Genomic DNA, 244,457 nt, shown 5'->3' with positions numbered 1-244,457 from the left:
TCATGTACCATGAATAGAATTTAATATACATTAATACAAATGTAGAATGTTTTTAGAAATTTTAAAACAACATTAAAGATCATAGGCTTCAGTATATAGAAAATTTACCAAAAAATTCAATATTTTCGTAGGGGTTAACACATAGATTTTGAGAAAAATTCAAAAATATGAAAATATTGTTTAATAAATAGTTGCATCATTCACTAACATATGATGAAGGTCAAAAAGGTTTGGAACCTTTGCTGTCTCTGTTTTCTAGAGAATAGTGATTTTATAGTGGTTAATCCACTGCAGCGGCTGATATCTTAGCGAAATCAGCGCTGTTTGAGTTGCAAAACCTTCTTCTGTCTGAGGTCTAGTTTGTTCCGTGTGTTCCAAGACTCTAAATTTAATGAATTTGGTTTGATAAAAAAAAATAGTGGATAATCCACCAATTTAGGGAGTATTATGAAGTTTTACTAAATTAATTGACAAAAAATTAAAACGATGCCCATGTACCATGAAACAGAGTTTAATATACACTAATACAAATCTAGAATGTGTTTATAAATTTTAAAACAACACTAAATATCATAGGCTTCAGTATATAGAACATTTACCGAAAACTCAATATTTTCGTTGGGGGGTTAACACATAGATTTTGAGAAAATTCAAAAATATAAAAATACTATTTTAATGCATAGTTTCATCATTCACTAACATATGATGAATGTCAAAGAGGTTTGGAACCTTTGTTGTCTCCAGTTTTCTGGAGAATAGCGATTTTATAGTGGTTAGTCTACCAATTTAGGGAGTATTATGAAGTTTTATTAAATTAATTGACAAAAAATTAAAAAGATGTCCATGTACCATGAAAGAGAGTTTGGTACACATTAATACAAATGTAAAATGTGTTTAGAAATTTTAAAACTTCACTAAAGATCATAGGCTTCAGTATACATAACATTTACCGAAAATCTCAATATTTTCGTAGGGAACACATAGATTTTGAGAAAAATTCAAAAATATGAAAATATTGTTTTAATGCATAGTTGCATCCTTAACTAACATATGATGAAGGTCAAAGAGGTTTGGAACTTTTTTTGTCTTCGTTTCTCTAGAAAATAACGATTTTATAGTGGTTAGTCCACCAATTTAAGGAGTATTATGAAGTTTTACTAAATCAATTGACAAAAAATTAAAACGATGCCCATGTACCATGAAAGAGAGTTTAATATACATTAATACAAATGTAAAATGTGTTTAGAAATTTTAAAACAACACTAAAGATCATAGGCTTCAGTATATAGAACATTTACCGAAAAACTCAATATTTTTGTATGAGTTAACACATAGATTTTGAAAAATATTCAAAAATATGAAAATACTGTTTCAATGCTTAGTCGCATCCTTCACTACCCTATGATGAATATCAAAAAGGTTTGAAACCTTTGTTGTCTCCGTTTTTCTAGGGAATAGCGATTATATAGTGGTTATTTCACCAATTTAGTGAGTATTATAAAGTTTTATTAAATTAATTGACAAAAAATTAAAACGATGCTCATGTACCATGATAGAGAGTTTAATATATGTTAAAACAAATGTATAATGTGTTTATAAATTTTAAAACAACACTAAAGATCATAGGTTTCAGTATACATAACATTTAGCGAAAAAATCAATATTTTAGTAAGGGTTAACACATAAATTTTAAGAAAAATTCAAAAATATGAAAATACTGTTTTAATGCGTAGTTGCATCGTTCACTAACATATGATGAAGGTCAAAGAGGTTTGAAAGCTTTGTTGACTCCGGTTTTCTAGAGAATAGCGATTTTATAGTGGTTAGTCCACCAATTTATGGAGTATTATGAAGTTTTACTGAATTAATTGACAAAAAAATAAAATGATGCCCATGTACCATGAAAGAGACTTTAATATACATTAATACAAATGTAGAATGTGTTTAGAAGTTTTAAAACAATACTAAAGATCATAGGCTTCAGTATACAGAACATTTATCGAAAAACTCAATATTTTCGTAGGACCCAAAGCCACCAAACGGCCGGTCTCAAACACATAGTTCACATAGCCTCACAAGGCCATAACACACATAAATCAAATACGGCCACACTCGGCCTAGATACATCAAACTTCGAAATAAAACTAAGGGAAATAATCCCAACAATCCTCAAAGCTCAAAGTCGAAGAACCCGGACATGGAGACCCCGAACGAGCTCACAGGCTGGTCCACCTCTCCGTCCGCGACTCCGGCACCTTCATCACCAACACCGGTTCCCGCTTCCGCCGTGTCCTCCGAGACCTCGATGGAATCCCAAAGCTGTCGGACCCTTCCTTCGATCGGAGGAACCAAGGATTCGGCATGGGAACACCCGTTCATAAGATCCGACATCTCAGCAACCTCGGCAGGAAAATAGAAGTCCTCGTTCTGCGACTTGTAGAGGGTAGCAACCGAGCCACGGCACTCGCGAAAATCGCCCACGAATTCTTGAGCATCCTTAGACATGGAGACCCCGAACGAGCTCACAGGCTGGTCCACCTCTCCGTCCGCGACTCCGGCACCTTCATCACCAACACCGGTTCCCGCTTCCGCCGTGTCCTCCGAGACCTCGATGGAATCCCAAAGCTGTCGGACCCTTCCTTCGATCGGAGGAACCAAGGATTCGGCATGGGAACACCCGTTCATAAGACCCGACATCTCAGCGACCTCGGCAGGAAAAGAGAAGTCCTCGTTCTGCGACTTGTAGAGGGTAGCAACCGAGCCACGGCACTCGCGAAAATCGCCCACGAATTCTTGAGCATCCTTAAAGCTCTCGAATTCGGTGGCAAACAAAGCAGCCCTCCACTTCATTTCGGCGACAATCGCTCTCTTTCCTCTCCTCTCCGCACGGACAAGGGCCCGAGAATGGAGCTCAGCCTGTCTCCGGCTCTGTTCTTCGACCTCCTTCCGAAACCAAAAGAGTTCTCTTTCAGCCTCCTCAGCTTTGAAGTGAGAGATACGCGACTCCCGGAAACTTCCGTCGAGTGCCGCATTGAACACCCTCATCCCCTGCACGAACTTAAAATCGGAAAAGGAAACAAAAAAGAAATATAATTTAGATCAAAGTTCAAAGGATAAACCTCGTTGACCGGTTCTACGTCATACGGAACAGATGTAACACTTGCTGCGACCCGAGACGGAACTAAACAGATGTAATAGCCCGGTTAAGGTTCCGGTTTAGTTTTTAATGTTGATTTTGAGGGAATATATAGACGACGTACAAGTTTGGTTGGTTTTAGATTTGATCTACTAATAAGTTAGTGAAATGAGAACTTGTCAACAAAAGACACACATAATTGTCTCTACTAAGTTGCTGAAAGTGAAACAAACAAAAGTTCCGGTTCAGTTTTATATTTTGATTTTGAGAGCAAATGTAAAAATACAATTGTTTGGTTTGGTTTGTTCGATTTGTTGGTTTTAGGTTTGGTCTATTATGTTAGTGAAAAAGAGAAATTGTCAACGAACAAAAAAAAGGATTGGTCAATGGTCTGCAAGGCCGTCAAATATTTCTTGATATGGGTTTTTTTATGGATGGTGGAAATGGGCCTGGAGAAGGTTGAAGGAAGTTGGAGCTAATACTAAAATCGAAAAAAGGGGCTTTCGGACAATTGAACTCCGGACCTCTCGCACCCTAAGCGAGAATCATACCACTAGACCAAATGCCCATTTTTGTTCACTAAATCAATGAAAGTATAAAGAACTTCAAGATTGCTCCAGGATTTATTTGGTGACTTTTGTTATATTCATTGGTTATGGTCAATATTAAGATGATAATCTTTGAATCTATATAATTTATTTTGTAATGTATTTATGCTGGTGCTTGTTGGTAGAGTGGGATCATCATATGGTTCATGATTAGCTAATCCACTTTTTTGTGTGTTTGCGTTTGGAGCAGCCAGTTTTGGCCCTTGTGTGCATAGTTTTATTAATAATGTATGGTCTGTTTAGGGAAGTTGCCAACATCGAGGAGTCGTAGTTTCTTCCTTCAACAACTTTTTTTTTTTGAAAGATTAAAAGATTATTGACTCAAAATCCGTACATCTCCTATGACAAAGCTCAACCCATGTTAAATCATTTTTATTTAGTAGAGCAGAACACTCCTAAAGGAAATCAAACTTATACCATTTAGATTCATATTAGGTGATCCAAGAGTTTTAAACATAATGCTAACGATGTTCAACAGATATATCATCTCATGTTTATTAGTCTCTATATGAAGATTGCATCATTCCAATTAAATATATATTAGATTTTGACATGCGCTTTCAAATCGCGGGTATATTATTATTTTTTTTTTCAGTTGACAAATATTTAGTAAATGTCATATTTTCATATATTTGTGTTTTATTTTATAAAAGATTTAAACTTTTTATCTTTATTTATCGTATTTCATTTTAAATGACTATTTATGTTAAAAAAATTAAATTTTATTTCTTTAATGAATTAAGTTGGTATAACTCTGATAAATTAATTTTATTATGTGGTTAATATTTTAATAAAAAAATTATATACTTTTAATAAAGAATTATATTTTTCAATGAAAAAATTCAATTTTTTTTATGAATGCTTAAATTATATTAAGAAAAGAAAAAAAATAATAATTAAGAATAGTTGAAAAAAAAATATTTGAACTTGGACTCAATGGCTCAAAAGAAAAAAAATGTGAGAATTGGATCTGATTTCTTAATCGGCTCAAATGGTCCAAGAGAGATCTGATGTGGGCTGGATCCGAAAAAAATGACCAAATATAGATGTGTTATTAATATTACTTGATTGTGCTTAATGAAACATGCAATGTTAGTAAAGAAAATAGTAGGTTAAGATAAAAAGGACAATAGGATCATGTAGATACATGTAGATTTGGTCGTATATATAGTTACACATAGCTTAGCAATTAGTTAATAACTTAACCACAATTTCCTCAACAAGATATAAAGTATATTATTGTACCATTGGAGTTTTGAAACACAAACATCAGCCTCCAAGGTTTTTGCGGATACTAGCAACATATCCTTCTTGGTCATTGATATGGTAAAGCCTCTTCAAAACGTCTTGTGGAATCTGAAGTTTTGAATCCAAAGAGACCATAGACACAAACTGTGTCCCAGGATTCTGACTAGTCAGCCCAGAGACAGCTAAAGCCGAGCTCACTGTATCGATGTTATACAGAAAATGTATCAACCCTTTGGGAAATACGAACGTCTCACCCGGATGAAGCTCCTGGGTAAAGACCCGACCCGACGTGTCCCCGAACCCGACCAGAAGCACACCGTCTAGGCAGACCGTCACTTCGGAGGCGCGTGGGTGTACGTGCGGTGGGACGACCCCGGAGGCGCCAAAGTCAAGCCTGCCCATCGTTAGGCCCATTGTGTTGAGACCCGGGAGGTTGGTGGTTGTAGTGAGAGTGACGTTGGTCATAAACGGGTTGGCCCGAGTATCTCCGGGTTTGGACAATGCGGAGGTTGTGAAGTCGGAGACGGTGACTTTTGTTGGATCTTTGCGTAGATTTCCGTTGAGGAAGATGTGTTGGTGTGGTGAATGAGGAGGAGATACGCAGTAGTCTTGTAGCGGGTCTGGGTCGGATCTAACCTGACCCATTAGAAGTATGAACGCTAATAGTAAGTTTAGAAGCATAGGATTAGTTCCTATTGTTGGGTTTTACATTTAGAGATATGAATTTTAGGGGTGAGTAAGTGAGTGTATAAATGATAAATTTGAGAAAATGATGTTTAATAAGATGCAGTTAAGCTATCTTCTTGTTTTTATATATCTTCTGCTTTTTTAAATTGTTTGACATATGATATTTGTTTATTAGTTCTATCTTGTTTATTAGTTTGACACATAGATTTTGAGAAAAATTCAAAAATATGAAAATATTGTTTTAATGCAGAGTTTCATCCTTCAATAACATATGATGAAGGTCAAAGAGGTTTGAAACTTTTTCTGTCTCTATTTCTCTACAAAATAGCGATTTTATAGTGGTTAGTCCACCAATTTATGGAGTATTATGAAGTTTTAGTAAATTAATTGACAAAAAATTAAAACGATGCCCATGTACCATGAAAGAAAGTTTAATATACATTAATACAAATGTAGAATGTGTTAAGAAATTTTAAAACAACACTAAAGATCATAGGCTTCAGTATATAGAACATTTACCGAAAAACTCAATATTTTTGTAGGGGTGTTAACACATAGATTTTTAAAAAAAATTCAAAAATATAAAAATACTATTTTAATGCTTAGTCGCATCTTTCACTACCCTATGATGAATATCAAAGAGGTTTGAAACCTTTGTTGTCTCAGTTTTTCTAGAGAATAGCGATTTTATAGTAGTTAATTCACCAATTTAGGGAGTATTATGAAGTTTTACTAAATTAATTGACAAAAAATTAAAACGATGCCCATGTACCATGAAAGAGAGTTTAATATATGTTAAAAAAATGTATAATGTGTTTAGAAATTTTAAAACAACAATAAAGATCATAGGTTTCAGTATACATAACATTTACCGAAAAATTCAATATTTTAGTATGTGTTAACACATAGATTTTGAGAAAAATTCAAAAATATGAAAATACTGTTTTAAGGTAAAGTTGCATCCTTCACTAACATATGATGAAGGTCAAAGAGGTTTGAAACCTTTGTTGTCTCCGGTTTTCTAGAGAATATCAATTTTATAGGAGTTATGCCACCAATTTAGGGAGTACTATGAAGTTTTACTGAATTAATTGACAAAAAATCAAAACGATGCCCATATACCATGAAATAGACTTTAACATACATTAGTACAAATGTAGAATGTGTTTAGAAGTTATAAAATAACACTAAAAATCATAGGCTTCAGTATACAGAACATTTACCGAAAAACTCAATATTTTCGTAGGTTTTGAGTAAAATTCAAAAATATGAAAATACTGTTTTAATGCATAGTTGCAACCTTCGATAACATATGGTGAAGGTCAAAGAGGTTTGGAACTTTTTATGTCTCTGTTTCTCTAGAAAATTACGATTTTATAGTGGTTATTACACCAATTTATGGAGTATTATGAAATTTTACTAAATTAATTGACAAAAAATTAAAACAATGCTCATGTACCATGAAAGAGAGTTTAATATACATTAATTCAAATGTAGAATGTGTTTATAAATTTTAAAACAACACTAAAGATCATAGGCTTCAGTATATAGAACATTTACCGAAAAATTCAATATTTTGTAGGGGTTAACACATAGATTTTAAGAAAAATTCAAAAAAATGAAAATACTGTTTTAATGCATAGTTGCATCCTTCACTAACATATGATGAAGGTCAAAGAGGAATGAAATTTTTGTTGTCTCCGTTTTTCGACAAAATAGCGATTTTATAATAGTTAATCCACCAATCTAGGGAGTATTATGAAGTTTTACTAAATTAATTGACCAAAAATTAAAACGATGCCCGTATACCATGAAAGAGAATTTAATATAAATTAATACAATGTAGAATGTGTTTTGAAATTTTAAAACAACATTAAAGATCATAGGCTTCACTATATAGAGCGTTAACCTAAAAATTCAACATTTTCGTATGATGAAGGTCAAAGAGGTTTTGAATCTTTGTTGTCTCCTTCTGTATACAGAGCATGCTTCACTAAAATATGATGAAGGTCAAAGAGGTTGTAACTTTTGTTGTCTCTATTTTTTTAGAGAATTATGATTTTATAGTTGTTAGTTCACACATTTAGTGAATATTATGAAGTTTTACTGAATTAATTAACAAAAAATTAAAACGATGGTCATATACCATGAAAGAGACTTTAATATATATTAATACAAATGTAAAATGTGTTTAGAAGTTTTAAAACAACACTAAAGATCATAGGCTTAGTATACAGAACATTTATCGAAAAACTCAATATTTTCGTAGGGGTTAGTTAACACATAGATTTTGAGAAAAATTCAAAAATTTGAAAATACTATTTTAATGCATAGTTGCATCCTTCAATAACATATGGTGAAGGTCAAAGAGGTTTGGAACTTTTTATGTCTCCGTTTCTCTAGAAAATAGCGATTTTATAGTGTTTAGTGCACTAATTTATGGAGTATTATGAAATTTTACTAAATTAATTGACAAAAAATTAAAACGATGCTCATGTACCATGAAATAGAGTTTAATATACATTAACTCAAATGTAGAATGTGTTTATAAATTTTAAAACAACACTAAAGATCATAGGCTTCAGTATATAGAACATTTACCTGAAAACCTCAATATTTTTGTAGGGTCATAGATTTTAAAAAAAAATCAAAAATACGAAAAATACTGTTTTAATGCTTACTCGCATCCTTCACTACCCTATGATGAATATTAAAGAGGTTTGAAACCTTTTTTGCCTCCGTTTTTCTAAAGAATAGCGATTTATTATTGGTTACTTCAACAATTTAGGGAGTATTATGAATTTTACTAAATTAATTGACAAAACATTAAAACGATGCTCATGTACCATGAAAGAGAGTTTAATATATGTTAAATCAAATGTATAATGTGTTTAGAAATTTTAAAGCTACACTAAAGATCATAGGTTTCAGTATACATAACATTTACCGAAAAACTCAATATTTTAGTAGGGGTTAAACACATAGATTTTGAGAAAAATTCAAAAATATGAAAATACTGTTTTAATGCATAGTTGCATCCTTCACTAACATATGATGAAGGTCAAAGAGGTTTGAAACCTTTGTTGCCTCCGGTTTTCTAGAGAATAGCAATTTTATAATGGTTAGTCCACCAATTTAAGAAGTATTATGAAGTTTTACTAACTTAATTGACAAAAAATTAAACCTATGCCCATGTACCATGAAAGAGACTTTAATATACATTAATATAAATGTATAATGTGTTTAAAAGTTTTAAAACAACACTAAAGATCATAGGCTTCAGTATACAGAACATTTACCGAAAAACTCAATATTTTCGTAAGGGTTAACACATAGATTTTGAGAAAAATTTAAAAATATGAAAATACTGTTTTTAATACATAGTTGAATCCTTAAATAACATATGGTGAAGGTCAAAGAGGTTTGGAACTTTTTATGTCTCCGTTTCTCTAGAAAATAGCGATTTTATAGTGGTTAGTGCACCAATTTATGGAGTATTATGAAATTTTACTAAATTAATTGACAAAAAATTAAAACAATGCCCATGTACCACGAAAGAGAGTTTAATATACATTAATAAAAATGTAGAATGTGTTTATAAATTTTAAAACAACACTAAAGATCATAGGCTTCAGTATATAGAACATTTACCGAAAAACTCAATATTTTCGTAGGGGTTAACACATAGATTATGAAAAAAATTCACAAATATGAAAATACTGTTTTAATGCTTACTTGCATCCTTCACTACCCTATGATGAATATCAATGTGGGTTGATACCTTTGTTGTCTCCGTTTTTCTAGAGAATAGCGATTTTATAGTGGTTAGTTCACCAATTTAGGGAGTATTATGAAGTTTTACTAAATTAATTGACAAAAAATTAAAACGATGCCCATGTACCATGAAAGAGAGTTTAATATACATTAATACAAATGTAGAATGTGTTTATAAATTTTAAAACAACACTAAAGATCATATGCTTCAGTATATACAACATTTACCGAAAAACTCAATATTTTTGTAGGCGTTAACACATAGATTTTGAAAAAAATTCAAAAATATGAAAATACGGTTTTAATGCTTACTCGCATCCTTCACTACCCTATGATGAATATCAAAGTGGTTTGATACCTTTGTTGTCTCCGTTTTTCTAGAGAATAACGATTTTATGGTGGTTAGTTCACCAATTTAGGGAGTATTATGAAGTTTTACTAAATTAATTGACAAAAAATTAAAACAATGTCCATGTACCATGAAAGAGAGTTTAATATACATTAATACAAATGTAGAATGTGTTTATAAATTTTAAAACAACACTAAATATCATATGCTTCAGTATATAGAACATTTACCGAAAAACTCAATATTTTTTGTAGGGGTTAACACATAGATTTTGAAAAAAATTCAAAAATATGAAAATACGGTTTTAATGCTTACTCGCATCCTTCGCTACCCTATGATGAATATCAAAGTGGTTTGATACCTTTGTTGTCTCCGTTTTTCTAGAGAATAACGATTTTATAGTGGTTAGTTCACCAATTTATGGAGTATTATGAAGTTTTACTAAATTAATTGACAAAAAATGAAAACGATGCCCATGTACCATGAAAGAGAGTTTAATATATGTTAAAAAAAATGTATAATGTGTTTAGGAATTTTAAAACAACACTAAAGATTATAGGTTTCAGTATACATAACATTTACTGAAAAATTCAATATTTTAGTATGGGTTAACACATAGATTTTGAGAAAAATTCAAAAATATGAAAATACTATTTTAAGGCAAAGTTTCATCCTTCACTAACATATGATGAAGGTCAAAGAGGTTTGAAACCTTTGTTGTCTCCGGTTTTCTAGAGAAAATCGATTTTATAGGGGTTATGCCACCAATTTAGGGAGTATTATGAAGTTTTACTAAATTAATTGACAAAAAATAAAACGATGCCCATGTACCTTGAAAGAGAGTTTAATATACGTTAATACAAATGTAGAATGTGTTTAGAAGTTTTAAAATAACACTAAAAATCATAGGCTTCAGTATACAGAACATTTACCGAAAAACTCAATATTTTCGTAGGTTTTGAGAAAAATTCAAAAATATGAAAATACTGTTTTAATGCATAGTTGCATATAGTGCACCAATTTATGGAGTATTATGAAATTTTACTAAATTAATTGACAAAAAATTAAAACGATGCCCTTGTACCATGAAAGAGAATTTAATATACATTTTAAGAAAAATTTTAAAACAAAACTAAAGATCATAGGCTTTAGTATATAGAACATTAATACAAGACTAAAGACCATAGGATTTAGTATATAGAACATTTACCGAAAAACTCAATATTTTCGTAGGGTTAACACAAAGATTTTGAAAAAAATTCAAAAATATGAAAATATTGTTTTAGTGCATAGTTTCATCCTTCAATAACATATAATGAAGTTCAAATAGGTTTAGAACCTTTGTTGTCTCTGATTTTCTAAAGAATAGCGATTTTGTTGTGGTTAGTTCACCAATTTAAGGAGTATTATGAAGTTTTATTAAATTAATTGACAAAAAAAATAAAACGATGTTCATGTACCATGAAAGAGAGTTTAATATACATTAATACAAATGTATAATGTGTTTAAAATTTTTGAAACAACACTAAAGATCATAGGCTTCAATATATAGAGCATTTACCGAAAAACTCAATATTTTCGTAGGGGTTGTTAACACATAGATTTTGAGAAAAAATCAAAAATATGAAAATACTCTTTTAATGCATAGTTGCATATTTCACTAAGATATTATGAAGGTCAAAGAGGTTTGAAACTTTTGTTGTCTCCGTTTCTCTTGAAAATAACGATTTTATAGTGGTTAGTCGACCAATTTAGGGGTTATTATGAAAGTTTACTAAATTAATTGACAAAAAATGAAAAATATGTCCTTGTACAATGAAAGAGATTTTAATATACATTAATAGTAATGTTGAATGTGTTTAGAAATTTTAAAACAACACTAAAGATCATAGGCTTCAGTATATAGAACATTTACCGAAAAACTCAATATTTTCGTAAGGATTTAACACATAGATTTTTAGAAAAATTAAAAAATATGAAAATTCTGTTTTAATGCATAGTTGCATCATTCACTAACATATGATTAAGATCAAAGAGGCTTGGAACTTTTATTGTCTCCGTATCTCCAGAAAATAGCGATTTTATAGTGGTTAGTCCATTAATTTAGGGAGTATTATGAAGTTTTATTAAATTAATTGTCAAAAAATTAAAACGACGTCCATGTACCACGAAAGATAGTTTAATATACATTAATACAAATGTAAAATGTGTTTAGAAATTTTAAAACAACATTAAAGATCATAGGCTTCAGTATATAGAGCATTTAACGAAAAAATCAATATTTTCGTAGGGGTTAACACTTATATTTTGAGAAAAAATAAAAAAAAATATGAAAATACTGTTTTAATGCATAGTGGCATCCTTCACAAACATATGATGAAGTTCAAATAGGTTTATAATCATTGTTGTCTCCGTTTTTCTAGAGAATATCGATTTTATAGTGGTTAGTTCACCAATTTATGGAGTATTATGAAGTTTTACTAAATTAATTGACAAAAAATGAAAACGTTGCCCATGTACCATGAAAGAGAGTTTAATATACGTTAATGCAAATGTAGAATGTGTTTAGAAATTTTAAAACAACACTAAAGATCATAGGCTTTAGTATACAGAATATTTACCGAAAAACTCAATATTTTCGTAGGGATTAACACATAGATTTTCAGAAAAATTTAAAAATATGAAAAATATTGTTTTAATGCATAGTTGCATCATTCACTAACATATGATGAATGTCAAAGAGGTTTGAAACTTTTGTTGTTTTAGTTTCTTTAGAAAATAGCGATTTTATAGTGGTTAGTCCACCAATTTAGGGGTTATTATGAAGTTTTACTAAATTAATTGACAAAAAATGAAAACTATGTCCATGTACCATGAAAGAGAGTTTAATATATATTAATACAAATGTTTAATGTGTTTAGAAATTTTAAAACAACACTAAAGATCATAGGCTTCAGTATATAGAACATTTACCGAAAAACTCAATATTTTCGTAGGGATTTTTAGAAAAAAATCAAAAATATTAAAATTATGTTTTAATGCATAGTTGCATCTTTCACTAACATATGATGAAGATCAAAGAAGTTTGGAACTTTTTTGTCTCTGTATCTCTAGAAAATAGCGATTTTATAGTGGTTAGTCCACCAATTTAGGGAGTATTATGAAGTTTTATTAAATTAATTGGAAAAAAATTAAAACGACGTCCATGTACCATGAAAGAGCATTTAATATATATTAATACAAATGTAGAATGTGTTTACAAATTTTAAAACAACATTAAAATAGGCTTCAATATATAGAACTTTTACCGAAAAATTCAATATTTTCGTAGGGGTCAAAACACATATATTTTGAGAAAAATTCAAAAAATATGAAAATACTGTTTTAATGCATAGTGGCATCCTTCACTAACATATGATGAAGTTCAAATAGGTTTAGAACCTTTGTTGTCTTCGTTTTTCTAGAGAATAACGATTTTATAGTGGTTAGTTCACCAATTTAGGGAGTACTAGTATATCACCCCGTGCTACGCACGGATCAATATTGACTTGCATTTAAATTATCATTTTTCTTAAAATTTAACGAAATTAGATATTGTTTTAGTCGCATTTTCTATAGCTAAATAATATCACAACTAAAATTAAAAGTGGCTCCTTTAAAACAAAATACTTGAAAATGTTAAAACAACTATTAAGATTTTATTCCAAAAGAAGAGATGCATGTATAGAAGCAGTTTCGTAATATAAAATAATATACATATAAGAACACACAAAATATAGTATAAGTATATTTGACAAGTTTAGTTTTATTTTTACTTTTTTAATTGAATAATCTCTTTTTTTTTTTGAGCAACTATTGATTGATCTCTAAAACTAAATGTTCCTTAGATTTGATCTACTGAAAATTAAAACAATGAAATAAACACATTTGGACCGTTTTTCTAGAATAAACTTGCATTTTTGTATACCAATATGCTCCATTAGAAACAAACGGATTTGTAAACACCTAATTTGCTTCGTCGAAGTTGTTGACATTCTCTTAACATTTAGACCCAAAAAATAAGTTGTTGACACTCCTTCTCCCTGGTAAATGTTAGTTTTTTTGTCATTCCACAAATTTTGAAAACTGCATCATATCATTATGTTAGCCTTGGGATGGGATTTCTTCAAACATGTAACTGCTACGAAAACAAAATAACGAAAACAAAATAGAGATATTTAAGAGTAACTTGAGAGAGAGAGAATTAGCACCAAAAAAAATGAGAGAGAGAGAATCATAGGATACCACTGATTTCCAGATTAGGCACGATTCTGCTCTTGTGTCACGTTTGTTGCAGAGAACGCTCCTTCATTTTCTTTGTAATTTCATTTGCTTGATTGTAGGGCCTAATAATGCTTCGTTCTGGTTTAATTAAGCCGAGCTTGCCTTTTGTACTCTTACCTCTTTGGTTCTGTTTTTGTTGGATGCAGGTGTGTATATTTCGCCTCCTCTGTCTTAGATTTTTAGATTTAGAAAAATGAGACACAAGCCTGAGTTCTTAGATGTTCGATATACAGAGGTTGTAGTGGGAGTAGTAAAGAAAAGAGTGAGATCAAGAGAAACTGAGAATGTGATATAGTTACCAAATGCCAATTTACCTCAAATGGAAACGTTGCATGCCAACATTGGATTTGTGGATTTGAAGAGGAGAGAAAATGGACTTTTCCTGTTTTGAACATGAATCATTATGCTTATAAAGGTATGAGAGAAAAATCATTTCACAAATATAAACGATGGAATAAAGGTAGTTTTCCAGAGAGTGCTGGTGATAGTGGAGTGGTGATTGGTGATCGTGGAGTGAAGGTGTGGGATATTTTGATTTAGTCATTTAGTAGTTACTTATAAAATAAATATATTGCAAATTGACACGTATTTTGGTTAGAACGTGTTTATCTTTTTATTTATTTTTAATTTTGCTTTATTATTTTAAATATAATTTTTCAATTGTAAATGTGTCAAAATCTGATTCGTCAGGTGACTTGCGCTTTAGTATATAAAGGATTATGAAGTTTTACTAAATTAATTTAAAAAAAAATTAAAATGATGTCCATGTACCATGAAATAGAGTTTAATATACGTCAATACAAATGTAGATTGTGTTTAAAATTTTTAAAACAACACTAAAGATCATAGGCTTCAGTATACAGAACATTTACCGAAAAATTCAACATTTTCGTAAGGGTTAGTTAACACACAGATTTTGAGAAAAATTCAAAAATATGAAAATACTGTTTAATGAATAGTTGCATCATTCACTAACATATGATGAAGTCCAAAGAGGTTTAGAAGTTTTGTTGTCTCCGTTTTTCTAGAGAATAGCTATTGTATAGTGGTTAGTTCACCAATTTAGGGAGTATTAAGAAGTTTTATGAAATTATTTGAAAAAAATTGAAACAATGGCCATGTACCATGAATGAGAGTTTAATATACATTAATACAAATGTAGAATGTGTTTAGAAATTTTAAAACAACACTAAAGATCATAGGCTTCAGTATATAGAGCATTTACCGAAAAAACACTATATTTTCGTAGGGGTTTACACGAAGATTTTGAGAATTAATTAAAAATATGAAAATACTGATTTAATGCATAGTTACATCATTCACTAACATACGATGAATGTCAAAGAGTTTTGGAACCTTTGTTGTTTCCATTTTTTCTTCAGAATTGCCATTTTATAGTCGTTAGTCCACAAATTTAGGGGTTATTATGAAGTTTTACTAAATTAATTGACCAAAAATGCAAACGATGCCCATGTACCATGAAATAGAGTTTAATATACATTAATACAAATATATAATGTGTTTAGAAATTTTAAAAGAACACTAAAGATCATAGATTTCAGTATATAGAGCATTTACCGAAAAATTCAATATTTTCGAAAGGGTTAACACATAGATTTCGAAAAAAAATTCAAAAATATGAAAATATTGATTTAATGCTTAGTCGCATCTTTCACTACCATATGATCAATATCGAAGAGGTTTGGAACCTTTGTTGTCTCCGTTTTTCTACAGAATAGCGATTTTATAGTGGTTAGTCAATCAATTTAAGGAGTATTATGAAGTTTTACTAAATTAATTAACAAAAAATTAAAACGAAGTCCATGTACCATGAAAGAGAGATTAATATACATTAATACAAATGTAGAATGTGTTTTGAAATTTCAAAACAACATTAAAGATCATAGGCTTCAGTATATAAAAAATTCAACATTTCCGTAAGATGAAGGTCAAAGAGGTTTGGAACCTTTGTTGTCTCCGTTTTTGTTTTGAGAATTATAATTTTATAGTAGTTAGTTCACCAATTTATGGAGTATTATGAACTTTTACTAAATTAATTGACAAAAAATTAAAACGATGTCCATGTACAATGAAGGAGAGTTTAATATATGTTAATACAAATGTAGAATGTGTTTAGAAATTTTAAGACAACACTAAAGATCATAGGCTTCAGTATACAGAACATTTTCCGAAAAACTCAATATTTTCGTAAGGGTTAACACATAGGTTTTTAGAAAAATTCAAAAATATGAAATTACTGTTTTAATGCATAGTTGCATCCTTAACTAACATATGATGAAGGTCAAAGAGGTTTGGAACGTTTGTTGTCTCCGGTTTTACAGAGAATAGCGATTTTATAGTGGTTAGTCCACCAATTTAGGGAGTATTATGAAGTTTTACTAAATTAATTGACAAAAAATTAAAACATTGCCCATGTAACATGAAAGAGACTTTAATATACATTAATACAAATGTATAATGTGTTTAGAAATTTTAAAACAAGACTAAACATCATAGGCTTCAGTATATAGAATATGTACCGAAAAAACTCAATATTTTCGTAAGGTTAGGTTAATACATAGACTTCGAAAAAAATTCAAAAATATGAAAATATTGTTTTAATGCATAGTTTCATCTTTCAATAACATATGATGAAGTTCAAATAGGTTTAGAACCTTTGTTGTCTCTTATTTTCTAAAGAATAGCGATTTTATAGTGGTTAGTTCACCAATTTAGGGAGTATTATGAAGTTTTATTAAATTAATTGACAAAAAATTAAAACGATGTTCATGTACTATGAAAGATAGTTTAATATACATTACTACAAATGTATAATGTGTTTAGAAATTTTAAAACAACACTAAAGATCATAGGCTTCAGTATATAGAGCATTTACCGAAAAACTCAATATTTTCGTAGGGATAACACAAAGATTTTGAGAAAAATTCAAAAATATGAAAATACTGTTTTAATGCATAGTTGCATCCTTCACTAACAAATGATGAAGGTCAAAGAGGTTTGGAACTTTTGTTGTCTCCGTTTCTCTAGAAAATAGCGATTTTATAGTGGTTAGTTCACCAATTTAGGGGTTTTTATGAAGTTTTACTAAATGAATTGACAAAAAATGAAAACGATGCCCATGTACCATGAAAGAGAGTTTAATATAAATTTATACAAATGTATAATGTGTTTAGAAATTTTAAAACAATACTAAAGATCATAGACTTCAGTATAGAGAGCATTTACCGAAAAAATCAATATTTTCGTAGGGGGTTAACACATAGATTTTGAGAAAAATTCAAAAATATGAAAATACTGTTTTAGTGTTTCACATCCTTCACTACCATATGATGAATATCAAAGAGGTTTGGAACCTTTGTTGTCTTCGTTAATAACAATTTATAGTGGTTAGTCCACCAATTTAGAAAGTATTACGAAGTTTTACTAAATTAATTGACATAAAATTAAAACGATGTCCATGTACCTTGACAGAGAGTTTAATATACATTAATAAAAATGTATAATGTGTTTAGAAATTTTAAAACAACACTAAAGATCATAGGTTTCAGTATATATAGCATTACCGAAAAATTCAATATTTTCGTAGGGGTTAACACTTAGATTTTGAGAAAATTTCAAAAATATGAAAATACTGTTTTAATGCATAGTTGCATCCTTCACTGACAAATGATGAAGGTCAAAGAGGTTTGGAACTTTTGTTGTTTCCGTCTCTCTAGAAAATAGCGATTTTTAGTGGTTAGTTCACCAATTTAGGGGTTATTATGAAGTTTTACTAAATTAATTGACAAAAAATGAAAACGATGCTCATGTACCATGAAAGAGAGTTTAATATAAATTAATACAAATGTATAATGTGTTTAGAAATTTTAAAACAACACTAAAGATTATAGACTTCAGTATAGAGAGCATTTACCGAAAAATTTAATATTTTCGTAGGGGTTAAATACATAGATTTCGAGAAAAAATTAAAAATATGAAAATATTGTTTTAATGCTTAGTTGCATCCTTCACTACCATATGATGAATATCAAAGAGGTTTGGAACCTTTGTTGTCTCCGTTAATAACAATTTATAGTGGTTAGTCCACCAATTTAGGGAGTATTACGAAGTTTTACTAAATTAATTGTCATAAAATTAACACATAGATTTTGAGAAAAAAATCAAAAATGAAAATACTGTTTGAATGCATAGTTGCATCATTCACTCACATATGACAAAGGTCAAAGAGGTTTAAAACTTTTGTTGTTTCCGTTTTTCTGAATTGAAATTTTATACTGGTTAGTCCAAAACTCAAAATCTAAAGAAGCAACCTCTGCAACTCCACAGCAATCAGGGAAACGACACTATTAAGACCAGCAAAGAACATGTAAACTATTTGAAATTACCTCATGGAAGTTTCCCATGGCAAGAATGTAAGATTTTTTTCCAGCAGCGGATATGAGTGCTTGCATATGGTGAATCATGTGAAGGTAACCAGCTGCATTTCAATGCATTAAAACACGGATTAAACTCATCACTCTCGTCATAAATTGGAAACTGAGGTGTCGAGAAACTTACCAACACCAAGAGTCCCCACCAAAATACCCGAGTAATATCTTCAAACACATAACTTTCAATGAGTAGGAATGTAAAGCAATAGAGATGTCTTAAACAAGTGATTGTACCGTCGTTTAAGTATCCTTCTCTGTTGAGTAAATTAAGTGAACTAAGAATCTTCTTCAGCATCATATCTGACTAATATCAGCAAAACATAACATACCGAGAAAACTGTCAGATCAGGCGGTGGCAAAAATGTTGGTAAAACAACAGACACTAGATCAAGAAAATAGCCATATATATACCAACGTCACAGCCATTGAAGGAGGAGCAGCTGAGTTTGTCAGTGGCTCCCATCCATTTTAACATAATTGTAAAACGTTTATGTTTCCATTATCCCTTTTTTATTATTTGAGGAGCATTTTAAACAATTAACCTTATCACCATGTGTGATTAACAAAAATGTCATTTCCTATGTGTCATCATGAGAATCATTCTCACACTCTTTATTAAATAGCCCTCTATTGCCTAGACTAATTACATATAATGTCATTTCTCATTAAATTTAATAATATGAAGAGATTATATTACTATACTATATGAGTTGTGATTGCATTACTAAAAACGTAGACAATACCCGAGATAACCATTGCGTGGAAACATAAGTAAGCTAAATTTCGTTCTTCTATTGGTCAAAGCGAGACGTAACCGATGGTTATGCCAACAACATTATCTCTCTTTGATCAGTGAGAAGAAGCCTTGCATATATAACATGAAACATTTCAAGGTATAGTTACTCACTTCAATGGATTTTAATAATTATCGAACAAAACATATATAGCCACAAAATGAATGGCAAAATATAGTTATCTATATTTTTAGCATAATATTAGTGGATTGAGCGATGTGTATGCTTCATTATTTTACAAATTTTTAGTATAATATTAGTGGATTCTTCGATGTGTATGATGTATTATTTCATAGAAGCTATCATACATAATTTTTTTTAATAAAAATTGTTGGGATTTTGACTATATATATACGATTCATGTTTTATAAGATTCATGTTCTTTACGATTCATAAATAAAACATGACCTTTTTTGGGACTGGAAAATATAAACGATTCAGAATTACGTTCTTGTATAAAACTTCCTTATGTGACATTTATTTTGATTAATATTTTTGGATTATTATGGGATACATGAAATTTATTTTGGGAATTTATTTTAAAAGCATCAATATAAACGTTTTTATATTGTAAAATCAAAATGTTGTCGATAAAAAATCTATTGAATATCTTGCGTGATTGTAAAATACATCCGAAAAGGAATTTCATATTAAATTTTTTCAATCCCTTAAATTTTGCAACAAGACTTTTTGATTTTGAAATTATATTAAATGGTAACAGACATTAAATTTGGTAATTTATATCATTCATCTCTGATTAAGTTTAAAGTCAAATATCATTTTATTATGGACTTCCTTTATTTTCCCTCCTTGCATGTAAGACTTTCTATAATTGTCTGGAAATCTAGGATTATAATGTTATGCGAAATTAATAGGATTATCTGATATTTATAGTCACAAATGATAGGGTTTTGACTATATATACGATTCACATTGTTATAATTTGAATATTCTTTACGATTTATGAATGATACATGACATTTTTTAGGGTCTGGAATGTAAACGATTCATAATTATGTTCTTCTATAATTATTTGGTTTGTGACATTTATTTTGGTTTATTTAGAGACAATTATATATGTGAGTAAAATTTAATTTGAAACTGGAAAATATAAAAAAATTTATATTGTAAAATCAAAGTGTCATATATAAAAAATTTATAAGCAATCTTGAGTGATTGTAAAATACATTCAAAAATTGGTGAAACTGTATTAAAAATTTCTGGGCTATCCCTTAATTTTGATTACAAGACTTTTTGATTACGTAATTAACATAAATTTTGACAGAAATTAAATTTGGAAATTTAATTTTTTCCGATTCAGTTTAAGGAATATGTCATTCTTAATGTAGACTTCCTTAATTTTTTTCCTATGCATATATTACTTTATATACTTGTCTGGAAATCTACTAACAATTAGGGATTTGCAACATTGCTTTATGGCGAAAATTATTTATTTTTTCAAATCTCGTGGGTCAAAACCCAATCAGTTACTATATATATATATACCATATCATCCATATAGCTACAATATCACAAACTACACGTGTCAAAACTAGCAAAAATATATTAAGCATGAATTTCATTTCTGACTTGAAACCAAAAAGTCTTTGTGGAAGATTATGGTGAATGTCATAAAACTTTGGAAGCAGTACTAGGCTGCTACTGGAGAAACCATTGAATGGTTTTCGTAGACGAAAAAATTAGGTTTTCTTATGATGTATATTCTTTAAATCGTAAGCAAATTATGTGTTTATTATCTGATGCTTTCATTTGTTATTATATTGTAGGGAGACAAAATCCATACATCGGTTAGAAAAGACTGGTTTCACAGTTTGATCCTTTAATGAGACAACAATGTTCTAAGATTCTGTTTAATTTTTCCGTGACACCCTCTTGCGATAACATATAAAGTTATCTGAATCATATGTTGTTTCCAAGATTGAACTGATCAATGATTGTAACTACATTTGTCTAGCCAACTTCCGTTGGATCATTCTTGGTCTTTCTCATCCAAAGTTCTATGTTGGTATGTTCATGATATTTGATTATGTGTATATAAACTCATTTTGTCTATGTGTATATAAACTCATCCAAAGTTCTATGTTGGTATGTTCATGATCATTCTTGGATTTATATTTTATTTCAGTATGCAATTGTTGCCTTTTATTGATAACAACTATTTATTTTAAGTTTACTATTATCTTTTTATCATCAATTATCAACTTTATCCTCCATGTGATTGTTAATAAATTTCAAGCAATATATATTAACCATAAACGATAAGGTCGGAATCTAACCTCTCCACGATGAATGTGATACACCTCTTGCGACTTCATGTAAATGGAAACTAAAATAAACGCCAAATAAATAATCTTATAATCAATTCAGTAATTCATATCACTCGGATTTATAAAAGAATATAAATTGAAATCTTACCATGTAACCGCTGCGTCAACGAATTAAACAAACTTCAAGGGATATGTTGACAGGAGTGATAGTCAGTACACACTTCTCCGGTTTTAATTGCAGGAGTCTTTTCCAGCCCTTTCTTTTCACTAAGATATACCACTCGCGACTTCACGAAGTCGACAATGTCAAAATTGGCTAATCAATTCGCTCATAAGAAATACAATACTTCAAATAATTGGGGATTATAAGTGATTATATTGAAAGCTTACTGTGTCCTCGATGCATCTAGAAATCAACAAATATTCAGGAGGTTTGTTGATAGGGCCTTTGCCGACTTACAATCCATCGGTTCAAATTCCCTGAGACTTGAGTCACTCGATTCAGCTTTTAATCTTCTTATATATTGGGATTGAGCTTAGTTAACGAAATATGTTTATTTCTCAGGTGATGAGAAGAGAGATCGGGTGGAGAGGCTTAACTGTAGCCTCTTATCTCGTGTCCCCTAGAATTTTTTTAGTAAAAACACCTTTTTAAATAAAAGATAAATTAAAAGAGACTCGTATGTATTTTGAGTCACAATCAATATTAAGGTTCAATAATGGGTCTCTTTTACAAATTCGAGTCCTAATCACCCCACTAAATTTGTAAACTCATATTATTATTTTTTTTTCCAACGTAATATTATTTACTTCAATTTTTTTTTATTCTTTTATAATTTTTATGTACTCCGGAACCAGTATAATTTTAATAAAATATAACGATACAACTTTGATAATAGGACAATTACTGTTTCTCGACCATAATAAGATTATCGTTATCCAGATACTCCAGTAAACTTTTTTTAACTGAAAAAAATCGAGTAAACTTCCAATCCCAAATTGGTTTTCTTTGCATTAATCATTATATCAAACATTACTTCTGCTAATCTATACCAAGTATTATATGCCACTTTTTGTTTTACCTTTTCAATAACTATAGATTAAAATATATAATCTCTTTTAGACCATTCATTCCGCACAGGGCGCTGATCATCACCTAGTACTAATTGTTTATCTCTTTATGAGACTAATGGTTTGGACTTGTTTATCTCTTTATGAGACTAATGGTTTGGACTGGTTATGCAAATATGCATCATGTAATAATTTACATGTTCTTTGGACAAAAAAAAAGGAACTATATAATAATTATTAACAATAAAATCCTAATCCAGTGGTTGTCAAAACTATTTTGCTAACTTACGGGGTTAAAAGTTAACAAAATCTAAATATTTGGGGCAAAAGTGTAATATATTGAAACTTAAACGAATATAAACGAATTGATAAAAGGAATCCTTACCGATGCATTGATCTGCCATCCATCATTGTGTTTCCCTGTCTGAACCATAAACAAACCCTAGAATCCCAATTTTCGACCAACTGATTCGAGATGTTTCTATCGCCTGGCCACTCTCCACGTCACCTATCTTCTCCGTCACCGTCTTCTTACTCCGACGATGGTCTCCGCATCTCCTCAAAGATCCCACCTCGAAACCCTAGAAAGCGGATGAGAGTCCTCGACGAAGACGCCTACGTCGCAGCCATCGAGAAAATCATCGAGCGCGATTACTTCCCCGATATCTCCAAGCTCAGGGACAGGCTCGATTGGATCCAGGCGGTTAAAACCCGCGACCCGATTCAGATCCGAGACGCACAGTTAAAGATCATCGAGAGGCGTGGTAAGAAAGCTAATCATCACGGTGGGGACACGGTGGGTGATAAAACTCAAACACCTGGATCTACCTTCTTGAGAAGTTTCACTCCTTTAGATGAGTTCGATGGTTCTAAGACTCCTAGAGAAGTACAAGTAGTAGTTGCTGATGATGGAGATGGTGGCGTAGATGTTAGTAATATGTCGTTAGACCAGTTCTTTAGGAGGCATACAAGTGAGGACAACGATAGCTTCTCGAATATCTTGGAGAAGGTGAACAAGAGGAAGAAGGAGAAGTATGGTTATCTTCTTGAAGGTGGTGATGCGAATTTAATTGAGGATGCGAAGAGAGATAGGATTACAGATGGTTACGGTACTTCTTATCAGCCACCGAGTACGTTACAAGGATGGAAGTATACAGCGAAGAATCTTCTCATGTACCATCCAGCTGATCGGGGGGAGTGGCCGCTGACTCAGGAGGAGAGGGCTGTGAGGCTAGCTGGACTGACCAAGGAGATTGTTAAGGCCAATACACGTTTTCAGGGGAAGACGATGGATTGCAGGCCGAGGGAAGATGGTTCTGTTGAGATTCTCTACACTCCTATCGCAGGCTCTTCCCCTGTGCTGCAGGTTAGGGATAGAGACAAGTCCAAGAGGTATGATCTTGACGATCTGAGGAAGACTCCGAATCGTTTCTACGTGGAGTCGGATAAGAAGGCGGGCAACGGGTATAGTTTCGTCAAAACGCCGTCTCCTGCCCCTGGTCTGGACGAGTCGCCGTTTATAACGTGGGGGGAGATCGAAGGGACGCCGATGCGGTTAGATTCAGAGGATACGCCTCTTGATATCGGCGGTAGCGCTGATGGACCGCACTACAACATTCCCTCCGCTCCTGCGAGGGACGTGAGGGCGCATTCTTTGTCGAGGGACGCTTCGAGGAGGCTGAGGGAGAGGTCGAACAGTATGTTCAAGAAGCCTCCGTTGCCGCCGTCTCCTTATCATCGGAGTGGAAGCGCGAGTCCGAATGTGAGGACGCTTTCGCCCGCTGCTCAGAAGTTTTTCAGGCGGGCGATAAGGAAGTCTTCTTCTGCTGTTGATGAGAGCCTTCGTGCGAGTTACCGTGGAGCGAGTCCTGGCGCTGTGACTCCTAAGAGTGTGTCGAGATTTGGGAAAGATAGGATCACCCCGGGTTCAAGGTCGCCTTGATATGATGTTTTAAATGCTTTGGTGCTAATAGAGGCAAACAAAGATACCTCTTCTTGTAATTAATAAGATTTGGGCCAAGAGCTGTTGACTCTTTTCAAATAGAATACTATCTACGTTTGTAATTGTTATTTTGATTTCCACAGCTTCTTTTTTTTCTTGGTAGCTAATTATCTGCTCCGAGACCAATTAACATGTTTAATGTATCAAGCTATGCTGATTGATAGGTTGCTTTGGGTACTAAAGTTATGAAAATTGATGAGAAAGAAGAATGCTTGAAACAAACATGAATCAGAAGCTAGCAATAGAGGAATCATAAAACATTTATATTCATATACAAGAAACATCATAAGAGGTTTTCAAAGACAACAGTGAAAATAATAAACCAAGACAAGTAAAAGCAGACAGAAATCTCACTATATTATATGTTTAACTCGTTCCACAGCAAGTCAGACTTGGACCATAGTGGCAACTGTGTCCACACAGGATTCAGCTCTTTCCTTGTCAGAATCCAACACTTTCTTTGAAGCATTGATGACAATTTGATTATTGACATAATGCTTACGACAAACAGGCATATAGACATCAGCTCCACCGATCAGCTCGGTTCTGGTGTCGCAAGTCTTTCTGAGAGTGAAGAAACCTTTCTGTCCACAAACCTCACACCTCGCAGTTAGCTTCGTCACAGAATCAGCTATTGGTATAATATCAAGAATAGCACCAAATCTCCTTCTGCGTTTTACCAATAAAGGATCACATTCAAAAAAAAATGTTAAAGATTTGAAGTAAATATGTTACCTTAGATAATCACCATCAAGGCCTGCAACAACAACAGTTTTGCCATCAACATCAGCGACTTTGCAGCAAAACTCATAAAGATCTCCGAAGAACTGTGCCTCGTCAATACCAATCACATCAAGCTGCCAAAAACAACTTTTAATGCAGATCCCTCACAATAAGACAACAATTACTCACAAAAAGACAAAAGACTTTACCTTGTCGTAAGCATCTTGTCCGAATCTCTCGGGAAACGACATTAGATCTGGAAGAGCCCAGCAAGGGAATCCGATTCCGTCATGCGTCACCACTGAATCCTTGGCGTATCTCGTATCCTTACTCGATTTCACCATCGCAACACTTCTACATAACCAAATAGAAATCAATTAGATCACTGAACCGTAGAACCCAAATCCGGTTCGGACAGATCTGTTGCAATTGGTTTACCTTCCGACGCTGATCTCTGTCTTGATTCGCCGGAGGAGAGATGTGGATTTCCCGGAAAACATAGGACCCGTGATAACATGAATGGCACCGGATCCGAGATGTCCCTCATCTTTGGAGATGTCACTGAGCAAAACGGAAGCTTTGGGGGTCGCCATGGTAGAGATTTTGTTAGAGAAGATCGTGATTCGTGAGTGAGGAGGAGAAAGGCTTAAACTTGCTTGTGGTTTTGGTAGGGGTGATGAATAGCTTGTCGATGGTATATATAACAGAGACGCAGAGGTTGAAGAATGGAAGAGAATTGTGGGAGAAGATTCGTGAAGGGTAAAGGGTTTTGAAATATTCGACATTTTTTTTGGAGGGAAACATTTTTTTGGAGGGAGTTTTTTTCATAAAAGCTGAAACTCTGAAACACACACATCTTTTAAATATTTAAAATGAAAATGACAAAGACGTTTGAAAAGATCGTATTCAGTTTTATTTAACTGTGGGCTTAAGCCCAAAATGTCCTAGGCCTTTATCGGCCCTAAGGTAAACATGGTATTAGGCTAACTCCATTTTTGCGTAACTACATGATTAGGTTAACTCCATTTTTGGTCGTGGTGATTATATTATATCAATATATATATATATAGAGAGAGAAAATAAAATATACTCTTCTGTTCCTGAAAGTAGGATTTTCTACATTTATTTTTTGTTCCAAAATGATAGATTTTCTAAAATTTTAAGGTATTTTTAATAGTTAATGTTGAAAAGTTGTATACTTTTAAGAAACATTAATTAAAAATATTTGAATTGGTTGAATATTTATTGAAAAATGTATAGTAAAATAAATAATAAATTCAATTATAAAAAGTTAATTGTTTTCTTAATATACGTGAATACTCTAGAAAATACTTCTTTCAGAAACAGAGGGAGTATAATTTTTAAAACAAAATGCATAAACTACTAAAATTTATAAATACCTAACTAACTGATTACTAAGCGGTGGTAGTCTAGTGGCAATCTCTTGGGACTTAGTGTATATCCACATCAGTCCTATGTTCGATTCCCTCTCGTAACTAAATTATCATCACTTGGCCAGTTTGAGTTTGGGCTTTGGCCCAAATGATTTACAGGGTGGATCGTATCGTAACAAATGATCGGTTCAATCCCTGACATTCGTTAAAAAGTATTCTAAACTCGGGTCAGGCAATGTGGTAGCCGGACACTTTGCACCACAGTATCCGGCGACCGAGGTCAACTGATTATTTTATAGGGCTTAAAAGTGTAATATTAAATTATATGGTGGCCAATGGGGATCGAAAACCTTATTACTCCTCTCGTTCTCTCTTCTTGTTATAATTTCTTATGTCTTCTCTAGTTTTTTAATGCTTCTCTCGTTCTCTCTTCTCTTTTTATAATCGGCTGTTCAATCTGCCTGATTGATTAGGCCGAGTTATTTTTATTTACTTCTTAAGGATGGACCGGGCTTTGTATTTATAGGCTTTGTTGATAGATGCAATCCCTCTCGAGCAAGCATCAATTCCATTGACAATGGAGGAAAAATGAACCTCTTTCTGTTTGTTAATTTTTGTGTGCTTTTCCACTAATTTTTTAATCTTTACCATGTATAATGTATCTTTCGCATTTCAATTCTTATTGTTAATTTTTTTTATCATTTATACTGTTCCATATAAATCATATTATCTACGTAAACGTTATTTTGTATCTTTTCGAAGTTTTTTTAATTAATAATTTATATCCGTAAAGATCGAGGTTGTCGAAAATATGTTTTGGTCTGATTGAATAGTTGGTAACGCCTATGTTTAAACCGTATAAGAACTTTTTTAAAAGCGTGATTTATAGATTCTTCATCTACATCGCAACGTGTACAACAGATCACAATCTCACATACTTTAATGTTCTTTATGACCGTTAAATTATCCGATATAATTTACCAAAATTGAATAATAATAAATTTTTTGAAATTGTAATTTCCAATGTAAAATGCAGTAACAAAAAAGGGATAATAATCATAACAATTGTTTTTACAGTAAAACTAAATGAATGTTAAAATTTAATAGCAAGACTATCACAAGCTTTTTTACATAATTAATTATGTGAATAAACACCAATAATTGCAATTTTTACTCAATACATTGTTTTTAGACATAGTGGCAATATTCTAATTAATCTACTTTTTTGTTTAAGATACAAAAAAAAAGTAGTGGAAAGTTGTTTACTATTTATATTTCCAAATATAAATAGTAAACAACTTTATATAAATATAAAGGGAAATATAAATATTCAAATATTTAGGGGGTGTTAAAATCCGGTGTTTTGCCAAACTATTTATATTTCCCTTTCTTTTTCTGGCAACAATAGTAAACAAAAAGTTGCGTGTAATAAAATTGGAAAGGGAAAACAAAACTCCGCAAATTCCTTATTACAAACGCACATAGCTTTGTAATGGTAAAAAAATCTTAACCTTAATATATAAATACAGAGAGACAGACATATCTTCTTCTTCTTGCACCCGAAAAGCCTTTTGTCTTTCTATCTCTACATCTCTCTCCCTTCCTCCTCCTCCCCCTCCTTCTCTCTCTCTCTATCTTAGAACGCGTTCTCAGTACGTTTTTGATTGACGCCATTGAAATTGAGTTAAATCGGTTTGAATCGGATTGAACAGAACCATTATCATTTGTGTTTTTTCGTTTCTGCGGAGAAAAGGGGGCAGGTTCGAGTTATGCCCTCTATTCAAATCGTGCCTATCCTCAGATCTTAGACGAGATTCAGCATCTGGGTTTTCTTAATCTGATTGGTGGGTTTTCGAAAGTTTGATTCTTTTGATCTGAGATTTTGATTCATGTTTTTTGATTCGTTGATCAAACTCCCCGACAGATCTGATGTTCCTAGATTGAATCCGAGTTGCTCTTTTGGTCGTTTCCAGATGTGTTTGATTGATCAGATTCCGAGAATCGATCAAATCTGGAAAAAAGCTTTTATGTTTTTTTTTGAATCTGACATAAGCTTGTGTGTTCGATTTTCTTACAACTTTTTTTTTTCTGTTGTGTCTTTGTGTTGCAGAGGCAAAAATGCAATCCGACAATGGAAAGCTGTTCATCGGAGGGATATCTTGGGACACCAATGAGGAACGTCTCAAGGAGTATTTCAGCACCTTTGGTGAAGTCATCGAAGCTGTGATCTTGAAAGATCGCACCACTGGTCGTGCACGTGGCTTCGGCTTTGTTGTCTTTGCTGATCCAGCTGTTGCTGAGTTTGTTATTACAGAGAAGCATCATATCGATGGAAGATTGGTATGGTTCTCTCATGCTAACACTCTTCTAGGCTTTGATTCTGTACAATGTAACTTGTTTTTGAAGCTTCTTTATGCAATCAAGCCTTGAAATTGATCATATTTATCATGTTTTGTGTTTCTTTCCTTGTTTGATTGTGTTTTTGGGAAGAAGTAAGTTTTAAATTTTTTGTTTTTTTTTTGTAGGTTGAAGCCAAGAAGGCTGTTCCTAGAGATGACCAGAACATGGTAACTAGAAGCAACAGCAGCAGCATCCAAGGATCACCTGGTCCAGGAGCTCGGACAAGGAAGATATTCGTCGGAGGGCTACCTTCCTCCGTCACAGAGAGCGATTTCAAGACCTACTTTGAGCAGTTCGGGACAACAACAGACGTGGTTGTTATGTACGACCACAACACACAAAGGCCTAGAGGTTTCGGATTCATAACTTACGACACCGAGGAGGCCGTTGATAAAGTGCTGCTCAAGACGTTCCATGAGCTCAACGGTAAAATGGTTGAGGTTAAGAGGGCTGTGCCGAAGGAGATGTCTCCAGGTCCAGCTCGTAGCCCTCTTGGTGCTGGCTACAGCTATGGTGTTAATAGGGTTAATAACCTCTTGAATGGATATGCTCAAGGGTTTAATCCGGGTGCGGTTGGTGGCTACGGGCTTAGGATGGATGGCCGGTTTAGTCCGGTTGGTGCTGGGAGAAGCGGGTTTGCGAATTTCGGTTCTGGCTATGGGATGAATATGAACTTTGATCAGGGGTTGCCCACAGGGTTCACTGGAGGTAATGGAAACCTAGACTATGGGCGAGGGATGAGTCCTTACTACATTGGGAACACGAACCGGTTTGGTCCTGGTCCTGCTGTTGGTTGTGAAGGAGGAGGAGGAGGGAACTCGTCCTTCTTCAGTTCGGTTACAAGGAACCTATGGGGAAACAACGGTGGTCTTAGCTATAACAACAACAACAACAACGCTGCAAACTCAAACTCAAACTCCAATACATACATGGGAGGAGGAGGATCAACAAGTGGGAACAACAACACGCTTAGCGGCGGGCCGTTTGGAAACTGGGGTGCTCCTGGAGGTGGAGGTGGAGGAAACAATGCTGTTGGTAACGAGAATGCGAAGTTTGGTTATGGAGGAAACGGTGAATCTGGTTTTGGGTATGCAGCAAGGAGCATAGGGCCTAGCAAGGCAGCACCGTCGTCTTCCTTCTCTTCTGCCTCGGCGGGTTATGATGGAGCAGGACTTGCAGAGTTTTATGGGAATGGTGCAGTGTATAGTGATCCCACTTGGAGATCACCAACTCCTGAGGCAGAAGGGCCTGCTTCTTTTAGCTATGGGATTGGAGGAGGTCCTTCTTCTGATGTGTCAGCTAGAAGTTCATCTCCAGGTTATGTTGGCAGTTACAAGAGACAACCAAACAGAGGTAATTTTGCTTTAACACGTTGATTCTATGCTTAGAGAATGCCATGAGCTAGTTGATAACTAAGGTAATAAAATAGGAATGGTTCTAAATCAACTGTATCTAACTATGTATGCTTAGATTTTGATGATCCTCTTCTATTTTCTGGCTTAACCTTATGCATTGCGCACACCATAGTCTCTGGGAAGTAGAGGAACATGACTGGTCTCATACTGCTCTGAATAGTTTCTCCATTTCTTCGCCTTTGTGATGCAGGAATTGCTACTTAGTACATTCGTTTTTGTTTTACCACGATATATTGTAGGCGAGGCTCCATCAAGGTGAAGGATCTGTTGTGTCTTTTGGCGAATCTTTTAGATTATCTTTCATACAAAGCAAAAGCCCATGAGGACAAAAACTTGATCATATCATCATCAGCTAGAGCTAACCAGAAAAATCCCCTCATGGTTTGGTTTTCTAAATTCATTGGTCCTCCTCTTAGGCTTCTTCTCTGCTTTTTCCCTTTTTTCCTATTTTTGTTTTTTTCTTTCTTTAAATGAGGGACAGTAGAAACTGGTGTCAAGTCTCCGGCGAGGCAGTAATACATAAGAAGAGTTCAAATAAAAACCCAAAAAAGAAAAGAAAACAATGATCCTTCTTCCTTAGTTTTCTTTATTGTCATGTAATGGTTCTTCTTCTTGTTCTTGGGGTTATGTCTTTTAAGGTTTGGTGTTTTGAGGCAGATTGTACTAGAGGTTATATGTTTCTTTTGTTTTTTTTTTTTTTTGATAGTGTGAGATATTGGAAAAGAGGATTTAGCCATTGTAGGGCTTTCGAGAATAAGTCTTTTTATCACTTTGAGATTATTTTCTTCTCATGCTGTTTGTATGTCTTATGCGAACGCAAGCAAAAACTCGTTTTATTATGTTCATGTACTTCTATTTTATAGAAAACTATTTTATATGTTTTATTTATTTCTTTTCTTCTGCTATTTTGGAAATAAATTTTTTCCAGTGAATGACAAAACATTCAAGTTGTATGACATACTCCTTTACCCCTCACACTCAATTTGATTTATAATATGTATGTGAGACAATGATCTTTATATTAAAACTGTAAACCAAGCTATACAATTTGCCTAAACCAAATTCTACATTCTCCAATAGATCACTATGTTTAGTGCTTGAATTAGTTTGGCCAGCGTTAGGACTTTGGCTTGATTTAAAAGTATGATTCGTGAGACTTCTATCTTATTAAAAGAGAATTATAAATATGAACTCACCATAAAAAATACAGCTTATTTACAAGTCAATGCCATTGAAATAATTAATAAATCTACATTTAAATTTTATATATTTTTCTAATTTAATACATAATTTCCTAATTCGAATTCACAACAGATTTATGATAAATCTTAAATTTATTGCACAATAATACTGTATAAACTTTAATATGTAAAGCAAAGGACCTCCTTTCCAAAACAAAGTTCATATAAAATAAATTTCTACATATAATAATGTTAAAGTCAATAAATTAAAATCAAATTAATTTTATAATAATAGAAATACAAAAAATACAATTACTCACTCTGACAAATTACTCGTTTTAACAAGTATAATATAATTTTCTTATTAAAATGCATGATAAGTATTTACATAACAGGTTAGGAAATTAAAAATATAAATATTTAATGTTTTACATAACAGATTATAAATTTAAATATATTTATCATCTACAAAAAAAATATCAAAACATATTAAATACTATTTTTTGCAGATATATTTTAATTTTGTGGAAAAAATCACACACATCAAAAAATAAACTAAAACATATTTTCCTTAACTATTATGCTTTGAAATGTCATATTAAACAAATACATAATATTTGAAATTATAAATATATAATATTATTTATATAAAACAAAAAATGTACTTATTAAATGAAAATAAATATTTGTGCGATTACGCGGGTCAAGCTCTAGTTAATTTTATATATTGCGTATCATTGTTGAATGTAGATAGTACACTTCGTATTTATTGAATGTTTGCTTATGACTTTTAGATGCGCAGAGCAGCTAGCTACTGATGTTCTTAATTAATCGTAATAATAATTTAAGAGAAATTCTTGGGTTCACCCACTAGATGAACCTCTAGATTTACCAATCAATAGTGTTCGAATATCAGATATTTGATATCTTTTAAAAAAGAAAATAAAATTAAATATCAAAATTAGATTACATTTCATCAAACACTTTTTTAAACCCTAGAGTTTATGATTTATCCAAGGGTTCAGGGTTTATGATTGGGTTTAGGGTTTAGTGATTGGGTTTAGGGTTTAGTGTTATTAAGATTTAGTTTTTAATGTATGATTTAGGGTTTAAAATTTTCCAATGGTTTACGGTTTATCCAAGATTTAAGGTTTATAATTTAGGGTATATGATTTAATATTTTGCTAACGGTTTAACAATATATATTTTTTTTTTGTAACTATTTTTATGTATTTTTATTGTTTTATTTTAAAAATATAATCTTATTTGGAAATTCAATTTTGTTTCCTTTTTTGAAAGATATCAAATATCAATTACTCAAATACTATTGGTTGGTGAATCTAGAGGTTTACTATTGGTTGGTGAATCTAGAGGTTCACCCTAGGGGGTGAACCCAAGAATTTCTCATAATTTAAACCTTGAAATGGCTTTCTCTAGATTATGTCTAGTGTCTTTGGTATTATATTCTTGGGTTCACCTCTAGGTTCACCAACCAATAGAATTTCGTTATTTCAAATTCGACATCTTTTAGAACAAGAAACAAAATATTGTCAAGTTATATTATGTTTTTAAAATAAAAAGTAAAAAAAAATAGTAGTTACAGAAAAAAAAAATTTAAAAAATATTTTTAACGTCGTCAGCAAAACACTAATCCCTAAACCCTAAATCGGAAACCCTAAATCATTGGGTAAACTCTAAACCCTTGGATAAATCATAAACTCTAAATCAAAAACACTAAACACTAAAACCCTAAATCCTAAATCCTAAACCCTAAACCCTAAACCCTTGAGTATTTTAGTGCTTAGTGTTTTTGATTTAGAGTTTAGGATTTATCAAACGGTTTAGGGTTTACCCAAGAGTTTAGGTTTAAGGATTTATGGTTTAAGGATTAGGATTTAGGGTTTAGTGTTTTCCTAACGACGTTAAAAATATTTTTTGTAATTACTACTATTTTTTATTTTATTTTTTTATTTTAAAACCATAATATAACTTGACAATATTTTGTTTCCTTTTATAAAAGATATCAAATTTAAAATAACACAATCCTATTGGTTGGTGAACGTAGAGGTTCACCGGATATTTCTTATCATAATCGTAGAAATAGTGTTACCTTCCTTGGCTTTAAACAAAACTGAGATCATAAATAATATTTGTGTTATTTTTAACTATATTACATATTTCATAAATAAAAATGAATGTAATTGGGAAATGTCCAAATTAAATTTATAGAAAATATAATCCAAAAATTTAAAAATTTCAATAATATTATTTATATATTAAAGCACTCTCGCATATTGAGAATGATACAAAATTTTACTAACCAATCATGTGTCACTCCTCTAGAGATATCCACATCATTTATAGGGCTTTTTGCAGAATTGACCTATAACTTAAAGTCAAACACAAAACTAACCTCCATTTTTTTTGAAAATTGGTTTTGCCCTATTCACCCCACAAGTTCATATAATTTACGGAAATGCCATCAATTTTTTTTTTTTCTTTTTTTTTTCGAAAATGACATTTTTACTCTCTCACCCTCATCATCTTCAAGTAATTACAAGATTGCCATTGTCATCAATACCACAACCACCATGAACAACCAATTTGAAACTCTTAATGCTCCTAAAATCGATTTACCCTTCTTCTTTTTCCATTCTTGTGAACTAAACACAACATATCTCTCACTTTCTCTCCACAATGAGCTAAAACAACCCAAGATTTTGATTCTAAATTTTTTATGGTTCATAGAGTCATAGAAGCTAACGATTCTGGGTGGGTTACTTTCGTTTGTGATTCTGTGTGCTTGGAGAAGCCTTATGTATGCTAAGGAACTTATCTCACCAATTTAAGGTATGACATCGAGTTTTTTTCCAGATTTGTTCGTCAGACGACTTACTTGGGAAGTCGTCTGGCTGTAGACAACTTACCTGGAAGTCGTCTGGTCAACGCAGAGGTTATTTTTGCAATTGACTTTGAAATCTGTAACCTGAGATGACTGAAAGTTAAGTCGTCTGTTTTTGTTTGGTTTCAAAAAAATTTCCAAAGAACCTAGACGACTTACATTTCAGTCGTCATAGGTTAGTTTTGCATTTGACTGGATAATTTCAGAAGTTTGACTTCCCCAGACGACTTACATTTCAGTCGTCTGGCGAAAATTAAAATAATAATATTTTTTTAAAAGTAGACGACTTACAGTTAAGTCGTCATAGGTTAGTTTTGCAATTGAAAAAAAAACTTCAAAATTTAATTATACACAGACGACTTATACTTCAGTCGTCCACGAGACGACTTACTTGTAAGTCGTCCAGGATTTTTTTCTGAGATTCTGGTCAAACCTCGTAAATCCTGGACGACTTACATTTCAGTCGTCTCGTGGACGACTGGATTATAAGTCGTCTGTATATAATTAAAACTTGAAGTTTTTTTTTTCAATTGCAAAACTAACCTATGACGACTTAACTGTAAGTCGTCTACTTTTAAAAAAATATTATTATTTTAATTTTCGCCAGACGACTGAAATGTAAGTCGTCTGGGAAAGTCAAACTTCTGAAATTATCCAGTCAAATGCAAAACTAACCTATGACGACTGAAATGTAAGTCGTCTAGCTTTTTTGAAGTTTTTTTTTTAGCCAAACAATAGTAGACGACTTATTTTTCAGTCGTCCGAAATAACAGATTTCAAAGTCAATTGCAAAAATAACCTCTGTGTCGACCAGACGACGTATAGTTTAGTCGTCTGGACAACTTAGATTAAAGTCGTCCGCGTCTTCTCCGCTAGTTTTTAAGTCTTCTACGTTAGTTTTTGAATAACTTGTATTTTTAAGAGTGATAAGTAACTTCAAGATATGTAAAACTCATATTTACAAAATATGTTCTCTCCCTTAGTTTTACTAAATTTGACTAAGTTTTTCAACGCAAACTTATAATAAAATATGATATGCTTTGACTAGTTACTATTGTCTGTTTCCATCTCTTAAGTATTATTGTTATAGACAATAATGATGACTATTGTTATGAGTTGGAAGAAGGGTTAAAATACTTCTTAAAATGTTGTATCAATATAAAGCTAGCAACATTCTTGTTTATTAAGATGAGAAAAAGACCATTGGAGTTTATTATTGCATATGAGAGATCCAAAGATAAGAAAAAGACTACTGAAGTCTATTATTTCATTGATTTGTAAATGTGTAAACACATTGTTAGCACATTTAATACATCTTGGAAAATATTATTACTGATTTTACAAAAAATTCACAACTAAAAGAGTAGACATGCAATTCACAAAACAGACCACAAACAAAACTATTATAGATCATTCCTCTACAAAGACAAGCTTGGATTCCACTTGAGTAGACAAGACCACACGACTTTTAAGAAGTCCAGACGACTTCTAAGAAGTCCAGACGACTTCCAAGAAGTTCAGACGACTTTGTCAGAAGACTTTTAGGAAGTTCAGACGACTTCCAGACGACTTTACAGGAAGTCCAGACGACTTTACAGGAAGTCCAGACGACTTTACAAGAAGTCCAGACGACTTTGTCAGAAGACTTCCAAGAAGTCCAGACGACTTCCAGACGACTTCCAGACGACTAACAGGTAAGTCGTCCCAGAAGTCTTCCAGATCTGAAAAACCTGCATATTAAATCCAGATCTGAAAAACCTGCATATCCAAAAACGTTCAAATGACTTAAAAACAGAAAAAATGAGTGAAAGATTAGATAAATCTACCTTTACAGAACACACAAAAATACATATCTAAAAATAATAGATCTACCTTTAAATTAGTGGAAGATGAGTACCATCTAATTAAAAACTTGCAAAAAAGATAGATTAGTAAGAAAGACATGAGACAAAACTGGAAAATTCATATAAAGTTTGGTGTTTTCAAGTCAAAGAGATTAGAGTGGGTTTGGAGAGTTTTAGTTTGGGAAAAAAGTAAGAACTTTATACAACAAGAAGTTCCCAAATGAAGAAAAATCAGACATAAGAACTTACCAAAACGCTCAGATCTATTATGAAAGGGAGACTTCGTCAGAAGACTTCCATGAAGTTCAGACGACTTCCCTGAAGTCCAGACGACTTCCCTGAAGTCCAGACGACTTCCCTGAAGTCCAGACGACTTCCCTGAAGTCCAGACGACTTCCTGGAAGTCCAGACGACTTCCTGGAAGTCCAGACGACTTCCTGGAAGTCCAGACGACTTCCTGAAAGTCCAGACGACTTAGTCAGAAGACTTCCAAGAAGTCCAGACGACTAACAGGTAAGTCGTCCAAGAAGTCTTCCAGATCTGAAAAACCTGCATATCAAATCCAGATCTGAAAAACCTGCATATCCAAAAACGTTCAAATGACTTAAAAATAGAGAAAATGAGTGGAAGATTAGATAAATCTACATTTATAGAACACACAAAAATACATATCTAACATTAATAGATTTACCTTTAAATTAATGGAAGATGAGTACTGTTTGATTAAAAACCTGTAAAAGAGATAGATTAGTAAGAAATACATGAGACAAAACTGAAAAATTCATATAAAGTTTGGTGTTTTCAAGTCAAAGAGATTAGAGAGAGGTTGGAGAGTTTTAGAATGATGAACATTACATTTTTGTTGCAGCCATTTGAGAGGAGGAGAGAGAATGTGTAAATTTTTCTTTATATAGGGAGACAAAAAATCCAATTAGATTAAATATTTTTTACTCAGACGACTTCCTGGACGACTTACATTTCAGTCGTCTGGTGAAGAAATTAAAACAGACGACTTACATGTAAGTCGTCCAGAAGAGTCTAATATTTTTAGCGGGAAATTAAATATTTTTAGCGGGAAACTAAAATAGAAGACTTTCCAGACGACTTACAAGTAAGTCGTCTGGTTTAAATTATTTAAGCGGGAAAATAATTTTTTTAAAAAATTTTAGGCGGGAATATTTGGACGACATACATGTAAGTCATCTGTTTTAATTTCTTCACCAGACGACTGAAATGTAAGTCGTCCGAGTAAATTATTCAACAGACGACTAAAATATACGTCGTCCGAGTAAATTATTCAACAGACGACTGAAATATAAGTCGTCCACACCCTAAACATAACCCCTAAACTTAATTATATAATTAAAGACTTCATAAAATCAAATCAAACTTGATAAGTGTTTACAATACACATAAATAAACACATATATGTGAAAACTAATTTTTGAAAAAAACATTTTAGTTTTCCAAAATCTAACCCTAACAATACATACAATACTACAACATATGTTTGCCAAATTCCTAAACCAAAGTATTTCATGATTCACTACTTCCACTCATCTATCTTCAAAACAAATCAATTTTATCATATCTTAATTTATATCACTTAAAACTGTTTATAATTACTTGATTTTTATTTTTCACGCATCAAAATATTTTTTTACAAAATTTATAAATTATTTTTAAAATAAACCGGTACCAGACGACTTACACTTCAGTCGTCCAGACGACTTCCAACATCTCAGACGACTCAGACGATTTACTAGGGCTATATTCGTAAAAATGACTTCTGTTTTTTTGTTTGGTCACAAGGGGCTGAGCTGTAATTTCACTAGGCTTTTAGGTTAGTTTTGCATTTGATTCAAGTTTGGGTATAAGTTTGGGGTTAAAATCAAGTTGTGGGTTAGTTTTGCAAAAATCCCTCATTTATATGTCAAAAATTAAAATAAATACAAGAGAGATATTTCAAAACTTTTCCATCGCAGCCTAATCAAAGCGTCTTAATTAACCCAGATTAGACGGATGCTTGGTGGACAAGCGACTCTATAATTCAAGGACCCGGTTTAGCGATCTCAGTGCAAGCAGGTGGAATCATCTGTCCGGTGAGAACAGGCTTCATGTTAGCACATGCCCCCACAGCTGGTCCTTCTGGACCGTTGTGGACCAAGTTGATGTCAGCAAGAGCAACATTAGTGCAAGGTGTGCCTACGCTGCAGATTAATTTCACCGCAATCTTTGTCGCTGATGTGCCTTTAATGTTCTTGAAAGTCACGTCCGATAATTTCACTTTAGATGGTACCTACACATATATTAATAGAAGATATATTTATAAGTTCGATGTATATGATGTGACAAAATTTAATTTGTTTTTTTTGTTATAATATTTGATTCGGTTACATACCCCAGCTTTGCAGTCGGCATACCACTACAAGAAAACAGCGGTATTCTGACGGACATTCCGACGGAAAATGAAATCCTCGGAATATACCAAGGAATTTCCGAGGAAATTCCGAGGAAACACAAAATTGGGATTCCTCGGAATTTCCTCGGAATATACCGACGGAATTCCGAGGAAACCTCAGTCCGTCGGAATATTCCGAGGAAATTCCGAGGAACAATGTGTTCCTCGGAAAAAACCGATGAATTCCGAGGAAATATTATAGCCGTTGGAGAGCCGTTGGGGGATTTTACAAAATTCCGAGGAAATTCCGACGAACTAGCCTTTTCCGTCGGAATTCCGTCGGAATTTCCTCGGTATGTCGGCAGGATTTAATCTATATAAACAAGCACTCCTCTTCCTCTTCATTCACTCCATATCTTCATCCTCCCTCTTACTCTATTTACACACGAATTTGATTCATAAAAAATATGTCTCCTTCAAATTATTTCCGTTCTTGGATCGATCGACCTCATTTGGATCCGAACACGAGATTGCTTACGGAAGAATACCAACGAGGTATAACCGAATTCATGGGGTTAGTTCACCGACAACCGGAAGCAAAAACAGGTAAGTTAAGATGTCCTTGCTCTAATTGTAAAAATAGAAAGGTTATTAAAGAGTGGGATGTTTGGACTCATCTATATTTGAGTGGGTTTACACGAAGTTACAAAATTTGGTATCATCATGGGGAAACTGATTATGAACATGGTAGTACTAGCGAACCTCAGCCAGCGGTTAGATTAGAAGAACCAATTAGAACGGATGTAGATTATGGTGTAGGTACTGAGCAGATGGTAAATGATCATTTTAGAGGGGAAGATTTACCCAATGCAGAAGCTAGGAGATTTTATGATATGTTGGATGCTGGAAAGCAACCATTGTACGAAGGTTGCAGAGATGGTCATTCAGCTTTATCATCTGCTACAAGATTGATGGGCATTAAAACAGATTATAATTTGGCTGAAGACTGTGTGGATGCGATTGCTGATTTTGTAAAAGGTATTCTACCCGAGGATAATGTAGCTCCTGGTTCATACTACGAGGTTCAGAAACTCGTAGCTGGTCTTGGTTTATCGTATCAGGTAATAGATGTATGCAGCGACAACTGCATGATTTATTGGAGGGCGGATGAACAGCGGGTTACATGCAAATTTTGTGGAAAGCCTCGTTATAAAGATACGAGTGGAAGAGTTCCAGTGCCATATAAAAGGATGTGGTATTTACCTTTGACGGAAAGGTTGCAGAGGTTGTATCTGTCTGAACGCACAGCGCAACCAATGAGATGGCATGCGGAGCACTCAACAGATGGTGAGATCAGACATCCTTCAGATGCAAAAGCGTGGAAGCATTTCCAATCAAAGTATCCCGACTTTGCGTATGAGAGAAGAAATGTCTACCTTGGATTATGTACTGATGGTTTTAGTCCGTTTGGCAAGAGTGGAAGACAATATTCTCTATGGCCCGTCATTCTTACACCATACAACCTCCCCCCAAACTTGTGCTTGCGACGAGAGTTTTTGTTTCTCTCGATTCTCGTTCCCGGACCAGAGCATCCTAAGAGATCACTTGATGTGTTTCTTCAGCCACTAATATATGAGTTGCAACAACTATGGGCTCAAGGTGCTGAAACATACGATGTTTCGTGTAAAGAAAACTTTCAAATGCGGGCAGTACTAATGTGGACAATAAGTGATTTTCCAGCATATGGTATGTTGTCTGGATGGACAACGCATGGAAGGCTATCATGTCCATATTGTCAAGATAACACTGATGCTTTCCAACTAAAACACGGAAGGAAAACGTGTTGGTTTGACTGTCACAGGAGATTCCTACCACCTGATCATCCATATCGTAGGAGTAGGAATTTGTTTACGAAGAACAAGAGGGTGTTTGACAGTCCACCTCCGGAAATTTGTGGGAAAGATTTGAAGATACAACTAAGAGATTTTGGTGCAGAAAGGACGCCAGAAGTCGGTGGACATGAGCGTTTTCCGGTAGATGCTGTTGGAGAACTACATAACTGGCACAAAAAAAGTATTTTCTGGGATCTGCCATACTGGGAGGATCATCTGCTAAGGCATAATTTAGATGTCATGCATATTGAGAAGAACTTTTTTGACAATCTCATGAACACGATCCTTAATGTTCAAGGTAAAACAAAGGATAATTTGAAGTCAAGACTGGATTTAGTCGATATATGTGCTCGTTCAGAACTTCATGTTGATGAAAATGGTAGGGCTCCTTTTCCCATATACCGACTTGATGCAGCGGGAAAAGATGCGTTATTTGATTGGATTTCAAACGATGTGGAATTTCCAGACGGTTACGCATCAAATTTGCGTAACTGTATCGACAGAAAGGAAGGAAAGTTTACTGGCTTGAAAAGCCACGATTGCCATGTAATGATGCAGCGCCTCCTTCCGTTCGCCTTCAAGGAACTATTACCACGAAATGTTCATGAAGCAATTGCAGGGATAAGTGGTTTCTTCCGCGATTTATGCACGAGATCAGTGACTCTTGAAGGTATTGAAAATTTGAAGACTAACATAGCCGTGATTCAGTGCAACCTTGAGAAGATATTTCCTCCCTCATTTTTTGATGTTATGGAGCATCTTGTTATTCACCTGGCAAGAGAATTGGAACTTGGTGGTCCTGTGCAGTATAGATGGATGTATCTGTATGAGCGGTATATGTTCCATTTGAAGAAGATGGTGAAAAATTTAAGTAGGGTGGAAGGTTCTATAGTCGCACAGATGATCAATGAAGAAACTTCAAACTTTACCGAGTACTACTTTCCAGCAGAAGTTCAGACCAAAAACAGAAGACCTGCTCGGCATGATGATAGAGGCGAACGGGCAGCATATCATGTTACGGTTCCAGACATTTTCACAGATGTTGGACGACTTAGCGGAAAACCAAAGGACCGTCGACTTACTGAGCAGGAGCGCAGTCATTTGCAAACATATTTGCTCACCAACTGCGAAGACGTTCTTCAATATGAGAGGTAAATAAATGAGCTTACAAATTTTTATTTTAACAAGTTGAAATTTAAATCTTAATTAATTACATTATTGTCATCATATACAGGATTTTCATGGCAGAAAAGCGGTTCGAGTATAGATACGCCACAGAGGACGAACTAGAAGAAATGAAGCAGAGAGAATTTAGTGGATGGATGTTTACTTATGTGAGTGCTTTAAACAAATTAAAATATATTTTATCACATATTTATACTAATTCACATTTATTGATATAATATATATATATGTGCTATTAATAGGTGTCTGCTGGTTTGGCCAGAGGTGAAACATTTGACGATTGGATACGTGAGATGGTCGTTGGACCAAACTTTGTTGTGAAGTCATATCCGAGATTTTGTACTCGAGGATATGCATTCACAACTCAGAAGAGGAGACGTTCGAGTACGACTTATGATGCTGGCGTTTGTTCTGCATCAGGAGATGATGTATACTACGGACACATACATGAGATTTTGGAAATTAAGTATTTGGGCATGGTTGGATTGCGCTGTACTGTTTTCTATTGTGATTGGCACGACAACACCCCAGATCGAGGTGTGAGAACAGATGCATTTGGTGTTACATCAGTAAATTCGAGGCGAAAGCTGCAATATTATGATCCTTTCATTCTTGCTTCTCAGGCCGATCAGGTAATTAAATGTTAATTATTCAGAATGATTCATCATCATGTGTATTAATTTATAATTTTTCTAAATGTTACAGGTTTGTTATATCAAGTACCCCCGGGTAAGGAACAGAGATGATCCATGGGTTACTGTTACAAGACTCAACCCGAGAGGCCGAGTTCAGGGAAGTTCTGAGCTGGAAGACCCACTACAACCAAGCAAAACCGGCAACTTAAGTGCAGCAGAAGATTTAGCTGGAGTTGGCCTTGTAGTCGATTTAACCGACTTTGGAGAGGAAGCCGTCGTTCACGTAGAGGATGAACCAGTGATTGGAGAGTTTCACGAAGATCCAGATTCAGATTCATCTGGTGATGATGACTCGGAAACAGACTACCATTGAACTTATTTATTTTTATTTTTAAAGAAATACCGAGGAAATTCCGAGGAACACTTGATATAACCTCTTTCCTCGGATAATAGTTATTTGGTTTATCTAGCAAGGCAAAGCTGAATACGAATTAAAAACTACTCAGAACACAACCAAATAAAACGAAGAAACCATGTAAAAGAAATACGAACTCATAATTAAGAAACCCAAAAAAAAACTCAGTTCAAAATTAACAGAAAATAAGACCATAAAACGTTAGAATAGAAAAGAAAATAAAATAGCCGGTGATAGCTCCTACTCCTCGTCTCCTGCTCCAGATGTTCCTGCATCGTTGGGTCTCTTGGACCTCTTTCTTACCCTGTGTGTACCACTCGAACCCGAACCAGAGGTGGATGGAGAGTTGTCCCGATGAACTACATCATCCTTTTGGCAACGACACGGCCTGATACGTAAAATGGTAGCCCAGATCTTGTGTAGCATGTCGTTGTTTGTCTTTATGCTCTGATCTCTCCAATGTTGTTGCTGGTGCGAAGTGGCGTTCGGTGGAAGCTCTTGCAGCTTGTACTGGCTGGAGTCTGATGGGAGTAGCTGATGGGGTTGTGAATCATCTGGAATGGCTTGTGCAGCCTCATCTTCTCCTTCTTCATCAACCACGCCCTTGCCTTTGGTCTGATATTTTGGCGTGAAGAAGGATGGCTTGTCTACTAGTGCGGTAGCAGGGGGTAGGAACTCAACTGCAGCCTCTGAAAGTAGAGAAGTGAGACCGATCTGAGGTAGGTGGCAGTAGAGTGTTTTCTTCGCTCGGTCCTGGAATACGTAGACGTAAGGACCATCCCGATGGATCCTCGAGTGGGGACCAGCTATGAACTCCTTACTTACTAGAGAAATGACATCCAGGTAGTTCCAAGCAATGTTGTTCGATCTGTCCAGTGCTACCTCCTGGTTCTTGCAGTCTACACCCACATGTCTAAGGATCCGAGTAATCACTGCACCAAATCCACATGCATTGCTCTTTTTTTTGGTTACTTTCCCCTTGTATCCTGCTAAGTTTGCGGCCAGCACCGCTCCCATGTTGAAGGCAGTAGCAGGTGGGAATGTAGAGTTTCCAAATGCCGGTAGCAAATGCCTCACACCTTGGTACAGGAGGCACAACTCCCATTGCGTGACTGATGCGGCTGTGGTTGTCCCGTATAGCAATGAGCCAATGAGGCGTGTGGCATATCTCAGTACTGGGCTCCGGATAAGTGACTCCTTTGCCTGAGAAGATCAATAAACCCCTGTGCCAATCGTTTCCCAGAAGTTCAACAACTCTGAAGTCCAATAAAGACCAGATGTCCTCTCCCCTGCACTCAATCCAAATAGTCTGCAGAGGTCCATCTTTGTAATCGATCGATTTGTTTTTCTTCAAAAATGCATCGATCGATGCGTTTTTAAAAAAACATACAAGATTTTCCGAGGACATTCCGAGGAACAATTGAGATTCTCGATCGATCGATGGGATTCTCTCATCGATCGATCACAATCTTACGGCCCGGTCCATCTTTGTAATCGATCGATTTGTTTTTGTTCAAAAACGCATCGATCGATGCGTTTATTTAAAAAAAATTACGTTTTGAAACCCCAAACACTAGTTCCTCGGAATTTCCTCGGAATATTCCGAGGATATTCCGAGGAAGAAGAGGGTTTCCTCGGAGTTCCCTCGGAATAATCCGAGGAAATTCCGAGGAAATAGGGTTTTTAAACTGAAAACAACGTTTTGCCGTTTGAATAACACCTATATAACCCTTATTAAGTGTCTTACGTTCATTATGAAGACAAAAATTTGTTCCTTACCGTATAATTAACACTTTTCCGATTGTATGAACGAAATCTCGCAACATAAGACAAACACTTATACCTTTTAATGAACGGTAAAGGGAATACTTTCAATTAGTTTTGAAATTTTTTATTTCATGGTTTATGCTCATCTATACAAAGAATCCTCAATGGTATGCATTACAATTGTATAAGAAATGAAATACGGCAAAAAAAATTGATGTTTTGAAACCCCAAACACTAGTTCCTCGGTATTTCCTCGGAATATTCCGAGGAAATTCCGACGGATATTTTACTATCCGTCGGAATTTCCTCGGAATATTTTCATTTTACCGGGCAAATATTTCGCGAAAATTGAAATTAGAATTCCGACGGAATTCCGACGGATAATATCCGTCGGACCCTAGGTTTTATAACCACGAGCCACTTCTTCTTCCCCATTTCTTTATTTTTCCTCTGCGCGACTCCTCTCTTTTTTCTCCGTCGATTTCCCCCTGAAATCCGACGATATCTCCGGCGATCTCCCCCTTTTCTTACACAAATCATGTAAGGACCCTATCCACTCTCTTAGGTTCTATTTGTTAGGTTTTTGTGTAGTTTTGATAGATTTTTGTTAAGGTGATTGGTTAGGATTGTGAATTCTTTGTATAATAGGTTTAGAATTGTGATTTGGTTGAATGATTTGTTTTGTTGAATTGATTTAGAATTTTTGTATAATTTTTTTTTCTATTTATAAAATCGATTTTTGTATATAAAATCGATTTTTGTATTTTAAAAAATGATTTTTCTATATAAATTCGATTTTTTGGACTTTACAAAAAAAAATTTCTATATAAATTCAATTTTTTGGATTTTACAAAACATTTTAAATATCTATAAAACTTTTTTTGTGATTAAAAACTATTATTTGGGATTTAAAAATATTTTTAATATATATATATTATTAAAACTATTTTTTTGTAATTATTAAACTATTTTTATTTATTCCAACTATTTTTTGTTTATTAGAACTATTTTTATATATTTATTAAAAATTTTAAATATATATAAATCTTTTTTTGTGATTAAATTATTTGGGAATTTTTTTTTTAAAAAAAATTAATTTATATATTTATGTATTTATTAAATATATTTTTTAAATTTACAGGTCTCATGATGATCCGACCCGGCCTCGACAGCGTCGTGGTCGTGGTGGTACGGGGAGCCAGTCTCGGGATTCCAGCCATTTTCAAGATTCCCCTTCGCCCCACAGCTCCAACCATACATCTCCCTCTGCTGCACCCGCTCCTGCTCCTCTCGCTCCCGCTGCTGCATCCGCTCCTGTTCATCCGGGTCCTCCGGGAGTGATGCGTGTTGCGGAGTTGGTTCAACAGCCCGGTCGTGACCATCTTCCGTATCTCACTCCGTATCCACATGGACGGGGTCAAACATGGTAATTAAACATTTTTTTTTCTTTAAATTTGGATTCATTATTAACCGTTTGTTCTTTTACTAAGGTTCAACCGATCCGGGAACGGGATCAGCGCATGGATCAACCGTATGATGTACTCGGCTCTCGACAGTGGACATCCGACTTTCACTCACTTCCCAACCGACAAGCAGGTTCTGTGGTTTCGTCAGTTTGCGGTAAGTATTCTAATTTTTTACTTATATTTTTAATCTTTAATATAAATTTTCTACTAATTGTGTTTTTTTCAGCAAGAGTTCAACTGGAATTCCGATGAGACGCTCTTTATCTATCACCACTTCGTCCATAAAGTAATGGACAACTATGGGAAGCAGATCCACGAGTGGAAGAAGAAGTGGGAAATAAATAAGGTTCGATTTAATTTATTAAACCATTTTTTTAATTTATTAAACTATTTTTTAATTTATTAAATTTTTCTTTTTTTTTATTAAAAGGTCCCAAAGTCGATGAACGACACGGTCTGGAAGGAGTTGTGTGCGCATTGGGATAAGGAAGAGACGAAAGAAACTTCTTCCACCAACTCCACCAACCGCAAGAGCGACCGTAAAGGGAAGGGCATCTACAAGCATAACTTGGGTGCTCAATCTATTGCCACTCTCGGAGATCGCATGGTAAGTTCAACCGTTTTTTCTTCAATTATTTGAGTTTCAGAATTTAAATTTATTGTGCATTTCTTCTAATTTCTAATGTTTCTTTAATTTATGCTTTTTTTCAAGGCGGAAGAAAATGATGGCGAGCCGGTTGATGATCTCGCCCTAATGAGGAGGGCGTATACCAACAAGAAGACCGACCAGATTGATGACGGTCTTGTGAGGGACGTGGTCGACCTGGTCCAAACTCAGGTGGTAGACGAAGTGTCTCAGCTTCAAACCGAGGATGACGCTTCGACGGCTTCGACCAACTTGTCCCGGTTTCGAATCAACGAAATCGTTGAATCCGTAAGTTCTTTGTTTTTAAAAGTTCAATTCATTTATTTTTTGGTTTAAATTTCTAAATTTGGCTTTTTTCTATTCAGTCGGTTCCAAAGAAGAAGGGACGTTTGGTCGGTTTGGGTCGTCGCACCCGGTCGGTTCCCCCTTCTTCTGCACCACCGCCCTTCGTTGATCCAGAAGTACTTACGGCCCAGTTGAAGGACAAAGATGATCGTATATCTTTGTTTGAGACCCAGATGGCGGCTCAACAGGCGGGCTATGAGGCACAGAGGAGGCTGAACCAGCAAATGATGGAGATGATGCAGAGGATGTACCCGAACGAGGTGTTCCCGGACGTGCCAGACCCGTAGTTTTTTTTTTTCCACAAACTCGGAATGTTTTATTTTTATTTGTGAAACTTTGAATATTAATTAATATGATTTCAATTTTACTTTTAATTTCATATTTTCGAATTTAAATTTCAGAAATTTTATCTTTTTAAAAAAATTAATATTTTTTACATTCCGAAGAAATTAATTATATTTTTCACTTGATCGATCGATGCGTTTTTGTTCAAAAACGCATCGATCGATGCGTTTTTGTTCAAAAACGCATCGATCGATGCGTTTTTTAAAAAACGTTCGGGCTATACCGAGGGACAGGTTCCTCTGTTTATTCTGAGGAACTTTTCCCTCGGTATATTCCGAGGGACATATCCCTCGGAAAATTCCGAGGGAGCCGTCCCTCGGAAAATTCCGAGGAACTGGTCCCTCGGTATATACCGAGGGAAAAGTTCCTCGGAATAAACCGAGGAAAATGTCCGTCGGTATACTCCTATCGATCGATGTATATATGTCCAAAAACGCATCGATCGATGAACTTCCGAGGAATTATACCGACGAAGTTCTCCCTCGGTATATTCCGAGGGCATTTCCGACAAACTAGTGATCCTCGGAATTTCCTCGGAAATTTATTTCCTCGGAATTCCGACGGAAAATTCCGAGGGATTTCCGAGGAAAAAATAAATTCCGAGGAATTATTTCCGACGACGTGTTTCGTCGGTATGTCGTCGGAATAACGATATTCCGACGAAATTCCGACAATTTTTTCCCTCAGAATCCTTGATGTTTTCTTGTAGTGTACGGACAGTACTCTTGGTCGATGAGAACAGGAGTGCTAACATTGTCCATTGTGATATCCTCAAAAATAATGTTGGAGGCGATACCGGGGGGAGATCCAGGCCATGTCTTGATGCGAACACCATTACTGGTGTTCTTGATGAGGCATTTCCTCACGGTGACTCCTCTGACTGGTTGCTCATTAGGGTACCTTCCAAGACTTCCTACAGCAATGCCGTGTCCTGGTCCACATTCCACATTCTCAACAATGAGATTTTCAGTACCATCTCCTATGGAAACGCAGTCATCTCCGGTTTTAACCTTTGCCCCTATTAAGTTCACGCCAATGGACCTTCCGATGTGGATACCATCGGTGTTGAGACTCTCCGGAGGTGCATCAATACCAATATTCTCAAGAGTTACGTTCTTGCAGTTGAGAACGTTCATGTGGAAAAGTTTGCTGTTCGTTGATGTTATGCCGATAATTTTCGAGTTTGTTAGACCCGTGAATCGTATGTTCTGTTACCAAAAAGCATATATACTCATTTAAATATAGTTTATTATCATTAAAATTATAGCTAACGTAAGTGAATGTTCTTACAATGGGGAGAGAGTTGCACTTTCCAGTTTTGGCGCAGTCATTGGCCTTCCAGGCGAGTGAGCCTTGACCGTCGAAAATGGCTCCGTTTCCGTTCAAAGTGAAATCAGCAAGATTAGTAAAATCAACCCATCCAGAGTTAGGCTTAACGGCAGCGACCGTAGCTGGAGCTTTCATATTGCCACTCATTTCGAAAGTGACGGGACCCTTGCATGGACCTAAGAACTCACCAAATAGTCACCCTTTGGCACTGTAATCGTGCTCGGTCCTGGTGCTTCACATGCTGTTTTCCACACAGCCGTAAATGCCTATATATAAAAACCATACGTAACTTAATAAAATAAATGAGAATAAAAACGTATAATATATGTAATATCAGATTTGGTACGTACCGCAGTGTCATCGGTTGTTCCGTCTCCTTTGGCTCCTGCTGCTTTAACGTCAAGTGATCCTGCGGCTCCTGCGGCTCCTGCTGGTGCAGCTGCAAGGCCTCCTGCGGCTGCTGCTGGTGCTGTAGCTCCAACCGGTGCAGCTGCATTGCCTCCTCCGGGAACCGTAGCGCCAAGCGGTGCAGCTGCGCCGCTTCCTTTGGGTCCTGGATCAAGGGGTGCCCCGGTTGCTATTGTGTTGGAAATAACCACTACTAATACAAGAAGTACCGTCTTTGCTCTGCGCAAACCCACCATTTTTATTCTCTTTGATTTTGTCTTATTTATACTAGCTTTTTTTTTTTTTTTTTTTTGTTTTTATTGTTTTTGGTTCTGATGATGAGACGAAAGTCCGTTTTATAGCAGCGCAGAAGGAAATTGAAAACCACAAACTCCTTCTAACTAGCTAAAAATAGAATGATATAGAATTAGCAAATCATGCGCGATATCCTTCTGACTTGGTGCGTTTTCTATAAATGGGGTGTTATTTATGTCAATATAACTTCCATTTTTTTCATATAGCTAAAAATATACGTAAACATGTTCTCTTTTTTTAACATGTAGTTAAGTATATATTTATTTACACATAAATATTTGAGAAATTCTCTTATATAGTCATTTTAGTTTAATTTCACAAAAAAAAGTTTTACTGGAGGGTATGCATTTATACCCTTAAGGTTAACTAATATAAGACTTATGGTTTAGATCAAGGGGTTGGGTTTTGGGAATGAATTAAATTTTAAAAATAAAAAATAAATATTAAAAAGTTTCAAAATAAAAAAAGCTATTTTGAATATTTTTTTAGAACTATTTTTATGACAAACACTTAAAATGGCTATTTGAAAAAATTGTCATAAATATTTACATATATATTTTATTTAAATATACTTTCATCATAATTTTAAAACTTGTGTCTCATCTTAGAGTGAACAATATTCCAGTTTACGACTTGGTTTTTGTTCGGTTTTAGGGACGACAAAAGTTGAAATTTGGTTTACTTTGATGCAAGTTATTTTGGTTTAGTTTGGCTTTTGTCTAAGTTATGTTCAAGTTTAGTTAAAATATGCTCAAAACATAAATAAATATTTACTGAGATAATATTATATTATATTATGTATGATATGTTCACATTTGGTTTCAATACTTGTTATTAAAAATATACTTTCGATTAAATGTGATTCTATGTAAGCACAATGTAGGGACCAAGTAGAATCTAATAGAATTCTGATCTTAGTTATTTGAGTTAATTTACAATGGTATGCCACTCATTAATGTAAGTTTTTTTTAATTTTTTATTTAAATAGCCTAGAATAGATACACTCCTATAATTATGGGAGTGCATCTTTTATTCTTCAATCAATTGTTTAATTCTTGAAAATAGTTGTAGGCAAAAATCCATATATGTTAATGTAACCGATTGTGCACATAAATATATTTCATACGATTTCCAAAATATGCAATTTTTGCATTAAAAAAGTTAGATCCAAAAATATTTAAACAAGTAAATAAAAACTATATTTTAGGTTCAATAAATATGTCATAGCTTGGATACGATTTGGGCTCAACACATGGATTCTCCTTTTCGTATTAAACGTTTTAGTATATGGATTTTGAGTTCCATTTAAATTTTCAAAAAATTAGGAATTATTTTCATAAAATTAACATTTGTAGATATCAAGTGTCTCGACCACTGGGAGACTAACAAATCTTTAAATGTTTGTTGTAAAAAAAATAACATTTGTAGATATTGGTCATTCAAAACATATAAAACAACTATTAAATAATGTTATAAAACACATTATACAAAATTTAATTATAAATTTATGTTATAAAATTAAATATTTAAAAATAGACAATCAAGCGCGGGTCAAAATTTAATCTATACTATTAAAGCAGAATCTTTAATAGGATTATGCCTTTGAGTTTGTTACATAATTACCACTCCTATATTTATTAGTTATGTTATTAATTAATTAATTGTTATCTAAATCTAAAAACGTATTATAACATTTAGAAATAAACGTATTATAGCATTTAGAAAGAAGCTGTTTCCATATATATTCTAATCTCCCTTATATTAAACTAATTAATACTTCCTATAAACGAACCCATGAAAATGATATGCTTTACATGTTTCTTCTTCTCTTAAAAAAATTAACCATTCCACAAATGTGTGAATTAATCGTGGCATATAATAAACTAGGATAAGATCCGCGTTTTGCGCATGGGTGAGATTAAAATTACAATATTAAAATGATATAAATATATATGCTAAATTTTAAATAAATCATGAATACTAAAATTGATTTTATTTTACATGCATTATAAATCACGAAAACTAACTGTGTAAGTTGAAAGTAACATGTCCATATATATTTAACAAAAAAAAAAAGAAACATGTCCATATTTACAGAAATTGTATAAAATCCTTGCTCTAGATATGGTTAATTTAACAATTATAAAAGTATGGAAAAATTTAATAATTTGTTTAAGAAATAAAAATTTGAAGTCCATATTCATTTTTGTTTTGTTTTTTCGCAGGGTTTATATAATATCCCATTTGTTCATATTTAGCCTTGAAGCCAGGCTTTTCTGTTTCTTTCGCGGGGTAAATTACCTACACCCCAAACAACAGTTGCATAAATTGGTTAAGGTTTAAAGGCTTCTACATCCAGGTATGGGGTTCAAATTCCAGACTATACAATTTTTTGCAGATTGCGCATTATAGGAGGTCCAGGTTTCAATTCACGGAGAAAGCGATTTATTAAACAATTATGCAGACTATGGAAGAAACGCTTATAAGGGATCTTCAACATGGTGCAAGTAAAATCCGGCCAGACATAGGTCTTCGTAGGACAACTCAGGTGATGCAGTTAGGCGTAGATCCTCATAAGGCATGTAGTATTGTCGGTTGTCGAATATTCTATGTAATCTTTCTCATAATTGTAATATCATAATAAATCAGCGTTTAAAAAAAAAAAATTGAGTTCCAGAAATTATGTAAAACTTGAGCAATAGCACCATAAGGTACCACTTAATATGAACATACCTGTAAGCAGTGTAAAAATACATGACTTTTAGCACATGACATTATTTGTAAATACAAACTAATTATTAAAACCAGGTTAACTTACCCAATCCCCTTATTAAAGAGAGATGAATTTTGTGTGTCCTCAAACCATAAACTGGCTAACCAATTCTTTCTTCATGGTATCATGGATCATGTCTCTTTATCCCATTTAAATATAAAACAATATTAAAATGCTTACAAAATAACATATTAGAATACTTTGATAACAAAATTGAGTTAAAGAACAACTTACTTTGGAATCTACCAAAATCATTTCTAGGGTCTCTCCCACAGGACCCGAGTATTGCTTCCATGTTCGAATCACTTTCACTCTTATTTTCCACATTGATTTGTAAGGTTCCAAATCGTTGACAAAATCAAAACCAGCCATTTAAATCATAACAATGTTTGAAAACGTATATATGTTTGGGAGGTGTGAAAAGAAGGGATCATAAAGGTTAGAAGGAACAAAGCATTTGTTTATATAGAAGAACCAAACAGAAGACCCCATTAGTGCAATAGGTGTAATAAGAAAATATAATATATGTAATTAACTATATATTACCATGGTCACATAAATACGCTGAAAGTTCAGCTACTCTTATGCACATATATAAAATAATTGATTTGGCATGATTTACTCAATTAACGATTTAAAACATTACTATGTTAGCGGTTACAGTAGATAATAAATATACCTTTTCCAAAATGGTATAGGAATCAATCCCATCTCTACAATGTGAAGCTGATAATCTCGCCATGAATTCCCACATTAAATTGATAATTTTGTTGATTGTGTAATTGCATATTTTAGAATCTCAGAAACTTGATTTACTCTGACAGTTGACATAAATATAGATGGGTTTATTATCATTTAAATGTATGTGTCTTTACTGCTTAAGACAAACTTAAACAAAGCTAAATCTTTATGGGATGATATCGTATGTTTCCTTTTTTGGTGGGTTGATTGACCCATACGAGATGGAAATTTTTAGGCCTGGGCATTCGGGGTCCCAATCGGATTTCGGTTTTATCCATTCGGGTTTTAGTTTTTCGGGTTTATCAAAATCAGTCTCATTCGGATTATATGAAAGTTCGGTTCGGGATCGGTTCGGGTTCTATCGGGTTCGGGTCGGGGTTAGTAAATCTTCAAAGAACCGGTACAACCCAATATACTTTCGGGTTTGGGTCCCAATCGGTTTTTCGGTTTAAAAATACATAATTTTTACCTATTTTATAACCAAAATATGAGTAGAATCGGTTCTTCAGTTTTAAAATACCTGATTTGTACTTATTTTGTAACCAAAACTTAAGTAAAATCGATTCAAAAATAAGGAACATCAACCGTGATCATTCAAAATCAAACGAAAAGTAAACATATTTACTGATAAAAAAAACCAAATAAATAAAAGCATAAAACGAAAACGAAGTTCTCATGAAATGAGAAACATTGTTTAACGAAAACAAAATCTAAATCTAAATATTTCAAGATTCAACGGCTATCTTCAACCATCATACTTCATGTAATAGAACCAGCAACCTTCATGTAATAGATAAGTATTTTAGATGTTCAATATTTTTTAGTGTATTTTGGATACATATTAAGAATTGAGATCATGTTTGGTACAAGATCTTTTCGAGGTTTTGAATATTTCGGGTTCTATCGGATATCCATTTAGATTCGGGTTCGGTTCGGATAATACCCATAACCCGAAATACCACAAAACAAGATCCATTCGGTATTTACGTCGGGTTCGGATCGGTTCAGATTCATTTTTATCGGATCGGATTCAGTTCGGGTTTTCGGGTTTTCTGTTTATTTGCCCAGCCCTAGAAATTTTCGTGGTGATCAAATGCGATGCCTAAAATATTGCACAGTCATTATGACTATTTAAAATATGATTATAAATAAATTATTCATTTAAATTTATGTATTGTCTTGACATACATTTATTCGCGAGTTTAAATTATAACTAGGTGTCTTCCTGCACCATGTGCAATAAGAAATTTTTTAAATCTAACTCATATTTAAAAATAAATTTTTTTAAATATTATAGATTTTATTATTTTCTTACTAATATTTAATATAGATTTCATATATATTAAATCAATTTGTATAAAACTAACAAAAATGATATAAAATTATATAATTATGAAAAATTTAGCCTAAACAATATTTATAAAGTTTGTAGATATATAAAAAACTAATGATCTTACGATTAGATATTTAAATTTCTTAAAAAATTATAGAAATTTTTGAAAGCTTTAGTAATACAAATTGTATAATTATACAAAAATAATAATATTTCAAAATTTGAAATATTATATATGAATATATTTATTTTATAGATGATGTATGAGCTATTACCATATTTTAAAAAAGTTTATCAAAAAGAAATATTAATATTAAATGTAATATATAAATTATTACCATATTCTAATAAGTTTGCCAAAAATATAAATCAACATTAAATTAAATTATCCATGTCATATTTTTCCGGAATCCATGTCATCAATTTCAATAGTCATGTCATATTTGTTTTGTGAAATTGATTGTATAGAGTACATGTGGCAAAAATCACTTCGCAAATATAATCTAGTGGATATCACCTTCAGTTTTCAGTTGCTTGCATTCTAAGCATGAAAATGTTGCATGTTATATGAAACTTAAGAAGTTGACCCACATAAAGTAATTTATGCAAGACAATACATGACCGTAATTCATATTCATAGTTTCTTGACCTTAGATCATGTCCATATGATCATAATTCATAACAATGCATGTTGTGAAATCATCTGCTATTTTGCCTTCTCTTACGAAACTATGCTTGTGCAGGAATGGAAATGCTAAGCAACTATTAAAGTTCAACACAGTGATCACTTTATATGTGCTATTCATTGATATAAGTTAACAGAGTAGTGATCCCAGTGGTAGCTGAAAATCACATCTGAAAAACTCACGTATTATAGGAGGTTTATATTGTGTCATTGCATTTTCCGCATAAGAACATATCAATGGCATTCTTAATAATTACTCTAGAAAAAAATGGGTATAAGTAAAATGAAGCTAAGGAGAGCTCTCTGGTCGACATGTCATCAAAATAGTATGTTTGTAAATATAGTACATATTAAATGTTATTTTTTTATTTTGATTCATCTTTAATAATAAAAGGATTATTCTGATGTTTTCTACTATTACACTTTATGATCATTCAACTACTAATAATATCACGTTTCATGTACATATATGTCAGACCATTATTTTTTACATAACACTATATAGATATAATCATTTTAAAATTTTATATGGAACTTTTTAAAAAGTTTCTGTACAGATACTACTCATATGAAGACGATTATTAAACTCTAAATTCTTTACTCTAATATTAAACATTAACCTTGAAAATCACTTCTCCCTAAACCCAATATGATGTACAAATAATCATCTAATTTAATACTTTAATAGTATAAAATATCTCTCAATTTTGGTATATTTTTAAAACAGCATATAGGAGTATGGTTAATATTTTAAATTTAATGTTAACTATTATCCTAACATTTAGGAATAACCAAATCATCGCCCTAACAATATTTTTGGTTTTCTTAAATGATACTCCCTCTGTTTCAAAAAGATACATATTCTAGAAAAAAAATTATTTCTAAATACATTTTTTGTATTTACAATGCCCTTTTTATCAACTAATATTGACTAATTGTAAGTTTCAAGAAAATTAATTACATTTTCTAAATTTTTATTGGTTTAAAATTATAAGAAATAGATAATCACAGAAAAATTTGCATTTAATATTGATATTTAATATGTTTTATTAATCTGTGTGAAAAAACTAAAACATGTATCATATTGAAACAGATGGAGTATAATAGAGCCAAAGCCTGTATTTTTAATATTTAAGTCCTAGAAAACTCAATACTTTGTTAGGAGTATATAGTAAAAATTTAAACACTTTTCTTAAAAAAACATTTAAACACGCTAACCCCAAACCAACTTAGCTAAAATCCTATATTAGTACATAGAATCATCCCATTTAAAAAATAAGATAATAGAGCTATATAAAACGTCAACTGTATATATATATATAAATATATATATATAGTTTACGCACGTTAAAGTTTTATACACATAGAAGCAGTACACTTTCATATTTAAAGCACTTCAGGTTTGTTTATTATCTAATGGGTTGGACTGAAGGTATTTTTCAGGTTATGCCCAAATCAAAGCTCATTAATTTTCCTATATGTTTTGTTGCAAACGTATTATAAAACCCGTATAATACACTATATTAGTTTTTTTTTGTTTAAAATACACTATATTTAGTTCTTTGTTTTTAATTACAAGTAAACAGAATTTAGGCTACACATTTTTAGTTTTTTAGTTTCATCGAATATTAAATTATGTAATGAGGAATATGCTTTGTATTGTATTTGTAAACATAATTTTTTGATATATATATTTAAGAATTTAATAAAATCAATACAACTAGAACATATAAACTCCTAAAAATTAATTTTGGAGTAGAAATATTTTGCGAAGATAAAAAAATCAATACTATTGTATATATTGGACATCAATAATTAACATAACTTCATCTCTACGAAAAAATATTATAAGGAAATAAATCTCGCACTTTGAAAGTGCGGATCAAAATCTGATAAATCAGAATGTTTGAATAATTAATGAAATAAGAATAATAATATGAATATTTATATGATCCAACATCAAATATTAGATATCCCTAATTATTTAATATAAAATGGCCTCTAAAACACTACCTTGATCTTCTTTAGATCAAGGCCGGCCTGGCGCCACAAAGAAACGGTCAACGTTACTTAGACCACCACCATCGGGGGACTCTTAACCCAGTTTCAAAACAAAAGCCCAATAAAAATAAATAAAAAGGATAAAAATGAGAGAACCGGTGTTTAATTTGGGTCTTTTGGAGTCGGTAAGGACCCTTACGTGTCACTTGATGAATGGAACTCCCATTTATGTCTCTCTCTCTCTCTCTTTCGTCGGGGCAAGAAAGCCGAAATCACTTCTTGTCTCTTCCTCCCCAAATCTCGATCACTCCTTCTCTGTCGATTTTGATCTCCATCTTCGCTGGTGTCAGGATTGTTATTACAAAGGCGATCCAATCTCGATCACTCCATCTTCTCTGTCTGGATTCAAAGCCGATTATGTTTTGTTTCACCGAAGAACCTCAAAAGAAGAAGGAAAGATAGAGAAAGATAGAGAAAGAGAAGAATTCAAAGATGAATTCAAAGACGATTTCTCGTTGGACCCTGTAAGTGAAGAAAGCTCTCACCTTTTATCTTCGAATGGATCTATGAAAGGAATGTTCTTTATTAGTGTTTAGACTTGTTTTGTTGTTGCATGCATCATCGAGCTCGTTGGGTCTTGCTTAGTTCTTGAGTTTGTGTATGGTTTTGTTCTTTACCAATTGGGTATAGAATGGATTTATCAAAGATTTGTTCATTATCAGTGTTTATTAATTTGATTAGTTTGATTGGTTATAATCTCACTTTTAAATCTTTTGCTCTCTGATAGGTTTTAAACACAGTAGCAAGCACTTCTCTGCTTTGTGGTTCTATGAAGCAACATGGTTTCACTCAACTATACATTCGGGTTAGGTCCTCTCAAGCTGCTCAACAAAGGTTCGTGTGAGTTTTACTCTTACAAGCTTGAATTTAGTTAGTGTATGTTATGGTAGTGGACATTTAGTTTAGCTAAGACCCGTTTCTTAGTCTTGGTTCCATTTTTTGGAAGCAGGCTCTCGTCTAAGGCCATGTAGAGTGAAATGGGAAGACAATAACCACATCACAGACAATAACCAAACAGGAAGACAACAAGGAGGAGGTAATTTGTTTCTTCTAGACTCTGTATGCTAATGTTCGGTTTAGTTTGTTTGAGTTTGACTGCAATGTCTTGTGTGTGCTAGTCGTATGATAAGTAATTATTTGGCTTAACTTAACTTAGTTTGTCGGTTTAGTTTGTTTGAGTTTCAATGCAATGCAAGATTTTAGTTGTTGAAGTAACTTAATGCTTTGTTTGAGTTTCAATGCAATGCAAGTACACTTATCTTTTAATGCTTTGTTAGATAGGTTGGAAATTAAATGGACTTTCGTCTGATGGTATTTGTTAGTTGTGTTGATGTTATTAACATTTGGTGGTTGTGGAATTAAAGGGACTTTAGTATCGTTGATGTGATTAACATTTGGTGGTTGTGCCATTAAAATCTGTCTAACTTAAACTTGCCTTTAAAATCTGTCTAACTTGTTTAAACAAGTTAATTCTTTCTCCTTCGCTATTTCATTCTCCTTTTCTATTTCCTGCAAATCCATAAACAATTTTATGGATTCATATTCTCATTCTTCTAGCTTTATAGACCTCTTAAACAATCAACAACAAAACACTCAACCTAGTATACAACTCTCTGCCTCGAATATCTCTGTCTTTGGTACACAATGGACTGAAGATGCACACTTGGAAGCTCACACTGTGGAAGACCGCAAAGAGATACGGAAGTGGACACCAACAGAGGACGTTGTGCTTATCAGTGCTTGGTTGAACACTTCAAAGGATCCGGTTGTTGGTAATGAGCAAAAAGCAATTGCTTTTTGGAAACGAATTGCGTCTTATGTTGCAGCAAGTCCAAAGCTTGCTGGTTTGCAAAAGAGAGAGGCAAGTCACTGCAAACAAAGGTGGGGAAAAATTAATGAGGGCATATCTAAGTTTGTAGGTTGTTATGATGCTGCAACAAAAGAGAAATCAAGTGGCCAGAATGAGACTGATGTGATGAAAATGGCTCATGAGATTTTCTTCAATGATTACAAGGTGAAGTTCACACTTGAGCATGCATGGTTGGAGCTTCACCATGATCAGAAATGGTGTGGAGCTTCAACTACTAAAGATAAAGTGCAGTCAAGAAGAAGGAAGCTAGATGACCAATCTGCTCAGTCATCAACCTATGTGCCAGGAGAGGAAGATCAATCCGCAAAGCCTGTTGGTGTTAAAGCAGCAAAGGCGGAAGCTAAAATTTCTGTGAGCAAGCCGATTTTGGAAGAGGAAAGAAGGGAGTTTCAGAGCATGTGGGAGATTAGGCAGAAGGACTTTCCTTTGAAGGAGAAGCTGAACAAGCAGAAATTGCTTGACAGCCTAATTGCCAAGACTGAGCCACTTAGTGAACTAGAACTTGCTTTGAAAAATAAGCTAATTTCAGTGTTAGTTTATGGATGTTTAATGCTTATGCTTTGTGTTTCTCTTAATGCTTTTGGTCAGTGTCTGATGTTTAATGCTTATGCTTTGTGTTTCTCGAGTCTGTAAGATTATGGTCTTTCTTAATTAATGCAAAAATATTAGAGTTAATCCGCTCAGTTTTAATGTGGTTAAATGTTTATTTACATGTCTGATTGTGTAGTTTTGGTACCAATGCAGACAAAACCCGAGATCACTGTCTTGTTAGAGTTGTGTCTGCTTGTGTTCCACCATAATTTCTTCATTCATGATCACTGTCTTGTTTATTTACATGTCTGATTGTTGTTGTATTGGTGTATCTCGTGTTGTCTTGGTCGTCTGATGTATCTTTTGCTCTCTTTGTTTTTATTGCAGGTGGAAGCGTGTTGTCTTGGTCTGTGGTGGTCTGATGTATTGTGACAAAAGAAGATAATATGTTCCTTGTGACAGAAGAAGACAATATGTTGTACCAAAAAACTTGTTGTATTGTGTATCTCGTGACAATATGTTGTATTGTGTATCTCGTGACAACTTGCTGTATTGTGTCTCATGTTTTCTTTATAAGTTGTACCAAACCTTAATGTTTTCTTTATAAAAACAACAATACGAGAGAGAGCAAAAGCAAATGCAAAGCTATTGTTACTTCTTTTTATTTTTCTCCAAAGCTATAAGATTTTGTTTCTTCACATTTTTCTTCTCATTTCTTTCTTAGCATTTTCTAAATGGCAGCTTCTTCTTCAAATAATTTTGAAGAAATGGATGATAATTTCGACCAAATTTTCGATCAACAATTCGAAAATCCTCTCATTCATCATGGTAATCATCAAGAAGCGGCTAAGTAAAAAAAACGAGCCTATATTGAAAGGCAACGTGAACAAGGGCAACATACCCTTCTCAAATATTCCGACTCCGTTTTCGAATGAACAAATCCTTGTTCATGCGTATTGTTGATCAACTCTCCGCTGAAATCTCATACTTTCAACAAAGAAGAGATACTACTGGAAGGTTCAGTCACTCTCTGTTACAAAAGGCAACGGTAGCAATTCATATGATGGCATATGGTTGCCCAACTGATGCGGTTGATGAGTACCTCCGACTTGGTGAGACCACCACGCTTTTATGCTTGGAACATTTTGTTGAAGGAATCATAAATTTATTTGGATATGAGTATCTAAGAAGACCACACCAGAAGATCTTCAACGACTATTCGATATTGGAGAGATACGCGGATTTCTGGGGATGATAAGAAGCATTGATTGTATGCATTGGGAGTGAAAGAATTGTCCGACCGCATGGAAAGGTCAATATACACGTGGATCAGGAAAGCCAACAATTGTTTTAGAGGTTGTAGTTTCACATGATCTCTGGATATTGCATGCGTTTTTTGGACCTCCAAATACATTAAACGATATCAATATTCTTGATCGATCACTAGTTTTTTATGATATATTACAAAGTCGAGCTCCAAAAGTGAATTACATTGTCAACGGATACGAGTACCATTTGGCTTACTATCTCACATATGATATTTATCCAAAATGGGCTACTTTTGTCCAATCTATTCCACTTCCACAAGGTCTGAAAGCATCCTTATTTGCTACATATCAAGAAGGTGTACGTAAAGATGTCGAGCGTGCTTTTGGGGTCTTGCAAACTCGATTTGCCATGGTAAAAAATCCAGCTCTTTTGTGGGATAAAATAAAAATTGGAAAGATAATGAGAGCATGTATCATTCTGCATAATATGATAGTAGAAGACGAACGAGATGGGTACACTCAGTTTCATGTATCAATTTTCGCACAACTGGAATCAAACCAAAGTTCACAAGTATATTTCACGTATTCTACATATATGCCTTCAAATCTCGGCAATATGATGAGCATTCGGAATCGAGTTTGTGATAAAACAATACATCAACAATTGAAAGATGATTTGATTGAGAATATATGGCAAAAATTTGGAACAAATCAAGATTTCAACTAATCAGCTTTTTCTCGTTTACGATTTGTATTTGTATTTTTAATATGCTCTTATGTCATTTTTATTAAAAAAATTTATGTATGTTTTTCTTTAATGTTATGATATCCAATCATTCAACTTAAAAAAAATCATTTAATGTTATGATATCCAATTATTCAACTTAAAAAAAAAATCCTTTAATGTTATGATATTCAATCATTCAACTTAAAAAAAAAAATTCTTTAATGTTATGATATCCAATCATTCAACTTAAAAAAAAAAAAATCTTTAATGTTATCATAACCAATCATTCAACTTTAAAAAAAAAAAATTTAAGAACTTCAATGAGGTTTTGTTTTCTCATTGGACAATGAAAAACTTATCAAATCACAAAATTAACTACAATTTATTTATTAGAACTCAAAAAGTTCTCTAACCAATGGAGATGGTCTTAGAACACTAAATGATCTTCGAAGATTCTTTGACTCTCAAGTGCAAAATGGGTTCGAACAGAGGTTAAAAGATATATATATAGCAAGGCATATTTATGAAACTTTCTTGTCAGCATTAGGAGGGGCCGGTTAGCAGGGGTGTCAAAATGATCTATAACTTATGATCTGGCTCAGCTCAGCTCGTTTTTTCATGAGCACGATCTCTATATTTTAAGCTCATTTAATAAATTAGTTTAATGATCAAGCTTAAATTAGATCACGAATTATATGAACGATCTTTAATGAACATGAGCTGACTCATGAGTTTGTTCATTTTTTATTTACAATAATATATAATATATTTTATATATTATATTTGGATAATTTCTATTTTTTTATGTAAAATAGAGATAATTTCTATATTTATTATATTTATCTTCTAAAATTAAAATGTCAAACCAAATCTTCTTAAAAGATAATATCTATATTAATCATAGTTATCTTCTAAAATTAAAATGTAAAACATACATATAAGACATTGAAGATGAATTGGCTCAAAACTCTCACGAAGAATAGGGTGCACTAAGATACATTAAGATATTCAATAGGGTCCCTTTAAGCTTGGAGTTAACCAATATTAGATCACGAGTTATATGAACGATCTTTAATGAACATGGGCTGACTCATGAGTTTGTTCATTTTTTATTTACAATAATATATAATATATTTTATATATTATATTTGGATAATTTCTATTTTTTTATGTAAAATAGAGATAATTTCTATATTTATTATATTTATCTTCTAAAATTAAAATGTCAAACCAAATCTTCTTAAAAGATAATATCTATATTAATCATAGTTATCTTCTAAAATTAAAATGTAAAGCATACATATAAGACATTGAAGATGAATTGGCTCAAAACTCTCACGAAGAATATGGTGCACTAAGATACATTAAGATATTCAATAGGGTCCCTTTAAGCTTGGAGTTAACCAACATTGAAGATATAAGAACTAAGATATTCTTTTTTGGCTCAAAACTCCCATGTTTCGAATCATACATTAAGTACTACTCAATATTAGTCACTCTTTAGCTGGTAAACTCCAAGCTTAAAGGGACTATTACCTATTTATATTCTGTAAAAAAACTTAGATATTATTTAATATTCCATCTAATGGAATCATCTCCACCAGAGCGGATGGATGCATGGTGGACAAGCGACTTTACTTTTTATCCGGTTTACATTCTTCGGTGCAAGCCGCTGGAATCATTTTCCCGGTGACAGTAGGCTTGACGTTAGAACATGCCGAGACAGCTGCTCCCTCTTTACCAGTGCTGACCAAGTTTATGTCAGCCAAAGCAACATTCTTGCAAGGACAGCCTGGGCTGCAGTTTAATTGCACAGCAATCTTTGTTGATGATGTGCCCCTAATGTTCTTGAAGCTCAGGTTCTCCAACTGCACCTTTGATGGCTGCACATATATTTAATTAAATAGAGATTTTAAAATGCTTGGTCAAATATTCACTATAAATGCGTTTTGAATATACCAAAGATTTTGATTCAGTTACATACCCCTGATTTGCATTTGCCATGAGGGCAGTACACTTGGTCGACGAGAATGGGCAAGCTAACATTATCCATGGTGATATCTTCAAAGAGAGCGCCGGAGACGAGACCAGGGGGAGATCCAGGCCATGTTTTGATACGAACACCATTATCGGTATGCTTGACGATGCATTTACGAATGGTGATTCCTTTCACTGGTTCCTCATTTGGGTACTTTCCAAGACTTCCGATGGAAAGACCGTGTCCTGGTCCACATTCTACGCCCTCCACAAGTAAATTTTCAGTACCGCCTCCAATGGAAATGCAGTCATCTCCGGTTTTGATCTTTGACCCTCTTATGGTGACACCTACGGACTTTCCGACGTGGATACCATCGGTGTTGAGACTCTCAGGAGGTGCGTCAATATGAACATCTTGAAGAGTTACGTTGGTGCATTGATGGATGTTCATGTGGAATAGCTTGCTGTTTGTTGATGTTATGCCGCTAATTCTCGAGTTATCGAGTTGCGTAAGTCGGATGTTCTGTTACCAAACCACACACACATGCATACTTGGTAAATGAATATTAAAAAGTAAGTCAAAATCTAGTGATTAATTTAAACCTAGTTGAAAATGCTTACGATGGGGAGATTGTTGCATTTGCCGGTCTGTTTGCAGTCATTGACCTTCCAAGCCACTGAGCCTTGACCGTCAAAAATGGCTCCGTTTCCAATCAAATTGAAATCCTTGAGTTTTCTGAAATTAACCCATCCACTATGTGGTTTTCGGGTGGTGACAGCAGATGGAGCCTTAAGATTGCCATGCATTTCGAAAGTGATAGGACTTTTGCTTGGACCTTCGAGTAGTAATTCTTCCACCAAGTAGTCACCCTTTGGCACTGTAATCGTTGTTGGTGTTGTTGCTTCAATAGCTTTTTTCCATACTGCCATAAATGCCTATAATACCATATCGAACTGCACCACATTATTCTTACGTAAAAGCCATAATAGAGGGAAGAAAAACTTATATAATGTAAAAAGATTTGGTATACGTACCGCAGTGTCATCGGTTTTGCCGTCTCCTTTAGCTCCAGATGCTTTAACATCAATTGATGGACCGCTTGGGCCTTTGAGTCCCAACTTATCACCAATAGGTGCAACAGCTCCTTTGATTTTACCTGATGCAGCAGAGGCAGCAGAAGCGGCAGATGCAGCTGAGGCAGCAGATGCATTGGATGCAGCTGATGCAACAGATGCAGCAGCTCCTTTGACTTTTTTGGCTACTTTAGAACCAACTGATTCTTCTTTATCTTCTTTCTTATCATCTTTTTTATCACCTTTCTCACCTTTAGCATCTTTTTTATCACCTTTGTCGTCTTCATGTAAGTTTCTTTGGACTCCAACATCTTGTTCTTTGAGATCCTTGGCAGCGTTTGCTATTGAGATGGCCATAACCACTAGTAGTACAAAAAACAACGCCTTAAGTCGCAAGCCCACCATCTTTTATTGTAGTTAATTTACCTTATTGATACTTGTAATTTTTTTTTAGCTTCTTTTTATGTTTATCCTCTTTTTGTGTTTTGTTTTTGTTTTCTGATTTGTTCTGGTGAGTCGAGAGCTCGGTTTATAGAGGAGCACAAGGAGTCTGAAAACCACAAACTAAACATAGTATCGAGTAACATGTTGAGATGAGAGAGTTATGCACGATCCTATTGACTTGGTGCGTTTTCTATTTATGGAGTTATATATATACAAATGAAGGATTTGCGGACGATGATGAAGACTAGTTAATAGGCTTAGACTATACGACAATTAAGTAAATGGGACCAAACGTGAAGAATAGTTGATGGGCTTCGTGAACGATGGAATAGTACCGTTTTATTTCAGACTATACTAGAAAACCCCCTAAAAGACAAACGTGGAGAGCGGCGTTAGTGTCTATTACACTCAAAGGGGAAGAAGGATCGTCTCTTTCGTTCATTCCACAAAACTTCTTGAAGTCTTGTTATGTATGGTGTGGTAGCCAAAACCCACCTTCTCGGCTTTCTTTACATGTTAGATAGCATTGGTAGGATTGATTCTAGTTTTTGACCATACCTAGTTATATCATTCAACACCTGAGCTAAGAGCTGGGAACCCTAAGACACTAAGGAATGAAATCATTAGAGAGAGACTAGGGTTTCATTATTTTTGAGGTACGTTGAATCTGATATGTATTTGAAAGTGATTCAAGATTCCCAGTGATGAAAGTTTTAGTAATCTGGAACGGTGAGAAAATAGGGCTCCCTCTTTGGAAATTTTCCCATGGAGGTTTTAGAGGAACCATTGTTGTAGATTCTTGGCAACTTCTGAAGGTTTCTGTACCGCCTGTTGAAATAAAAGTTGGTTCTTTTTACTGTCTATTGTGATCCTGAGACATTGAAGTCGTCGAATTCATTTTTCTATTTATTATTTGTTATAGGTACTTTTATTACTGTTATTAACTTATTATTACGGTTGCTATATTCTGATCAGGTTGTGAGACGATCACAGGTGAGATTTTTTTTAAAAAAACATCACATACAGTGGCTATTACGCGTCTTACCATTAACCAACACGCTGTGGAAACAAGCGCAGTAAAAAATACAAGCGACAACCGATGATCTAGAAAGCCGTATGCTCACGAATCACGATGCCATCAACATGACAACATATGGCGGGACTGATATTTATTGGAGCGTGGGAAGCAGTTGGTTTAGCTGGTAATAATCCGGTTCAATGTTATACATCTCTTTTCGCTTGCATATAACCTGTAAATTATTGGTCGCATACTCGCAGACAGAACATAAACTTTGTTGTTTTCATTACTAATCCGGTTCGTTAATAAAGATAATTGTTTTGTTTGAAATAATTCGGTTCAGTGTGTAACTCCCTATATATTGTTCCTCACCTGCTATGCTAAGCTTCAGTACTGTGAACATAAATTTACTTCAAAGTTTCGATAGTCGTCTACTTTTACAATAAATACTCCCTCCGTTTCGATTTAATTGTCGTTGTATGAAAAAAAATTCGTTTCAACATAAATGTTTTTTTAGAGTTTCAATGCAAAATTTATTAATAAAATTGTCTATTTTATTTTTTTATTAGTTGAAAAATAGTTAGGTGTATATGTTTTCTTAATCCGTGTGCATAAAGTTAAAACGATAATTAAAATGAAACGGAATGAATAATAAACAAGGCCACTTGCGTAATTGTTGATGGTGAATTCGATTCTCGTAAAAACAGTACTTACAAAAGTTTGTATCGTAAGAATAAGCATTTTGCCTTGATTGCTTAAATCTATATTAGAAACATACGTAAAGTGTTAAGTTCAAAAAAAAAAACATACGTAAAGTGTTTGGTAAAAATAAAATTCAAAGTGGTGGGAAACTTTTTAGCCTTCTGAACTTTGAAGATCACCCACAGCACAACTGCCCCCACCCACCATTGCTTTTCTACTTTTACATTTCTCTATTTATTAAACAAAAAATCTTAAATATCATAATCAACACGTCCAAAATTAATACTCCCTCCGTATTTTAATATAAGTCGTTTTAGAATTGTGGACATAGATTAAGAAAATCATTAATTTTTTATATTTTCTAAACAAAAACATCATTAGTTATTTACCTAACCACAAATCAACCAATAATAAAATAGAAAGTATATTATCAGTGTTAATAAATTTTACATAGAAAACCGAAAACGTCATATAATTTGGAACATAAAAATTTCTCTAAAACGACTAATATTAAAAAACGGAGGGAGTGTTATTCTTGAAGGTATCTTAAAATTTTAAACTCGGCGGTGTTTTACTTTATAGTGAAACAGAGGGTAAATTATGTAAAATCACATTTTCAAAGTTTTAATTCTAAACCATCAACCATGCATATCTTTTTTAACATTACCATGCATATGCTTTGTCCACCTTCTTCGATAGTCCAGCCCTCCTCACAAAAGAGGCTTTCTCAAATCACGCTAATCATATAATTCCACTAACAAAATGTGTATATAAATATAGATAGAATAGTGATCCTCGATCCAAACCATGTAGAAATATTCCCTAAGGCCATCATTATCGGAGGTGCTTAACCGTATCTTAAGTTATTTAAAAAAAAAAAAAAAAAAAAAAAAAAAACCTAATAATGTAAGAGACGTCGCCTAATTAAAGCGCAACAAGAGACGTCCTTTACGGAACACACGTAGCGACGTCTCCATCTCTCTCTCATCTTCTGAAACTTCTCCGTGAAAACTTCCACCGCCGGAATCGCCGCCGTCTCAGTCGCTTCACCACGTCCTCATCAATCGTCGCCATAAGAAAGGAGTACGCCAATCAGTGGAACCAGCACGGTCTCGGTGGAGATAACGTGAAGGGTGTTGACTCTTTTTTTTACTCTCTTTGATCTTTTTTTTTTTGCAGAAGCCTGATGGCGCCTTTGCTCAATCCCGTCGTGGGTTCCATGTGGACTTAGGAACTCGCGAGAAAGATGTAGGGATTGAATCGGATCGATTCCAACAGATTTGGATTTTCGTTTGAATTTTAATTTAGGTTGGGGTCAATTGAGGAGATTCAAGTCGCATAAGAAAGGAGTAGGCCAATTGAAAAGGGTTTAGTTTAGTTTTTGTGATTTTCTTTGGTCTGATCCTGATCAGAAGAGTGAAGGATGGTCTGATAGCGATAGAGGTATCTCTTGCACGTTTGGTGCATTATTGAGCGTGGACCAATTTCTTGTCTGCTCTTTTGAGATTCTGAAACCTGCCCCATCTTCAAGCTGTATTGCTCTCAAAAAGGTTTGTTTCTCACTACACCAAGAAGCGTTTCTTCTGATAATACAATTTGCTTAGCTTTGTTCTGTTCTCAACATAACTTAACAGCAATCCTCTGGGGAAATATCTCTACTAGTTGTGTTTAGTTTTTGTGATTTTGCTTCACTTTGATGTCTGACTGAATCTCTTCTTTGTTGTGATTCATCTGTGTTCTTGTAGGGATCTTTTAAGGGAGGAAGACCAGTGGTTATATGAATGATATTCAAGAGTTTGAGCCTGTGGTAAAGCCGCGAAGTTGTGGCTGGTGGTGATGGAATCAAACTATCCTCATCGCAACTGTGTATGTGCCTACTGCTAGAGGACCTTTCCTTGAGGATCTCTCTCGCTCTGTGGTGCCTCCAAAGAAGCCAAGCATAGCTGAGGAGCCTGCAACATCTCTGTCTCCGTTCTCTACGGCTCGTGCATCTCACAACACATATAACTCTTCTTCTCTTACCATTCTTCTCATGCTCAAAAAATAATCAAAAACTTTTTATACATTTTTATCACAAATTCATACATTTTGATCACAAATTCATACATTTTGATCACAAATTATACAATACTCAAAAACAATGTTTAATTTTTTTTTTAAGAACCCCTAAATAAGATACTTCCATTAAAACACAAAAATGTTGATGTTTCTTAGCTAGGTCTCTTAAATAAAATTTAATATTTAAAAATCATTAAGAGACCCAAAGTGAGTTATCGGGTTAACGATGCTCTAAGGTCTGAAAATAAAATGGAATTAAACTCTATTCATCTTATTTATATAAAACTACCTACACGTCTTTATAATATTGATGTCTTTGCATTTTTCGTGATGATGAATTAATACATTTCGCAAATGATGGCGAATTTAATTAGATCTATCAAGTTTAGTAGTTTACTATGTGAATTGTTTTTCTTTTCAATTAGAAAGGTCATCGGGGAATGACTATCGTTGTATAAACATACAACATTTTAGATTTATTAAATAGTAGAGGTTAATTATTATGTGCTGAAAGCTTTTTTTTTTTCAAGAAAAAATATTATGTGATACCACATTTTTGACCATAGTAATACTATATATGTAAGTTATATCTACAACATCTGAAAACGAAGAAAAAAATGTTGTCACGAAACAGACTTGCCGACAATCACGTATACTAAAGATCGTCGACTAGTGTGGAAAGCTGGCGATCTCCACAAATGTCAAATGACCATTTGTCTGGCTCAACACCAGTACCCATGCTTGATGTGTTTGTTTTGTTGTTCAACTATAATATTTAATACTCGGAAACAACCCTTTATAAAGCCCTTTAACTTCCATTATGAAGGATCACTATTCACTAACAAGGTGCATGCTTGGACAAACAGTCAACGTCTTACCAAAGCTTCTTTTCGGGATCTATCTTTTTGTGGAAACTCCTTCACTTGGACAAACAGTCAAGGTGATGGTATCATCTCTAAAAAATTGGACCGTGTATTGGTGAATGACATGTGGCTGTTTACCTTCTCTAATGCTCTTGCGGTCTTCGGCGAGCCAGGTATATCAGACCATAGTCCATGTTGCGTATTCTTGGATGCAGCAAACCAAAAGCATAAACGGCTCTTCAAATTTCAAGCGTTCCTCAATGACAATCCAGAATTTCCGCTCATTGTAAAGGAATGTTGGGAGTCTCTGCAATTCGACGGTACCTACATGTTTCGTGTCTCCAAAAAGCTTAAGCAACTAAAGAGTATCATTCGCTCCTTTAGTCGACAGAACTACTCTGGTATTAAGTTGCGTGTAGCTGAATCTTTTGCAGAGCTACTTGCTTGCCAGCAACAGTTGTTATCAACTCCATCTCCATCACTGGCTCTTAATGAGAGGGAAGCTCATCGAAACTGGTTCCTCCTTGCAAAGGCTGAGGAATCCTTTCTGTTCTAGCGGTCACGGGTCAACAGACTTCGTGATGGCGATTGTAACTCAGCCTACTATCATCGTTCTCTTCGGACAAGACAATCACTAAACCAGATCCTTTTTCTGCTTGTTGAGAACGATGCTATTATTGACTCTCGCGAGGGTTTACAGGAGCATGTAGTTCAGTTTTACTCTAATCTGCTAGGGGGACCTGTTACCAATTCCTATCTCCCTCAGGATGAGGTTGCGTCCCTGATCCCATTCAGATGTTCTCCTGATACTGTTGATAAGCTGTCTCCTCCCTTCTCGCATGATGATATCCGCAAGGTTTTCTTCTCTCTGCCGAAGAGCAATGCTCCTGGACCAGATGGTTATCTTTCTGAATTTTTTATTGCAAATTGGGATACTGTTGGAAAGGATATGATAGCTGCTGTCTCAGAATTTTTTTCGTCAGGTGTTATTTTACAACAGTGGAACGCTACAATCCTTTCTCTTATTCCCAAGAAAATTAATGCCTCTGGGATCTCAGAATTTAGACCCATCTCTTGCCGTAATACGGTCTACAAGGTGATCTCCAAGCTGCTGGCGAACAGACTCAAAGAAACCCTTCCTGACATTATCTGCAATACTCAATCCGCTTTCATTCCAGGAAGACTCTCGGTAGAGAATGTTCTAATGGCTACAGAAGTAGTCCAGGGATATAATTGGAAAAATATCTCCAAGAGATGCATGCTGAAGGTGGATCTTAAAAAGGCCTTTGATTCTCTAAACTGGAACTTCATTATTATGGTGCTTCGGACACTAAATTTTCCGGGCCACTTTGTCAAGCTTATCGAGCAATGTATCACCACTACCAAGTTTTCGGTAGCCGTAAACGGTGAATTATGTGGCTTCTTCAATGGTACGAAAGGGTTGAGGCAGGGTGACCCTCTATCACCTTACCTTTTTGTCCTTGCTATGGAGGTGCTTTCTCAACTACTGAATACTGAGTTCAACTCAGGGCGTATTGGTCATCAGACGGCTGCGTTGAATCCACAGGTCACTCATCTGGCCTTTGCAGATGATATTATGATATTTTTTTATGGAGAAAAGGAGTCATTAGCTAATATTGCCTCTACTCTTGACACTTTCTCTGAATGGTCCGGCTTAACGATGAATAGAGACAAGACCGAGCTCTTTGTGGCGGGATTGAATCAAAGACCGAGCTCTTTGTGGCGGGATTGAATCATGTGGAAACTGTAGACATCCTTAGTCTAGGTTTCTCCCTTGGATCATTGCCCGTTAGGTATTTGGGACTGCCTCTTATGCATAGGAAGCTCCAAATTTGCGACTATCGGCCTCTGCTTGATCAACTAAGAAGGCGTTTCTCATCATGGACATCTCGATGTCTTTCTTTGCTGGGAGAAGGGAGTTAATAATATCAGTAATATTTGGGACTCTCAATTTCTGGTTTTCTTCTTTCTTATTGCCTAAAGGTTGTATTGCCTCTATATCATCATTGTGCTCAAGATTCTTGTGGAATGGCAATATAACAAGTAAAGCAGCAGCAAAGGTCTCTTGGATTTCGGTTTGTCTTCCCAAAGAGGAGGGTGGTCTCGGCATCAGGGAGCTTTCTCAGTGGAACAAAACACTTAATTTGAAACTGATATGGCTTCTCTTCTCTGAATCTGAGTCTTTGTGGGCTGTATGGTCGAAATCAAACAGGTTAAAGAGGACAAGTCTATGGAGTCAAGATATTAACAAGCAATCTTCTGGTATATGGACCACCATTCTCAGCTTAAGGGATGATGCAGAACCTTTTATTAGGTGTCAGCTTGGTAATGGTGAAAAAGCCAGCTTCTGGTACGATCATTGGTGTGAAAAGGGTCCTCTCATCAAATTTTTTGGTCCTTCGGGACCTACACAGCTTAGCATCTCCATTGATTCCACTGTTGCTTCGGCTTGCTCTAAAACAGGGTGGAGAATCAAACATGCCCGCTCCACCCAAGCAGAGGATTTCCAAATCTTCTTGTGCTCGATTCCATTGCCCTCTCTCTCACCTACAACAGATTCTTACTACTGGCAGGTTGCTGATGTGAGCACAAACTCTTTCTCTGCAAAGCTAACATGGGAAGCGCTTCGTCCTCGTGGGCAGACTCAAGTTTGGTCAGACGTTATCTGGTTTAAAGGTTCAACGCCAAGCCATACATTCATGATGTGGGTCGCTCAGCTAGACAGATTACCAACTCGATCTCGTCTGGTGTCATGGGGACTTCAAATTGCTGATTGTTGCTGCATCTGCAACACTTTCCTGGGAAACGCGAGATCATCTCTTCCTTAGATGCTCTTACAGTGAACATATTTGGTCTGTTGTTACAACTCGGCTTGGGTACAGGCAGACACTCTTTCACACTTGGACAGCCTTCATCTCTTGGTTAGACATAAAGGACAACATATGCTCCTCCACTCTTTGCAAACTCGTCTCTCATGCCACCATTTACAAAATATGGCAGGAGAGAAACAATCGCCTTCACAACAACTCCACCACTCCGCCTCTAGTCCTCTTCAAGTCCATTGACAAACTGATACGAGACTTCATACTTGCGAGACAAAAACGCAAGAACTTTAAGAAACCGATGCAAGCTTGGCTCAGATATGACTAAGCTTCTATCACTTTGCTTCTATTAGCTATTATAGTTCTCTTAGGCCTCTCTCTGTTTTTATTTTTTTTGTCTTAGATTGGTATCAGGTTTAAAACTTTTTGTAAAAGCAAAACTCTTTGATAATGATATTCACATACTTATATAAAAAAAAAAAAAAAAAAACACGGTGCATGCATGTTGATTAATTAAATAATTTGGGAAAGGGGATGTACATATCAATGATATCATGCATATATGCCATGTGTAACATAGATGATTACCTGACCAAACTCACAACTTATCTAAACAAACTAGCATATGATTCTGAAAAGGAAATTGTCTATTGCATTTGCTTGCATGATTTCAGAATAGATATAGCAAGACTGTTAGAAATACGTGTGAAAATCTGTTAGGTTAAGATCAATGTCCTCATAAATGCTGAGATAAGGATTTTACAACCATAAAATAGTGACAATCGCTATGATATGGCCTATCCTAATCACATTATTTGAAACGACACCAATTGAATCAAATAGCTTTTGCTGCATGATTACATCATTTGTCCCAAATCAAACCGAATGAAACCGGATAATATCAAATTGGTTAAGATTAACTCGGACCGAATAATTCAACATTAATTAACCCTGACCGGGAGAGATAAATGTCTTTTTAATTTTTAAAACAAAACATAAAGAGAGATTTGTCTTATCGTGGCTCGAGGCTTTGTCTCCTCTGCGCGTGAAATTCTCGTTAGTGACCCTCACGATCTCTCTCTCTCTCTCTCTCTCCTATAACTCGGATCACCACATGACTCTATCTCCTTCTCATTTCCGTTAAACGCAGAACCAAACTCCCCTAAAGGTTCGGTCTTTTCTCCTTCTCTCTCCGAATAGATCCCAAAAAAAAAACACATTTCGGAAACAAACTTCTCAAGGCCCTTGAGGGGGAAGGAGGGGGAGAGACGAGTTTGATCTGATTTGATTGATGTCTGGAGCTGTATCTGGTTCCAGGGACATGGGTTTCGTCGACAACAACAACAAGAAAGATGGAGACGACGGAAACACTTCCAAAACGGCGTCGTCTCACCAACACGAGGGCACCGACGACGAGGGTGCTGGATCCTTGGGGAGGCAAATGAGCGAAGCCTCTCTTAGCGCTGCTGAGGAGGAAGAAGAAGATGATTCCAAATTACAATTGGGTCCTCAGTACACTATCAAGGAACATCTCGAGAAGGATAAGGTTTTTCTTCCCTCTCTTATTTTAATATAATAATATTAATAAAATTTTGAAGAATTCTCTGAGGGAGGTGTTGATCTGTTTTAGATGAATCTGATGTTTTAGGATGATGAGAGTCTGAGGAAGTGGAAAGAACAGCTTCTTGGAAGTGTTGATGTTACCAACATTGGAGGTAATGATATTGTTAGATCATAGTGTTTGTTTGATGTCTCTGTGATTCATGTTTGGATCAGACTAGATCTGGTTGGTTCAAATATGAACACGTTCTTGGATTATGCATTGCTTGATTATACATTTTATAAAGTGATTTTTATATATATACTAGTATACATCATGTTTAGATTCCACAAATGTTTCTTCTTCTTTTTTTTTTTTTTTGGAATTTTTATAGAATTTTGTCTCTTTTTTTAATATAATATATGTGCAGAGACTCTTGACCCTGAAGTGAAGATCATTAGCCTGGCGATCTTATCCCCTGGAAGACCAGATATTGTTCTAATGGTTCCGGAGAATGGGAACCCAAAGGGGATGTGGTTTACTTTGAAAGAAGGGAGCAAGTACTGTTTGAAGTTCACGTTTCAGGTTAAAAACAACATTGTCTCTGGTCTTAGGTACACCAATACCGTTTGGAAGACCGGTGTTAAAGGTAATAAACAACACATGAGTTTGTCTTAGATTCTTTTGATAGACAATGAATGTGACCAATTCCTTTTCTTATATGGATTCAGTGGACAGAGGAAAGGAAATGCTTGGAACCTTTAGTCCTCAGTCGGAGCCATACAACCACGTGATGCCTGAAGAGACCACTCCTTCTGGCATGTTTGCTCGAGGATCTTATTCTGCTAGAACTAAGGTCTGTGACATTCGTTCAGAATCTAACTCTGTAATAACATTCTTTGGTCTTTGTTCTTACTTTTGCTAAAAATCTTGTCACAGTTTCTTGATGATGATAACAAGTGCTACTTGGAGATCAACTACAGCTTCGACATCCGTAAAGAATGGCCTGCTGTTTAAGACTCAAGAACAAGACTCCTGAGATGAAGTGTTCGTCAGTAGAAGTTGTGTTTGTTTTTTCACTCCCTATCTCTTTTTTCTCGTCGTTGGACATATTATCGTGAATCGTTTTTTTTTTTTTCGGTCATTATTGTAGAACAAGAGCGACATTTATTTCCTCTTTGGTCTTGATTTTAAGAAAGACGATGTTTGTTCTCCAAGTCTATTTCTCCTTCAGCCTCTTAACATGTGTTTGATGGATATGATTGATTGTGTCAGATTGTAAGATGTATAATAATGATTAATTTGTCTCGGTCAAAAAGCTGAAGAGATGAAAGTTAAAGAAAAGACAAAAAGGTATTTGCTTGATAGAGAATGTGCATCGTCTTTAGTCATCATATGGCTTTGAAGAGAAGGAATATTGATTTGAAGCTCCTTTATCTTTTCTTTTTGCATCAATTGAACCGCAATACTTTTATCATGTACAGTTTTTGACCATTTTTCTAGTCGTTTCCGAAGCTGTGTTCCAGTAGAAATGGTGGTCTGAATTTTTTAAAATTGTCTTTAGAAAAGACAAACGTGATAAATAAAGGAAGATTTGGGTCATCATGTTTACTCTGTTTTATAAAGGCCCATGTTGTCTTTAGACTGTACCCGCCTCGTTTCAAACGTGTGCACCGATCGAACATAATCTTGAACTGAACCGCGTCCTCTTCATAAAGCGTCGCTCTCATGTAGTTGTTTGCATTTCTGATTTTTATTATTTGAAAAAACTTAGAAAGTGGGATTCACACATTTTTAATATTGTTTTGTTTACCAGTTTTATATTTTTGTTGTTTTGAAGAATTAGTATTGAGAAGAACCATTTACTATAAGTAAGAAAAAAAAAGAATTGAAATGGTTATAAATGTCGTCAGCGAAGAAGGTGATTGAGAGTTTATTTCATCGCTTTCAAGTTTACTCGCAGATCGGAAAATGTATGGGCCGATCAAGTTGCAAAACAGGCCTTTTGGGCTGTAAACCCAATTTAAATTTCTAATGAAAAATTATGGTTGAAAAAAAATGGTTATAAATGAGAAAACATGAAGATCACAAATTGATGATATCAAGTAAAACAAAGCAAAGGAAAGAAACTTTGACATTTACCATCACAGAAAATGGATCTTGTTTGTTTTGTTGGTCTTTAGTTTTGCTCTCAAAATTAGAAACCCTATCTTTTATATACTTTTAACATAAGAAGTAGAAGAAGAATAAGACCATCAAGAGGGGTTAAGCATACAAACCATTGGACTCCCTCCTTGTTGTACACTTTTTTTTTGGCTCATCTTCTCCCTCAAGTCCCAACATTTTCTTTTTATTCAAGCGTTCTTACCAGTTTCTTTAAGAGAGTTGAGTCTGCGAAGTCTTTGGTCAAGTTCTGCCAGCACCGCCGGTTCCTGCTTCTTCCTCTGCTTTGATATTGTGTTGGTTGTCATGGATCCAATTTTCTCAAATGCCACCTGTAACCCAAAAAAATATATGTTATTGGATTATGAATCTTCAACATATAATAAACTATTTGGATTAGTTATATGGCTTACCGTCAATAATTCATCAGGGTCAAAGAGCTGGTGAGAGGTGGTCTGTATTATGTTGATCACATCACCGACCTGGTGAGTCATAAGCAGCTCGTTTTCTTTCATCTGCCAAATAAAAACAGAGATCAGTAAAATGATACTTAATCTTCAAGAGGATGGACGATGCTGATCCAGAGAGAGAGAGAGAAGTAAGAACCTTGAATATTGCCAAAGCTGCATGAAAAAGAACCTTTGCTCCTTCATAGAAAAGTACATCCCAAACTCTTAGAGTTGTCTGCAAACAAAAGTTATCTGTTTACTTAATAAAAGCAAAGCTTAGAAAGCCAAAGAATGTAACATAAGAGTTTGTTTTTTTTGTAAGAACCTCTGAAGGCAAGCTTTTGGAGAAGAGGCATAGAAACCACTCTGTGGCTACAAGGGAGACATCAAAGCCCATATCGTCAAGATGACTAGCTATTCTGCAAACAATAAACAACAAGAGTTTGATCAGCTGATGAAAGCTCAGCGACCAAGAACTAAGGAAGACATACCGAGGACACTTTTGGGCGAGCAGATCTTTGAAAACCCGCTGCTCAACATGGCATCCAGACAAGTTGGTTGTGTAGCAGTCACGGACCAATACGTTTTCCAAAAGCACTGCTAGCATCCAGAACGCGTCTTCTTCTGTCTTCATCACAAGCAATAGTAACGCTGCAACGTAGTTTAGCCCCTACCAAACAAACAAAAAAAAAAAACATCATTGATTAAGATCAAATAACCCAATCCAATAGAGATAGTGGAGACGGGAAGAGGATGAGTGGGTGTTTACCTGACAGTAGCCAACATCAGAGTCGCGAAAAGAATAGCCAACAAGCACACGTCGTAGAGCAGCATGACCTTCTGGAGTGTCCAACCACGGATGCCCTGGGAAAGTCCGTGGCAAATCCTACAAAAAAAGTGTATACACAAAGTCAAAGTCAAAACGATTAAAAGATCCGAAGAGGTTGCACTAAAAGATAATTGGAATCAACTTATCATCTCACATATTCCCAAATAACGATCAACCAAACAGTAATAGCAGAAGAAAGGCTCAGCTGTACACAAGAATGAACAACGGATCTCGAACAATCCTAAAATAAAAGATTCAATCAAAATCTAATAAACAGATCAAGAAAATCAACGGTCATAAGAAGAGATAGGCTTTGATAGAGTTTCCAACAGTAATTGTCTGAACACAAAGAGTGAACCAACAGACAGACCAAAACAATCCTAATACAAAGGATCAACGAGAATCAAATCCTAGATTCTCTTGAACAACAAACCCAATCAAACAAATCAGCCAAAGAACTCATAAAACACAAACAATAAGATGAAAAATTTCATAAAAATCGAGACTTTTTTTTGGATAAGAAAGATTCAAAAAAACTCACATGATCAATCTGCAGCGTAGCAGGCGTAACCTTCCCATCAACAGCCTTACTCAAATCACTATAATAACTCTCCGGGACAGTAGACTTCTTCTTCGCAGCACCAGAGAGAGAGAACCAAACCTTAGGCCTCAACACAGGAGGGATCCCTTTCCTAACCAACCTCTTCAACGTAATGGCATTCGTCAGAGTCGAGATCTTGAGAGACGTCTTCTTCAAGGCGATGCCGTCGCCGATCATGAGAATCTCGGGCTGGAGATACCAGTTAGCTCCTTTGCTAGCTTCCAGAGCCCACCACACCCGCCCCTGGTTCCTCACCTTCTCTCGAACTTCGTTCAGGACGTTCACGTCGTCGACATTGCCTTCCACCGTGAACCCGTACAGGTCCTGGAACTTCACGACGATGTTGGCTCGTCGGGCGTGGATGCTGGGGCGGAGGATGGGGATCTGGGATTGGAGCTCCATCGTTAGGTCTCGCCTGTTTTGGATCCCAAACATCTTTTTGGGCTGTCTGAATTTTCGTCGGTTTTTTTCAGACCAAAGCACGAGCCTCTCTCAGACCAAACTTTCGATGTGTCCTTTTTTTTTAATGTTGTCACGATATCGCCTTGAAGCTTTCTCTCTCTCTCTCTCTCTCTCTCTCTCGACCTGATCTTTCTCCTCTATGCAGTTAAATTAATTTCGTGAATTTAAAAATTCAGAAACAGAAAAGAAGAAGCCAAAAAAGAACAAAAGATTTTTTTTTTCCGATCTCGTGAAGAGGAATGACACTAAAAATGGAAAGACAGGTGATGGAATCACGACCTTTAAATAAATAGGAAATTTTATTAACTGAAGGAAATGGAAATTCCAGAGGAGCGTTGAACTGAAATCACGCGTCTCTCGGTGTCCAATAGAGAAAGAATGATTGAGAGGAGGAGGTGCGAGGAGAGATTATCTAGAGATTAAAGTGGGGGTTGAATCTGGAAGCTCGTATTTTTATTGGGGTAGTTTTTATAATTTAATGATGATAATGATTTTGGAACGTTGGTGTTTGAAACGAAAGCTTGGATTTTTATGGGGTTATTGTATAATTTGATGAATGTTATAAATTAAGCATTGAAATGATCATCTACTTCTTTACCAAACTCAAGCACTATGATCATCCACTCCTTTACCAACTCAAGCACTATGATCATCTACTCATCAAACACTATGATCACCCACTCATTTACCAAATTAATATCTTTGTTATTTTATATATTGTTGTTCACTATAAATATCATCACTCATCTCACTCTTTTGTACACCATAAACAAGAACAAGAGTAATTCATCAAAAAATCATTACATTTTCTTCTTCCTCCTTATAATAAACTCTCTCCCTTATACTAGTGTTATTTGCTTCCTACGGGTATTAAATTCTACTCTTATTTGAATTTCACGATACTATAAATTATAAGTTATTTCATAACACGTTATCAGCACGATCACTCTGCGATTCGGTAAAATTTATTTGTATAATTTATACCCTGTTATAATGGTCGGTATACCGCCTCTACTATTATTTATATCATGTTATAATGGCCGGAATACCGCCTATATTATTTACTAGTAATTTAATTTATTTATTGGTCGGCCGAGTCGCCTTATATTCTGTTTATTATTTATTGGTCGGCCGAGCCGCCTTATATCCTGTTTATTATTTATTGGTCGGCCAAGCCGCCTTATATCCTGTTTATTATTTATTGGTCGGCTGAGCCGCCTTATATTTTGTTTATTATTAATTGGTCGGCCGAGCCGCCGTATAATTTATTTATTATTCTGCATTGATCGACTGAGCCGTCGCATGATTTGTTGTCATATAACATAAATATTTCATTGTCATAATTTTTCACTTTTATGAAATTTTATAGATTTGATTGATCGTTTAATACGATATTTTCAGACTGATTTTCGGTGCACTCGATTTAACCCCAACGGTCACAAAGAAAATTTTTCAAAAATTTTCCCTTTCTCCAACGGTCATGAACAGTAATTTTCATCTATAAATACAACTCATTTTCACTCCATTTCATCATCCAAAACATTTCATCTTCTCTCAAAAATTTCAAATCGCTCTCCTCCGATTTTTCATTTCAAGAAAGATGATTCGCGCACTTTTGTTTTTATGTGCCATTTTTATTTGTGTTTCTATTTATGGTTTATTCGTTGGAGAATTTACTCCGAGTGAATTTAAGATGAATATCGGTTTAATTTTCTTTACATCGCTTCTCCTTGTAATTGCTTGCATGATTAATATAAATGGTTCATTTTAAAATTGCATAATACTATAGTCATATGACATATAATATATTAACCATGACTAATGGTTGTCCATATGCTAAAACGCATCGATCGATGGGTTTATGGGCTATAACGCAGCGATCGATGGATCTACTAAAACGACTTTGTTTAATTTAATTCTACACACTGTAATGTGTATCGCTTATTGTTAATTTGTTTGGTTCGGTTAACACTCCAAACAGAAAACACCTTTATAACGTGTAGTTGCGTTACCGATTTGCTCGTCTATTCATTGAACCATGCACATGCACACATGTGTCACCAATATGCTTGTTTGATAATAATACGTTTGGTCAAAGTTATAATACTAAATTGGTTTGTTCAAAAAATAATATGTTTGAATTGGTTTGGATAACCATTGGTTTATATGGTTCATGCTATAAATAATTGAGAATCATTAATTAATATTTGAAATATAATCTTTGATTGGTTTGATTGTTTGGTTTTAAAATCTTTGAGCACTAAAGAACTTGATATCATTAATAATCATCAACGCTTGTCTATATGTAAGAATAATAGTTATTTGATGAATTAAATTTTGCTTATTATACTTTAATATGCTTCACGGTTTAATGGTATTAAGGAAACATACTTTATGATTCATGGTCTAACATCATAAAAGAAATTATTTGTAATCGGTTAGTTTTGTAGTCGATTAGTCTTTGGTCTAATATCATAAAATAATTTGGATTATATGTTGATATTTACTAATGTAATGGCCATGTTTATATGAGCAAAATTTAAAGTTTTCAGGATTGTGTATTCTCTCGGAAAGATATGTACAAGTTATCAGCCAATTCAGAAACGTGAACAGCTGAAACTTTCATCGCCGATATACTTCTGTTTATAAGATAAGTATTTTTATGCTTTATATACAAGTTTAACAAACTTGATTAGATAAATCAATTTACATGAAGTTGGCAGTGATATAAATTTGTTCATTAAATTGATTGATAGGTTAAACTTTGTTAAATAGCATGAGAGTAATAATATAGTCTATATAATAATTACTATGAAAGTTTTATTTATTTTCTGATATAATAAGACACCTTTGTTAATACATATTTATATATATTTGAAATATTTTGATTTTATTACCATTTATATTGTGGATTTTAAGTTTAAAGCTTGACTCTAAAAGATCCATAAGTTTTGGAAGATAATATATATAAAAAGGTATTATCACCTGAAGTGATTACCTAAAGCTCATTTTGTATTTTGCATTTAAAGATTACAAGACCTGAAGTCTGTAAATAAAGCCAACTATGTTGGATGTTAAGTTTAAAAGTAAAATTTCTTCAAGAAATTTTTTTATGATGCATATATATTGAAAAATATCTATTGATAAATCACGTCTAGTTGATTATGATTCATTCTCCTGGAGAGAATAAGATATTTAAAAAAAAAAACTCATAAATAGTTGTTTTAGACGTGAGCATAAATGAGGTCAAGGTCCAAAGAGTTTCTTTATAGAACTCATACTCTCACTTAAAGTTGAGAAAATAAACATGGTAATAAAGAAAAGAAATTATGAATTCATCTGAAGATGAAAGAAAATTTATTGTGTGTACAATACAAGGTAGTAAAAACTTATAGAATGCTTAAAAAGAGGATCTATATGATGCTCCAGAAGTGTACATAGTATTACTGCACATAAAAATTCAATTTAAAGTTTTTAAGAATGCAATTTAAAGTTCTTAAGGTATTGTATTTTTATAAGTATCAAAAGTTAAAAGGATCTACGAAAAATACATAACCCATGTAGGATATAGTGTTGATTAAGAAAATGAGATACATTCGAGATTGATAAACCTGTAGTATTATCATCTCGAGGGGAAGAGTTAAAGAATCTCACTTTTTATGATAAGTCAAACATCCAGAAGATTATGTTTACACTAAAACTAAGATTGATGAATTTTTCTCAAAGTAAATCCGTAAGATTTTGAGACACTTATGTTGAGACAATAAGCAAACGAAATGATATATACATTTCAATCAAAAATAATTCTCAAAGCAGTATAAGTATTTTAGAGAAAATATCTACAGCCTCTTATATATTGTACTACACAAAGATTAGTATAATGAAGATAAATGTATAGTAAACTAGAAGTTTACATTTGGCATGAATCAGTTAGACCATTTTGGTTCATTAATAATGCGAATATATACTTAAAGGTCATATGCATAGTCATATAAGAACCAGAAGATTCTTCCAAATGATTTGACATATGTTGCTTACCCATAAGATAAAAGGGTAATATGGTTTTCACCAGCCAAAATAAGATATTGGCATAAATAACGAAGATGTTAGTGGACTGATCACCCACTATGCATTTTTATAATATTGGTGAATTCACTTCTTAAAGTCTTTAACGACTATAGCACATTCACTGAGATAAGTGCTAAACATTTTGAGCAACAATGGTTCGCATCAAGCCAATAAATATTCACTAGTTCTCCCCATCATTGGTATGGAATCAGAAACCAATCATTTTCATCTAAGAATGTTGGATGTTGCTCCGCCACAGAGCTTCAAATGAAGATGTGTTTTCAAATGAGGTTGGAAATATATGTTGGATATAAATCTCTATTGACACTTAAGAATCCAGAGCCATTCCCGAAAAATATAAGTAAGACTATACATGAATTCTAAAAGTGAGTTAGTACTTCCAACATAAAAGGAGAGAAAATAAACAGCTGGAAAAGAAAATAAGTTGAAATGAATTATCATTGATCCTCGGGCTAAACACAATGTGAAATACAAGTCCAAAAGATAATTCATTTCAAAACTTACTAAAGCAGTTGCCAGACACGACCCATATAAATATAGTGATCAAGTCACATATACCAGCTGTAAATGCTCCAATAAGAATAAATGTTCTACAAGAACAATATCAAACTGCTAGTCACGCCTGCAGCGTGGTAGACAGATTGGTTCCAAAGATAAATCCTCGTAAATGAAAAAGGAGCATATATTGATAATGGTCAAAACGAGGCAATATAGTTTTGTATGATCTCCAGAAGAGAAATTAAACATGACTGACGAAAATTCAGGTACCTGAGACAAATGAAGAGATCTCAATAAGTTATGTCATGTATGAAACAAAATGGAACCGATAAGAAAATTGACGTCGATGATATTATACATGCAAAGTAGCAGTTGATATAATAAATGAGAAAGAGGATCATGAAAGAAAGTCTATTGAAAAGTGTACACAAAGAAATGATTGGCCAAATCAGAAAGATGCAATAGACAAAGATATAAACTTCTTGTGAAATAGAGAAGTATTTGGACCAGTAGTCCATACACTAAAAGGTGTAAAACAAGTGAGATGTAAATGAACCGTTGCACACAAAGAAGGATCAATATGAAATTAATTGTGAAGAGACATAATTTCATGTGGTAGATGCAACTAGTTTCAAGTTCCTTATAGTCTGGTAATAAAGGAAGAACTTGAATGAAACAATCCACTTGAAAAATGTTAATCCCTGAAAGTATAATCCATGAAGGATTGATGATATCAAAATCATGTTCCCGGGAACTCTGCATATTCGATCGAATTGAAACAAACTATTTTATGGAATATATGAAATATTATAAGGTTAACAAATGTATCCATTTGTATTTATCAAGAGATTATAAATCAATAGAATCATGATTTGAATATAATCAAAACTCCTGAAGAGTTATAGAAAAATTATATTTTGGAAGAAAACTCTTGACAATACTATATTGTTTTATGTATTCTAAACTGGAGATCTAAAACTAAGATGTTATCATAAAGATCCTTAAAGTATTTTATTTAAGACGCTCGTATATGTTTGGTCCTGAAATACCATACGTAAGAGTGTTATTTAAGAAAATTATTAATCTTTTTCATTACTGAAAGATGTAATTTCATATGAAAAGAAAGAAAATCATAATAGTAACTTCTATAGTTACAAATGAATAATTCGTATGTACGAGACGAATTTCTATACAATTATATGTAAGAAATTTGGTTTGAAATCCAAATAGACCAATAAACTATTGTCTAAGTCAAAAGAGAATTATGGAGAAGAAGTCTAAAGGCCCTAGATATCATAATAGAAATGAATAGAGTTTATTCTCTTAAGCTTAATTCTCTGAAGAGAGTTGATTGGAATACATATCCTGAAAATATTATTTCCAGAGAAAGAAATATGATAGTAAGTGTGGTTGTACTCTTTTTCCTTATCATGGTTTTTTGTTTCCCATTGGGTTTTTCCATGACAAGGTTTTAACGAGGCAACAAAGAACATACAAAAGATAGACAACCAAAGAGAATGTTACAATTTGAGAGATGAAAATCTATCATTGTTCTAAAGGTTCTATGACTACTCATTCGAGGGGGAGCTTACGTAGTTGTACTTTTTTTTACTTTTACTACGGTTTTTCCCATTGGGTTTTCCATGACTAGGTTTTTAACGAGGCACCACGTAATACAAGATGGATGATCAAGGGGGAGTGTTATAAATTAAGCATTGAAATGATCATCCACTTCTTTACCAAACTCAAGCACTATGATCATCCACTCCTTTACCAACTCAAGCACTATGATCATCTACTCATCAAACACTATGATCACCCACTCATTTACCAAATTAATATCTTTGTTATTTTATGTATTGTTGTTCACTATAAATACCATCACTCATCTCACTCTTTTGTACACCATAAACAAGAACAAGAGTAATTCATCAAAAAATCATTACATTTTCTTCTTCCTCCTTATAATAAACTCTCTCCCTTATACTAGTGTTATTTGCTTCCTACGGGTATTAAATTCTACTCTTATTTAAATTTCACGATACTATAAATTATAAGTTATTTCATAACAATGAAGATATTTTGAAACGTTGGAGAAGAGTTGTTAATGACTTGGGTTTAACTTTTGAATCATGGCAATATTATGAATTTGTCCATTATTTTTTGAAAATATTACCCTCAGAGACACAATATGACTTACATATTACACTAAAGAACATTTTCCTAGATGACACACTTTCTTCGAGTAAGTTTACACATATACCCCTAACTACACGGTTGATACATTTTGTTACCACCTCTAACTAAAAACATTAAAATATAATTTTTTTTTTCATTTTCTTCTTTTCATGTCAAATCTCAATATCACTTTTCTTTTATCTAACTCACAAAATTCCCAAATCGACAAACAAACCCTTGTCTCTTTCTCCTCCTTCGTTGTACTCTTGATCTTTTTCCGTCGTCATTCTCTCAGATTATAGCTAAAGTCTCAAAAACCTGAACTGTAAACCTCTAGATACTCTTTAAATCTTCAAGATCCGCCGGTTTTCACTCGAACTCCATCTTTCTCAACCGCTGACGGTTTGTTTCCTAGCAGCCGTTGTTCCACAGACATATCGGCGACTGTTCTTCTCCATGGAAGGTTCTTCCAAACCTCAAAAGTAACTACCACGAACGAGGCTCGGTCCCGTGGAAACGATGCGGTGGCGATGGAGGCCGTGGTGGAGAAAGCGGTGGATACCGCAATGGAGTCGGTGGTGGTTATGGAGGCGATGGTGGAAGACGTGAGTGTGGATACAATGGTGGTGGTTGGTGGAGGTGGCTACTTGAGTGGAGGAGATGGTGGAGGATACGACGGTGCTGGATACGGTGGAGGAAGCGGTGGATACCACAGTGAAAGCGATGGAGGTTATGGAGGTGATGGTGGATGACGTGAGTGTGGATATAATAGTGGTGGTTGGTGGCGGCGATTTCTCCTGTCCACGCATCTCTCGTCCACGCATCTTCCATCCATACATCTCTGATCTACGCATCTTTCTTTTGTCCACAACTAACTCCCATTTACAAATCTAAGCGACAGCCACCGACACATAAAATCGTGGGAGCAATCACAAGTGTATAAGCTCTACCTACATGTCTAAAAGCACAAGCATCAACTTAGCAGCAACCATACAAGTATTCAACAAACTCACAATGACTGCAACAATGCCCCCACCAAAAGAGAATATGACAGAGGAAGACAATTACATCGAAGAAGAAGAAGAAGAATTTTAGGAGATAAGGAGGATAAAACAAAGAAGATGAAGAAGCTCGGGTTGAGACTTGAATTTGCCGATACAAATGAAGAAGGAACCGATCACTTTTGTTGGAGTTTGGTTCATGTGTTGATCTTGATTCTTTTGTGTTACCTATGGTAATATGCTTTCTGAAATAAATGGTATATGTCCATGTGATGTTGTCCATTGTATTTTGTACACAATATCTTATATTTGCCAAGATCCTTTTCCACGAAGAGAGTAGCAACAAAAACTCAAATTCACCGCAAGTTTATTGCACTTCCACCAATTATGTATCCACCATAACCACATCTACAGATTTTTATTTAGTTATACAAGTGGTATATGTATGTAATTTGTTTGTTTGATTGGTTTCTAATTGTTATAAATTCTCTACTAGAAAGGGTTAAAGCCGCTAAACTAAATTAACAAAACTTCAAACCCATAACTCCATATTATACAATTAGATTTTGTTCATATACTTTTTTATTCTAACGAAGCTTGCAAACTTCATGTGTGTGTGTTTTTTCATGTAAAACAACGGAAGGTTTTAGTGTAGCAAAAAAAGAGTAAAGACAAGTCGATCCTGTGGAAGAAGTTAGATGCTCATGTGTTCGGTAAACATAAGACCATGATCCCTGAATCTATTTGAATCTCCTCCAACGAACAACTAGCAGAAATGGTCCTCCAAATGTCTGCAATATATAGTCACAACCAAACATCAGCATTCATATAACCCACTGAACACCAGAGCCTTGACAGCAATACTCACAACCACAACAACATTCCCGCTAATCACGAGAGTCCCATCCACACCACAACAATCACACGAACCACAAGAGTCCCATCCACAACACACTTTGAGACAATCCGATCTTCTTCTTGTCCACCACGAACTCCCAGTTTCCCATCGGAACCACAAATAACCAAATCATTACTTCCAACAATAACATAAGAATAATGAAATAGATGAAACCATCTTTTATTAAATTAAAATGAACCAACATACGTTGCTACCTTCACAAAGAAGATTTCAAACGGAATCACAAAACGCTCGACGGAGTTTTTGCCAACTCTGCTCAACTTCTCTTTCACCATATCTCTCAACACAATTTCAAGCTTTTCTAGGAAAAAAGATGGAAACCTTTGTCTTCTGCTACTTTCACCACAGTCATATCCTTATTAATTGCACCATCCACCAAAAACTTTCATAGACTTTCCGCAGCCGTTAGACTTTTTTTCTTTAGATCAGATCAAACGACCAAAAACGATTCTCTTCATCCCATATACCTATTTTTTAAATTCACCCATTTGTCAATTATTGTAACTAAAAAGAAATTTAGTTACAAAGAGAGAGAAAGTGTTTCGGTTGTTTCTTTAAAACCAATACACTCCTCTCTAGACAATATCAGGGTTACTTTTGTCCGAAAATAAACAGCTGGCAGGTAAAAGTGTGCTAAGTTTGTAATGTGTCTTTTAGCGATAGAAAAACTGAGAAAGTGTCTCTCAATGTAACTCTCTCTTATTTTTTAATAGAGGACAAATTTGGCCTTGAACGTTTGTCTGGTCTTAGCTATGTCCTTGTCTGAGTGAGGACATTTATAAATGAGACGAGAGATACTATTGTTTAAAGTTAATAACCCCAATAAATATTGTCCTTTTTATACGTTTGATTGATTTCATTTTTACTTCAAATGTGAAAGTTAATTTTAATGACAACGTTGTCATATTTGTTCGTTTTTGTATCATTCCGACTTGTGATATATAGAAATGTTTAAACGAATTGATTTGACTATTTATGTCACTAAAGTTTACTTACCTTTTTCGTCACACGTCCATTCAGAACTCCAAAATTAAGCGTATTTGAGGGTTAGTAAACAAGACTTTCGGGCATTGAAAAATTAACGCACCGACTGTTGGAACAGAATGAGGTCCTTAGACCAAGAGAGCGGGAGTGGGTGGCCCATTAGCCATGGACGGACGGGACATTACAAGTGATATCAGAGCTGGTTAGCCATCTCGGTTCTGACCCGAGAGGCGTCTTGAGGCTTGGCGGGGAGCGCAACGAGGACGTTGCGTTTTTTGAGAGAGGGTAAATTGTAACATTCCGAATAGTGATATATAGAACGGCTTAAGAAAATTGATTTGACTACCTATGTCACAGAAATTGACTTACTTTTTCCGTCACACATCTATTTAGAACTCCAAAGTTAGGTGTGCTTGGGCTGGAATAGTAAAAGGATGGGTGAACTATCGGAAAGTAATTCGCGATACCGTGCGAATGAGGCCAAAGCACGGGAAAAGGTCGGGTGGTGATTGTAGAGTCAGTAAACAATGATTTTATGCCTTCCAAAAATTAACGCACCAACCATTTGAAACGGAATAGAATCCACGGGCTGAGAGAGCGATTGTGGATGGCCCATTAACCGTGAGACGGAGCAATATAGTTTTCTTTCCATCTAGGCCATATACATTCCTACTTAGAGCTACATGATCCACTCGAATATGTGTCTAGCTGATCAACCTAAGCAGTTCAAAGCTTTCCTTCTTAGCAAAAAAAAAGTTCAAAGCTTTCCTTGGAGTTGTATATATTATGCTTCGCATGGCATCAATACTTGTGGAGCTAATGATTGTGTATTCGAAGATTCAAAATATTTATTTGAAATCGTGCATGCGTTAAAACAACTTTTAAACGTAAGACGGCAAAAACGTGCTGAAGTGCCCAAGCCCATGTAGCCTGTGTATATAATTATATTGAAAAAAATTAAGGTGCAACAAATGAGAACGACACGTACATTTTTTTTACGATTAACTTTATAATATATAATTAGATCATAATCTCATCGGGGGTTAAGATATGGTATGCCATAATTGAAATTATTTAATCAGATATGCTTTAAAGATACGTGAGTTCACGACACCACTAGCCTTGGCCCTTGATCATAGCTTTGCATTTCGAAGTCTAACCATTGTTAATCCCTCCCCATTCGTTTTGACAATATAAATTATGTATTCATTTTGTTAATCAAACCATTAAAATGAAAAACTCTAGCTATTACGTAAAAACACCATATATTGGATACATCTGCAAAAAATTTAGATATGTTATTGATGATATGCACAGAATTATGGACTCGCTACGTCATTCATTAAAATTTGCCGGCAGGACGCAAGACAACCTCACCATTACTAAAATTTAATAATGCCACTGCATAGAGGATATATATATATATTCTATGCGACTATCGGGGTTTATATACACCAAAATGGGCTTCTATAAATAATTTAGGGGAGTTATTGGAACATGAATTTCTGTGGAATTTGATGATTTTAATAGTTGAGAGAATTTTACAAGTTAACTAGATTTAACAAATTTTATCCAATACTTTTACATAGATTTTCATTACTTGTGTATAGAATTCAATTGATTGTTATTTACTTTTAAAGTAAGAAATTAATGGTGGTAGAAAAAAAGGGAAAGAAAATCATTTCAATTAAGGCAATTCTTAAACAACTTTAAAAAAGTTTTTGTCACAAAAAAATCTCAAGAAATAAAATGACCAAAAAAATTGATTTCTACTTCTTACTTTATATATATAAATAATAATAAAAAAATTTATATAATTTCGAAATATATGTTTTAAATTTGAATTTTTGTAAAAAAAATTTGAATTATTATTTTTGAAATGTTTAATTAAAAAATACGAAAATGCATTTTAAAACTATTTTTACAATTTTTATTTTAATTTTTAATATTTTTTTCTATTTTTTTAAGTTGTGAATTGTATTATGTTAAAATTGTGATTTGTATATTATTTCATTCTTCAATTTGATTTTTTGTATGTGAGTGTATTTTATTACATTGATTTTAAAAATCTTATGGGTATAGATGATATTCTCAAAGTTGAGTACTATGAGTAAAAACAAAGAAAATTTACATCCCAATAACAATAGATTTTAATAGAATCTTAAAATCAATGAAAACTAAACTTTTCCAATAACAAAAGATTTTGAGTGGAATTTTAAAATCATCACTCCAGTAACAATCTATTATATTTAGATTTTAAAAATTCACAAACCAATAAGAATAAAATCTCAAAATTTAATAACTCCTCTAGAATTCTTTGCCCAATAACACTCCCCTTAGTCTCAAGGCTTAATAAATAGCAGCTACTTCACTTTAACTTATACAATCTCATGCCTTCAGATAAACACCAACGCAATATATATAGGAAGACTTTGGAATAATTGTGTATTTTGATTTAGGGAGAAGTGCTGAACAAGAAAGACAATAATACAACGAAACATCTTTATCTCCGGCTCGATTTGAACTCTATAGCTGGATATGTTGTATCATTGTAACCTGAGGGATTATAGTACTGTATATTTGTTGTTAACGTTTCCTCGAATAAGCACTTTTCCTACTGGATCAGACGCAAGATTATTGGGCCTAGAACAACCGTTGGCCCATCTCATCAACACACTAATCCGGTTTATTTCATCTGGTTCTCTCATACCAGAAATCACTGCAACCACCCTGTATATCTCACAAATAAAAACGATTATTGTTTTATTATGAATATTTCAAATGTTGATAAAAAATTTAAAATATTTTATTTGAAATAATCTGAATGATTTTTCAGTATTTAAAATACCTATCTAATAAATAATACATGTTTGTTTTATTTAGCAGATATTATAGTTGACAATGAGTTGCTCTTAATAAAATAGTTTTGATCTATTGTTTATTCAGTCAAATTGATGTAAGTTGAGTATGTTGTTGGGGGTGCATCTTTGAAAGTGACCCGTAAACCACCAAAATAGAAAATATGATTTCAAAGAATATTTATAGAACAAATATATTTCTATGTACAATATATATTTGTAAATTAGTTTTTTTTTGTTTTGTTTTGAGTTATCAGGTTAAAAATGTGTGTGAATGGCCAAAATATAATATCTTTAACAAACAATTATCTTTAATCATAAACTAATATAATATATCTAAAATATAAATTTGTATAAATATTTTTTTTGAACAAATGTTAAATTTTATTCAATTAAAACCTGTTGTACAAATGCATCTTTTTTCCTATTGGTTTTTAGTGATCTTTTTTCCTATTGTTCAAGAATCAAAGAATATAAACTTTTAAAAACAATAAATGAGCTATCCGACTCTTATAAATTTACGGTGGGTCTTGTCTCGCCTCAAACCAAGTAATGAGCCCCTTCTCGAGATGCTTGTCACATAAACCTTGAACCGACAGGAGCCGTAGCCTAACTGTTTTATCCACAAATTTTATCAGGCAGCTGACATCTCGTGGTATCTCACCATGGCGGCGTGAGATGCACTCTTTCCATATAGTGTGCACTGTTGTTTGAAACACATACCTGACTAGGATAGTCTTAGTAGGAGTAAGTGGTGGATTGGAGATAATCTCAACAATTTCACTCCAAACCATTGTGAAAGCTTCCTGCAACATCCCCCCCCCCCCCTCCTCCACACGATCGAGAGCCTTCCAACTTTGCTTAGAGTAGCTACAGGCCTACAACTGAATTTGTAAAAATATTAATCAAGTAAAACATTAGATTGTAATTTTTTTTCATCGACTACAAACTCATATTGATTTTGTAAACCAACCCGAGAGATCTTGATCTATGTGAACGACAAAAGACTGTTGCTTCTTGACACTGCGTGCTAGGCTATCCGCTCTTGAATTTTGCGTCTTTGGTACATAGATAATCTATGATCGTGTGAAACCTTCTTTCTAGTCATTCTTCTGGTTCTGAAACCATCTTCACCAACTAAAAACAATCTGTTGCAAAGGTAACCTGAAATTGGCATAAGTTTTTCATATTCCATTGCCCAGAATAGTGCTTCTATCTCCGCATGTAGAGGAGATAGACAAGCCCGGACATTCATTGCTCCCAACAACCCATTAAATCCTTCTAAAGTACTCAGCCAACCTTTTCCGGAGAAAATCTCATTCTCTTTCCAGGAACCATCTGTGAAACACCATCTCCATGGGATTGATGGGAGAGTTGTAACCTCGACCTGGAATATTGTCCTATTTCCGTTCAATACATGTGCTTCAACCCAAAGTATTGACTCTGTTTCTGCCAATATGAACGTGTACCTTAGATCCATGTCCAGATTACTAAAAACTTTATTGTTCATTCCTTTCCAAATATACCAAATATTAGATTGTAAATTATAAAACAGAAATATTCAATATTTTTTATAATTTTTATAATTGTTATCTAAAAATAATATGCACTGTATTATTATCTAAAACATTTTTCATCATAGAAATTAAAAATTAAAAAAAAAACAGAAAGATAAAATTTCTATATATATTTCGAGTAAAAAAAAAAAAAAATATATATATATATATATATATATATATATATATATATATATTAATGGGAAACTCCGTCAGACGTGATAAATTTATTTGGCATAATATTTTTAGTTGATAATATTTGCACTGATAAATATTGATAAGATAATTATCTCATCAAAAAATCTTGTTATATAGTATTAACTTCTAATTTATCTGATGGATTAAATTTATTTTTTTCCAACTAACTTCCATTATTGAACTATACCACCACGCATTTAAAAATAAGAGGAGAATCTTCATGTAAGCGAATCTGTTATGTAAGAAGAGGTTGTACCCGACAAAGACATTCATCCTTCTCTGTTCCCGCCGTAACTAATCTCCTCATCTTTGCAAAGGAATCGTGTTGCGATGGGAACATGGAAGAAGAAAAATAGTTATAAGAACAAAGTTAGCTACATATCAGTCCCAGCTCAGATCATAAAGTCAGTTTCTTCCTCGTCTCTTACACACAATAAATCTTCAAAGAAGAACACGACCAAGTTCTTGTTTCTTCTCCTCAGAAACCCAAAGCTCTGGGCGTTCTGTCTCCTCTCGCTTTCTGTTTTAGGAATTGTATCACGACTTGGTCCTTGTCTTTCTCCTTCCGGTCCACATCAAGAAAGTCAACTTCAGAGCTCCGATTCAATTGCGTATACCCGATCAAACAGTACTCATGCTGAGATTCCGAATGCAGATGATCGATCTTTAGATATGATTCCAAAACCACCAGTGGCTGTTGTGGAGAAGAATGAGACCTTTGGTGGTGATTCAAAGCTGATCATCACCTCTAAACATGTTTTGGGTGATGAGAATGAGTTTTGGAAGCAGCCTGATGGATTAGGATACAAGCCGTGCCTGGACTTCAGCTCTGCGTACAGGAGAGAGAGCAAGAGGATTGTTAGAGAGAGGAGAAAGTATCTGATGGTGGTTGTCTCCGGTGGGATGAACCAGCAGAAGAATCAGATTGTGGACGCAGTTGTGATTGCCAGGATCCTAGGTGCTGTTCTTGTCGTCCCAGTATTGCAAGTCAATCTAATTTGGGGTGACGAGAGGTAAGAACTCTAACAAGTTGAACATAGATGGATCATAAGAATGTTCTGAATGTTTTTTTTTTTTTGGCAGTGAATTTTCAGATATATTTGATTTAGAGAGATTCAAGAGTGTTTTAGCAGATGATGTGAAGATAGTCTCTTTGCTGCCGGCAAATAAAATAATGACTAGACCAACAGAAGATGGTGGTATGCCTTTCAATGCTTCTCCTCAATGGATCCGTTCACACTATCTAAAACGAGTAAGTCTCAAACATCATCATCCTTTGAGTAACTCTCTTCTATGGTTACCTATTTGGTTTAAACCAACGGGGGGTTGGACTAGTGACACTTGAGGGATAATCCCAATACGGTGAACCCACAGTTTGATTCCCGCTGACCAACAAGGGATTTACAAATGTCGGCATCGCTGGGACCCACTGATTAATCGGTTGACTTCGGTCGCTTATCAGATTCTTTGTTGTTTCATGCAGTTTAACAGGGATGGAGTTCTGCTTTTAAGGAGATTGGATTCAAGATTGTCTAAAGACTTACCCTCTGATCTCCAGAAGCTTCGTTGTAAGGTACGTAAGCAAAAAGTGTTTGGTTTCTTTTTCTTCTCCTCGGTTAACAAAATGTGTGTGTTTTAGGCAGCGTTTGAAGCACTGAAGTTCTCGCCAAGGGTGATGGAGTTGGGGAAGAAGCTAGCAGAGAGGATGAGGAGCAAAGGTCCTTACATTGCGCTTCATCTTCGGTTGGAGAAAGACGTGTGGGTGAGAACAGGCTGCCTTACTGGTTTGAGCTCAAAGTATGACGAGATTGCAAGACTAGAAGGGATTAAGCGGCCTGAGCTCTTAACAGCCAAATCTAGCATGACGCCTAACGAGAGGAAACTAGCAGGTCTATGTCCATTAAATGCCAAGGAAGTAACAAGGTGAGTGAATGAGCTTGCTCACTGTTTTACATGGGAGATACGGGTTTTCAAACTGTACTTTTGTGTGTGTTTCAGGCTGCTTAGAGCACTTGGAGCACCGAGAGACGCTAGGATCTACTGGGCTGGAGGGGAACCTCTGGGCGGAAAGGAAGCTCTGAGACCGTTAACAAGTGAATTCCCACATCTTTACAACAAATACGATATAGCATTTCCCCTTGAACTCAAACCTTTCGCGAAACGAGCTTCCATAATGGCAGCGATAGACTATATAGTCTGCAAGGAGAGTGATGTGTTCATGGCATCTCATGGAGGAAACATGGGCCGCGCGATTCAGGTACACACACACACACTCTTCTAAGGTCAATTTAATGCTTTGTGTTTACACATTCTTAAGGCTAAGGTGTTGAACTAATCCTTCACAGGGTCACAGAGCTTACGAAGGACACAAGAAGCTTATAACACCAAACAAAAGGCAAATGCTCCCATACTTTTTGAACAAAACAATGACTGAGACAGAGTTCGAGAAGATGATGAAAAAACTACACAGACAATCTCTAGGACAGCCGGAAATAAGGGTTAGCAAAGCTGGAAGAGATGTTACAAAGTATCCTGTTCCTGAGTGTATGTGCAATAATCAAACCACTCCCACTGTTTAAAACTTCTATTTTTTGTTGTTGCACATACGGATCTAAGACAAAAATAATTATTATTATTATCTTTATAATGTACCCTTTTTACTCCAGTTTTTTTTTTTTTTTGACATCTTTTACTCCAGTTTCTATGCTTTCTTTTGAAACTAAGATCCTACTTTTTCATTAACAAGATTATGTTAGGTAAACATAATAAGAAGCAAGAATGAACTGATCCACATAGAGGAAGAAACACACGAGATGATTCATTTTAAAAATGCTTATTAATTCATAAAGCTAAAAGTCTTACAGAAGAGAAACAAATCTTTCACCAGGACACTTTGCAAGACACCAAACTTAAAAAGCTTATTTTCCACAGTGTAACAAACTGCCTGCACCTAGGAAAAGCCCGAAAATTGCTGCGCTGCCGAGTGTTGTTTGCCCTATGTACCTTATCTTCATAAGCCCAGGCACCTCCAAAAAAAAAAAAAAAAGAAGGAACAAATGATCATCAAGCAGTGATATAATACAATCCCCCAAACGGTTAATTTTGATTGAGATTTTTCACAACAAGAGCAGTTCTAGTCTAGACATAAAGCGCTAAGACTTAGAATTCATCATCCTCACAAGCTCACAAATAACACAACAAGAGCAAAACAATCATAACTAAAGCGTTAGACCAAAATAAAAGTTCTCTAACATGGTGGTGACATAGATGCATAAGTCAATTAGTTAATGCTCAAAAGTGAAGACAGAGACATAAGACAACCATATCCATGAGTGAGTGTGTATGTATTCACCAAGAAGAACCAAACAATCCTATGCTTAATCCCTCAGTATTCTTTCCAGTTTCTCTCATCAGAATGTTTTAGAAAAATATTTCAGTTTACCCTGAATCTAATCGCCTCGTAAGTTCCATAGACAGCACCTGAGAAACACACACATAAGATTTTGTCAACAAAAAAGTACAAGTCTATCTATCGATGTATTCGTCGAGGTTAGTTCAATCATTCGATGAACTAATAAAAATAGGGATTTAGGGTTTTTTCCCCGGAGTTGAAAAAAAGGAAAATGAAAGGGAGAGAAAGATTACCTACAGCACCGCCAAGTGCGCCGCCGATGGCAACTCCGGCAGTGATTCTGGTCAAACAATTCGTTTCTCTCGCCATCTTTGGAACACTTGTTTCTCTGGGAGGTTTTGGGACAGTTACTTACTGTCGATGTGTGTCTGTCGGGAAATAATTTTGAGGTTGCCCTCTCGCCGCTTTTTAAGTTTCTTTTTTTTTTTTTACTTGGAGAATAATGGATTTTGCCTTTCGGGACAAGGTCAACAGAGTTACCGACTTCTTACAAAACCAATCTTAACCGTAAGTTTCCGAGTTCGGTTCACTTGAATTTTTTTGGTTCGGGCAGTTTGGTTAGGAAAAGTAGAATAATCAAATTTAGTTATTGGTTCAATTATATTCAGATAACAAATAGCTTGAATATAATTTTTCTAACGAATTTGACTAAAATTTGTCTTAATTCATGTAAATTTGGTTGGTTCGATTCATTGATTTAAAATTTTAACATATATTTTTATATAATTTGGTATAACTAGATGATTTGTATATAGAGAAAAATGCAGTTTATTGAATGCAGTTTATTGATCGGTTCGTCTAATCCAAATCAACTAGTAGCCAAATTGTTTATCTTCAAGATGCTGGACTCATATCATGCCAATCAACTGCATTGCGTTGAAAATGGAAAGTAAGTCTTTATGAAAATATGAAAACATATAGGTAATGACATTTTTGTTTTGGAAATATGCAAAATTTGTTTTAAAAAAAAAGAAAATATGAAAACATTTTTTTTCTTCTGTTGAGCGTTTTATTCATGATGCTTTATTTGGAGAATTATGCACATGTATGCCGGAGATCAAGTATGCTGGTGATGTGCATGCGATATTCTGTAATGGAAAGTGGGAATGTGTGAGACCTGACGATCATATGCGTAACCATTACTGGAAATTCCTCAGGATCCAGAATAGGTTATGGATGGGGGGGGGGAAGATGTAAGTATATATTGTGCTAGTAGTATTGTTTACCTTGCTCTGGAAATTGGATTTGGTGTCACCAATTGTGAAACGTTGTTGATGAAAGAGATCTTCTTGTCTAAAACTTCAATTAATCTTAAAATAGTAATGTGTTTGGGTATAATCTATGAGGTTTTTTATGTGTTCAGTATTGTCAAAACACCTAAGCTGGGCCATGAAAAATGAGGGTCAAAAGCTATGAGAGACTTCCTCGAACACAAAAATACAAAAAATCAAGGTAGATGAGCGTTATAATAATAATAATCAAAAGATGGGTCAACTACTGCTATGAGCAAATCAAAAGACATCATGCCTGATTAAAAAATTTGAGAAAGTTGGATAATTTAATAATATTTGTACCAAAAAATGGAAAACACCAAGAACAACTTTTTGTCATATATTCTTCTGACCAGAAAATAATGCTTGTGCATTAAGTTAGGTCTATATGCAGACTGGTTTTGTGTTTGTATATGGTTTTGTCACGATGTGCTTCTAAATAAAGAGATCTGTGAGGTTGTTTTGCAAATCATAATTGTTTTATGACGTGTCAATTACGATATTTTCACAAAATAAAATTGAAAGAAAATCTCATCTCATTGGGTGTTGTTTCTTTTATATCCTCTCATCTCATCTCTGGCCGACAAATAAAACAAAAAAAAAACACACACACCTAATCATAGGTTTCTCCATCTATTGTCTGCAGGATGATGCAATTTCTCCAAATTATTTCGTAATTTTGTTGTTTCTTTCTTCGGTTAGACGTTTCCCCTCCTCGGGTAGTTATACCAAACACAACCTGTTGTTCTCCCTCTTCTACTACAAAACAAACTGATTCTTGAATTAAATAAAATTCAGGTAATCAAATTTATGTTGTCTGAAAATGCAATGACTCTTCAGGGGATGTCTTGATTTTTTTGGGGGAAAAATCTTTTGAACAAAAGCTGTTTGAATGTCCCAGTTTTTTTCTGAACATTTATCGTGTTCTCGTTGTCTCGGCTCTAGTTTAGAAATGTCTCTCGGCCAAGCAAATGTCAATCCTCTTGAAGTTTCTTCAGGTATCCAACACAATCATTTTAATCTCCTCCAAGGCTTTCCTACGAAAACCTTTTAAATGTTGGCTTTGTCTTTCAGGGTCGCATGCTTGTTTATATGACCTTTTATGTTCAGAGACACCAAGAGGGACTCTTCAAAAGGATTTTCAGACATCAACTTCTGGTAATAGCTAATGATGGAGATGATCTCCTGCAACCATTCTTCAGATTATGCTAGTGTTAGTTGGAGACAATCTCATGTCCTCCTGTTTGGTATTTTCAGATCCTCGAGATCGGTTGGAGAAGTTGTTGAAGCAACCTGGTAATAAGTATTGTGCTGACTGTGGATCTCCCGAACCTAAATGGGTGTAAGTTGATTAGCATATGTGTGTTCTTGTACATTTCTTTATTGATAGACTGAATCATTTCACTTGGTGTTGGGTAGATCTTTAAGTCTTGGTGTATTTATCTGCATAAAGTGTTCTGGTGTACACAGAAGTCTTGGAGTTCATATATCAAAGGTACTCTTCCTCATCACAATCTGGCTTCTCTCTGCTTTTTATGTTTATAGCCTTTTAATTAATTTGGCCGTTAATCACAGGTTTTTTCAATTAATCTAGATGAGTGGACAGATGAGCAAGTTGATATGCTTGTAGGGTACGGTGGAAACAATGCAGTGAACCAGAGATTCGAAGCTTGCAACATGGACCAGTTAAAGAAACCAAAAGCAGATTCTAATAATGAGGAACGCAGTGATTTCATCAGGTGACATATTTTACTTGGAATTGTTATAACGTCATGTATGCACATTCATCTCACTGTTTGTATCTTGAATCTACAGGAAGAAATATGAGCTGCACCAGTTTATGGATCCACAAGATGGTGCTTTGTGCACTTATGAGCAGCCTACCATAATAAATAATTCACTACCGTCTTTATGTTCTGCTAGTGCTAGCCACCGGTCTGCAAAAAACCGTATTGGTCAAGCATTTAGGAATAGCTGGGGAAGAAGAGAATCTGATCACAAATGCCCCAAGAAGAGCAATTCTATGGTAAATAATCAGTAGACATGCATGCATGCATGCATACATGTTTAGGTAATAAATGTTGCTAATGTTAGTTGTTGTGGATGTGTTTTATAGGCAGGTATGGTTGAGTTTGTCGGATTGATTAGGGTTAATGTGGTTAAAGGAACAAATCTTGCGGTTCGAGATGTGATGACCAGCGATCCTTATGTTATCCTTTCTCTTGGCCAACAAGTAAACTCTCTTCAAGCTCTCTACACTTCTGTGATTTAGAACTAGACTACTCATGGGGAAACTAATTGTGGTCTGTATCTTTACGTTGTTGAAGTCGGTGAAAACAAGAGTGATAAAGAACAACTTGAATCCTGTGTGGAATGAGACCTTGATGCTTTCCATACCAGAGCAGATGCCTCCTCTCAAAGTGGTAAGTGTTTGTGTCTTTATAGTTTTTAAAAAATATTGAAAAGATGTGAAATCTCTTAAAACTGAAAACAGAGAGCTCTGTACTCAGCTCATGAACTTAAGAGTTAAAACAAACTCTTGATAATTTTAGTACTCTTAACTGATTGTTGTTTAACTGCTAGACAACTAGGTTAATAAACACTAGTACTCCGAGTTATACCAAGATCGTAAAGTGTAACTTTTTGCAGCTAGTGTACGACAAGGATACGTTCACGACAGATGATTTCATGGGGGAGGCAGAGATAGACATACAACCGTTGGTGAGTGCAGCAAAAGCTTACGAGACATCGAGCATAAAAGAGCCGATGCAGCTGGGGAGTTGGGTGGCGAGCAAAGAGAACACATTGGTGAGTGATGGCATAATCTCACAAGAAGAAGGGAAAGTGAAACAAGATATATCACTCAGGCTTCAAAAGGTGGAGAGAGGTGTTCTTGAGATACAACTTGAATGTCTTCCTCTCACTCAATGATTGATAACACTCTTTTGTCTCCCTCTTTTATGTTGTTCTTTTATTAGAGATGCTACTTTCTTCTTGATCCACCTCAAACCCTATGTAAAAAAAGCCATAACTTGATTGATGTTTCTTCAGAACCAAAATTCCAAATATTATGAAAAACAATCAAGAGTTTCAATCCGATTTTCCTTCAATATATATAATGTATGTTTCAGTATATTTATTTCTTAAGGTCTCTGTTGTTTAAAAAATTTCTTAACCAGAACCATAAAGGAAGCAATCTTGGTCGATTTGCTTTTGCCTTTGAGGATATGAATATATGATAACCATACAAGTTGCATGTTGCAACTGATGAAGCAAACATGAATACAATAATAACCCAAGCACTAGATTAATATATAGCAAGATGGTTAAATAATAAATTAGCATGAATTAACTGGAACAATCACTTACAAATTTCTTAATTTTCTAAAAGATAAATATTTTAAAATAAATTTTTGTTTCAAAAAAATGCATGTTTTAAGTTGGGCAAATCTCCAAAATAGCACATTTCTAAGTTTATATCACAAAAATAGCACTCAAAAACTAAAATGACCAAAATAACACATTTCTAAGTTTATCCTTTGAAAATTTTAATTTTTTTATTTTTCAAAATTTGAAATCTTATCCCCAAAACCTCATTTCTCAACTCTAAACTCTAAACCCTAAACCCTAAATTCTAAACTCTAAACCCTAAACCCTAAACCCTAAACTCTAAACCCTAAACCCTAAACCCTAAACCCTAAACCCTAAATTCTAAACCCTAAACCCTAAATCCTAAACCCCACCCTTTAACTCCAAACCCTAAGTTTGTGACTTTTGATAAAACATTAAGTGCTATTTTGTGACTTTTGACCTTGAGTGCTAGTTTGGGAACATAAACTTGATTTAGTGCTATTTTTGTCTTTTTCTATTTTAAGTTTTATGCAATTTTAATAATGGTGATTTTTTAATTTCAAAAAATTAATTGTACTTTTTAATACTAGTATTATACAAGTGTAGAGAGACAACCCTGTTGACTGGTCGGCCTTTCCTTTCGAGAACTAGTATCTTTCCATCTTCTAAAAGACGGTTTCTCGGATTTTAGTATTTCTCGTATATCTGGGATTAGAAATTTGCAAGCGGATTCTCTCGCTAAAAAAAGCAAGAAATAACAGTATTTTTTTTTCTCATGTAGATCAGATCCAGGCGGCCAGAGCGTCTGAAGACTCGACTACTACTTAATCTCAGCAGATGGAATCCGACAAGAAAAAAATACAATTAATTTAAAATTATGAAATATTGGTAAAATACAAAAACTAATATATTTGTTAATAAAATTTATTATGTTTTCTTAATGTGCGTAAAAACATATAAACATGAATTTTACCATACATAAGAAGATGCTAATCTTTGATGTTGAAAATAATTACTGTGTTCTTTATTTATTAATTGAGATTTGGGTCAGGTCACCAAGTCTGGTAACACGTTTAGTATAATTAAATAACAATCTCCGGTTCAAGGTTCAGCTGTTGCGTCGACGAGATCCGTCGTCAAGATCTCAGATCTCTCTCTGACACTCCGGCGAGATGAGTTCTCCGGTACGGAAGATCTACGAGATCTGATCGACATCCTTTTGATTTCTTCCTTTGTTTTGGAATCGTCGTCTCTGATCTACCTTTGTTTTAACATTGTAGGGAGCGAGCATGTTCACCAATTTCACCAAGCTCTGCAAAGGACTCGCTCTTGTGCTCGTGGTGGGGCACGCATTGGTTCACTTCGTCCCCGCCACCGTCACGTACCTCGCTCTCATTCCCGCGAGGTACTCCTCCCCCTTTACTCACTGGAACTTTGATCTTGCCTGCGGTGAAACTGATTGCTTGAGGTTCCGATTAGGTCAAATCAGATGAGAAATTGTATTAACAACCTAGGATGCGGGTTTGATGATCGAATTCTTCAAATTTCCACCGTGAAATGATCTTTGATGCTCTTTGCATAGTGTAATCAGACTTATTGATGATGGCAGTTGATGACTTGTTACACTCTCTTTCATTTGTAGGACTATTCCTTTTGGCTGGAATCTGATTACAAGCGGCTATTTCGAACTCTCTGTATATGGGGTATTGTGTCTCTGCTTCAACTTGTTCCTATCTAATCCACATTTTGCTTGAGTGATCACTGCTTGCAAATGTTGCAGGTTGTCTTCAGCACCGTTTCTCTCCTCTTTATGGGAAAGTTTTTGGAGCCTGTCTGGGGTTCCAAGGAGTTCCTTAAGTTCATCTTCGTCGTGAACTTCCTTACCTATCTCTGTGTTTTCGTCACAGCCATTGCTTTGTACTACATTACCAGGCTCGAAATCTACCTGTGAGTACTCCACCACCTGTTATACAGATCAAGTTTTTGCTTGTTTATTTTACCCTCTCGCTTAGATATGAAGGGATGTCTTCGTTATGAAAAATTAAGTCTTAATCCTTCGAGCTGTAGTTTTATACCCTGTTGTCTGGTTTCTCCTGTGTAGATATATGCCCTTTGCTGGTTTTCATGGTGTCTTGGCAGGCCTTCTTGTCGGGATTAAGCAGATAATACCTGACCAGGAGGTATTGCTCGTAAAGATAAAAGCAAAGGTAATCATCTTTCTAGCTTTCTAGTAAGAAATGCTAAAATCTTTGACATTTTCGTTACTCTAACTGCGGCTTATATGTATGCAGTGGTTGCCCTCGATTATGCTAGTTTTGTCAGTTGCCTCAAGCTTCTTCACACTAAATTCAGCAGCATACCTTCCCACTTTGATATTTGGTACATATATGGGCTGGTTATACCTCAGATACTTGCAGAGGAGGCCAGAGACTAAGCTCAGAGGTGATCCGAGTGATGACTTTGCCTTCTCCACTTTCTTTCCTGAATTTCTCAGGTGAAAGGAATGTTTCTCTTCTTTTCGAGTTGGACCACAGAGTAATACTTTACTTGCTGTTTGTAATTTTTGCTTTTTCCCAATAAAATGCAGACCGGTGATTGAACCTATAGCCTCAATATTCCATCGGATGCTTTGTGGACGATCAAATGCCACCAGCGAAGACCATGGTTATACTACCAGCGGTGCTCCATTACCCGGCTCTGACTCTGCTGAAGCTTCCAGGAGGAGGTAATATACTTATGTTATACTTTCTTTTAATCTCTTTCATCCGCTACTCCAATGGTAGTTTGGATGCAAATCCCCAGAGCTAAAGGGACTAATGCAGATCACCTCTTCAAACATTAGTATAAACCGTTTTCTTGACTAGACATTGTTGAAACATAATCTAGGATTTGGTTGATGCGAACCGAGGTAATGAATGATCCTATTCATTCAACTCTAAGAGAATAAATAGTACGGGCATGTCATCATCATTTTTATCAAAATCCAAACCGACCCTTCTTTTGACCTTTCAAGAAAAATCATGTTGTTGCAGAGAAAGAGGAGCAAGAGCTCTAGAGGAGAGACTTGCAACGGAAAGGTTGGTTCCTCCAAAAAACAAAGATGAGTTGCAGAGTGATGCTTTGGATAGCGTTTAAGTGGGAGACTGCAACTAGTTTTCTTGAAGAAGTTGTGTGGGTTCTTGTTTTTTTTTTTTTTTTATGAAATTGACTTTATACAGACAGAACCGATCAGCTTCTCCGTAAATTCTTATGACAGTTAAAGAAAAATTAGTGCATTTCCTTAACCAGTTAGAAACAAATTTCATTGGACGAGCGAATATAAATGTATACATGTTTCACTACCTCCAGTTTTTTTATGTTTGTTACGCCATAACCGTATGTATTTGGTTTCCGTGGGAAGTTCTCAATGAGAGAGAAAAAAACAAAACGAAATTGGAAATGACGTCAGCCTTGACAAGTTAACCACGTCAGGCAATAGTTCAATCTTTGTTGTATGGAACAGAACAACCACGTCAGGAAGCTAGTTAAGAAGAAGAGCAGTTTATTCTTTGTAATGTACTAATGTGATTGCAATATATCACAAAGATTCTAAAGAGCTAAAGTAAAGAATGTTAATCCTTTGACAAATATACTCTCGGAGCTGAAACAGAAGAGGAAATGGAATATTTTTAATACTCTTAAGAATACACCTCCGTTAGGATTATTTCTGGTTTGGCTTAATATTATCACCTAACACAACACAGAGAGTAGAGAGTAAAAATATAATGCCACACACGCAAAATCCTAATCCAATGCAAACAATCTAAACCCACTCTAACTTAACCTTTGACATAGTTTACCAATTATCCATCTTCTCTCTTTTCTGTTAGCTCTGCCTACTATTATCACTGTACCTTGACTCGTACTACGTACCAAAACAACATGTTACTTTATTTTTTCTATTTAAATCGTATACATTTTTGGTCATCAAACAGGGACGTGATACGATTGTAATATTTTTCGAAACAATATTTCTCTGCAGTGTATAGTTTTACGTAGTTGGAATCCTTCTAGTTTAGGGACATTACCTTTCCACAGTAGAGATACCACCGAAAAAGAAGTAAACGTGAATTTGGTTTCTTACCGAAAACACAAAGACGTACTTTGACCACAATACACCAATATTGAAGGGAAACACTCATACTATAAGAGTTGAATTGTTTTCTAATTGGCTACGTATATTCGACTTCAAATGATCTGAGACCGAAGTATGAAAAGGTTAACGGGTTGGATTGAAGAAATAACTAACAAAGTTGAAGTTAAAGCTTTAACCAACAAAACTGCTTCTACTTGAGAGACTTTATATTTCAGTTATTTGCAGATAACCTAACTCAAACCCAAAGTCAATACTTACCTTCTCTGTTTAGGCCGAGATTTGCTCTTCCATTTTCAGTTCTTTTTAAAATAAACATGTTTATATGAAGCTCTCTTACATTCATGTCTCTTACCCATGAATTTTGGGATATGACCAAAATTTTCAAATTGTTACCCAATCTTTTCCCATCACATAAGAAATTTACGGGTTTAATTTAAACCAATTATAAAGTAAGAGTGTAATTAATATGAGACCAAGTCATGCAATTCACCTATGCCTATTTCGAATACTGCATTAGTAAATATAGTCATATTAACAAAAGTTCAGCTAATAATTAAAAATAACTCAATATAGTGCTTTTAGAACATGATTAACTTAAAATCCAAACAAAAACCTAGGGCATGTTCTTGTAAAAAATATCTCGAATTTTTGTAAGTGAAAAAACAAACCAAGATTTTAAGGTAAAAAAACCATCTTAGTCAAAAGAAAAAACAAACCAAGATTTTCAAAACCTTACCTTTAGACTTTAATCCAATGCCCTAAAACGATCCAATCAAGAGAATGGTGAACTCAGTCCAAAAGAATTGCTGCGAGATGTATGTGAGCGTACAACATGACGTCAGAAATACAATTTCTATTTGATAACTTGTTCTGAAAAGACCAACTTTGAATTTCCTTATTTATTATCCTGAAAACGCAAATGATTTTATTGCTTATAAATTTTACGTTAGGAATGTTATAGCAAAATAGTAATGTTTATAGTTCATTTATCTTAATTCAATTTTCTGTCAAAGTGTCTTTAATTAGTGTATATTAATCAAACTAAAGTAAACGTCACTGTACATTTTTTAGGAAACGATTTTGAGTAATGAAAGTGAGGAATTATAACGAACATATTTAATTTTTTCTAAATCTCTTTCAACTTTATACTTCTTTGTCTCCCTCTTTCATCTCTATAAATATAGGCACTTTTGCATTCTCTATGACACATCACTCATTTCTTTCCTCTTCTACGTCAAACCCAACCTTAATCTAACTTTGAGAGAATTTACCCAAAATAATGTATCAAAAGACCATAATCTTATTAACAATTCTCTCAGCGTCTCTTCATTTCTGTTCCAGCAGCTACCCATTTGATCCTAGATATGATCAGTCCACGTCTCCCGATTTGTATCTTGAAACCAATCATCTACATGGTCACAGTACACGTAACAACCACATGAAAAATCGCCATGGATATGCTCCTGCATCCTCTCCTCGAGCTTTTAACGTCAAATCTTTCGGTGCTAAAGCCAACGGAAACGACGATTCTCAGGTAACCGTAATGTTTTTGTATGGAAAATACAATCAATTAAAATTTTATATCCAATTTTAAAATGAAATATATTGTAGGCATTCACGAAAGCTTGGAACGCAGCTTGTTCATCAACCGGGACAGTTTACGTCGTGGTTCCGAAAAATAGAGCTTACACTCTTAAGTCGGTCAAATTCTCCGGTCCATGCAAATCATCATTGATTGTTTTTAAGGTAAGATATAAGCCAATGCAAGTTTAGGCTTAGTTATTGTTTTATGTATAACGTTTCATCATCTTATTTATAACTTCTTGTGAATGCGAATTAGATTTACGGAAAGATTGAGGCATGGAAAGATCCATCAGCCTACGAGGAACGTAGGCTCTGGATTGTTTTTGAAGCTGTAAATAACCTTCGTGTTGAAGGCGGTGGACGCATCGACGGTAATGGAAATAAATGGTGGCCAAATTCTTGCAAGATCAATCCTAATCTTGTAAGTTCTTAATTCGGATCATTGTCTCATAAAGGACTTTAAAATCTAGAAACTGATATTGAATACCATTTTCTTTTTGTTAAACAGCCATGCCTGGGTGCTCCAACGGTGAGAACCTCAAACGCCCTTACCTTATTGCTACTTATAAATATTAAATAATGAATTAATGTGATTAAATAAACTAATGTGGCAGGCGGTTACGTTTGTGGAGTGCAAGAACTTGATGGTAAGTAACATTAGGTTGGAAAACGCACAGCAAATGCATATGACGTTTCAGGATTGCGAAAACGTAAAGGCTTTGAATCTTATGGTCACCTCCCCGGGTAATAGTCCTAACACTGATGGGATTCACGTTACTGGAACTCGCAATATCCTCATTCAAGATTCTATCATCCGTACTGGTAATAATTCTTTTTAGATGTTATGTTACTCCCTACTTTCGTATCGTTTTGTCAAAATTTTCAAGAAGTTAATAGATAAATGAAATTATTCGTATAAAACAGTTTACTTTTGAACTTCTCTTCTTCTGTTTACAGTTATTATTATTATTAACTTTGCAATATGAGGAAATTAGATATTTTCGTATCGAACTTTACACTCGAATTGCTTTTCTTCTAAAAATATTTGTTTGTTTTCGTCGATTGGGGAAGACGAGTGGTTCATTTCGCTATATAATAGCTTTTCTTCTAAACAAAAGAAATTGCTTTTCTTCTAAACAAGTGAGCTATATAATATTTGTTTGTTTTCTTTTGAATAATAAATAAATGTGTTGGGTTTGTTTTTGGTGATGAAGGTGATGATTGTATATCGATAGTGAGTGGGTCGGAGAATGTGAGAGCGACGGGCATCACATGCGGACCAGGTCATGGAATCAGGTCTAACCATCTCTCTCCTTATTTTCACCTAAAGTTTTCGTTTTCATCTTATCTTTAATTAGCAAACATGATCTATACCAACACACTCTATTTGTCAACATCTTTGTTGGGGAGCTACCAACTAATTTTTATCAACTTGAAACCAACGATTTTAATTCAGAAAAAAAAATGAGATGCTCAAAATAATTCGATGCTACATGTTATTAAAATATATAGTAAAATTAGATTTAATGTTTTAAAAATGATTTTAGGCGCTCTAACGCAAGCATTTTATTTGGTCTCTATATATGTCAAATTTCAAAGAATATAAGGTTAAAACCATGTGCTAACTGTTGACTACGTAATATCTCAATTCTCAATACTACTTTTTTTTTATAGCATTGGGAGTTTGGGAGCAAATAACTCAGAAGCATATGTTTCAAATGTGGTGGTCAACAAAGCGACTCTTATAGGAACCACTAATGGTGTGAGAATCAAGACTTGGCAGGTAAATCCCCATCACTCGATTAATTTATAGGATGATGTTTCAAATGTGGTAGTCAATATTTTCTGTTATTTAACAATTAAACTTAGGATGATGTTTTAATTAAGAAGAAATTAACTATCACAACTATTCATGAACAGGGAGGACATGGAGTGGCAAAAAATATCATATTCCAAGACATCATAATGAAAAACGTCACGAACCCAATAATCATCAACCAGGACTATTGTGATCGTGTTGAATCATGTCCCCAACAGGTTTGAACCAAATAAACAAATCTTTTTCTACACAGTTATAGTAACAATAGCAATAAAAACTGATATGAGATATGTGGTAGAAATCTGCGGTGCAAGTAAGCAATGTGTTGTACAAAAACATACAAGGGACGAGCTCAAGACCCGTAGCTGTTAAATTTGAGTGCAGCAGAAGCATCCCATGTCAAGGCATTTCAATGCAAAACGTTAAACTGGTCGACCAAACTCAACAAGATGTCGTCTCCACAGCTTCATGCTCCAACGTGAAGTTGGACACCAAAGGACACGTTTCTCCTATTTGTACTTGATAACTTTTGATCCCCACCCAATTATGAACCACATAGAAGTTGGTCATTTTCTCTTAAATTATTGCAGTTTGGTCGTGAGTTGTGTATATATAGACCATGTTTGAAGTCTCATCAGTTATTCAATAAAAAGTTAATTAGAGTTGAGATTATTCTAGTAATTAAACTAAACCAAGTAACTAACTATCAAATAATTTAACAGAGCAATAGTATCAATTGCCGGTCATGGCCAAGCCGAATAAAACATTCGCATATAACCTCTAAATTTTCTGAACAAAATAATAACATAAACATATGCCTCAAAATTTTCAAAATATATTTTCTTATTAAAATCTTTATTAAATCGCTTACAGCCTCCAAAATTTCACGGTCGACCCTGATAGTATTCTTACTTCTACTAAAATATATGTTAGACTTTATTAGAAAATTCGAGATCGGATTAGTCGTTGATATTTGTTCATTTGACGGATTAGTTATGCTCCATACGCTTAATTAAAATAAAAACTGTCAAAGCATTTTTTTTTACCAGAATACATTTTTATACCCAAAAAGGAGAAAAAGCAATTTTGTTTTACCAAAATACACCTTTTTACTAAAAAAGGAAAAAAAAACTATAAAAGTATTTTAGGGTCAAACTGCCAAAGTATTTTAGGGTCAAACTGCCAAAGTATTTCAGTTTCTCAGTTAGCTAGTGGTGAACTGATCTGTTAAGTAGCTGTAAGTTTGACTTCGAGAACATTAAATGTCTCCTACTCCTTCTCTTACTCTCTGAAAAAGTCTTCCAAATCGTGAGGGGAATCCAAGAGTTCTAGATCTAAATCTCTTAGATCTGACTTCATGGGTTACTCTCATCTTCTTCTACTCTCTCTCTTACTCGCAGCTTCTTCAAGTTTTGTCTCTTCTTCCACATACGTAGAAGAACAAAAGAGAGACAGGATCACTCAGTTACCTGGACAGCCTAGTAACGTCGATTTCAGACAGTACTCAGGTTACGTCACCGTGAATGAACAACGTGGAAGAGCTTTGTTCTACTGGCTGGTCGAGTCCCCAACGACCCGTGACCCGAAGTCTCGACCTTTGGTCCTGTGGCTCAATGGAGGTCCAGGCTGTTCCTCTGTTGCTTATGGTGCTGCTGAAGAAGTTGGTCCGTTTCGTGTTGGGTCTGATGGGAAAACTCTGCATCCAAAACTCTATGCTTGGAACAAATGTAAGAATCTGTACATGAACTGCTCTTCTCTTTCACAGATTCTAATTCAAGATTTGTTATCTCAGTGGCGAACTTGCTTTTCTTGGAGTCTCCAGCTGGAGTTGGTTTCTCATATACAAACTCAACTTCAGATCTTTACACAACCGGTGATCAGAGAACTGGTAACAACAAGAGCTCTTTGCTGTCTCTCAGAACCTTATTTTCAGACCCATCTGATGTCTTTTGTCTTGATGAATCATCTGCAGCTGAAGATTCATATAGGTTTCTTGTCAACTGGTTTGAGAGGTTTCCACAATACAAACACAGAGACTTTTACATTGTTGGAGAAAGCTATGCAGGCCATTTTGTTCCTCAGCTGTCTAAGCTTGTCCATGAAAGAAACAAAGGATTCAAGAACCCTCCTATAAACCTCAAAGGTTTTATGGTAAAAGATTTGAACATTTCAAGAACTTTGTAAATTTTTTTGGGGATTTTTTTTTTTTATTATGTCTTTGCTTATTCAGGTGGGAAATGCTGTTACAGATGACTATCATGACTACATAGGAACATTTGAGTATTGGTGGAATCATGGTCTCATATCTGATTCCACTTATCACCAGCTAAAGACAGCCTGCTACTCAGTATCCTCCCAGCATCCTTCTTTACAGTGTATGGAAGCTTTGAGAAGTGCTGAACTAGAGCAAGGAAACATCGATCCGTACAGCATTTTTACAAAACCTTGCAACAATACTGTACAGCTCAAGAGCTTCTTAAAGGGTCGCTATGTAAGTTTCATATGATTGGTTCTTTTAGTTTGTTTTTTATGGGCTAATGATACACTTTGTGTTGGATAAACTCAGCCATGGATGTCAAGAGCTTATGATCCCTGTACAGAGAGGTATTCGAATGTGTACTTTAACCGTGTGGAAGTTCAGAAGGCTCTACATGCAAATGTCACTCGCTTATCTTACCCTTGGAAGTCATGCAGGTCTAGAAAAGTTCTACTTCTGATTGTATCAAAAGGTGCGTCTATATTGATTGAAACTTTTGGTCTCTTGCAGTGACATTGTGGGAAACTATTGGACAGATTCTCCTGTCTCTATGCTACCAATATACAGAGAATTGATTGCTGCAGGTCTCAAAATATGGGTCTTCAGGTACCCATTTTGCATTGATGTTACTCTTAACAACAATTGAAGGTTGCTTGATCAATCTTCCCTATACATAATATGCAGTGGAGATACAGATGCGGTGGTTCCTATAACTGCAACCAGATACTCTATAGATGCACTGAAGCTGGCAACCATCACAAACTGGTATCCGTGGTATGATCATGGCAAGGTGAGAAAAACTGGAGCTTCTTCTAGTTAATATCTATGCAGAAAGCAGAAACTGATTTTGAGGGAGAATGTATTGTGTAGGTTGGTGGATGGAGTCAAGTGTACAAAGGACTTACATTAGTGACAGTGACAGGAGCTGGTCATGAAGTGCCTCTACATCGTCCTCGTCAAGCCTTTATTATTTTCAGATCATTCTTAGAGAACAAACCTATGCCAATGTCCTGAAAACATACCTTGGGTGGAATCTATTCCCCAAATACCTATTCTTTCTTATTCATCCTCTTCATGAATAAATCCAATGTTTCTTTAATCCTTAAATTTAGACACGATTTCTTAGCTGTTTAGCACAAATCATAAGCTACTCTTCTTCTCTCGTGTAAAATCTTTTTAATCATACAAGTGTCAAAGTTTTTCGCACTACCAATTTTGATACCACAAAACTAAACCAAAGACCCAACCATGAGCGTATACTATTGTCATTTGGTTGATCTTATGAGATCATGCGGACATCACTTGAAGACCTTCTTCTCTCTGTCGCTATTGGGTTTCCCAAAACGTTGAACAACCACAGGACCACCACGCACCCTTTCAAGGGCGAAACCTATCCTCAGTGGCCGACCCAATAATCCCTGTAACAAAGGTTTATTACTTAAGAGCACTATTCACAGAGATAGCAAAACAAATCATATTCTTCTACTCTACCTTCCCATCCATGGCGTGTTTTGCAGAAAGAGCATCGTCTTTGTCAGCAAAATCAACAAAACCGAATCCTCTTGATCTCCCAGTTCCCTTGTCGTAAGCAATCCTAACTGAAAACACATATATGTTACACATTAAAGACATTAAGTGGTAACTCAAGCTCTTCATTGTCAGGCAATGGATACACAACAAAAGTCCAAGCCAAATGTTCATTTTGGCATTTCGTCGAACACCTGGAGGAGTTTAAAGATAACAAACCAAAAACACTTACCCTCTTCCACCTCTCCGAAGGAAGAGAATGCGTCTTTCAGAGATTGTTCGTCCACCGAGTACGATAACCCTGCATGCGGGTATGTACCAAAATCGTCATTTTATCATGTAAATCGTCATACTGCTATATATAACTTATTCAAACCTCCGATGAACAGCTTGGAACTAGGCGATGCAGAAGAAGAAGAGGAGCAAAAGCGAGGAAGAACATGGAAGCTAGAAGGAATCGAGTGTTGAGGTATCGCTATAACTCGTCTCACAAGCATCTCAATACTATACCTCATGATCAAAGTGACAAAAAAAAACTTCTAAAAAATGAGTTTTTGTTTGGGAAAATTAGAAAAATGTAAAACTTTCAAAATTTTATTTGTCACTATAGTACTTGTGGTATTTTGGACAATTTTGGACAACTTTTACCTTTCTTTTTTGAGAAAAATAGTAAGCTGAATTTAAAAAATATGAAAACTATTGGAAACATAAATATTTTCATATTTATATTTTAATTTTTTTTTTTAAGTGGAATCATATTTTATTTTATCTTCTAGGTACAGTTAGAATACTCAATCTTGTTATCTACTTAGTCTAAAAATCGGATACTAAGTTTTATACATATATATATCTTGGGTATACACCGTAAACTAGTTTTTCTTATATATTTTAACCAAACTATATTTCGAAACGTTATAATCAAGAAAGATGTCTTCAGTATACCTACAGCTTGATAACGACATATAGCCACAACGCAGTGATATACTTTATCTATATTATGTGTCATAACATGTTGTGCCTTTTACCTTATGTGGCATAACATGTTGGAAACTTCCATTTCGGTTAAAGATGTTTCCTAAATCTTCCCTAAATAACTCATAGAATATTTTCCCCACGTTTTTCTCCTTGTCCCACGATCTTTTCTCTTTGTTGTTTGTGTTTCTCTCTTCTTCATCAACATAATCATCTCTTTTCTCTATCAATATAACATGGTTCTAATCTATGTTAAATCTGGTGAATGGATGTGTAGTTGCAGTGATGAGTGGAGTTTCGTGGTTGACAATGAAACTTGAGTTATCTCCATATTTTTGACATTAAAATTATACTATTACCTTTTCAAAGTCTAGCTCCTTTAAAGAAATGATTCCAACAACCGTTTAAACTGGTGTTATGATGTCTCTGACATCATTGCAGAAGATAAATAACTTAAAAACAATGCAAAAATTGCAAATCCAATTAGATTAATATGTAAACACAAAATAGGGATCCCATCGAGAACAAAGTAGAAGAGTGAGATTAGTCTACATGGCAAGAGTAAAACACGCTGTGAACTCAAATGATTCCCCAGCAAAGAGTAACAGACACAACAACACAACTTGTTTTAGAAACTATACAAAAAGCTATTCATAATGTCACCCTTAGCGTCCAGTTTTCATATTAGTGGGGACCAATGAAATTGTCGAGATTTTCTTCTTCTTCTTCTTTTTATTTATCTCCTATTCTTTAGAGATTTCTTATCAGAAGATCACGTAACGGTTCTTGTTTTTTTTCTTCTTCTGTTTTGGTGCCTGAAACACCACTTTTATCAGTTTATGGCTCAATCAAACACTGCCTTCATATACTGCAGAATCCCCAAAATATAGCAAAACTCAACTCTTTTACAAGAGGCTATGCAAACATACGAACCATGACGTGAGATTTTATAATGCCTAGAACTACATTCAGTTACTTCAGTTTTTCTCCCTGCATAATTCTTAACAACATTAGACCCTTTTCTTTTCATGAAGAACCTGGTACTCATGGTGAGACTAAGCGTTTGAAGACAATACCTGGTGTGTAGTAATTTACACTGCACCAGGATGATCTATGAAGAATTGCTTGTCATCTCGAAGGTCTGCAAATACCAAATATATGACCACTAAAAACTCTGTTAAGAAAACTTAAAAACTCTCCTGGAGCCACAAGATTTTCAGGAACCGAACCAGAGAATATTCAATCAAAACAATAGCAAAGGTAAGCTTAATCAGGAAGAAGTTAGGATTCTCCTCAAGCCAAAATCGCCATTGAAGGGCTTTAAAAGCTTAGGCGGAGAAGATCAGAGAATTAGAAAAATAATTAGGATAAACGTGTTACCTTTTCTTGCTTTTTTACTTTTAAAAATAAATTAATTTATAATTAAACTAAATTATGTATTTACAGTAATTGAAAATTTAATTTGGTTAATCTGAGGGTATTATGGTATTAACATTAATATAAATCTTATTTCTCCAACTAACCAAGAAAAAAATACTAGATGGACAAACTTAGGTTGAAAGTGTCCTTTTTATCTAATTTTTCCTTTTTGTTTTTCTTACGTTGTTTCTCCAAGTCACCACCTTCACTTCAATAATTGGTACTACCATTTCTCCATTAAGGGTCTGGCTGGTTCAAACGCAGAGGCTACAGTTGCGGGGGTTGCGATTTCTAGCGGTTTTAAGAGATTTATACGACTGGTTATGCGGTTAGAAATTTGTGCGTTTGCGAGATACTTATGACTGGTTAACTACCAAATGCAGCAGCGGTTAAATAATAAATTAACAATATTTACATTTTATATAATTATAAAAATATCAAAATTATAATATTATAACAAATATAAAATTATATTTAGAAAGTTATAGTTTTAAATTTTTAAAAATTATAGAAAATATTTTTATTTAAATTTTTCATAATATTAATTTAAACATAATGGATATGTTTTTGAGAAATTCTCTAGGATAGACATTTTTAAGTTTTTGTCACAGAAGTAGTCATCAATGAAGAAAATGACAAAAATAAGTTTTATTGAAGGGTAAAAATACATAATCTAGACTTAGGGTTTAGAGTTAAGGGGTGGAGTTTTGGGGATAAGATTTTAAATAAAATAAATAAATAAATAAATAAAAAAATCAAAAAAAAAATGAGTTATTTTGGTCATTTTCTTTCTTGAGAGCTATTTTTGTGACAAAAACTTAAAAATGGCTATTTGAGAGATTTGCCTTATATTTTTATAATTCCAATTTAAAGTTTTTATTGAATATTTTTATTTTGTATTAAATTATTTAAAAAAGAAAAAAAAATTATTCTTCCGCAACCGCCCGCAACCGCAAACGCTAGCTGGAATCAGTTTTTGAATTTATGAGGTTTAGAGCGATTTGAACAGGTTTGAAGCGGTTTATAGCAGTTTGAATGATTGTTGCAAACGTTAACAACCGATATTAACCACAAAAGCTGCCTCTGTGCGGGTGGTAGCAGTAAAATCAGTCTTACCCTAACTAACAAAGTAGAACTGTGTTAGCTGCTAAAAGAAAAGTTACATGAGTAAGCTAAAGGACCAGCATTGTTTCTAAGCCCATCTGATATTAAGTGTTTGGGCCTTTTAGAAACAAAACATCAATACAAAAGCATTTGTTCACCTAGCTTACTTTATCTGTTTTATTTATGTTTTCATTGGTTAATATCTAGTGTTACAAAAGTGATATTGTTGCATCTAATATTCCTCGTAAAACTTTATGGTTACAACAATTTAATCCGTTGAAAAAAAGAAAAGAAACTGCTAGTGAAAGAACAAGATAGAACAAGGGTATTTGGAAATTAATAATTGCAAACAGGACCGCGTGGGCACGTAAGGGATAGTGTATTATCGGTGTGGATATCATCAAAAGATGAAAAATGGGAGTTTGACCCCACAGAAACGTGTAGTTTTGTGATGTATGTCACATGCGTTCACTGACAATAACATAACCTATAGTCATAATTCATAAATAACATTCCACATGCGTCTGATTTTCTTGCCCATATGTGTGGGATATTCATTTAAACCCCTAAATTATTATTGGAAACCAGCCAAATCCACAATTGCAAACACCTTCTCTCACTCCATAACTACGTAATTACAGTTCCATCTGCCGCAAATCCCGTTAAGAAGAACAAATGTCCTACAAATTTCGTATATGATCTTGTGGAAAAATGGTTCATTCTTTATAAACTGGTTGTCCCGGCTTTTTCACACACAAACTTTTAAGCCATGTCAAAAACCACATGAACAACGAAAATTAATTTATTCTCATATAAACTAATTGTTTCTGGCTATTTCACACATAAACTTTTAAGTCATGCCAAAAACCACATGAATAATTCTATTTTTTGAATTACATACACAAACTATCGATTTTAAACTAATTAAAACCATAAATGGTGTTGTTTAAACGTTAACTTGGTTTATGACAGGTAGATAGTCGGTTTCATTTAGGTTGATAAAAATAGAATACTATGTCGTTTTGTTCTTCTTCTTTTTGTTAACAGCCTTCTTCTTTAGAAATCATTTTACTCTTCATCATCAATTGAAGATAAAAAAATTTATTATGCATTTTCGAATTATATGACATAGTAACTGGTTGGGTAGATATTTTCGAGTTATATGACATAAAGCATATAAAGAGATCATATGACATTAATTTGTGGATTGAAGAAAATATATAAATCCCTGCAGGACCGGAACCTAAGAGTAACATCCGCTTACGGAACCAATTAAGCGTCCTAGACTACGCCAATGTTATAGTTCCTTGTGACAATACATGGAGATTGTTAAGTTAGTATTTGCTGCTCTTCTTTCTTTAAACTGTCTCTCCACTTATCATAATTAAACCAAGTTAACGTTTAAATAACACCGTTACGGTTTTAGGGGAATTACTTTAAAATCGATAGTTTGTGCATGTAATTCAAAAAATAGAGTTGTTCATGTGGTTTTTGGCATGACTTAAAAGTTTGTGTGTGAAATAGCCGGGAACAACTAGTTCATAGGGGAATAAGTCATTTTTCCATTGTTCATGTGGTTTTTGGCATGACTTAAAAGTTTATGTGTGAAAAAGCCGGAAACAACTAGTTCATATGGGAACCATTTTCCCGTGATCTTGTCAACAATAACATAATTTTTGTGGTGTTGTCCAAAGTAAACACAATTAGAGTGGTTGTTTTCAAAACACATATATTATGTTAAGTTCGTACTTCCTCTGTTATTTAAAGTTCTTTAAATGTAATTTAACATTTTCTTCTTGTGATTCAAAATCATTTTAAAATTTTAATATAAATTATACTTAACTTTTTAACTTTAATATTTATTACACAATGTATTGATTTTATAAATAATTCTATGTATCTTAAATACTACTAATCGAATATGTGTAATTAAAAAAATATAAACACAGCTCAAATATTTATTTAATCTGTATTAAAATATTAAAGTGACATTATTTTTAAGAAACAAATGAAGTAGTATTCGTGGGAATAATTGTTCTGCTACCGACCTAAAACTATTATCTCTGGCTTAAATTAGAAAGTAGTAGTTTAGAACAAGAAATATAAAGTAGTAGATCTCTAATATTTTTATTTTTGTAAAAAGCAGATCTCTAATATTTTGCTAACACAAGAACATGTTAAACTCTTTTTCTAGTCCGTTCTCCTCATGTTTATTATCAAATTTGCATTATTCACCAGACGTTAATCCGTCTCAATTCCTCTCTTTTTTTTTTGTGCACTCCGTCTCAATTCCTCTAGATTCTAATAGTAACTATATGAAATATAACAATAACTATACGAATTCACTACCAACGGAAGTCTCTATACACTTCAAATGTGGGAAGTGTGAAAAGTTGTCAGAGCACAAGTGCCAATAAGAAATTAGAGGAGCATGAATCAAGGAGAAACTCTGGTATAGCTCTCAGCTAGACATACAGACAAACTGCACCAATGGGGTCCATTTACATTGACTCTTTCAACGTGATTTACTCTATCTCTCTCTATATCTTCCCCAACTCGCTTTAAATCACTTTTCCCTGTATAAAGTCGCAGCATCTCGAGATCGTCTTCCTCTAACTCTCACTGAAGCTCCTCACTCAACTCTTCTCTGTGCCAAAAGAGAAAAATGGCGGTGTCTAAAGCCATTGTTATACCTCTCTTACTCGTCTTATGTGCTGCTGCTCTTGGAGCTCCTGCTTATGAAGGTAACATACTCTCTCAGGATTTGGAAGATGGGCCTGCTTTGTGTAGATCTAAGCTTCTCTGTTCTGTTTACTTCTTCAGGCTTTCTTCGCAATGGTAACTTCGAGGAGTCACCAAAGAAGACCGACATGAAAAAAACGGTCCTACTCGGCAAAACCGCCTTGCCCGAATGGGTAACCACCGGTTTCGTCGAGTACATCGCCGGCGGTCCTCAGCCGGGAGGCATGTACTTCCCCGTAGCTCACGGCGTCCACGCCGTGAGGCTCGGCAACGAAGCAAAGATCTCTCAGAAGCTAAAAGTCAAGCCGGGCTCTCTATACGCGCTCACGTTCGGCGCGTCGAGAACTTGCGCGCAAGACGAGGTCCTTCGCGTCTCTGTGCCTCCTCAGTCCGGTGACTTGCCGCTTCAGACGCTGTACAACAGCTTCGGTGGTGACGTGTACGCTTGGGCTTTCGTGGCCAAGACTTCTGTGGTTACGGTGACTTTCCATAACCCTGGAGTTCAAGAAGATCCAGCTTGTGGTCCTTTGTTGGACGCTGTCGCCATTAAAGAGCTTGTTCATCCAATGTACACCAAAGGTATACTATTAACCTCTTTGGTTTGGTTTAATTTGGTTCTTGGTCTTTGGTTTAGTTTGGTTCTGGTCTTTGGTTTGGTTTAGTTTGGCTTCAGTCTGGTTCTGGTCTTTGGTTCGGTTTAATCTGGTTCTGGTCTTTGGTTCGGTTTAATTGGTTCTGGTCTTTGGTTTGGTTTCAATTTGGTTCTGGTCTTTGGTTTGGTTTCAATTGGGTTCTGGTCTTTGGTTTGGTTAGTGTCTTTCGTTTTTTCCGGTTTATTCGGTTAAGCTATAATGCTTAGTGTCAATCTATCCTTCCTCAGTTTTCATATCTATTTGTAGTATTTGTCTCATAATTATTTTAAATGCAGGTAACTTAGTGAAGAACGGTGGATTCGAAGAAGGTCCTCACCGTCTAGTGAACTCAACACAAGGAGTCCTTCTCCCACCTAAACAAGAAGATCTCACATCACCCTTACCTGGATGGATCATTGAGTCACTCAAGGCAGTTAAGTTCATAGACTCCAAGTACTTCAATGTCCCCTTTGGACAAGCCGCCATCGAGCTTGTTGCTGGGAGAGAAAGTGCTATTGCACAAGTCATTAGAACTTCACCAGGTCAAACCTACAGTCTCTCCTTTGCCGTTGGAGATGCTAAAAACGACTGCCATGGATCCATGATGGTTGAGGCTTTTGCAGCCAGAGATACACTGAAAGTGCCGCACACTTCGGTTGGTGGAGGTCACTTTAAGATGGCAAGTTTCAAGTTCAAGGCGATTGGGGCAAGGACTAGGATTACTTTCTTCAGTGGCTATTACCATAGCAAGAAAATGGATATGGGATCTCTCTGTGGACCTGTCATTGATCAGATTGTGGTTTCTCGTGTCGCTTAGATCGATTGTAAGCTTTGTGACCCATTGCATCATGGACTTGGTTATTTGCTTTGTATGTCTTGCTCCTTTTGGAATTAAGTAATATTTAATTAATGATATATATTGTGATTGGGATGATTTGATAAGTTTTGAGTTAAATAACGAGTAGTAACTAATAACTTGCTTGTGATTCTGAAATTATAAAAAGTGCTACAAGAGCATTAGCTATTGAATAAATTATCACAACCTGGAAATTTTAAATTAAAGTGAGATTTTGAAATCACCTTCATAAAAGTGTAAAAAGTTGAAGTAGTTGAAATTCTTTTAGACAACACTTTCTAAAAAAATATAAAAATAGTAAAACTAAAAAGAAGAACATGGGAACCTTTAAACTTATAAAACAATAAAAATGCAAATCAATTTTCCTTTTTGTGTTTAAGGAAATATTAAAATAGATTTTGTTAGATTGAGTTTTTAAATTTCATATTGTTCATAACTAGTGCTCATCAAGTTTATGAAGGAAATAACAAATTTAACAACCCCTAGGACTTGACTAATAACAGTTTCTTTGTTGTTGTTTGGTAAACACCAAAGATAAGAGGGAACTTTCCTGAAGTACCTAGCCTAGCAAAACCTTTCCACAGAGAAAATGTCTAGCCAAGCCTGCAGGGCTCCTTTGGGCGTCAATATGCAGAAACACATAAATTAGTTTGAATAAACTATTTATCTTGAGTCTGTTTAAGAAAACAAGATAAGGGTCTTTCGAACAAAATGAGGAAACACAAGAAACAGAAACCAAAAACGAAGAAAGACTAAAAAGATGCATCTCCTTATAATCGTCCACGCAAGAATTTCCACGGTCCGGTTCCTGTTGCCATCCTGCATAATTTCACACGAGTCAAAGACTGCATGGTCTACCACAATGGGGATACAATTTGCCAAAGGCCCGGTAGGGCCTAAGATAAAATACCTGCCCATTCCTGTAATAGCACGGAGACCCATATAGATCGTAAGAGCTATCCATATTCCCACAAAACCGTTGGACTTTGCCATGTATATAACTGCTGCAATGCTTACGGCCGCAACTCCTACCTGATTTCTCACAAGTCATCAACGAAGAAAAATCACTTCAAAATGTAACAAAAATGTACGAAAATAAAGGAGAAATAAACATTTAGCAAAGTCTAATAAAAATATATTGATTAATGAAAATATAGTGTACCATGGAGTATGCAGTGTAAGCAAAATCAGATGCTCCAAAATTGACTCCGTCCAATACAAAAGTGAGTGAGTTTATTGGCTGTGTTGCTGCTACAAACTGATGTATCCCGACCAAAATAATATAAAATCGTATTAGCCATTAATTACTAGGGTTAATCCTTTTTGTTTACCGTATTTTTCTCAGCTCGAGTATGACATCAATGTGGATCTATTTCAATAGTATTTATTGTTAGTGCTTAATGGTAATATAAGTACCGGTATTCCAATGGCTATGAGATGTATAACGGCAGGATCCTTGGAGAATACCCCGGAACCAAAGTATAGACCCAGTCCGACAAAAACGGACAGTCCAAGTCCTAACACAAAACTCATCTGCATATCAAATTCATTTGTTTTAATTACAGTTTTTTTAAAAGATTAAGAAGAACATTTGGTATCGTTCTAGAACTATTACTATAAGAAGGAAAGAAGATGAATATATATCTAACCTGTATAACACGTGATGCAGCAGCAGTCACTTTATTGTAGTCCTTTTCGGCAAAATTACAAGCCAGAATCGCCTGCAAGAGATTTAAATTATACGATTATTTCTGTATGCAACTTGATCGAACCATATTAAATACACTATGCAAGCATGATAACTTAAATAATAGTTGATTATACCTGACCAGCAACGGCAAGACCATCGGCGAGCATAGAAGACGTTAACCAGACTTGTAAACAGATCTGAAATGCAGCCATTGGTGTCGTTCCAAGCCGAGCCGCCATTGATGCTGCTAAGGTCTGACAAAATGTCACAGCTATGGTCCTTGCCAGCATTAATCCCCCTTTCATTTTGGTGGCACAAACTTGTTAGATATCCACAAACCACATTCATTTTTGTTTTCTTAATACCCATTTTGTAGATAAATACTTTCCGTCACTACTCCAAAATAAAAAGTAAAACCATATACGGCCCTATGAAATTGAAAATTTGATTTTTCAGAAGCACAATTGAAAATTTTGAAAAACAAACGAAATCATGTTTTCACGTTACTTTAGAAAAAAGTTTTTTTTTCTTAATTAGTAATAAGCTTTTACTTTGATCATTGCAAGAAAAACAACTTTATTAAATGTGTCCCTACCATTTCTAATAAACTTTCCGAACTGTAGGTCGCCAAATTTTGGTGGCATCAAATTAACTTCTTTAGCGAGGCGGATCAACAATATAAGAAGCATGAAGTACCTTCACACAAACGAAACAATTAGTTTTACTTTTGTTCGTTTAGATTCTATGACCGGAATTCTTGAAATCTTGACTAATTTGTTAAGTTTCTTGAATTTTCAAGTTAAAATAAATTGCCGATAAGTGCATTAGCCCAAATAATTTATATATTATCCATGTCTTATCGAAATTTTCGATATGCAAATTTATAGTCTCACACACTCTTTAGTCTTTAGAATTAAGGTTCATAGTCCACTAATCTCTATATAATCCTAATATAATTCTCACAGAAACTTATATGTGTCTAGCGGTACTCAATTAAAGCAAGTCTTGGGTTTTACTAGTTACAGTTTAATATTTGCATGAGTGGAAAAGTGAGAGTTTTCTCTTACTGAGAAATGACATGAGCAATGGCGGCACCGCTGACGCCAAGACGAAGCACAAATATGAAAATGGGGTCGAGAATGATATTGAGACCATCTGATGCGACTGTTTCATGTATCAATATGAAATATGTTATATTAGACTCAAGATATGGTATTAGTGATGGGCCTAATTCACACCCAAAAGCTAGCTCAAGAGTGGATGATTACCCATACACATATATATTGCTCAAGGACCATGTCACCACACGATGTGGGACTTTAATAGGTCCCCTCGAGATGTGGGTGGATAACGGTCCAATGGAAACAGCTCAAGCCCAACATCTTTGAAATACCACAACAATATGAGCCATTTTTACAGGCTACATAAGTAGGAAATTGTTTATACGAGAAATCATATGCTGAACCAAACCATGGGCTCTGATACCATTTTAGTGATGAGCTTAACTCACACCAAAAAATTAGCTCAAGAGTGAAGGATTGCCCATACACATATATATTACTCAAGGACCATGTCACCACACGATGTGGGACTTTAATATATGGTAATATGTTATAGTAACTTAGTAAGAAGGTTATTTCAAGATGATAAAAATTAGCAACTTACCAGTAGCATAGAGAGGAGTTTTGGTGTCCTTAAAGCCACGGAAGATGCCTTGCATTGAAAGCGACAAAAGCAATGCAGGAGCACCTAATGATCGTATGGTCAAGTACTTTTGCGCTGGTGATAAAACTGCTGAATTCTAATCATCGGAAGTGAACTCAAATTAGTTAAACATTTTGGATATATCCAACTATGTCTGCATGTCTATTTATGTATACAATTTTATACCGGTTTAACTCCCATGATGCCTATAAGCACCTTCGAGCTGAAAATCAAGACAATAGCTTGCACAAGGCCTAGGGTCAAACCTATGATCATGGCCGTTGATGCCGATTTGATAGTCTTCTTTCCTTTCTTCTTTCCTTTGTTTCCGTTGTTTGACTTTGTATCCGAAGTTAGTTTCGCGTCAACTTAACAAAACAAGATTAATTCGTTACATTTTTTCTCGTAAACACTGTTTAGTTTTTTTTTTTTTAAATATTTAGCTAGTTGTAAACTTAAATTACAAGAGGTGTAAACATAAACGCTAAGCACAAACTGAAAGCTAATAACCCGTTTGCATTTGACGTTTATGTCTCCAAAAATGTTTTAATTTTAATATACATACATAAACAAGAAAGAAGAAAGGCATAGGTATATCAGAAAGTTGAATAAAATTAATCAATTGTTTTTCAAAAAAAAAACGAAAAGGGAATGCAAATGCAAATTAATGGGATTTACCTGGCGTTTGCTGCGGCTGGTTTTTGTTGTTACTTGTGGTTGACGCAACGCCTTTTTCCAAGGAATCTTGAACAGCTAAAGTATTTGCATGAACAAGATTAGCTTTGTTTGCTTCTTCTTCTTTCATTTTTTCCAATGTGTCTTCCTCAGCGACAAAGGAAGTTGTGACGCTCACAATTGGGAATATCGTGATTCTAGAAGCTTGTTGGAATATCGCAATGGATACCCCAACCGCTGCTAGCTCAACCGCTCCTAAACGTCCTATAAAAGCAGTGTCAATCAGAGAGGCTACTGGATCAGAAGCTAAAGCTAAAGCCGCTGGAAAGGCCATGCTTAGTATCTCTCGCCCAGTTGCATCCATACTGAATACACGGCTGCAAGTTCATATATATAAATATATATAAACGTTACACATCACTTTTTTCTTTAAATTGAATTTTCTTCATGTCATGTAAACACACTTACGTTAAATCTTTGAAGATAACAAGAAATGGGATCGGCCTGATCCCGCTGGCTGGAACGGAATTAAGATCACCAGTTTCCGTCATCGATCGACTTCTCCTCTTGGAGACTACTGTCTTTGTACTTGTCGTGTCTGAAAATATCCCAAATGTTTTCAAAGAATTGAGTGAGCAAAGGGAACGTTGATATGAGAGACTATGTACAAATAAACGCATGTGTATTTATAGAAACGTGATAGCATGCATATCTTGTATTTAATTTGAAAGAAGTACTGTCTGATATCTTTGTTCTATATTTGCTGAAAAATAAAATAAAGGTTTCCTTTCCTAACTCATTTATGCTCTTTATTTGCGTCCAAAGTCCAAACTATATGAAATTGTATTAATAATACTAGGACTTTTTGATTGCACTTCATGATTAATTTTAGTAAAGTTTTTAAAATAAATTGGAAAAATATGGTCCTCATACACACAAGAATATGGTACTGAAGCTGACTGTGAAAGAATATTCCATATTTTTCATTAAAAGATTTATTACTTGTATATCTTCCATCTTAGTGGAAAGGGTTTTAATTTCTCCTTAGTTGTTCATTTAAATTTTTGTATATCTTCCACTGAAAAAGTGAATAAAATTCCACAATTAAAATTCTCTAGTTGCCAAAAATGTTACTTTATCATTAAACAACGATTATTAATTTACAAGCTTCTTTATTCGACAGTAAGAAAAACTTTGAAGTGTTTTTGTGTTTTGTTAAATTGTTAATAATATTAGTTAAAAGGCAGGCGTAAGCTGAAGAAGAAAAGAAAAACACAGACAAAAAAACATAAAAGATGGCAACACAGACCAATAACACAGGTGATTTTGTATTTGTATATAGGTAATTGTTTTTTTTTTGACGAAAACGTGTGTGTAATGTTTTTTTTTTTGTTTTTGCTAAAAAAACGTGTGTGTGATTGTTCCGTAAGATATAAAAGGCCATCTTTCCCAAAGCATTCACGTCTATTTCATTAACAACATTACTACTTCGGTGATTCATCTACAAAAAAAATAAAAAATTGACACATACTATATATCAAAATATTCTGAAACCTTGTATATTTTAAAACGGAGGAAGTAGATATTAACATGCAACTATTAACGAGACGTCTTATTAATGTATACATTTGCACACTATATATATAGTCTTTCTCACAATCATAACCATACACTATAAACACATGGAAATGCCCTCGCTCTGTTGAGGTATATACACCTTTTTCGGATAACGAACATAGATGCTATATTTGCAATGAAAGAACTTAACAATGAGATATATGGAGGAAAAATACATTCACCTGTATGTAGTAACGCTTATATAATCACGTGAACCTGAGATGAGTACAAGTGAGTGTTCTGGAGAGTTTAAAACTGGATAATAAATAGGCGTGTGCCAGTAGCAGTACTTGGCTCCAATATAATAAGTGTGTGCCAATATTTGGCTCCAATTTATACACAACTTCCATTAACATTCTTTCATTCATTTTTGTCCACATATATCCAAAATTTGCTTTATCTATAAAGTAATGCACATTTTACTTTATGTATATAAATTTTGTTCAACGTGGGTAAATTAAGATGTGGAAATTATCGTACTTGTAAAACATATGCTACTTAGTTTTGCAACTTTCTAAGCTGTATATAACACACATACCACATCAATATTCTCAATTTCATACAAGATACAACTTTATCAAATAAGTTGTAAACATATGCATTGATTTGGTTCTACGCATCTTTTCTTTAACGGTATCAAATAAAAACAATTCTCGCTCTGACTTAGTCGATCCTATACCATTAGTAAACCAGTAAGTGATCGATTAGTCACTTGATTATTGGTTAGCTGTTAATCTATTTACCACTCAAAGCTATTAACAATTTGTAAACTCTGGCCAGAATCCCGGCTAAGAAAAGTGGAGTATGAATAGGAAGTATACGATATGCGTATGAAAGCAAAACCATTTAGAGAACAGAAAATGTATGAGAGTATGTGACTTGGTTGCCGAAGTCACAATCAACGATACAGTTTATACAACAGGAGTGGGCTACGTAGGATTCCCACTTAATATGCGATAATCATCATTTCGTTTAACATTCGTTTGTCTTTTCTTTCGCATTTTTAATACTTAATACATTTGTATATACATGTAAAATATATTTTGCTTGTTATGCGCCTCCACCTTACTTAATATTTGTTTCCATATACCCATTCAACTACATTTAATACCTTACGTTTCTTATCATCTACTTTTAATAACTTATCCTATGTTTGGTATTATTTTACTATCTTAATGTGCGTTGATCAGATGATTTATATCTCAAACTATTGGCAGATGAAATGCAAAATGATAAATAGATTCGTGGATGAAAATGTTAGGTTATTTTATTAACTTCTTTTGAAATTTTACTTATGTAATGCGCACACTAAATTCAAAAGATATAATTATTTGGCAACACACAATACTTTCTGTAAAGAAAACATGAAAAGTAAAAATATACCATGGCTTAAATATTTCATAGAAAAGCACTTGACGTCTCTCGGAAATTATATAATCACAAAAACATCAAAACTCCAGAATGACAACATTATGTCTACACGCACAATGGCACGAGCAACTATTTATATATTGTCTGGTTGCTTTATTAGTATCCTTTTAAAATATTAAATATCAACTTTGATATAATCCGGTGTTGAGGGGGTTAGCATATACGATTAAGTATGCTAAATTAGTCTGTAATAGTCACATCCTTCATATAAATTAAACTAATATAGTAATATTAACCAATTGGATGTATTGATGGATTTGGAGAACGGAGCCTATCAAGTGGGAAGACATTTGTGCTCCTCTGGAGCCAAGTAAGTTTATAGTTATAGATGAATTGATTTGTTGGGAATTATGAAACTAGAGATATTTGTAAAATGTTTTTTTTTTGGGTATATAGACATTATCATGTATGCATGAAAGGAGGTTTCATAACTAAAGAAAGAAAATGACGTAAATGAGAAACCAGTTTTTCTCAAAAAAAAATTCATGAAGTAAGAAAAAAGGAGAAACTACTAAATTTTCATACATTTACTATTTTATTTTATTTTGTTGATTTGATTTTCGTTCTGTATATATATGCCGCATCAGAATTTGATAAGATGTAGAATGATCATAAAATAAACACACGAAAAATTCCATTATCATCATGGCATCTCATTTGCATGATTCCAGTACTTATAGATGCCTCTTGGGAAAATAATCTCTGATAGATTAAGATACCAATCTACATTTTTCTCTTGCCACTGTAGCTTGGTTGTGTCTCCCACTGTTTGAAAGAAACAATAAACACTCGACACTGTGCTGGTACTTGGGGTTTATGATATTCCAGACAACTCGAAAGTCAGAGATTAGGTTCATCCGTAGAATTAGAGGCAATCCAGCTTTTGATTGAAGCAAATCCGCCATCTCTCTTCCTGCCCCATACATTGCCTGGTTCTTTGTTCCTATGTATAGCTGAAACGTTGTTGACTCATGGCTTGACGCATACAATTTAGTTCCCTAGTTGAAGAAACAATCAACGTGTGAATTTCATATAACTCGAGCTGATACTGAATGTTACATTTCTAGGAATATATAAAAGACTTACTTTCATCTTAGCAAAGTTGAGTGGGCCAAAGAAGAATTTGATAGATGGAGGATGAATGTGAAGGCCAAAGACATTAGACTTGTTATCCACTATGAGATTGGTAGTGCAATTGAAAGTGAGCAACATAGTCGTCACTCCATGTGAATCCACACCTTCTTGTAATATGAACTGATTGATCCTTCCAATCTGTGAAATTACATACATTTTAGGTAAAAGTATACAAAAAAGCTCTATTGTGGTCAAAAGCATATTTGAGAAATAAAAATTTCATGATTCATATTTTTGGGAGATCTGGAACCAAACTCATACTGATCATCAGATCCTACGTAAGATTCATGTATTCTTGCCATTTAAAAAGATTCACAATGATTGCGACCCCAGTTGAAAAACTATCTCTCAAATTACATGAATGCTCATTTCGACTATTAGACCACGATGATGAGTTTGCTTTTAGAAAAGCTGGTAATTAGGATATGCATATTACTCTAAGAGAAATGTCAGGATGAGGAGGCTGGGTAGCAATGTAGAAGACAAGCAATGCCACACCAAAGCTAAACAGAAACCTCCATAATATTTGTAGCACGATCCACCAACCCGAACTGGGGCTCCGCAATGGCATCAACCTCTTCTCATCATCATCCTCAATGACACATTTGCTTTCAGAGTATTTCAAGAAATCTGAGTGCTTAGGGGATTCATCGAGGCGGACTAAGACCAATGGCACTGAGTCATATTGGGATGGGGACTGGAACTCGGATTCTAGGTCGTGGAAAACCGATGAAGGGCTTTGGACGAAGTAGTTCGAGTAATGTTCCTCCTCTCTTCTCTCCATTAATAACCTAGGTTCCCTGATGAATTATTTTGGAATGGTTTTGTGAGTGTGATGATAGAAAATTATTTGATCGATGGGTTCATTTATATTTACAAGAGAAATACATACGAATCATATGATCGATGTTTCTCTCAATAATGTTTGATTGATGTGGAGTAAATTAAGCATCAATTATGGCTTTTTAAAATTATACATGATGGAGAAAACTATAATTACACAAGTCATGATTTAGGTTTGTTGTTTTTGTAATCAAATACCCTTCACGCTTAAGTTTAAATATATAGGTGATAATTACTTAACCAATCATTCTACCTAGGCAACTATCTAATTGTAGTAGTTTACATTATACGTAACGTAGTTATACAAAAAGCATTTATTTCATTAAATTTATCTTAAGAAACTTATCTTTATAGTTAGTTTGGTTCAGACTTTTTTTATGGCCAAGAAATTATCTATACTATTATTTGCGAAGTAATTTTTCGCAACGGAGCTCCCACGTTAAAAGTTAGAGTGGTTAATATCGATTATACCCTTAATGAATTAAATATATAAATTAGTAACAAATAAAAACGAAATTTTAATTAATTTGATTAGATAATTGATTAATATTAAGAATAGTAAGAATTATCCAAAATCTGAAAATATAATTAAAAAGAAGATAATTTCTGTATATATTGTATTGTTATCTGTAAAAGTATTTTAGTAAAACTTAAAAATATAAATTATATAATTAAATATTAATCAAATAAAAATTTTAATTATATAATTAAAATATAATATTGAGTTATTTTAATAATGAATATAGTGTACAAAGAACTTTTCAAAAATTTATGAAAATGTTTAAGCCCGCATCGCGGGCAAAACACCTAGTTGATCAATTAAAAGAAAGATTTTCTTGAACCTCACAAAATCAAACCAAAATCCGACTCAACCAAACCGAACAATCAGGCGTAATGTTTCTTTTGGGCTTGGAGCTTCTATCGGCCCATGAAGTTATTTCAATAGAAAGTACACCTCAGGTCCAACTAATAATCCAACGTTTATGATATAAATATTTGTTTTCGTATAGCCACAATTTGAAGCAACATACACATTTTTTTTTTGATAAATCCTATCGGCTAATCCGGTCGGTCCCGGAAGTAACGCACTTAGTGCTACTGGACTGGCTATCACACTGTATGATCCGAGTTTGTAATACATTCCGACTAAGCTAGGAGGTGAACCAATCATCGATCCACCATGTAAACTATTTGGATCAAATCCCAAACCCAGACTCGCAAAATAATGATAATTTAGTTTCCGACAGGAATCAAATCCTACTGGTGCCGTAAACACATTTTTGTTTCACTCTACGCCGGTTTCTTCAAGTATACGTTTTCTTTTACAAAATAGTTATCTTTAATTTTTTACGTAACACTAATATCTCTTTTTCTAACGTAATCATACCAATTAAGCCAATTTAAGTGATAAATTTTTGTAACTTTGATGCAAACAGATTAAAGTCTGTACATCGTTTACAATACCTCAAGCAATTGAAAAGATTTTAATTTGTAGTAAATAACTCCAAGTTTAAGTAGAAAGAGAATGAAAGATATAGTGCTTTGTTATTACGAACCGTGTTTTACACATCAAACTCGGATTTGTACAAAAAAAAAAAAAGAATTGAAAAGCAAAGAGAAAGCTATACAAATAAACCAACTAATCAACTCATTGCGTGGACCATCATTATTTAAGTACTTCCGCAGCAAATAAAGTCTCAATGTACCCTTCCTATTCACGTTTCATGTACTAAACCATGCATGGTAACTCTCGTCCTATAGATATAAACTATATATGCATATACATCTCGCTTCCAAGAACAATCTTATTGTGGATAATAGACATGTGATGGGGACATAGATGGACAAGAGAATATACCAAATTTTATGGAAAGAAGACTTTTTGCTTAAAAAAAAGAAAAATGACTCTTAGAATAGAGATGACCAACTTCAAAACGAGCTCTGAAGATGAATTTACCGTCATTTATATAAAAAAAATATGTATAGAAGAATGAATAAGAACCAATGAGAAAAAAAAGAAGATAGAATGCGAGAGAGGATATTTGTCATTCAACTTGGAAATCAAGGAAGGGGAAAGAAGAGTTGTTATCGATGAGACTATCCAAATCCCAATCTCCGATTTTAGGGTTTTCTATTTCCCAAGAACTATTCTCCATACCCATAATGTTCCCTACTTTGAAGCTTTCTGAATGACACATATTTTTGCTACCGAAGCAAGGATCAAGGGCTTCTAAGTTTAGGTTGTTGCTTGTGGCACAAGCAATGCCATTGGTATTCTCGGACGGTGGAAGAAACCATTCGTTTTCTACTGATGCTCTATTGCTGATCGGATCAAGAACTGCGCTTCCATAATCTCCTAACCCATTAACGTTGTTGTTCCCTGTGTTTGCCATTTGTTGATATCGGTTATGATCCGTTACTGATATCAATGGATCAAGCTGGTTTAATCCCACACCACTAACCACGGGTGCATGAAATGAAGAAGATTCCATATGCATGGTGTTCCCCACTATCATCATGTCATCTTGATGATGATGGCTATTCATCATTGGATTTGAGTTGCCTCCCATGTCCACATGTTGATCTATTGGTTCCAAAGAATTACTATTACTATTATTAGGTGATGAACCTGAAGAAGTGTTGTTGTTCTTAAGCTTCTTCTTCAATGTCGAGTTCCAAAAGTTTTTGATCTCGTTGTCTGTCCTTCCTGGAAGCCGAGTGGCTATTTGAGACCACCTGATAATATTTTTAGGATACAAATAATTATCAACAAATATGAGAATAATTATACCGCTAAATTATTTCAAACTTTGCATTTGTATTTTCATGTAAAGAGATGCGAAGATAGAGTTACTTGTTACAAACAAAGGCTATATATAAACAAGAATAAGATTCATTCTAAGGCTCGGTTGCTCTAAAATGTAACTTAGGTGTTTGCATTTACGTCTACATTAAAAAGTTACCTGTTACCAAGAATGGAATGCAAATGGAAGATGAGATCTTCTTCTTGAGGAGAGAAAGAACCACGTTTAAGATCAGGCCTCAAGTAATTGATCCAACGAAGGCGACAACTTTTGCCACAACGTAAGAGACCAGCATTCCTAGCAATGTCACTCCAACATCCTTGTCCATTGGTCAACATATACCTTATGAGCTTCTCGTCTTCATCAGGAGACCAAAGTCCCTTTCTTAGCTTCGGTTTGTTGTTATTACCACCACATGCATTACTGGCCTTGTTCTTGTCTCTGATCGTAGTAATGTCCTGATTCCTCATCATCATTTGGAGTTGTGGAGTCTTTTTGAAGTAAGACTACACACAGAGAGAGATTTAGAATTTGGAGAGGTTGTGAGAAGGATGGATAGAGATGATGATATGATTTGTGGGGATTGCTTTGGAATGATATGAATATGTGTAATGGATGTGAAAAGGAGATAGAGAAGTGTTTGTTGAGATTGATGGGTAGAGTAGAGAGAGAGAAGAAATAGGGATGTGAAGAAGAAGCAAGAGGTGCATAAAATAAAAATAAATAAACATGTCTTCGTTAAAAACATGATGATAGACTTGTGAGTGAAGAAAAATGCATCGAAAAAGACTGGTTAGAGTCAAAGACAAGAACAAGACCCAACCTCTCCTCACCCCCACACCACACACGTGTGTTTGAAGCATCATATATACATAAACTTACATGAGGTTTAGCTTACGAGTATTTTTTGATTAATTATGTTATCTAAAATTTTATTTCTTTCTAAACAACAACTAATAACCAATTTTCACTATCTAAAGTAATATTGTATTTGCCGACAAAAGAGAAAGCAGTAATACAAGACATGTTTATTTTGAAGCAACTTCCACTTTACGACACAATCAACCGAATCTAATAAATAAAGAATATCAATAAGCGATTGAAGATCCTTCGACAAAAATATGGAACATGATAGAATATTATAGGATCGGTGAGACAAGAAAATTTTAATAGCATCAAAAGCATAGCATATATAAAAAGAGGATATGAAATCCAAACGTAAGATGAATATGGTCAAGGTGAATGAAACTTCTTGGTTCATTTAGATTAACTTTAGGGGATTTTACAAAAAATTTCACGTGACATAAAAACCTTATTAAACCATCATGTTGAAAATAAAGATAATGTGCATCAAATAAACGTTTATAAGAAAACAAAATCATGCCCTACTCAACTGATAAAGGATATATAACATCAAAGTGTTGATGAGACATTCCAAATTAAAGCACACAATGAAAAATAAAGATAATGGGTACATGGTGAATAAACATCCCATGTACATTAATCCTCGAGCATTACAACATATTTTTGTGCCACACGACGTCATCACGAAAATAATTCTTATAATTGTTAGAAAAATAAGTTGGTCCATATAAACTTATACTATGCTTTTTATTAAACTAACTATCAAATTAATTAGTAGTGTACAAAACAATATTTTTTCTTTCCTTAAATAAAAGCTGCGGAATTACCTAATATGATTAACATATATATGATAATTAATGATTATGAATAATACATATTTAATAACAACTTTTCTAACCTCTCCTTTTTGTTTAATTTTATACTATTAAAAGAAATTAAAAATCACATTAAGCATATAATAAAAAATTAGATTTTTTCTTATATGTTATATTTTGAATTTTTAAAAATGACTATAAATTACTAAAAATGGTAAAAATCCCACATTGAAAATTTTGTGATCAATGGTTTAAATTTTTTTTGTTCAAGCAAGATACAAATGATCATATATCGTAGGGGTGTGCGTTCGGATACACGTTCGGGTTCGTATCATGTATTTCAGTATAAAGGTATAGAACCCATTCGGGTATTTCTACATTTCGAGTCGGGTTCGGGTATTTTATGTTCGGGTTCGGATATTTTGGGTTGGGTTCAGATATTTAAATTTTGAAGAAAAAATAAATAAATGATTTATTGTTTAAGTTTTTTTTTATTTAAAATATAATTTAACTTAACTGGTTTTCTAATTTTTAAAAGACTAAACTATTAATAGGTTAGAAAGACAATAATTTAGTTGTTGTTTTGAAATTTTAGATGCAAGTTTTGTTAATGCAAGAAACAAGAGCTTGATATGTATTTTAAGTGAGTAGTAAATGATTTTGTCCATAATTATATGTATATTATCGAATTTTGAGCAATAAACATCATTAATATAAATATTTTGAATAAAATGAGAGATGTAAACTAGAAATATAGGGTTAAATATAATTATGTTTGGTTATCTTCGGATATTCATTCGGATTCAGATATTATCCGAACTGGTAAATAAGTAATTTTTTGTTGTTCTTGAATTAGATGATTTTTAGACCGAGATGGTGAATATATACTAGACATGCATTTATATTTCGAGTTTGCACTTATATTCAATAACAGCTTGAAATATTAGATTTGAACACTAACCTGTTAATTTAGTTTGTCGATGATTTTTTTCAAAATTATGATTCTTAGATATGTATCTGGAGTGAAACTAATTTTTACAGATGTCTATTTTTTAAATTGACACTTATGTAATTCACCGAATTCATAGAAGAACTTAAAAAGAAACTTAACTCATATCATATCAATGAAACAAAGACGGGAACGAAAGCATAATTTTATAGAGGTAGAAAATGAAATCACTTATAGAGAGTCAATAGTAAACAAATCTAGAGTAGAAAACCTAATCTCCTATCGTCATTATACAATCGATGTTGCCTATTTGGTTTTGGTGATTTGTGTCAGCCACAAAACTTAATTTCCTTTTGTGCATATGAAGTCTTAAAATAATTGAAATGAGATGTAATACATTAACTATTCAACAACGATGATATATTTAAAGCACCAACATTTGTATTCGTCATTTTATAATCGATAAAAATTGTAGTGTTACAAAATGTTAAACCCATTTAATAAATAAACATTATTATAAAAACTCACCCCGCGCATGCGCGTGGGTTATCATCTAGTTCTCTGTTAATTTAGATTAATTTTAAGGGAAATTCACATAATTTTTTTTGAATTGAATATTAAATTTAATTCAAAAAGAAAAGACTGTTTCTACAACAAGTGTAACATATGGTTGAAATTGAAAGAATTCTATGCTTCTAAACTTCTAGTTCTTTCAAATTACTTCAAACTTCACTTCACGAATTCCTTCCCTTCTCTTCAACTTCACCTTGTGCCAAACGATACAGCCATCTAGGGGTGTTCAATCCGGATATCGGTTCGGTTTCGGTTCGTTTTTTTGATTTTTTGGTATTTCGGTTAGTAAAATATAACTACCATTCTAAATCCATATTTACTTCGGTTCGGTTCGGTTTATATACCGTCGGTTTTTGGTTTATTCGGTTTTATACAAAAAAATAAAATTCTTTATTTTGGGATCATTTTATATGAATTTTAGAGTCTTGTTGTCAACACATTCATTTATTAAAAAATATTATAAGTTTAAATAAAAGAACAAAAATAAAAAATGTTTCTATCATCTAATAAAATAATCAAATCTATAATTAAAATCAAAGCTCAAAATTTTGATAATAAAAATAAAAAAACAAAAAATAAAACAGAAGCACGAAGCACAAAAAATAAGTTATTATATTCTTTCATATTTAGCGTTCATTAAAGTCATGTTTCTTCTATTAAAGACGAAACTCTATTCGTTTATAGATAAAAAAAATTGTGAAGAATTTCCACTAATTGTTATCATCAAATTTATAATCTTTATTTCAATTTAGTCAATGCTAAATTAAAGCAAAAAGATCAAAAGAAGACTAAGAAAATAAGAACCATGTTTGCGATGAATTGTTATTTAATTATAGTTCAAGTGTTTTACAAATCAGGACTATTTTATTACTGTAAAAAATATGGTAATAGTTATTAGCAAAAAAATTAACTTATGATTTTCATACGTTGTTATAAAATATATACATATTTACATGTTTCTATTTTTTGATCGGTTTTATTCGGTTTATTCGGTTTTATCGGTTATATACCGAACCATATCCAAATCCTACGGTTTTTTTAAAATCATATCCATTCGGTTTGTATGGTATATACCAAATTCAAACCATATTATCTATTTCGGTTCGGTTCGGTTCGGTACGGTTCGGTTTTGCCATAAAAACTCATACCAAAAAGAAGTTTTTTTCTCTCCACTTCTCATCTCTACTTTATAAAAACTCTTTGCGATCTCCCTGTATTTAAGCACTTTTCTCTGCATCCAAGAGCCTGCTGGTGTATTATCTTTTATCATCCATAGTGAACCCTTCCTGATAAGATAAGCTCTTATCCAATTAACCCATAGGAAGTTTGACAATAGTATTCTCCAAATTAGCTTCAGACAACTCACCACATTAACTTCCTTCATAGGTCTCAGTCCCAATCCTCCTTCACTCTTCATTTTGCACACATCTGACCAAGCTATCTTGAAAATAAAGACAATGTTCATCAAATAAACGTTTCTAAGAAAATAAAATCATGCCCTACTCAACTAGTCAACTGATAAAGCATTGATAAAATCAAAGTATTGGTGAGATATTATAGAACATACATTCATACTACATCTTAAAGCACACAATCATCATGCATCGATCACATACCAAAGCTAACTAAATTCGATTCTCTACCCTTGTTCTGTTATAAATGGCGGACAAATCTAATTCTGTTATAACAAGCAAATCACAAGCCGACTCATTCCTGGAAATTATAGTGACAAAATAAAGATGATACGTCTATCTAAAATTGATATATATATATGGCTTTACCGACAAGAAAATATTACTATGATCACTTATTCGTTAACTGATGCATCATGCCCCGACAAATGCACAAGCATAGCAGAAAAAAAACATAGAATGACATAAAGACCTACAAATATGTTACAAAAAGTCAACAAAGGTGTGTCGGAAACTCTAGTTAGTAAACAGAATGTCAACAAAAGACCTACAAATATGTTACATAGAGACTGATTCCAATAGTATCTATGCCACACATGAAACGAATTGGGCCTTATAAACTCTCACTGGACTCTGGGCCTCTCTATTGGGCTTTTAGTCAAATCACAATTTAATTTATCACCTCCCTTTGGGTTTGAACTAGTCTTTTCTCTTTTGAGTTTTGAGCATCGAGGATTTTGAGGTAATGCTCCTCCATTGCTTGATAGACTTTGTTCAACGGCTTTCTTATTGTGCTCCTCACGTCGCCACGAACATGTTTTGTCATTATAAAAACTGACAGTTGGTAATAGCCGAAAGCCAAAGGTGTGTGCCAGAGCTTTTGTTTGACAGGTCAGATTGAGAAACAGCTATGGCTTCCTACAATCATTACGCAGCCATGGCCTTTTTCACCACAATGACCCTTTCCTCTGCCTTCACCACCTCCGCACAGTACGAATCAGAGTCGTCTACACAGACAGGAGAAGCCTCCTGTTTTCCAGGAATGTCTATAGTCATGATCATCTCTTCTTTCATCCTTTCTGGATTTGCCATTCTCAGATGGTAGACCAACATGATATATACATTTTTTTTTGTATCCTATATGTTCTTACATTTTGCTTTCTCAAAAAAAAATCACAATAAAGTTTTAAATCTCTCTTTCACATGAGTTGGTTATGAAAGGCTTTATTTACATTATTTGCTTGGGGTAACAGTGTAACCAGGGAATTGGAACACTTGGGTTGTTCAAAGTATACCTTTGTTCTTTTTACTTATTGTGTTGCCTGCATGCCCCACCTACCATCATCTACATCCAGACACGTTCCTTTCTGATAAAATGTTATAGCAGATCAGAGTTTGTGAATAAATAGTAGAGATTGAAAAGTATATTAATCTTTAATCCCCTATATATTAAAAGAAGAGCATTACAACTTATGAGGTCGCCATGTGTCATCACCACAATGATTTTTAGAATCTTTAGAGAAACATGTTGGTCCATCTAAATATATAATAAGTTTTTTATTAAACTAACCATAAATTAATTATTAATGTTTTTAATTCTTTTCTTAAATAGAAATTACGAAATTTCCTAATGTTGGTAAAGTATATATGACAATTAATGATTTCAAATAATAAAGATTTGATACAAATTAATGCACCCTCTATCCTTTTTGTTTAACTTTAAGTTATTAAAATAAATTAAAAAATCACATTAAACATATAATAAAACTTTAGATTTTTATTATATATTATATTTTAAATTTCTTTTAAAGTCTCACATTAAAATTTTATGATCCATGGTTTAATTTTTTTATGACAAAAAATAATTACAAAATCATATAATTAGGAAGTCTCATTTAATAAATATCAAGATTAAAAAAAAAATCATAACGTTCGATCCAACCGTCTGATCGTTACCATTAAAAATACATAAATATTTTAGTTTTGAAATTTACTTTAAACATTTTTTAAATTAAACTATATACCATTAAAAATACATAAATATTTTAGGTTTTAAATTTACTTTAAACATTTTTTTTGGTAGAAGCTCTGAACAAATACTGACAACTTAATATTTAAATTTTAAAATTTTCATTCAATGTTTCTTAAGATTATAAATTACCAAAACTTTTAAACATCACACAATGAAAATTTTGTTATCAATGATTTTAAAGTTTTTATTATAAAAATATACAAATCATCAAAAAACCAAATGAATAAAATACATTATTTAACATATATCAAGATTAAAAATATACTATGTATCTATGTATATATGTATATATGTATATCTGATTTAAATTTAATTATATACAATATAAAATATAAAAGGTAATTGTTTGGATTAAAAACAAATTTTACGTATTCGCACCAATTTAATTATATAAGTAATAGTTATTGACTTTCTATAAATCCAATATATATATATATAATATAAAACTGAACATATAATATATAAAAATAATTTAAATATACAATGTTTATTCCGCGGGTCTTAACCTAGTTTAAAGGTAAAAAAAAAGCAAACCACCGCAACCATGATAAAATAGATTCAAATACATACAACACAGGGGACAAGAAAACATCTCTCTTGCCTTTTACTGTACACATATATATATTACACAACAAATAAAGCAATCATTCTCTCAGTTTCACAAACTCACACACATGCACACACCAAATCATTCGAACCCAAATACTCAGCGGACCAGTTTCAAAGTGTTTTTCTGACCCAATACCGTCATCACACAAACTCACACCTCACGAGAAGCTTGACGGATTTGTACTTCTCCCCTTTACGGTTATGCAAAGGAAACGCTCTTATCCCTTCCTTCAGCTCCCAAACAGGCAAGCATGTCTGCCCTCCAAAATCATCCTTCTCTGACATGTCATACTCATGCACTTCTAATCGCAGTAGAGCCAGCTCCGGAACCGTTAATGGGAACTCAAACACCTCGTCCCAAGCCGGTACCCAGTTATCCTCCAACGTCTTTGTCTTCTTCATAACCGTATCCGCTGGAACTCCAGCTATCCCCACCTGAACCATTTTTGTAGCAAAAAATCTAAGAGACCAAGAAGAGTTTTACCACTGCCTAAGGGGAATTGAATTTACTTACCCTTGTGTAGAAGTCAGGAGGTGAGTATTGATCAAAATGTGTGTGGCGGAAATCGAAGTACCAGCCTTCTCCCATGTATATAGTTACCTAAAGATAGGTGAAAGAATGAGTTCACCGAGTTTTATCAAGAAAAGACCAAACAGAGACTAAGCTATCTAACCCTCAGTGTTGTTTTTACAGGTAGAGTAGCTTTTGGATCAAAGATGTCACTATCAGAGCCACCTTTCAGCAGAATATCAGGTTTCTTGATGTATCCACATCCGCCGTTGGCTCTAAACATACCTTGCATTAGCCACAATGATCTTCCATATCCCTGTACAATGGGAAAATGATTTTTATATAAGACTTAGCTGAAGAATAAGTTAATGATATAGCAAAAAGAAGAAAACCTGCATATTGAAAGCCACCATTTGAGCACCGTGGCTCCATGCAACCAACGGGTTGTAGTTTGATGAAGTAACTCTAGTTCCTTTTGGATAAATCCTCAGCAAATTTCTCTGAGTAAACCTGCACCACAACACCATGATTAACAGGACTGCTATTGTTACTTTGGACAAGATAATCAAAATTACCTCACAATCTGTATTGCATATTTTTCTGCCGCCTTCTCTAGCTGCTCTTCGCTCAAGCTAAGGCGTCTTACCTTATCAGGATCAACCTTTAAGCACTCGGTGATCCCACCTTTTGGTTTCCCAGCATGGATTGCAATCAAATGTTTATACTGCGGTGGTGCATTCTTCTTGGACTTGTCTCCATCATCATCGTCCTCATCATCATCCTCATCATCATCATTCTCAACTAAGTCATCCTGCAACAACACCAAAGAAAATTTTAACATCTTTTGTGTATATGGACACTAACAAGACTGAATAGATACGAACCTTGTAACCGCTTTTGTTCCTGTTGATAAAGCTCGGAACTTCTCTCCCCCAAACTTCTTCATCCCCTAAAGATTTACCTTTCTGCACAGTCTCCTCATCTTTGCCTTCCTTGTACTCTTTGGGAGGTTTCGTTGAGATGATGATCCGCCTTTTTAAAGAGTTTGGCGATGGGAACTCCTTCAAGGATTCTCCCACAGGAGGAGTAAACAAGATCTCTCCAAATATCTCGGTGACCATCTACAATACAGCAAATACAAGACATCTCTAGATTCAATGTAACGATCAACTAAAACTAGAAAACAAAAAGGCTACCTCAGCAACTTTGGACTGAAGTTCAGGAGTAAGATGATCTTCAAGAGTCACAACAACAGGATAGTCAGAAACATCAAAGGCATGTGCTCTGATAGCTTTTAGACATTTGATTAACTCCACAGGTGCAGTGAGAGTCCTGTAAGAATGGTTTAGTAACCTTGACTTTCACTATATCAAATGTCAGTAAACTTATACCTTCCGTGAAGAACATCAATGTCGTTTTTGTTGGAGTTAGGCCAAATATCCAATTCAATCACCCTGACACCTTTCTTCAATGCATCAATAATAGGTACCTCACTGCAGTCACTGCTCAGCTGGTTACCGGTCAAATAAGAATTGTGACCAGTGAATATGAAATAATGCGATATAGGAGCATCCATGTCTTGATGCACCTGTACATTACACAAATGAATTCATTACAGAGATTTATCAAGAACCAATCTAAAAGAAGAAAAAAAATCCAAAAGCTAGCATAATATAGACACAATAACATCTATGAACCTGTCTCTCAAATTTTTAATTAAGGTTCCTACATAAAAGAGTACATGACTCTTGTCTGAAAAGTACATAGCTACTGCTCCTTTGCAAATCTTTGTTTTGTCTTTTCACAGTAGGTATACATATAAAGAAAAAAAAAATAATTACAAATTGCTTCAGAAAATCTCTTGAATTCCAAAAATCTCGGACTCCTTGGCTAAATAATCTGAATCCAAATCTGAGTTTGAATCAATCATAGATTATTAAAAAAAAAAAAAGGATTTTGTGTCAGGGTTCCTACATGACTCTTGTCTGAAAAGTACACAGCTTCTGCTACTTTCTGTACATTTTTGTTTTGTCTTTCACAGTAGGTACACATATAAATAAAATAAAAAAATTACAAATTGCTTTCAAAAACTCTTGAATTCCAAAAATCAAGGATTCCTAAACTAAATAATCTGAATCTAAATCTGAGTTTGAATCAATCATTGATTAACTTTTAAAAAAAATGAAAATAAAAAAAAAAGACAGAGAAACAAGAGAGTTAGTTACCACATGTCCAGCAAGTGGAGAGTTGTTGTCACCAAAAAGGTACTTGAAGAAAGCATCAAGGTGGAGACCATTCCGATGAAGAAGAGAAGACGCGGCATTGATGATCGACTGCGCATCCTCTCTCGTCGCTTTCCCCTGCTTCTGAACATCGATCAGAAACCTGTGGAGATGATCGACCGTCATGACCCCATTCTCCGAGTATTTCTCGTAAAGGGTCTTGATCTCGCGCGGCGCCTCCGATGCGGTGTACCGGAACCTCCGGCGGAAGCAGAAGCACACTCTGTACGTTTGCTTCGACATGAGGCAATGGGAGAGATCCTTTGGGTGGTGGGAGATGATAATTGGAGAAGAAGAAGAAGATGATGATGAAAGCAAGTCAGAATAATTTTTTTTTTTGCTTGTATTCAACCAGAAATTATCTTCTTTTCTTGTGAATATTTAATGAAAATCAATCAATCAATCCTTCTGGAAGATGAAGATCTGTCTCTTCCCGTGCGAATATACCCAAAGGCAAGTATCTGTCTGTCGACATGGCTGTCTATGAAGCTATTAAAGGCTTCTTTGGGCTTTATTGGGCCCATTTATCTATAAAGCCCATGCTCTAACAAAATCTCTATGGTATTTATGAAGCGACAAAAGGCTTTAGGCTTTATTGGGCCCATGAATTAGTAAAGCCCATGAAACGAGATTCTAGGGCTTCGCTCCTTATAAAGATGCAACTGAGCGCTATACTAAAAATCTCTCTCGCATCTCCGCCTCTCTTTTCAATCTGAAACCTGAGCACAATCCGAGGAGAGAAAGTTTTGATCATCTGCGAAACCGAGCATGAGAGCTAAGGTGAGTGATGCGTTTTGATATGTTAATATGGAAACTGAAGTAGTTGGTTATAGGTTATTTTATATTGTGTTTCTATTTTTGGATTTATAAAAGTGGAAGAAGAAGCGTATGAGGAGGTTGAAGAGGAAGAGACGAAAGATGAGACAGCGATCTAAGTAGTTTTACGAGACCGACATTTGTGAGAGTTTTGTTGGTTTTTCTATCTGAAGTTTAATGTTTTTTTTTTTGCTGGACCTAATAGATTCTATGTTTTAAATCAGAACTATGTTTTATTACATGTTTTAATCTTTTATTTCTACAATCTGCTTATATCTAGTGTTCAATGGTGATGGTCTAAGTTAGTGTGTGCGTAGGATTGTGATTAGGGTCCAACATAACACTAAGCTGGTAGATTATTATCATCCGAGTTCGAACCTCAATTACAATATAATTTTAGAGTTATTATTCAAACATTAAACTTGCTTAAAAAAAAAATTCAAACATAAACTCGACGACTGGGAATATTGTGTGGTGTCTTAGTAGCCACCCATTGGTGGCATTCCAAATGGTGGCATGAGAGGCATCCCTCCCATTGGTTGTGGTGCCGTTAAAGCAAGTTGCATCGGTGGTGCCGGTAAAGCATTTGGCAACAATTGTGCGTACATGTTCTGATTTTAATGAAACAAAGAAACAAAACCACTCTTTAAGTTAGATTGTCAAGGAAAGACACGAGATGATTGTTTAGTTCTAAGCTGTTTATGTTGTTACCTGTTGGGACACGACTTCCTTCTCTTCCTGCTCTTTGGCCTTCGCTTCTTTTTGTGCCTCCAGCTTGTCCTTGATTATTTCATCCACTTTGCCTGTGTACTCTCGCATTACCTTCAAAGAAAAAGGAATATAAGAGGATTAAGAATAGAGACTAGAGAGTATGAAAGCCTAGTATAAATCACACAATCATCACCTGGAGAAGATACGGGTAGGCAAAGTCGACCATGTTGTTCATCCAGGCAAGTTCTAGAGCAACGTCTGGTCGGATTAAATCATAACACACAAAGAGACATGTAGCAAAGCATTCCTTCTTCCCCTGTATAATATACCAAAACATAACACATAAGTGATATTAGTTTCATTGTCTTGACCAATAATGTATGTAATCCTGGTTCAGACAATCCATACCTGTTCAATGAAGTAAACAAGTAGTTGTTCCGCAAGGTCATGGTCGCCAGATTGTGAAGCAGTTTCCATACAGTCTTTGTACAAGTTATCCTTCTTTGACAAAGCAATTGATTGCTTCCATTTACCAGCTTTCTTGTAGATATAAGCAGCCACACGTCTCATTTCAACAAGCTCATGTTTCTCTATCTGTTCACACCATTCATATAAAAAAAAAAGGTTTAGTAGATATAAAATGATGTAAAAGGGGTACTAGAGGTAGAGCCCGTCTACCTTCTGAGCGAGGCCTATCTGGTCAAAGCTGTCATGTAAATCAATAGACTCACGCAACCTTTCATAGTCTTCTTCCTCCACGTATATCTCATTCAAAGCTTCATTAACAGCACTGACATTGTTGCTCTGAACTGCAACCATGTATGGCTTGACAAGACGCAACTGACCAGCCTGAGAGATCAGAAGAAACCAATTGTTAAGTAAAAGACAACCTTGGCTGTTAATCATAAAGTCAGTTTCTTACCTTCCGCATAATATCAACAACACGCGTGTGATCCAACCGCAAAGCAAGCACGTTGAGAAGATCATTGATCATATCCGGATGCTCCAGTAAATAAAAGTGCACAGCCTTGTAGTAGACTTCAACATTCGCAACCTTGCCAACAATGTCTTTAAACTGCACGTGCTCCCACGCTTCAGGAGAGTGGTTCATGACAGTGGTCGCAGCGTTGTCAAACTCAGCATATTGAATGTAGAGATAGGTAAGCTCCTGCCATTGCTGCTGCTCATCACATGCCCGTATAAGCTTGGGAATGTTGAGGCGAGTGGAGAATAGCTTGATGTGTTCGATAAGCTTCTCATAACGATATCTAGCGTAGAGCACACCCAACTCAGTGAAGATACCCATGTGAGCACGTTCCAGCCCAAGTCCACTCTCCATGAGTGAGATTAGTTCACTGAAGAAGCCTTTCTTTTGGTAGAAGTCGCTGACTTCTTCCAGGTCATCCACCTATCAAGAACCAAAATATATGAGATACATAAATTGAAAGGCAAATCTCCCAAAAAGTACCTAAAATAATATTTTTAAAATAAAATAAACACACTTTGTCCAAAATAAAATAAATACACAAAAAATGACTAAAGAAATTTCATTAAAAGGTAATGATAAATAACTATACTCTTACTCTAAAGACATATAATTATAAATAATATTTAAATAACAAAAAAATATGTTTGAAAAAACTTTATTCAATTCTAAACTTTTTATTTCGATTTTTTTTTTAAATCTTTTTCGAATTTAAAAAGAAAGAATATATTTTGAAATTGAAAATTTTCTAAAATCTATTTTTAAAATCATTATTTTAAATTTTAAAACTTAATTATATATATATATATATTTAAGGCTATCTTCTCTAATTAAATTTTGTAACAAAGATAAGGTTCTTATTCACCTGAATGATAATGTTTAGGCCACAGATCTGTCCCAATCTGAACTCCTCTGCATCAACACAAGCAAAACACACTTCCTTCCATGTCTTTGCACTGCTTGCTTTCCTTGCAGCATCAACAGCACCTTGGAACTGTTGCAGTTTCACAAGCGTGACAGCTAGCTTCCCCCAGTTTGATACAAACGCATAGACTATTTTGGCAGCTTCATACATAGCTTCATCATACATGCGGTCACCAACGATTTGTAAGTTAGCAACGTTTGGCATCAGAATGAAATCTTCAACCTCGCCTAACCTATCGATCTTTGCATATGCGTAGATGAGCTCACTATCAACTTTAACTTCCTTCACCTTGTTTCTAACCATCAGAAGGTAACTGACCATGTCATCATAGACATTAGCATCCTCAGCAACGCGTATCATCTCCAAGAAATGAGTAGCGTCCTCAGCACGGATGAAGGACTCAATTGCATCACTGACTAGTCCTTCCCTGAGCTGAGCTTTAGCAACTTGGCTCCACACAGAATCTTCTTCAACCCTGAAAGCAAACTCAGCAGCACGCTCAATGCTTTTGATGTTATCCAGCAATACATTAACAGCCTCAACGTTTAAGTTAAACTTCTTAAAAATAGCAAACGCTTCTTCAAAGAGTTGAGCTTCTACCGCCATTTCTCCAACAACAGGCCCATCAAAGTTCTCAAGCCTGTTGACATAATCCATAACTCTAGATGTATCCGCCTTGACAGCCGTCAGTATCAGCAGATTCTGCAGGTTGATGTTCCCGCTGAAGTCAGAGTTCTGAAGCACTATCTTCTCAAGAAGCTCAATAAGCTCATGAGGCAAATCAGCAGTCATGAACGCCTTAACAGCAGAGGAAACTTGCTCCGGGCTCTTGTTTTCAGGTAATGCAGTAGACACAACTTGGTCAATAACTTGTCTTCTATACTCATTGTTCTCATCAAGAACCATCTCCCAGAGATCACCATCCATCCTCTCCACTACATACCTAGCTTGTAACTTGAGCAAAGAGCTTCTGTTGGTGACGTTGATGAGCTCCTCATCACATTGTCCTCTTCTGTAGGACACAACAGCCAGTGTAGGATCACGTTTCTCGCAGTACTTACCGACAACTCGAGAGTCGTAGTACTGGTTGGTGGTTAGGAAACGCTCAGGGTTGTTGTTACTGTCGATGATGATTTTACCCAAGGCGTTATGGACATGCACATCTTGGCTTCCCTCGGTTACTAGATGCTCCAAGAAATGTGTGAGGAGACGTAGCCGGTTCCTGGAAAAAAGGCATAAACATATTAGCAGGACCGGGAAAAGCCCAATGAAACATTGACCTTAGGTCCTCAAAATTTTTGAAAAAAATTTACATAGACATAGACTACTTAAAAAGTTATTTTAATCTCCGAATTGTAAAAAAATAAATTAGTTGAAATCTTTAGTAAACTGCCTATGGCTGCCCTGTATATTAGATCTTTCAAGAATGAACAGAGAGAATGAGACCAAAATGATTCACCTCTTCTCGCATTCCTCCACAAGAGGTTCAACAGGCAGCAATGAACGAACAGAGATGATGAGACCTTTGATGAAATCTTCAGGGCATTCATCATCAAGCAGCTGTCCCACAACTAAAGGAGCACTCCCAGGGTTCACCTTTGTTCAACATCACCAAACGTATTAGTATCTAATGAAAACACTGAACTCTAAAAAATAGTAGCAAAAAGTTTCATACCTTTTGAGCGTAACCTTCAATGTAACGCAGCATGTTGTTTATGTAGAGGTAATGAGTAAGATCAGGTACAAATCCGAAACGGTCACAAACATTTATCAAAGGCCTTGCATCAGGAAGCTTCGCTTCCATTAAAAAGTTCTTTGTCTTTTCAGCATCGTAGAAGTTAGACTCTCTAGTCACACGCTCAACCTCTTTTATTTGACCAGTCTTTGCAGATGCTTCAATGTACTTGAAATGAACCTCAGGATCCTCACTAAAAAACATTGTCATATCATCAGCATACAAACACAATAATCATGATTATTTACAGAAATGAAATTAGATTATATAAAATCACCTCATCCTAACATATGAGCCTAGGAAAAAGTATAGCCCTTCATATGATTTAAACTGCTCAAAGAGTTTAATACATGCATCAACACCAAGTTGTTCACAGTACTCCTTGCAAGCCTGTGGTTACATATGGAAACGTTAGTGTCACATTAAACAATAATGTTTATCATACTATACACCACTTACCTGAACGATTATCTGTAGGTTGCCTCTCGGGTTAACTATCAAAAGTTCTTTCATGCACTCCATAACCCAATCGCTAGAAAGAGTGCCTAGAAAATCAACAAGAGCCTGCGTTGCATTTTGACAGAGTGATGATGTTAAACAACTTGGTATCCAGAAGTTTAGCAGCTATGTTAGAGGCATTACCTGTGGCTCAATGGCATGTGTGTTGACAATCACACGTTTTATATCATTTAACTCTGAGTAATGCTGCACAATTCAAAAGTAAAAAGAAGTTGGAGATGGAAAAATAATTCTACTTAATTAACCAAGAAACAAAAGAAAGACAAGAAGATCCAACCTTTAAGGATTGGATATAAAGTCCAGCCTTTTCACAAAGCTGAGCAACACGAGGCCGGTCATAGTGGCTGAACATACTCCCTGCTAAAATGGCATCAGCCACGTTAGGAAAGGTTACCAAATTGATCTCCAGAACCTGTATTGACAGTTGATATACAAAGTCTGAGGACATAAGTTGAATAAGGAAAGCATAGAAACATATAAGTAATTGGCAACTAGTTTCAACCTTAGTCTGCAGAAAAGCATGCTCAGGTAAATTTGGCTTCAGCACATCCAAAAGGAAAGCAGTAGCTTCTCTGATTAGATTTCTCTGAATATGCAAAAAAAAAATGCATTAGTACTTGATAATGCTCATGCATTGTATAAAAATCTACAAATATTGGTGCATACACAAAGTTATACTGGTGCACCTACCTGAAGAAAAAGGTCAGTGATGGTGTTGATGTCAAGTGGACAACCTCCTTTCATATGAGACATCTTTACTGCAAATTCTCCGGCTCCCTAAGAAAAGAAGTTAATTGATTCATGAACTCTTCTTGTACTTATGCAGAAAATATCTAGTAAACCAGTTCTTTTAAGAGTTTAATATGCTGCAAGTATCATAAGTGCAGTCCACTAACCTGAGGATCTGTACGGAGTATGGTTTGCAGAAGAAACAAGTAATCAGGTGTGTACTTAACCTAAAGTCACAACATGAAACAATGAGATACTTCTTGAGCACAATGAAACCATAGTTGGTTCAGGGAAACTTTAGATCTTTGTTATTTACCTTCTCTGAGTAAATTATGATGTTGTCAAACTCCCTTTTTTCTGCAAGTGCTGCTACAACTTTTGGAGATGTCTGGGCTTTGATGTATATTTCCAGTGCAAGGTCATTATCCAAAGTCTGTAACAGAAAATATTTATGTCACAAAAAATACAAAATGAGACATATCACACACTTAACAGTATAATATATATATATATTACCTTGACAAGGTCTCCAAGTTCTTCACTGCATTCTAACTTATCCTCTTCTAACCAGTTTTTCAGGAGGTTCTTCTTGTTTTGATTCACAACAAGGCGAGACAGTTCCAATGACTCATATGAATTGAGCTTTCCTTTAGTTAAAAGCGTCCCAAAATACTGTAACAATGGAGGAGTTTGCCCAGCTTGTACAGGAACACTCTGGAACTTGGCCACTGTATCAGGTGTCCTTAGAATCCCCTGAGGAGATTCAGAAGCAAGCTCAGCAGCCTCTTTGTACTTTGTTTGATCGAACAGCTCTTTGAAACGCTTTACAACCTGAAACATTAGAACTGAATATGAGACCCTTCACATTACCAACTAGCTTTCTTTTTCTTCAGCTAGATAACCATGGCATACCAGATCTTCTGCACCAGGGAGGTTTCCTCTTTTAGCAAGATTGACAGCAAGCTCCAAGTTCTTCAACTATAATACAAACACATAGGTTTCTTAGCATGACATTATGATGAGTGTAGCTTATATAAGGAAGAAGAGAATAAAAGTTTAAAACATACTGGACCACTAATAAAAGGTATTATAGTAGCCTCGTTTACGGTAGCCAAAAGAACTTGTCCTCTCCTATTAATGGCATAGAAACCCCCAACAGAAGAGGCTTCAGAAGTCAAGAAAATTGGGTCTGTACTTATCCGGTTTCTGTAGATAGGAGAAGCAGTCTCTAGATCGTATACAAACAACAAGCCAAGCTTGGTGATGACATATATCAAGCTAAACTTGTTAGAGATCTGTCAGACAAAAAAGAGAGAATTCAAAGTCAGGAAATTTCACCACAACATACTATAATTGTAACTGAAATGCTAATGCAAATACAAACCTGCATGGCAACAGGAAAATCATCAGCAAAATCTGGGAGAAAAGAGAGATCTGCCTTCTTTTTTGTAAATGATGCCTTTCCTGCAATATAGTTCAAGACAAAAATGTAAACAAAGACAGTAACTAACAGTGATAACATAGTTTTCTGACAAGGATACTAACCGGGTAGGGCACCAAGCTCAATGACATGCACATTTGATGTTATCTGCCCAGCATTAAAGCTCTTGGTTGCAAAGGATATAAGGGTAGAAGGATTCTCATTCCCAGGGACCTAGTATTGATTAATGTTTCAAGTCATGCCACAGTTCAAGATCTTAGACCATTGAACTCACTGAAGAACCAAGTAGTTTACCTTAAACTGAGCAAATGATGCAGCGTGTGCGTCAAGGGACTGGGTCTGCTGTTGATCCACAGAAAATAGCTGCATGTTTCCTTTTACCAATTGTGGTCTCTACAGACAACAATAATGACAAGATCAGTCAAGAATTTTACAGCATAACTGTAGTTTTGATGTTCTTATTCAACCAACCTCAGGAGGACCAGGAGCGATTCCAATTAAGACCAACCACTTCTCATTAGGAGAGCACTTGTAGTTAATAATTTGATTGTTTTCCAACTTGGTCGCTCTATCAAACATCTTCACTGGCTCAGAATCACCTGGTAATGATCAGAAGCAACATTAGAATCAGATATACATGGTAAGAAGATGGGAGTAAGATAGATAAAAAGATATACAACCTTCAATGGACCAGTGATACACTGAGTTTTGTGTGACCAGCCCCAACATCTTGGGTGTAATCCACTTCCAAAACTCAACCTATAAAAACAATGGATGGTTAATATCCCAAAACTAAATGTGATTTCAGCTTTGTATTTGCATCAACACTCACCTGGTCAGGCATCTGATGTGATTTCAGCTTTGCTTTTGCTTCAATGTTAAACATCTGTAGATAATCCTGAGTAGTTCCTGGAACTTGAGCTATATACAAAATGAAGAAAACAATGAACAACAAAAAAAGAACAGTAATAGCCAATACAGTCAAACATCTACTGCAAACAACATTTCTAGTCTAACTACACAAGGCTTGTGACACAGCCAGGGCCGGATCTAGGCACCAGTCCAATGAAACATTGGTTTGACCCTCAAAATTTTTGAAGGTTTTTTAGATAGGAATATACCCTTAAATTAGGGAAAAAATAATTTTCTTACTAAATTTTTTTTAAAAATGTTTCAAGCCCCCAAAATCTCAGATCCCAAACTTGGACACAGCAGAACACAATGGAAAAATCACATACTTTGGAATAGACCTTTTTAGAAGCTTTACCTTTTAATGCAAGGATTCTTGAGTTTGGGTTCATAAGAGCAGAATCTGCAGTGATAGGCCTTCTAAGAGGCTGCATGGGCATATTCATATCAATAATCACAACACTGTTTTGTGGTGACGTCTCTCGCACGCATATATACTTGTCAGACTCCATTGTAACATTTGTAAACGTGATGAATTGCTGATTTATCCCAACGCTAGGAAGCTGGAATAAATAAAACAAAACCAAGCGTTATGTCATATATATAGACACATAGTTCATATACTTAGTAATGAGATCCGATCCGAGCATATCAGTAACATGCATGCATTAAACAAACTTTTTTTTTGAACACCGCATTACACAAACTATAGTGTTAAACTGGGATCAAAGAAACAAGAGCCAGCTATGAGAACATCACTTAACGTCCAAACTCAAAGTCAAATCCATGAGAAGAAGAAGAAGAAGAACTAACCGTCAGGACCTCCTTCATCGTGATGGGGGCGTTAGGTGCCGCCATGTTTGACCACAGTTCGCGGTAAGAGAACCCGGGGGAAAGAATCAGAAATGTGGTCTAGACAAGACGAGAGAGAGTGGAGGAGAACTTGCAATCTGTGATGGAAGAAGGGAGAAAACCAAATAACAAGAGTGATTTTTTGAAATATATGTAAGTAACTTAGGTGGTAAGTAGAGGAAACAACAACAAACCAAATTTAAGCAAAAGAAAAAACTTAGGTGGTAAGTAAAATTGATAAACGATGCAATTTTTGCTAATTAAAGGGTGGTCAGGTCACATGACTCACGTCATTATTATTATTGCTAATAGTTAACCTATTATTTTTCAGTTTTTTTTTTCTTGTTCTACAGAGAATGATTTTGTTCTTATTCACTTTTCAATTAATGTTAATAAATCAAAATTTCAAGATATAATTAGTTGACCACCGTTGGAGTCAGATTTGTTACCAAATAACAATTCCTTAGTCAGATTTTTTTCTTATACTACCAAAAATGAGTTTCTAAGATTTTTATTTACTTTCTTAATTAATCTTCAACGATTTTTATTCAAATTTTCTATCTTTCAACTTTCGTAGATGTGTCCTGTTTTATCGATGATTTAATATATTTTTAGATGAAGAAAACTAAGTCTGAACGTTTTTACCTCAAACCAAAATCCCTACTTATTCCGAACCGAAAATACAAAAATCAAAAATCGGAGCCAAACCGTTATACAAAATATCTGAACGGAACTTAACAGCTTGATATTTTGGAACTTGGGTACAATCCGAACCGAACCAAAATTTGAAGTAGGATTTGAAAATATCTGAAATTAATTAAATATATTAATATTTTTATATATGTTAAGGTAATTTAGATTTTTTATAATATTTTAAAGATTTTTGTAATTTGTCTTATTTGTTATTTTGAGTATTTTTATTTAGTTTAACTAGTGTTTATTTAGATTTGTGAATAATTTATATATTTTAGGTTTTGTAAATTAGTTTTTCAAAAAATATTTTTGAGCGTTTTCAGACATAGGTTATAATTTAATTCGAACCAGACCCGGAAAGAATCGAACACGATCCTAATTAGTAAAACATGAATCGAACTTATGAACATAATACCAAAATTTTGAAAATTCGAATCAACCGAACCAAATCCAACGGCTCAGAACGCCTAAACAAAACAGATATAATCTATAAAAAAAAATTCCTGAAAAATCAGTTACAATGGATTGGGCTAATCAGTTGGTCCCAGTTTATGGTAATGGATCTCACTTGTTAACAAAAACGTAGAAGGGACGAAATGTTTTGATTGGATGTTTCTCAATAAACTGTTAATCTGTCTGACGTGGACACCGTACGAAACAGAACCTACGAAGAAGAACACAAGAAACAGAGGAGAGTTCAAATTTTATAAGATTAGATCTCAGAATCAGACAAAAGCTTCCTTCTTTGTCTTTGAAATTCGCCATGAAATCGATGCTCAACCACAGAGCTCCACTAATCTCTTCTTCTTCATCTTCCTCTCCTACTAACTCTTTCATCACCAGGCTTCTTCTTCTACTGACTCTACTCCCAGTCTCCCTCGCCTGCCTCGCCTTCATCCTCCAATGGCGAGGCGGCGGCCTCGCCGATCCCGCCTCCGCTTCCGTCATCTCCTCAACCTCAGTCCCCGGCGGAGGAAACTCCGATCTCAACCACGAGGTGTTCCCCGGAATGGAGACTGTCTCATCAGTCTCCCCGAAAGCTCACCAATCTTCATCATCGGACTGCTCGAATCTAGCTCGAAGCTCTTCCCCTTCGTTTCCTTACTACGGTGATTGGAACTTCGGTGTTGATTCCAATCTAAAGCCTAAGGTAAATGTAAAGTCCTCTGATTTACAAACAGAGTAGCTTGCTTTAAACTGATTTGGAGGATTCTATCAGCGCGATCTTCTTTGTGGGTTAAATGGATTTGGAAGTATCTTATTCGAAAAGGGTCATTCTGGAGTGTGAAGGTGAAAAGCAGTCTAGGGTCTTGGATGTGGAAGAAGCTATTACATCTTAGGCCTTTGGCAATGCAGTTAACGAAAATGAAGGTAAATAGCGGATCTAGTACTTCATTCTGGTATGATAACTGGTCGCCCTTGGGAAATCTAATAGAGTTAACAGGGGAAAGAGGTAGTATGGATCTGGGTATTCCTCTTAATACTACAGTAGAAGGAGCTATTCAGATGTATAGAGCTAGAAGACATAGAGTAAATACTCTGAGGTTGATAGAGAAGGAAGTTCTGGCTCTAAAAAATAGAGGTCTTAATAGCAATGATGATATTTGTCTTTGGAAGAGGGAGAATGGAGAGTTTAGAGAAGGTTTCCTCACTTCGCAAACATGGAATCTTATTCGGGTACAGTCTCCTAAAGTTTCATGGTCAAAGGGAGTTTGGTTTTCGGAAGCTACTCCAAAGTTCTCTTTTATTATTTGGTTGGCCACTCTTAACAGATTGGCGACAGGAGACAGGGTTCAAAGATGGAATCCACAGGCAGATTCTACTTGTTTGCTGTGTAAAATGATGGAGGAGAGCAGAGATCATTTATTCTTTGAATGTTCATATTCAAAAGAAATATGGCAGGGGACGATTAAAGAAATGATGGGAAGAAGGAGATGTTATAAATGGTTGGATGTTTTTCAAGTGGTAGCAAATGGTATACAGGGGAGGATAGTGACTATGCTACTGAGATATTGCTTTCAAGCTGTGGCCTATGCAATCTGGCATGAGAGGAATGTTAGAAGAGCAGGGGAACCTTCACTGCCTGCGTCCTGTCTGATAGCTAGGATTGATAAGCTAATCAGAAACAGAATCTCATCAATTAGAAGAAGAGCTGGAGGAAAACATGAGAAGACTATGAAGGCTTGGTTTGGAAGAGGATAAAGGATAGTAGTATGTTCTTAGGAATTTTCTACTTGTAAAAATGAGGCAGTAAAACACTCTGTACAAAGGTTTTTTTTTATTTGAATAAATTTAAAATTCTTTCAAAAAAAAAAAAAAAAAAAAAAAAATGTAAAGTCCTCTGCTTTCAAGTGTTTCTTTGCCTAGAGATTGTTGCCTTTTGATCAGATCTGTATTTGGGTTTTGTAAAGTTCGTAACTCTATGATTTGGGTATTTTACAGATATGTATCACGACTAGCACATCAGCTGGATTGGATCAGATTCTACCGTGGATGTTCTACCACAAGGTTCTTGGCGTCTCCACGTTTTTTCTTTTTGTAGAAGGGAAAGCTGCTACGCCCACCATTTCTAAAGTCCTCGAGTCTATTCCTGTGAGTTTAACTAATCTCCTAGTTTTAATTGTATGTTTATTGTCAATAAATGTAGGCCAATGCCTCTTGCAGGGGGTTAAGGTGATATACAGGACAAAAGATCTAGAGGAGAAGCAGGCAAAGAGGTTAAGTCAACTATGTGCATTCATATAATGTTGTGTCTTCTACTACTGACGTCATGCTCTTTTTCTTTTGGTTTGCTTCATCAGCCGGATTTGGAATGAGACGTGGCTGTCTTCTTTCTTTTACAAGCCCTGCAATTATGAGTTGTTTGTCAAGCAATCTCTCAACATGGAAATGGCTATTGTCATGGCAAGGGTAAAAGCATTTTTGGTTCATGTTTCATGTTTATATGTTTCACTCTTTTATCTGGTCTTAATCTTGCTAAAAATGTCAGGAGGCGGGCATGGATTGGATACTTCACCTTGACACAGATGAGCTAATATACCCAGCAGGCGCTCGTGAGCACTCACTGAGACGCTTGCTTCTTGATGTTCCTCCAAATGTTGATATGGTTATATTCCCAAATTATGTGAGTCAACTTTCTGCTAGTTTGGTGAGTGTTAAGAGTGCCTGGATATGAATACTTTAATTTTGGGTTTTGTTTTTGTTTAGGAAAGCAGCGTGGAACGTGATGATATCAAGGATCCTTTTACAGAGGTATAACTAGACTGAAGAGCTGTTTGGTGTCAACATTTCTATTTTCGTTATGTTAGTATGACTTCTGAGATATGTTTTGTTGCAAGCAGGTGTCAATGTTTAAGAAGAACTATGACCATCTCCCAAAAGATACGTATTTTGGAATGTACAAAGAAGCAACAAGAAACAATCCAAACTACTTCTTGACTTATGGTAACGGCAAATCAGTTGCTCGGGTTCAAGACCACCTCCGACCAAATGGAGCACACAGATGGCATAACTACATGAAGACTCCCAAGTATGTTGATCATAATATTCAAGCATAAGTAAATTTTCTATTGGTTGAGGAACATGAGTCATCAATTTTATTATTTATTTATGAAGCCAAATCATGTTTTTTTCTGTAAATAGTAACCTTTTAATTCTTGGCAGTGAGATCAAATTGGAGGAAGCTGCTGTCTTACACTACACATATGCGAAGTTTTCTGACTTAACATCTAGACGTGATCGATGTGGCTGCAAGCCTACAAAAGAAGACGTGAAAAGATGCTTTATGTTGGATTTTGATAGATCTGTAAGCATCTTTTTTCTTGATATCTCTTTCTTGAATTCCTTTAAAGACATTTCTTAAACTATCTGTGTGTTCAAGTCTACTTACTATTGTAATGACGCTGTCTGGATGATGAACATTTGTAGGCATTTATAATCGCGTCGACAGCAACTGAAGAAGAGATGTTAAGTTGGTAAGAGCCTTGGCCAAGTTGAAAAAGTTAACTGTCCTATTTTAATTACTCATTATATATATCATGTTTAGGTACCGTGAACACGTTGTTTGGGGAGACAAAGAGGTGAAGACGAAACTACTTAGGAAGGGTATCCTGACTCGCATTTATTCACCAATGGTAAGCAATACTCATCAACTTATTACATCGAGTTCTTGCAATGTCAAGTGTATAAGGCTTACATAGCGTTTGGTCGTATAATGCAGGTTGTTATACAGGCATTGAAAGAGTCTGGTGTTTTCAGCGCAGTTGTGTCATCAGCTTCTTCAACAAATCTTTCAAAGAAAAATTTCTTAGCATCAATGCACAAAAGCAACTCATCAAGATCTGAGTCCCTTACTTCAAAGGACAAGGAGTCTCAGGGTATCTCTGCAAGGCGGCACCTTCTTGGAGCTGAATCAGCGGTTCCTCCTTTATCGCCTCCTGGGATGGAACACGCTGGACTTGTCACAGAGGATTAACAGATTTTTGGCATCGGTATGATGCATTTGCTTCCTCCTTACTGAGTGATATTAATACTCGATGCAATGCTAGTAGTGCTGTGTAGGTTTTAGGAGAGTTGAGTGAAGAAAGTAAGTAGAAAAACACTTTGGTTCTTTCATCTCATTGATTTTTTTACATACGGGTGAACATTCAATACTAAGTCATGTGTATATATATATTTTGAGGTTATCGTTCACGAATTCATAATGTAACAACATTTCATGGATTTGAATATTTTTCTCTGATTTGAGTTTGTGAAATTCATTTTTAAGCGTATAATAAATCAACTAATCAAAATTATGTTAACGTACAAAATCAAGAGCAATTACTTTATACATCGAAATTATACTTTTCATTCTAGGTATTTTAATTGTATGAGATATCTCTATTTTAGTCTTCTTTAATATATGAAAACGGTGCCTCTATACTCCAAGTAATTTTATGTAATTCGTTTAATTATTATTAAACCTTCAAAATCAAAAGTCAGTTTGTGCCAAACAAAAACATCCAAATGCAGTGTTTAACTTGACCCACAACAGACAGCTGATGGTGGCGAGTCTAAACTATCGCCACCTCAAAAATCAAGAGGGCCTTATCAAAGGAAGAGCACGAGGAAAAAAAAAAAGTAAAGAAACGTAAACAGAATCATGATTTAGAGAAGCTCAAGTGGGACTTTCAGAGGGAACAACGATCACCACACCATCATTACTTGTCGACTACTTCAATCAGACTCGGCTCATAATCGCCAGGAGCCACAAATCCATGGAGGTTCATCACCGTTGCAGCTACATTCGCAAGCCCTGGTGTGTCCAAGTCCTGTCTGAACCTAACTCCTGCTGACAAACCAGGACCTCCTATGGCAATTGGCACCTGCAACGCACATCATGCCGGAATTTCACTTCTGGTAGTAAAACCTCTCACTCATACTTGGTCTAATCTTTATGATGCACAACGCTTAGTTTTTTAGTAATGCTAGAACTTACTGGTTTCAGGGTGTGAGAGGTGAGAATCTGAAGCTTTCCTTCCTTGTCAAGAGCCGGCTTGCCAGCTTTGTCCCTTTTAACCATGTCCTCAGCATTTCCGTGATCTGCTGTCACAACATATATCCCTCCCACCTTCTCAATGGCATCAAGAATCATCTGCACACCGAGCAGCAGCACTTGTGAGTCATATTGCAACCAAGACTAGTTACTCACATTCACATGTCAAAGGCGTAAAATGAAATCTTACCCTAACAGCAACATCAGCAGCCTCGCATGCAACAACAGTAGCGTCAAGATCGCCGGTATGACCCACCATGTCTCCATTCGGCAGGTTAACACGCACCTGCAAGAAGTTCATTCACACCATAGTTAGAAACCGAATTTTCAAAAGGGGTTGATACAAACGATAAAGATCATACACTCACCTGGTCAAAGTTGCCACTAAGGATAGCGTCCCTAGCTTTCTCAGCAATTTCCAGCGCTTTCATCTTTGGCTGTTCATTGAATGATATTCCGCTGTCACTCGGAATCTCAACGTACTTCTCTAGCTTTTCGTTGAAATATCCAGAGCGGTTTCCATTCCAGAAGAAGGTAACATGGCCGAACTTAACAGTTTCACTGTTTCATCAATATAAATGGGTCAGTTAACTCATACCTTCAAGCCTCATCAAGAAAACGACAGCTAGGACATTTCACCAGTTTCAAATAGCAAGTAACCCCAAGCATAAACTAGACCTCTAACTAGCAAGTAGAGAAGGCATTTTACTTGTTTCAGGATTTCATTTCTAATATCAATTGAAGCAAAAAAATAAACCATGACAGATCATAAAGACTAACGTCCTAAAGAGTATAAAACTTATAAATGAGAAACAGCAAAGATTTGAGAGATTCTGAAGGTTAACCTGCAAGCAAAAGTACGGACTCCATTATGTGCAAGATATTCACCAGAAGTTCTGTCAATCAACGGTGGAGAAACAAGGTAATGGCTAGGAAGCTTTAGCTCTCCATCATATTGGAGCATTCCTGCGTAACGAATCTTCGGGAAACGTACGCGATCAAACTTGTCAAAATCTTCATTCTCGAGGGCCTTGGCAAGCATGACCATTCGATCAGCACGGAAGTTGAACGTAACAACCGCGTCACCATCAACGATCGGACCAACAGCCTTCCCACTGTCGTCAACAATGACAAACGGAGGCAAGTACTGGTCATTGGCTTTAGGTTCAGCCCTCAGCTTCTTAACCGCTTCAAGAGCGTTTTTGAATTTGTGGGGAGCTTCTCCAAGGACTTGAGCGTCCCACCCACGTTTCACAACAGTCCAATCATTCTGCAACAAAAGCAAAGCATAATCAGGATTCACGAATTGAAAGTTCAAGTCTAATCCTTTCCTAGAGTTCATGGACTCTATTCTCACCTCATAACGGTCCATTGTGACATACATACGACCTCCACCAGAAGCAACCTGAGCATCAACACCCTTGGAACGTAGCTCAGCGAGCTCACTTTCAAGAGTCTCCACAAAGCCGACACTAGAGCCGTCCAAAACATCACGACCATCCGTAAGAATATGAACACGGATTCTCTTAGCGCCACGTTCTGCGAAACCCTTCAACAGCAACTGCAGAAACAAATATAGAAAATTAACAAACGCCAACACTTTTAACACATTAAGGCTGTAACTAGTGAGGAATTAAGGGGAATAATCAATTCCTACTCATTTCTTATAAATTACACAAGAACATTTGCAGCGTATGATTCATTAAATTTTAGGGAATGAAAGAACAAAAACATTCCTTATCAAAATTGATATGTAACAAAAGTAATAAATACTCTTTTTCATTCCTTTTATTTTGTTACTAATCATTCTTTTTCTATTTATTCCTATTTAAGATTTAAAGGAATTAAAAAAAGCTACCTGCACTTGATCTAACCGAGAGTGAACTCCACCGTCACTTAAAAGCCCAATAAGATGCACAGTGCCCTTCTCAAAAGACTCAGAAATGTATTTAAATCCTTCATCTTCATAAATCTTCCCGGACTCAAGCGCGAGATCAACAAGCTTAGCACCTTGAGCGTAGATTCTCCCTGCTCCGAGAGCATTATGGCCAACCTCGCTGTTTCCCATATCGTCTTCGCTGGGAAGACCAACGGCCGTGCCGTGAGCTTTGATCAGCCTCCACGTATCAGGACGTCCCTGTGTGAGAAAAAAAACGACTAATCTCTTAATTTCTCATTAAGTTTGTCGTTTACATTAATCACACCTCTTAGGAGTGTGTGTAACAAACTATCAAACCAGATAACAGAATATTAAACCGGTCGGTTCAGCATACTAAACCGAATAATCTGTTAACATCGTTTAAAATCCACACAAAAACACGAATCTAGCGATTTCGTCGAGAGGAATATGCGAGAGAACGTACGTTTTTGAGGGAATCCATGGCGGGAGTTGGAGCTTTGTGGATGCAGTTGTATTGATCGGGCTCGGATTCGCCCCATCCGTCGAGAACGATCAGTCCGATGGTTTTTCCTTTTGGGAGCTTGGGGTGGTCCTCGAGTTTCCAGTTAACGTCGCCGGAGCTACCCATAGCTGGATTCAGATCTACTCGATGGTGAGGAATCGTAAGATAAAGCAACAGATCTGAGACGCGAGAGAGAAGCTTACCAGCGGAGAAACAGAGGAAGCTCGTATGGAGATTGGCGAAGACGAAGAGGTGATGTGGCGAGAAATGCTAGGGTGATCTGACACTGAGACAAATATGAGGTTTTAAATAGAGAAAAGTAAGTGATGACGTGGTGAGTTTCAATGGGCTTTTCTTTGGGCTCAAGTAAACATTCTGAAGCCCCGGAAACGAATATTCTAAGTTAAGAATGTCCTAGAACATGAGGTAGGTAATTTTCAAGAAATGTGTCCTCCTCTAGATGGATTTACAGATCTGTATTTTTTTTTATGATACATGACTCCCATAAAACTAATTTATCATTAGACCTTTACAAAATAGTATTCTTTATATAATGATGTATGAATATATTTGAAGAGAGAGAGTGTGTTTAAGAAAGAGAAAGTAGATCTGTCATCGGGTCCGGTGACTGGCGGCGCGTCAGCGCGCGTGCCGTCACCGGAGCCCTCCAGCCACCCGTAAAGATAACGACCTCCGCCTCGGTTTCGTCTCCTATTCTGGCCGCCTTGCTTGAACTCTGGAACAAGGCCGTCCATGGCGGTTCTGCCTCTGGCGCAAGGGCGCGGTCGTTGTGAGGATGGCGCGGTGAGGTTTCTCGTTCGGTTACTTGGGTTTGTCTCCGGGAGGCGGAGGCTTCTTCAGCTCCGTCGACGCCGGTTCATGTCCCCGCGAGGTAGAGGCTACCTTAGCTCTGTCGTCGTCGGTCTAGCTCCCGGAGGATGAAAGTGTTTCGCTGCTTTGCCTCGCCGACTTTGGTCCCTAGGTCTCGTTTTAGGGTTTGTACTCTTCTTTCTTTTAGTTTTTACGGTTCTGGTTTGTTTGGGTGGGTGGAGATCCCGTTATAAGGTGATCGAAGCTCGATCTCGGTTAACGGTGCTGATCTGCGTGAAGCTTCTATCTCGGTGTTGGGTTTGAACGGTGTCGGATGAGATCTCGAACTCTCGATTGACTCTCTCCGAGTTTAGTTTTCACCGGAGAGGAAGGCGTTTGCGGTGGTGATGTGTGGATGGAGTGGTTTCCGGTTCTCTCGGGTTAATCGTTGGGTGGTTTACCGGTGATGTTTCGAAGGGGGCGACGTCGGAGCCGCAGCGTTTGTCCGCGCGGCGGCGGAGCATCTTCGGGTTCATCGAGTTTGTTGGTGGGCCTTGGGCCGGTTTGTGATTTGTGTTTTTTGGGCCCGTTTACTTGGCCTCTTGTATTGGGTATTGAGCTGCGAGCCCGTTAATGAAAATTTCAATTTGGGAAAAAAAATATAATGATGTATGAATCCCATGAACAATCATTTGTTTTTGATCTAAGTTCTAAAATTTGCAATATTTCAAGATACCAGTTTTTTTTGTCAACTTCAAGATACTAGTATACAACACGAGAATGATTCTAAAGCAACGCAGAACATCCGAGAGATACTTGATGATTGTTTTCATTAGTTTTTGGTTTTAGTTTTTAGATTTTGGTTTTAAATTTTGGTTTTTGGTTTTTAACTTTTAGATTTTGGTTTTTGACTTTCAGCTTTAGTTTTTAGTTTTTAGATTTTGGTTTTGCTGTATCCTTAGTTTTTTTTTATATAAAATAAGCAATATATTATTTAAAAATAATAAAAAATAGCAATAAATAAGAAATATATTGAACTATTTACAATTTTATTACATAATTTTTTTTTTTTTGTTTTTTAGAACTTGAATGGCTATTTTCAAATTAATGTAATATATTTTATTAATAAAATATTTTAAGTTTTATAATTTTTAGTTGTTGTTAAGTGTGTATAATAATTATTAAAATTATTCAATAATTTAATTTATAGAAATTAATAACTAATTGGTTACGACTAATACTAAAATTATCTATATTTATTTACATATATGAAACACAAATAAATTATTATACATTGATGTTTAAATGATAAAAAATTGTATGGGAATTTTATCTTTATGAAAATGTTACTTATTTTATTATTAATTAATTAAAATATAGTGTTTTATACAAAATTCGTTTTTATATTGAAAACTCACAAAAGTTGGTTTTTGGCTTTTCTTCACAAATTGGTTGAAATTTTGAAAAATTAGTTTCCCTAAATTTTAGGGAATCTATTTCTTAAAAAACTTGATTGGCAAGTGAAATGGTTTTTACAAAAACTAAAACTAAAAGGTACTGGATAAAAAATAGTTTTTACGCAAAAACCAAAAATTTTAGATGGGCTTCATCATAAAGTTTGTAATGGGCTAGTTACTAATTTTAATGGGCTTACACTAACCAGCTAAGGCCTCATCTGAGTTCATATATCGTGGTCAAAGCAATAATTATTAATTGGGCCAGAATAGGAAAGCTTATTTTCAGTTTTAAATTTTTTTTGTCAAAGGGTATAAAAGTAGGTATAATACGGTTGATATGGAAAAAAAATAAATACAGATACAGATAACAAATAAGGGTATACCGACAACTGTTACGGCGAAATGAATGCTGAAATGTAACAATATGATTGGCGGAAATAAAGTAAATACATATGAATGTGAATCATATTATATGGAATTATTTTAATTGGGGATAAAAAAAAAAGGAGAAAATGCGATGAACAGGCTGTATAGTTTTTGTGAACAAATGGGGGACTGAAGACAACAACACTCTTCTTCTCCCTCTTTGTCCTTTTGACCCTCTCTCTCTCTCTCTCTCTCTCACCGGCGAACCATTGCTTCTCTCTCCTCCTTTTTTCCCCACCGCCGACCATTGCTTCTCTCTCCTCAATTCTAAACCCCAAAGTTCCAATTTTTATCCCTTTTCTTGAACTCTTCTCCACACTCAGACGTGACGGCGACTCTTTACTGAGTCTCGTCTCACCGCTTTGAACTCGCCCTGGAGATTTTTTTTTTTTTTTTTAAATCTCCAGAGGCAAACCAAGAATGAGGATTCTCTGTTGTCTCCAGGTGCTTCTCCTTCTCTTCTCTCACCATCTCTCTGCTCAATCTCCTCCTCCTCCCACCAATGCGTCTTCTTCTTCTCTTGATTCCCTTCTCCAAGATTACTCCTTTAGAGCTTTCGTTCGTCCTCGCACCGGCATTCTCTACGACGCCGTCACCGTTCCTCCGAATCTAACGGGGATCAAACTCTCCGCCATGAGGCTCAGAAGCGGGAGCTTGAGGAGACGAGGAGTCCTTTCCTTAAAAGAGTTCTCGATTCCCAAAGGCGTGATCGTGAAGCCGTACGTGACAAGGCTCGTCTTCGTCTACCAAAACCTAGCGAACTTCTCTCAGTTGTATTACCCTTTGTCTGGTTACGACTATGTTGCTCCCGTGGTTGGTCTTCTCGCTTACGATGCTAAAAATCTCTCCGCCGTTAACTTACGGGAGCTCGAGATAACGGCGTCAAAGGATCCTATAAGAATCGATTTCTCTGACCTGGAGCCGATCCCTCAAGGTGGGAGCGTTGTTGAGTGCGTTAGCTTCGACTCTAGTGGTAAAGCGAGTTTCAGTGATTCGATTCGGAACACATGCGAGACGGAGAGGCAGGGGCATTTCTCGGTGGTGGTGAAGTCTGTTGCCTCTGCTCCTTCTCCAACTCCTCCTCCAAGGAAGGAGAAGAAGAAGAAGAGCTCTGAGTCTAATTCAAGAACTTGGATCACCGTTGGTTCGGTTTTGGGTGGATTGGTGCTGTTGGGGCTTTTGATGTTTCTGGTTCTGCGGTGTCGGAAGTACAAGAAGCAGGAGAGGATGAGGGAGATGGAGAGAGCTGGAGAGACAGGGGAGGCTCTGAGGATGACTCAGGTCGGTGAGACGAGAGCACCAACTGCTGCTACTACTCGTACACAACCGGTTCTTGAAACTGAATACGCAGCTTAGAAGTGTACATCTTCTTCTTCATCTTTGATCATATGTTACTGTCTTTTTTTTTTTCCCTACAATTATTTTTCTTTTTGGTAAAGTGTTTTTCTGATTATTTGTTCGTTGTGATTAGCAAGTTGAAAACTTTACTTTCATCTTGTTTTCTCTACGGGTGATTTAAGGAAATAAGTATTATTGTTTGTGCTCTCAACTCAAATCACTAACTTTGGTGGAAGATATGGATTGTTTCTGGAGTACACTCACATTTTGTTTCCTTTCTAACTACTTTTGCTGTAAAGCATTGATCTTTTTTGTAATAATGTCATCATCTTTTGTTTGACAAGAATATAACTCATGGATAACATCCACTCTCAACCTTGAGTTTAGCATTCTTCAAAAGATAGTAGTGTCTCATTGAGATTCAAATGAAATGTTGTAGTTTTAAGCTTCATGCAACTTGTTTATCCTAGCATGGTCTCTACTCTGTTCTTGAGGAGATGGTTTGCAATGCAGGCCCCATGCAATGCACAGAGCTCGATATCGTGGAGGATTGATTGTATTTATAGAGTTCAACTTCTTTCTTAACAGTCCTTTTTCTGTCTTCTCTTGAGAACATGACCTGCAATTAAGGCCCCATGTATACTATAGAAGCTGCTTAATTTTACAAACATTTATGTTTTAGTTCAGAATTGTCTCGCTTAGCTGCACTTCATAAGACAAGTCATAGCCCTCATGCGGCAGGTACTACTGTACTAGTCTTTGCTGTGGCAGAGATTGAAACAAGTTTTAGTCAAATGTGAAAAACATGATTGGATTAGGCTGGCTTTGGGTCTCATTGTGCTATAATGCATATTTTTTTATGTACCATGACAACAATGTGTATGTATGTATCATTGCAATACCTTCTGACTTCTGCAGACACCATGAGATTCTTAATCAGTTAGTTTTTGTGTGCTGTCTTGTCTCATCATTGCCTAATCTTTTTAAGGTCTGAAAACAAGTGCATTATATAAATTATAAATGTTGTATTAATTATGTTTTATAGACATCCAGATCCTTGCTAATTTTGCCAAAAAGAAACTATATTTGTAGAATATTCGTCTCTTTTGTTCTCTGTATCTTTGGTTGAATTGAAGAGAAAGCTAAAAGGTATCCACATTAAAAGTGAGGTCTCAACGGTAAAATATAAACAAGCTTCGTTTTCACTAAAGAGCAAAGTGATTCTTCTTTAGAATCATGGAAGCTGTTTCTAAAACTGCCGTAATCTATGGTTCTACTGTTTTAGTTGGTAAGAGCAACTTAATGGCATGAAACAAAAATTCCTCTGAACATAGTATTAAAAAAAATTAAGGGTTTGGTAACAAGAGAGGACCATTTCGAAGCAGAGTTAAGAGATGAGCCCACTTGAAAGGGACATAGCAAGGGGACCCCATGTGAATCTGCAAGCAAAGACAGACGCTTTGACCGACCTCATTCATCATCCTCCATTATTAGTTACAGCCATAAAACCAATGTCATCCATCATCACTAGCTTCATTGGACTCTCAAATATATCTCCTTATCTAATAGACTAATACACAACCACACTCTAGATCCTACCCGCCGCAACAAATTACACACCTGAAGAAGGTAGGTAATCCTCATTTTCTATCCGTACTGTAAAGTTTATGATGAGCCATTCTTCAAGATTATTATTAAGAGTGTATTGTAAACCAAATGTCATGCAACTTAACAGCATGTACCCCAAACAAACAGAGAAGTTATAAACCAAATGTCATTAAGGTCTCAATTTGAGATCAGAAAAAGGTGTTTAAGCAACAAAGCTTTATCCAAACTTGTCTCCAAGAAAAATCAAACGGGAATAACAGTACCAGATTCCCCAGCTTCTTCTTCTTCTTCTGGAATACACTTTATTTGTGAGTTGTGACCACAAGTTGTTCACCTGAAGCCCCTACATCACATCAACATGCAACTCAGAGTTACACATCGCAAGACCAAAGGAGAAAACAGAAAGAAAATCACTGCATAGAGCTCCAAAAAAAAGATGATCAATTAACCAAAACCAATAACCAGAATCTTCGTCACTCAATAGACAAAACAAATACAAAAAAAAAAAAAACCACCATCCACAAACTTCAAGTGGCAAAGAACTAAGCAGAAATGACGAGGATAATAATCTATGAACACATAAAACACTCATAGGATATCATTCATTTCCCTCGAAGAATGACTTTACTATACAGAATAGCAATCAACCAAGTACACTGACAAAGAACTAAGCAGTAACGCAACTGCGTGTGCTACATATGACTGATACAGTAGCTATCTCCACAAGGTCTATCTTATTAAGCTCTACGCATATACATTATCTAGTGTTAAGCTAGATGAACTTCGAACCTAAAACCAATTGGTGATAAGTGGAGTGGTCTATCTATCTTATATATTACTAAAGATCCCTTCCAACTACCGATGTGGGACATTTGTCCCTAATACGCCCCCTCGAGATGATGGCTATTTAAGCGTCAATCTCGGAATGTTTGGGCAAGGATCGAGGGCCAACTTGGGGCCGGATCGATGTGGATCGGGTTGGACTGCGTGGATCGGGCTCTGATACCATGTTAAGGTAGATGAACTTCCAACCTAAAACCAATTGGTGATAAGTGGAGTGGTCTATCTATCTTATATATTACTAAAGATCCCTTCCAACTACCGATGTGGTACATTTGTCCCTAATATCTAGAACCCAAAAAAGCAAAGAGCTTTACAGTGACCCACACATTAAAAACTTCACTGGCACACTAACACCTTGTCAAACAACAAAACTTGTGTACTAAATTTCATGCGAGACGACAAGCAAAATCATAAGTAGACTAACAAAGAGCACAAGCGGATCGAATCAGAGAATCAAAACAGACCTGATGAACAAAAGGGAATGAAATCGAATCACGAGGAAGGAGCTGAAGCTTTCTCGACGACTTTCTTGTCGCGTCTCTCCATAGCAACGTCCCATTCATCGTGCCCTATGTGCTTCGGCTGCTCAATCACCAATTTTGAATTCATCAAAACTCAAATTCGAGATCCCAATCGGATCAAATCGTAAAAACCCTAGGCGATAGAGAGAGACGCAATCAAAGAGAAAGGGGGGGGAGAAAAGTCATACACGGCCATGATAAGCTTTGTGGATGTAGTACTGCGAGTTTCCCATAATGCAGAGCATCCCTCCGATGATTCCGAGAGGCAGAGCCGCTTCTAACCACACCAACGACATCTTCTTCTCCTTCCTTCCTGATTCAACTTCTCTGTATCGAAAGATCCAAAAACTTCACCTTCGAAACGATTTGAGAGCTTTGACAAACTAAATGGGCCTTATGGGCTTTAAAATATCAAAGCCCAACAGATATAAACCAAAAGCTTTTTTTTTTTTTTTTTCTATTTAAAAATCGGATACTTCAATCAGATTACATGGTCTCGGTGGAGACAACTAGAAAACCAAATTTGGTACATGTAAAATTGCGTGAAGACAGTAGAGAGCAGCAGCAAAACCCTCCTCCTCTACCATGTCTGGTCTGTATAATCCCAGCTACTCACCTTCTAGAGCCGCTTCTCCCCAGATTAGAACCTCCTCCGATGTTGACAGGTTCTTTCTCCCCTATGCCTTCTTCACTGAAACTATATAACTCTCTCTAAACTATCTCTCTCTGTCTTTTGCTCATCTTCTGCAGTCAGTACTTATCTCAGTTGCTAGCTGAGCATCAAAAGCTTGGACCTTTCATGCAAGTCTTGCCCATATGTAGCCGTCTCTTAAACCAAGGTCTCACTCTCTCTCTCTCTCATTTCTTCTTCACTAGATCTACAATTTATTGTTAACTGTCTTGAACTGCTGCTTCCTATATATGTGTATCCTCGTGATTATGCAATACTCTCCTCTTTGATGATATCTATTGGATCTTTGGTTTATTTAAGCTTTAGCCAGCTCTCAATTGCTCAGGCACTTGATGCTTTAGAGTCTTTTTACTAGCTCTTGGTTGTCTTTATACTCACCACTTATATTAGGCGGTGGATTCTATTGTGGGTTTGCTTTGGTACTATTAAAGCTTCCAACTTTGGTAGCAAAACTAGGTTTAGTTGTAAGATTAATTAAAAGTATTTGGAAATGAAGCCATTGGTTCTTACTCGTTTTTAATTGGTATCATAATATTGTTTTTATTCCTATTTGTTGTGGCAGAGATTTTCCGGGTGAGTGGGATGATGTCCAACCAAGGTTTTACTGATTTTGATCGGTTGAGGCATCGGAGCCCTAGTCCAATGGCTTCACCAAATCATATGTCTAATGTTCCTGGTACTGGATACGGTGGTTGGAATGGTCTTCCACCAGAGGTAGCCCACTTTTTCCTTTTATCTGTTATGTTATGCTCAGTGTTCTATTAAATTCTGTGTGTTTTGTCATAGTTTTATCCGTTTTGTTAAAAAGAAACGTCATTTTCATCTTCGATTATCTTTAATAGAAACATAATAGAATTTCTTAACAGAGGATTGTGGTGGTTGATACACCCACTAGCACATGAAAATTTGTATGGATGGCTCATGTATTATTTTTGTTGGGAGAAGCCTAATATTCCTACTGCAAAGGAATATTGAGGTATGAGTTTTAGCTCTCCATCTCCTTATTTGAATATGTGATGCCATCTCTAGCCTATAAAGTTCACATTCCATGCACGTTCAAGACATAGTATGCCCAAAATAAGGATTGGTTAGACTAGATAGTAGAAGCTTTTCACTTTTTGTATAGACCTGAACCTGACAATCCCTTAAATCTAGCCTCTAGAGTGGGATGATGTATCGAGTTTCATTTCCAGTTACTCATTTTCAGAAGACAATTAAACTTTTTTTTTTTAATTTAATGTAGAGAATGGTTGGTCCTCATGGAATGGCAATGGAGTGGCAAGGTGCACCTGCTAGCCCAAGCGCATACACAGTGAAGCGTATCTTGCGTTTAGATCTTCCAGTTGATACATTTCCAAATGTAAGTTTCTTTCAGACAATGACATAGAGTGAAAAAAAACCATCAATTGATAAAGTCCTTTTGCTTTTGGTTTTTAGTTCAATTTTGTTGGAAGGCTTCTGGGACCTAGAGGGAATTCGTTGAAGCGTGTGGAAGCAACCACGGGTTGCCGTGTGTTTATTAGAGGGAAAGGATCTATTAAGGATCCTGACAAAGTAAGAGATGCCTACAGTTTTTCTTTTAACGAATCTTCTTTTGTTAATCTTTTGCTTTGATATGTTTTGGCACCCAGGAAGAGAAGCTGAAAGGGAAGCCTGGCTATGAGCATCTCAATGAGCAGCTCCATATCCTCATTGAGGCTGATCTTCCCGCTGATATTGTCGATATAAAGCTTCGTCATGCTCAAGAGATCATAGAGGAGTTAGTAAAACCTGTGGTATGTGCTTTAACTCACTTCTTCTCGATAATTATTTTCAGAGGCCACAAGATTTTAAATGGTCTACGATCTTTGTGCAGGATGAGTCACAGGACTACATCAAGAGGCAGCAACTACGAGAGCTCGCATTGCTGAATTCAAACTTGAGAGAAAACAGTCCAGGTCCAAGCGGTAGCGTCTCTCCATTCAATTCAAACGCAATGAAACGTCCAAAAACAGGACGCTAAGAGTGCACGAGGTACCCATCAAGCATGTGTATATGTGTATAACCAAGCCTAATGGTGTTTTGTTTATGTAACGTCTACTCTTGGTTCTTCTGCTTTTATACCTCTCTGATCCACACCAGTGATGATTCTCAAAGCACAAAGCACCAAGAGAAGTACTCTAATGTCTTTCCTCCTTAACAGAGGAAAACATTTGAAAAGAAACGTGAAAGTAGCTGTGATGATGATGCATTTGTAACCATTAAGATTTTAGATTGTTTTTGGGATTATTTATTCATGTGTTGTGTGAGTTGTTGTAGTATTGACATCTAATTACATTATATTCGTGTTTTGAGCAGCAATAAGTTATGTCTTTTCTAGGAAAGCTTGTCCTTTTGCCTTGTTTCCATCTATATAAACGTTGAAAGTGCAATACTTTCGTCCAATAACAGCTAGTTTGAGTAGAGAAAAGAGACCAAACAACTGTTAGTCCTAGGAAAGCTTGTCTCTTTTCTTCGTCTGTATCTACAAAAACATTGAAAGTTCAATACTTTTTTTGTCCGTAAGCAAAGAAAAAATCAACAATGGTGGTGGGTGAGGTGAATATAGTTGGTGAAGTTAGTTTATCGTACCGACACGTGGTGGGCTCAGATCCAGCTTCAGTTTTCGCAGGTGGGAAGTGGGCCCCATTGAGAACATTGATTGTTGTGTTGTGTTTTAAAAGGAAGGTTTTTTTTTTTAAAAGGCGAACGAGATTCTCTGTCTCTCTCTCTCTCTCTCTGTCTGCACGCCGTGATTCGATTCAATCTCAGATCTCTCAGATCTTTAGTTCAACTTCTCCCATTCTTGAAGCGACTCGTTGAGAAGAAGATGGCGGCTATAGCTCGTCTCCACTTGTCGGCTAAACCGAACCAGACCGGTCCTAGAGCGATCAACCTCACGCGCGATCCAAGGCTCGTCGTCTCGTTTCCACGCAATGCATCGGTATGTTCCTCCCTCCGCACATCTCCAAATCTCCCGGCGGCTTCATCCGCCGGAGGAGGAGGTAGCGGCGGAAACTTCGTCGGAGGCGGCGGCGGCGGTGATAACGGAGATTCAGGAGGGAAGCAAGAACCGTCTCCATGGGGACCGATAGGGATGTTCATCCAAGGATGGAGATCACGAGTCGCAGCTGATCCTCAGTTCCCATTCAAAGTCCTCATGGAAGAGCTCGTTGGCGTAACCGCCAACGTACTCGGCGACATGGCCTCACGCCCCAACTTCGGACTCAACGAGCTAGACTTCGTCTTCTCGACCCTCGTCGTGGGTTCGATCCTCAACTTCACGCTCATGTACCTCTTAGCTCCCTCCGCAGCCTCCGCGGGGGCCTCGAATCTCTTGCCTGGGATCTTCAAAGCCTGTCCAGCGAGTCATATGTTCGAACAGGGGAGCTTCACGGTCGTGAACCGTTTCGGGACTTTAGTGTACAAAGGGATGGTGTTTGCTACCGTGGGGCTAGCCGCGGGGCTTGTAGGGACGGCTATCTCTAATGGGTTGATCATGCTGAGGAAGAAGATGGACCCCGGGTTCGAGCCGCCGAATAAGGCTCCCCCGACGGTGCTGAACTCGTTGACTTGGGCGGCTCATATGGGGGTGAGTGCTAATGTGAGGTACCAGACGTTGAATGGGGTTGAGTTTTTGATGGAGAGAGGGTTGCCGCCGTTGGTGTTTAAGACGGGTGTGGTGGCTTTGAGGGTTGTGAACAATCTTTTGGGTGGGATGTCGTTTGTTGTGTTGGCGAGGTTGACTGGTTCGCAATCTGTGGGGGAGGAGAAGGCGGAGGAGAAAGATGATTGAATAGAGTTTTTTTTTTTTTTTATGGTTGGTTATGTTGTAAGGTTAGGCACAAGAGGCATCTTCTTGAGTTGAAATCTTTTTTTTTCAGGTTCTTAATTACAAAAAGCAGAAGACATTGTTCTTGTATGTGTTTGGAGACCAAATAAAGACAAATCCATTTTATTTCTTTAAGACCAAGTTTGCTATGTCTTTATGACCAGTTGCTAAGATTATTATTAAATTCAGTCGGAAGTTATCTATCACTAATGAAGATTGAATGATCTACTACTTATCAAACTTCTTTATTAGGAGAGATCCGTTTATTGACTATTGTTGCCGAAGCAATTAGGTGTCAGCTTAGAGAAGAACCAGCTAAAACAAAGAACCCTCACAGAGATTGAAATTGAGGAGAAGACTGATGAAATAGCAGTGAAGGATAAGGATCTTTGAATCTCATCATAACCTTTTTGGAGTTGCTTCTTTGTTTTCAGTTGTACATCTAGAGTTAAAAACCTTCTTCATTGATCTTAGGAAAGAGAGAGTACTGTTATGTTTATTATTGAATAATACTAATCCCTTTTGATGGGGTATGTCTGTTTACAAGCAAAGAGAACCATTTATAAACTTTATTTGAAACTCCAAAGAAAACATAGGAACCAAATGAAAACTAGCAACGGAAGAAGTGAATAAGTAATGCTTGCTTCAGAAGGCATGAACAGAGAGATCTCCATCAACACATATGGTTTGACCTGTAATGTAAGAAGCAGCAGGAAGACACAGAAACGCAGCCATTCCCGCCACTTGTTCTGGCTCTCCAGCGCGGCGCATAGGTATGTTTGGTGCAATATTCTTAGCAAACTCCTCTCCAGACTCCAAGTATTAACTGAACAATACCATCACACTCATTTAACATTAATCAGTTCAAATGACATTGAAAAAGAGTTTTTGGTCAATAGAAAATTTTACAGTTTTAGCTGCAGGAGTTGCAATGACTCAAGGAGCAATGGAGTTAGCCTAGAGCCGTAAACTGGGTTAGCCCACGTTCATTAGCCTATATCCATTTGTCCATTTATTGTTTGCGGTCAGAAAGTGACCATGTTCATTAAGGACCAGACCCACAAACACCTGTGTTTACATGGGTTGTCATGGAGTCCATAATAGACCATATAAGAAAAGTTTAAATTTTGCGGTTTTGGCGGAAAAAATCAATTTTGCGGTTGTGGCGGGGAAAATCGATTTTTTGGTTTTAGTAAAAAAAACCAGATTTTTCGATTTTGGCGAGAAACCCCGATTTTGAGGTTTTAACGGGAAAGCTCGATTTTTGCGGTTTTAGCGGGAAAACTCGATTTTGCGGTTTTGGCGGGGAAACTCGATTTTTGGTTTTAGCGGAAAAACTCGATTTTGCGGTTTTGGCGGAAAAACTCGATTTTGCGGTCTTGGCGGGAAAACTCGATTTTGCGGCTTTGGCGGGAAAACTCGATTTTGCGGCTTTGGCGGGAAAACTCGATTTTGCGGTTTTGGCGGGAAAACTCGATTTGCGGTTTTGGCGGGAAAACTCGATTTTGTGGTTTTGGCGGAAAAACTCGATTTCCGGTTTTGGCGGAAAAAAAATCAATTTTTGGTTTTGTCGGGAAAACTCGATTTTACGATTTTGGCAAAAAACCTCGATTTTGCGGTTTTGGCGAAAATTTTGATTTTGCGGTTTTAGCTGGAATACTTGATTTTATGGTTTTGACAAAAAAAAACTTAATATTAAGATTTTAGCGGAAAAAATCGATTTTGCGATTTTGGCGGGAAAACTCGGATTTTAGAAACATTAGCTTTTTGTGACAATTGGACCGTCCATGTCCACATAGTCCAAATCCATTAACGCCCATTACCTATTGGTCATGTGATTCTTGTCCATTTATAATCCGCATGAACAAATGAGTGTCACCAAATTAGACCCATTTATATTTGGATATGGGCAACCAATGGTCAGCCCGCCCATTTGACAGCTATAGTTAGCACTTATGTTGTCACCAACTCATTCACAAGCTAAGTTCCTCGCCATCTGGCTTATAGCACGTTTGGTTGCACCATAGATAGATCCTACGCTACAAGATACAACTCCAGCAACAGAGGAAATGAAAACGATGCTCCCGGATCCAGAGGCTTTGAGCAGTGGATGGATGAGCAAGCTGGCACAAATGGTATGAAGACTCTAAGTTTGTTGAGATTTGATACGAGAAATCTTCTGCTGTGTATTCAGTTGTTCGCTTTGTCACACATGTTCCTACATTGTTTATCTAGACACATATACTCAGTATAAAATTCTAGTCCATGAGTTGATGGTGAAAAAGTCAAAGAAGACATTACGAGGATGTTGAGAGTTCCATAAAAGAGAGAAGAAACAGCTTCCATCAGCTTCTCTCTATCAGCACGAGAAGATATATTACAGACTGAGCCTGTGACGTTAAAGCCTTTCATCTTCCATTCTTGCAAACACTGATTAAGCTGAGATTCGTCTCTAGCACATGTGTGGATTCGTGCTCCAAGACTTGCAAGCTCCTCCGATATAGCATGCCTAAAGATTGTTCACCAAGATTTTAATACATGTGTAAGCAAATTCATTGTTGTTGTTGCTTGTAACGGAAGAAACATGAGACTTGGAAACAAACCCGATTCCTTTGGTTTCCGGTGACAAGAGCGTTCAGCCTCGAAGATAATGCGGAAATGTGGTATTTATAGACGGTACGAGGTCACGAGTAGTTTAACAAAGATACCATGTACGTACTAAATGACGTAGTGACGCTGCTGCTGGTTGGTAGACAAATCATAGGTCAAAGTAAACATATAAGAAATTATTAGTTTAGTGAGAAAATGTAATGACGTAACTAATGATGCATCTTCCATCTTCATGGTGTTGATTAATAATGAATTTAGACTCTGGCACATTTATCCGGAACCGAACTAAACTGAAAAAATGGTTTGGTTCAGGTTTAGATTCTCTCAATTACCCAAGCGGAACATATATCTTTAAATCCAAAGAAGGGAATCGAACCACAAACTAAATATATACCCAAATTCTTATAATATAATTTATATACTTGTAATATTTATATTTATTTTAAAAATAATCAAATAATTTAAAATATTATTTATAAACTTGAATACCAAAAAATAATTGGCAAATCTCCAAAATAGCACATTTCTAAGTTTATATCACAAAAATAGCACTCAAAAACTAAAATAACCAAAATAGCACCTTTCTAAGTTTATCCTTTGAAAATTTTAATTTTTTTATTTTTCAAAATTTGAAATCTTATCCCCAAAACCTCATTTCTCAACTCTAAACCCTAAACCCTAAACTCTAAACCCTAAACCCTAAACCTTAAATTCTAAACCCTAAACCCTAAACCCTAAACCCTAAACTCTAAACCCTAAACCCTAAACTCTAAACCCTAAACCCTAAATCCTAAACCCCACCCTTTAACTCTAAACCCCAAGTTTGTGACTTTTGATAAAACATTAAGTGTTATTTTTGTGACTTTTGATCTTGAGTGCTAGTTTGGGAACAAAAACTTGATTTAGTGCTATTTTTGTCTTTTTCTCAAAAATAAATTACCAGAATATTTTTTATCCAAATTTTTATCCGAAACCTAAAATATCTGATATTTAATCTGAAAAACCTGATTTTTTTACTTTGAATTTGAATTAAGCAAAAAACCAGAACTAAACCGAATGAGATCCGAAATTATCTCGGTTATTAGCCAGTTTCTAATTTTGTTATCCGAACCAAACCGAATCGGAAATACGAACCAATTGTTTTAAATACCGGAATAGATCCTAAACCTCTAGAATCAAATGCCGAATGCTAATTAAATGGGTTTATGGGTAAAATGGGATGGAGTTGATGATGCAAGTGATGATGGGCCTCTAGTTTTAATCTTGACTCAGTACACTCTATTTTCCATTCACGATAAAATCTCACATTGAGAATCTGATTAAATGAAATGTGACAAGCAAACTTTATAGTTTTACAGATTTAAGATGTAAACTTTATAATAGAAAAACTGTTAACATTTTCTCTTGGTACATAACATATGATTCATTCCTTTTGTTTTATATAAAAAAATTTTGGTCCATTAGATGGTTTTTAGTTAACCTCAGATTTTTTCCAGTTAGATGGTTTTGGTCAAATAAAAAGTGTTTACAAAATCTGAAGGTAAAATATGAGTTTTCTTTTATTAACCGGAATATCCCCGACTTATAGAAAAATTCAGACTAATTTCTAAACTCAGTTGTATCCTAAAGATAATCCTTCTCTCTTAACATACAAATAAGACATATATATGGACCCATATCTGTAGGTGTCCAAAATTAATGTGAGATTTTGATTGATATTTCTTACATATGAAATGTTATCCTTAAGATATGAGATTCTGCTTGATATCTTTTACACAAAGAATGTTATTAAAATTCATTTAAACTCTTTCAAATCAAATATGTCGTAAAATTTACCAAACATGAATAACACAAGATTTTAAATGTTGTATTTAGATATCCATGAATTGAATAACAATGGATTTCTAATTCCCTTACTGCATAAGTTGTTAATACAATAACCAATATCACTAGACTTCAAAATCATTTATTAAAAATATTTTAAATACAATAACCAATAACATTAAATTTAATAAATCATTTAAAATCATTTACCCAATAACACTAGATTATAAAATCTAAAAATATGAAGAGATAACTATAAATTCACTATCCACTGACATCCCCTATAAAAATAGAATGAGGATTTTTTTAATTAAAGAAACCATAGTTAGCATCCTTCCCTTCTTTGTAGAAAGCGATCTCCACTTTCAAATTTTCATGTATCTCTTTTTGGACCAATTTAGGCACCACTAATTATAGTTTCCAATTTCTTATATAAAGGACATAAAAGAAAACGAAGAAAACACACGTTATTTCCGCACATACATACGTTTTTATTGGAAATTTTGACAAGCTACTATCATGAAGATCATCCCATTGATTCCCATTGCCTTCATCATTCTCTTGTCATCATTTCCAGCTCTGATTAAAATCGTTGAAGCGAGGGTGGAAATTCCAAACGAATGCGGAGGCGTGTTTCCAAGTTGCATATTTAATCCTTTAAACTCGCTACCATGGCAGGAAAAACCATGGGACAGAGAGTTTTGTTGTAAGAGGACGTTTAGCGACGATAATGCGGCTGTTTGTTTACGTCGTCTTTTTATATCGAACAATGAACCTAACCTAATCAGAGCGGCTGAGAGAATTTTTAAAGATTGTATGCATCTTTGGAACTGTGGCAAATAATAACAATGTATCGATCAGCCATATTTTGAAACATTGTATACTTCTCAACATTGAAAGAAAAACTACAATTGGTTTTCATATAATTAAATAAACTATTAATATTATTATATCTTTAGGCCTCTCAATATATACGTGCCGTTTTTAGCTGTTGTCTGAAGATTTGTCTTCCTTTTAGAATAAAATTTATTTTGAAAGATTGTATACTTTCTCGAAATTGAAAGAAAAACTATAATTGGTTTTCATATAATTAAATAAACTATTAATATTATTATATCTTTAGGCCTGCCAATATACGTGCCGTTCTTAGCAGCAAATTTGTCTCTCTTTTAGAATAAAATTTTTATTAGTTATCTTATATTTTGAAACATTGTATACTTTCTCAAAATTGAAAGAAAAACTATAATTGGTTTTTTCATATAATTAAATAAACTATTATTAATATTATTATATCTTTAGGTATGCCAATATATACGTGCAGTTCTTATTAGTAGATTTGTCTCTCTTTTAGAATAAAATTTATTAGTTATCTTATACCAAAAAAAATGATATCATTCAAACGAAAAGATGAACAAAAATAATATAAGATAATAAACACATTCAAACTTAAATATTTCCGACTTTCTTAAGGCCTACATAGCATAAAACAAACAGTTATTACCCCAAACCGCAACAGATTAAACCAGAACCGGATGCCCAGGGCTAAATGGGTTTATGCTTAAAATGGGATGAAGTTGATGGTGTAACCGTGTAAGTGATGATGGGCCTAATCTTGATTCAGTACACTCTCTTTTCCATTCACAATAAAATCCGACAAAGTTTGTATCACGAGTGTATATATATTTTACAACATAGGATAAAGGGAAGTGTATGTGTTCACAATGAATCAAATCATCTAACAGCCTCTGGTGCAGAATTGCAGTAAGGAGTGTGCAAGCAGACAAGTCTAGTGAAAGTCAGACACACAACGGCACACGCTACTCCCAGCACCATCCCCACAATGCCTTTCTTTCTCTCCAGCCTCACCGCTCTCAGAATCACCTGCCAGAAGCTGGGCAGCAACGCACCGCACGCAACCATCATCACGTGATCCAGTCCACTGTAATCTATCCCAGCTAGTATAGATCCTATGGCTGATACTGGTCCCACAAACCCGATCAAAGCTGCTGCTGCAAGAGCTGCGTGCCAACTGTCTGTAGCTCCAAAGACACAGCTCGCAACAGCTGTCCCTCGTGGGAGCCCGTGTAAGGAAACCGGGAGCACCATGTGTCTTCCGAGACCATAAGCCGACGGTGCAGCGACCCCAAGTGCAAGCCCCTCGGCTAGCGCGTGGAGCCCAACCGCTCCACAGGCTAACAACGATTGGAGCGTTATCACACTGGTCGGAAAATTGGTCCCTGTGGTGATTAAACTGCCGGCACGGGACTTTTTCCGACAAGTAACGTTCAGGATGGTTAAGCTCGCGAAATGGCTCAGCACGGCTCCAACTGCGTAGAGACTAACCAGAGGGATGAATCCCATTTTTGCGGATAGGAGGAGTTGAAGCGGACGCCAGATACCGAGGACGAAGGCTATTCCTGAGGCTACTCCCATGAGGAGAGCGTGCTGTAACCGGAAGGTGAGTGCCGATGCAACCAGAAACACGCCTCCAAGCAATGGTCCCAGACCAAAGAGGAGCGAAACAAAGAAGCCAGAGGCATCCTCTGAGCTGCAGAGTGGAGAAAAAAATGAAGCATTAGTTGTAACTCATGAGATACAACAGCTTATAACTATATGACTTGAACTCCATTTTTTACTTGTAATCATGTGTGAAATTCTCGAAAAGAGTGCTGAAAGCTTCCATGGATGCTACTGATATTGTGGCAGCAGATGCCACTTGCGACGGAGACGCTTCCTGTTGCAGTTAAGAGAGAAGAGAGTTCAAGTCAGTACACTAAGGTGAAATATGAGCATCAACGTTTCATAAATGACCATATGCAATTCACCTTGAATGCATCAGGAAGCACTTCAGCGATAACCATCCAAATCATACACCCAGCAGCAAATCCAGTGCAAAAAGGCAAGAACTTACTAAACGCATCAGCACATAGAAAAGCTGGCACTGCAACAATGGGCTGGTATAGTATACAATACAGACAGAACAAGAATCAGTAATCTGTTATGCAGAGAAAGAGATCAGATCAAAGAGCGATTACCTGAGGTAAAGATGTGATTATACTCCAGAGCATGGCATTTTGTGGAGAGACACCCCTTGATGCCAACACCATGCTAACAGCCAACCCTTCTGGAATATTGTGAACGGCTATGGCTAAAGTGACTAGAAGCCCTTGACTAAAACCCTTTGAACCAGCAAAGGATACACCAACCCCTGATCCCTCCCCGAAAGAATGAAGTGTCATGATTCCTATGACGAGAACGACTTTCGCTGCATCTGCACCTTTGATATCCAGCATGCTAACCTCACCATATTGTTCAAGAAACTGTCCAAAGGTAAAGCGAGTTTGTAAGATGGTTCGGTTCAATTCGGCAACTAAAATCATTTTGATTTTCGGTTCGGTAATCGGTTAGTTCGGTTTTCTTTACAAAAAAAATAACCAAACAACACCAATCTTAACCAAAATTCCAAACCAAACTAACCAAAATCTGAACCGAAATAACCAGACTAACCAACTTTTCTTGAATTTTATTCAATTTAAACCGGAAATTTAACCGAACTAACTGAAAAAACAAAAACTTTGGTAGGAAATTTTAAAACCGAACTAACCAAAAACCGAAGCGAAATTCTTTTCGGTTCACTTCGGCGAGATTCCGACCAACCGAATCCGAACTTAACTGATAAGAGTAAACTACAAGAATATAGATTTCTGTCAAATGTTAACACACGAGATTTTAGTTCAAACTATCATCCAAATCAGTAACTGGATCTTGTGCAGCCAAAGAAGCAGTTTAAAGTTACCTGCTTGCATAGCCAAATGAACAACGCACCAGCTAGAATCCCAATAACAACCCAGTTCCCAGAACCATGCTCCTGTCCCTCCTTTACAAGATCAAAGCTAGCAGCCAACATCACACCAGCCGCCATGCCATTACATATTCCAGCCCACTGAGGATCAAGCTCGACAAAGAAGAAGGGAACCGCACCCAACCCGGTGGCAGCAGCCATTGCCAAGGTGAACAACGCAACTGTCGAGACTGAAACTTTGTTGTGGCTGCCTCTCTTATCACCCATTCCAATGTCGTGTAAAGTTTTCTCTACACCGCTTCCGTCTATTATAACGTTTCGCCCCATGTTTCCATGAGGAGCAGTTCTTGCTTTATGTGAGATCTCGTACTGAGAGTTCGCGTCAGTGTTCCCAATGGATACAAAAACAAATAAGAATAGAAGCAGCAGAAGTTTCTTGCCGCCTGGATGCATCATCATTGTGATGCTGAAAGAATCTTGATGCAAGTTTTTCTCTTTACGAAACCAAATAAACTCCGATGCTTTGTAGAATCAAAACTGCATCAAGGGGAGAGGTCACTGTGTCCTGTTTAACACACAACAAAAACGGAATTCAAATTAACAAACTTTAATAGACAATTGAACTCAAATAGAAACAATATAATCGCATAGAGAATAGTTTCATCATCATCACCCAAAGACTAAAACTTTAAATCTTAAGGAAACCCAAAACAACAAAGCAACAGTTTTTATCACCCGTAGTTAATACAGAATCGCTTCTCATTCTCCTTCCAACGGAAAAAATGCGATAAGACTCTCTCATTTCTAGCAATTCGCGAACCCAATTGCAGAATTTTACGATTTGATCCACCATTCTACCACGAACCTAGATCAATGACGGTATGGAAACGGGATCGCTGAGCTTACCAGCACAGGGATGAAACGGAGCTCGGAAAAAAATGTTGGAATCCGTTGAACATGAGCAAAACTTCAAGTCAATAAATGAAAAACTTGGGACCAAAAAAAGGAAAGAACTCAGATCTCTTCTAGCTTAGGAGACTTTGGGATAAATCATGGAAGTCAAATTTTTAACGAAGAGAAGAGAAGAAGCCCTCCAATTTTCTACATTTTCGTCGAAAATACATAAACTTTTTACTTAATCAATTGCGAATAAGGCCTTCAAGTTTGTTATATCTTCTAAAAGAGTCGATAATTCTGTAAATGGATGAAATTGACGTCCACTCTCTATGGTAGGTTGAGGCTTCGTGTTTGGATGTTATTAGCTTATAGCTAAATCGTGAGTTCACGTCTGATGTTTTTTTACATATGATATTTTATTACAACTTTTTTGGACTGCAGTATGTAAATATTATACCACCGACATGAACCATCAACCAACCGTAGTCCAGACAACTTGATATAACTATACTGTTTTGTATATAATATTTTACCTTGTACAAAAAAAAATCTACACATCATCAAAGTCGCCTGGTGAACATGTAAGAATGAGAAACTACATTAACAACAAGAGCATACCAACGCAGAACATTGGTGCATTGAGCCGATTGAGAGCTTGAGATATCTCTCCCAGAAGTAGATTCTTTCAGCTTTGTCTGCTATCTGTTTGCTCTTTTTTTGTGGGTTTTGGTCTGACAAACTAATTTCCTCTCTCAACTATTGATCTTTTTTTTTTACTGAAAAAGGTAAGTACTGCTCGAACAAGTTGATAGTTGTGTCTCTCGAAATTACCGGTTCTGTCTCTCAACTGTGACTCTTCCATTTGAGGCAAGTTGTAAGTGCGGATTGGTTAAGGCCTCCGAATAGCAGTTTTGCTTGTTGTGTCGGTCCCTTCTAAATTAGATCGAGTTGGTGTTTAGAATTTTCTTTTTCTTTCTTTTTTTTTCTACTTTTCGTTTTCACTATACTTCTGTCAAAAATTTGAAAATTGATAATAATATCTTTACATTTTTACCAAAAAAACAAAATGATAGTGATTTGTTCTGGAAAAAAGTTGATAGATATCTTCTTTTTCAAAAAATAAGTTAATAGTTATTTTCGACAAAATTCCATAGAAACACTAAGAGTGTGATTGGTAACTATCGCATGAACATTATGAATGAATAGGAAAATAATGAATATGAATAAAATTTTGGAAATGATGAAGAATGATGGTTCTTTATGGCATGATTAACCTCAGTCTCTTAGTCGGGGTTCTTAATTCATGACACTTTTTTTTTACACTTTTCGGCTAAGAGACGGTTCTTATATCTCTTATTTAAAAGACGATTTTTAGCTTTCATTAGTTAAAATCTAAGAAAAGCTAAGAACTCCAGTTAAAAGACCGGGGTTAATCATGGTGTTAGTATTCCTCTTGTTCACTTGGTCAATACTCAGACCCTAAGTTTGTTTCGGGGAGGTTTATCATTCATGGTTTAGCCTAACGTGATTTACTCTGAATTAGTGCAATAGAGTGAAGAGAATGTGTACGTGACGTCTCCGAGATAAAGCACTAGTGGAGTCTTTATGGACTTCGGTGCCACAACCTTTTTGGCTTTTCTCACGTGCATTGAGTCATATGTTACTGTCACCGAAGCCCGAAGGAGTGTTTTGGATAAAACGTAAATAGTTCAGATTTTAAAATATTAGTCCGAGCCAGTCATAGTTTAGAGAAGAGGCATGAACGCACAAGTTGTAAATAGTGGACATTGCTATCTACACAGAGACAAGTCACATGCAGAGGATGGTATAATGGGCCGGATATAGTGTGGAGTAGGCCCATAATAGAACAAATGAGTAATCGTTTTCAGGCTATAAAAGAACAAGGAAAACATGGGGGTATAACTGTGGTCGGGTCCAAAGCCGTCTTTATCCACCGTGTCTATTATTATTATTTTGGAGGTTGGCTTCCATATTCGTACCAGAAAGAAAAGTAAAAAACAATTTCTCCTCTCTTTAAATCACCACATAAGATGCGTTGCTAAGGTTCAGCAAATATTCATCAACAAAGATTTTAATTGTATTTGTAAGAGTAAAAGAAAAGAAAAATCACAAATAAAACTGGTTTTGGTTTGTTAATAAACTAAAACTGATGGTTAATGAATATTTGGTGTAAATTGCAGTTTATATTAGGTTTCGTAAACAAGAATACATCAACTGTAACTATATACTATTTAAAGATATTTGGTTGAATGATTCTCACCTTCACCTTGTCTCTATGTTACTCTATAGTTTTGAGTAAACCCAAATGTGAAATGTAAAGGGAATAACACACCACGTGGGGTCTAACTCATACAACAATCATAATAATTCATCATCTTCATCTTCATCTTCTTTCTTAAATAATGTAATGTACACCAAAAAAATAATTAGGAAAAACTACACCTTCCTTCCTTTCTCCGCCTCATAAATAAATATATATAAAAAAAAAAGGGGGAGTATGATTGATGAAGGCAAGATGAACATGCAACGTGATAAACTACTAGAGAGTACAGTTAAGCCCGTCTCAACAACTTGGAAGTGACACATAATAACAACTACTTTCTTTCTTTTCTTTTTTTTTTCCTTTGGTCGTTAGATCTGAATCTCTCCCCTCCCCAATGGTGTAGATTGTAAGCAACTCTTTCTCCACATACAGCCTTGATTCCAGGGCTTCTCTCTCTCCAGCAACAACAATGAACAGGAATCTCAGAGAGTCTCTCGCCGGTGGGAGGAATACTCCCGCGATCTCACAGTTCCGCAGAGGCAGTAACAACAACATCATCTCTCAGAACGGTTTCTCTAGAGATTCCGATGAGAATCTGGATCTCTTCTCCAAGATCCGCCGCTCGTTCCCGTTGTCTTCTTCAGACGAATTACCCGACGGTTCGTTTCTGATTCACTTTCCTTTTTTAGTAGTTTTATGAAATTTTCGACTACTTTTGTCTCGATTCGATGTAATAGAGTTTCTAAATATAAATCTGGGGATCTCCGAGTTTGCTGATACGAGACAACACTTTGTCCGATTCGTAGAGACGAAAACGGTGTTTAGTCTCTATACTACTAAACTGTCTTCATCTCCTAGATTCCATCTCTTTGCTTTCTCGATCAAAGTTAATGGGCTTTTTGGGACCAATGAAGAGTTTGCTTGATCTTGTTTTTGCCTCTTCGCTTTGATCCCCTTTATTTAATTGACATTAAATCTCTTGTGTATTTCTTTGAAACTCACAGTTTCTGCGAAACTCGGGAGGCTCTCTGTCGGATCCAAACCAGCTCCCAGAGGCAAAGGTGATGATCTTTTGTCCTCTGCTGAAGGAGGCAAAAATGATTATGACTGGTTAGTTTCTTCTTCCCAATCTCTGGTCGGTGGCTTAGCTCTCTCTCTCTCTTTGTGCTTCTAATCGAACAGTGAATCATAATTTACTACTTGTAGTGTTATTTGTTGTTTGGTTATTATGTTTATTTTCACTATGCTGACTGGACTTGGGGGTGTTGATAGTTTCTCTTGTTTTCCACCTATGGGAATATTGAAGTTTATTTACATTTATGTTATCTATAGGCTTCTTACTCCACCTGGAACACCTCTTGGAAACGACTCTCATTCATCTTTGGCTGCTCCAAAGATTACACCTTCCGCTAGAGCCAGCTCTGCTTCAAAGGCATCAAGGGTATTCACCAAAGCCTCCTTTCTTCTTTTCCTCCATGAGTTTCTTATAATAGAAATAGCGTTACCTTATTTAATTTATGTATACTATTTTTTTTTTCCTTTTTGCAGCTTTCGATTTCACAGTCTGAGACAAGTTACCACTCCACACGTCCAGCTAGAAGCAGCTCCGTGACGCGCCCATCCCTCTCCACCTCACAATACAGCTCATTTACTTCAAACCGTTCACCATCATCAATCCTAAACACTAGCTCAGCTTCTGTCTCATCCTACATCAGACCTTCATCCCCTAGCTCCCGTTCCTCATCTTCCGCTAGACCTTCCACTCCCACCCGTACTTCTTCAGCATCACGCGCCTCAACTCCCTCAAGAATCCGTCCCGGGTCATCTAGCTCATCCATGGACAAGCCCAGACCGTCCCTGAGCTCGAGACCATCGACTCCAACTTCTAGACCACAGATCACAGCTAACTCCCCAAACATAGTTGCTTCTAGACCAAACTCTCGTCCTTCTACGCCTACGCGTCGAACCCCATCCATCTCCTCTGCATCTGCAACATCAGGATCAAATATTTCAAGCGGACGTGGAGCAGCAAACGGTCGTGTCACACCTTCATTGTCTAGGCCAAGCTCTCCTGGACCTAGAGTCAGAACCACCCCTCAACAGCCGATTGTGTTAGCAGACTTCCCTCTTGATACACCACCTAATCTCAGAACATCTCTCCAGGGAAGACCAGTATCAGCTGGGAGGTCTAGACCAGCAGCTGGTAGCAGCATCACGGCGAAGGCAAGTCCAGAACCAAAAGGTCCACTGACGAGAAGGAACTCATCTCCTGTTGTGACGAGAGGAAGAGTCGCAGAGACTCAAGGAAAAGGCCGTTATGGTGGTGGTAATGGACTGCAACACCACATGGATGCACCAGAGCCTCGGAGGATTTCAAACGTTGCAGATGTAACTTCACGGAGAACCCTGAAGACTTCTTCAACTGTCGCTGATAATAACAACGGGCTTGGGAGGTCATTCTCAAAAAATTCACTTGATATGGCCATCAGGCATATGGTACGTTTAAACTTGACTTCTCCCCTACTCGGTTGATTCGGATTTTTGGAACTATGCTCGTAAGTCCCATCCGGGTTTTTAGGGTCGGGTTCGGTTCCTTCGAGTTTCGGTTTGGAACAAAATATTGCTTTCAAAAAACTGAACTAAAATATTCATAATATATAAATTATTCAAAAATATAATTAAAACTATCTAAACTAACTAAAATTATTCACAATAAGAAATAAAACAAACTACAGATTTCTTTAAAATTCTCTAAAATATCTAAATTATCTTATATTCCCTCCGTTCCTAAATATATGATGTTTAGTTAAATACACACATATTAATAAAAGTTAATTTTTGTCTAGAAAATAACATTAAAATTATAAATTAATGTTATTCAACCAAAAAATAAATTATTAAATATGATTGGTTGAACAATTTTTAATAAAGTAAAAATCATCTAAAAAATGATAACGTCTTATATATTGGAACTTTAATTTTTTTTAAAACATCCTTCCTAAACATTTAGGAACAAAGAGAGTATAAAAAGACTAACATATTTAACTAATTTTGAATATTTTTGGATCCTAGTTCGGGTTTGTACCCGAGCCCGAAAGTATAACTCTTAAGTCCCGTTTTCGGATATTTTTTATAACGATTTGGATCAGAATTCAGTTTTTTTTTGGTTTGGTTAAGGTCGGGACTGGGGTAAAAACGCTGACGCCTAATTCTGGCTGCAAGTGATTGTGCATTTAAAATCTGTCATGCTGTTAATATCTCGACATTTTGGTGTTGTGTATAGGACATAAGAAACGGTAAGTCAAACGGTTGTGCACTATCAACCACGACGTTATTCCCTCAGAGCATCAGACAAGCCTCGTCCAAGATACAGCCGATCCGTTCAGTAAATAACCATTCGGATTCTATTAGCAGTAGCAGCGCAGAGAACGGGAACGAAGCAAACGAGGGAAGAAGACTGATGGGGAAGCTGAGCGACATGGACATGTATGAGAGCTCGAGGTATGACGCTTTGTTGCTGAAGGAGGACGTCAAGAACACAAACTGGTTACATAGCATTGATGATAGGTCATCAGATCACGGACTCATGTTTGACAATGGAGGATTCGAGCTTCTTCCTGAGCCCTTTGGCCCACTATAACACACACATATCACAAGTAAACAAACTTTTTTTCTTTCTTTCGAAAACCACTTTTCTCTCTTTTTCATTTATTTATTACACACAATTTGTTTGCTTGTCAATGGTGTGGAAAGAGACGGATTATCAGATATAAGGGTTATTGGTTCTTTGGTTATTGATTCTTGAGTAAGGTTTGTAACTTTGTAGTTATGTAATATTTTTCTAAGAGATGGTAACGTAACGATAGCAATGAGAATGTGAAAGACGAAACATAGGTTCATGCGCGTAACGTGATGAATCTGAGATGCAGCTAAAGTTAATAATGATAGACAGCAAAGCACAACCAACAACGCCAGTAGTTTTTTTGTAATTTTATTCCATAAATTGACTTTTCATTAATGACACAGTTTGATATTTAAAGGAAGAGATTTAAATTTCGTTGTTTTCAATGTGACCTCCGTGACCTCCGTATCATACCCTCATTTATGTCACATACCAAACTCCTTCCCTTCAGGGGTCCATTTTTATGAAAGATAGTCCCCACCTTACCAAAAAAAATCAAATTAGTTCTATAAATTATCAAATGATAATAAGCTCAATTTGCAGCAGAATTTAAATATTCCCCAGTTTTGTTGTTTTCCTTATACCTATTTTGATCTTGAAATACTATCCTTCTCATTTTAAAAAAGAAAAAAAAACACATTTGATTCTATGCATTAATATAAGTTGAGTGTTCTCTCACATTAGCTACTAAAATATTCAAAAATCACCTCATTAAGAGTCTGACCGGTTCAAACGCAGCGGTTACGGTTGCGGTTGCGGGAGTTTGCGAATGCGGGTAGTTGCAGTTTCTAGCGTTATTAAGCGTTTTGTATGACTGGCACAACATTTGAAAATTGTTGCGTTTGCGGATCATTTCTGACTGGTTTACCCACCCACCCACATATATAAAAATAATTAATAAAAAATATTTAATAGACAAAAAATAATTATAAAAAATTTTGATTAAAAATAATAAACTTAAAATCCAATAACAAAATAATAATTAATAATTAAAAACAATTAAATTTATGGCATGAATATTGTTTCATGCATTCTAATAATCACCAAATATTTCATCAAGCTGTGCAACATACGCAAAAAAATTTGTTCCGAGACGTGGATTTTCTGGATTCATCTTATACATATTGTAAAATTTCTTCAAATAATCCCAACGATTTTTAGCGTGCTTCCAACTCATCTCTATTCCAAATTGCTCATTAAGCTTCTTGTTTTGGGACAGATTAAAAAATCTGTTGCCTTCATCTTTGTTCTGTTTCTCCACAATTATACATTTAAGTAATGTATGTGTCATCTCGTTCGTCCATGTAACTTTCTGAAAACCAAAACATAGTGAATTTATTATTGCTTTTTCAAAGTATCAAGTCTGTTTTTCACTTTGTTCCAAGTGATCGCAACTGGAAACTGTTTTTTTAATTCTTTGAGAACATTTTGCTTTTCCTGCTCACTCAAGTTTTTGCCTTTAGAATTTCCATCTTGTTTTTCCAGCGTTATCAGTTCTAACAAGAAACGAGTCATCTCATCTGACCATTGTAGTTTCTATTCAAAGACCAGGTGAACATATATCCAATTACGAAACATACAAATATATATATATGAATGATATACTGGTCATTCACAGAATTTAAACAACAAAACATATCAGAAATCATAAAACAATAAACTGGAATAAAAGCATAATCCACTTACGTTGTTCTCTTGACTTTCTTCTTGGTTGGAAGCCATGATTTCAATGGATTGAAAGTGGATTAGGTTAACGTGAATGAGATATTATCAAATATACACATATATAACGTTAATTAAAAATGAATTAGTTAGGATATATAGGTAGATGTACGTGATGTGGATTAGTTAGGATATATATGAAATCTAAATCTAATTTAATATTTTTTTTTTCAATCGCAACCGCCCGCAACCGCAAACACTTGCGGGAAGGAGCTTTTGATTTTGAGCGGTACAAAGTGGTTTGAAGCGGTACAAAGCGGTTCATTTGATTGTTTCGAAACGCTGTAAACCGCTACCAACCGCAAAAGCTGCGGTTGCGGGTGGTAGCGGGGAAACCAGTCAACACCTAAGAAGCCATATACATGTTTTACATTAATATAAGTGGGGTGATTTCTCACACAACCTATAAGAAAATTCCAAAATTTCTCATTAAGAAGCCACATTGATATAAAAGTTGGGTGGTTCCTCACACTACCTATTAGAATATTCAAAAAAAATCTCATTAATCAGTTGACCCGTTCCAATAATAACACCAAAAATTATTACAGATTTTAAAATGGGGAAAAAATTGAACGTTGGGAACTCAGACTAGATCGTAAGCAAGGGCCTCCCCCACCCCCACCCTTAATAAAAGCTAAAATTCGTTTAGGAAATTAATAATTAACAAAAAGACAGATAATTAATTAAAGCTACTAATTAAAATCTAAGAGAGTCAAAGGCATCACAAGCAAAGCAAATCGCAGATAAGAGAGAGAGAGGGAGAGATTGGAATCTGAAACTGACCATCGAGATTTACGTTTCTCCGTTTTCGTCACGCCGAAGCTTCCCCTCCTTCACCAGAAACCCACCCAAAGCTTTTAGCAGCTCTTTCTCTTTCTCTTTCTCTCTCTTCTGACTGTTCTATCACTGAATCTGTGTTTAATGGCGATTCCAGATTCTCTACTCTTTTCCGCTTTCGCCTTTCGCTCAATCTTCTTCTTCACGAAATGCCGTTGCTGAAAAAGTGATACTCTCCTCCACTCACTTATCCTTTCCTCTTTTGCATTTATTCCACTCCCACTCTTCTTCTTCTTCTTCGATCAGCTTCCAATGCTTCTCCTCTGAACCCACCTCAAAGGTCTCTCTCTCTCTCTATATATATATATATCTCTCACTTTTGATTTATTAGCTTCGCTTCTTAATACTTAATACTAAAAGATTTCTTCTTTGTTTTCAATTTCGACTTCTCTGTTTTTGCTTAGCTGGATTAAATTTCCTAAAATGTTCATCTGTAGATTGCAGATCTGGGTATGCGGGCACACATTTTACTCACTGTTAGCTCTAAATTTAGTAACTTTTTAATTAATTGGTTTTTTTTTTGTTGATTGCTTATAACAATGGTACTCGTAAATTTAGCACCTTTTTTTAACTAATTGGGGGTTTTGATGATTGCTTATAACAATGATACTCGAAAATTTAGCAACTTTTTAATTTAATTTGGGGGTTTTTGTTGATTTGCTTATAACAATGGTACTCGTAAATTTAGCACCTTTTTAACTAATTGCTCATAACAATGGTACTCGTAAATTTAGCAGCTTTACATTGTGTTGATCTTTAGTCCTAATACCTATGAAGTGTTGTTGGCTACAATCTCAATTTACAAGTTAACTGTTATGTAGCTCAAAATCAGAACTTGACAGTGTTTTGTGTTCTCTTGCAGTTATCAGGTGAACGAGCAATAAACTTTGATGTGAGTGAGCCTAAAAGATTTGATGATGAGGATCGTTGCAGCCTTCGTTTTCCTTTTGGTCTCCCCATTTGTTTCACCCACAGACATAGACACAGACAAGCAAGCCCTTCTCGAGTTCGCATCCCTCGTTCCCCACGTGCGCAAACTCAACTGGAACACAACAATCCCAATCTGCACATCCTGGACAGGCATCACCTGCTCCAAGAACAACGCCCGTGTAACCGCCCTCCGTCTCCCTGGCTCCGGACTCTACGGACCTTTACCAGAGAAGACGTTTGAGCAGCTTGACGCTCTCAGGATCATCAGCCTCCGTTCCAACAACCTCCAAGGGAGCATCCCGTCTGCTATCCTCTCTCTTCCTTTCATCAGATCTCTCTACTTTCATGACAACAACTTCTCTGGCTCCATCCCTCCCGCTCTCTCTCCTCGCCTTGTGAATCTTGATCTCTCCGCCAACTCGCTCTCTGGAAGCATCCCCGGGACTCTAAGGAACTTGACTCAGCTCACTGATCTCAGCTTGCAGAATAATTCTCTCACTGGGCCTATCCCTGACCTCCCTCCTAGCTTAAAGTACTTGAACGTGAGCTACAATAGCCTTAACGGCTCAGTTCCTTCTTCTGTCAAGTCCTTCCCAGCATCTGCGTTTCAAGGCAATACCCTTTTATGCGGCGGTCCTCTAACTCCATGTCCGGAGAACACCACTTCACCATCTCCATCTCCTTCCCCGACTCCACCAGGTACAAGCAAAAGAGTTCTCTCTACTGCTGCTATTGTCGGCATTGCAGTTGGAGGTTCGGTTCTGTTATTCATCCTTCTCGCCATCCTAACCCTCTGCTGCGCCAAGAAGAAAGACAACGGGCAAGAGAGCAGCACCACCGCGGCGCCGAAAGCCAAACCAGGGAGGAGTGACAACAAGGCGGAGGAGTTCGGGAGCGGGGTCCAGGAGGCGGAGAAGAACAAGCTTGTCTTCTTCGAAGGAAGCTCATACAACTTCGACCTCGAGGACTTGCTCAGAGCCTCTGCTGAAGTTCTAGGAAAAGGAAGCTACGGGACAACGTATAAGGCTATATTAGAGGAAGGAACCACTGTGGTGGTGAAGAGGCTTAAAGAAGTAGCGGCTGGGAAAAGAGAGTTCGAGCAGCAGATGGAAGCTGTGGGAAGGATCAGCCCGCACGGGAATGTAGCTCCTCTCCGTGCTTATTACTTCTCTAAAGACGAGAAGCTCCTCGTGTATGATTACTACCAAGGAGGCAACTTCTCCATGCTTCTTCACGGTAATGAACTAATGATAATATTTGTGATTACCAAAAATGGCTCTAAGATGAATGCTGTGCAGGAAACAACGAAGGAGGAAGAGGTGCATTGGACTGGGAACAAAGGCTAAAGATCTGTTTAGGAGCTGCAAAAGGAATAGCTCACATACACTCTTCATCCGGTGCCAAGCTCCTCCACGGTAACATCAAATCACCAAACGTCCTCTTAATGCAAGACCTCAACGCCTGCGTCTCGGACTACGGCATAGCTCCTCTGATGAGCCACCACACCTTGCTCCCATCAAGAAGCTTAGGATACAGAGCGCCTGAAGCCATAGAGACACGGAAACACACTCAAAAATCCGACGTGTACAGTTTTGGCGTGCTGTTGCTCGAAATGCTGACGGGGAAAGCGGCAGGGAAGACGACGGGGCACGAGGAAGTGGTGGATTTGCCCAAGTGGGTGCAGTCGGTGGTGAGAGAGGAGTGGACTGGGGAAGTGTTTGACGTGGAGCTTATAAAGCAGCAGCACAACGTTGAGGAAGAGATGGTGCAGATGTTGCAGGTGGCGATGGCTTGTGTGTCGAAGCATCCGGATTCTAGGCCTTCCATGGAGGAAGTTGTTAACATGATGGAGGAGGTAAGGCCTTCAAATGGCTCTGGTGCTGGCTCTGGCAACAGGGCCTCTTCGCCTGAGATGATCAGAAGCTCTGATAGCCCGGTTTAGATTGGTTATTATTTTCTTTCTGAAATCATTATTTATTTCGACTTTTTTACTTCTTTGGGAATAAACCTTTTCGTAGTTGACTAATTCAGCATGTGATTTGTTCTAATCATTACCTGGAAAAGTAGTGTAATTGAAACTCTCTATCTTTAGTCCTCAGATTGTTCTTTTTTTTTTTTTTTGTTATTGCGTGTGTGGTTAATATAATTTCCATTTCTCTGTTGGCATCAACTTAAAAAGAAACTTTTTTATTGCATTAACTATTTAGTACCTCCTTCGATGATTGTTGTTGTTTTATAATAGATAATGTTTTCACGTATATTGATAACTTTAACTTTATAAAAAAACTGTGTAGTCAATTGTGTTTTTACTATTTTTCTTTATAATTGAATAAATTAGTTTTAAATTATATTTCAAAGATTTTTTGTTTATAAAATGTAATTTTTTAATATGTATTCAAAGAACCAAAACTTAATCTATTATGAAACGGAGGAAGTATTTAAGAAAGTTATTTTTCAATAACCCCATAAAAAGTAAAAACAGTCAAGTGTGTATGTGAGGAGGTAATACACCTACAGTTATTTGGGCCTGCAGGCCTGTTTGAGCCCATTAAATTATTCTGATGAGCTACGCTTTTGCCCAGAACTAATAAATAATTAATTTATACGTTTACGAGATAAGATATCCTTGACCTCGTGGGCCCTAGAAGACGGTTAAATTACAAAAGGAAATAAGAAAACACTTTAGGCACGTGAATTAATAAATGGTAACGTAGAAATAGGTCAAGCGGACCCGCTGGATGAATCAGAAGCTTAGGGGTTGCCGTTTCGAATACATTCTCTCTGACTATAAAGAAAAGGTGAGTAGGGAGAGAGCGAGGATCTCATTCGTTTTTTTCTCTTTGCACCGCATCGTCCTCTTCGCTTTCTGATCGCTTTTCCCTTGGTTCGTGATCTTCTCCTCTTGTGTTATTGCTTTAAGGTTTTAACCCCTCTCCTGTTCATAATATCAGTTGTGTCGGCTTGTCTGCAGGTTTTTTCGTATCTGATCCATGGCTTCGAAGAGGATTTTGAAAGAGCTCAAGGATTTGCAGAAGGATCCTCCTTCTAACTGCAGCGCAGGTAATAACCGACCTAAAGATCCTTACTTTCACTTCTTTGAAGTAAGCCAAAGATCAATACTTTGTTTAATCTGTATCCTAATTAGGCTTCTGAATTTTGCATGGTTAAGCTTTGATTTGTTAGGATCTCTTTTAAATCGACGCCGTTTGGTGTTTGTGTTATATGCATGAATCTTTTTTGCCATGTACTGTAAATAATTCATCAAATAGAGAATCTTGAACTCAGCATAGTTTTGATTTATTTGTAGTGTCTCCTGCTTCTGATATGTCTCTATTGATGTGGTTGCGAGGTCTGGGTTTGGTGAAGAGATTTGAGTCTAATTTGTAATGTTTTTTTTCGTGTTGTAGGTCCTGTGGCTGAAGACATGTTCCATTGGCAAGCAACTATCATGGGACCTCCTGATAGTCCATATGCCGGAGGAGTCTTTTTGGTTTCCATTCACTTTCCTCCTGATTATCCCTTCAAGCCACCAAAGGTTTGTTCTTTTTGTTTTCTTTCAAGTAACTAAATCATCTTTAAGTTTGATGGACATCTCGTTTATTACCGAATGTGTGCGTCTGATTATCGCAGGTGTCTTTTAAGACAAGGGTGTACCACCCAAACATCAACAGCAACGGAAGCATCTGCCTTGATATCCTTAAAGAACAATGGAGCCCTGCTCTTACCGTATCCAAGGTTTACTATCAATTAACACAACCATTGTTAATGAGCGAGAGATGATGATGATGATTGATTGCTTTGGATACAGGTTTTGTTGTCAATTTGCTCGTTGTTGACGGACCCGAACCCAGATGATCCTCTTGTGCCGGAGATAGCTCACATGTACAAAACGGACAAGTCCAAGTACGAGTCAACTGCACGAAGCTGGACACAGAAGTACGCCATGGGATGATAAGAAGAGACTCGAGTGGTCGAGAGAAGCGAAAGGGGTTGTGTTATTCTGCATCCAAATATTTTAAACCTTTAATATGAAATGCATGTGTTGGATTTGGTAAACGCTACTTTATGTGATCATAATTGAGCAACTTAGATGCTCTTACTCCTCTGCTATGCCTAATCACAATTGAATAATTACTGAGTTCACCACGCTAAAATTGGGTTACTATCGTTACAAAATTGTCTGTGTCGATATTAGATAAGTCATTGACAGAACTTCTGAAAAGGACACCTAGAATTTCAACTCTTTAGTAGACCTGAGTTGGAGTAAGAATTCACATGCGTTCTAATACTAATAAGAAAACGAGCGAATCCAATGCAGAAAAGAAAGGCTCGGACAATCTAGTAAAGATAACAAACAAGACATTCATTATTGGTTTAAAGGACTGACAAAGAATCCAAGCAACCAAATCATACCATGTGCAATAAAAGCAAAAAGCTCAAATCCATTGAGAAGTCTTTCTTATGCATAATTTTCAACAACAAAGATAACAGAAAAAAAAATAGATAACATCATATAGCAACAATTCAAACCTTATAAATGTGATTTGTTGCGGTACAACCACAACCTTTTTCTTCTATAAACTTTTCATATCATGTGATGTGCCGCACACTTTTGCTGCTTTGATATTTTTAAGTTTTAACTAGAAAAAGTGAGGAATGTACGGGTCTGTCTCTCAAAACTGTTGATGTTCTCTCAACCTGTGAAAAAGAATAGTAGTAAAAAGTTCTTTCAAAGTAGTAAAAAGTTTTCAGTAACTGGTGTATCCATCCATGTAAAGTCCTTAGTCAATAATACTCGTTGTGCGTTGTTTCAGTTTGCGTACTTTCTTCAAAATTTGTCCAAAAAAAAAAAAAAAAACACGTTGACAACTAACAAACCAATAAAAAGTGATCTAAAAAGAATAGTTTGGTGAAACGACATCTGCTTTTAACCAATAAAGCGAGCTAGCTAGCCTTAGAAAAAGAAAAAAAACAACAAATAAAAACAAAAAGAAGTGGACAGAGAGGCGGAGGGCAAAATAGTAATTATAAGGAGAAATTGGGTTCTTGACGACGCGGTCATAAAGGGGGCTCCAATCAACGACTCTCCTCTAATTTGGTTTCTTTCTCATAACGACGCCGTTTAGCTCCTTTTCATCAGTTTTCTTCTCTCTTTTCAATCGTCTTTCCTTCTTTCTTAGTCTTCTGTCGAAATTTGAAACCATTTCTTTCATACGTTTTTAAGCCCTCAGATCGTTTGCGATCCCTAAAAGGTACGTTATTGCCGTTTTGAGATTCTCCTAATCCGTTTTTCACACATTTTCAGTTTTCGTTTTGCTTTTGATGATCTCTTAGCAACAGGATATTTGCAAAGAAAAGAAAGAAAAAAAAAGAAGAAAGCGTATTATATTCTGTTTTCAAATTCACAGAGCATTTCATTCAGATGGGAAGCTGCGTCTCTAAGGTATATAAATATCATTACATGAAGAAATGAAACCATTCGTGTTGTTTTGTTTTGTTGTCGCGTTAGAAAAAATGGATTTTTTTTTTTATGATGATATGAATTAACCAAAGAAAATAATAATAATAATAATAATAATAATAATCCTTTTGGTTGCAAACGTAGGACACAGGAGACGATGATTCGGTTCATAACGTTGATTTCTCCGGCGGCAATGTTCATCTGATCACAACAAAAGAGAGCTGGGATGAGAAATTAGCTGAAGCTGGTCGCGATGGCAAAATCGTAATTTTCTCCCCTTTCTTCTCAATCATCATGGAAGTGTTTTCTAAATCTCATGAAACCATATCTCTCTCTTGTTGTAACAGGTGATTGCAAACTTCAGCGCGACATGGTGTGGTCCATGTAAGATTGTGGCACCGTTTTACGTGGAGCTCTCTGAGAAACATCCTTCTCTTATGTTCCTTCTTGTAGATGTTGATGAACTCAGCGTAAGTACCACTACCACACGGTCCACACCATTCATACCTTCTTTCTCTTATTCGTTGTGTGTTATTATTATTTTTGTGACAGGATTTTAGCTCAACATGGGACATAAAGGCAACACCAACCTTCTTCTTCCTTAAGAACGGAGAGCAAATAGGCAAGCTTGTTGGAGCTAACAAGCCTGAGCTACAGAAGAAGGTTACTTCTATCATCGACTCTGTTCCTGAAAGTCCACAACGGCCTTGATGCCCCCTCTTTGTGTCTTCTCACCCTGGAGTGTATCAAAAACTCTGTTCTATATTATGGATGGCACAATTTTTTTTTAAAAAAAAAATGTCATGAAAAACATTTGAGTTAGATCTTCCTGTCCTGTTTCTATAAATGCAACTTTTCATTCTCATCACTCTTATATAATATTGAATCGTCTCTATCTAGATGTGCAAGTAAGAAGCTACTCTCTGTGATAATCACACTGAGAGTTTTTGTAGTTGAAAACTGCGCAGAAGAAAGGATTTTAAGATTCAGAAGAACCACACTTACTCTTGACTTTAGCTTCAGCTTTTACATTACATTATTAGACGACCAGTTTGGTCCGAAAGCAACGTCGCTATCATCTTATCTGTGTGTTTTCAACGTTTTGCATTGTTTACAAGGGTCAATGGTCAATTTTAGCTGCTCTGGTTCAATAATTTAGTATTATGTTCTCAATCAAAACAATTCCTTCTCTTCTATCAAGATCTCATATATATATCCAACATAAGATAGGTTTCTTGGTCAAATGTAGATTAAATATTAAATTTCATATTCATATTACATGTTTCAGACACTTGCATGCACTCTAACTTGATTAGTTTAATAGTATAAATACAGTTTGATGAAAAGGTAAAAACGAATGTACATGTTGAGAAAGAAACAACCACAATGGTTTTGACAAGCATGAGAAGAAATAATAGAAACACAAGATCAGATTATGTATCTTTTTATCAAACATAAAAACAATGTATTTCCATAAACCCATCTTTCCTCTACGAAGTCGATGTGGTTTGGTTGAGGAATGAATGAGGAGGCCTGACGTATGTGAAGTTGGTAAAAGGGTTGGCCTTAGGATCCGAGCTAGGACTGCTTGCTGGCGAATCCAGCACAGACATATCAGTCCAACACTTGTCAAAATTCGCTATGCATTGCCTCCCAGATACCTCCGGCTTGAAACTTGGCTTCACTTCTCTTGCCTCCAGCTTCTTCCAGTTCATTCCCTTGAACCATTTGTGCCCTTTTATCTCCTCTGCTCCGCTCGGTCCGCTTCCAAGTCTTCTCTCTGGCTCTTTTTGCAGCAACTAATACATTCATTACATATTCACAATCAGATTTATTCTAATACAAGTGCTTATATGAAGATGATGATAACTTACCCCTTTCAGCAACGCATGAGCTTCATTTGACAGAAACTGTGGAAGCTTGATCTTGTCCTTGACTATTTTCTGCTGTATCTTCCCTTTGCTCCCAAGAAACGGTGGCTGAAGAAGTAAATAAACGTCATCACACAACACATTCAAGCTATGAACTAAAATAAAGACCAAGACTACATTAGGCTTGTCTTACCTTCCCAGTGAGCATCTCATAGAGGAGAATCCCAACACTCCACCAGTCAGCAGCCTTATCATGCCCCTTTCCTCTAACGATCTCAGGTGCCATATACTCAGTAGTCCCACACATTGAGTTTGATCTTTTGTTCTCTTCAAACTCCTTTGCTAATCCAAAATCAGTTAGCATCACGTGACCATCAGTGTCCATTAGTATGTTCTCCGGTTTCAGATCCCTATGCATTATCCCATTCTCATGGAGATGGGAAACTGCAGAGACGATCTCCGCAGTGTACACCCGAGCCAAATCCTCTCTGTTGACCAAACAAAAAAAAAAAACTAGTCAAGCTTTGCAAAATTATACTGAAACTCAAAACATATGCCCTGTTCATTGCAGTGTCACGCGACACTGCAGCTAAAATCATGTCACGCAACCTGCGACTAAAATCATATTCGTTTACGTGTTGGATGACCTTCGCATGACTCAAAATTTTAATTTCTGGTCGCGACTTGAAGCGCAATCTACAACACCCGAACGAACAACGACCTGCGACTGGTTGCAGCGACTTGCAACCAGTCGCAGGGGCAGTGCAACCAGTCGCAGGCGCAGCGACTTGCAACCAGTCGTAGGTCAGGCGATAGCAAAACGAATAATAATCTAATCTGCGACTGGTGTCGCGATTCGCAGGTTACATGTGACAGGTAAACGAACAGGGCCAAAGTTGAAAAAAGGAGTTAAAACCAAACCTGAAAAGCCCTTGGTGATAGAGCTGGAAGAAAAGATGCCCTCCGTTGATAAAGTCAAGCACAAGATAGAGCCTATACTTAGTCTGAAAAGAGTACTTAAGCTGAACAATGAAAGGATGATCAATCTTCGTAAGAATATCACGCTCAGCCTTCATATACTCAGCATGATTCTTCTCCATAATCTTATCTTTCCTCATAACCTTCATCGCGTAAATCTCGGAACTCTCCTTCTTCCTCACCTGGTACACTTTCCCAAACGCACCTTGTCCCACAACCTTCAAAACCTCAAAGTCCTCGATACCTACCACACCACCCGAGACTTTGGACACAGCTTCGGTGTCGGAGTTACAAGAGGATTCACCTTCTTCGAGACATTCCACCAAGTCAACAGAGTCGTTGGTCTCTCGTAAGGTAAGCTTGCTGAGCTTGAAAGAATGACTAGTGATCAGAGAGGGTCCAACCAAGGAGTGGGATCGGCTGTGGATAACAGCAGGCTCGTCGAAAGCGACGTCGGTGGGGTCTTCGGGGAGTGGACCAAAGACGTCAGAGAAGTCAAGCTCGAGGTTTTCTTTCAAGACAGCTTGTGGTGGGGTGATGGTTAGAAACAGGTGTTTCCCGGTCACGTTTTTGTTGGCAACAGGACACTCAGAGGAAACCATATTGTTCTCAATCACAGAGAAAAGCTTTCAACAGATTTGGTTAGGGTGTCCTGTTAATGAGGAGAAGACTCAAACCAATGTTGAGGAGGAGGAGAAGCTCTAGTTGTTTCCCTAATACAAGGAAACAGAGGTTGCTGCACAAGTGCTCCAATGCCATAAAAGTGCTCTAAGCTCTGCAAGTTCATCAAAAAAATCACAAGGTCAGATGCTAAGAGACATGATCATCATATCAAAATATTGAATCACAGAGAATTGACCATAAATTATCAAAAACTAAAGTCAACATAAAATAAGAAAATTTGGCACCGACCGAATATTATTACAGGATCATTCCTCCCACCAGAAATATTTATATAATTTTTTTCAATGAGAAGACAAATCTCGAATAAAATCCTTATTCAGAATCGTTAAAAGCAGAATTATAATTCACGAGGAGACACAACGAAAACTCGAAGCTCTATAATTCAGATCTAGTTTTAAATCAAGAAAACAGGTAACACATGCATAATTCAAACAAATCCAGATATAGATTAAAACATATATGACCTGAACTAAACAAAGGTTTCGTGTCGTAGAAACAAAAGATGAAGTAAAGAAATCAAAACTCTGAGGGGAGAAAAGTCAAAGAGAGAGAGAGAGAAGATTACCAGAGGGAGAGGAGAGAAGATGCGTGAGGAAGGAGGAGATTAGGAGATTTTAAAGAGGAAACGCTAGAAATCCCAAACCTGCATCCAACAGGTTTCTGAGGCGCGTGCCTCCTTTATGTTATTACACAACAATAGAGAAGCATCGTGGATCAAGGGATCTCGACACGTGTTCGATTTTTATTGGAAGATCGTTGCCAAGTTGTTTTAACGCGGCGGAGGTTTTTTTTGAATATTTTATTATTTATTACGAATACTTGTCTATTTCCCTTTTTTTTTTTTTGCAAGCCAACTAATTTGTCTAGTTCCATAAAGGCAACTAAAGGGGATGCACTAGACTAATGTAATTTTGGAAATAAATTTTTACATATATTCTTCTTTTTAAGATCACATGTTTTTCAAGCAAAATAGGTACAATCATTATCATAAACCCCTTGAATATATTTCAAAGTATTTACAATCATTATCACCAACATTGTGGATTCTAAGCACAACAAAACACTAAAACTACATGCTTTACTCAACAATAAATTATTTATAAAAACCCCATCAAACGTTATTTTATTCAAATTCAACAATCATGTTTAGAAAATTATTTCTGGAGATTATTAAGTTTACTCTACTTGTTATTGGTTTATATATTTTGATTGATTTAGAAATCCATATAGTATTTATAAATCCAAGTAAAATATGCAAATCCGGAAGTTTTTCCTCGGATTTGAGTCTTTATATTTTTAACTAAAAAATTCATTCAAATCCATTATTAAATCAAATATATTAGTAAATCCGTACGATTGAATAACACTTGATTTGATATAGAATTTATGAATCATTGAACCAATAACACATGATTTTAATACAGATTTGAAAATCATAGAACCAATAACAGTAGATTTGGTTCGGATTTTCAAATCCATTAAAATACAACAACCAATAATCCCTACTAAGTAATATATGGTTCAAGCAACTCATATCTTATTACCTTACAATAATAGACTTCAAATGTAAAAAAGAAACATAAGGTTATCTCACTCTCTACAGAGTCGTTGTGGACTGTTGAAGGAATGATGGAGGAGGCCTGACATACGTGAAGTTGGTGAACGGATTGACCTTAGGATCCGAGCTTGGACTGTTTGCTGGGGAATCCAACACAGACATCTCAGTCCAACACTTGTCGAAATTCGCTATGCACTGTCTTCCAGATATCTCCGGCTTGAAACTTGGCTTCACTTCTCTAGCCTCCAGCTTCTTCCAGTTCATCCCCTTGAACCATTTGTGACCTTTTATCTCCTCTGCTCCGCTAGGTCCACTTCCAAGTCGTCTCTCTGGCTCTTTTTGCAGCAGCTATATAACATTCATTACAAAGTCACAATCAGATACGGTCTTATATGGCTTACCAAGAGGGTTTGCATGCTTTCTTACCCCTTTCAGCAAGGCATGAGCTTCACTAGACAGAAACTGCGGAAGCTTGATCTTGTCCTTTATAATTTTCTGCTCTATCTTTCCTCTGCTCCCCATAAACGGTGGCTGCAAAAAGGACAAACCAAAAAAAATGGTATCACACAACACACTTATATCACCAGGCATGAATGAGTAAGGCTTTTTACCTTTCCTGTGAGCATCTCGTAGAGAAGAATCCCAACGCTCCACCAGTCAGCAGCCTTATCATGACCTTTTCCTCTAACGATTTCAGGTGCCATATACTCAGTAGTCCCGCACATGGAGTTTGATCTTGTGTTCTCTTCGAACTCCTTCGCTAATCCAAAGTCAGTTAGCATCACGTGGCCGTCTACGTCCATGAGAATGTTTTCGGGTTTGAGATCTCTATGCATTATCCCTTTCTCATGGAGATGGGAAACTGCAGAGATAATCTCTGCAGTGTACACACGAGCCAAGTCCTCTCTGCCAAAAAAAAACAAAACATCGAACTCGTCAAGCCTTGCAGAATTCTAGTGAATCTCCAAAAGTAACTGAAAAAGAAACTAAACGAAACCTGAAAAGCCCTTGATGATAGAGCTGGAAGAATAGATGCCCTCCGTTTATAAAGTCAAGCACAAGATAGAGCCTATACTTAGTCTGCACACAAAAAAAGGAATGTACATCACCATGAGTTAAACCATACCACTAGGATGCAAAGAGATAGAAGTGGAGTTTTTACCTGAAAGGAGTACTTAAGTTGAACAATGAATGGATGATCAATTTTGGTAAGAATATCGCGCTCAGCTTTCATGTATTCAGCATGGTTCTTCTCCATAATCTTATCTTTTCTCATGACCTTCATCGCGTATATCTCAGATGTCTCCTTCATCCTCACCTGGTACACTTTCCCAAACGCACCTTTCCCTACAACCTTCATAACCTCAAAATCATCAAGTCCCACCACGCCAGGGACCTTCACCACCAGCTCCCCCTCTGGAGATCTCTCACTGTCAACTTCGTCACCACCAGAAAATTCATTTTCAAGACACTCCACCAAGTCAACTGAGTCCTCAGTCTCTCGTAAGGTAAGCTTGCTCAGCTTAAAAGAGTGGCTACCGATCGAAGACGGGCCAACCAAAGAGTGGGAACGAGTGTAGATAACAGCAGGCTCGTCAAAGGAAACATCACCGGCCTCTTCAGGGAGTGGGCCAAAGACATCAGAGAAATCGAGCTCAACATCATCATCTTTCAAGACAGAATCCGAAGGGCTGAGAGATAGATACTGCTGTTTGCGGGTTTTGTTGGGGACAGGACGGTGAGATGAAACCATAACTTACAACTATAAAAGAACCGATGCAGAACCACAGAGAAAGCTTCAAGAAGAGTTCACCAGAGTGGTGAGAGAGAGATGATGTACCGAGGGTGGGTTAATGCGGAGAAAACTGACTAGAACGAGTGGTGGCAATAGGCAAACCAATAACAAGGAGAAAAAGCGCTTCTTGTTTCCCGACTTTAAGGAAACATTCGATGCTGCAGAAGTGCGCAAATGCCATGAAGGTTTTATAAGCTCTGCAGGTACAGTGAACATTCACAAATTTAGAGGCTAAAACATAAACAGATCAAATCTGAAGTACAGCATTATGAAAGCAAGTCCCACTAAACCCCGAAAGCTATACAATTTGCGGATTCAGAATGAATTTAAAATCTACACAGCTTCAAAGACTCAGACTTTCCCCAGTAAAAACGTAACCTTTGAAGAAAAGGAGCTGAAATTTAGATAAAATCAGATCTAGTCGTTACAAATTTCAAGCAAATCGAGATCTAGAGATAAACTATGACCTGAACGTATAATGTTTCGTGCCGTCGAGACAATACACAAATTTATAGATTCTGCGAGTGAAAGTCAATCAGAGAGAGAGAGAGAGAGAGATGATTTACCAGAGAGGATGGCTGGAGAAGGAGACGTGAATCGAAACGATGGACAGGAGGAGGACTTTTAAGAGAGAAGCATCGTTAGATCCAGGGAGAGTACACGTGGCGATATCCTATTGGGAGAACAATAACGAACTAGCTAAATGTGCGGCGGAGATTCTTTTGTCCACCCACCTTTTTTATGGTAGTGGGCCGGCCCTTACTTAGCCCATTCATTATTTGATTTTATGGTTGTGGTTTACTTAGTTTAAAGTCGGGCCCGTTAAAAGTAATACGATTTTTGTCTTCATTGATCGAAATAAACTTCTGGTGTTCAAAATTTTCTTTAAAAAAAAAACATACAGTATATCCTCAATTCGAACATTGCATATTTGCATATACATACAAAAATGATTATAATAGGGCCTCAACGGTTTGGATTTAGGATCCGATTAAATAGGTGTAGAAACGGTTCACGCCCGGTTCATGTACATACCGGTTCTAGTATCCACCAAAATTTCTTCGCCTATGTTAACAAAGAGTGGTACGGTAACAACTGCCCCCGTTTCCACTGTTGCAGGCTTTGATCCACCTACACACATCCACCAAACCAGCAGCTTAGACATTGTTTTAAAAAAGAGATTTGTGAAACATTATTTATTACCTTGTGCAGTGTCTCCACGAAGGCCAGGATCAACATCAACTACTTTGAGCGTAACCGTGTTTGGTAGTTCGAAATCGATGACCTTGCAAAAACCAAGACAAGAAGCAAATATATCACTATCACCGCTTCGATTGTGAAGTAGTGACTGAGAGACTAAAATGTGTGTGTGAGTGTGTGTTACCTTGTCTTTCCAGTACAGCAAGCTGCATTCCATTCCTTCTTTGAGCCATCTCGTCTTGTCACCCATATCAGATTCGTTGAGACGTGTTTCTTCGTACGTGCTCTGTAGAAGAAGATTTTGAAGAACACGAAGAGAATCGTATCATTACAACAACCATTGTTTTAAACGAAGAAGAAAGAAAATGTTATTGACATACCAAATCCATGAAAACAAACTGAGACCCGTCTTTGTATGTGAACTGTTTGGTTTCTTTGAATACATTTGCTTCCTCGACCTATAACACACACGAGAATCCAATCATAATCAAATATAGGTGTCATTCGTTAAGAACTACGATACAAAACGAAAGAGAGAGAGAGAGAGATAGGATGTTTACAGAGATTCCAGCACGAAAAGTTCTCTCCACTGTGCTACCATTAACATAGTTCCTGATCTTAGTTCTCACAAAGGCCGCACCTTTTCCTGGCTTGACATGAAGAAACTCTGCCCCCAGAAACAAAAAAGAGACCAAAACTCAAAAGTCTTGTAATTTCGAAAACCAAAACATGTCAGAATAGTACATTCTTTTAAGCAGATATTAGATGCAATCAAACCGACTAGTAACATTATCTTTAATTTCAGAAAATAAAAACCTTTAATCAGAAGGAATCAAGAAGAAAGATTACCAAGCACACGCCAAGGAGCACCATCGACTTCAATATTAGTTCCGGCTTTGATGTCATTAGCAGACAAAGAGCAGCAAACCCCTACAAACTCAACTTCGCGGGAGTTAAAAAAAAAAGAAATTAAATCAATCCATATCAAAAGCGAGAGCAGGAGAGAAGACTAACCGGGAAACTTGTTGGTTCGAGGAGAAATCCGCACAGAGAGTGCCGATCGATTCGAGAAAGATAGTGAGAGCGAAGTAGTTGAATAAGGGATGCAGAGTGAAGGAGACGAAGATACAGAGAAAGCCGCTCTTCCCGCCATTTTTGTTCTCTCGCCGGCGAGAAGATAAAGCAGCTGTCAGAAAAATACTTTTGGATAAGATCTCAATGGAAAGGAAGAACGAAGGTTAAAAACCTCAATCTCACGACCGCCGTAAGGACACAAAGAGCAACAAACCAAACCGAAACTCGGTTAAATTGAATTATCCGGTTATGCTGAGATAACCGTTTCTTCGGTTTTTAACTACCAAAATGTACTCTTTTTCGTCTTCTCCCAAATCTCTCTCGACGACGAAACATTTCGCCATAGCTTCGCCGCCGGTTTCATACCCAAATCGAAATCTTCTCGTTGATTGCGCTCACTCCACATCGATCTGTTGCCTTATCCAAAACTTCTTCGCCGATTCCAATTTAAACAAGGTATGTGGTCCTCCTCCGTTTTGAAATTTAGAGGATTTTGTTGTTATTGTCGATCTATCTCCTTCGTATTTGGGTTTGGTTGCTTTTTGTTGTGATGATATGATTGCCGTTTGTGATTGTATGCTTGGTGTTAGAGTAAATTAAATTGAAAATTAGTGTAGATTTAGGGTTTTCAAAATGTTGGTTTGTCATTCTCGTATGAACAGAACAAATCTGACTGTTGTGGTTTATGCTTAGTTAGATAGGTTTGATGCTTGATTTCATTTAGGATCCGATTCTGTTGAATGCAAAAAAGAAAAACGAGATTCATAAGCGGTTCAGAAGCAGAAAGCCCATGTGTATGATAAGAATAACTTGAGTGATATGCTTAGTAATATAACGTTGGTTAGTTAGACAGAAGACCTGTTAATGGTTAGTTAGACAGAAGACGTTGGTTAGTTAGACATAAGACCTGTTAATGGTTAGTTAGACAGAAGACGTTTGTTAGTTAGACAGAAACCTATAAGTTTACGCTTCCAGAAGACCAAATAATGTACCGCAAACAAGAATAACTTGAGTAATATGACGTTGGTTAATGCTTAGTTAGACAGTTACCTGTAGTTGTTAATGTTAGCTCCAATGCGTAGTTAGACAGTTACCATTTGACTATTGTGTTAATGCTTAGTTAGACGTTGGTTTGATTGAAGTGTAGTTTGTTTGAAACCAAATCCACTTTTAATTTACTGAACTTGTAAGTATACTTGATAGGTTTTTAGTTGTGTAATGTGTAATAACTTCTGATAAGATTTTGGTAGTTAATGGTTAGTCATTATTATTTCGAAGTTATTACACTTTACAGTTTCACCTATTAAACCCCAACCATCCTTCATTCTATCATATAATCTCCATCATCTTGTTTCTCTCTTCTTTGCTAAAACCAGTAACCATTCCGCTTTCTCTTCTATAATCCTTTCTATGTTCTTATTGCTATGGATTCAAGGAATCCATATAGCCAGTCTTCTAGTTATGTAGGCTTTCTTAACAGTCAACAAGAAAGTGTTCTCCATAAAAACTTTCCTTATGAGAGTTTTCATTCTAATGTTAACATTGGAGCATCAGAAATCCCTCCTTTCAGCTCACAACAATCTGACGCTCCAACTCTACCTGAAGACACACCAGTGGACCGTAGGGAGAGAAGGAAATGGACCCCAGCTGATGACGAGGTTCTAATCAGTGTGTGCCTGATACATGACTTTTCAAGGGTCTAAGATCAAATCAATGTAGTATAAAAGATTGTCGAACCAATCCTAGGTGATTATGATGCAAAGGGAATGCAAGACCATGCTTAATCTAAGTGCTACCAGTTTTTGAGATGATTTGAAACTAACTTACTACCTAAAATGCAATAAAGGCACAAGCTTTCTTTCTTATAAGAAGTGAGAACTCATGGGCTATGGGAACTGATCTTGGGTGATCAAGATTCAACCTAAAGGTGTCAACTTTTAACCAATTTATATTTTCCTTAGGCCTAGACACAATCCTAAGCAAACTTTATCCCTAGATGAATGCTCATTTACCTAGATATCTCAAGCATCAAATTCCTTTGGTTGAATGTTACCTAAGTAATCATTAATCTCAAGTCTACTAGCCATCTTAACACCTTTAACAACAAATCCCTTTGGCAAAGGATGTTAAAAGCTTAGGAGAGTTGGTTCAGACATTTCATCAAACACCTTCCGGGTATGAAATGCCTAGAGCTCAACTTTGGAGAGGCGAACTCTAAAATTGCATTAAAAGCCCTCTACTAGCAAGGAATAAGATTGATCTATACCTAAACACCTTAGATCTAGCTTAATCACCCTTAATCTCCCTAACCCATGAATCCAAAGATGACTACTCACTACTCTCCATGATGAGCCCAAGAATCAAAGATGATTTGGTGCTAAACATGATAAGAGATCAAGAAAATCAAGCAATCACAAGAGAGAAATGATCAAGATATAATCTTTCACCTCAAAGTACTTTTGTGATTTGATAGAAAACAAGATAAGATCCTACAATTAGGTCTGAAGGACCTTTATAGTAGCTTAAAGTCGAACCTGGTTTAACCCAACAAACCTGGGTTAACCAAAACACAAATTGGTAATTATCTGGTCAAACCCGGAAAATGTTGACTTTCTTGACTCGCAGCGGCCACGTGAAACCGCTCCGCCTAGCCGCTGGGACACTCGCAGCGGCTACTTGCTTCGTCATCACACCGCTGCGACAAGTACGAACGCGGCAGGGAACGAGGTATTTTCCCAGCGGTCTCGCAACACCGCAGCCTCAGGCCGCTCCCGCACTTGGTCTCCATTTCTTGAGTCTTCATCTCTCGAGCGTCTACAGCGGCTTCGGTACACCGCTGCGACAAGTACGAATGCGGCAGGGAAGGAGGTATTTTGCCAGCGGTCTCGTCACACCGCTGCGTCAGGCCGCTCCCGCACTTGGTCTTCATTTCTTGAGTCTTCATCTCTCGAGCGTCTACAGCGGCTTCGGTACACCGCTGCGTAAGGCCGCTCCCATACTTCTCCGTTTCACAGCGCTGGCAGCGGCTTCTTGAGGGGCCAAAAGGCCGCTGGGACTTCCTTATGCCGCTGGGACACTTGATCAATGCGTCTCTTTCTCGAGAATCACCCCTTTTTTGCCTCCAAACCATCTCTAAATGCTCAAAAGTCACCAATTGAAATCTCCATCACCTGATAAGGACATATGTAATGCAATGCAATCCTAAACATATCTAAATGCTATCCTAAATGGTCAGCATATGCTAGAATGAATGGTTAAAACAATGCAAATTGAGAAGATATCAGTGCCTAAACACATCTAAGGATGCTGTTGTTGGAAATGAACAAAAGTCAGGGACCTTCTGGAAACGAGTAGGAGAATATTATGCAGCAAGTCCTCATGCTAGAGAGGGTGGTGAAAAGAGAGAGCATTTCCATTGTAAGCAGAGGTGGCACAAAATCAATGATCTCACTAACAAGTTATGTGGCGCATTTGCGGCTGCAGGGAGACAAATTAGCAGTGGTCAGAATGACAATGATGTTCTCAAGGTGGCTCATGACATCTTCTACTCTGATCACAACACGAAGTTTACCCTTGAGCATGCGTGGTGTGTGTTGAGGTATGAACAGAAATGGCTTAACCTTAACACTCCTAAAGCTACTGGCAGTTCAAAGAGAAAAACTGGTGAGACAGGTTCCCAAACTTCAAGCACCAATGTTGGTGATTATGAGATCCGGCCTGAAGGTATCAAGGCTGCAAAAGCTAAAAGGAATAATGCTCAAGGGGAGTCTCTTGCTGAGTATACGAGCATTTGGGAAATGAAGAAGGAGGATTTGGCGATGAAGGAGAAATTGTCAAAGCTGGCCATACTAGACACTCTCCTTGCCAAAAAAGAACCACTAAGTGAGGCTGAAGAAGTTGTTAAGAATAAGCTCCTCGCCGGGTATTTCTGAGAATTATCTCCTAACTATGTTTCTACTTTATAATAACTATGTCTTTAATTTCTATTTTAAGTATTTTGTATTATCTTTTTTATGATGAATATACTTCCTGGTTGCTTAAATGTATATCTTTATAAATGAATCACTTATGTAAATGCTGCTTTCTACTTTATAATAAATGAATGTCGATCTTTATAAATAAATGTCTATCTTCGTGGTTGCTTAAATGTCTATCTAATATTTACCTTGTAAATTATTTTCAGGTTAAGTTAAACATGGGACATGATTATAGCTATAACCAGCCTTCTGAATCAGAGGAGTATGGTGGGGACACAGTAGACAGTGGCTACAGCGAAACAGAATATCTTATTCGTCAAGACCAAGCAGAGTTAAGCTACAATAATGGTGAGCGGTTCAGTACCCTCCTCAACTTGAGGTTGAGTTCGGATTCCCGCAGACATGCTACTGTGGTGGTCAACCTCTTCTAGCAACATCTTACACTAGAAATGATCCAGGTAGAAGATACTACACGTGTGAGAATGTTGATGATGGAGAGTACCATGTTTGGAAATGGTGGGATGTGGTGGTTATGGAGGAGATGAGAGCTAGGGATACACACACTTCAATTGGCTGAAAAGGTAGATTATCTAACCTTTTTGAGTGACTATGAGACACAACTTAACCAGGTTAAGGATCTCCATAATGGCACTGAGCAGAAGCTGGTTAGGCTAGAGAAGATAGTGTGTGAGTTAGCTAAGAAGAAATCAAGGTTTACCAATGGCTTTGAATACTTTGTTGGTGTACTGGTTATTGTATTAGTTCTAATAGGTATGGTGCTCATATTTAACTAAATCAGCTTGCTGTTTTGTAATGAATCGGATTAGTAATGTGTAATGTGTAATGACGTTAATGATCAAGTGGCTGATCAAGGTTGTTGTAATGAATCGGATTTGTAATGACTCTAATGAACTCTCTGTCTGGTTTTGTTTAATGACTCTAAATGAATCGGATTTGTAATTGGCTGATCAAGGTTGTTGTAATGAATCAGATTTGTAATGGTGCTCATGTTTAATGTGTAATGTAATGAATCGGATTTGTAATGATTTTTACTGTATTTAATGATCAAATGAAGCTATTTTGCCAATGAAAACAAGCTAGTATCACATGGTTTGTATCACATGTTCTGTGTGCTCGTGACGATGCTATTTTGCCAATGAAAACAAGCTAGCTAGTATCACAAGATGTACTCAAGGGTCACATGGTTTGTTTGTCTCTTCCACAAGAAAACAAGCTAGTATCACAAGATGTATACTTCTAAAACAATAAGCATCACGGGAGATTGATACAACAAATATCACAAGATACCATTTGGCTTATTATCTCACAGATAGTATTTATCCGAAATGGGCGACTTTTATTCAATATATCCGACTACCACAGGGTCCGAAAATTTCATTATTTGCTAAAACTCAAGAAGCTGTGTGAAAAGATGTTGAGCGTACCTTTGGAGTCCTGCAAGCTAGATTCGCCGTTGTCAAAAATCCATCTAATTTATGGGATAAAGACAAATTTGCAAATATTATGAGAGCATGTATCATACTTCATAATATGATTGTCGAAAATGAACGAGATTCATTCACTCAGTATGACGTTTTAGAATTTCAACAAGGAGAAGATGTGGATCTTACATATTCCGTCGATATGGCTACAAATCTCGGCAATACAATTGATCGTCGAACAAAAGTTCGGAATAGACAAGCCCATCAACAATTAAAAAATAATTTGATTGAAAATATATGGGCTAAATTCGGACATCTTCCAAATAACATATAATTTATAAGTTTCTATGATTTGAATAAAATGTTTGTTTGCTTTTATTTATGATGTTTGTATAATTTTCTTTTTTTTTAATTTATGTCTTGAATGTTTTCTTTTAAACTTTTTAATGTTATAATTTCAGGTTTTTTTGTAATTTTTTGGCAATTTTGTAATTTTAATGTTATATGTTTTATTTTAAACACAGTTATTATTTATTAACATAAATAATTTATTTATTAAGAAACAACATAAAGTTTCTACCAATAATCTGAATTTTTGCTATTGTCTCTCAACATTGTTTCTTAGTATAAAAATAATAAAAAAAAAGGTAATAAGTCAAAATTTTGTCTTATTGCTGCTCTTAGAATCTATATTTGTTTCGGTTAAATTGAATTATCCGGTTTTGCGGAGATAACCATTTCCGGTTTTGCTGAGATAACCATTTCTTCAGTTTTTAACTACCGAAGTGTACTTTGTAAATTGTGTAAAATACTTCGAATCTGTATTTGTCTGAAGAAGAAAGTTTCATTATATACAACAACAACACACTCCCTCTCTCTCGACGTTCGGATTCAACATTGAAAAAGAAAAACAAACTTTCATATATTTGGAATCCAGAAAACAAATCAAAGCCAATAAAAAGAAGAAAAAAAACAAATGAGAGATATAAACAAATCAAAACCCTTCAAGACTAGTTCTCCTACCACTGACCGAAGACAACCTCCTCACCTCCTCCCTACTCATCTCCTCCAACGACGAACACACTCTTGCCGGAAACACCGGCGGGAACACCAACCCCCGTCCCCTTGTCGGCGAAACCGACGGCCGCCTCGCCGGAGGCGACGGCGAGAAGCTCGACCTCGGCGCAGCCCCTGCCACCCCAGGAGTCCAAACAATCGTGTTCAAACTGCTCGATCTCCCCATATGCTTCCTCGCAGCGACCGGCGCGGGTTCTCGCAACGGGAACCTGCAAGAGTACTTCATGTCCTGTATGATCCTGAGCTGATCGACGATGTTCCTCATCGTCGGACGCTCTGACGGCTCCGCCTGCAAACATCTCTGTGCTATATCCGCTATGCTCCTCGCGGCCTTCGCGGGGAACCGGCCTTTGAGCTGAGGGTCCATTATAAGCGAGAGTCTGCAGTCGTCGGCTAGAAAAGCTCTGCTCCATTTCACAAGGTTCCTCTCTTCTTTAGGGTACGAGCCGTCCATGTTTTTGCGTCCCGTCAGCATCTCGAGCAGAACTATTCCGTAGCTCCACACGTTGCTCTTCGGTGTTAAGACTCCTCTCTCTAGCGTCTCCACCGAGAGATTCGCGAGTGCTGAGCTGTTTGAGGTCTCTGTCTCGGGCGCGTGGCCTACGCAGCCGTATCCGGATAGCTTGGCGCTGAAGTCTTTGTCCACTTGGATATTAGCCGTTGAAAATTCGTTGTACATTGCCTGTTCAACACAAGACAAAAATGATCAGTACACACAAGAAATGTTCAAGAAATCTCTAGTCATAGAGGACTAACAACTAGACAAATTATTAGGAGCTTAATCAATTATCGATTTATTTTATATATATTTCACATATTTATAAGTTATTTTAGGTTTTGAGTTTAATTATAAAATTATTTTGATGAATTATTAAAATTAGATACTAAACAAAAAAATATTAAACAAATTTGTGGTTTTGTACTAATTTTACTGCTTAATTTAGCAGATTTAGATCGATTTAAACCGATTTAACTTGTTTAGCACTGTTTAAACCATTTTAACCAATTTGCTGTCAAATAAATCGGATTTAAATAAAAAAAAATTGTTTCCGACAGGACTGAGTTGCAGCCCCTGACTTATTTTTAGAACCATGGTCACAAGTAACTACTAGTTTTCACGATGTTGATGTGGTTTTGTTGTGTGTACCTGAAACGGGCCTTCTTCGTGTAAGAAAGTTAGCCCCTGAGCTGCGCATAACGCGATCTTCATTCTAGTGTTCCAATCAAGAGGAGGACCATCTGATCTCCCATGTAACAAACGGTCCAAGCTTCCAAGAGCAAGCCTCTCGTACACCAGCATCCTCGTGTCGGATCCATCACGTGCGTGATAGCCAACCAGCTTACATAAATTCTGGTGTTGCAGCGACGCCAAGGTGTTCACTTCATTAGTAAACTCCCTAATACTCTGTTAGCATAACCATAAATAGTAAGAGCACAACACAAAACACACAAAGGTAAACTATATAGTAAACATACGAATGTTTTATTTTTACCTGAGTTACAACGTGAAGGCGCACAACAGTTGCTTCGACCTTCTTTAAGTTTGTAGTCGAAGCAGCAGCCTCGTCACCAAACGAAGCCATGTACATAACAGACGAAAGACCTTCGGAGACGCAACGGTCCGTAGCGAAGGCACTACAAGCGGAGACCACTTCATCGTACGAGAAGCTTCTAACGGAGCCGCTTGGTGGCAAAGGGAGAGGTCCGGATACTGCTGACGCAGATAACCTCCCGCTGCTTCCGTTAAACGATTTGAAGCTCCCCCAGTTCTTTAGCGAAGAGCCGGTTCTTGGAGACGGTAGTGGAAGTGGTTGTGGTTGTGGGGTAGTTTCTTTAGTAGAGCTGCGTGGATCTTTAGGTTGTTGTTCATCTTGCTCCTCGTGGTAAACTCCTGCAAGCAAGTCACGTTCCGCTGTACCGTGGATGCTTGAAGGAGCAGACATCACTCTCGCTCTGCTGCTAGTATCTCCGTTGCTGGAGGAGTGAACTGGCTTCACTCTGGTTCTGAAACTCGGAGGAGCTGATTGTAGATTACGGCTTGGAGGTTTAGGTGGCTCTGGTAAAGCAATAGGCTTGCTTTCTTCGAGATCTAACCTCTTCATGGAAACCGAGCCGCCACGTTTCTTCTTGCTTTTCAAAGGGAAACATCCTAACACCATCTTTTTTTTTCAAATTTGTTTTTTTGTGAAGTTACCACTTTGATTCTACGGATAAAACAGGGCTTCTTCTATACATAAAGCTCGATCCTTTGAAAGCGTATAACTAGGGATGATGCAATAACTGAAGCCTAGACTCACAAACTCATCTGAAAATGATTAAAACACACACAAACTTTTTTTTAGCAACAGAGACAAACATATAGGCATAATTATTTATTTAAAAAAAAAAACAGATCCGTTCATGCATGTGTTAGATCGATGGACATAGAACTTGTCTCAAGAGAAAACAATGAGCTAAAACTTTCGTAGAAATGGATTAGATCTCGTGGTTTAAGAAAGCATATGATGGTTCCTTATATAAACCCTAATTTTTATCAATAAAACAGCTAAAAATATTGTTAAAGATGCAATATTTAGAATCTTAAGACACGTTTTCGATATGTTTAATAGACAACATGTACATTAGATTAATCTCCCGGTAAAGACAAGAAACAATAAATCCAGGAAAATTATATCATTGGCTAAAAACTCAATTCAGATATTTATTTTCTACTTTTAAACAGAGTTAATTAGTTAGATCAGAGTTTTTCTCACTGAAACAAAATCACAATCTGTTCATGTTAAAGTTCGTTATCCGAAAGAAAAAAGAAAAAAAGAAAAACAAATTCGATCTAGAAACAAATCAAACGCATAGATGAGAGTTCTTTGTTCAAACCTGGGAGGAACAAGAAGCCAGTACAACTCTTAGGAGACGAAGGTGAAACTGCGTTGAGAGAGAGAGAGAGAGTTGGAGATTCAAAGAGGAGTGAAAATGAAATCGGAAATTTCAGAGAAAGAAAGGAAACTCATGAGAGGAATGGTCTGTTTAGGAAAGTGAGAGATATTAGAGAGAAAGAGAGAGAGATAGGTGGGACCCAGATGAGGCAGTGGTCAAAGTTCAAACCAAAACAGATATACAAAGATTTGTAATTAATTTACTTAATCTTAATTCAATTCCTCAGCTAACTATTTTGGAATTTTCTCTCTTTGCTTTTTTATATTATTCATCTTTTGCCCCCTTCACTTTTTGTTTTCTTCTTTATAACCTCGTCACATTTATCATATACAATATTATAATTCTTCTTCTTTTTACAAAACAAATATACATTCCACTCAAAGAGCAGCTAAATATATCAAAATTCATATAAATTATGTAAATATACTACCTTGAAAATGTTGGATCCTAAAATACATTTATTTACATATATGGCAATTGATGCATCATATACAACACAGATAAATTTTTTTTCCTACGTTCTAAAGTCTGTTTTGAATCAATCTAACACCGACGACATGGACCATTTATTTTATAATTTCAAATGAAATTTTCATTCATTCCTAAATTAATAATTTAATACAGAAACTGATAAGGAGGAGGCAAAGTTGTAAAATCAAAGCAAAGCCTAGATTTCCAGTAAAGAGGGCCATCGATTATAGCGACATCTCAGTCAAACTTGGAAAACTAAAATTATTTGTTTTTGTTCAATAATCAAAATAGGCAAGTAAGCATCATCATCTAATTGGGTTTTGTTTACTGGTCAAATGGCTAATTAGATAGCTTGTTGACCCTTGTATCAAAACCGTTCATTTAGATCACATTGAGCCTTATCAACGGTTGATAACCTGTCACGTCTTGCTAAGGTGGGACCCGCTGACATCGTTTTTGGAGGGTTTCAAATAATAAACAAAAGGAAAATTTTAGAAAAAAAGGTTAAGCACACGCGCCGAGCACGCACGCGTGCGACTGAACTTTTTTATTAACTCAAACAAAAATCAGACAGCAGAGGACACGTGGGGTCCTTTCAAACCACTCTCCATCTTTTCACCTCTCCTCTTCTATCTACTTCCAGATTTAACACTATCCATCCCTCATATTCACAAATATTTGAAATAGAACCCAAAGTTTTCTTGTAGTAACTTTCGGCTTTCCACATCATATCCGTAGGCTGCGACTAATAGTCTAATATGACATTTACCTTGTGAAAGTTACTCATCTTGACATTTACCTTGTGAAAGTTACTCATCTTTCAAGTGAGATAGCTTCTCTGTCTCTAGGCAGTTTCTCTCAAATTACAAAACGAAAAATAAATAAAAAAATTAGATTGAATAACTTGGATAATATTCAACACTAGTATGCACGTTTGTGTTGATACCCAGTTTAATACTTTTCTGGTCTATCTATTTTTTCGGCGTATACTTTTCTCATTATGCAAGTAGACTTTTTGAAGTTTGTTGGAATATATAATTATGGGTTTGAACGAGGTCGGCTTTACTTTGGAATGTTTTTGAACAAGCCACATAGATAATGATTTTCACGTTTGACTAATTATTATTTCACTGGTGAGAATAAATATCCACTGTTAATACAAAATACTGTTCTACTCTAATGATTTCATGTGTGATAATTGGCCAAATTGTGAATTTGCAAAAAGTGGTTTGTGTTTTTTGTAAGTATTGGTAAATTTTAAGAAATTCTTCAAGTTGTAAGGATAAATTTTACGCATACATGAAATATATTGATCTTCTTAACCAATGTTCTTTTATATTATCATAACTCAATCATCTCATTGATGAGATAATGATCATTTGATTGGATTAATAGAAATGTTTATTGATATTTCATAAAACAAATCGACGAATCAATATAAGATGCAATAAAGCTACATTAAAAATAATGGTTATTGAATCATCTAAAAGAAGGTAAGCTATCATTCTCTTTACCACTCTTATCAGGACTCGTCAACTATAGAGGCGCATACTAATCATTTCTTCGCTTATTCATGTTTTTCATGTCTGTGTTACTGTTTCATGTGCATTAGATTCTTGACTTCAGGGCAGCAAGGAGGAGTTGATGGGCTCTATGCTGGTCCTTGTAGTCCCATGCAAAATAAGTACAAGTACAAACACCAACCGTTTAATACAAATAACTTATTAGGCCCATAACGATAACCCAAAACTAAATTCCCAATTTAGGTTTTTGGGGTGTATAAAGTATTGAATTTTTGCATATTTAGGTTTACTTCATCCAATGTGGAAACTGGTTCAGTCCGCAGTGGATTTTTGGTTGGTAACAAAACACAACGAATGTTTTTATATTTGGTCGGAATTTTGACGTGGAACACTCAATTTTTATAATCGTTGAGTGTTAACTGTAACTGAGGGAACGCCGAGAATAGTTTAATTTGGTCTCATATCATAAGGAAATAAATGCATAATTTATTATAACTCTCAAGAACATAGAAGTGACGATACATCACACATTAACGTAGCTAGTAGCAAACCATACTTTCTAATTTATTACTGACTTCTTAGTTCTTGTAGTAATAGTAGTAGCTTCCTTGTCTGCTTCTCTCAGTTGATACTGTAAACAAAACGAAAAACAGAATAAGTGGTCGAGATTATTTGTTTTCATTTACAGAGCTGGTTGCCTGGTTCTTTTGTTACCTGTCGCAGTTGGTGGAAGGGCTGATACTGTAAGGGAGATTCACACCACACTTAGCAGGCAGAGACTGAGCATTGTTGAGGTTGTTAGAAGAGAAAGAGACTCCTCCGATAGCATTTTTTATGCAACGGCAAACGCCCTGACGGTCCACAGGGGTTTGGGCTTCAGTACCATATTCTTGTGTGTTTGAGGACCATATTTTTGTGTGTTTGAGGACCATATTTTTCCAATTTATTTAAAAAACTTTACTAAAATTAATCAAGAAGTGCAATCAAAAAGTCCTATAAGTAGTATTAATACAATTTCATATAGTTTGAACTTTGGACGCAAATAAAGAGCATAATTGAGTTAGGAAAGGAAACCTTTATTTTATTTTTCAGCAAATATAGAACAAAGATATCAGACAGTACTTCTTTCAAATTAAATACAAGATATGCATGCTATCACGTTTCTATAAATACACATGCGTTTATTTGTACATAGTCTCTCATATCAACGTTCCCTTTGCTCACTCAATTCTTTGAAAACATTTGGGATATTTTCAGACACGACAAGTACAAAGACAGTAGTCTCCAAGAGGAGAAGTCGATCGATGACGGAAACTGGTGATCTTAATTCCGTTCCAGCCAGCGGGATCAGGCCGATCCCATTTCTTGTTATCTTCAAAGATTTAACGCAAGTGTGTTTACATGACACGAAGAAAATTCAATTTAAAGAAAAAAATGATGTGTAACATTTATTTATATTTATACATATGAACTTGCAGCCATGTATTCAGTATGGATGCAATTGGGCGAGAGATACTAAGCATGGCCTTTCCAGCGGCTTTAGCTTTAGCTTCTGATCCAGTAGCCTCTCTGATTGACACTGCTTTTATAGGACGTTTAGGAGCGGTTGAGCTAGCAGCGGTTGAGCTAGCAGCGGTTGGAGTATCCATTGCGATATTCCAACAAGCTTCTAGAATCACGATATTCCCAATTGTGAGCGTCACAACTTCCTTTGTCGCTGAGGAAGACACATTGGAAAAAATGATGGAAGAAGAAGCAGAAGAAGAAGCAAACAAAGCCAAGAATGTTCATGCAAATACTTTGGCTATTCAAGATTCCTTGGAAAAAGGCGTTGCGTCAACCACAAGTAACAACAAAAACCAGCCGCAGCAAACGCCAGGTAAATCTCATTAATTTTCATTTTCATTCGCTTTTCGTTTTTTTTGAAAAAAATGATTAATTTTATTCAACATTCTGATATACCTATGCCTTTCTTCTTTCTTGTTTATGTATGTATATTAAAATTAAAACATTTTTTGAGACATAAACGTCGAATGCAAACGGATTAGTTTGTGCACGTTTATGTTTACGCCTCTTGTAATTTAAGTTTACACCTAGCTAAATATTTTTTGAAAAAAAAACTAAACAGTGTTTACGAGAAAAAAATGTAACGAATTAATCTTGTTTTGTTAAGTTGACGTGAAACTAACTTCGGATACAAAGTCAAACAACGGAAACAAAGCAAATAAGAAAGGAAAGAAGACTATCAAATCGGCATCAACGGCCATGATCATAGGGTTGACCCTAGGCCTTGTGCAAGCTATTGTCTTGATTTTCAGTTCGAAGGTGCTTATAGGCATCATGGAAGTTAAACCGGTATAAAATTATATACATAAATAGACATGGTTGGATAGCCAAAATGTTTAACTAATTTGAGTTCACTTCCGATTATTAGAATTCGGCAGTTTTATCACCAGCGCAAAAGTACTTGACCATACGATCATTAGGTGCTCCTGCATTGCTTTTGTCGCTTTCAGTGCAAGGCATCTTCCGTGGCTTTAAGGACACCAAAACTCCTCTCTATGCGCTACTGGTAAGTTGCTAATTTTTATCATCTTGAAATAACCTTCTTACTATAACATATTACCATATCTTGAGTCTAATATAACAATTTCATATTGAAACATGAAACAGTTGCATCAGATGGTCTCAATATCATTCTCGACCCCATTTTCATATTTGTGCTTCGTCTTGGCGTCAGCGGCGCCGCCATTGCTCATGTTATTTCTCAGTAAGAGAAAACTCTCGCTTTTTTTCACTCATGCAAATGTTAAACTGAAACTAGGAAAACCCAAGACTTGCTTCAATTGAGTACCGCTAGACGCATATAATTAAGTTTCTGTGAGAATTATATTAGGATTCTATAGAGATTGGTGGACTATGAACCTTAATCTCTAAAGACTAAAGAGTGTGTGAGAATATAAATTATTTGGGTTAATGCACTTATCAGCAATTTATTTTAACTTGAAAATTCAGGAAACTTAACAAATTAGTCAAGATTTCAAGATCTCTGGTCACAGAATCTAAACGAACAAAACTAACTGTTTCGTTTGTGTGAAGGTACTTCATGCTTCTTATATTGTTGATCCGCCTCGCTAAAGAAGTTAATTTGATGCCACCAAAATTTGGCGACCTACAGTTCGGAAAGTTTATTAGAAATGGTAGGGACACATTTAATAAAGTTGTTTTTCTTGCAATGATCAAAGTAAAAGCTTATTGCTAATTAAGAAAAAAAACAACTTTTTTCTAAAGTAACGTGAAAACATGATTTCGTTTGTTTTTCAAAATTTTCAATTGTGCTTCTGAAAAATCAAATATTCAATTTCATAGGGCCGTATATGGTTTTACTTTTTATTTTGGAGTAGTGACGGAAAGTATTTATCTACAAAATGGGTATTAAGAAAACAAACATGAATGTGGTTATCTAACAAGTTTGTGCCACCAAAATGAAAGGGGGATGATTAATGCTGGCAAGGACCATAGCTGTGACATTTTGTCAGACCTTAGCAGCATCAATGGCGGCTCGGCTTGGAACGACACCAATGGCTGCATTTCAGATCTGTTTACAAGTCTGGTTAACGTCTTCTATGCTCGCCGATGGTCTTGCCGTTGCTGGTCAGGTATAATCAACTATTATTTAAGTTATCATGCTTGCATAGTGTATTTAATATGGTTCGATCAAGTTGCATATAGAAATTAATCGTATAATTTAAATCTCTTTTAGGCGATTCTGGCTTGTAATTTTGCCGAAAAGGACTACAACAAAGTGTCTGCTGCTGCATCACGTGTTATACAGGTTAGATATTTATTCATCTTCTTATAGTAATAGTTCTAGAACGATACCAAATGTTCTTCTTAATCTTTTTTAAAAAACTGTAATTAAAACAAATGAATTTGAAATGCAGATGAGTTTTGCGTTAGGACTTGGACTGTCCGTTTTTGTCGGACTGGGTCTATACTTTGGTTCCGGGGTATTCTCCAAGGATCCTGCCGTTATACATCTCATAGCCATTGGAATACCGGTACTTATATTACCATTAAGCACTAACAATAAATACTATTGAAATAGATCCACATTGATGTCATACTCGAGCTGAGAAATACGGTAAACAAAAAGGATTAACCCTAGTAATTAATGGCTAATACGATTTTATATTATTTTTGGTCGGGATACATCAGTTTGTAGCAGCAACACAGCCAATAAACTCACTCACTTTTGTATTGGACGGAGTCAATTTTGGAGCATCTGATTTTGCTTACACTGCATACTCCATGGTACACTATTTTCATCAATCAATATATTTTTATTATATTTTGCTAAATGTTTATTTCTTCTTTCTTTTCGTAAATTTTTGTTACACTTTGAAGTGATTTTTCTTCGTTGATGACTTGTGAGAAATCAGGTAGGAGTTGCGGCCGTAAGCATTGTAGCAGTTATATACATGGCAAAGTCCAACGGTTTTGTGGGAATATGGATAGCTCTTACGATCTATATGGGTCTCCGTGCTATTACAGGAATTGGCAGGTATTTTATAAAGGCCCGGAGGGCCTTTGGCAAACTATCCTTACCGAAGCACTTGTGCCAAACTGTCCAGATGGCTCAAATAAATTCACATTGTTCCGACCAATGAAATCCTGAGCCATGCGTATTATAACATTGGAAATGCACTTCCTACTGTGGTGATATGCTGAATGTTGTGATACTAGGCTGGAAAACTCGTCAAGAGGGGTAAGCTCAGTGAGATCTATCTTGAATGCAGTAAAGTGAATCTTTCTCTCTCCTGATTTGAGCCCATCAAACATTGTGGGAATAGACTTCTGGAGATTCGCTATGGTGAACAAGACAAGTTCGTTATTTACAAACTCTTTGTACGTTATTTTATTTCCTCTCGGTCCAGGCTGTATGTATATAAAAGCAAAATGTTTATCACCGGCAGATATAATCATATAAGAAAGCTAAGAATAGATTGATATCTTTAAAATAGTTAAAGCTTCCGTACCAGAGAATCAACTTGGTTATAGTTCTGAATCCATTCTTTTCGTTTTTCCAGATCGCCTCCAAAAGCTATATTTATTGCCTCTCCATCAGCATCACCTTCCCAAACAAACTCCCTTACGTGGATATCAATTTGATTAAAGTATAGAATTCCCTCCTCGACGGTACTTGAACCCAATCCCTGTAGAAATATACACAATTAATAAGGAGAGAACGCACTAAGTGCTCTATTTTTACAACGGAAAGCACTCTATTTTTATAAGGGAAAACAAACCTTGTAAAACTTCACAGACCACTCGGTTGCATGAGCCTTATCTTTTTCTTTCCACTCTTTGAATTCACGCAGTGAGGAAAATGTCTTAGCTTCTTTAGTCTCGTGCGTTATCTGAGTATATTTAGGAAGTTAAAAACTGTTTGTACAGTGTCAATCACAAAGGAAGTAATCTACTTACTTTGGTAAGGGGAGTTACAAAATCAATTAGGAATGATGATGGAAGCTTGAGTAACGAAGGCCACAGAAAAGAAAACAAGTTTATCAACAAGCCACTCATGCGAGTTCCATCATCATCCTGTACAGGGTAAAAAGTTTCAGTAAATGTTAGTAGAAAATAATTCACTATGGGTATCTAGAAAGTTAGTACTTACTTGATCTGTCATTGAATCACACATCTATATCCCTAACGTTTCGTTTCATGCAGTGATAATATATATTCAATAACAATAGCTAACGGTTTTGTAGCTCTTTTATTAGGATGTAGTGGTCATAAAGCTTACAATCCATCTAAGCAAAAACCACAATCGATCTAAGCTTACAAAAGTTTCAGTAAATGTATGTATAAAATAATTCACTATTGGTATATAGAAAGTTAGTACATACTTGATCTGTCATGAGTATCACACGTCCATATCGCAGTGATGAAATGTCTGTGTACTCCTTTTGAAGTTCCAGTTTTAGAATTTTCTTAAGATCTTGAATGAACTTGTTCCTATTGATTTGAGCTGGACTAGCTTTTCTAACATTCAAAACCTTTCCTGTGATTGGATAAACACCATAGAAGTCACGCATATCGGAAGTCAGGCCGGACATCTGAAAGGAGCAAAAGAGGATCAGGAGTCTTAATATATCAAGGAAAAAACTGAAACAGAATATAAAGCAACTGTGTTTTTTCTTATTGAGAATAAACGATGACTATATATATATAGCTCACAACTGAAACAGAAAATCCCAAGACTTTGTTTACATGAAACTTATTCAAAGCAATTACTCCTCGGAATCTCGTAAACGAACTCAATGAATTGTTTAATGTTTTGACCAACTCAACCCAATAACTCGTTCAACGACTTCTACAAAAACAAGAGACAGAGACCATACCGCTAGAGCTTTGCCTGGCATCTTCCAATTTATCCGGTAGAACTTCTCTCCCTCCGTGTTACCAGCCATGGTTCTGAAGAGAACACCAAATCAACACACACCAAAATCATCATTTGGGTCACATAATCGCTAAAAATAAGCATCACATTAGGCATATATTATCAAAATCAAATCGTGCTTACTATATATTGAAATCACAATTTGGAGAACTGGAGAGGACTTCTCAAGTACTATGTTACCGTTGAAACGTTGCGCCAGATATGAAGGACAGATCAGAGCTATGTAAGTGTGATCGCAAATGAACAGATACTGCTCAGCCTCAGGTGAGCTTTTGTTTTCAATCTCAAATTAAATGGTACTCCCCCAATTTGTTTTGTTTGTATTTAACGGTACTTGAATTAATAATGTATCATCTAGTTATAAATGTTTGTAAAATTATTGGTTTAGAGTAAAAGATAGAAGCTTTAAGTCTAAAATGGTTTAGTATTGTAGAAAGATCCAAAATTCTAAAATTTCAGACATCTTTTGTAAAAACGAAATGCTATACCCAAAATAGTGTGCTTAACAAAGCCCAATAGAAAAGACCCCATACCCAAAACGAAATGCTATAACCCAAAATCCGCATTTAAATTGTAGTGAGAGGTAGTGGGCTTAATAAAGCCCAATACAAAAGACCCATACCCAAAATAGTAGTAGACACAGCAGCTTTGAAAAAATCAAACCAACAGGCGAGAAGAAGAAGAAGAAGAAGGAGGTCGCAGTTTCGGCGCCAACCCCTAAATAGGAGCCGAAATGGAGAGGTTGATCAAGGGCGATTCCGTATCGACGACGAGGAAGAGGAAGACAACGACGACGAGTATTAGGGAGAAGAAGAAGAAGAAGCTCACATCATCGTCGTCACTTGCCTATGATTTGCTAGTGATGATCGTGGCACGGGTTCCAAGATCGTACTATCGGACTTTGTCACTAGTCTCCAAGAGCTTCCGATCTATGGTGGTTTCACCTGAGCTTTACAAGGTTAGGTCACTCTTGGGCCTCACGGAGACTTGTCTCTATGTTTGCTTGAGGTTCGGGTTTAGTTGTTATAAGTGGTACACCCTCTCCAAGAAGAGTAGTGGCGGCGGCGGCTACGTTTTGGCTAGAGTCTTAATGCTCGATGATGATTCTCCTCGTATGATGGGTTTGTGTTATTCAGATCTTGTGGCGGTTGGTTCTGATATCTACAACATTGGCGTAGCAGATAAAAATAAAACCATGCCCACCTCTGGGGTCTCGATTCTTGATTGCAAGACTCACAGGTGGCGTAAGTCTCCTCCACGCATGCCAGTGGAGCTAACTGAACTTTCTGCCAGGTTCCTTGATCGCAAGATATATGTACTCGGACGACGCTTCCATCAAGATGATGGTTCCTGGAAGAGCTCCTTCGAGGTATTCAACACAAACACCCAAACTTGGGATCTCCCTTCCTGTGGTGGTTTTGATAGCGCCAGAATCAATTATCTTATCGACGGAAAGCTCCATGTGGTGACTTTATTCGATGGGTTGTTTGCTTTCGATTCAAAGCAATGTAGATGGGACCTGGTTGAACAATATCCAAGCACGGGTATTATGTGCTCAGGTTCTTTCTGCGAGGTTGATAATGTTCTCTACTCTGTTTCTGAAGACGGAGCTCTGACATGGTATGACTCCGACAAGACAAGCTGGAGAGATTTGAACGGTTTGGTAGCCCTACCTAAGTTGCCTAGTCCTCTTGATGGTTATGGTTCTTATGTTAAACTGACGGGTTACGGTGGTGGAAAGATGATGGTTTTCTGGAATTGCAATTTCGGTATCCACCGCCCGTTTCAAAGGGATACCATATATTGTGCCGAGATAGCCCTTGAAAGACGCAATGGAGATTGTTGGGGCAAACTTGAGTGGTTTGATACTATGCTTTTAGTCCCTGTGGAAACCCAGTTCCGTTAAGGTTCTTGCTGTAACGCTTTGAATGATGATGATGATGAATGTGGTGGTGTCTTTCTTTAACCCTTTATTTTGTTTTGGAATGGCTTTTTCAAAATTCTAATTAAGTCTCTCTGCTCCTTGTTCTCTTTTACATCCATCTTGGTCCTTACTTACGTCATGAAAGTTTACAGAGCAGGTTGAAGTCATCATCATACGCTTGATCAACTCTTGCTTCTTAGTGTATATATATATGATGTCAAAATGCAAGAGAATAAATCACTTTCAACAAATCGCCCTGAAAACGATTACCACATAAACATAAGATGTTTTCATTCATTCATTGGTGTAATGTGAGGTTAATTGATATTTCATAAAAATAAATCGACGAATCAATCGAAGATGCAATAAAGCTACATTAAAAAAATTAATGGTTATTGAATCATCTAAAAGAAGGTAAGCTATCATTCTCTTTACCACTCTTATCAGGACTCGTCAACTATATAGGCGCATACTAATCATTAATTTCTTCGCTTATTCATGTTTTTCATGTCTGTGTTACTGTTTCATGTGCATTAGATTCTTGACTTCAGGGCAGCAAAGAGGAGTTGATGGGCTCTATGCTGGTCCTTGTAGTCCCATGCAAAATAAGTACAAGTACAAACACCAATCGTTTAATACAAATAACTTATTAGGCCCATAACGATAACCCAAAACTAAATTCCTAATTTAGGTTTTGTGGGTGTATAAAGTATTGAATTTTTGCATATAATAGGTTACTTCATGCAATGTGGAAGCTGGTTCAGCTCGAAGTGGATTTTTGGTTGGTAACAACTAACAAAACATAACGAATCTTTTTACATTTGTTCGTAATTTTAACGTGGAACACTCAATTTTTATAATCGTTTGTTTGAGTGTTAACTGTAACTGAGGGAACGTCGAGAATAGTTTAATTTGGTCTCATATCATAGGAAGTGCATGTTGATAGTTTATTATAACTCTCAAGAACATAGAAGTGACGATACATCACACATTAACGTAGGTAAGTAGCAAACCATACGTTCTAATTTATTACTGACTTCTTAGTTCTTGTAGTAATAGTAGTAGCTTCCTTGTCTTCTGTGACACCCCGATTTACATAATAAAATGTTACGATAAATAAATAGCTCTGATACCAAATTGTGGCACCCACCACTTTCGAAATATAATAAATTGATAAAAGCGGAAATAAAATAATAATACAACTCAAATAATAATAATAATTTCCACCATAATATAAAAGTCAATACGATAGCATAACGCCAAAAGGCCCGATAACGATAACATCCGAAATATAAAATACGACATAAACCGAAAGTCTGAAATAGGAATAACATAAACGATAAAAGTCCAAAGGCCTAAAGACCCGATAAAGATAAAAGCGGTCAAAGCGATAGAAGCCCAAAAGCCCAATAGCACCGGTCCGATAATCACTCCTGCTCGTCGGTCTCACCTGAAAGGGGGAAAGAAGGAGGGGTGAGCAACAGGGGAGTTGCCCAGCGAGGTATGGGATGCTAAACCGCAAACCACAGACTGAGTTCATAGCACTACTAAAATGTAGGCCTAGCTCTAGCATGAAACAAACACGGTGCCTATTACACCACACATAATAATCAATATTCGGCTAGAGGACTAGCCGTTACAACTCATGCGCTTATAGTACATAGCTACTCTCTGCACCACGCATCTCCTCATACGGATATATACATATACTCGAAGCGTCGCTAGTACAGTTTGTCTCTGTACCCCCGCCCATCGTAGCGTCGAATGCAAACGTCTCTGCACCACGCCCCAAACAGTAGCGTCGAAGCTCAAACGTCTCTGAACTCACGCCCATATCACACCGTAGCGTCGAAGCTCAGACATCTCTGAACTCACGCCCTCATCACATAGTCCCTACTCATAACTATGTATATACATATATATAGCAGTTCTTAGCATCAATCATTTCACACAATCGTTGAATCCTCTATTATCCTAATTCCAGTTAACAATCAATATCAATAATGAACAAGCAAGACTCTCAAATAGACTCGATTCACAAAGACGGATCATGTTTCGAAACTAAACTTTCCATAATGGTAGTACTAAACTAGCTCGGGATTTAACGGAATAGCCCTCACCTTAGCAATGAAGAGAAGTGGTATATATGACCTCCAGCTGCTCAAATGGACTCCAAATCTGAAATCAGATCGAAATTTCGAGTCAGAACGCCTTTCGAACGGTTTAAAACGGGTATTTACGGAAAAGTCAACTCGTTGGTCAAAGTCAACCCGGTCAAGCTTTGACCAGAAATCGATTTGACTAAACCGACTGGTTTACCCTAACCGAAACGAAATCAATTTAAACCGGTCAAACCAGTGGTTAACCGAGTCAACCGAGTTGACTCACTGAGTTGACTCGGACGAGTTGACCGAGTCACCGGCGAGTTACCGGCGACGGTCAACGGCGGCGACGGCGGATATTCCGGCGGCGGGGGACGGTGGTCCGGCGGTGGCGACGTTTTCCGGCGGCGGCGCGTGTACCTCACGCGCGCAGAGGCGAAACTTCCGGAGGCGCGTGCGGCTTCGTCCGGACTCCGATTGAGGCGTTTTTGGTGGCCACGGATTCGTCTCGACGAGAGGAACACGATGGTAGTCTTGGATTCACGAGATTCATCATGGTTAGAAAGTTATGGTCGATTTACTAAAACGGCCGAAACTTAACTCAAAAACATGGCGGTTTTCGATTACCTTTGGTTGCGGATGATGGTGGTGACGAGCTTGACGACGTCCTGGCGTGTGGTGGATCCGGCGAAGAGCTCAGGTGAGCTTTCTCTCTTCTTCTTCTTCTCTCTCTCTCTCTCTCTCTCTCTCTCTCTCTCTCTCTCTCTCTCTCTCTCTCTCTCTCTCTCTCTCTCTCTCTCTCTCTCTCTCTCTCTCTAAGTTTTATAGAAGTTGGAGATGGTGGGGAAGAAGGTGGAGATGGTGGAAGAGAAGGTGGAAGTGGTGGGGTTGGAGAAAGAAGTGGAGATGGTGGGAGTGGTGGGTCATTACAATTCTCCCCCACTTATAAGGAATTCGTCCCCGAATTCATGTCATAAGTTGACGTGCCCAATGTCATCATAGAAAAACCTCGAATACTAATCGTCGCTCGGCTTTTCAGGTCTCCTCCTGAGTCTTATCTCCCTCCCCAACGAACTCGGACAAACACAGTCGATATTCCCCGAACTGTTTTCTCTTGATGATCCAAAATCTTCAATAGATGATAAGGTCCATAAAATCTTTATGAACTCACTTGACGTCAACTGCAAAATAATTATAGCGCCTTCTCAACTTTTGCAATGCTGTCATATGAACCAAGTCCTAGAAGGCTGATATACTGCTGATAAAGTAACTGCAAGCAACTAATCCAATCCACTCCAGTGCAGGATACAATTCCATGTATCTCGGTTTAAGCTCCTTTATCTTCTGAGTCTTAGGCTCCTCCTGAAATGTCCTTATTTTAAGGTATGCCCATATGTAGCTCTAAATCCTTACGGTGCTTAGCTGCATAATTCCTCTGACGTCATGGGCTTCCGAAAGCCAATCCTTGAGCATATCCTTTGCTCTACCGTCTCTTGAACCATTAATAGTTCTAACTCATATTGCTCCCCCACTTTGGTCCAACAAAGTGGTGTACGACCAGACCCACCATAAAACTTCGACGGTGCCATCATAATACTAAAATGATAACAGGTACATCACGATGAATTCCTGATCGCTCTCAAACTCTCCATAACAACAAGCTCTCCATAACAACAATCTAAATCTGCTTATCTTTCGGTTAGAAGATCCCCCTAAAAAGACTAAAACTTAACCAAACGCGAACTCACAAAACTATGAAAAGCTCTTAAGTCAAATAAGCTGTGAGGTAACTCACACCAACCACAACCAATCATACACGAGATTCACAAATCTCGAACTATACAAGATAACCACAAAACCACAAATATTAACACAAGCAAGTATGATAAGAACATACCCGCTATCGGCTCAGCTCCCTGGGGATCTCCAACCGTAAACACACGTGGAGCGATGGCTAAACGCTTCGGTGGTGGTGGAAGCGCTGCATTACCCCTCCTCGGACAGTCTCTGAAAATGTGACCAGGCTGGTTACAACCAAAACAGTTCCTAACATCCACTACTGGTGCTGCTGCCGCTACTGGTGGCGCAACCTGGGCATCAAATAGCCTACTCCGACAAACCCTACTCTTATGTCCCATCTTTCCACAATAAAAGCATTGTATGCTCGGTTTGTCCCATGTCCTCTGCTGTGCCTCTAAAGTCCCTCCAAACTTAGGCTGATCTGCCTTGGTGTACTTCTGCTCCTCTGCCAAACCTGCCTCCTGCTCGGCAGCTTTCTCCACCAAGTCTCCCAATCTGTGATAAGTGGCGACACGGCACCTGTTACGAATCTCTACTCGCATCCCATTCAAAAATTTCCTCATCAGGTCTTCCTCTAAAATGCCCTCTCCAGCAAACCTGCGAAGTTGGTTAAACACAACCTCATACTCCCTGATAGACATCTTACCCTGACTTACATGCTCGAACTCGCATTTCTTCCTATCCATAGCTTCCTTCGGAAAGTATTTCCTATCGAACTCTCGGATGAAGTCTGCGAAGGTAAGCCTCTCTGGCCCAAAGTGACTCAATCGTATTCCCTCCCACCATATAAGAGCATCTCCACGAAGGTACTGCATAGTCAATCTGAGCGACAACTCTGGTGGACACTCAATAATCTCCAGCTTCCGCTGCAAGGCTAACTTCCAATCATGTGCAGCTACAGCATCCACTGTTCCGCTAAAATGCTCCATCTCCATGTTTCTCATCTGACATGTCAGCCTGTAGAACCTCTCATCATAAACCGGGTAAACATGAGGTCGCGGTGGTGGTGGCGGTAGATCCTGAACACCATGAGCAAACTGCTGAACTGGACCATGCTGATCATGTTGGACCTGAACCAGTGGAACTTGCTGAACCCGAATCTGCGGACCCTGCTGCACCTGAACCTGAGGACCCTGCTGAACGGCAGCCATCTGACGAGCAACCTCCTGAGCAGCTACTCGGGCGGCCTCCTGAGCGGCCTGCCTGGCTGCCTCCTGGGCAATCTGCTGAAGTGCCTCCTGAGCGGCCTGTCTAGCGGCATCCTGAACCATCTGTCTCAATGCATCCTGATCAACTGGTGGAGCCGCGGGTGGTGGAACTGCGGGCTGCTCATGCTCATCTACATTGTCTCTAACGGCTCTGGCGGTCTGGGCACGGGTGGTTCTTCTCCTTGGCGGCATCTAAAAGGAAAGCGAAAAGTTAACTTACGCTGAACTTTGGATACCAACATTTAAGGAGAAGTAATATCGAACGGAAAGATGCTATTTATTTTTATTTTCAAAATTCCCAAATCCCCGAAAATATTTTGAAATCGTTTAAAACCGTCAAAACCGAATAAAACCAGGTCTCCAAAAATCGCCATCCCGGGTCGGAGCCGGGACGGAACCCGCTCTGATACCAAATTGTGACACCCCGATTTACATAATAAAATGTTACGATAAATAAATAGCTCTGATACCAAATTGTGGCACCCACCACTTTCGAAATATAATAAATTGATAAAAGCGGAAATAAAATAATAATACAACTCAAATAATAATAATAATTTCCACCATAATATAAAAGTCAATACGATAGCATAACGCCAAAAGGCCCGATAACGATAACATCCGAAATATAAAATACGACATAAACCGAAAGTCTGAAATAGGAATAACATAAACGATAAAAGTCCAAAGGCCTAAAGACCCGATAAAGATAAAAGCGGTAAAAGCGATAGAAGCCCAAAAGCCCAATAGCACCGGTCCGATAATCACTCCTGCTCGTCGGTCTCACCTGAAAGGGGGAAAGAAGGAGGGGTGAGCAACAGGGGAGTTGCCCAGCGAGGTATGGGATGCTAAACCGCAAACCACAGACTGAGTTCATAGCACTACTAAAATGTAGGCCTAGCTCTAGCATGAAACAAACACGGTGCCTATTACACCACACATAATAATCAATATTCGGCTAGAGGACTAGCCGTTACAACTCATGCGCTTATAGTACATAGCTACTCTCTGCACCACGCATCTCCTCATACGGATATATACATATACTCGAAGCGTCGCTAGTACAGTTGTCTCTGTACCCCCGCCCATCGTAGCGTCGAATGCAAACGTCTCTGCACCACGCCCCAAACAGTAGCGTCGAAGCTCAAACGTCTCTGAACTCACGCCCATATCACACCGTAGCGTCGAAGCTCAGACATCTCTGAACTCACGCCCTCATCACATAGTCCCTACTCATAACTATGTATATACATATATATAGCAGTTCTTAGCATCAATCATTTCACACAATCGTTGAATCCTCTATTATCCTAATTCCAGTTAACAATCAATATCAATAATGAACAAGCAAGACTCTCAAATAGACTCGATTCACAAAGACGGATCATGTTTCGAAACTAAACTTTCCATAATGGTAGTACTAAACTAGCTCGGGATTTAACGGAATAGCCCTCACCTTAGCAATGAAGAGAAGTGGTATATATGACCTCCAGCTGCTCAAATGGACTCCAAATCTGAAATCAGATCGAAATTTCGAGTCAGAACGCCTTTCGAACGGTTTAAAACGGGTATTTACGGAAAAGTCAACTCGTTGGTCAAAGTCAACCCGGTCAAGCTTTGACCAGAAATCGATTTGACTAAACCGACTGGTTTACCCTAACCGAAACGAAATCAATTTAAACCGGTCAAACCAGTGGTTAACCGAGTCAACCGAGTTGACTCACTGAGTTGACTCGGACGAGTTGACCGAGTCACCGGCGAGTTACCGGCGACGGTCAACGGCGGCGACGGCGGATATTCCGGCGGCGGGGGACGGTGGTCCGGCGGTGGCGACGTTTTCCGGCGGCGGCGCGTGTACCTCACGCGCGCAGAGGCGAAACTTCCGGAGGCGCGTGCGGCTTCGTCCGGACTCCGATTGAGGCGTTTTTGGTGGCCACGGATTCGTCTCGACGAGAGGAACACGATGGTAGTCTTGGATTCACGAGATTCATCATGGTTAGAAAGTTATGGTCGATTTACTAAAACGGCCGAAACTTAACTCAAAAACATGGCGGTTTTCGATTACCTTTGGTTGCGGATGATGGTGGTGACGAGCTTGACGACGTCCTGGCGTGTGGTGGATCCGGCGAAGAGCTCAGGTGAGCTTTCTCTCTTCTTCTTCTCTCTCTCTCTCTCTCTCTCTCTCTCTCTCTCTCTCTCTCTCTCTCTCTCTCTCTCTCTCTCTCTCTCTCTCTCTCTCTCTCTCTCTCTCTCTCTCTCTCTCTCTCTCTCTCTCTCTCTCTCTCAAGTTTTATAGAAGTTGGAGATGGTGGGGAAGAAGGTGGAGATGGTGGAAGAGAAGGTGGAAGTGGTGGGGTTGGAGAAAGAAGTGGAGATGGTGGGAGTGGTGGGTCATTACATCTTCATTCTCTCAGTTGATACTGTAAACAAAACGAAAAACAGAATAAGTGGTTGAGATTATTGTTTTCATTTACAGAGCTGGTTCTTGTTTTACCTGTCGCAGTTGGTGGAAGGGCTGATACTGTAAGGGAGATTCACACCACACTTAGCAGGCAGAGACTGAGCATTGTTGAGGTTGTTAGAAGAGAAAGAGACTCCTCCGATAGCATTTTTTATGCAACGGCAAACGCCCTGACGGTCCACAGGGGTTTGAGCCTGACTGTTGAGCGTTCTGATACCGTTGCAGCAGTTCGCTGGGACGTTACCGCCTTGAACCACGTAGGAGAGGCAAGGGTAAAGATCTCCAACCACGGCGTTGCAAGACACGGCTGCTTCGCCACGGTGAAAAGCAAGAACTAGGAACAAGGCTAGTAAGAGAGATCTCATGTTACTTTCTGTTTGTTTCTCTTGTGTTTTTCTTTTATTTTCTTTTTGTTGGGTACTTAGGTTAAAGAATTGATAGGTTATATATAGGTGGGTTGAATCTAGGGTTGGTAGTTGACGAGGAGTGATTGCTCGGATACATATTAGGTGAGAATGAATTTAATGTTTACCTTCAACCAATTAAGATCCAAACCTCCTGATTCAATTCATCAATTGCATTGTATCTAACAGCTTTGAACGTAACACTATGGTTATGAAATTCAGACGGGTTGTAAATGATACAACTAATTCGCTGCCAATCCATCAAATTATTGGAATGCTAACATGTTTTAGTACCGATACTGAGCTTTACCGGGCAGTTTGAAATGTTGCTTAATACATAGCGTGTGATTCTTTTACATTCAAAGATTAGAATTGCTCATTTTATAAATTTAGGATATGGAGTAGGCTGACGTAATATATCAAATATTGACTACCAAAGTTTATACAATTACTGGCTAAAGTACGGGATCAATATTTGATAAAGTGTCTGGAGTTCGTACATGTTGTCGTTAGAAGTAGTTAAGATAGCACAGAGATGACGGAACACCTTCTAGTACTGTTGTATTATGAGCTGTGTGGCAGATGGATTGATTGCTAGGAAAACCGTTTTGTTTGGTTTCACAGAAACAGAACCTAACTCATAGCTTACGTAGTGGTCCCAAATTCTTAATTGAGCCTTTTGGCATGGGCCTATTACTACTACGGTAAATAACACTAGTGTAAAATAATGACAGTTTAAATTATAAGCACAAAGCCATTTCATTTCCAGTCCAGAAGCAACTGAGGAATTGTAAAAGGCATCAAAGAAACTCTCTGAATAGAAAAAATCAACAAAATACATACAGCAGAGAACTTGAGAAAGTTAAGCTCAAGTCATCATCATCTTCCATGTTCTGGACTACTGGATTACGCCTCATAACATGATATAATCATGTCCTTTAATGGACAGTTCCATACTTTTGACAATTCTGATTCTTCAAAAAGACCTACAGAGTATAATAGAGATAAACTTTGATCAAGACACAGTGACTAACTTGCCCCTCCATGTTTCTATTCCCAACGATCTCTAGCTCCTATTCTTACATCTGTTTCCTTGTTCATATCAATCGTTACTACTCTGGTCTCTATGAATCTCCAGTATGCATCTATTTAGTTAGTTTTAACTTCCTCAACATATAAGTATATGCCAATTTACAGAACCTTATGTATTAATCCCCTTATTGAATCTGTAATAAAAATATCTAACCAGCGAAGACTTAAACTAGGAAACAGGTACAGCTTAAGATCGATAATGGTCTACATATATTAATACCTGGGGGAAAAGAAAAACACGAACCCCAAGAAGAAAAAAAAGCTTCACCGCTCGATTCTGGCAACTCGGTATCTCAACTTCCGGTTATGATTATCCTGAAACAACCAATCAAGAAATTTATTACAATAAGAGGACAAGACCAACTGAATTATTTGTCTTTAAGACAACCTTTGTACAAACTTAAAAAAAAATCAAAACTTTGTACCAGTTCAAGTACTTTAGCGGAGCTCTTGTCAACCTCCGAAGCCAAGCTCTCGACTTTCGCCAGCATCCTCTCATACATCTCCTCAACACCCCCTGTATAGCTCGCAGCTTCAGCTCCAACCAAACGCTTCAAGCTCCCCACTCCAAACCCATCAGCTAACGCATCAACTTCCTTCTGATCCTTCACCGCTTGCTTCTTCCCGCTCAAAGAACCTTCGTCCCTGTCCTCGTTCATCATCGCCGAGCTGCTAACCTCGCACAGCAGCGGCGGGAACCCCGACTTCGGATTAAACGAACCGTAGTGTCCGCGAAACGCCGGTCCGATGTTGACTATACCGAGAGATCTCGGTTCTAACCGTCGGTTTAAAGGGCGGAACTGGTACGCGCGGTACTCGTGCGTGTGGATTAGCTGATCCGTCAACGGCGTGGTGAGAAGGATGAACACGGAGGAAGGCATCGAGTTAGGGCTTTCCGAGTTCTCGATCGGTAACTGAAATCGAGACGAGAGGGAAGACGCGACGGCGAGCTCGCGCATGGAGGGGCGGTTTGCGGTGGTTCTCCGGGCGGAGAACCAGCCGAGGAGGCGGTCAGGTGAACCGAGTTGGAGAGAGTCGATCCGGCGCGAGTCAACTCGGCCGAGGGGATCGTAGAAGGAGACGGTTTTGCCGGAGGAGATGAAGCTTGTGACTGTGGCGACGATTTGATCAGATGAGGAGGAGGAGGAGATCGAGGCGGATGGTTCCGCCGGAGAGTCGTCGGATAAGGTGGTGGAGGCGATTCGGTGGATTTGGCCGAAGAGCAAGCCGTCGACGTCGCCAGGAGAGGAGGACGCTCGTTGAATGAGGGAAGCTAGTGTTGGGCCTGGAATCTCGATTCTTTCTAGAGAGAGATCGTCCATGGTGGCGATGAGACGGAACACAGAAGATGGAAAGATGTGAAGTCACTTGAAAGACTTGTGTCTAGATTTACCTGTTACGACGTCGTGGTGTCTTGTATTTCAACGAGCGGTTAGCGTGTCGTTTTCTATAGATAAAAACGGCATAGGTTCCACATTTGAAGCCCAGTATTTAACCTAAGCCCAATCAACTAGAGAAGAAATTTAAACAAAAACATGAAGGCCACCTTAATCTTCTGCTTTGATGTAGCAACGGTGTTTACAAGTGTTTCCCATTTATTTTGTTTGCAAAATAAAATGGTTTACAACTCTTTGGAAACCAAGAAAAAAAACACAAAGAAAACTCTTTACTTGGTGAGTTTTGATAGAGAGGAAAGAGCAAAAGTAGGGCGTTTAGTTTAGGGGTGGATGTCCGTTTGAGTTTGGGTATTTTAGATTTTCGGAACGTTCTGATATTTTTATTTTTCGGATCGGATTTGGTATTTATAGTTCGAATTCGGGCCGATTCAATTATGTAAAGTTCGAAAACCAGCCTCTCTTCAAGTATGGTATCTTGGCCTAAAACTCATTAATTACTAAGATTAACTGGTTTTGTTGTCTTATTGCTTATAAAAGGTGGAGAAAACAACAAATGTTTTAGCACTACCCCCACCACCATGGGAAGCTCAGTTTCCAAATCTCTAGGCCTCAATACTCTCCTACTCATCAAACGCAAGTGGTCATCACTACTCATCAACCGCTCGGTTACAACCCCCAAGGTGGCTCTCCTAATGTTACCAACAACAACAACAACATTTTCGGTATGTTCCTCCCTACAATGACTGGAGGCCACAACCCAAACCATCATAATCCCGCTACCATGCATGTACGGAGGACAACCTCAACAACAGTACCTTGTAGAACAACAAATGTACGGAATGGAACCAACTGTAGGAATCTATACCATGTGTTCTTCTCATCCTTCGGCAGTTGGGCTCATAATTATCATCATTCATCAACCAATGAGCAAAAAACCAGACGACAAATTGTTTGGAGATCTTGTTGAACTCTCCAAATTCAACAAAAGAGCCGGTAGTTATGTAAAACTCCACATTTTTTACCTATTTACTTTTTTACTTTAGATTCCAAACTTTTTACTGTTATAGAATAAAATTTTAAATTATATATTTGTCGCCAAGTGAATATTCTTATTTATATAAAACCTCCGTCGAGGTTTACGATTTCGTCATTCTTCATCAATGGAGGAAGACGACTCGGTTTCACTCACTCTCCACACTCTAGCTTCCATTAGATCACTCATCATCAACGCCGACACTCCCTTCTCCGCAATCTCCTCGGTCCTCGACTTCCTCACTGGTCTTCTCCCCCGAGACGACTCGCCGATTCTCCACCACGTCCTCAAGCTCCTCTCCGATCTCTCCCTCTCGAGAAACGACTTAACGCCACAGATCTTCGAATCAATCCTCTCCAACTTGCTCCGCCTCCAAACCTCCACCGATAGCCGCGGACGCTTCGCCGCGGAATCGCTCGCCGTGCTCGCGTCGTTATCCGAACGAAACCCTACCGCCGCCGTAATCGACGGAGAGGTGTTCGCGTCGATTTGCATCGGAGCAGATGTGTCTTCTCGGATGTGGATGCTTAGGAACGCGGAGAGGTTCGATCTCCCGTCGTCGGTGCTCTTCACGTTGTTCTTCGGGTTCACGAAGGATCCGTATCCGTGTATCAGAAGAGTAGCTCTCGATGGATTGGTTTGTGTATGTGAGGCTGGTGGTTTCGATCACGCACGTGCCGTGCAAGGTTGCTATGCACGTGCTGTTGAGCTTCTAGACGATGATGAAGATAGCGTCAGATCTTCTGCAGTTCGTGCCGTAAGTTTTTTATTTTTTTATTTTAATGAAATAATATTTGAAAGAATTGTTGTGAGCTGAAACTATCTGAATGTTCAGGTTAGTGTGTGGGGCAAAGTGTTGATAGCATCCAAGGAAGAGGCGAGTAGAAGAGAGTGTTCTGATGCTGTGTTTCTCCAGGTAACTAGCTCCTCTCTGGATTTAGCATAAAGTCTGAAGTATTTGCAATTTGGGATACTGAGTAGCCAGCCACCTAACAACTTATGTGGTGAAGTGTTTATCAGATTTGTTTTCTCAGTGATCTTGAGGAACTACAATATAACCAAATGGCTGATGTTTTCTTTATAAACGTGCTTTCAGCTTTGTTCTGTTGTGAGAGATATGAGTGTAGACGTGAGGGTTGAGGTGTTCAAGGCATTTGGGGTGATAGGAACTGCATCAGAAAGCATTATACTGCAAACACTTTCTAAAAAAGTATTGAAAGCCGGGAAAGGGAAGAAACGGCAGAATCGTTTTTCGAATGAGTCTGCTGATGCCGCTGCTGCAGCTGGGGTTTTCATCCATGGTTTTGAAGATGAATTCTACGAGGTACACTTATGATAAATATGTTAAATCTGAAAAAGTTTCAGTTGAGTTTTTGTTGTTTCTTGGACTTATATATACGATGTTTGCATGTGTCATTCTGAAGGTACGGGAAGCTGCGGTTGACTCTTTCCACTCCCTCTCAGTAAATTCTATCGAATTCCCAGATGAAGCTGTTTGCCTATTGATGGATATGCTATACGATGATTATATGGTTGTCAGGTTGAAAGCTTTAGAGGCATTGCGTCATATAGCAGACATGGGGAACTTGAAGATACAAGAAACTTATATGCCCGCGGTAAGTCATCGTATCCTTTTGCATCTTTTGTCCTATAAAGCTGGTGGTAAAAGCTAATGAGAATGCACTCTTATAGGCCCGCTGAATAGCTTTAGTAAGTTGTTTGCACTCTAGGGCCTAATGCTGAATGAGATTTGAAGTGATTTGCTACTAAGCTAACATGGCTGCCGCTGCCTCCAAGCATTGCCACTTGCTTCTGTTTGTCTATTTATTTACTCTGAATTGTGATGAAGAGCTGCTACTTGGTTATGCAGTTTTTGGATGCTATTATTGATACCTCTGAGAACATAAGACTTACTGCTAGAAACATTCTCAAATTGGCAAAGCTGCCCGATATGAAGCTGGTCAACAAAGGTGTTGATGGTGTTCTAAAAAGTTTAGAGATGTATCCACAGGTTGGCATACTTACCTACAAAAACCAGTTAGCTTCTGATTCCATCGATCGATTCCCTTCATCTTATTTTGAATCTCATTTTCTTGGTGTCTCATTGTAGGACGAACCTGATATCTTGTCTACTCTGTTCCTTTTCGGACAAAATCATTCAAATTTCGTAGTCAATATAATCAAGAGATTTCGTGCAAAGGTAAGCAAAGCTAATTTTTCACTCTTCTCAGGACTTGTTAATTATAGGCGTACTAATAATCTCTTTCCTTACTCTTCCATGCTATTCAGTTGGAGACAGACTCCGGAAATAAAAGTGAATTCAACAGCCGACAGGTGTCTGCGTTTCTGATGTTCATAATCTCAGCTCCTCTCTCAAACAAACAAAGCATCACTTCCATACCGCCTTTGGCTTTTTCATATTCGCTTGCAATGCTGGGAAAATTCTCTTGTGGACTTCATGATATGATGGACCAGGATACTCTTTTGGCTTACTTGGCTCATTGCACTACTCTTTCTGCTGCATCGGGTACAGAATTCAATAAAGCAGATACGTTTTTAAATGCATATAGGCGCAGTACTGCATATCATAGCGGAAACCCTGTCCTACCACCAAGCAAAGATATACCTGCTGAGAGCATATCCATGGCTTCCAAAGAAGAATTGGATCCAGCACTGAAGCCTGTGAGCCATATACAGTTGAAAGTGAAGGCTGCCTGGTTATTATTACAATCAGCATTCTCTAAAGAAGCAATCCGAGCCTTAAGGTTTTATAGCTTGCAGTCCATCGGTTTCCAGCGTCTATGTTACTGTTTCATGTATATTCTAACTAACGTGTTTCTTGACTTCTTGTCCAGGGCTTGCAAACAGGAGTTATCAACTTTGACAGCCAACTCCTCAATCTCCAATGGCGCAATAAAATTTATGTGTCAGTACGTTCACCTAATCGAACTTCTCGCTCAGGTATGGCCTCATTTCGAAAACTCAAGACACACCAGCTCATGTAGATCTGTAGAACTGGAAATGCTGATGGAAGAGTTAGAGATAGAACTGATGGAGATAAGGTGTAGATTCACAGGCCTGTATACGGAAGTGTCACTAGTACTGGAGCTAGTCATTTTAAGTTGCATGTTAAGGCTATATAAATTTGAGATCTGCTGCGGACTTAGCTGCAAGAAGAAGCTATCTTCAACAGTATCTAAATTAGAGCTCCACCATGAACAACAATGTACCAAACCATCAGACTTTCTAACCGAAACTAAGAAGTCATTGCAAGAGATTGGGAGCTCTGCTGATATAAGTTGCTCTAGACTACTTGACCTCATCAAGAAATTCAATTGCTTCTCCCCGGAACAGTTTACCCTCTCTGGTAATCTGCAGTGTGTCAGTGCAGAGCTCGAGGTTCCTGGTAATGGTCCTTACAATCCAGTTTCCTTTGTGGCTGGACTACCAGTGGCTATACCGTGCGAGATCAAGCTGCTCAATGTGCCAAGGGATGCCCGTTTGTGGCTGAGAATATCCAGAAGCGATGACACTTGCCAGTTTGTGTACTTGGACCCAAACCTTTACAATGGAGGCGAGACAGAGAAGAGGTTTATGTTTACTGCAGTAGCTTGCATGACCCCGAGAGCTGTTGTGTTCACACTGCAGGTCTCAATAGGCATAGAGTGTTTATTCGAAGATGTTTGTTGCAGAAAACATCGTTATGGTCCGAAGCATCCAGTGACTTATCTATGTAAGGAAAGAGAAGTTCACTTCTCCCTTGTTTCAAGAACAGAAGCTGTATTGTAATCTTCTCTATTTTTCAAAAAATGTTAACTTACAAAGCATACCAAACGAGAAATGCAATAATAATCCCGTGTTTAACATAAGTGAGCTCACCAGTAGTCATTGCAAGAACAAGTGCCGTTTGTAAAACAATGAAACCTATTATTATCTCTAACAACAATCTCTCTTCTTGTGATCTTCGATATCAACTTCATCGCTTCATGACAATCTCCGCATACTCTTAGATTCTTCACCACTCGAATCACTTCGCCATGACCCGTACTGATCAACCCCAACGCAACCGCAAGCTTCTCGCTGTGATACCCCAACACCGTCTCCTTTTCTTCTTCTTCAACGTCGAACATAACACATTCTGTCGTTGGCACAAAACCCATAAGCCTCATTTCATTACCCAAATCTTCTAGCTTCGCATATATCTTGTCGCTCAGAGGATGAGACTTATCATCAGCCAGAAACTCGTGCACCGTCCCTTCCAATTCGATCCAACTCCATCCAGGAAGCTTCTTCATACCTTTCTTGTTCATTTCCTCTCTCACTTCAGCCGCTTCGTCCCATCTGCCATTAACCGAGTATATGTTGGATAATTGAACGTAGTTTCCTGCATTCCACGGCTCAAGAGCGATGAGTTCTTTCAGAACACGTTCAGCTAACCGAGTTTCTTTGACCAGTCTGCATCCGGTTAGCAACGCTCCCCATATTATCGCGTTTGGCTTCATTGGCATATCGCAGATCAACCGGTACGCTTCACTTAACTGTCCTGCTCTGCCCCAAAGATCAACCATGCAACCATAGTGCTCAACCGTGCGTTTCAACGAGTAAACAGAGCTTATGGAGTTGAAAAACCGAAGCCCGTCTTGGATTAGCCCTGCGTGAACACACCCACATAGCAATCCAAGGAATGTGTACCCATCAGGTGAGATACCTAGCTTCTCTGTTTGTCCGAAAACAGCAAAAGACAGCTTGACATGGCCGTTCTTGGCCAGACCAGTAATCGCAGTGTTCATGATGACTCTATCCTTCTCCTTCATATCTTTAAACACTTGAAATCCCCTAGTCATATCCCCACATTTTGCATACATGTCGATCAACGCATTCCCCATAACAAGATTAGTCAAGAACTCATCCCTATCTATCAAACCACTTCCCCATTCGCCTAGATCAAGCGCTCCTAAGCTTGCACAAGAAGAAAGAAACCCGACAATCGAATACTGATCCGGTTTCAGATCTTCCCGCAGCATCTGGTGGAACAACTCTACACCTTCCTTCGGGAGGCTGTTCGAAGCGTACCCTTGTATCATAGTGCTCCAAGTAACTGCATCTTTCTCCCCCATCGAGTCGAAAACAGAGCGAGCTTTCTCCATCTTCCCACGCTTCGTGTAGAGATTAACCAGTGTAGTGTTCACATATGAGTTCTTCTGCATCTCAATCTCTTCAACTAGATTAGCAATCCACTCGGCACTATCGAGATCCCCTACCTGAACACAAGCAGATAAAACCCGAACAACGGAGTAGCTATCCGGCCTCACACCACTCTCCACCATCTTCTTAAACAAACCAATCGCATCCCCATGCTTCCCTGAGGAAATACACCCACTAAAAAAAGCCGTCCAAGAAACAATCGTTCTCTCGGGCATTTCGTCGAACACCTTGCGAGCATCGTCAACCCGCCCGGATCCAGAGTACAGAGAGAGCAAACTCGTCATAGCGCCGGCATCGCGATTAAACCCGCATTTCACAACAAGAGGATGGAGCTCAATCCCGAGCGTTAGATTCTGTGATCTAATGCACGCCTTGAGGACGAAAGGGAAAGTGAAACCGTATAAGGAGAGGCCGTGGTGTTTGCGGACGGAGAGGAAGAGGTCGAGCGTTTCGCGGAAGAGGCTGTTGTTGACGAGGCCGTTGATGAGAGTGTTGTAGAGGAAGATGTTTGGGAACTGTGTGTGGGAGAAGAGGAGGGAGGAGTAGTGGTTCTCGCGGAAGAAGAGAGTTCGCTTGAGGAGGAGGTTAACGAGGTAAGTGTCATGGTGGTGATCGTGGTGGATGAGAGACGCGTGGATCTGTTTCAGGTGGTTGACGGTGGATGCGACGGAGATTAGGGTTTTGATTTGATGAAGTTTGGATGGTGATGAGACGGCGGCGATGCTCATGGCCACTTTAAACCCCTTTTTTTTTTGTGTGGTCTCCCGCCAATTTATATCAGTCTTCAAACGGACAGTTTTTCCAGAATTTTTTTAACATTAATTCATAAAAATAATAATGGTTCCAACTATTTTCTAATTGTTTCGTATGTGCAACCCCATTAATTGTATAATGAGAATATTTTCGATACTGAATTCTTATTTTATATTCCTCTTTTTTTGTAATAGTTGGCGTTTTATTATTGCACACAGATAGATTAAGAAGTTTTTTAATTTCTTATATATTTTTTAAAAAATATCACTAATAGTTTATCTGACCACAATTCAACAAATGATAAAATAAACTACATAGTATAAAGAATTATATAACATAAAAATTAAATTAATTTTGCAGTAAAACTTAAAAACATTATCTAATTTGGAAAAATGATTTTTTTGTAAAAGTCAGGTATTAAAAACAGATATAGTAATACGCTACGAGAATTATTACAATAACTACAACCCATAAAAAGAGAAACTGCCAATAAAATCCCGAACTTTCAAATCAAAGCAAAAAAAACCCTTCAACTTGTGTCTGAGCCAAAAAAAATACCTCAATTTTAAATGTTGGCCATTTTTAATTTCATTTTTTGTTGACTGAACCATTTTAGAAACTTGAAAAGTCAACTATTAAACCGTAAATGTCTGTTAACTTGCTAAACGACGTCATTTTAAATACTACTTAAAAAATCTTTTTCGACACAACTACCATTATTCTCAGCCTCATTATCATTCTCATTAGTTTCACTATCATTTTCATTATCACCTTCTTCACCGACTTGATTTTGTTGTTCAATCATAGATTTCCTAACACTTTCCACTTAAGATCTCTCACTACGATGAACCCAAAGTACATCATTTGCATTATCAATGGCTCTGGGTTTTGGAGATTGGAAGATTGAAAGATTAGAGAATTAGAAAATTTAGGTTCGCGAAAGAGAAGATGATTTAAATGCTTACAGATCTAAAATGACACTATTTCATTAATGTTTTATCAGTTTTTAAAACGACGTTGTTTAGTGAGTTAACAAATGTTTACGGGTTTAACAATTGACTTTCTAGGTTTTTAAAATGTCATAGTCAACAAAAAAAAAAGTTAAAATGACCAATATTTGAAAGTTGGAGTATTTTTTTGGTTCAATCATGAGTTCAAAGTTTTTATGGTTGTTTTCTCCTTAATATAATAAAACTTTGAAGGTCTAAGTAAAAATATTAACCGACTTCAAACAAACATAGGTCTGAAGAAAACGATTATGGTATTAAAATATGCAAAAGTAAGAAGGTATGATCCTCAGAGGATGCGAAACATAGTCAGAGTAGTAATGTGTCGATATCATCGGCCGAGATGTGGAATTCAGCTACGCCTCCAACCGGAACCATAACTTCACAACCTTCTGGGGCAGACATAGGAGAATGGTTTTGAAGAAAAATAGAACCACCACTCGACACAATAATCCGACCGCCTGAAGGGAAACTGATAACTTGGGGATCTTCAATGAAGATAACATCACGAAGATCAGGATAAGGATCCCACGACCACATTGACAACCAATGAATGTTCAAATGAAATAAGCTTACTAACACTCATTAATAGTATATAATAAGCTTACATGTTCTTCAAGATCAACTATAACAGCAGAGGATCTATTAAACACAAAGGATTTGGTATTTTTGTGAATAATCCAAATTTTTGGGTTGAATAGAACAAATGAAAGTTCCAAAAAATCATATATTAGTTTTGTAATTGATTTTGAGTTTTGAATCAATTTTGCAGATAGCCCTTGTTTTATATGTGCAATCCCAATAGTTATATGATCTTTCGTCCATATTTATTAATGAGAATATTTTTGATACTGAATTCTTATTTTATATCCCTTTTTTTAATAGTTGGCGGTTTATTATTGCACATATATAGATTAAGAAGTATTTTTAATTTCTTATATATTTTTGTAAAAAATATCACTAATAGTTTATCTAACCACAATCCAACAAATGATAAAATAAATTACATAGAATAAACAATTATATAACATAAAAAAATAAATTAATTTTACATTGAAACTTAAAAACATTATCTAATTTGGAACAATTAATTTTTTGTAAAAGTCAAGCATTAAAAACAGATGGAGTAATACACTAC

General features: G+C 36.3%; 42 protein-coding genes, 4 long non-coding RNA genes, 1 other non-coding gene and 2 pseudogenes across 74 annotated transcripts; 24 read left to right on the top strand and 25 right to left on the bottom strand.

The window, feature by feature from the left end:
- Positions 1–4,932: 4,932 nt before the first annotated feature.
- On the bottom strand, positions 4,933–5,740 carry LOC106399892 (germin-like protein subfamily 1 member 1). The gene has a single exon (XM_013840335.3). The coding sequence runs from the start codon at positions 5,671–5,673 to the stop codon at positions 5,014–5,016; it is 660 nt and encodes a 219-aa protein (XP_013695789.1). The 5' UTR covers positions 5,674–5,740; the 3' UTR covers positions 4,933–5,013.
- Positions 5,741–13,262: 7,522 nt separating this feature from the next.
- On the bottom strand, positions 13,263–22,814 carry LOC111206234. The gene is made up of 9 exons (XR_002658383.2): positions 22,049–22,814; positions 21,807–21,945; positions 21,668–21,717; positions 18,811–18,880; positions 18,704–18,741; positions 18,532–18,623; positions 14,440–14,507; positions 14,087–14,295; positions 13,263–13,982 (listed from the first exon to the last, which is right to left on the bottom strand). It is a non-coding gene; the product is annotated as an uncharacterized LOC111206234 (long non-coding RNA).
- A 288-nt stretch (positions 22,815–23,102) lies between these two features.
- Positions 23,103–24,813, top strand: LOC106401595 (splicing factor ESS-2 homolog). Its single transcript, XM_013842131.3, has one exon. It carries the CDS (start codon positions 23,205–23,207, stop codon positions 24,669–24,671), a length of 1,467 nt encoding a protein of 488 aa, XP_013697585.1. The 5' UTR covers positions 23,103–23,204; the 3' UTR covers positions 24,672–24,813.
- Positions 24,814–24,973: 160 nt separating this feature from the next.
- On the bottom strand, positions 24,974–26,447 carry LOC125587353 (annotated as a pseudogene).
- Positions 26,448–28,389: 1,942 nt separating this feature from the next.
- LOC106401429 (heterogeneous nuclear ribonucleoprotein 1) lies at positions 28,390–31,547 on the top strand. 2 transcript variants are annotated; one of them, XM_013841942.3, is made up of 4 exons: positions 28,390–28,692; positions 28,959–29,188; positions 29,374–30,601; positions 30,854–31,547. In XM_013841942.3, exons 2-4 carry the CDS (start codon positions 28,967–28,969, stop codon positions 30,865–30,867), a joined length of 1,464 nt encoding a protein of 487 aa, XP_013697396.1. In that variant the 5' UTR covers positions 28,390–28,692; positions 28,959–28,966; the 3' UTR covers positions 30,868–31,547. The 2 variants fall into 2 exon arrangements, with proteins under 2 accessions (XP_013697396.1, XP_013697395.1); XM_013841941.3 differs by having other exon boundaries at positions 28,391–28,692; positions 30,903–31,547.
- A 7,004-nt stretch (positions 31,548–38,551) lies between these two features.
- LOC111206374 lies at positions 38,552–39,114 on the bottom strand. The gene is made up of 2 exons (XR_002658603.1): positions 38,992–39,114; positions 38,552–38,889 (listed from the first exon to the last, which is right to left on the bottom strand). It is a non-coding gene; the product is annotated as an uncharacterized LOC111206374 (long non-coding RNA).
- Positions 39,115–48,301: 9,187 nt separating this feature from the next.
- LOC106399073 (exopolygalacturonase clone GBGA483-like) lies at positions 48,302–49,732 on the bottom strand. Its single transcript, XM_022703042.2, has 3 exons — positions 49,367–49,732; positions 48,978–49,282; positions 48,302–48,895 (listed from the first exon to the last, which is right to left on the bottom strand). Exons 2-3 carry the CDS (start codon positions 49,161–49,163, stop codon positions 48,371–48,373), a joined length of 711 nt encoding a protein of 236 aa, XP_022558763.1. The 5' UTR covers positions 49,164–49,282; positions 49,367–49,732; the 3' UTR covers positions 48,302–48,370.
- Positions 49,733–56,952: 7,220 nt separating this feature from the next.
- On the top strand, positions 56,953–62,949 carry LOC106399071 (glutathione S-transferase T3-like). The gene is made up of 2 exons (XM_048759358.1): positions 56,953–57,775; positions 58,039–62,949. Exon 2 carries the CDS (start codon positions 58,843–58,845, stop codon positions 59,812–59,814), a length of 972 nt encoding a protein of 323 aa, XP_048615315.1. The 5' UTR covers positions 56,953–57,775; positions 58,039–58,842; the 3' UTR covers positions 59,815–62,949.
- Positions 62,950–63,028: 79 nt separating this feature from the next.
- LOC106399070 (exopolygalacturonase clone GBGA483-like) lies at positions 63,029–65,272 on the bottom strand. The gene is made up of 4 exons (XM_022702894.2): positions 64,720–65,272; positions 64,306–64,620; positions 63,692–64,207; positions 63,029–63,590 (listed from the first exon to the last, which is right to left on the bottom strand). The coding sequence occupies exons 1-4, from the start codon at positions 65,161–65,163 to the stop codon at positions 63,342–63,344; spliced, it is 1,524 nt and encodes a 507-aa protein (XP_022558615.1). The 5' UTR covers positions 65,164–65,272; the 3' UTR covers positions 63,029–63,341.
- Positions 65,273–65,898: 626 nt separating this feature from the next.
- LOC125588222 lies at positions 65,899–66,020 on the top strand. The gene has a single exon (XR_007324611.1). It is a non-coding gene; the product is annotated as a small nucleolar RNA snoR130 (small nucleolar RNA).
- A 7,672-nt stretch (positions 66,021–73,692) lies between these two features.
- LOC106402167 (rho GDP-dissociation inhibitor 1) lies at positions 73,693–75,535 on the top strand. Its single transcript, XM_013842847.3, has 5 exons — positions 73,693–74,232; positions 74,335–74,401; positions 74,657–74,875; positions 74,958–75,082; positions 75,166–75,535. The coding sequence occupies exons 1-5, from the start codon at positions 73,978–73,980 to the stop codon at positions 75,241–75,243; spliced, it is 744 nt and encodes a 247-aa protein (XP_013698301.1). The 5' UTR covers positions 73,693–73,977; the 3' UTR covers positions 75,244–75,535.
- An 812-nt stretch (positions 75,536–76,347) lies between these two features.
- LOC106401708 (growth hormone-regulated TBC protein 1-A) lies at positions 76,348–79,152 on the bottom strand. The gene is made up of 7 exons (XM_013842268.3): positions 78,209–79,152; positions 77,608–77,724; positions 77,330–77,508; positions 77,164–77,257; positions 76,996–77,073; positions 76,803–76,904; positions 76,348–76,721 (listed from the first exon to the last, which is right to left on the bottom strand). The coding sequence occupies exons 1-7, from the start codon at positions 78,701–78,703 to the stop codon at positions 76,581–76,583; spliced, it is 1,206 nt and encodes a 401-aa protein (XP_013697722.1). The 5' UTR covers positions 78,704–79,152; the 3' UTR covers positions 76,348–76,580.
- Positions 79,153–93,224: 14,072 nt separating this feature from the next.
- On the top strand, positions 93,225–96,068 carry LOC106399783 (O-fucosyltransferase 24). The gene is made up of 6 exons (XM_013840236.3): positions 93,225–94,024; positions 94,095–94,263; positions 94,495–94,584; positions 94,651–94,934; positions 95,010–95,268; positions 95,357–96,068. Exons 1-6 carry the CDS (start codon positions 93,342–93,344, stop codon positions 95,588–95,590), a joined length of 1,719 nt encoding a protein of 572 aa, XP_013695690.1. The 5' UTR covers positions 93,225–93,341; the 3' UTR covers positions 95,591–96,068.
- LOC106399347 (reactive oxygen species modulator 1) lies at positions 95,826–96,867 on the bottom strand. The gene is made up of 3 exons (XM_013839822.3): positions 96,657–96,867; positions 96,454–96,491; positions 95,826–96,037 (listed from the first exon to the last, which is right to left on the bottom strand). Exons 1-3 carry the CDS (start codon positions 96,730–96,732, stop codon positions 95,930–95,932), a joined length of 222 nt encoding a protein of 73 aa, XP_013695276.1. The 5' UTR covers positions 96,733–96,867; the 3' UTR covers positions 95,826–95,929.
- A 1,377-nt stretch (positions 96,868–98,244) lies between these two features.
- On the top strand, positions 98,245–100,793 carry LOC106402108 (probable ADP-ribosylation factor GTPase-activating protein AGD11). 4 transcript variants are annotated; one of them, XM_013842764.3, is made up of 10 exons: positions 98,264–98,492; positions 98,640–98,692; positions 98,769–98,852; positions 98,952–99,036; positions 99,114–99,189; positions 99,270–99,433; positions 99,510–99,720; positions 99,811–99,927; positions 100,022–100,117; positions 100,344–100,793. In XM_013842764.3, the coding sequence occupies exons 2-10, from the start codon at positions 98,647–98,649 to the stop codon at positions 100,623–100,625; spliced, it is 1,161 nt and encodes a 386-aa protein (XP_013698218.1). In that variant the 5' UTR covers positions 98,264–98,492; positions 98,640–98,646; the 3' UTR covers positions 100,626–100,793. The 4 variants fall into 4 exon arrangements, with proteins under 4 accessions (XP_013698215.1, XP_013698218.1, XP_013698216.1 ...); XM_013842762.3 differs by having other exon boundaries at positions 98,267–98,492; positions 98,596–98,692; XM_013842761.3 differs by having other exon boundaries at positions 98,245–98,692.
- Positions 100,794–101,976: 1,183 nt separating this feature from the next.
- LOC106397345 (rhomboid-like protein 19) lies at positions 101,977–104,386 on the top strand. The gene is made up of 8 exons (XM_013837937.3): positions 101,977–102,229; positions 102,326–102,450; positions 102,688–102,748; positions 102,826–102,992; positions 103,147–103,252; positions 103,337–103,539; positions 103,633–103,770; positions 104,078–104,386. Exons 1-8 carry the CDS (start codon positions 102,218–102,220, stop codon positions 104,178–104,180), a joined length of 915 nt encoding a protein of 304 aa, XP_013693391.1. The 5' UTR covers positions 101,977–102,217; the 3' UTR covers positions 104,181–104,386.
- A 1,161-nt stretch (positions 104,387–105,547) lies between these two features.
- Positions 105,548–109,255, top strand: LOC106399708 (polygalacturonase QRT2). Its single transcript, XM_013840161.3, has 9 exons — positions 105,548–106,714; positions 106,792–106,926; positions 107,021–107,185; positions 107,273–107,293; positions 107,379–107,586; positions 107,979–108,060; positions 108,439–108,547; positions 108,685–108,801; positions 108,882–109,255. The coding sequence occupies exons 1-9, from the start codon at positions 106,460–106,462 to the stop codon at positions 109,104–109,106; spliced, it is 1,317 nt and encodes a 438-aa protein (XP_013695615.1). The 5' UTR covers positions 105,548–106,459; the 3' UTR covers positions 109,107–109,255.
- Positions 109,256–109,785: 530 nt separating this feature from the next.
- LOC106397036 (serine carboxypeptidase-like 27) lies at positions 109,786–111,965 on the top strand. The gene is made up of 8 exons (XM_013837575.3): positions 109,786–110,310; positions 110,376–110,471; positions 110,556–110,734; positions 110,814–111,074; positions 111,150–111,277; positions 111,351–111,446; positions 111,525–111,630; positions 111,711–111,965. Exons 1-8 carry the CDS (start codon positions 109,941–109,943, stop codon positions 111,852–111,854), a joined length of 1,380 nt encoding a protein of 459 aa, XP_013693029.2. The 5' UTR covers positions 109,786–109,940; the 3' UTR covers positions 111,855–111,965.
- On the bottom strand, positions 111,916–112,936 carry LOC106397037 (glycine-rich RNA-binding protein 4, mitochondrial). The gene is made up of 4 exons (XM_013837577.3): positions 112,744–112,936; positions 112,600–112,668; positions 112,332–112,438; positions 111,916–112,258 (listed from the first exon to the last, which is right to left on the bottom strand). Exons 1-4 carry the CDS (start codon positions 112,880–112,882, stop codon positions 112,139–112,141), a joined length of 435 nt encoding a protein of 144 aa, XP_013693031.1. The 5' UTR covers positions 112,883–112,936; the 3' UTR covers positions 111,916–112,138.
- Positions 112,228–112,991, top strand: LOC125587940. Its single transcript, XR_007324336.1, has 3 exons — positions 112,228–112,424; positions 112,503–112,678; positions 112,757–112,991. It is a non-coding gene; the product is annotated as an uncharacterized LOC125587940 (long non-coding RNA).
- Positions 112,992–118,262: 5,271 nt separating this feature from the next.
- Positions 118,263–120,170, top strand: BNAC05G44040D. Its single transcript, XM_013842247.3, has 3 exons — positions 118,263–118,606; positions 118,686–119,183; positions 119,533–120,170. Exons 1-3 carry the CDS (start codon positions 118,528–118,530, stop codon positions 120,051–120,053), a joined length of 1,098 nt encoding a protein of 365 aa, XP_013697701.1. The 5' UTR covers positions 118,263–118,527; the 3' UTR covers positions 120,054–120,170.
- Positions 120,171–120,721: 551 nt separating this feature from the next.
- LOC106397865 (protein DETOXIFICATION 43) lies at positions 120,722–126,099 on the bottom strand. Of its 2 annotated transcripts, XM_048759357.1 has the most exons (13): positions 125,961–126,099; positions 124,630–124,759; positions 124,165–124,538; positions 123,673–123,854; positions 123,448–123,583; positions 122,850–122,946; positions 122,378–122,478; positions 121,917–122,080; positions 121,742–121,813; positions 121,509–121,625; positions 121,255–121,350; positions 121,003–121,124; positions 120,722–120,911 (listed from the first exon to the last, which is right to left on the bottom strand). In XM_048759357.1, the coding sequence occupies exons 2-13, from the start codon at positions 124,710–124,712 to the stop codon at positions 120,863–120,865; spliced, it is 1,593 nt and encodes a 530-aa protein (XP_048615314.1). In that variant the 5' UTR covers positions 124,713–124,759; positions 125,961–126,099; the 3' UTR covers positions 120,722–120,862. The 2 variants fall into 2 exon arrangements, with proteins under 2 accessions (XP_048615314.1, XP_013693944.2); XM_013838490.3 differs by lacking the exon at positions 125,961–126,099 and having other exon boundaries at positions 124,630–125,029.
- A 1,722-nt stretch (positions 126,100–127,821) lies between these two features.
- On the bottom strand, positions 127,822–129,326 carry LOC106345606. Its single transcript, XM_013784781.3, has 3 exons — positions 128,780–129,326; positions 128,296–128,481; positions 127,822–128,207 (listed from the first exon to the last, which is right to left on the bottom strand). The coding sequence occupies exons 1-3, from the start codon at positions 129,125–129,127 to the stop codon at positions 127,920–127,922; spliced, it is 822 nt and encodes a 273-aa protein (XP_013640235.2). The 5' UTR covers positions 129,128–129,326; the 3' UTR covers positions 127,822–127,919.
- Positions 129,327–130,712: 1,386 nt separating this feature from the next.
- LOC106399792 (transcription factor MYB83) lies at positions 130,713–134,074 on the bottom strand. Its single transcript, XM_013840244.3, has 2 exons — positions 132,150–134,074; positions 130,713–131,922 (listed from the first exon to the last, which is right to left on the bottom strand). Exons 1-2 carry the CDS (start codon positions 132,464–132,466, stop codon positions 131,232–131,234), a joined length of 1,008 nt encoding a protein of 335 aa, XP_013695698.1. The 5' UTR covers positions 132,467–134,074; the 3' UTR covers positions 130,713–131,231.
- A 5,002-nt stretch (positions 134,075–139,076) lies between these two features.
- On the bottom strand, positions 139,077–142,495 carry LOC106401032 (phosphoinositide phospholipase C 2). The gene is made up of 9 exons (XM_013841451.3): positions 141,981–142,495; positions 141,147–141,343; positions 140,952–141,087; positions 140,640–140,876; positions 140,331–140,566; positions 140,148–140,265; positions 139,919–140,071; positions 139,759–139,845; positions 139,077–139,679 (listed from the first exon to the last, which is right to left on the bottom strand). Exons 1-9 carry the CDS (start codon positions 142,278–142,280, stop codon positions 139,386–139,388), a joined length of 1,758 nt encoding a protein of 585 aa, XP_013696905.1. The 5' UTR covers positions 142,281–142,495; the 3' UTR covers positions 139,077–139,385.
- Positions 142,496–142,686: 191 nt separating this feature from the next.
- On the top strand, positions 142,687–143,126 carry LOC106401034. The gene is made up of 2 exons (XR_001280418.3): positions 142,687–142,817; positions 142,911–143,126. It is a non-coding gene; the product is annotated as an uncharacterized LOC106401034 (long non-coding RNA).
- Positions 143,012–152,775, bottom strand: LOC106401031 (clathrin heavy chain 2-like). The gene is made up of 28 exons (XM_013841449.3): positions 151,621–152,775; positions 151,166–151,370; positions 150,731–150,819; positions 150,579–150,657; positions 150,370–150,497; positions 150,193–150,291; positions 150,003–150,111; positions 149,842–149,921; positions 149,525–149,752; positions 149,370–149,435; positions 148,974–149,288; positions 148,774–148,890; positions 148,625–148,684; positions 148,419–148,505; positions 148,231–148,314; positions 148,006–148,140; positions 147,852–147,914; positions 147,669–147,773; positions 147,487–147,599; positions 147,150–147,402; positions 146,934–147,070; positions 145,415–146,696; positions 144,487–144,972; positions 144,243–144,413; positions 143,973–144,158; positions 143,758–143,880; positions 143,565–143,675; positions 143,012–143,464 (listed from the first exon to the last, which is right to left on the bottom strand). The coding sequence occupies exons 1-28, from the start codon at positions 151,663–151,665 to the stop codon at positions 143,333–143,335; spliced, it is 5,088 nt and encodes a 1,695-aa protein (XP_013696903.2). The 5' UTR covers positions 151,666–152,775; the 3' UTR covers positions 143,012–143,332.
- Positions 152,776–153,005: 230 nt separating this feature from the next.
- On the top strand, positions 153,006–157,093 carry LOC106397559 (glycosyltransferase-like KOBITO 1). Its single transcript, XM_022714869.2, has 11 exons — positions 153,006–153,502; positions 154,795–154,944; positions 155,017–155,069; positions 155,154–155,262; positions 155,342–155,476; positions 155,560–155,604; positions 155,694–155,881; positions 156,016–156,157; positions 156,280–156,326; positions 156,398–156,485; positions 156,572–157,093. Exons 1-11 carry the CDS (start codon positions 153,116–153,118, stop codon positions 156,824–156,826), a joined length of 1,599 nt encoding a protein of 532 aa, XP_022570590.1. The 5' UTR covers positions 153,006–153,115; the 3' UTR covers positions 156,827–157,093.
- A 192-nt stretch (positions 157,094–157,285) lies between these two features.
- LOC106401004 (probable 2,3-bisphosphoglycerate-independent phosphoglycerate mutase 2) lies at positions 157,286–160,627 on the bottom strand. 2 transcript variants are annotated; one of them, XM_048759355.1, is made up of 9 exons: positions 160,494–160,627; positions 160,252–160,418; positions 159,747–160,025; positions 159,246–159,449; positions 158,734–159,158; positions 158,257–158,449; positions 158,079–158,174; positions 157,832–157,987; positions 157,286–157,718 (listed from the first exon to the last, which is right to left on the bottom strand). In XM_048759355.1, the coding sequence occupies exons 2-9, from the start codon at positions 160,414–160,416 to the stop codon at positions 157,554–157,556; spliced, it is 1,683 nt and encodes a 560-aa protein (XP_048615312.1). In that variant the 5' UTR covers positions 160,417–160,418; positions 160,494–160,627; the 3' UTR covers positions 157,286–157,553. The 2 variants fall into 2 exon arrangements, with proteins under 2 accessions (XP_048615312.1, XP_048615313.1); XM_048759356.1 differs by having other exon boundaries at positions 160,252–160,430; positions 160,494–160,591.
- Positions 160,628–162,882: 2,255 nt separating this feature from the next.
- BNAC05G43950D lies at positions 162,883–164,586 on the top strand. Its single transcript, XM_013842891.3, has one exon. The coding sequence runs from the start codon at positions 163,404–163,406 to the stop codon at positions 164,337–164,339; it is 936 nt and encodes a 311-aa protein (XP_013698345.1). The 5' UTR covers positions 162,883–163,403; the 3' UTR covers positions 164,340–164,586.
- Positions 164,587–165,992: 1,406 nt separating this feature from the next.
- LOC106397172 (NADH dehydrogenase [ubiquinone] 1 alpha subcomplex subunit 1) lies at positions 165,993–189,735 on the bottom strand. 2 transcript variants are annotated; one of them, XM_048759354.1, is made up of 4 exons: positions 189,716–189,735; positions 167,482–167,597; positions 167,237–167,354; positions 165,993–166,272 (listed from the first exon to the last, which is right to left on the bottom strand). In XM_048759354.1, the coding sequence occupies exons 2-3, from the start codon at positions 167,587–167,589 to the stop codon at positions 167,265–167,267; spliced, it is 198 nt and encodes a 65-aa protein (XP_048615311.1). In that variant the 5' UTR covers positions 167,590–167,597; positions 189,716–189,735; the 3' UTR covers positions 165,993–166,272; positions 167,237–167,264. The 2 variants fall into 2 exon arrangements, with proteins under 2 accessions (XP_048615311.1, XP_013693197.1); XM_013837743.3 differs by lacking the exon at positions 189,716–189,735 and having other exon boundaries at positions 167,482–167,731.
- On the top strand, positions 167,745–170,347 carry LOC106401433 (KH domain-containing protein At3g08620). Its single transcript, XM_013841948.3, has 7 exons — positions 167,745–167,958; positions 168,044–168,132; positions 168,547–168,698; positions 169,228–169,344; positions 169,422–169,538; positions 169,616–169,759; positions 169,840–170,347. The coding sequence occupies exons 1-7, from the start codon at positions 167,879–167,881 to the stop codon at positions 169,984–169,986; spliced, it is 846 nt and encodes a 281-aa protein (XP_013697402.1). The 5' UTR covers positions 167,745–167,878; the 3' UTR covers positions 169,987–170,347.
- On the top strand, positions 170,700–171,969 carry LOC106401432 (protein RETICULATA-RELATED 2, chloroplastic). Its single transcript, XM_013841946.3, has one exon. The coding sequence runs from the start codon at positions 170,833–170,835 to the stop codon at positions 171,796–171,798; it is 966 nt and encodes a 321-aa protein (XP_013697400.1). The 5' UTR covers positions 170,700–170,832; the 3' UTR covers positions 171,799–171,969.
- On the bottom strand, positions 177,881–181,217 carry LOC106401543 (putative zinc transporter At3g08650). Of its 3 annotated transcripts, none has more exons than XM_013842076.3 (6): positions 180,977–181,217; positions 180,065–180,635; positions 179,304–179,588; positions 179,094–179,222; positions 178,905–179,002; positions 177,881–178,816 (listed from the first exon to the last, which is right to left on the bottom strand). In XM_013842076.3, the coding sequence occupies exons 2-6, from the start codon at positions 180,527–180,529 to the stop codon at positions 178,000–178,002; spliced, it is 1,794 nt and encodes a 597-aa protein (XP_013697530.1). In that variant the 5' UTR covers positions 180,530–180,635; positions 180,977–181,217; the 3' UTR covers positions 177,881–177,999. The 3 variants fall into 3 exon arrangements, with proteins under 3 accessions (XP_013697530.1, XP_048615306.1, XP_013697531.1); XM_048759349.1 differs by having other exon boundaries at positions 180,806–181,143; XM_013842077.3 differs by having other exon boundaries at positions 180,936–181,143.
- Positions 183,374–187,045, top strand: LOC106400928 (serine-rich adhesin for platelets). Its single transcript, XM_013841332.3, has 6 exons — positions 183,374–183,539; positions 183,655–183,910; positions 184,256–184,361; positions 184,584–184,692; positions 184,800–185,747; positions 186,535–187,045. Exons 1-6 carry the CDS (start codon positions 183,486–183,488, stop codon positions 186,889–186,891), a joined length of 1,830 nt encoding a protein of 609 aa, XP_013696786.1. The 5' UTR covers positions 183,374–183,485; the 3' UTR covers positions 186,892–187,045.
- LOC106400650 (probable inactive receptor kinase At3g08680) lies at positions 189,339–192,537 on the top strand. Of its 2 annotated transcripts, none has more exons than XM_013841012.3 (3): positions 189,339–189,772; positions 190,355–191,658; positions 191,721–192,537. In XM_013841012.3, the coding sequence occupies exons 2-3, from the start codon at positions 190,407–190,409 to the stop codon at positions 192,362–192,364; spliced, it is 1,896 nt and encodes a 631-aa protein (XP_013696466.1). In that variant the 5' UTR covers positions 189,339–189,772; positions 190,355–190,406; the 3' UTR covers positions 192,365–192,537. The 2 variants fall into 2 exon arrangements, with proteins under 2 accessions (XP_013696466.1, XP_013696467.1); XM_013841013.3 differs by having other exon boundaries at positions 189,340–189,942.
- Positions 192,538–193,087: 550 nt separating this feature from the next.
- Positions 193,088–194,526, top strand: LOC106400651 (ubiquitin-conjugating enzyme E2 11). Its single transcript, XM_013841014.3, has 5 exons — positions 193,088–193,306; positions 193,394–193,482; positions 193,830–193,957; positions 194,053–194,157; positions 194,231–194,526. Exons 2-5 carry the CDS (start codon positions 193,413–193,415, stop codon positions 194,372–194,374), a joined length of 447 nt encoding a protein of 148 aa, XP_013696468.1. The 5' UTR covers positions 193,088–193,306; positions 193,394–193,412; the 3' UTR covers positions 194,375–194,526.
- Positions 194,527–195,418: 892 nt separating this feature from the next.
- On the top strand, positions 195,419–196,778 carry LOC106397354 (thioredoxin H9). Of its 3 annotated transcripts, none has more exons than XM_013837945.3 (5): positions 195,419–195,674; positions 195,757–195,865; positions 196,028–196,147; positions 196,231–196,353; positions 196,436–196,778. In XM_013837945.3, the coding sequence occupies exons 2-5, from the start codon at positions 195,845–195,847 to the stop codon at positions 196,592–196,594; spliced, it is 423 nt and encodes a 140-aa protein (XP_013693399.1). In that variant the 5' UTR covers positions 195,419–195,674; positions 195,757–195,844; the 3' UTR covers positions 196,595–196,778. The 3 variants fall into 3 exon arrangements, with proteins under 3 accessions (XP_013693399.1, XP_048615309.1, XP_048615310.1); XM_048759352.1 differs by having other exon boundaries at positions 195,495–195,674; positions 195,763–195,865; XM_048759353.1 differs by having other exon boundaries at positions 195,502–195,674; positions 195,728–195,865.
- A 397-nt stretch (positions 196,779–197,175) lies between these two features.
- Positions 197,176–200,199, bottom strand: LOC106400635 (serine/threonine-protein kinase AtPK2/AtPK19). 3 transcript variants are annotated; one of them, XM_022703539.2, is made up of 5 exons: positions 199,982–200,199; positions 198,676–199,507; positions 197,948–198,242; positions 197,758–197,862; positions 197,176–197,669 (listed from the first exon to the last, which is right to left on the bottom strand). In XM_022703539.2, exons 2-5 carry the CDS (start codon positions 199,332–199,334, stop codon positions 197,622–197,624), a joined length of 1,107 nt encoding a protein of 368 aa, XP_022559260.1. In that variant the 5' UTR covers positions 199,335–199,507; positions 199,982–200,199; the 3' UTR covers positions 197,176–197,621. The 3 variants fall into 3 exon arrangements, with proteins under 3 accessions (XP_022559260.1, XP_013696448.1, XP_048615308.1); XM_013840994.3 differs by having other exon boundaries at positions 197,176–197,682; positions 199,982–200,198; XM_048759351.1 differs by having other exon boundaries at positions 197,176–197,682; positions 199,881–199,987.
- Positions 200,200–200,772: 573 nt separating this feature from the next.
- On the bottom strand, positions 200,773–203,459 carry LOC106400634 (serine/threonine-protein kinase AtPK1/AtPK6). Of its 2 annotated transcripts, none has more exons than XM_013840993.3 (6): positions 203,336–203,459; positions 202,137–202,966; positions 201,972–202,054; positions 201,586–201,880; positions 201,401–201,505; positions 200,773–201,322 (listed from the first exon to the last, which is right to left on the bottom strand). In XM_013840993.3, exons 2-6 carry the CDS (start codon positions 202,725–202,727, stop codon positions 201,014–201,016), a joined length of 1,383 nt encoding a protein of 460 aa, XP_013696447.2. In that variant the 5' UTR covers positions 202,728–202,966; positions 203,336–203,459; the 3' UTR covers positions 200,773–201,013. The 2 variants fall into 2 exon arrangements, with proteins under 2 accessions (XP_013696447.2, XP_048615307.1); XM_048759350.1 differs by having other exon boundaries at positions 203,237–203,345.
- A 177-nt stretch (positions 203,460–203,636) lies between these two features.
- LOC106402234 (elongation factor P) lies at positions 203,637–205,236 on the bottom strand. 2 transcript variants are annotated; one of them, XM_013842928.3, is made up of 7 exons: positions 204,984–205,236; positions 204,819–204,899; positions 204,530–204,636; positions 204,350–204,427; positions 204,154–204,255; positions 203,973–204,054; positions 203,637–203,900 (listed from the first exon to the last, which is right to left on the bottom strand). In XM_013842928.3, the coding sequence occupies exons 1-7, from the start codon at positions 205,120–205,122 to the stop codon at positions 203,782–203,784; spliced, it is 708 nt and encodes a 235-aa protein (XP_013698382.1). In that variant the 5' UTR covers positions 205,123–205,236; the 3' UTR covers positions 203,637–203,781. The 2 variants fall into 2 exon arrangements, with proteins under 2 accessions (XP_013698382.1, XP_013698381.1); XM_013842927.3 differs by having other exon boundaries at positions 204,819–204,911; positions 204,984–205,225.
- A 6,123-nt stretch (positions 205,237–211,359) lies between these two features.
- LOC106401276 (probable serine/threonine-protein kinase PBL1) lies at positions 211,360–214,626 on the bottom strand. Its single transcript, XM_013841761.3, has 4 exons — positions 214,414–214,626; positions 213,033–213,844; positions 212,687–212,944; positions 211,360–212,221 (listed from the first exon to the last, which is right to left on the bottom strand). Exons 2-4 carry the CDS (start codon positions 213,696–213,698, stop codon positions 211,457–211,459), a joined length of 1,689 nt encoding a protein of 562 aa, XP_013697215.1. The 5' UTR covers positions 213,699–213,844; positions 214,414–214,626; the 3' UTR covers positions 211,360–211,456.
- A 2,322-nt stretch (positions 214,627–216,948) lies between these two features.
- Positions 216,949–232,955, bottom strand: LOC106396994 (non-specific lipid-transfer protein 6-like). Of its 4 annotated transcripts, none has more exons than XM_048759348.1 (3): positions 232,599–232,858; positions 217,182–217,318; positions 216,949–217,098 (listed from the first exon to the last, which is right to left on the bottom strand). In XM_048759348.1, the coding sequence occupies exons 1-3, from the start codon at positions 232,791–232,793 to the stop codon at positions 217,089–217,091; spliced, it is 342 nt and encodes a 113-aa protein (XP_048615305.1). In that variant the 5' UTR covers positions 232,794–232,858; the 3' UTR covers positions 216,949–217,088. The 4 variants fall into 4 exon arrangements, with proteins under 4 accessions (XP_048615305.1, XP_048615304.1, XP_048615302.1 ...); XM_048759345.1 differs by lacking the exons at positions 216,949–217,098; positions 217,182–217,318 and adding exons at positions 225,761–225,931; positions 232,368–232,387 and having other exon boundaries at positions 232,462–232,955; XM_022703536.2 differs by lacking the exons at positions 216,949–217,098; positions 217,182–217,318 and adding exons at positions 225,761–225,936; positions 232,373–232,387 and having other exon boundaries at positions 232,462–232,955.
- LOC106396995 lies at positions 217,371–221,405 on the top strand (annotated as a pseudogene).
- On the top strand, positions 223,471–224,955 carry LOC106396993 (F-box/kelch-repeat protein At5g51250-like). Its single transcript, XM_013837514.3, has one exon. The coding sequence runs from the start codon at positions 223,667–223,669 to the stop codon at positions 224,837–224,839; it is 1,173 nt and encodes a 390-aa protein (XP_013692968.1). The 5' UTR covers positions 223,471–223,666; the 3' UTR covers positions 224,840–224,955.
- On the bottom strand, positions 226,044–232,387 carry LOC125587939. 8 transcript variants are annotated; one of them, XR_007324331.1, is made up of 5 exons: positions 232,033–232,329; positions 231,424–231,938; positions 227,587–230,754; positions 226,978–227,492; positions 226,044–226,307 (listed from the first exon to the last, which is right to left on the bottom strand). XR_007324331.1 is itself a non-coding variant. In XM_048759344.1 (4 exons), the coding sequence occupies exons 3-4, from the start codon at positions 230,157–230,159 to the stop codon at positions 226,285–226,287; spliced, it is 1,326 nt and encodes a 441-aa protein (XP_048615301.1). In that variant the 5' UTR covers positions 230,160–230,754; positions 231,424–231,938; positions 232,033–232,329; the 3' UTR covers positions 226,044–226,284. The 8 variants fall into 8 exon arrangements, 2 of the variants coding, with proteins under 2 accessions (XP_048615301.1, XP_048615300.1); XR_007324330.1 differs by having other exon boundaries at positions 226,044–227,492; positions 231,424–231,481; positions 231,692–231,938; XR_007324332.1 differs by having other exon boundaries at positions 226,044–227,492; positions 227,587–230,159; positions 231,424–231,481; positions 231,692–231,938.
- A 597-nt stretch (positions 232,956–233,552) lies between the features above and the next one.
- On the bottom strand, positions 233,553–235,330 carry LOC106397197 (BRISC complex subunit Abraxas 2). 2 transcript variants are annotated; one of them, XM_013837773.3, is made up of 3 exons: positions 234,350–235,330; positions 234,169–234,239; positions 233,553–233,818 (listed from the first exon to the last, which is right to left on the bottom strand). In XM_013837773.3, the coding sequence occupies exons 1-2, from the start codon at positions 235,244–235,246 to the stop codon at positions 234,189–234,191; spliced, it is 948 nt and encodes a 315-aa protein (XP_013693227.1). In that variant the 5' UTR covers positions 235,247–235,330; the 3' UTR covers positions 233,553–233,818; positions 234,169–234,188. The 2 variants fall into 2 exon arrangements, with proteins under 2 accessions (XP_013693227.1, XP_013693226.1); XM_013837772.3 differs by having other exon boundaries at positions 234,145–234,239; positions 234,350–235,329.
- A 1,026-nt stretch (positions 235,331–236,356) lies between these two features.
- On the top strand, positions 236,357–240,223 carry LOC106401659 (protein SIEL). The gene is made up of 8 exons (XM_013842212.3): positions 236,357–237,111; positions 237,190–237,270; positions 237,451–237,678; positions 237,779–237,970; positions 238,225–238,365; positions 238,465–238,554; positions 238,644–239,119; positions 239,210–240,223. Exons 1-8 carry the CDS (start codon positions 236,482–236,484, stop codon positions 240,141–240,143), a joined length of 2,772 nt encoding a protein of 923 aa, XP_013697666.2. The 5' UTR covers positions 236,357–236,481; the 3' UTR covers positions 240,144–240,223.
- Positions 240,136–242,363, bottom strand: LOC106401660 (putative pentatricopeptide repeat-containing protein At3g08820). Its single transcript, XM_013842213.3, has one exon. It carries the CDS (start codon positions 242,285–242,287, stop codon positions 240,230–240,232), a length of 2,058 nt encoding a protein of 685 aa, XP_013697667.1. The 5' UTR covers positions 242,288–242,363; the 3' UTR covers positions 240,136–240,229.
- Between the last annotated feature and the right edge of the window lie 2,094 nt (positions 242,364–244,457).

The sequence above is a fragment of the Brassica napus genome, chromosome C5 (genome assembly GCF_020379485.1).
Source record: "Brassica napus cultivar Da-Ae chromosome C5, Da-Ae, whole genome shotgun sequence".
Taxonomy (NCBI): domain Eukaryota; kingdom Viridiplantae; phylum Streptophyta; class Magnoliopsida; order Brassicales; family Brassicaceae; genus Brassica; species Brassica napus.
Note: the sequence above shows the minus strand (reverse complement) of the source record. Positions and strands in the feature narration are given on the sequence as shown.

Bases quoted from the DNA above. Each gene is read 5' to 3' on its own strand.
- LOC106399892 (XM_013840335.3), bottom strand. From the start codon at position 5,673: ATGCTTCTAAACTTACTATTAGCGTTCATACTTCTAATGGGTCAGGTT.
- LOC106401595 (XM_013842131.3), top strand. From the start codon at position 23,205: ATGTTTCTATCGCCTGGCCACTCTCCACGTCACCTATCTTCTCCGTCA.
- LOC106401429 (XM_013841941.3), top strand. From the start codon at position 28,967: ATGCAATCCGACAATGGAAAGCTGTTCATCGGAGGGATATCTTGGGAC. The intron at 29,189-29,373 runs GTATGGTTCTCT...TTTTTTTTGTAG, and splicing joins ATCATATCGATGGAAGATTG to GTTGAAGCCAAGAAGGCTGT. The intron at 30,602-30,902 runs GTAATTTTGCTT...GATATATTGTAG, and splicing joins CAAGAGACAACCAAACAGAG to GCGAGGCTCCATCAAGGTGA.
- LOC106399073 (XM_022703042.2), bottom strand. From the start codon at position 49,163: ATGAGTGGCAATATGAAAGCTCCAGCTACGGTCGCTGCCGTTAAGCCT. The intron at 48,896-48,977 runs GTAAGAACATTC...TTTTGGTAACAG, and splicing joins AGTGCAACTCTCTCCCCATT to AACATACGATTCACGGGTCT.
- LOC106399071 (XM_048759358.1), top strand. From the start codon at position 58,843: ATGGATTCATATTCTCATTCTTCTAGCTTTATAGACCTCTTAAACAAT.
- LOC106399070 (XM_022702894.2), bottom strand. From the start codon at position 65,163: ATGGTGGGCTTGCGACTTAAGGCGTTGTTTTTTGTACTACTAGTGGTT. The intron at 64,621-64,719 runs GTACGTATACCA...ATGGTATTATAG, and splicing joins GCAAAACCGATGACACTGCG to GCATTTATGGCAGTATGGAA. The intron at 63,591-63,691 runs GTATGTAACTGA...ATATATGTGCAG, and splicing joins ATGGCAAATGCAAATCAGGG to CCATCAAAGGTGCAGTTGGA.
- LOC106402167 (XM_013842847.3), top strand. From the start codon at position 73,978: ATGTCTGGAGCTGTATCTGGTTCCAGGGACATGGGTTTCGTCGACAAC. The intron at 74,233-74,334 runs GTTTTTCTTCCC...CTGATGTTTTAG, and splicing joins AACATCTCGAGAAGGATAAG to GATGATGAGAGTCTGAGGAA. The intron at 74,876-74,957 runs GTAATAAACAAC...ATATGGATTCAG, and splicing joins TTGGAAGACCGGTGTTAAAG to TGGACAGAGGAAAGGAAATG.
- LOC106401708 (XM_013842268.3), bottom strand. From the start codon at position 78,703: ATGTTTGGGATCCAAAACAGGCGAGACCTAACGATGGAGCTCCAATCC. The intron at 76,905-76,995 runs GTTCTTACTTCT...TTTATTTGGCAG, and splicing joins CAGCTTTGGCAATATTCAAG to ATGAAAGAAAACGAGCTGCT. The intron at 76,722-76,802 runs GTAAGCCATATA...TTTGGGTTACAG, and splicing joins ACCCTGATGAATTATTGACG to GTGGCATTTGAGAAAATTGG.
- LOC106399783 (XM_013840236.3), top strand. From the start codon at position 93,342: ATGGGAACATGGAAGAAGAAAAATAGTTATAAGAACAAAGTTAGCTAC. The intron at 94,025-94,094 runs GTAAGAACTCTA...TTTTTTTGGCAG, and splicing joins CTAATTTGGGGTGACGAGAG to TGAATTTTCAGATATATTTG. The intron at 94,264-94,494 runs GTAAGTCTCAAA...TGTTTCATGCAG, and splicing joins GTTCACACTATCTAAAACGA to TTTAACAGGGATGGAGTTCT.
- LOC106399347 (XM_013839822.3), bottom strand. From the start codon at position 96,732: ATGGCGAGAGAAACGAATTGTTTGACCAGAATCACTGCCGGAGTTGCC. The intron at 96,492-96,656 runs GTAATCTTTCTC...TGTGTTTCTCAG, and splicing joins CGCACTTGGCGGTGCTGTAG to GTGCTGTCTATGGAACTTAC. The intron at 96,038-96,453 runs GTAAACTGAAAT...TTTTTTTTGGAG, and splicing joins ACGAGGCGATTAGATTCAGG to GTGCCTGGGCTTATGAAGAT.
- LOC106402108 (XM_013842761.3), top strand. From the start codon at position 98,587: ATGTCCCAGTTTTTTTCTGAACATTTATCGTGTTCTCGTTGTCTCGGC. The intron at 99,434-99,509 runs GTGACATATTTT...TTGAATCTACAG, and splicing joins GAACGCAGTGATTTCATCAG to GAAGAAATATGAGCTGCACC. The intron at 99,928-100,021 runs GTAAACTCTCTT...ACGTTGTTGAAG, and splicing joins TCCTTTCTCTTGGCCAACAA to TCGGTGAAAACAAGAGTGAT.
- LOC106397345 (XM_013837937.3), top strand. The intron at 102,749-102,825 runs GTATTGTGTCTC...CAAATGTTGCAG, and splicing joins TCGAACTCTCTGTATATGGG to GTTGTCTTCAGCACCGTTTC. The intron at 103,540-103,632 runs GTGAAAGGAATG...AATAAAATGCAG, and splicing joins TTCTTTCCTGAATTTCTCAG to ACCGGTGATTGAACCTATAG.
- LOC106399708 (XM_013840161.3), top strand. From the start codon at position 106,460: ATGTATCAAAAGACCATAATCTTATTAACAATTCTCTCAGCGTCTCTT. The intron at 107,186-107,272 runs GTAAGTTCTTAA...TTTGTTAAACAG, and splicing joins GCAAGATCAATCCTAATCTT to CCATGCCTGGGTGCTCCAAC. The intron at 108,061-108,438 runs GTCTAACCATCT...TTTTTTTTATAG, and splicing joins GGACCAGGTCATGGAATCAG to CATTGGGAGTTTGGGAGCAA.
- LOC106397036 (XM_013837575.3), top strand. From the start codon at position 109,941: ATGGGTTACTCTCATCTTCTTCTACTCTCTCTCTTACTCGCAGCTTCT. The intron at 110,472-110,555 runs GTAACAACAAGA...AATCATCTGCAG, and splicing joins AACCGGTGATCAGAGAACTG to CTGAAGATTCATATAGGTTT. The intron at 111,278-111,350 runs GTCTAGAAAAGT...GGTCTCTTGCAG, and splicing joins TACCCTTGGAAGTCATGCAG to TGACATTGTGGGAAACTATT.
- LOC106397037 (XM_013837577.3), bottom strand. From the start codon at position 112,882: ATGAGGTATAGTATTGAGATGCTTGTGAGACGAGTTATAGCGATACCT. The intron at 112,669-112,743 runs GTTTGAATAAGT...ACCCGCATGCAG, and splicing joins TTCCAAGCTGTTCATCGGAG to GGTTATCGTACTCGGTGGAC. The intron at 112,259-112,331 runs GTAGAGTAGAAG...CCTTTGTTACAG, and splicing joins AACACGCCATGGATGGGAAG to GGATTATTGGGTCGGCCACT.
- BNAC05G44040D (XM_013842247.3), top strand. From the start codon at position 118,528: ATGGCGGTGTCTAAAGCCATTGTTATACCTCTCTTACTCGTCTTATGT. The intron at 118,607-118,685 runs GTAACATACTCT...TTACTTCTTCAG, and splicing joins TGGAGCTCCTGCTTATGAAG to GCTTTCTTCGCAATGGTAAC. The intron at 119,184-119,532 runs GTATACTATTAA...TTTTAAATGCAG, and splicing joins TCATCCAATGTACACCAAAG to GTAACTTAGTGAAGAACGGT.
- LOC106397865 (XM_013838490.3), bottom strand. From the start codon at position 124,841: ATGCGTTTATTTGTACATAGTCTCTCATATCAACGTTCCCTTTGCTCA. The intron at 122,479-122,849 runs GTAAGAGAAAAC...GTTTGTGTGAAG, and splicing joins ATTGCTCATGTCATTTCTCA to GTACTTCATGCTTCTTATAT. The intron at 122,081-122,377 runs GTAGGGACACAT...CCAAAATGAAAG, and splicing joins CGGAAAGTTTATTAGAAATG to GGGGATTAATGCTGGCAAGG.
- LOC106345606 (XM_013784781.3), bottom strand. From the start codon at position 129,127: ATGGAGAGAAGAGAGGAGGAACATTACTCGAACTACTTCGTCCAAAGC. The intron at 128,482-128,779 runs GTAATATGCATA...GTAATTTCACAG, and splicing joins ATCCTGACATTTCTCTTAGA to ATTGGAAGGATCAATCAGTT. The intron at 128,208-128,295 runs GTAAGTCTTTTA...TTCTTCAACTAG, and splicing joins TCAACTTTGCTAAGATGAAA to GGAACTAAATTGTATGCGTC.
- LOC106399792 (XM_013840244.3), bottom strand. From the start codon at position 132,466: ATGATGATGAGGAATCAGGACATTACTACGATCAGAGACAAGAACAAG. The intron at 131,923-132,149 runs GTAACTTTTTAA...AAATATTATCAG, and splicing joins CATTCCATTCTTGGTAACAG to GTGGTCTCAAATAGCCACTC.
- LOC106401032 (XM_013841451.3), bottom strand. From the start codon at position 142,280: ATGTCGAAGCAAACGTACAGAGTGTGCTTCTGCTTCCGCCGGAGGTTC. The intron at 140,266-140,330 runs GTAATTTTGATT...GTTGTGGTGCAG, and splicing joins TATGCAATACAGATTGTGAG to GTTTACTCAGAGAAATTTGC. The intron at 140,072-140,147 runs GTTTTCTTCTTT...CCCATTGTACAG, and splicing joins TGGTGGCTTTCAATATGCAG to GGATATGGAAGATCATTGTG.
- LOC106401031 (XM_013841449.3), bottom strand. From the start codon at position 151,665: ATGGCGGCACCTAACGCCCCCATCACGATGAAGGAGGTCCTGACG. The intron at 147,600-147,668 runs GTAAGTGGTGTA...ATGTAACCACAG, and splicing joins ACCTACAGATAATCGTTCAG to GCTTGCAAGGAGTACTGTGA. The intron at 144,973-145,414 runs GTGAATAAGAAC...GGTTCTTGATAG, and splicing joins GCCTAAACATTATCATTCAG to GTGGATGACCTGGAAGAAGT.
- LOC106397559 (XM_022714869.2), top strand. From the start codon at position 153,116: ATGAAATCGATGCTCAACCACAGAGCTCCACTAATCTCTTCTTCTTCA. The intron at 153,503-154,794 runs GTAAATGTAAAG...GGTATTTTACAG, and splicing joins ATTCCAATCTAAAGCCTAAG to ATATGTATCACGACTAGCAC. The intron at 155,477-155,559 runs GTGAGTCAACTT...GTTTTTGTTTAG, and splicing joins TGGTTATATTCCCAAATTAT to GAAAGCAGCGTGGAACGTGA.
- LOC106401004 (XM_048759355.1), bottom strand. From the start codon at position 160,416: ATGGGTAGCTCCGGCGACGTTAACTGGAAACTCGAGGACCACCCCAAG. The intron at 159,450-159,746 runs GTAGCTTTTTTT...TTGTTTCTGCAG, and splicing joins CTCGGTTAGATCAAGTGCAG to TTGCTGTTGAAGGGTTTCGC. The intron at 158,450-158,733 runs GTTAACCTTCAG...TTGATGAAACAG, and splicing joins GTCCGTACTTTTGCTTGCAG to TGAAACTGTTAAGTTCGGCC.
- BNAC05G43950D (XM_013842891.3), top strand. From the start codon at position 163,404: ATGAGGATTCTCTGTTGTCTCCAGGTGCTTCTCCTTCTCTTCTCTCAC.
- LOC106397172 (XM_048759354.1), bottom strand. From the start codon at position 167,589: ATGTCGTTGGTGTGGTTAGAAGCGGCTCTGCCTCTCGGAATCATCGGA. The intron at 167,355-167,481 runs GTATGACTTTTC...GTGATTGAGCAG, and splicing joins ACAAAGCTTATCATGGCCGT to CCGAAGCACATAGGGCACGA.
- LOC106401433 (XM_013841948.3), top strand. From the start codon at position 167,879: ATGTCTGGTCTGTATAATCCCAGCTACTCACCTTCTAGAGCCGCTTCT. The intron at 167,959-168,043 runs GTTCTTTCTCCC...CATCTTCTGCAG, and splicing joins ACCTCCTCCGATGTTGACAG to TCAGTACTTATCTCAGTTGC. The intron at 169,760-169,839 runs GTATGTGCTTTA...ATCTTTGTGCAG, and splicing joins AGGAGTTAGTAAAACCTGTG to GATGAGTCACAGGACTACAT.
- LOC106401432 (XM_013841946.3), top strand. From the start codon at position 170,833: ATGGCGGCTATAGCTCGTCTCCACTTGTCGGCTAAACCGAACCAGACC.
- LOC106401543 (XM_013842076.3), bottom strand. From the start codon at position 180,529: ATGATGATGCATCCAGGCGGCAAGAAACTTCTGCTGCTTCTATTCTTA. The intron at 179,223-179,303 runs GTAATCGCTCTT...ATACTATACCAG, and splicing joins TAATCACATCTTTACCTCAG to CCCATTGTTGCAGTGCCAGC. The intron at 179,003-179,093 runs GTGAATTGCATA...TAACTGCAACAG, and splicing joins TGCTTCCTGATGCATTCAAG to GAAGCGTCTCCGTCGCAAGT.
- LOC106400928 (XM_013841332.3), top strand. From the start codon at position 183,486: ATGATTGATGAAGGCAAGATGAACATGCAACGTGATAAACTACTAGAG. The intron at 183,540-183,654 runs GTTAAGCCCGTC...CCAATGGTGTAG, and splicing joins ATAAACTACTAGAGAGTACA to ATTGTAAGCAACTCTTTCTC. The intron at 184,362-184,583 runs GTTAGTTTCTTC...TGTTATCTATAG, and splicing joins GGCAAAAATGATTATGACTG to GCTTCTTACTCCACCTGGAA.
- LOC106400650 (XM_013841012.3), top strand. From the start codon at position 190,407: ATGATGAGGATCGTTGCAGCCTTCGTTTTCCTTTTGGTCTCCCCATTT. The intron at 191,659-191,720 runs GTAATGAACTAA...AATGCTGTGCAG, and splicing joins CTTCTCCATGCTTCTTCACG to GAAACAACGAAGGAGGAAGA.
- LOC106400651 (XM_013841014.3), top strand. From the start codon at position 193,413: ATGGCTTCGAAGAGGATTTTGAAAGAGCTCAAGGATTTGCAGAAGGAT. The intron at 193,483-193,829 runs GTAATAACCGAC...TTCGTGTTGTAG, and splicing joins TCCTTCTAACTGCAGCGCAG to GTCCTGTGGCTGAAGACATG. The intron at 193,958-194,052 runs GTTTGTTCTTTT...TGATTATCGCAG, and splicing joins ATCCCTTCAAGCCACCAAAG to GTGTCTTTTAAGACAAGGGT.
- LOC106397354 (XM_013837945.3), top strand. From the start codon at position 195,845: ATGGGAAGCTGCGTCTCTAAG. The intron at 196,148-196,230 runs GTAATTTTCTCC...TTGTTGTAACAG, and splicing joins CTGGTCGCGATGGCAAAATC to GTGATTGCAAACTTCAGCGC. The intron at 196,354-196,435 runs GTAAGTACCACT...TTTTTGTGACAG, and splicing joins TAGATGTTGATGAACTCAGC to GATTTTAGCTCAACATGGGA.
- LOC106400635 (XM_013840994.3), bottom strand. From the start codon at position 199,334: ATGGTTTCCTCTGAGTGTCCTGTTGCCAACAAAAACGTGACCGGGAAA. The intron at 198,243-198,675 runs GTTTGGTTTTAA...TTTGGTCAACAG, and splicing joins TATCACCAAGGGCTTTTCAG to AGAGGATTTGGCTCGGGTGT. The intron at 197,683-197,757 runs GTAAGTTATCAT...TGAATGTATTAG, and splicing joins CTCATGCGTTGCTGAAAGGG to TTGCTGCAAAAAGAGCCAGA.
- LOC106400634 (XM_013840993.3), bottom strand. From the start codon at position 202,727: ATGGTTTCATCTCACCGTCCTGTCCCCAACAAAACCCGCAAACAGCAG. The intron at 202,055-202,136 runs GTAAAAACTCCA...TTTTGTGTGCAG, and splicing joins AACTTAAGTACTCCTTTCAG to ACTAAGTATAGGCTCTATCT. The intron at 201,506-201,585 runs GTAAAAAGCCTT...TCCTTTTTGCAG, and splicing joins ACGAGATGCTCACAGGAAAG to CCACCGTTTATGGGGAGCAG.
- LOC106402234 (XM_013842927.3), bottom strand. From the start codon at position 205,122: ATGGCGGGAAGAGCGGCTTTCTCTGTATCTTCGTCTCCTTCACTCTGC. The intron at 204,912-204,983 runs GTTAGTCTTCTC...ACTCCCGCGAAG, and splicing joins TCGAACCAACAAGTTTCCCG to TTGAGTTTGTAGGGGTTTGC. The intron at 204,256-204,349 runs GTATGTCAATAA...CTTCTTCTACAG, and splicing joins AGTTTGTTTTCATGGATTTG to AGCACGTACGAAGAAACACG.
- LOC106401276 (XM_013841761.3), bottom strand. From the start codon at position 213,698: ATGGTGTTAGGATGTTTCCCTTTGAAAAGCAAGAAGAAACGTGGCGGC. The intron at 212,945-213,032 runs GTAAAAATAAAA...TTATGCTAACAG, and splicing joins GCCTTCACGTTGTAACTCAG to AGTATTAGGGAGTTTACTAA. The intron at 212,222-212,686 runs GTACACACAACA...TGTGTTGAACAG, and splicing joins ACGAAGAAGGCCCGTTTCAG to GCAATGTACAACGAATTTTC.
- LOC106396993 (XM_013837514.3), top strand. From the start codon at position 223,667: ATGGAGAGGTTGATCAAGGGCGATTCCGTATCGACGACGAGGAAGAGG.
- LOC125587939 (XM_048759343.1), bottom strand. From the start codon at position 230,159: ATGCCGCCAAGGAGAAGAACCACCCGTGCCCAGACCGCCAGAGCCGTT.
- LOC106396994 (XM_048759347.1), bottom strand. From the start codon at position 232,793: ATGAGATCTCTCTTACTAGCCTTGTTCCTAGTTCTTGCTTTTCACCGT.
- LOC106397197 (XM_013837773.3), bottom strand. From the start codon at position 235,246: ATGGACGATCTCTCTCTAGAAAGAATCGAGATTCCAGGCCCAACACTA. The intron at 234,240-234,349 runs GTACAAAGTTTT...TGGTTGTTTCAG, and splicing joins CCGCTAAAGTACTTGAACTG to GATAATCATAACCGGAAGTT.
- LOC106401659 (XM_013842212.3), top strand. From the start codon at position 236,482: ATGGAGGAAGACGACTCGGTTTCACTCACTCTCCACACTCTAGCTTCC. The intron at 237,271-237,450 runs GTAACTAGCTCC...ACGTGCTTTCAG, and splicing joins CTGATGCTGTGTTTCTCCAG to CTTTGTTCTGTTGTGAGAGA. The intron at 238,366-238,464 runs GTTGGCATACTT...GTCTCATTGTAG, and splicing joins GTTTAGAGATGTATCCACAG to GACGAACCTGATATCTTGTC.
- LOC106401660 (XM_013842213.3), bottom strand. From the start codon at position 242,287: ATGAGCATCGCCGCCGTCTCATCACCATCCAAACTTCATCAAATCAAA.